This window comes from Thalassophryne amazonica, chromosome 2 (genome assembly GCF_902500255.1).
Source record: "Thalassophryne amazonica chromosome 2, fThaAma1.1, whole genome shotgun sequence".
NCBI lineage: Eukaryota > Metazoa > Chordata > Actinopteri > Batrachoidiformes > Batrachoididae > Thalassophryne > Thalassophryne amazonica.
In genome coordinates, this window is record NC_047104.1 from 32026413 (window position 1) to 32270205 (window position 243793).

General features: G+C 42.1%; 3 protein-coding genes, 2 long non-coding RNA genes and 1 pseudogene across 5 annotated transcripts in view; 3 read left to right on the top strand and 3 right to left on the bottom strand.

Annotated features, from left to right (window-relative positions):
- ttc17 (tetratricopeptide repeat domain 17) overlaps nucleotides 1-40100 on the bottom strand; it is a 100934-nt gene extending 60834 nt beyond the window's left edge. The window contains exons 1-15 of the mRNA XM_034184721.1: nucleotides 39918-40100; nucleotides 33997-34086; nucleotides 27736-27905; nucleotides 26571-26682; nucleotides 24782-24913; nucleotides 17652-17761; nucleotides 17402-17549; nucleotides 15596-15735; nucleotides 15359-15519; nucleotides 10546-10658; nucleotides 10277-10429; nucleotides 2060-2175; nucleotides 1817-1973; nucleotides 1624-1695; nucleotides 1025-1249 (exon numbers count right to left, since the gene is read on the bottom strand). Coding sequence (XP_034040612.1) covers nucleotides 1025-1249; nucleotides 1624-1695; nucleotides 1817-1973; nucleotides 2060-2175; nucleotides 10277-10429; nucleotides 10546-10658; nucleotides 15359-15519; nucleotides 15596-15735; nucleotides 17402-17549; nucleotides 17652-17761; nucleotides 24782-24913; nucleotides 26571-26682; nucleotides 27736-27905; nucleotides 33997-34086; nucleotides 39918-40088 — 2070 coding nt within the window. The 5' untranslated portion in view covers nucleotides 40089-40100. The remainder of the gene's footprint in view (nucleotides 1-1024; nucleotides 1250-1623; nucleotides 1696-1816; nucleotides 1974-2059; nucleotides 2176-10276; nucleotides 10430-10545; nucleotides 10659-15358; nucleotides 15520-15595; nucleotides 15736-17401; nucleotides 17550-17651; nucleotides 17762-24781; nucleotides 24914-26570; nucleotides 26683-27735; nucleotides 27906-33996; nucleotides 34087-39917) is intronic.
- On the bottom strand, nucleotides 18342-20438 carry LOC117523264. Its single transcript, XR_004564459.1, has 3 exons — nucleotides 20427-20438; nucleotides 19508-19510; nucleotides 18342-18476 (listed from the first exon to the last, which is right to left on the bottom strand). It is a non-coding gene; the product is annotated as an uncharacterized LOC117523264 (long non-coding RNA).
- A 9982-nt stretch (nucleotides 40101-50082) lies between the features above and the next one.
- Nucleotides 50083-94104, top strand: traf6 (TNF receptor-associated factor 6). Its single transcript, XM_034184740.1, has 8 exons — nucleotides 50083-50140; nucleotides 78297-78622; nucleotides 78787-78937; nucleotides 81765-81923; nucleotides 82013-82084; nucleotides 83478-83555; nucleotides 83697-84014; nucleotides 92584-94104. The coding sequence occupies exons 2-8, from the start codon at nucleotides 78297-78299 to the stop codon at nucleotides 93187-93189; spliced, it is 1710 nt and encodes a 569-aa protein (XP_034040631.1). The 5' UTR covers nucleotides 50083-50140; the 3' UTR covers nucleotides 93190-94104.
- A 40191-nt stretch (nucleotides 94105-134295) lies between these two features.
- On the bottom strand, nucleotides 134296-240904 carry trpm5 (transient receptor potential cation channel, subfamily M, member 5). The gene is given in 27 exon segments (XM_034184753.1): nucleotides 134296-134421; nucleotides 134546-134636; nucleotides 134710-134782; nucleotides 136973-137103; nucleotides 137426-137428; nucleotides 137716-137899; nucleotides 148165-148333; nucleotides 150936-151110; nucleotides 151204-151336; nucleotides 151453-151571; nucleotides 165408-165666; nucleotides 168179-168280; nucleotides 168357-168469; nucleotides 183832-183977; nucleotides 186433-186556; nucleotides 215605-215748; nucleotides 217466-217813; nucleotides 219633-219751; nucleotides 219892-219991; nucleotides 231350-231358; nucleotides 233729-233787; nucleotides 233790-233890; nucleotides 234278-234356; nucleotides 238083-238260; nucleotides 238358-238524; nucleotides 240505-240685; nucleotides 240760-240904. Coding segments are annotated over 27 exon segments (3492 nt in total). The 5' UTR covers nucleotides 240841-240904; the 3' UTR covers nucleotides 134296-134317.
- LOC117523282 lies at nucleotides 141937-158071 on the top strand. The gene is made up of 3 exons (XR_004564465.1): nucleotides 141937-142060; nucleotides 149250-149259; nucleotides 158061-158071. It is a non-coding gene; the product is annotated as an uncharacterized LOC117523282 (long non-coding RNA).
- LOC117501409 lies at nucleotides 206081-215278 on the top strand (annotated as a pseudogene).
- Nucleotides 240905-243793: the final 2889 nt, after the last annotated feature.

A 243793-nucleotide genomic window follows, 5' to 3' on the forward strand; every position in this document is an offset into this window, starting at 1 on the left:
TGCACAGGTGTGCCTTAGACTGCCCACAATTCAGAGTGGCCTTTTATTGTGGACAGTGCACCCTCTTAAAGGCCTGCAAAATGCTGCAAATCATCAAGAAAAAGTGGATGAATGAACCTGCACTTCTACCATCACCAAAAAGCCTGCAAGACCAGAGTGCATAAAAGAACGAAACAAAACTGAAACTAACAAAAGCAAAACGAAGCGAAAGGTAGCCTTGACACTTTAAACAAAATCAAAACAAAACACTCATGATGATGTCACGTGACTTGACAGCACCTGCAGGTGCGAGATCTGGTTGTCTTGACAAGAGGTTTGTCTTCAGAACAACAACGTGTGACCAACGCATCCACGTTCCAGCCATGGACGTCATACGAACGTGCACACACCCGTTTGTGGTGCATAGCCGTCTATGGCTGTGCGCACAGCCTCTCCAGCCACAGACGGCTGCAATATGCGTAAATAGTTAAAGAAGTTGATCAAACATTCTTGCCGCCATTGTTTCTCTATGACAATGTTGCTTTCTGTCCCACATATGGACGAGTCACGTTCAGCTTGTCGGATCTTTAGTTACTTATCTGTTCAGATATCATCAATGTTCATGCAAGACGTCGGACTTGGGAGGTTGGATGACAAACGGAACACTGACAGTACGGGAACCACGCAAACAATAAGGAACTGTTAAGACAGAAAGCAAAACGGAATACAGATGAATTGAAGTTGTCATCGGGATTTGTTCATATTTTTCAACCGTTTGAAAATTCTGACGAAGCGCCAGCTACAGGAACAAAGCTGGATGACTGTTAAATGATGTCTCCGAAAGTCAACGTAAGTCCAGATTTCTTGTTTCGTTTTAGCTTTGGTGTCCTTCGTTAGTGCCGTGTGACCGGGGATTAAGATCAGTGGTTACCCCCTGCAGCAAGACACCAGTGTGTGCGTGGATCAGTGGAAAATTCTCATTCCTATGTAACACACTGTATTTTGTGAATTTTGTAACTTTAAGACAGAGAAATCCTGTTTTTACCTCTGACACATTAAGTGCCAATGCTTGTTCCAGTAGTGACTGTGCATGGGGGGCCAAACCGTGGTGCAGCAGTAGGTTAGCAGCATTGGTGAGGGGCAGGTGGCGATGAGAAGGTGGGGTTGAGCCCAGCACATGGCGCAGGCACTGCAGAGCACGGCTGCCATTGCCTTTGGCCCGCCAGAATAAAGCTGCCTCATTGTAGACTTGCCAATGGGGAACGCTGTCCTACATTCATACAGATTTGAGTTAGCACACAGTACTTCCTGCAGAGTAAAATATACTCTGCCAGGATGATATTTGGTCCCAGTCCAAACAGAGTTAAATATAGTCTTATCACAGTGCTAAATCAACTCTATCACAGGATAAAATCAACTCTATCAAGCTGTGAATGACTGTTATTGGAGTTGAAAAACATGATTTGACAAGACAGTACAGCTGATTTCACTCTATAATAGAATGTATTTAACTCTGTTTGGACTGGGACCAAATGTTATCCTGGCAGAGTATATTCTACTCTGTAAAATTTACTGTGCAGTAAAAGTCAAGGCTTCATCTCTGGAATTATCTGATGTGGGCATAGGTGGAAGCATCTCTCTTACTTGTTTCATAGCTTGAGATATTCTGGAGCCAATCTGCTCGAGCGTCCACCCTACACTACGAAACTGTAGTATCTGTAAACACAGTCACATTAATGTACATCCATCCTTCAATACCAGTTCAGATAAAATCAGTCACTCTGCTTTTGCTTTTTTTCCATCACAACCACAACAAAATAAAGGGACAGACGCATACTCGGGAAGCAGAGGGATCTGGAAGCTCCTGCCCTTCCACAGTCCAGTCTAGTGAGGCAGGCAAAAGGGCTGGATAAGGCTGAGGGACAGGATCACAAGCAGGCAGGACAACACTCTGTGGAGGACTGCTGTTCCCATACAGCAGAGTTGACACTGGACTGAATGCACACAGTTACACAAATTTAACCTCAAATTTCACTGCTGATGGTGCACAAGACATGTATGACATGCTGCATGTTCTCACCTCAGGCCTTGTGTTTCAGGAGGCAGGTAGTATGTCGGCAGCAGGTGAGCAGGGGGAACGGTGGGGTACTTGTGAGCACAGTCAGTCCTCTGGGGCCACAATATCCTTTGCATGTCCTAAAGAGAGAGGAAAAAATCTTATGTGTTCATCCTCTTACAATAAGACCAGGCGTGCCATGCAAACTATTATTTTTACAACTGTTTTTTCCCATATTTATTATTATTATAACATGTAGTATTACCATTTTATAGTAGGAGTAAAATGTACCCATCCAATTTTGTCAGAAATCACACCTCAAGAAAGTCACACCCCCACGTTCCTTTGGTTTCATCGAAAAGACTGCAGATGAAATCATACTGAAACAGATTGCCAGGTCTAGATAGATAGACAGATACGCTATTGATCCCAGAGGGAAATTCAAGGTCTGCAGTTTCCTCACAGAATTGAGCTACATTTTAAAGGCTCCCTGCCACGCCATGATGTTTTTACATATTATTGAAGAATATAAAAAGCTTTTTCCACGTTTTCTTTGTTTTTTACCATAAAACTACACTGAACAAGGATTTAGATGTTTCGTTACCCATCTGAGAATTTGAATTTACCACCTCCGAGTTGACCTACTTTTTTGCTGCGACGGATGTGACGTCATGCGAGTAAATGTGTCGCAGCGCGGCTCTGTTTACCAACACGGCAGACACGGACAGCGAAGGCATAGTGAGGGATTATAGCGAAGATTTAAGTGATGTATCGATTGTTTTTGAAGAAGATGAGGAAGTTTCTGATCAACAAAGCCACGGTGTAAATGGCTGTGCGAAGTTGCAATGACGAACTGGAGTCAGGTCGAGACCCCGATGAGGACGACGAGCATGCAGATGAGCTTCCCTGAGACGGTTTCTGACAGTTTGTGCAGAAATTCTTTGGTTATGCAAACTGATTGTTTCAGCAGCTGTCTGAGTGGCTGGTCTCAGGCGATCTTGGAGGTGAACATGCTGGATGTGGAGGTCCTGGGCTGGTGTGGTTACACGTGGTCTGCGGTTGTGAGGCTGGTTGGATGTACTGCCATATTCTCTGAAACGCCTTTGGAGACGGCTTATGGTAGAGAAATGAACATTCAATACACGAGCAACAGCTCTGGTTGACATTCCTGCTGTCAGCATGCCAATTGCACGCTCCCTCAAATCTTGCGACGTCTGTGGCATTGTGTTGTGTGATAAAACTGCACCTTTCAGAGTGGCCTTTTATTGTGGGCAGTCTAAGGCACACCTGTGCACTAATCATGGTGTCTAATCAGCATCTTGATATGGCACACCTGTGAGGTGGGATGGATTATCTCAGCAAAGGAGAAGTGCTCACTATCACAGATTTAGACTGGTTTGTGAACAATATTTGAGGGAAATGGTGATATTGTGTATGTGGAAAAAGTTTTAGATCTTTGAGTTCATCTCATACAAAATGGGAGCAAAACCAAAAGTGTTGCATTTATATTTTTGTTGTGTATATATATATATATATATATATATATATATATATATATATATATATATATAATTTCTGCATTCTTGCTCTGAAAATAATTTCTGAACAAAAATTACTAATGCATAATCTGAAATTAATTGGCACACCCTGTTTACCTCTGCTCAGCAATTATTGAATTTATCCCTTGTCATTCATCATCTGTGCACAAAATTGATAATCTTAAATTACTACTTTTTGCACTCGAGTTAATGTTTGTATGCAAATTACGAATATAGGCTCTTGAAATTTGTCTGGACTGCTTTCAAAATTTGTGCTTGCAAATTAACTGTTTACATGACAAATTATGCATAATTCTTTCTCTAGTTTATCTGTGTGTACAATCTGCACATCTGAAAACACTGCACAACCATTTTATTAGTGAGGCAGAAAATAAACACAATCTCTTCCACTGCACTGGTTAAGTGAAATTAGAATGTGATTATGTTGCAGGCCTGTGCATCAGTGCTGACATCAACTATATATATATATATATATATATATATATATATATATAGTGACACTATTGCCACCTAATGGTTGCTTATTTTAATGCTGTCACAGACAAGAACAGAACTTACTGCGAAAGTTATTTACACAAAAGGGTTTTTGACTACTTTCTTAGAAGTAAGAAATTTTTTTCTGACTAAACTATGATTGTTGACCCATTCTTCTTCAGTTTCTTATGTTGAAGTTTGCTGACAGCTGCTTGGACACAGGCTGCATGCCAACAGGAACTACGGTACATTTATATCTGAATAGTAAAAAATAAAAAATAAATAAATAAATATAATATATAATATAAATATTTTGTGGTGTTTTCCATGACTATGGAACTGGAAGTGCATGTCATAGACAATTAACAGTAACTGAAATGGTATAAAAATGTATTTCATGGTTTGAAACACAAATAATAAATTCTACTGTTTTATTTCAAATAAATACCTTATCCCAGGGGTCACTGAGCGAGAGGTGGGGTTCAACCTGGACATAAATTTTCTGGAAAATGGAGCCTATCCCAGCAGTCATAGGGCAAAATGCACAGTACACCCTGGATAGGACGCCAGTCAATCACAGGATCATTTAACTGGGTCTATTTTCCCCATAATGACAACATCATAAAGTTGTTTTTTTGTTTGTTTTTTGCAAATTTATTTATAATAAAAAACACGTACATACATATTCACTGCCTTTGCTCAATATTTTGTTGATGCACCTTTGGCAGCAATTACAGTCTCAAGTCTTCTTAAATATGATGCCACAAGCTTGGTGCACCTATATGTGGGCAGTTTTGCACATTCCTCTTTGCAGCACCTCTCAAGCTCCATCAGGTTGGATGGGGAGCATCGGTGCACAACCATTTTCAGATCTCTACAGAGATGTTCAATCAGATTCAGGTCTGGGCTCTGGGTGGTCACTCAAGGACATTTACAGAGTTGTCCTGAAGCCACACCTTTGATATCTTGGTTGTGTGCTTAGGGTCATTGTCCTGCTGAAAGATAAACTGTCACCCCAGTCTGAGGTCAAGAGCGCTCTGGAGCAGGTTTTCATCCAGGATGTCTCTGTATGTTGCTGCATTCATCATCCCCTCAATCCTGACTAGTCCTCCTGATGAAAAACATCCCCACAGCATGATGCTGCCACCACCATGCTTCACTGTAGGGATGGTGCCTGGTTTCCTCCAAACATGATGCCTGGCATTCATACCAGAGTTCAATCATTGTCTCAGACCAGATAATTTTGTTTCTTATGGTCTGAGAATCCTTCAGGTGCCTTTTGGCAAACTCCAGGCAGGCTGCCTTTTACTAAGGAGTGGCTTCCGTTTGGTCACTCTACCATACAGGCCTGATTGGTGGATTGTTGCACAAATGGTTGTCCTTCTGGAAGGTTTCTTCTCTCCACAGAGGAATGCTGGAGCTCTGACAGAGTGACCACTGGGTTCTTCGTCACCTCTCTGAATGAGGTCCTTCTCCCCCGATTGCTCAGTTTAGATGGGCAGCCAGCTCTTGGAAGAGTCCTGGTGGACCTGAATGTCTTTCATTTGTGGATGATGCAGGCCACTGTGCTCATTGGGACCTTCAAAATCAGCAGAAACGTTTCTGTATCCTTCCCCAGATTTGTGCCTTAAGACAATCCTGTCTCGGAAGTCTACAGACAACTCCTTTGACTTCATGCTTGGTTTGCGCTCTGGCATGCACTGTCAACTGTTGAACCTTATATGAAAACAGGTTTGTGCCTTTTTTTTATTTTTAATAAATTTGCAAAAATCAAGAAAAAACATTCACACTGTCATTATGGGGTATTGTATGTGGAATTTGGAGTGAAAAAAGAAAAAGAAAAGAATTTCATCCATTTTGGAATGAGGCTGTAACATAAAGTGTGGAAAAAGTGAAGTGCTGTGAATACTTTCAGGATGCACGGTACCTGGGGAATTCCATAGTGAATATTTATTTTCCTTGAAAACAGCATTGTGTAGATGAACTGCAGGAGGAAGCACGTGCACGTGCATGAGGTTTTGAAATCATCTGTGACCTGACTCACTTGTGTGAGATGTGTGTGCCCAGGGCATGCAGGGGAACATCTGCAAGATGTCTTGCAAATCACTTCAGAGGAGTTACCAAGTTTCAAAAACAGCATTTTTAGATTTAGAGGTCTTTATTTCTTGCTAACGTTTACAAAATACATAAGAAACATATTTGATTTATACAGAAATAAGCTGTTGGAAGTGTTTACCACCATCTTAGTTTATTTTGTTCAAGCAAGCAGCCAGCTGACATCATGCTGCCTTTCCTTACTTCAACTGGCAGTCACAATGTCCTTCCCAGCACCGATGGAGAAAGACCCAATGGGGGAAGACCCCATCTATATTATTATAGCCAAGTGGCCTTTGTGTACGTGTATTGCTTCTATCACGCAAAAACCAGGGAGTTCTGACATTTGCCGTTTGGTATGATTATGTATTTTGGGTCAAGAATGAATGCTGCAAAAATGGAAAGGTGACAGAACTAATATTTTTGGAGAAATTAGCAATTTTAGCTAACCAATAAACAATGGATGTTGTGCTGTAATGCACCATGGGAGTTTGGGGTTTTAAATGTTATTATGGTTCATGTTTGTTTAACAGTGGTATTAGTGTTATTGATTTATTGTGATTTTGTTGTTCAGTTGGTTTAGTCAGTTTAGCTACGTTATGTTGCCGTTACCAAGAGTGAGTTCAGTCTCATGTTGCTGACACCATGAGTGAAATATGTATTGTGGTTGATCTCCAAGTTGTTTGTGTCTAAAATTACTAGCACCTGCATGCGGTAAAGACAAACAGCTGTGTGTGCATACAACTTCGATCAGGGACAAACAGAGCACAGCTCACATTTGCTGTTTGGCATGATTATGTATTTTGGGTTGAGGATGAACGGAGCCAAAACGGAACGCTGATTGGACTAATAGTTTTACAGAACCTACGAATATTAGCTAACTTTGCAAATTACATTTTGGACTCACACCTTTCCAGCAGGGGCAGTAAATCATCTTTATATTAAAAGTGTGAGTGTAAGTGCATATTGTAAATACGTTAAAAGTACATGGATGACACAAGAAAGTGAAAACACTTATTTCCATTGTGGCCCATTTAAAATTCAAATGACAATAGAAGTAATAATAAAATAATAATAATAATAATAATAATAATAATAGGTGTATTTGATAACAAGAACCTAAACAATTTCTAAATACATTAAGACAGTAAGTTAACATTAAAAATGACATAATTAACAGGAAATAAAAAGGTTGAGTTCCTCTTCTAAAAATTGTTGAGGTCAAAGTTTCTAAAAACATTCTGGACTGACATGCCATTCCAAATCATTGTTTAATCCTCTTCAGTCCAGGCAAAATTATAATCTTTTTTTAAACATTTGACAAACTTCATGGCTTGACAGTAGCAAGGCTCCAATTTTGACTTAAATGGGAATTGGTCGGTAATTCTTGCAGATACAGTTTGTCCACAGTAGGTTCTGTGATGAATGATATGCGCACAACCTTATCATCGGTCTTATCAGACGGTTTCACTGTGTGCAAAGTACAGAAGAGTTGGGAGGGAGAGGATTAATTTATTACCACCCTAGAGCCCGTAGATCCCCACGGGCAACACGCTAATGTGATCTGAAGTTGCTACCAAAATGTAGGTCACAATTTTTTTTCAAATGGTGCAAATGTTGATCATATTGGCTATATGATGTTATGAATCCCTTACTTAAATGATAAGAAATAAAACTGCAGTGGTGCCAAAGAAAAAAAAAATTATGACTTAAATCATAAACAAGAGTGCTCTGAGAGCATAATATCCAGTGGTGGGCACAGCTAACCACAAAGTTAGCTTCAATAACCATTAATCAGATAAGTGAAAAGTTACCTTTTATGACGATAAACCGATAAACTGCTAAAAATGTATCTTTATGACAGATAACCGCTAACTATTAGTATTGATTCGGACGTGGCCACATCAGATTACACTGTCGGCTTCTGATAAACCAATTTCACTTTAAGGACCGCGAGGGCTGCTGGGTAAATTCAAGGAACACAAACACACAAGAATGCACAAAAAATGAATGAAAAAAAAAATTAAAACCCCAAACACTGTCATCATCTTTCAAAAGCAATAAAATACAGTGTTAGAAGTCACAGTTTATCTCAGTATTAGATACGCTGTCATTTATGAACTTAAAAAGCTGCTGCTTTTTTCCACACACTTTCAACCCTGCGGCTTGAACAACCGAAAAACATCCATTAATGCATTGACTGACAGAGTACAATACACGTAGTAAATATAAATTCTTACCTGTTAGTTTCAGTGGGATTCATCTGAATAAACAATCGCCCTGAGATTATCCAAAACGGTCTAAACGGTGAAGAAACGTCCCTCTGTACACAGCTGCGCCGTGAGAGCTCCTCTCTCCCACCGAGTCTTGGCGATACCATCACCAACAAAGAAATAAAATAAAAATAATGTTAAAATTAGCCCGTTATTTTTTGTCGAGCGGACGATAACGCTTCTCTTCTTCTTCTTTCAGAGCCAATGGCGGACGGCACCAGCTTAAGGTGCATTTACTGCCACCTACCGGGCTAGTGAGTGATTGCTGAGATTTTACAAAACCTTAACTCCTGGCAGCCATAGTCATTTGTTTAGATGCGATGAAGTAATCCTGTGTCCTTTATATATTTAAATAATTCTTTTTGCACGATGCGTGATGAGTTTTGCAGCAGATTTCCAAGGGGCAAGGGACGGAAACACTGTAATGTCCAAAGTGAAACTGAACTGCACTACCCACAACGCTCCGTGCATCGACCCGCCAATCACGTTTTGTGCTTAATGATGACATCATCAGCAAGCGACAGCCAGTCTGCCATAAATAAACATACAACAGATGGACTAAAATGTTTGATTTTAGGGTTTACAAATGTTTTTGGCCATTAAACTTTGGTCACTTTACCAGCAAAAAAAAAAAAAAAATGTTATAGGACTGAAAGTTATCTGAAATAAATTTATCGGAAGATAATTGGTCCGATGATGGTTTTAAAACTTACCTGAAAAGCTAATCTGCTAGCAAAAACATTAGCTTCGATAATTATCTGCTATCAGATTAGCTGAACTGTGCCCACCACTGATAATATCCAGCGCTGGCAAATGATGCATTGGTACAAGTGCTTGGTAGATTCTGATAACATTTCAAGGTATGTGATAGTTGATATTTCAGAATGCAGATACCAACTCATGAATCTGACGGTCTATATTTGGAAAACAAGGGCCATAACGCTGGTAAAATGGGTCCAAATCGAGCGATATAATATGCGCACTACCAAACTATAACAAGGACTTGTACCAAGTTTCACAAAATTCCTCCTAAAAACATGAGGGGAGTTTATTTCAGAATGCAAGCACCCACTCGTGAAACTGACAGTCTAAATTTGTTAATCAAGGTCCATCACACTGCTAAAATGGGCTCAACTTGAACAATATGATAATATGCATATGACCATCCTATAACAAGGACTTGCTTCATGAAATTCTTCCTAAAAATGTGAGAGGAGTTGATTTCAGAACACTTTTTGGGGTTGAGGAAGGGATGGACAGACAGACAGGCATAGCCACGACATAATCCCTGTTCAAGCCTTCGGCCAGTGGGGGATAAAAACCCAGAGGCTGCACAGCTTTAAATTTGAAACAATTTTGAAGCAAATTTTAGTAATGACAAGTAAGAAACACTTACAAAAGCAAGAGAATATATTCAATTATTTATACTTTGCATATCTGTATGTAAATTGTTACCAAGGTTTTGCTTTTTAAGTAAATATCACTCCACTTCTTTTTCACTGCAATTGTATTAAAATATGAGCAATTACCATAACTGAGAGGAAATCTGGGTATTTTCTGTAGCTATGGCTACAAAAGCCAGCTAGCTATTGTGGCTAAAGAACATACTGTGATTATGTTTCTGTAGTTTCCAATTTATGTACGAATGAATCCTTGATTAACACTGTAAGATACGACCCTTTCTGGTGCAAAGGTCGGTCCTGACATTGAGAAAGATGGGATTACGTCTGCTTGGTTTTTCTTTTTTTTTGGTTAACAGAGATGGATATGAAAAAACAAACAAACACACACCTGTACCAAATAAAAAGAAGGAAACAAAACCTCACAACAATCTATCTTGCCTGCGTATGAGCCTGACCGCTGGCCCACAGGGTGACTGCAGGGTCCTGGTCTCCAGACACAGAGGGATGAAGTTGGGGGTTTGCAGCAGTCTGGTTTGAGTTGCGCTCAGACACAAGTGCCACACTGGATGCCACAGACACCTCCTCCCCAAACTGTGGGGCAAGGAAAAAAAACAAAACAAAAACATAATCTTTGTTGCCTGAATTTAAGTTTACTTAATTATCCTTCCTGTAGACATCACGCACAGTGTGAGATGTAAAACACTCACTTGGACATAGTGAACATGTTCAAAGAGATCACCGCGGTGATAGCGCACGGGCAGGTCAAACGAGCAGGAAAGACTGCGCTGCTGCTGGGTCAGTCGACACATCTGATGGTTCCCTGGTGCAAAAAAATAATTTAAAAAATCTCATGAATCAAAGCACAGTAACGCACAAAATCCAAAATAAAAGAGCTGATAATACAGAAAAAAGATGTAACTTGTAGTCCAGTGTGACCTAAGTATACGCTGGAAAATCAAGTCTAACTAGCTATTTTGACTACAAATTAGACAAATATACTTGATAAGATTTTAGCAAGGGTGGTGGCTAAGCAGTGAAGTATGCTTGTTTCTGGTGCAGAATGTTCCTGGTTCAAACCCCACCCCTGCCAAATCTCCATGTAATATGGAGTTGCATCAAGAAGGGCATCCATCCTAAAACCATGTCAATATTTAGATCCACCTCGGATCTACTGTGGTGACCCCAAGTGAAAGCAAAGGAGCAGCTAAAGGTACTTACTTTTACTTTGAAAAATTTTGTGTTTTTGCAGTGTAAATTCAAACCAAAATCCAGAAGTGTAAAATTGTAATTCTGCATCTTATTCACTCCCTCAATTCAACTCAAATTCATGAAATTAAATTCAAGAGACATTTTCAAGTCAATTCTGAATTTTGCACAGCTCTGATGGTCATTGTGGCAATCCCTCGGTGGCGAGCAAGATAGTTAGGTTGATTCCTGGACGGAATGGTAGATCGAGAGATGGCTGAACAGGCCCAGTCCAATTCCGTATAGTTTCTGACAGACGCTGTAAAGTGTAATGTTTACGCCAATGACGCGCCAATAACAAAGTTGCTATGATCATATGTAAATGCTAGATAATGACTATGTTGTGTAGTACTGATAACTTAACAGATGTTTCAAAGGATATGTTTAGAAGGATAAGATTGGGTAGTGTTTATAAAATAGGTAACTGACATTTTTCAAGGGTGGTAATAAATTATGCAATGTTTATGTAATGAGTTGGAATGACGTACGAGTTCAGACTGTTTTTAGAACCTTAGACCTCAACAGTTTTTATAAGAACTCAACGCTTTTATTTCCTGTTAATTCTATGATCTTTAATGATCATTTACTGTCTGACTGTATTTATAAATTGTTTAGGTTCTTGTTATAATATACACACTATTATTATTATTATCAGCATTATTATTATTTTATTATTAATTATTGTGTTTTGTCATATAATTTTTAAATGGACTACATGGAAATACGTGTTTTCACTTACTTACATTGAACTTACTAAATAAAATCATGCTCTCAATATATGGATGATTTACTGCCCCATGCTGGATTGGTGCAAGTCCAGAATGTAAATATCAACGTCCATTGTTCAGTGTTGTTAGCTAATATCTGTAGTTTAGCTAATATCTGTAGTTTCTCCAAAAATATTACTCCTACTAACGTTCCTTTTTGGCAGCATTCATCCTTGACCCAAAATACATAAGTATACCAAACAGCAAATGTCAGCTCTCCCCAGTTTGTCCGTGGTCGAAACTGCTTATTTTTACACACCCACAAACAGAGACAGTGGCAGAACATATCAAAAGCACTACACTTTTCACTAATGGCAACTAGGGCTGCCACGACTAGTCAACTAGTCACGACTATGTCAACAAAACCTTCGACAACTAATTTAGTAGTCGACGAGTCATTTGCTTTGAACCTTGAACCAATGAAGCAGTGCTTCGATAGACTGCTTCGTTGGATCTTTGCTTCACTCCTCGTCAGGAGCGGCAACTCCGCTTCTTATCCCCCCCTCAAAGCCATTAATCATCAATCATGAGTCACTTTTGCGCGGATTAAAGTGACTAACTGGGACTCCTGTCGTTGCAAGAAAGAACTGAGAATCATCCTCCATTCCGCTGCTCCAAACGCTGCGCCACCAAGTCAAGTTAGAAAGAGAGAGTCGAACTTCAAAGCGAATTGCGGTTTAGATCAAACGACACCTCTTTCCAAACACTGTAATACAAACAATAAACTGCAATCGATCAAAATGGGGTTTTTTTCCTCCCAAAATGAGACATCCTGGCTGACATGCAGCAGCCCAAGACTGTATGTGTGGCTGCAGACCTGCAGACTCCAGCAGCCAGCTGAGCTCAGCTCAGACATATGGAGTGACATCCATGCCGTTAATGTCTGAAAGGAAATGCTTTTGACAAAAACTACAGATTTTTTTCTATCCATGTCCAGAGATCAATGATCCACCATGTAGTTTATTTATGTCCAGAGATCAAGGATCCAATAACCAATTTCATATCTATTTACTTTAAGACTCAATAAAATGTTTTTGACATAGAAAACCTGTAAAGCCTACTTGTAGCACACAGAAAATTCACAGGAGGTAACGATAAGGGAATCAATAAGGAATCATATCGACAAGCAGAATTGATAATGGTATCGACAGATAAAATGCGATAAGCTGTAATTTACGTATGATCCATCGAGTCGACTAATCGCATAAATAATCGTTGACTAGTCGACGATCAAAATAGTCGTTAGTGGCAGGAAACATGACACTTAACTCATTCATGGCAATGGCAACATAACACATAACATTGAATAAACCAATTGAACTACAGAAACATAAATCAATGACACAACACTGTTAAACTGACATGAACCACAATAAAATTTTAAACCCAAAAATCCTGAACTCCCATAGTGCATTGCAGCATAACATCCATTGTTCACTGTTGTTAGGTAATATTGCTCATTTCTCCAAAAACATTAGTCCTGTCAACTTTCTGTTTTCACAGTGTTCATACCTGACCCAAAATACATATGCACACCAAACAGCAAATGTCAGCTCTTCCCACTTTCTCCGTGATCAAAGCCATATACAACCCCAATTCCAATTAAGTTGGGACGTTGCGTAAAATGTAAATAAAAACAGAATACAATGATTTACAAATCCTCTTCAACCTATATTCAATTGAATACACCACAAAGACAAGATATTTAATGTTCAAACTGATAAACATTATTGTTTTTGTGCAAATATTTGCTCATTTTGAAATGGATGCCTGCAACACATTTCAAAAAAGCTGGGACAGTGGTATGTTTATCACTGTGTTACATCACCTTTCCTTCTAACAACACTCAATAAGCGTTTGGGAACTGAGGACACTAATTGTTGAAACTATGTCGGTAGAATTCTTTCCCATTCTTGCTTGATGTATGACGTCAGTTGTTCAACAGTCTCCATTGTCGTATTTTCCGGTTCATAATGCAACACACATTTTCAATGGGCATCAGGTCTGGACTGCAGGCAGGCCAGTCTAGTACCCGCACTCTTTTACTATGAAGCCACGCTGTTGTAAAACGTGCAGAATGTGGCTTGGCAATTGTCTTGCTGAAATAAGCAGTGATGTCCCTGAAAAAGACGTTGCTTGGATGGCAGCATGTGTTGTTCCAAAACCTGGATGTGCCTTTCAGCATTGATGGTACCATCACAGATGCGTAAGTTGCCCATGCCATGGGCACTAATACACCCCTGTACCATCACAGATGCTGGCTTTTGAACTTTTCGCTGGTAACAATCTGGATGGTCTTTTTCCTCTTTTGTCCAGAAGACACGACGTCCATGATTTCCAAAAACTATTTGAAATGTGGACTCATCAGACAACAGCACACTTTTCCACTCTGCGTCTGTCCATTTCAAATGAGCTCAGGCCCAGAAAAGGCAGCAGTGTTTCTGGATGTTGTTGATGTCTGACTTTCGCTTTGCATGGTAGAGTTTTAACTTGCACTTGTAGATGTAGCGACGAACTGTGTTAACTGACAATGGTTTTCTGAAGTGTTCCTGAGCCTATGCAGTAAGATCCTTTACACAATGATGTCGGTTTTTAATGCAGTGCTGTCTGAGTGATCGATGGTCACGGGCACTGAATGTTGGCTTTCGGCCTTGCCGTTTATGTGTAGAAAGTTCTTCAGATTCTCTGACTCTTCTGATTATATTATGGACTGTAGATGATGGAATCCCTAAATTCCTTGCAATTGAACATTGAGAAACATTGTTTTTAAACTGTTGGAATATTTTTACATGCAGTTGTTCACAAAGTGATGATCCTCACCCCATCAATGCTTGTGAATGGCTGAGCCTTTTGGGGATGCTCCTTTTATACCCAATCATGACACTCACAATTAGTGTCCTCAGTTCCTAAACGCTTATTGAGTGTTGTTAGAAGGAAAGGTGATGTAACACAGTGGTAAACATACCACTGCCCCAGCTTTTTTCAAACGTGTTGCAGGCATCAATTTCAAAATGAGCAAATATTTGCACAAAAACAATAAAGTTTATCAGTTTGAACATTAAATATCTTGTCTTTGTTGTGTATCCAATTGAATATAGGTTGAAGAAGATTTGCAAATTATTGTATTCTGTTTTTAATTTACATTTCACACAACATCCCAACTTCATTCGAATTGGGGCTGTACATATGCACAGAAGTCACTTGGCTATTATAATACAGATATTCCTTTTGCACCGACTCATGACACCTGGGTATTTCTTTTGCCTCCAAAATAAAAGCAGTTGCTTTGGGACTTTGGTTTTTTCCTCTGAAAATCACAGAAAAACACTTAGATTCTCGTCTGGTGATCAAGGACTCTGTCCTAAATCTCCATGACAGCTGCAGCGAGAAGCTTCAGTCATGATCTTGCCTCTGTGTTGTTGGCCCACACACCCCTGATACTAGCTGTGAGAAAATCTTGAACTTTGTTCTCAGTGTTGTAAACGCTGTGTGTGATTTGACATCTCACCCAGTTGGGCTTCCTTTGCCATCTGGGTCTCATGGATGATGTTGCGAAGGATCTGCTCCTCCTGCAGAACCTTGTGTTTGTCTAGCGCTTCCTGCTGGCGAAGGTAGTGGTCATGCTGCTTCTGATACTCCTTCAGCTCATTGAGAGTCCGCTGCAGGGACCTGTAAGTGTAGAAACAGGAAGCACTGTATGTGGAAGCTCTGTTATACTTTAGTGTGTGTACTTGTGCTTGCCTACCTGTGCTGGGCTTCCAGGCGTTGTTCCAGCTTCTGCTGACAGAGCACGGCGTGCTTCCTCCTCACGGCCTGTTCAAAGCCTGGACGGGCCTGCAGCGCCTGCTCGTAGCACAGCACTGAGTGGTTGTATTCCCCGAGCATCTGGTCACACAGAATGAGAAGGATGCGCATAGCACCGATAAGGTTTTGTGTTCAAATCACATGATGACAAAAATAAACCAAGGATACAACAAATATTACATTGTTGCATAATAGCAGAAGCACTGGTATTAAAGATATTTTTTATTCGTGTGTCTCAGTCAAGAACATTCTGCTATATTGTCAACTATACAGAAAAAAAATGCTGATAGTCTGTCTGACTTGTGTCAAGAAAATGCTGAATGTCAGATGACATAGCAAGAATCACGATCAATAAAGTGGCCACAGCCATCAGTGGAACACAGCAGAGGCAAGAAACAAAGACAATTCGATGATGAATTTGATCATGAATTATTAATTAATAAGGACATTTTTATTAATACACAATAATGCAATGAGAATATAAAGACAGGGAGTCTTTGTCAAAAGCATCTAAAGTCTGAGGGGGAAAGGCTTATTTGCAAAGTTATGAAACAATTTTAATACAACTACTGAAAGATTAAAACACAGAGTAACTGGTGGTTAGCTGAAGGAGGGTCCATGTCCCGCATGGATTCGCCCCTGGCTTGCAGTTTGAGCAGGAAGAATGGATAACGTTTATAAGTATATAAGTAGTTTATAAGTATACCTATTGTGTGAATTATCAGCTCTTTACTTTGGGAGTTTTGTGCATTGTTGTAGTGTACTGTTTATTATTGTCATTTATTCTTTATTATTACAGTTTATTTTGTTTTGTGCTTTGATTCCTGGGAAAGTCCTATATAAACAGTCATTATAATAATAATAATTATTATTATTAACAAATTTGTGATACTTTGGCATACAGGTCCCACCAGACTATAAGTCGCAGGGCCTCCCAAACACGTAAAAAAAAAAAAAAAAAAAAAAAAAAAACCCTCAACAAATGCTCTAAAAAAGACAGTACATGAATAATCACTTTTCCAGGCAATTTTCTTTAGATAAGTCAGGAGAATGGACATATGAACATTTCCAAATCCCAACATATGCCTTGGATTTCATTTACATCAATCGTTAAGAAATACAAACAGCATGGTACTGTATGTTAAATCTGTCTGGAGTAGGCAGTTCTCAAAAACGAGACAAATGAGGGAATCCACCAAGACACCTCCAAATTATAGCCTTCTGTGGCTGTAACTGGAGAACTTGTGCATAGCGCAGTTTCTGTCTGCTGTATGAAGACTTAGTTTCACTGTGGAATGGAACAGAGAAGAATGCTGTGAAATTTCAGCTACAGTTCATCAGAAGGTGCACATATGATTTGATCAAGGGGGTTACACAAGGATTCCTTCTCTCGTCAAAACTGGCTGTAAAAATGATCATTTGTTTTAATAATACTGATATTTAGTTTGTCCCATTAACTGAAGGTCTTTGGAGGGATTGTGTACAAAAATGGTTAATGTGATATTTTAGTTAAACACCCTGAATTAAAAAAAGTTGAAAGTTGACAGTACAAGAACAACTTGATTGTTTTATTTCAACCACAGCTGTGTACAGGCACAACATTACAAACATTGTGTCAATGTTTACTTATGGATCTGACTGTGTAGTCAATAGTTTTCCACAACAGATGTCAAACATTTTTAAACTCCCATAGAATTAATTTTGGTTGTGAATTTTGAGAAATTAATTGATCTGTTTTCCCACTCACAGCATAAATGTTGCCTAAGGTGTAGTGACTAGTGAACAGATCCGAGGTCAAATCCAGGGCAGCGTGGGCGAGAATAGCAGCATCTGCTGAGAAATGGGCACGATGCAGGATGTTGGCCATGTTAACCAGGGCGACATCCTTGTGCTGCCTGTGGAATACACACAGAGCATGGGAATGTGACCACCTGCGTACGGACAGACTGCACTGCATGATAAACAGCACACAAGTGCAGAGAACGTATGAACCATACCTTGGGGAGAAATGCAAAGCACGCACCACACAGTCCACTGCTTTCTGTGGCTCGTTCTTCATGCGCCAGTAGAAGGATGCCAAGTTGTACAACACCCAAGATGATGAGTTCTACACAAATATACAGACATGACAATAAAATCAATCAATCAATAAATTTGTCTTCCAGAAATTTCCCCATCAATTCATTGGGTCATTGTCATTGGTGACACATGCAATAGTTTGTCAAACATGTTTGAATATTTTCAACTGAATTCTCAACACTTGATGTATGAACTGCTAATAAAACACAACATTGCAATTCAGCAGTGAAACTCTGGAAGTTACAATATTCACTTTTGAATGCCACAGAAAAAAAATAGCCGTACTCACAGATTTTCAAAGATCAACATGCAGTATCAAAGGAACTATGAATGCTGGAAATTGAACAGAAAAGCCAAATGCAAAAAAGTAACTGAAATTTCAGTTACTTTTTAAAAGCCTTAGTTTCAGATGTCTTACAAACCTGATATTTGCCATTTTTCTGTGGGTTTAGCATTGGACTACCTGTGAATTTTGCAGTTCAGTTATAATTTCCAAAAAAATTGTTAATTTGGTGACTAAAGCACTCATTTTGGCACATGTATTCGAAATTATGGAAAGTTTATTTTCAGATATGGAGGCATGCTGGAGCTCACCTCTAATGACCTACAGGGTTCAATGAAGAATTACACAGAGGTCAAAATTTTAAAATGTTCCCATCATATTAAAAGGTATGCCATATTATTTGTCTGATCACAAAGATTCCAAAAAGGTATAGTTTGTTCAATCTGTGACTGGATGTTATCTATTTATGCTGTTAAAAGTTGTAATATGTAGTATGTTGTAATCAGCTTGGGCCTCCGACGAGGGCGGTCGCATCTCCTCCACTCTCCCTTATCTCTGTTCTCTGCTTTAACCTCCAAGTCCCCACTTCACCAGACTGTGAATTCCTCAAATTATATTGGATACTGGATCTATTGGACTACTATTGGATTAACCATGGAATTGATCAGCTGGTCTCTGAACGCTATTGACACCATTTTTTCTACAAGAAGGTCAGGACTGGGGGATCCTATCTGCCCAGATGGAACGCATCCTGCAGGCTATGTTCTCGACTCCTGGACTTCTTGGCGTGTGGCATGCTTTGTGCCTTTCTCTGTTGAGGATGTCGAGGATTTATTCATTTTTGGTCTTATGGTAGCAGTACTTTTTGGCTTATGTGCTGCCTTGATCTAACGGAAAATTGGCAAGACGGCAGCATCAAGAACCACGGCCCCTCGCTTGTCTGTCATGATTAACGAGGTTGGCAAGGCAGTGCATTCTCAGACTGCAATGACTCGAACTCAGACGCAAATTGGATGATATTTTGGAGCAGATGCGTGCCTTGCAGTTGAAGTGAAGATTTCAGAGGCCGGTGAATATTCTTAATTCATAATTGGGAATATTCTTAATTCATAATTGGGATCTGGTTGTTCAAGTGGAAGTTAAAAGTGTTATTCACTGCTCACACCACAAAAATACAGGCTTATCAAGCCTGAAGGTCAAATTGCCCGACTGTTTTCCCTCCAGAGGAACTTCTTCGGCCTGGGGAACATTTGGCTGTTTCTTATCTCAACTCACAAAGACAAACTGTTTTCACAGGACTGAAGCATGCTCCATTCCCTCCCCCCCATCAAACATCCTCCACTCCGACGCCTGCTCACGTCATTCTTTTCCCCTTCTGCAGGGACGGTGCAGTTTTACCTGCAGCTGGCCTCTGTTCCTCCCCCCAAGCTGACGGCGGCACATCTCAGGGTTGCTGCGTGGCCTTCACCCACTTGCCTCAATTCGGATAACGGACTTCTTCAAACTTAGTGCACATAAACAATGTCAAATGTATATGTGCTGTCTTTAATTCTGATGTGTGCCATTATTACGGTAAACAAGTAATAATTGTGGACTAATTGCTGTCTGAGGTAACCGGAGTGTAAACAAAATTTCTCCACTGTGAGATCAATAAAGTATATCTCATCTCATCAAAAACAGCAAAAAGGATGACAAAGGTTAATTTCAGTTCATACAAGGGTCAAAAGATAAAGTTGCTCAAATTTTGGTAAAGTGATGCAAATTACTGGTTAATGGGGTTTTAAAAATGAATACTTTGCACCATCTGTCATGGTTCGTGATCATATTAAGGGGTAACATACAGTGAGGAAAATAAATATTTGAACACCCTGCGATTTTGCAAGTTCTCCCACTTTGAAATCATGGAGGGTTCTGAAATTTTCATCTTAGGTACATGTCCACTGTGAGAGACATAATCTTAAAAAAAAAAAAAAAAAATCCAGAAATCACAATGTATGATTTCTTAATAATTTATTTGTATGTTACTGCTGCAAATAAGTATTTGAACCCCTACCAACCAGCAAGAATTCTGGCTCACACAGACCTGTTAATTTTTATTTAAGAAGCCCTCTTATTCTGCACTCTTTACCTGTATTAATTGCACCTGTTTGAACTTGTTACCTGTAAAAAAAGACACCTGTTCACACACTCAACCAATCACACTCCAACCTGTCTACCATAGCCAAGACCAAAGAGCTGTCTAAGGACACCAGGGACAAAACTGTAGACTTGCACAAGGCTGGGATGGACTACAGGACAACAAGCAAGCAGCTTGGAAGACAACAACTGTTATGATTATTTATCAGAAAGTGGAAGAAACACAAGATAACGGTCAATCTCCCTCAGTCTGGGATTCCATGCAAGATCTCACTTTGTGGGGTAAGGATGATTCTGAGAAAGTTCAGAACTACACAGGAGGACCTGGTCAATGACCTGAAGAGAGCTGGGACCACACTCACAAAGATTACATTAATAACACATGATGCTGTCATGGTTTAAAATCCTGCAGGGCAGCAAGGTCCCCCTGCTCAAGCCAGCACATGTCAAGGCCCGTTTGAAGTTCACCAGTGACCATCTGGATGATCCAGAGGAGGCATGGGAGAAGGTCATGTGGACAGATGAGACCAGAATAGAGCTTTTTGGAATCAACTCCACTTACCATGTTTAGAGGATGAGAACAACCTCAAGAAAACCATCCCAACCGTGAAGCATGGGGGTGGAAACATCATACTCTGGGGTGCTCTTCTGCAAAGGAGACAGGACAACTGCATCGTATTGAAGGGAGGATGGATGGGGTCATGTATTGCGAGATTTTGGCAAACAACCTCCTTCCCTCAGTAATAGCATTGAAGATGGGTCATAGCTGGGTCTTCCAGCATGACAATGACCCCAAACACACAGCCAGGGCAACTAAAGAGGGGCTCCATAAGAAGCATTTCAAGGTCCTGGAGTGGCCTGGCCAGTCTCCAGACCTGAACTCAATAGAAAATCTTTGGAGGGAGCTGAAACTCCAAACCTGAAAGATCTAGAGAAGATATGTATGGAGGAGTGGACCAAAATCCCTGCTGCAGTGTGTGCAAACCTGGTGAAAAACTACAGGAAATGTTTGACCTCTGTAATTGCAAACAAAGGCTACTGTACCAAATATTAACATTGATTTTCACAGGTGTTCAAATACTTATTTGCAGCAGTAACATACAAATAAGTTATTTAAAAAAATCATACATTGTGATTTCCGGATTTTTTTTATTTTTTAGATTATGTCTCTCACAGTCGACATGCACCTAAGATGAAAATTTCAGACCCCTCCATGATTTCTAAGTGGGAGAACTTGCAAAATCGCAGGGTGTTCAAATACTTATTTTCCTCACTGTATATAGAATCCAGTGGACATCAACCTTGTTTGACCTTTACTTTTGAGACCAAGCATTATTCAACACAGACAAAACTATTCCATTTATTAATCCTATTAGCTCAACCAATAATGTGCATCACTTTATTACCAAAAATGGTGCAACTTTAACTTTTGACCCCTGTACAAACTGAAACTGTCCTTTGTCATTCATTTTACTGTTTTTACCTTGTAACTTCACAGCATTTAGTCAAAGATAGTCTAAACTATACCTTTTAGGAATCCTTATGATCAGACAAATAATATGGTATATCTTTCAATACATCTGAAAATAAACCTTAATTAATTTAAAATGTGTGTGCCAAATTTCATGCTTTAGTCAGAAAAATGCAAAATCATTTGCCTATTTGCTGCACTAAGTATATGACAGGGTGAACTGGGAGCCTCTGGGTGACATGATATGGAATGACACATTAGCCTGGAGCTGTAGACTAACAACAATGGTTTAAAAAATATAAATAAAGATGTTTTTACCTTTGTATAATGTTACAGCCAAAACAGCTTATGATGCACAACTCTCTACAAACGTCTACAGCCATGCTGTTAGTGTGTGTATATATATATATATATATATATATATATATATATTTATATACACACACACACACACACACACACACACACGTGTGTTGCCCATGGGAATCCACAGGCTCTACATTGGGTATTGTTTATGAAATAGGTAGGTGATTTGTTTCAAGGGTGGTAATATATTAAGCAAAGCTTGTATAATGAGTTGGAATGGCATGTGACTCCAGAATGATATTAGAACCTTAGACCTCAATAGTTTTTAGAAGAACTCAACCCATTTATTTCCTGTTAATTACATAATTTTTAATGTTAATTTACTGTTTTAATGTATTTAAAAATTTAGGTTCTTGTTATCATATACTTACTGTTGTTGTTATTATTATTATTATTATATTTTAACTTGTATTCTGTTATTTGACTTTTAAATAGACCACAATGGAAATAAGTGTTTTCACTTTCTTGTGTCATCCATGTATTTGTAACATATTTACAATTATATTATCATCTTACAATGAACTTACTAAATAAAATCACGCACGCACACACTCACACCTGTAATATATAGATGATTTACTGTCAACTGCTGGAATGGCGTGTGAGTCCAGAATGCAAATATTAATGTCCACTGTTCAGTGTTGTTAGATAATCTATGCAGCTTCTCTAAAAATATTATCAACGTTCAGTTTCAGTGCTGTTCATCCTTGACCCAAAAAGGACCAGTCTGTCACAGAGCCACACATACACAAAGAAAGTCACACCCATACGAACACCTATGGACAGTTTAAAGTTTATAATCCATCTAACCTGTGTGTCTTTGGATGTGGGAGGAAGTCGGAGCACCCGGAGAGAACCCACGCAAACATGGGGAGAACATGTAAACTCCACACAGAAAGGCCACAGATGGGAGTCAATCCCATGACCTTTTTGCTGTGAGGCAACAGTGCCACGACACGGTGACTTAGCGGTTAGCACTAGTGCCTCACAGCAAGAAGGTCGTGGGATCTCTTTCCGCCTGTCTGTGTGGAGTTTTGCATGTTCTCCCCGTGTCTGCGTGGTTTCCTCCGAGCACTTCAGTTTACTCCCACAACCAAAACATGCTTATTTATGGTCTGCTCCTTGGGCTGCCCGCTGCTCGTAGTGGTTGGATTGTGTTTAACTGTAATTAGGATGGGTTAAATGCAGAGGACACATTTCACTGTGTGTGTGTGTGTGTGTGTGTGTGTGTGTGTGTGTGTGTGTGTGTGTGTGTGTGTGTGTGTGTGTGTGTGTGTGTATATATATATATATATATATATATATATATATATATATATATATATATATATAGGTACAATGACAATAAAAAGGCCTGTCTCCCTTTTTCTCTTCTCAACCACTAAACCCTAACAAATGTTATAAAATGCTTAATATTTGGCTTGATGTAGACTTTTTACTAAACTTTTCCTTATTTCCAGTCCTTTTAATATTGTGAATCCACTTTTTTCTAAGTGTTGCATTCTTAAGAAAACAGAAGTTCACGTTTATCCCTGAGATGGTTATTGAAGCATCCAGGGACAACAATTAATCCCTGGCATTCTGAACCTTTTGTTTACTTCCTGAGCATTTCTGTTCGTCCGCAGCAGGCATACATTTCCCACAATCCCCTGTGCAACCAAAATCCAAAATGGCGGGATTCAATATCAGTATCTGTCTGACTGTTTGGAAAAAGCAGAAAAACTGCTCAGAAAACAACTGTTATATTGTGCAAATCTTACAACAATAATTTTTTCAGTTTAAAGTGATAAAATTCTTTATTTACTCCACATTTTTCACACGGCATTCCACAACATGGATGATGCCACTGTACTTATGTTTACATCTGACAACAACACAACTTTGTGTTCAACTTTCTTTGGAAATTTTCAGGACGCTCCACTGAAATCACTGATGCAGTCAGTGCACACTTGTAGCACTTCTTGGAAGATGGAATTTGGTGCAACTACTTAATATTAATCAATAACATACAACAGAAAACACAAAGCAGTGATGGTGAGATCAAGATTCAAGTGTTAAATGAGCCTACTCAACAACTACTTCAGCCAAACCTTTATTATTTGAATGCTCATTTGACAGGTCATAAGAGACTACTGACATCTACTGGTCAAATAACATATCACACTTACTATGACCTTAAATGCCAAAGGGCAAAGAACAATTTCTGTGGACATGTAACAGCAACCTTCATTATACTTATTATTGATTGGGTTTGTCATATAATAGATAACTGAGAATATGATTATTTTGATTATGATATTTGAAGAATAATTCTTGTTATAAAGGGAAAACTATCTGGTAACTTAATGTAGAAACTAACAATATGTATAAAACCTCAAAATCTAACAATTCTGGTATTGAGGACTTATCAATCAGCACATTTTTGGGGGGAGGTGGTGGCCTCCTTTTGTGAGAGGCAGGTTTTTTTTTTTGCTTGTTTGTTTTTAAGGAAAAATGGGCTTGCGATTAAACAGTCCTTAGTTTCATTTCTGTCAAACACAAAACTCACTACAGTGCCCTTGAGCAAGGTTCCTAATCTCCGTATTACTTCAGTTGGGACGTATGCGGACATCTGCATGTGTGTGTGTGTGTGTGTGTGTGTGCACGGCATCAAGCAGTTATCTGGATCCAATGGAAGTACTACAGTACATTCATCATTCCATATTTTTTCTATGATAACTGCAGAGCGTAAAAATAACCTCCTGTAAATCCAGACAGGTACAGTTAGAGGAAGATGCAGAGCTGTGCCTTACCCTCAGTAACCCTTGATGGATGCGATGGCCCACCTCGTCAATACTGTGTCCCAGCTTATGAGACAATGAGCCAAATATAGGATCCTCCTTAGAGAGCAGTGGGGAGGTAAGGTTTGCTCTTTCCTGCACACCCTGGAACACACACCAGAAAAGATTTTTCAGCACATTATTAGAATGACACAAAAAATAATAATTTATGCTGTGTGAGAAGTACACAACAAAATCAGTCATCTACAGTGGAACAGGCAGATCATATCTGTATTGCCCGCTTGATAAATGCAGTCTTTTTATATGGTGTGTGCTTTTATTTTTTTTAAATACGTCCATGTCCTTTCTGATATCAGGGAGTTTCCCGCAACTTTCACAGGACAGTGACGGTACCTCAGTTGTAAAGTTTCTGACTGGAAATCAGAGCTTTTGGAAGGTGTGGGTTCGATTCCCGTGGGTGGCATGTAATTTTTATAATTTATTTTTTTTTTATTTTAATACACATCGCACAGCTGACAGCAGCTGCGTGATGTGGTTACAAATCATGCAGCTGCTGGCACTGTGTTCCCGCGTGCATGAACCGTCACACCGGCATCGTGCATTCCTGCCTGTTGGCGTGATGTCTCGTGGTGCACTCATATAAGCTCTACCACCATGAGTCGCCCTGGAGTTGTACGTATGAAGGGGCCCTTAAGGATGCACCGATCCACAATTTTTCACTTCCGATCCGATCCCGATACCTGAATTTGGATATCTGCCAATATTGATACTTTTCCTATCCTATACCAGAGCTCTGTTTGCTTTAATATTATTATTTTTATTATTATTATTATTGCTGATTTTATATGAGGATTTTCTTATAAAGGAGACCTGAAAGTTCAGCTACAATTTGCCAGAAGAATCTCTGTTCACTGTCCTCCTCAGTTGCACGATGAGCTGACGTTTGACAGCCTCAGGACAGTGAAGCGGCTAACTTTTTAGCACACATTTTTGACAACAATTCAGTTAATTTTTTGGAAAATCTGTGCTCAACGAACAGACAATTTGAACCCAAGAGCCAGGCAGAAATTTGTCACTACACGCAGCTAGAACACTGCGGAAGAGAGCTCTGTCAAACAGCCCAGCTTCAGAAAACCTCCCCCTCTCCTCCGCCCGCTCGGCAGCAAACAAGCAGAGAGCAAACAACAGCAGGTGAGAGGATTCACAGTGGCTCTTCTCCGTTATAGGAAAATGTTGGGGGTTGTATTGGTATTTTCCGATACGTGAATTACGTCGGTATCGGAAGCCGATCCCGATACCACATTGGATCGGTCGCAACCTTACTTTACTTGAGTTTTTTGTGCCTTGTAAAATAACATTAATAAGCCTGTTAGCTTCTGTTTGTTAATGCAGTGTTTGCATTATAAATAATGTGCCTATTAAATTTATTTTGCTTCTCATTGCATTAAGCAGTAGCACCACTTTTCAAAAATAAATGCGATGTGCATACAGGCGCAAACTGTATGTATGTTTGTCCTCTCTATGCCACATTTTTTGACAGATGCAACTAATACTGTGGTGGGACTTACAGTCCGGAAAAGATGGTATGTTGTGTACTTCAAACTGAAGAATTAGATGTTTGTGATTAGCAATCAATGCAAATTGAGGATTGAGGACAAATTGAGGATGTTTTGCCAGATTCCATTAAGGGATGTCACCCTTGCTGCTTTTTATCAATCCTCCTCAATAAAAATTTTGAGATCATTTTAACACTTTTTGGTACACATGAACAACAATTAAGATCCTCGAGCTCTCTACTCACCCTGAGGTGCTGGAAAGCGTGAATGCTATAAGGTAGTTCGAACACTTTGCCACAGTCTGGCTTTTCGAGATCTGGGGGAAGAGCTGACCTGGAATCCATGTAGTCTTCAAGCCTAAGAGGAAAGAATAAATAATAATTATATCTGCATTTGGATAGAAAAAAAATAAAATCATACATTAGTTTGAGAAACTATGACACAAAATAGATTAAAAGATACAATATAGGGAATTATATTGGATTTTTTTCAGAATCTGCCTGTCACTGTTTATACACCATTGTACTTGTGATGTAGCTGTGTGTAAATATGAAAATATTTGTACAGGTTTTTGAGCTTGATATTAGCCTGTTTATATCTGCAAGGATGTATAACCGTTGGAATACACAAACCAATAATGGAGGCGTTGCACAGGGCAGGTGTTAAAAAGTCATAATTTTACTCATTATCAGACAATTAGGTTTCAGTTTCTTATATACCAGTTTTAAAATGATTTATTTCTTTATTTAGAGAAATGTCTGGAAAAAATTAACACAAAAGAAAATAGAATGTGATTATGTGATTTCATAATGCTCACAATGACTACAGTATTTTCCAGAATTTTTTTTAATACTTATACTCAAACTTATACTCTGGTGTGACTTACATAGTGAAAAATTACACACTTTATTAAGAATAATAACAATGACCATTTCTACAGGACTTCCACAGGGATGAAAGTGCTAAACAAAATAAACTCTAATAATAAAAGAAAAAAATTCAATAATATAACGTATACTCCAATAATGCATAAAAATCCTAAATTAAAGATCTGATAATACAGAAAAAAGGTGCAACTTATAATCTGGTGTGACTTATACTCTGAAAAATACGGTACATGTGTGATTGTTCTCACTATATAAATCCAAGCTAAAGTATTTTTTAATAAACACCACCCCCACTGATAAATAATACATAACCCAGATATTAATAAATTATGAGGATTTTGAATGCTTTGCGACCATAATGCTGCCGGTTTATCCTCACCACTTCAGAAGTGATATTAATCTGAACAAACAACATCAACATCCAACACTAAAGAGATGATGACAACACGAGGGACAACACGAGGAACAACACTTTTTTTTTTTTTAAGAAAGAAAACTGTGTATCCACTTTCTCTAAACTGACCTGATGTCTTTGCCCTCCAATGAGATGTAAGTGCCGTCGTACAGGTCCAGGTCTCCCAGAGGCACCTTAGCCATGATGCAGTCAGCGTCCTCTTTGTAGTGTCTCTGCTCCAGACCCGTGTCCCTGTCCTCATTCTCCTCTATATGTATCTTCTGAGCCACCAACTGCTTCTACACAACAATCAATCAATAACAGCTAGTTAAGTTTCAAGTTTATTTGGTTCAGGGAAAAGAACTTTGCAACAAAATAAAATAAAACAAAACAAAATAAATAAAACTGATTTCTCAGCCAGTCAACCCATGCAACCGAAAGGGTATAGGTAGAAGCAAAGCTTATATACACCTACCCCTTTTACATCAGCAACTCTTACTTATCACACCAAAACAAACAAAGTGAGCGGAACAGCAAAACAGACTTCTTAAATTATCAATAAATTCAAATTCCTCATCACAGGCACACATGCATAATCCCAAAAAAAAAAAAAAAAAGACACACACACACACACACACATATATATATATATATATATATATATATATATATAATGATAATAATAATAACACAAAATCAATAACATAATTGTCCATACTTTAACTAACAGCTATATAGTTCTTCAAACATGAATTGTAATGAATTGTATTTTCAGAGAATTCAGACAATTTTCACATATTCAGAAAACATCAGTTCCTTATATTGACGTTTAAACTGATTGACATTGGGACATCGCTTGAGTTCCTTCACCAAATTATTCCATATTTTTGGGCCACAGGTAGAAACACAGAAACCTTTCCTGGTCGTCCGAGCGCCAGCAATTTTGAAATGATACAAGCCCCTTAAATTATATTTTCCCTCTCTCTCCTTGAAAAATTCTTGAATTTTGAGGGGCAGTTGCTTATTTTTCACTTTATACATTAATTGCACAGTCTTAAACAAAACCATATCGTGAAGTTTTAATATTTTAGATTTAATAAACAATGAATTGGTGTGATCTCGATAACCTACATTGTGAATCGTTCTTAATGCTCTTTTTTAACACATAAAACAGGAAACTGAAAGCATAGACACTCAGCATACCCCCCCACCCCCACCCCAACCAAAAAAAGACAGCCCTAGTTCATTTCACCACATGTGGCACACTTTAAAGTGACATTGCTGAGTGTTTGTGGAAACAGCACAGAGACGTTCCACACCAGGATCAATAGTAGCCTCTTCTAGCTTTGTCTAAATAAGTTGAGTGTTCCATTATTTTGTACTGGCAGCTGAGGGATGACTCAACCTGCTCCACTTAAGTGATATATACCACTCAGACTTTCATTTTTTCTGCTGCGCTCAAAATAAGCTCAACCTTAACTGAGCAGCCACACAAGACTTCACCACAAGCAAAACAGACGCAAGGCCCATAACCTTCACAGAGCAACTTTCTGAAAAGTACAGCACAAATTTAAGATGGCACCATGACTTGGGCAGAAAAGCAACTTCATTGTTAAATGTCAGCAGCCAGACAGAGTCAACAACTTTGCAAACATCACAAAAAAAATAGTCGTACTCGTGGAAATGTTGCTGTGTTTACATGATTCACTCGGCTCCATGCGCTAACCAGGGAGCACAGGGAGTGAAGGCAGCTAGCCAAGCTCAAGGCTTACACCTCCCAGTGGCAACTTGTGATCAAGCAATCACACAAAAATAACATTTTTCACTTTCTTGTATAATGTATGTAATTTTTTTTATTATTATTATTTACACTGCGGTTGATGCAAGTTTGTGCAATATTCCCCTATACTGAATTTAACAAATTGCATTAACCCAACTGTCAACTAAATATCAAGACAAGAACAACAAAAATATGATTTCTTTGCACTGACACTGCACTGCATGTTAAAAAAAAAAAACAGCCGACATTCATAACTGTATTTCTCAGTGCAACGTGAGCACACTCTGTACATTAGGGTGGTCCCAAAAAACAAACTTCAACTTTTTCAAGGTGCTTCTTCATTTTTTGGTTCCTTTATGGGTAAAAATAAATTGGGTGAAATTTCATGAGATTTGAAAAATATTAACCGCTGCCGCCTGACCCCTGTTTTCTGTGACATGCAAGTGACATTTTGAGTTGTGGACTGGATACATTAGTGTCAGATTTAGTTACATCTGCTTCAGGTCACATTTTTGAGACATTCAACGTCAACATGAACTTCCTCATCAAGGACCTCTCAGAGTTGGAGGATGACCCATCATTCCAGTCGTCACAGCAGGTCCTGGATAACACTGCTGCTGTCAATGATTTTGCTGAGCGATGAGTTGCACTATCCAGGATTACAATCAGATCCTAACGAAGGATGAACAGCAGCGCCAATACCTGTTGCAAGTTGTTGTGGCATCGACGTCAGTTCCCGGAGGCGAAGAAAATCAGAACCAAATGGCACTTCCCATGACTGTTTGTTTTCACCAAATAGGTGGACAGTGACATGTAATACTTTATCTCTCCTGTATGATCAGTTAAAGGAGAAAGGATTGTTGTTTCAATTTGTGTTTCATTTGTGAACAGGTACTATACTATTGCTGGTTTGCGCTAATATGCTCAACCATTGCAATTTCCATCCCACGTGCGGCAGTGGTCAGAATAGTCGCATCAAAATAATTTTTTTTACAAAATATTTTCTCATCAAGAGGAACAATTTTGTCAGGAAACACCTTACGAAAGTCACATTTTTATTTTTGGCATACTTTAGAGGACCACCTTACTGTACAGTTACATTTATAAATATCAGACATAGAAAAGGTACCTAAATCTTATCCACAGCCCCCCTACTAAGCATTATTGAATACTGATATGTGACCAACTGTGAATAAATAAAATGCAACATTGACCAGAAGGCCTTGTGTCCCCGTCAGTTGGCCTACACCTTGAAGGGATGCATGTTTGCTGCAAATTTTGATGAACCTTTCTGAAATCCTTGGAAATTTACTGAGAATACAGTCTTCATTGTACACAGAAACAATAGTTTTGGCTCTGTGACATTCAATATTTGATCAAGGTCACTCATCAGTGAACTTGACCTAGACCTTCAAATTTGGTAAAATTATCTAAAATCTATGTCTATAAACCCAGATAATATATTCACCAGAGTTTTAGGGACAATATACAAAGAGTTTTATGTTGCGATGTTGATGCTGTTGTTCATGTGCAGCGGTAAAAGTGCAGCCTGATCAGAGCGTCTCAATGCATTTCTCAATGTAACTGACATCTCGCAGAGCGGCGAACTCTCCAAAGTTTTGCGAGATTTGAAAGCTCAATAGGGTGAATACTCCAGGGCTCTCCCTAAGCAATAGCACATTATCGCTGCACCATCACGCAACGCAGATTGTCAAATTTAGTATATCCCCTTCTGTTTTCCTGGGTAATTATTTATTTTTTCATGTCTTTACAGGTTTAGGATCTTTCCTGGTGTCAGGAGCTCAGCACTCCCCTGAAAACGGACCGTAAGCACAGGCGGTCGGTGTAATCCCCAGTCAGTCAGGCTGCAAGTAAACGTGAGCACAGCCTGTGAAAAACTGGGCTCTGGAATGCAGCTTTTCCACAAAAGCCATAGTGATGAATCCGCTCTGCACCCTGTTGATGAAAACTCTGATAAAATCCGAATAAAGGTGGTGTTTTTAATAAACCTGATTGACTTACGGTGCACGTAGAGCGGAGCGGAGCCAGTGGAGCAAACCGTGCGTTTTTAAAAATAGACAAACATACTGCTTCACTTTAAATGTGCAGTAAGTCTATTTCAGATGATTGGTGTGGGCCCTCTTTCTCTTAAAAGGCTTTCAGGGTTGTGAAATGAACATTGTGAAATCCGATGAAAATTTGCAGGGGATCGGGGGGGGGGGGGGTGTACAGCTCCCCAGGAGTCGGGGTCTAGGGCCCTATGTGGCCCGAGAATTAAATTTTTATCTAATGATACTTTTCAGCATCTCCTGGAAGAACAAATCAAAATTAATGGATATTTAAATGATCCTATATTCAACCTTTTATTTGACCTGTCAATGATGATGTTGAAATAACAGAATATGACATGGAAGTAGGACCTGGAATGATTTTCCTTTTAATTGTAAACCAAATTATGCATTAACTCAGAACAATTAAACTACATGAAATTTATGAACACTGAAAATACTGTTACTTGTAGAATATTTGGAAAATCATGGTAAAATATCAATAACATACCTTATAGTAAAAAGTCACTTATATTCTTGTGTAAATTCATGCAGCCTAAATCCATTCAAAGCCACAATGTCTTTTTTACAATGAAAGAAAGTCTAGATTAGTGAAAAAAGTCACATAATCTTGTCTAAAATCCTGTTTGAACAGCAGAATGTTTATTTTCCAGGGAGAGAAAAATTCTTACCGTGTTTCCCAAGAGGGCACACTTTTCCTGTTTCTTTTATCTTTCAGGTGTGTTGATGAAGCCAGCGACAATTCCACGGATTCTTGTCCTTATAAGACTTTTTCAAATGGTCTTTCTCGCCGCCATCTTTCTGTGCGACGTTGGTCCATAACACAGACACGCTGCACAAATCTTCTTTTTAAAACTTGAAAGCTCTAAAAGTTTGGGATGTCCACATGCTAAGTTTAGCTTAAGCGTCGCACAGGAGCCACACAGCGTCGCTGCAGTAACCAACCAGTCCTACTTTATGACAACTGTCGTAACAGCTATGCTTTGAGTGGCATTTTCCTCCGCGAAACTCCGCGGATCCGAAGAAACTGATTTGTATCTGTAACACAGATCAGTGTCCGCGGACTTATAAAAAAAAAATGTATTTCGACCCCTGTCGACTAATCGTTTCTGTCCTAGTCGCATCTGCAGCTTCAGAAGCACCAGTCGCTGCAGTCAAAATATACCATATCTGTGGATTTACACAAGATTCAGCAGAGGTGAAGTGACATACTGCACAGCTTTTATCTGAATAATGGGCACTAAATTGGATCCTGACTGTAGAAGAACTTTCTAGAACTGTAATGGAGATGGTAAATTGGAGCTTGAATGACTTGACAGTAATTGTGGTGTCAAGTAGGTATAGCGTTAATTCTTGGATGGCTCATATATGAGTGGGTGGGACTCTTACTAGAATGTCCACAGCAGATGATTGCTGAGTCTAGTCTGTTTGAGGTTTCTTCTTGTAAAAAAATCAACACTGTGTGCTTGCTCATAGAGTAATAAAAACAGATTAAGCTTGTATAGTGCTTATCATCTGCTGAGACAAATCTTGAAGCACTTCACAGAAAAAGACTATGAAAAAAGCTAAATAAATAACATAAACAATAATTAAATCAATAAAATAAAATAATGAAATAAATTAATAATAAGGTTACAATAAAGATATAATAATGATAGCAGGAGGACCACTACAAAGGCTTATTGAAAGGCCTGCCAGGAGAATAGGGTCTTAAGGCCAGTTTTAAAGACATCAGTGGAAGGGGCCGGATTTTAGGTCATCTGGGAGAGAGTTCCAGACGCGAGGAGCAAATGAGCAGAAGGCTCGGTCTCCCATTGTCTGGAGACGTGTGTGTGTGTGTGTGTGTGTGTGTGTGTGTGTGTGTGTGTGTGTGTGTGTGTGTGTGTGTGTGTGTGTGTGTGTGTGTGTGTGTGTGTGTGTCTGTGTGTGTATGTGGGGGAGGGGGGGGGGGGGGGGGGGGGGGGGGGGGGATGAAGCAGAGGAGTGTGGTTTGAGTGGAGGGAGCATGTAGATGTGTGGATAAAGGTCACACAGACTGCTGGGGATTTGGCCATTCAGGGATTTGTAAGTAAAGACAAGGACTTTGAATTTGATCTTGTATTGGACTGGGAGTCGGGCAAGTATGGGAGTTATGTGGGCTGACTTTTTTGAGCTGGTGAGGACTCTTGTACTATTCTAGATTAGTTGAAGAGAGTTGATTGATTTGGAGTGGCTTGGGTCCAGACCTAACTTGTGTATCAAACTCTGAGGTGACTTATGTTTTTCTCTGGTGCTGTATAAATAATTAAATGGAGAGATAAAAAATAAATAAATAACAGATGAAGAAAAGTGCTACATGAGCTCAGACACAAGTCAAACCACATGAGCTCAGACACAAGTCAAACCACTCTCAGATGTAGCGTGGACTTCACCAGTTGATACACCAATCACATGTACTGCATCAGCTGCATTGCCATTGTGGATTTGCATTTAAAAACAGCTTGACACCCCAAAATAGAAGAAAACACCTGCATTTATCAGTTTCTGTGAAGAAGCACCCACCTCCAGCTTCTTGAGGTAATTAACACGAGTCTCTTGTCTCATGAAGATAACAACATCGTGTGGATGCTTTAGATTCAGGGGAGAGTCAACCTGAAACAACAACAACAACATCATCATCGACAAGATCAATTATGCAAACTGGATCATGAGTCATTGTATTCTTGCTACCATTCAGGAGTAATCAACTCCAAATAAATAAATCTTAATACGGCTCCATGATAATGCATACTACTTGCACCCAGTGTGTACAACTTTGTGCTCCTCTTCAGCCTTAACTGATATTTTTCCCTGTCTGGTTAGTTCCTGTTTGCTGTTAATTTAAAATAACTGATATTTTTAAGTCCAACACAGACAACAGAACCACATTCGGTTGCACTGCACTAATGTTGTGAACAGCATGTACATAACTGGTGCTCAAGTACACATGCATGTTAAAAATAAATGACGTCAACAGACAAGGAAGCGGTTTTCCTACAAAATGTCTATCAATCTCCTCCTGAGAAACACTTCCTTCGGTGTTTTCTGCTGTGCATCATTTATTATTAGCATATACAGGAGCACCAGAGCACCAGTTATGTCCATGCCTTTTTGGGGAAACTGAACTGAAAAGGATAACACTGATTAAGTTAAAAATAACTAAATCAACTAGTGAGGTCTAGTTTATTATCGTGAAATTTGATCTTACAATTTGTTGTTCAGAAATATCTAGAGTTCTAGGCTGTTTTTCTGAGGGTTAAAGTTAATCATTTCCCTCCCAAATCATCTGTGCTATTACCAATAGAACATAACCTCTTGCTACCACAGCCTACTTTGACCAATAACAGTGAGTGAACCCTGACTCTTTCCTGGGGTCAGGAGGTCAGGCATGGATGTTTAAATAGGTGTCAGGAAAGGCTGACTGATGGGGAGAAAAGGGCACATTGCAGGCGACCCCTGTCCTTAGAGACAAAGGGGCAAGACAGGTTATCACAGCTGCAATGAGACTGATACCCAGGTCCTATTGACTATGGTGGGGGCTGCTAGGGACTTCAGTGTGGGCACTGCCACAGATTCAGGTAAAGAGGTCCTGGGAAGAAACATTGAAAACTAAAATTTCACCACGTTAAGAGGTCCTAGGAGGAAACACTGAAAACTAAAATTTCACTGGGAGAAGCCTTCATTATTCCACACCCTCGCAGATGATGCCCTGCCTCAATGTCAGTTCAAAGTCAATAGTTTAAGAATGCAAAAAAAAAGATGGTAAAGTGAAGTTGAGCCGAAACAATTTCAGAAATAAAATTCTATTTTAAATGAAAATAAAAATACAATGCAATGCTAAAATACCCTTGGCTGTATGAGCCTTGAGTTCATTATAATTTGCAGTTGTTTAATTATTAAGATCCAGTTGTCTTACATACAATTTGTACATGTTCAGTAAAGCCCCTCTATTAATCAGTCAATCAAAAGCAGTATTTACGTTTTAACAGCATCTGCAGGAAGCTTTACGTGTGCATGAACATGAGCTTTTGACAAAAGCGGAAGTTATGCAAATCAAGGAATATTTGTAGATCGCCCTCTGTGCATTTGCTGGGATTAATGAGACAAATTTAACTCCATAGGAAGTTAGCTTTGAGTTAGCGGACGTTAGCATGCACAATAACGCCGCAAAATGTGTTATCAGGTTACAAAAAGAGCGTTTTCAGTTTTAGAAGTGTTTATTTCTCGCTATCTTTTACCTAATATATGACAAAAAGGATATATTTACACACAAACAAAACAGAGTTTTGGAGCTAGCTACCAGCCTGTGACATCACAGATTTACTAGATAGGCAAGACCTGTAGGTCTGCCACGAGTGGAGCGCTGACCCGCCCATCTCGAAACCACTGCAGCTGTCAGTGGGAAATGCATGCTCTGCGCTTGTAGTCACTGTTGATTCTCTGTCCGACTTCTTCGCTGTTATTTACATTTAAGACATGATAACTTGTGCTTGGGTCAATTCAGATATGTAGATTGGATTTATAAAGTCAGATTTATAATAATTCTTGATCGTTTCTCCCTATAAGGCTGCGAATGGAGCGTAAAGTGGTGCTCCTGTCAACAGAAAACTCATGTCAACAGTCCTCTTTTTTTTCCCTCTCTATGCTTTGACAGCAAAAGCTTAGAATGAAATCAGCCCGTGCTGGACCGCAGCCCCAGCTGACTGTGCCCACCGCCCGCTGAGGAAGGGCGGTGGGGAGACCCCGCCCACCCGGCAGCCACGCTCCCCGCTCCAGCCGCAGACTGCCGAGATCCCCGAAACGACCGGTAACGCCGCTCTTGAGCTGCAGGTAACGGGGAATGATACAAATCTTCCCACTGTGACTGTCCCAAGCAGCGCTGCCCACCCCCAGCAGACGGTGGACACGGCCGACTGGAAACTGCAATCCAGCGCAGGAGGAGAAAGTCTTCGCCTTGGCTCTGACTTTACCGCCTGTTTTGCCTCTTCTGCACATGATTTCGTTCTAATCCTTTGTCAAAGCACAGAGGAAAAAAAAGAGGACTGTTGACATGAGTTTTCTATTGACAGGAGCTCCACTTTACGCTCCATTCATGACCTTATAGGGAGAAACGATAAACAGTTATGACAGATCTGACTTCAGAAATCGAATCTACGCATCTGACTTGACCCAAGCACAAGTTTTCACGTCTTAAATGTAAATAATGGCAGAGAAGTCGGACAGAGAATCAAAAGTGATTACAAAGGCAGAGCATGCATTTTCCACTGACAGCTGCAGCAGTTCAACCTTTCAAGATAGCGGGGCCGCAATCCGCTCAGGGGCAGGGTCTTGCCTATCTAGTAAAATCCGTGTGTTACGTCACCATACTAACGTCTGCAAAATAAGTCCAGAGGTGTTATTAAGTTCCAAAAACAGCGTTTTTGGTTTTAGAAGTGTTTGTTTCTCGCTAGGGCAGCACGGTGGCTTAGTGGTTAGCACTGTTGCCTCACAGCGAGAAGGTTGTGGGTTCAATTCTCGTGGCCTTTCTGTGTGGAGTTTGCATGTTCTCCCTGTGTTTGCGTGGGTTTCCTCCGGGTGCTCCGGTTTCCTCCCACATCCAAAGACATGCGGATTAGGTGGACTGGAATCCTTAAATTGTCCGTAGGTGTGTGTGTGTGGGTGTGTCTGTGTTTGTGGCCCTGCGACAGACTGGCGTCCTGTCCTTGGTGTACCCCGCCTTGTGCTCTATGACTGCTGGGATAGGCTCCAGCCCCCCGCGACCCATAACTGGACTAAGCGGTAGAAGATGAATGAATGTTTCTCGCTATCTTTTACATAATATATGAGCGACATGCATATAGACACTAAGCAAAGTTTTGAAGAGACCAGCCACTGACGTCACGGTGCAGCTCTACTCTGATTGGCTGTCATTCCCCACCACTCAACAACAACGCAGAACAGATTCAAACAGAATGTGACTTTGTAACCTCTTAAAATACCTCTTAAAATATGTCAAGGTTAGACATCTTTGAACTTGTCCAAGGTCTGTGTCCCAAGAATGTTTCCTGTGAATTTGAAGACTGTGGCAGTAATAGAATTGAGCCTATGCTGTACACAGACAGACAGAGGGACGGACAGACGCCAGGTCTTCACAATACCCGATGCCTATATGTTGGCCTCGGGTAAAAATGTCAATGCTTATTTTTATTTTCAAATACATTGCTGTATTTTTTCATAGTTCAATAGCAAAGGTTTAAGTTTTAGTTTCAATTTCTTTATTGCTATGATTATCAAAACTGTTGTCCTGGGTTTAACACAATCCTCAAAAAGCAGCAGAGAGACTTTAACAGTTTTGTAGATGTTGCCTGAGGAATGGGTTCATTTGCAAGACAGTTATTTGCAAGGCAGCCTTGCGGGTAATTTTCTATCGGCTATTAGCAAGGCATTGCCCTAGTAGCGAAATTGGGAACTACAGTTGTAAACAAACCAAACAGTCAATGGTGATCTGTACCCACAGTTTAGAAATCTGAGGCCACGGATCTCTATCTGCTTGTGAATATGCGCGGTTGTCTCTGACCTGAACATGTCACTAAACTGCGTGTGTATGTATGTATGTGTGTGCGTGCATTCATGCATGCATGAGGAAGTAACACAAATCTCTGCTTTTACCTTCACCATCCGTCAGCTGAACTCCAGTGGAATCTGTCTAATAAAGAAATAATCGAAACAGTTCATGTGCTGACTGAGCATCATGACTCATTTACAGCTGATCACTTAAAATCATCTAAACTATTTTTCATTGTGGCGCAGTGACGGAGTGCACACAGTCTGTCCCTGTCACTCTGTCCACTGCTGATTTGCTGACATTTTAAAGTGTAGAAATCACAGCACAAATCCTGTCATTTTGGGAGCGCTCAACTGAGTGTAGGGTGAAAATAAAGGTGGAGATTTGCGTTAATTCTTCACGCACACACATACGTGCGCGCAGTTTAATGACAAGTTCAAGTCGGTGACAGCAGACTGTGGTACTGTGGTATTGACTGTGTGCACACCCTCACTGTGCCACAATGAAAAATAGCTGAGATGGTTTCAAGTGATCAGCTGTAAATGAGTCACGATCCTCAGCACATAAACTGTTTAGATTATTTCTTTATCAAACAGCTTTACCTTCACCCTCAGCTGATGGGGGGTGAAGGTAAAAGCAGAGATCTGTATGACTTCCTTGTACACACATGCATGCAGTTTAGTTCAAGTTGGTGACAACCGCGCACATTCATGGGTAGATAGCCCACAGAACCTGTGGGTACAGTTTAAAAATCCATGGCCTCAGATTTCCAAAACTGTAGGTATGGATCACAAGTGACTGTTTGGTTTGTTTTATAACAGTAGTCCCCAATTTTGCCACCAGGGCGTTTCCTTGCAAATAGTCGACAAGAAATGGTAGCAGCTATTTGTATGTAGCCATATTTGTATAGTGAAATTCTATTGGGACGTAGCATCTCTGTCATTGGACAAGAGGTCATGTCAGTGTCCTCACTGGGATTTTTTCAGAGCATAGGGGGGAACTTAGCGGGGCATAGCCATGTGATGAGCATTAAAGGTATGAGTATTGTAGGAGGGTCCGGGGCATCTCCCCCAGAAAATTTTGAAGTTTATAACCCTTGAAACACTATTACCTGCATTTTGAGGGCCACATTGCTAAAAAAAAAAAACAAAAAACAAAAAAAACAACAGAAAAGCCCCACCCATGCTGATTAAATCACAGCATAGAGGCCCAAATCACAGCGTAGGGAATCCAAATCACATAATCAGGGTCCCCTATGCTCAACTGCGCTGGCAAGAACCCTGTACGTGATCATGAGACGACATACAACTAATAGGTAGACTACTAAACAAGGTTAACCATTAGTCCTAACCAAAACAATAACTCTTATCCATAACCATAACGTATGAACGTTATTGATACAGCTGTGTACGAATTGTCAGTTCCAAAGGAAATTATCTGCAAGGCTGCCTTGTGAGTAGACTCTGCCTTTTTCAGTAATTGATGGATTTTTATTTGGGCAGTAAAATGACAAAAACAATACATATAATCCACTGCAAAGTTTAACACAAGGACGCTTCCAAAATAGGTTGTTTATTTGGATTGTGGTCATTTTCGGTTTTGGCGCAGATTTATTTATTTTGGGCATTTTGATGGTTTGTCAGACACCGCTGCTTGTTTCTCTCGAGATGTGGCAACAGTGATTACACAAAAACACAAAACGAAAGCGTAACAGCTTAAAGATAACAGACGAAAACAAAAAATATAATAATGTCAAGTTGTCACTGTGTGTAAAACGTGAAGATGCTGGGAAAAACGGCTTATGTTTCGTTCCAATAAGCTTCTAAACGACGTTAACATTAAGGTTAACGTTAGCAAAATGAGCTAGCGTTAGCAAGCAATGAGCTGTTTGCTGTCATACTTGTTGTTGAATTTTTCCATCTTCCGTGACAACCCAGTGTGTTGTAGCACCTCCAGAATCCACAATGAGCATGCAGAGGAGGACAAAAAACTTCCCTTGAAATAAAGCTTTTCGTGAATAGTTGACATAGCAAAGCAGAGATTCAGGACAGATTTTCCTCAGGTCCGCCATTTTTCTGTCTGCTTTTGCGCTCAGTGTTGCCAGATTCCACAAATAACGGAAAACCATAAAAAAAAGGCCAAAATAATTAATTAACGTACTGTTATTATTATTACTGTTATTATTATTATTATTATTGTTGTTGTTGCTGTTGTTGTTGTTGTCATTATTATTATTATTATGATCATTATTATTATTATTATTATTTCGGCTGCTCCTGTGAGGAGTCGCCACAGCAGAGCAATCGTTTCCATCTCACCCTGTCCTCTTTAACTTCCTCTGTCACACCAACCACCTGCATGTCCTCTCTCAGCACATCCATAAACCTCCTCCTTGGCCTCCCTCTTCTCCTCCTGCCTGGTGGCTCCGTCCTCAGCATCCTTTTGCTTCATCTCACAAACTACCTGTGGGGCATATGCACTGATGATATTCATCATCACCCCTTCAATTTCCAACTTCACATTCTTCACCCTGTCAGACACTCGCTTAACCTCCAACACACTCTTAACATATTCTTCGTTTAGAATGACCCCAGCAGCATTTCTCTTCCTATCCTCACCATGATACAACAACTTGAACCCACCTCCTATGCTCCTGGCCTTACCTCCCTTCCACTTGGTCTCTTGCACACACAATATGATATGTCTACCTTTCTCCTCTCTATCATATCAGCCAGCTCTCTCCCTTTATCAGTCATACTGACAACATTCAAAATCCCAACTGTCACTTCCACGCTTCTAGTTTTCCACTTCTCCCACTGTTTCTGGACACGTTTTCCTTGTCTTCTTCTTCACCAAGCAGTAGCCCAATTTCTGCCGGCACCCTGTTGGGCAACAGCAACAGTGGCAGTCATTGTTAACCTGGGCCTCAACCGATCCGGTATGGAAATTAGATTCTTCGTCTGCATGGTTGGGTTGACTTGTTTTTATGTCGGATGCCCTTCCTGACGTAACCCTCCTCATTTATCCGGGCTTGGGGCCAGAATGTACTGGCTACACACCCCATGTGTCTGGGTTTTTTTTAAACTATTATTGTTATTATTATTATTATTATTATTATTATTATTATATTTTATACATACATACACACACACACACACACACACACATATATATATATATATATATATATATATATATATATATATATATATATATATATATATATATATATATATATATATATATATATATATATAAAATTATTATTATTATTATTAAAGGTTAGTACCCCTTGAGCTTTTACATGTTTGAAAATGTTTTAGACAACAAAAAAAACAAAACAAAAATTCAGGCTTGTTAAATTAACATTTCTGAAATAGTTCCCTTTCAACTCACAGTGAAAAGTAATATCTACATTATAAATGAAAAGAAATAAAAATCTAAAAGCCAGAATGATGGTGTGAATACGTAACTGCCCCCTTTAGTATAACACATACAAACCATCACTTTCACGTCCAGTCTTCTTCAGACAAGTCAGGGGATGGACACATCTACATTTTAAAGACACTGAATATGTCTTGGTCTTTATTTACATAAATTATGTAGAAATACAAACAGTATGGTACTCTATGGTAAATCTGTGTGGAGCAGATAGTTCTCAAAAACTAAGGGACTGTGCAAGAAGGAGACGAGTAAGGAAAGTCACCATCACACCCAGACAACCCTGAGCAAGTAATAGACTTCTGTGGCTGTGACTAGAGAAATTATACATAGGGCAAGTTTTGAATTTTGCAACAGTTATACAGCTTCATGATGAAGTGGTACAGAGAAGGACTGCTCTATAGACTGGAAGAACAAGTGAAGGACCGAGCCAACTGGCGAGTAATGATCCGCACGATTTTCAAAAGTCTTTGAAAAATGCACCCTGACAGTGGGAACTCCTCCCAGTATTTTCCATCATCTGGTTTGTCTCAGTAACCTTCATACTACAGTTTTTATTGACTGCTTTGACGCAACAGTCAACTTAAAATCCACATTTTCAAACAGTTAACACAGAGGCCTAAACAGTGTCCCCAATGGTCAAAATGACACATTTTGTTTGCAAAAGGCTCTACCTGTGCCAAAACATTTAAAATAAGGAACAAAAGCAAATTTTGCCTTCAAACAGCACATCTTGCCCACAAGTGTATGAGCACTTACAATCAATCATAACACAATGGACAACAAAATACAAAACACAGCACTCAGTGTGAATCAGTGCACCATTGGTTGACATTGTAGCCCATAACTGTTACATGCCAGTGCTGTTTGCTGCCTTCTTGCAAAAAATGGATCCAGACTCAGATATGCTTTGATGGAAATTTTATTGATTCCATTACATTCTTTTTTTTTTCAGGCTTTTTCATGGCTGACAATTGAAATATTCCTACAGAAAGTATGTAAATCAAAATACGTAAAATCCATTACTGTAGGCCTATAAGAAATTATGAAAATAAAAAAAAAATCAATCTTTTACAGTAAAGAACAAAAATCTTTAGTAGGCCTATACTATAAGAGTATAGAGTACAGTAAGAGTACAGTACAATTGATAGTCTCTTCTGTCTTGATGAATGGGCCACATGGTCTCATCTACATCGCATTCAATGTTCTCTCTGGCAATGCAGCGAGGGAAAAACCTTCTGGGTTGCCTGATCCAGCCTTGGCATGCCTCTGCATCAATATTTTGGGCTGCAGCAGTCATTGCATTGAGCAAGGGCATCCAATCATAGGGGCGATGATCATAAACCTTCCATCTCCAAGCACTGAAAAATTCCTCTATCGGATTCAAAAAAGGGCAATATGGTGGAAGGAATTGCACCATCATCCGAGGGTGGACTGCAAACCACTTGTTTACAATACGAGAGTGGTGGAATGCCACATTGTCCCATATGATGACGAACAGTGGCAAGGCAGGCCTCAACAGCCCTCTCTCCTGAGGTGGGATCAGCATGTCGTGAAGAACATTCAGGAATGCTATGAGGTGCTCGGTGTTGTAGGGCCCAATGGGGGGGGATATGGCACACGACGCAATCATTGGAGATGACAGCACACATAGTTATGTTGGCGCCCCTCTTCCCTGGACCTGCAATAGTGGCCCTATGCCCAACGAGGTTCTGTCCTCGTCTCCTGACTTTACACAGATTGAAGCCGGCCTCATCTACATAAATGAAGACGTGATGTGCCCCCTCGGCTTCAAGCTCCATTATTCTCTTAAGAAAAAAAAATTCAAAATTACGATTACGTAAAAGTGACTCTAGTCGACTCTACAGTAACTGTATGATATGACAAGGCATACAGTAACAGTATAGTAATGTTTCATCAGAGTTTCTTTGAAAAGGAACTCTGTAGAGCTGTTTCATCGCCATATGGTTCCCCCTGAGGATGCAGTCGATGGTGGTCTCGCTCACAGTATTTATATTTCTAAATACTCCCTGATCTGCAATTACTGCAGCCCTGATTTCTCGCAGCCTAATGGCATTATTTGCCACAACCATGTTGACAATGGCTGCCTCCGGCTCAGCATTATAAATTCTTATTCTACCACCAGTGACTGGTAGCCTTTTGATTCTACAAAAAATACATGAAATTGGAATGTGGAAAAAAATTACATGAAGTACTGAATATTACTGTACTGCAGATATTTCTGTATATATTGTAGGCCTATAACAACATTACCTGTTCTCCTGTCGAAAAACTGTGACAATTGAGGCAACAGTGTTTCCGTTTACAACAGGTTGGACACTTTGTCCAGCCTCGAAAGGCCATGATTTATAACATGATCAATTATACTGTAGTTGCCCGAATTTCATCAGTAACTTGAGCCCTTCCAACTATACCTCAACCTCGCACACAGACTCCTCTTCCTCGAACTCCTCTACCTCTTACTCTCACTCTCTTCTGCCTTAGACCTCTTTGATCCATGTTTGCAAAGAACAACACAGGCATGGCATCTTTTAAGGCCTACTACAGACTGATTGCAAATTGAAGATTTGTGTGAAGAAGTGTCAAACAGGTGCTTCAGTGCATATGGTTTCTGTTAGGATACCAGAGCTAAAACAATGGAGTTTTGACTGCTTGAATGACATCTATGTTAACTGATATGAAAAAGGGTGGGGGAAATGTGTCAATCCAATGAGAATGGGTTAACACATTTGCAAGAGGTGTCTTTTGCTCTGCTGAGATGGTGATGATGAAGGCTGAGAGGTTCCTAGTTTCTTCAAACAGGTCAAAGCAATCAATAAAAACTGTAATGTAGCAGCTGCACTCTGCACTGTTATTCTGACTCCGCCCATTCGCTCCCCTCGGGATGTTAACTCACGATCTCCGTCATGGGAGTTGGACTCTCAAACCAGAAGGCTAAAACCCAGGGCTCTGGCCTTGTGACCAGAGAATCCTTTTGAGCTGTTGGGAGTGAGGCTTACAAACTGCATCTGCACAGCGACGCCTGCTGGCCTGCGTTACACGAATATGTTCCACTCATCACCATGATTCCCAAGTCCTTCTCATTTGCAGATTGTCTCAGTATGATACGGTTGCCATGTGACCCTGTCATGGTGTATGTTTGATCAGTTTATGTTCCTCCAAGGCTAGTTCAAACAACAATAAAAAGCCTTGCTTCACTGGCCAAGGAACAGGGAGCAGGTTTGGTGACAGTCCATAAAACTTTCAGGAAATCATTTAGAAACTACAAGGCCATTTGGCCGGTGCATATCCCCAAATATTGGAGCATGAAGTGGATGAGAGTCTACATCTCCCTGTGAGTGGGACACCGGTCCATCACTGACTATTCAGTCTAGAGGTAGGCGATCCCGGGAATTTTGGTATTGATCTGATACCAAGTAAATACAGGCCCAGTATTGCTGATATCGATACCGATACCTTTTCATATGTAAGCTTCATAGATCCAAAGGATCGAAAAGACCTAGGATAGACCTAGACAGAAAAAAGCTTGAGTATCGACCTTTTTACACAAGGATTTTTCAATATCAGTACCAGTGTTGGTATCAATATTATAGATATTAGGATCGATCTGCCCACCTCTAATTCAGTCAGCTAATGGCAGTGTCACATACTTAAATGGGAAGTGCGTTCTGTACTGAGTTTACTCTTTCTGTGTGTGGAAAGGACTGAGAGCTGGTTTCAAAAATAACTCGCCTGTCCATTTGATTTAAACCCTGTCCAGACAAAGTATTGCTGAATGAGTCCAGGGAAGCAATATCATTAAGAGATAAGATCAGAATTTATTCACATTAAACCTGATTTTGGTCTGCATACAGAAACAGTAAACTCATTACAGAACAAACTTCCTGTTTTTCACGCATGTGCAGATAAGAATAAGATCAACTTTATTTATCCCAAAGGATGCTATTTTGCCAGAGACCGAAACAGTGACAGTAAATAGTGAACAATGTTTTTCTTTTTTTTAAGCCCCAGTCACACATAGCAAGAATGTGCAGGAACCAGGCTGAAACGGCAAATATTGTCATAATCAGATGCAGTTGGGAGGGACAGAGGCGTGGTCAGCAGTGTCAGAAGGCAGCCAGACTACCTCGTCCACCACACCTGCATGATGGCATCCAAAGAGCATGTAGACAACAGGTAGATGACACAGACTGCTGTCAGACGGCCAGAAAAGGCGCTGAAGACTGCCCGATGTGCAAACGTCTGGATGGCAAACACGGGACCTGACTGAGAGGGAGCGCTGTGTTCCCGCCTTTGCACAGTTCCCGCCAGTACCGAACACCAGAGTACAACCAACATATGGACCAGACTCATGCCATATGTGTCAAAGCCTGCATGGTGCGGTCACTCGCTCACTCATGCAATCACATCTGCGCTCATCCTCCCCTTCCCAGCACTACTTAGTCCTCACATGCGTGTGTGTGCTGAAATTATCACTGAGCTGTGTGTGAGTTGTGTGTGTGTTCACAACGGCTGAATGAGCCATTAAGCGTGCGTGGTGGGGCTGAAATGATGAAATGATCACTCGTGTGTGTGTGTATGTTCGGCTGCATGAGCCACTAAGCGTGTACCACATGCCACTGGACACTTTGCTGAAAGTTTGCTGGCAGTGGGCCAAGCAGTCACACCATGTGTCAGACGCAGCCTTTCCAGCGAACTTTCTTTTTTACTCACTTCAGCAGCACAACGCAACTCTGTACACCGTGATGTTGATTTGATTATCACTTCTTTTTCTTCTTCGTCTTTCGGCTGTTCCCGTTAGGGGTCGCCACAGCAGATCAGTCGTTTCCATCTCACCCTGTCCTCTGTATCTTCCTCTGTCACACCAACCACCTGCATGTCCTCTCTCAGCACATCCATGAACCTCCTCTTTGGTCTCCCTCTTCTCCTCCTGCCTGGTGGCTCCATCCTCAGCATCCTTCTCCCTATATACCCTGGGTCCCTCCTCTGCACATGTCCAAACCATCTCAATCTCACCTCTCTGACTTTGTCTCCAAACCGTCCCACCTGAGCTGTCCCTCTGATATGTTCATTCCTAATCTTGTCCATTCTTGTCACTCCCAAAGAGAATCTCAACATCTTCAGCTCTGCCACCTCCAGCTCTGCCTCCTGTCTTTTTGTTAGTGCCGCCGTCTCTAAACCATACAACATAGCTGGTCTCACTACTGTTTTGTAAACTTTCCCCTTCACCCTTGCTGATATTCTTCGGTCACAAATCACTCCTGCCACCTTTCTCCACCCACTCCACCCTGCCTGCACTCTCTTCTTCACCTCTCTACCACACTCTCCATTACTTTGAACAGTTGACCCCAAATATTTAAACTCATCTACTTTCACCACTTCTACTCCTTGTAACTGCACTATTCCACTGGGCTCCCTCTCATTCACACACACATGTACTCAGTCTTGCTTCTACTGACTTTCATTCCCCTTCTCTCCAGAGCATATCTCCACTTCTCCAGACTAGACTCAACTTGCTCTCTACTCTCACTACAGATCACAATGTCATCTGCAAACATCATAGTCCATGGGGACTCCTGTCTGATTTTATTATTATTATTATTATTATTATTTGTTGATTTGATTATCACATGGAATTTAAATTTTCTGTGGTTATTTGCAGCCCACAGCAGCCGGGTGAGAGGCTTTTCACCACAGGCTGTGGTTTGGATCCTGTGCACTCTGCGCTGTCGTTTTTCCGTGCTGGAGGTGAGTTTCATGTTTCATAATGTTGTCATGGCCTGGCGATACAGTTCCACGTCACACCTCCTACAGAGTTTAGATGGTGATCAAGTGATAATATGTATATTACAGTGGTGAGGTCCGTTCAGCTCTGAAGCGTTCGATGACGCATTACTGCGCATGAGACCACGGAGAGGCACAGCGGCACACGGTACTTTTGGTTTGATTGCGAACTGTTCACACCCACTGAACATGATGAACATGTGCCACATACATGTTATTACATATGAAATTTCCTTTGCTCTCTCTGGCCGGGGTCCAGTGGAGGTGGACATTCCACAAAATGCCGTCAGGCTTTGCCGTGACCGATCGATCTCAGAGCTCAATCAACCACGATTGGATTGTTTCGGATGCTGTTTTGATGTTGTCAGACTGCGATCAGATGATGCAAAAACTGCACATAGACTGCAGTCAGATGGGTGTCCCATATCGATGGCACCATGAGTGTTTTGAACATGTGCAACACACTCTGGACAGCCGAGCGAATGGGACCAAATATGCAGAGACCGCTCATAGACTGTCGTCCGCTGGTATTCAGATCCAGATAAAGTGTCTTTCCCTTTTTTAAAAAATCCCTGTCTGCATATATAGTGATGGTATATGCAATTAATCTTGCAGTTGATCTTGCAACACAGACACACACAAACACGCACTATCTTGCAACATACAGTGAGTGGGTGAATGTGGCGTGTGTGTGTTACATTTAAAGCTAACAGATATCTTCTATCAGGGAGGGCTGAACACCAAAACAACATAGAGACACACGAGAACAAAAGACAACTGGTGACAGTAATAACAGCGAGGTGACATAAAATGTGAAACACCAAAGAGGTGGAACCCCCATGTTACAACATACCAGGACAACACATAAACACAGTGACGGTAACAGTCTGCTGTCTAATTAGTGAGGATCCTTACAACTATTCCAGATAAAGTGTCTTTTACAAAGACACAGCCAGTTTGTGTCTTTGGAAAAGACACTGAGGCACACACCTGGACTCAAACCCTGTTCTATGTACTGGTAGTGCAACTTCTATCACACAGATCGATCTATGACGATTCATAACGTTCAGGTTAACTGCCTCTTCTGTCGGCTCTTCTCCCTGTAGCCCTCTCAGGATGTCTTGATAGTGAGGTGATGTAACACAGTGGTAAACATACCACTGTCCCAGCTTTTTTGAAACGTGTTGCAGGCATCCATTTCAAAATGAGCAAATATTTGTACAAAAACAATAAAGTTTATCAGGTTGAACATTAAATATCTTGTCTTTGTGGTGTATTCAATTGAATATAGGTTGAAGAGGATTTACAAATCATTGTATTCTGTTTTTATTTACATTTTACACAACATACCAACTTCATTGGAATTGGGGTTGCAATACTTTGTGCTGATATGACGACTGGGCAAGTTGTTTGATAGTGCAACAGATAAGTGAAACAATCACGCAAATGGTGATAAAAGCATCAAATTCGGCAGAAATACTCCTTAGACACTCCTCTTTTGAAAAAACCGATTGGCCACTTGACTTTTCAATCGGTGGTCAGGTAGAGGTAATTGAAGAATTACAAGAGGTCAAAATAAAAGATGCTCCAATCATATTGAAAAATATTCCACATTATTTGCCTGATCATAAAGATTCCAAAAAGGTATAGTTTGGACTATCTGTGACTGAATTCTATGGAGTTACAGGATAAAAACAGCAAGAATTGTGACAAAGGTCAGTTTCATTTTGTACAGGGGTTAAAAGTTAAAGTTGCTCCAATTTTGGTAAAAAGTGATGCAAATTATTGGTTGAGCTAATAGGATTAATAAATGGAATAGTGTTGACAGTGCTGAATGCTTGGTCTCCAAAGTAAAGGTCAAAAAAGGTCTACGTCTATTGGATTCTATGACATGTGAAATATGTTACCCTGTAACGTGACAAGTAAGGATGATACATGGTCCAAACTGATGGTTTGTATGTGTTATTCCTTTTTAAAACTGTGTTAACACAACTAGTAATTTGCATCACTAGAATTCAGTCACAGATAGTCCAAACTATACCTTTTTGGTATCTTTATGATCAGGCAAATAATGTGAAATATTTTTCAATATGATTGGAGCATCTTTTAATTTTGACCCCTGTGTAATTCTTCAATTGACCCCTACCTGACCAGCGATTGAAAATTCAAGTGGCCAATCGGTTTTTTCAAAAGAGGATTGTCTGAGGAGTATTTCTGCCGAATTTGATGCTTTTATCACCATTTGCAGGATTCCCCTCTAAATATTCTCTTATCCGCTGCACTATGAGGTGTCTGAGGCTTTAACTGGAAAGGTGTGTTTGCACAGGTTCGTCCTTGGCTTGGGTTTCAGGAGTTTCAAATAATGTCATCTTGTGTTTGGTCCAAGAGTTTGAAGAAATCAAACACTTCACAGCCTTATTTGCCAGACAGAATTTTCTACATTTCAATCATGTGTCCACAGAGTCTACACAATGCTAATGAAGGGAGGTTTAGTTTTCAGAGTTTTTCAGGGTGTGATAATTCCTTGAGACCTGTGAGCATTTTGGTTGTGCAATGATTCCTCAAATATGGTGTGGTGGGCTAAATTGAAGTTATGAATGCCTGCTCTGTTGTATGAAAAACAAAAACTTCACAAGACACCCACACTCCCTAATATAATCAGAACTTGCAATATTCGTGAGTAAAGGTGTTTTTAATGTTTTATTTACAACACCAATGTTACTTAATTTTCTGCATATCTGGCAACATAAACAATGCAGTACAAGCCTCCAGCCAGGCGGCGGTGCTCGCGTTCATGTAGAACTAAAGAAAACCGACGTTGGGGAAAAACAGGAAATTCTGTCGAAAACGAAAAATTCGGGGCTTTTCGGATTAAAAGTGAGTAAACTTAAATACTAACACACGATACGGTCATAAACACGGATTATGCGTTGCTTTTTTATGGTTACCGTCTGTTGTTTTGTTCTGTGACATCGTTTTTTATAAAAAAACTGACTTAGTTTTGAGTCAGTTCCGCATCCAGCAGCAGCAGCGTGACAAACAGCACCCGAAACTGAAGACTTTTTTAAAAATAGTCTTTAACATTAGAGAAGGAATTACAATATATTATCAGATTAGGTAAAGTTATCATGTGTGGTAAAACCCTGATAGATAGGCTAACTCACAAATAGCGTTGTTAACGTGTTATTGTTCTATCGAGCTGAGGAAACGAATGATTTTTTTTAGGAGCTGATAAACAAAATAATCCACTATTTTGCCAATCATATTTTTTAAAAATGGTAATTAAAATTAAAACAATCTCTCTCTTTTTTTCTTTTTAGCCTAATCATAATGATAAAAAACAAGGCCGGTTGTTAATCGCTGACGTAACGCATCACGTGATAAATCTGTTTCCAGGTCCAAAGACCTGCAAGTTTACAATTAAAGTTACGTCTGTATGATCCTTTTAAGGATCTACAGTTTAAGTTTAGTTTATGTTTACATTGTGTGCTAACTTCTATCCTTCCCTTCTCCGCCTCCACCTCCGTTAACTGCATTCATCTGTTTCTAAGGTAAGAACACTTAATAAAACTTTTTTCTTTTAATTTATATATTTTATTATGCAGGGGTAAAATATACATGTCTGTTAATAAAAAATATTTATTACAATAAACAGGACTAGAGCCCGACCGATATAAGCCCTTTTCAAAGTACTCACTATTGGCCAAAATTTTGCAGATAGAACGCCGATAATTTTGCATAAACAGAACAGTTACTGAAATAATGTTTGTGTCTGCAATGTAAAATGTCCTTGCACCATTTGTCCAGTAGATGGAGCTCTGACTCCATTCAACTGAGAGCTGCTTACACTCCTGCTTAATTGTGTTCATCACCGGCCCCCATAGTTCGCCGTCACACTGCACTGATCAGCTGACAAAAGCATACAAGTACGTTTATAAGGATGTTGTAATAACTTTGCGATTACATTCACCCACATTTCTCCCGTTCAGTTCAACTCAGTTTGATTAACTCAGTTTATGTAGTAATGTGTCAAATGTGTTTCATTGCGTCGGTCACGCTTTTTATTAAGCCCACGTTGTGTAGACCTTATTTCTAGCATGAAAAACTTTTGTTTACTGCTAAGAGGTTCAAACATTCAGATTCACTGGTCATCCGGAAGGGTTCTGGGAATTACTGCTGTTCGCCAATAACCCTCTGGGGCCGATGCCGTCGTATACGCCGGCTGGGACCAAGCTTTACTAAATTGTAAATAACTTTTTAATGATATGAGATCGAAACTTACTTTTTTTTTTTTTTTTTTTTTTTTGCTGAAAAACTGCAGACTTTCGATCCACCATCTTGGTACTCCTCATAGAAGATGTGTGATGACGTGCGCAATGTGACTGTCCAATCGGAATTGGTTCTCCGTCACAAAATCCAATCGTAGGGCAGATTTACCTCACATGATATGGCAAAGATTGTTTTCAGGAGTGATATCTTACTAGTTGGCCCGTTTGAATAGCCCACCCAACTGCTCCAATTGCATTTTTGCATTTTTTGAACTTGAAAATTCTTCTCTGTTATAAAGTTAATCAATATGAAGACAAAGCTTCAGCTTTTAGCTCATACCTTTTTTGTTAAGGGTTCAAAAAAGAACATTTTATTAAAAAAAAAATTGATTTATCAGCTATTGGCAAATCACCCGATTTATTGATTATTGGCATTTTTTTCATCCAAATATCATTATCGGCATCAGCCTCAAAAAATCCATATTGGTCGGGCTCTAAACAGAATGTTAAATTGCAAACTTCACTTTTCCCCCAAACGACACGAACAGGAAACGATTGCAGCTCACAGCAACTCCCATTGAAAATAACGGAGAAACGACCTGAGCTTCTGGCATTTTTACATAATACAAACACAATTACAACTTCTAAAAACTCAGTGAATATTTCCAGGAGAGTTTTAGGCACAATATACAAAGAGTTTTATGTTGCGATGTTAATGCTGTTGTCCGTGTGCAGTGGTTTAAGTGCAGCCTGATTAGAGCGTCTCAGTGCAGTTCCCAGTGTTAATGACAGCGCGCCTTTTTTGTTTGGAGCCAGAAGTTGAAAATCACATGATGCATTACATCACACTTAACAACCGAATACACAGGTTTATTCATGCGTAGCGCTTCTTATTGGATAATCTAAGTCACATGATTATAAGAGTATGAGGCCCCTGTCTGGAGCCAGGCCAGGATGGAGGGCCCGTCAGCTTGTGCCTGGTGGCTGTGCTTGCCACGGACCACAGTCAGGTACAGCCCGAAAAGGCAACGTGGACCTTCCATCAACACCCTGTGGGCTCACCACCCGCAGAGGGAACCGCTGATGTTGGGTGCATTGTCCCATGGGTGACAGTGAAAGTAGAGGGCCTCAATGGACCAGACCCGGGTGGCAGGGGCTAGTTCTGGGGGTGTGGCGCATTACCTCGCTGTGGGGGAAGGAACCAGAGCTTTTCCTGGAGGTATAGCGATACCAGTTAGATCTGGCGGACCTTGCCTCCATCCACAGCCTCGGCTCTGGAACCACACTCCTTGATAGGGGTTGGACCTTATACTTGTTTCAGGGTTCTCCCCACAAATTGTTTAGTATCAGCGGTGCTGTGGGGAACTATCACCAAAGTGTGCACGAAACCACCTGGTTGCACTATCCGACCTTGTGTTCCTGAAGCCTAAGAGAAAAATGAATATCTTTTAGTACTGTTTCTGGTCTGATTCTGTGCTGAATTGTTGATTATTTAAAATTAATAAAATGTTATTAAAATGTAATTAAATGTAATTAAAATGTTTGTGTTTCATTGACACACTATTTAACAAATGTGCAATGAACATATTTGATAGAAAAAAAAATAATGTACAGAAAGGCAATTTAAATGTGGGAGATTCCATACTTTTTTTTTACACATTTCCTCTGCATAATTTTCAGTTTGAAAAGTTTGAATTCCCAAGTCACAATATCTCCAGGCTGGGGGCATTCACTTAAGAGTGTAAAATCTCACCATGTCCTTGTGATTCTATACTGTCAAAAAATAAAAACAGAAAAAAACTAAAGGTCCAGCTTTCCTCCCTGAGTCACCAGATGCATTTCTGGAAAATGTCTTATTACTCTGCATTTTACTCTGCATTGTCGGCATTTCTCAGCACGTGATGCACATTTTTAGGAAAAGCAGAAAACATCCCGCTGGCTGCCAGACAGTGAACGAACACTGCTTCATCCGATAACGAAGCTTCTGAGCTTTTATTCGAAAGTGAGGGTTCGGATTTACAGAGGCGTACAGAGAGACAGGAGGCGACACACTTCACCCCAAAACACTTTTTTCAGAGTCTGTCAGATTTTGGATTCTAACGTGTGGTCACGCTGTTGTTTGTGTCTCTGGACACTATTTTAGTCCTGCCATGAGCGTGCATGTGGAATGTCTCCATGACACAGTTTTTTTTTTTTTTTTTTTTTTTTTTTTTAACAGGCTGGACATGCATATGGATTTTGTTTTTTTTTTTACATTCGGGAAAAGTCAGAATATGTTATTTTCAAGAGATAATGGACTTTCTCTCTAGTCGTGAGAGAACTTTGTGAGGAGCTCCGCAACACCGGCTGGCGATTGCACATGATCCATGTGTGGGGACTCCTTTGGTTTAGCAGACTTTGGAAATCACAAGTGCATGACTGTTCAGGTTTTTCTTCTTCTTCTCTTCTCAGTGGAGCTGGTAGGCTTTATTTTTATTTTACTTTAAGAGTCTGTCTTGACATGAGACTGTTCTGTAACGGAGCAGCATGCACCGCACTTGCGCAATGTGCACGCGCACTAAGTATTTGCACAGTGGAAAGTGGCAAATACAGTTATCACTTAAAAATGAGTCATCGTAACACAACATCACACTTAGGTAAACTTTGTAATTAATCTGTGGTTCCGTTTTTAACGTTAGCAGCATTCATTCAAGTGCGCGGTTTCCACTAAGAACCACTGCCGGAAACACTTGGAAATGTTAGATTTCAGTGGCAACATGTCCTTTAAAACATAGAAGAATGGAAATAATGCACAGCGCTGTTCAGCACCAAAATTGCAAAGTGTCTCGGTACCCGAATAATTTTGAATTCCGTTCTGCTGTTTTCTTCTTAAAAGCCTCCCTGTTCACTGTCACAGAAGCTGCATTGTTCTTAGCTCATGGGTTAAAGTTCTCCGTCACCACGACGAATTTCCGTCATTTGGAAAATTTAACCACACATAGGCACGCGCACATGGTGTCATGTGTATTTTGGTGCCGAAATATGATGCTCTCACTGTCAAAGCAACATCCCATTCTGCACTAATCAAAGCAGCAGCAGTGTCAGCGTGGATGGCGCCGCACCAGACCTTCCTAGAATCATCACTGCTTACCAGGAAATGATGCAATCGACAGGCGTGAAAAAGTTCACGCATGCGCACGAAAGTTCAAGGTTTGCTCATGCAAGCACACGTGATTCAAATTCATCAGGTTTTTGAAAAAAATAAAAAGGTCCGATACTTTTCTAACAGACCTCGTATAGTAATAATAATAGCAACAACAACAGTAATAGTAATAATAACTAATAATGCTACAATACAATTTTAGAGAAACAGACAAAAAGAACCTGATAAAACAGAAGAGATAAAACCAACTAACAATGAACATAAATAAATGAATATAGAATTAAATAACTGTTTCCTGTGAACACCTAGTGACTCTTACACCTCCACTTCATCCCTGTTAAAGTTTAATGACAATTTGTTTAGGTCAAACCACATCTAAGCTGTGTTTTTACACAAGAAAAAAATAAAATGCAGTAAACTGCAGATTTGTGTCTTTTTTCATGAAAATATCTTATTAGAAATCACATATTACACTTTAGTCAGGCCTTTAAAATACTTTGTGGACTCTTGCTGTAATGTGTTGTCAGTGGTTGAGATAGTTGCTGTAGGCATCTAAAAATGCTCATAATCGGGTGAACCCTGATAGAAATCTTTTTGTGGTGTGTCGGTGATGTATATATCTGCAAAATAAAACAAAACACTACTCCAGGTATGTTTTTGACAAGAATATACATCAATAACTTTGTTACAAGCTCAAACGTTGATGTTGCGTGATAAAGGCCTTTTAACAATAACTCACTTAAAGAAATAATGGCAAAACTCACATGTAAGTAAAAAACAAAAAACGATTAATCAATAAAATAATCAACCGATTAATCGATTACTAAAATAATCGTTAGTTGCAGCCCTAGTTTGTTTTATGAGTGAGAGCATTTTACCGATTAAATGTGAGTAAGCCAGTTTTGAGTTTCTCAGTGTGCATGCATTTTCAAAACGGGTGACCGTGTTACTTTGTGCACAGCAGACAAACGTTGTCAATTGCTTATGCCCTAATTTTGTATTTTATTGACTGGTACAGCCAGCAACACAGCACCCTTTCAAATCAAAATACTACAGAAGACAAAGAATTTTTTACTTGATGTGAGTTTTTCTTTGTTCAGAGGGCTTCATACCCAATTAAAATTCACTAGAATATACAAAATTTGACTTGCTATTTAAAATGTTTCTGGGGAAGCACCCCCCAGACCTCCCATTATCAATAATGGTTTTTACTTCACAGTTTGAAGTGACTTTATTGTTTCAGAGGGCTTCAAACCCATTAAAATTCACCACAATACAAAAAGTTCTGGGGGAGCACCCACAGACCCCCTCAGAATCAAGACTACATGCTGCCCCCACCACCCTTTTATGACTTTTATGTTCAGGTTTTGCATTCTTTTATGCTCTCCTCTCTCTCTCTCTCCTCTCTCTCCTCTCTCTCTCCTCTCTCCTCTCTCTCTCTCTCTCCTCTCTCTCCTCTCTCTCTCTCTCAGAGGCTATTTAAAATAGATTTGTATACTTTATAATGTGTTTATTGTATTTATTCAGGAAAAAAGAGTGTGTGCCCCCACTACGCCACATTTTAGGGAATTGCTGGCATTGATTTTTGCCAGGAAAACATTTTAGTTGGATGAAATTTATGCTTTAAACCCATGTCTTAGCTTCTGATCAGATCGATCCTGCAGCAGACAGCGTGATTGAGTTGGCTGTGCACCTGCCTCCGTACGCTGGCGCCAGTGTGCCTCCTCCCCACACAGCACGGCAATTGCACCCCGCACGGGCTGCGGCCCTCCCCATGAGGAAACAAAAAAATGCAGAGATCTGGCTTTGTGCAAGGCTTGTTTTGTCGTGGTTTGTGTCATCTGGATGGAAACAGGATAAAATAAAGAGCTGAAGTTGTTTATGTGAAATTTCCCGTAAAAGCGGGTTTGTGTGCAGTTAGATCCCTACCAAGTCTACCGCTAAAACATCACAAGATGACACTACACTATAGCAGTGCTAGATGGCAGTATTGTTCCATGTCTGGGGAGAACCTTGTCTTTGGAGTTGCCCAGGGTGTGAGGTGCCAGGCGGGTTTGGGGATACTCACGAGTCCCCGGCTGAGCGCCGCTACCTTGGAGTTTACCCTCGAAGATGAGAGGGTCACCTCCCTGCACCTTTGGGTGGTGTGTATGCACCAAACAGGAGTTTGGAGTATTTGGCCTCCTTGGAGTCCCTGAATGGAGTTCTGTACGGGGCTCCGGTGAGGGACTCCATTGTTCTGCTGGGGGACTTAAACGCACATGTGGGCAATGACACGAACACCTGGAGAGGCATTATTTGGAGGAACGCCCTCCCCTATCTAATGCCGCGTTCACACCGGGCGCGACGCGAGCGATGGCGGTGACAGGTTGCCATGTAATCCCTCTGGAAGGACGCGTTGTGGCGCCACAAAAGTTCAAGCCACGCGACGCGATGGACGCAAATGAAGCGATTTTGTGCGATTGGCGCATTTGTGGCACAATATCGCATCGCGTCACCCTCCTCCCCAAGTTGAAAAATATGAACTTTTTCGTCTTGTCGCGCCGCGATGACCAATCAGGGACTGGATATGTAGTGACGTGAAGATGTCTGGAGTTTATACTTGATGTGGACATGTCCTGTGTCTGGCAGCCAGCCTGTGAGCAGGACTTATGTCCCTTTTGTCCTTTTTTTTGCAATTATGACAGAGCTTGTGGGGAGAGCGAGCAGCAGCGTCAGCAGCCGTTTTTTTTTCCTCACGTGCGCGTGGGAAGAATTGTCCGTGAAGATAATTTTATTAACTACACAGATGTATGATAAAACAAATGGTGACTGGTTTGTAACACAATGATGAGAGTTTGAGGGGAGAGAGAGCAAGGAACCACATCGGCAGCCAGGCTTTTTTTTTTTTTTTGTTCGTATGTGCGCGCACGAATGGACAGGAGGTTCTCATACTGGGTCCCGGAGAGGTAGAAGTACCGCTGAAAGTGGCCGTCATCCAGAAGCAGCTCCTGCAGCAAATGATGAAACTCCCCGAATTGGGAACATCTCATGAGGATGTTGTGAACCTAGCGACGGCGCCGCTGGTGACGTTTGTCAGTTTTCCCCAACAAATAGAGCACAGCAACTCGCTCCGTGTGATCAAGGTCCGCCATGTTGACTTGACGCTGAGCGGAATGGAAGCTCCTCCTATTTGATGACGCATTGGAGCGAATTTTCGCAGCGAAAGTTCCGCCCAAGCAGAGTGACGCACTGGGCGATGGTGGCGACGTGAATCTGTGGCGTCGCATCGCGCCCGGTGTGAACGTGGCATTAACCTGAGCAGTTGTTTATTAGACTTCTGCGCTAGTCATGGACTATCCATAACAAACACCATGTTCGAACACGTTCATAAGTGTACATGGTACCAGAGCACCAAGGCCGAAGGCCGATGATCGATTTGTGATCATATCTGATCTGAGGCTGCACGTTCTGGACACTCAGGTGAAAAGAGGGCAGAGCTGTCAACTGATCACCCGCCTGGTGGTGAGTTGGATCAGAGGGTAGGGGAGGACTTTGGACAGACTTGGTAAGTCCTATAGTGAACTGCAAATATCTGGAGGAGCCCACTGTCGAACAGATCTTCAGCTCACATCTCCGGCGGAACTTTTCTAGCATCCCTGTGGAAGTTGAGGGCATTGAACCAGAATGGGCAATGCTCAAAGCTTCCATTGCTGAATATGCAGCGGGGAGGTGTGGTCTGAAGTTCTTAGGTGTCACAAGAGGTGGGTGGCATCTGTCGCGGCTCGTCTTTTTGGTCTTCTCAGGATGTCGTCTTTTAGATAACACAAACTAATTGCAAGTGATATGCTAGAAAGAGGACACAACACTTTAGAATAATTCAGCCTTAAGCAAGATAAAATGCACAGAGTTTTTAAGTTTATTTAAGCCTTCGACACAAAGCTTAGACAAACTGAGTCCTCTAGAGAGACTGAATATGACAACCGCGCTCGTCTATTTATTGGAGACCCCGCGGGCATCGCTCCTCCTTCGACTTTTTTATTTATTTCATTCCCAAGACATGGTTTCTATTGGAAGCGTCCTCTAGTGAACCCTAAGCAGTGTTAGGCCATTATTTTCAATGTGACAACGCTCCCATTAAAACATGAAGGATTTACAACTGATTTTTTAAAAGACCTTCAGCCACAGGTGCAGCTGGCCTGAGGCCCCCTCCGCACGTGGCCTCAGCCACACGTGCAGCTGGCCTGAGGCCCCCGCACGTGGCCTGCGGGAAAGCACCTAAAAGGCCTTGGAAAGCCCCTGACAGACTAAATGACTAATAGAGCCCTTTTTTTGGGTTGAACACCTGCTAGTTCAACCAGAGGACATACAGTTCGGATCAGGACACTTGATAGTTCATCACAGTTTCAAATATGGACCTAAAAATTCTTCTACAGTCCCTCCTCTGGGACTCGAAAGAGTCCCATTACATCAACTATACTCTTGGGTTGTTTACTGACAAGACATCCTCATTTGTGCATTGCAATAAAAAAAAAAAACACATCACTCGAGTTACTGATAACTCTGGTGCGGATATGAATATCAGTGATACTTCACACGGTAAATATATTGCAGTGCAGGTGAACCTACATACTAAGGCACAAGGTGAGCAATTAGCTGGATTATATCAACACAAGGTGACATTCAAACATTGAGTTTTGGTGTAATTCAAGGCACTTAAAATGGCCACATAAAACAAGTTACATCAACCTCTTAATCATGGGCAAAGTAAAGGCTTCACATTGACATCAGTGCAACCAATCATCTTCTGGCATCTATTGACTCACTCAACCAGAGGCTCCAACCCATTATACTTGGTTCTACATATTATTTTGTTAAAGCGTCACACATTTATTATTTAAATGCATCAAATAACCCCTACGTTACCACTATTTAGTCAACCAATCAAGAAACTATTCTAAGGTTAGCGCAGCTATGTCTAGTTAAATGATAAACACAATAAATGGTTTCCCTTCATGTCCGTCCTTAAGTCATTTGCCTTAGTCAATCATATAATGGTTTTCATTATAGGCCATTTCTCAACATTCTCCACTTTGTTTTTCTTCTTTTTCAGCTTGTTTTCTAATGCCCGTTTTGGCCAGACACCAAATTTAGGCAATGCATGTCTCTTGAGGCATGCTATAATTTAAGAAAAAAGGGGTCCCTATGGTGCATCTTTACTACTAAATCTACAAACACGCCGTGTAAGGGTCCCCTTTTTATAACTTTGCAATGTGATATCTATGTGTATGCATTTAGCTTTATCTGTGTTACGCAGATGATGGTAAGGACAGACATTTACCCAACTTTCGTTACTAACATATATCCTTCTTTGTTTTTAGTTACACTCAGATTTCTGAAACCAGTCCGCAATTCAAACTCAAGAACCAAGATCATAGTCCGTGTTCAGTGCCATTACGTCAGTCCGCGCTCCTCAGCATTTACTCAGCATCTGAAGTTTTGGGAGAAGTTGGGGAACATGGGGAGGTTGGCCTTTCAGGGGTAGTGGGGGAAGGATCAGGAATTCTGGCTTTCAGACAGTCGTGCAGTTCTCTGATGGATCTTTCCAGCTCCTTGTGCTGCTTGGCCAGGTTGTACAGGTCCCCCAGAGAATTCTTGCCCACATTCAGGGTGGTGGTGGCCAGCCCTAGCTGTTCCCTTTCCATATGCGCCATCATGCAGGCTAGCATGTCCATACTAGACTGAAGACCACACAGTTGAGTATGGAGGCCCTCCTGAGCACAAGAGATGTTGCATTGTCACGGTGTAATCCTGAACAGGTATGCAGCTGTCTGACTTAGTTGTGGCATGATTTCCTCAAATAGCTCATGGGGAATGTGATTTGTGAGGGGCAGGAGCTGCTCCAAGGTTTTTGGAACAGACTCTTGTGGAAGACGAAGCTCTCGAACCAAGATTGCCAGGTCCTGTGGGGTGACCATGACCAGATTAAGGTTGTGCAGTCCAGGGACAGGAAGTACAAGGGGGAAGTACATTTCGTGTGTGGGGGGAGTATTGTTGATGTCGCACAGGCAAGTGGTTGGGACACTCTGGGCATTTAGTAGCCTGTACAAAGCTCCCCTCTGTCCTGGTGGGTGAGTTTGGCTAAGGTCTACCCCTGCTGATCCTCCTCCAGAGGTACTGGGCTGATCAGAATATCTCTCCTGCCTTGGGGGTGGAAAGCTGGGGACAGGTCCTAGCTGTGAATTGGGTCTAGGATCACTCGGGCGGTTGCTGCATATGGCCGACCTTGGCTGCCTCCCCTGGAGGGTATCGTTGCCCCTGGCACATGTGACTGTCTCCATGGCATCTGCGGAAGGGGTGTGTTCCTGAGTCCAAAGGGTCCTTCAGGTGATGGTGGAGGTCCTCGGGCCGACTCTTGCTGCAGGCAGATTCTGTGAAGCCGGTCATCGCCAGGTGCTGGAACGATGAAGATCCTTCTGTTGCCAACTGGTTTAGCTGCTGGATGGAAGGCGGCTGTGGCGACCAATCATGTCTCGACCATCCTCCTGCATATCCTCTTCTCCAAACAGTTCTGAGAGTCCAATCAGACTTGATAGAGGCAGATCAGGCATAGGTCCCTGATCAGGGGAGTCTGGTCTCTCAGCCATACTCCTGTGTCCTAGTAATATACATATACGTTCATTATTACAGCTCCATGTCATTCTTTCAGATATTGTCTATCCTATCCCTCATTTTGTGGGTGCATGTGTGTGAATGTAAATGTGCGTGCATGTCTTCTTCCTCGTCTACAATATCACCAAGCACGGTCCATCCCAGTCCTCCCTATCTGGGGTGTACGCCACAATATTAGGAGCTGGGGGCTGTCGGGGAGGATAATGGTATTTCATCCATTTCCATATATTCTGGTTCTCTGTCTGTTTCGTTTGTGCTTTCTTCTAGGGCTCGGATGGCTAGCAGTGGGAGCTGTCCTACTGTGGATGAAATCAATTTATTGACCAGAAATTTATCAAGGGAATACCACAACATATTACCAGCAAGACCGCCACCCCTGTTAGTGCCAAGATTACACCTATCTGGTATAACCAGTCTTTCCATGATATCCACCCTCTCCTTAGAGTCCCAAACAGTGAAAATAGTGGGCCAATATTCATTCCATTCCCTACAATGTATCCAGAATCGTCAGTTTCATTTCTCCCTCCTATGGAGTTACTTAACAGTTCCTGTTGCATCTCCTCAAGTGTGATTAAGAGCTCTGTCAAATTTCCGTCTTCCCCTGTACGCATGGGAATAGCTGTGCAACATTCGGTGGCTTTGATCATAATACAAACTCCTTGTTCATCAGCCATCATCATCTCGATAGCTAATCTATTTTGCATTGTCATTAGCGAGGTGGCATGCAGTTGTTCGGTTAAGGCTCCTACTGCTGCCAATGTCCAGTTCAGGTATCTTTGCTGATTATACCACAAGTAATTAATCCACTGCACCTCCTGGAACCTAGAACGGATTTTTGGAGTAACCCCGAACAGAGCCAATGCCCATCCCCATTTATCCGCATCTTCATCTGCTTTAACTCTGCTACTGTCTATGGCTTCTAACTGTCGGGGTATCCCTTCTGGTATCCCGTTTCTTACTGTGATGTTGTAGTCTGTTTTAAACGTCATTATTCCTCTTTTCTTACGAAGTTTCTGTGGCATGGGTTGTATTGAATTTGGCATTTCAATTACTGTTATAGCTCCTGTGAGCATCACAGGAGCACAAAGGCCCTTCCAATTAGGGGACAGCGATGACAGGAGTTTCCTTCTTTGTCCGCATATCCAAAAGATGTCAGCTAAGGGTACCGTTCCCTTAGCTAAATTTGGAGTAGATACCCATGAAGCATGGGTGAGATTCAGTCCAATTACCGACCCTCCTGTGGCCGGTACTATTTGTTCACACTGTATGCCTGCTGCTGGCAGGGTGTGACAGACGGTAATGTTCCATGCTGTTTTAGCCGGTTTGTATTCTTGCTGCTTTTGCATACACTGTATGTGGTGTTTTGGCTGGGTCGTCCCTACCTGCCAATCGCTTATGTATTGTGCTACTAAGCCTTTAGCTATACAGAATGGGTGTATCATCCCTTTCTCTATTTTAATCATAGGTGGAACGGTTCCTTCTGTACTTAGGGGCACTGGACAAAGTTTACTGTCGGCAGCATATTTTTCATCACCTACTGCCATTTTCATAACACATTGTGTATAGCATTCTGCTTGGTCTGAGTTATGTTGGGGACTCCTATAACAGTTGTTGATATCAGGTAGGGGTTTAGCCTGAGGTATCACACCTTTCCGGTGACAGGCTATGCAAGGCTTTTCACTGATCTGCCTAGCCGAAAATTTCAACCATTGGTAAAATAAATTGGTCTTCAACCCTTGTGTGCGGGCTAGGTCTGTACTGGGATCCCATCTCCCTAAGTGACTGCTTGTTTCTAGGCTTCTAATTGTCCTCTTTTTCCTTGGTTTGATTTTTACCCATTTTGTGGCTTCATGTACTGTAACAGTTACGTCTTGCTTGGTTTCCCTGCATCCTCTTTTATCACAAATTACCTCTATGTTGAGTGTTCCCTCCTCTTCACATTTGATGCTAATGGCTTCGCCTAATATGTAATCCCCCAGCTTTCCCTGTATTCCTATGTTCTTGTAGGCTTTTGATTTAATGTATACCAAATTATATGTTTTTCCTGTGTTTAGAATGCCTTGTTTAGCTGCTATTGCGGCCATGGCCACGGCACAGTCCGTTGTATGTTTTGGATGTCTATTTTCTCCCATACTGACCACCAGTAGTATTGTCAATCCCTTGAATAATTCCTTAATCATTGCTCTGATGACTGTTGAGATGTGCTACTAGATGTGCTACTAAGTGAGCCGTCACTAGATGAGCTGTCACTAGGGATGTGTGGTGTATCTGTGCTTTGTCTGGGTTGTACTTCCTGCGGTTCTTCTGTCGGTAAATCTACTGAGTTGCTGTCCGAGTCTGATGTCTCCTGTGGCCTGTCTATCTGTCGGTCTGTATTTCTGTCTGTCTGTTGGCCTGCGTCTCCAGTTGTCTCTGAGTCTGCATCTGAGTCTGTCGCTGCTCTATCTGGCAGGGATCCACTACTCTCTGAAGCTGTGCGTCGTCTTTGTTCAATCAGTCTCTGTGAGCGCCTTGGCCGGTGTTTGCCTGGCTGCAGGGATGCGTGGCCTTCCCTCGGTGCTTCTTCTGGCTGCAGGGAGGCGTGGCCGTCCCTCGGTGCTGCTGTAGGGTCTCTGGCTTCTCCTGCTTCCCCCCTTGGCCCGGCGGCTCTGCCAAGATGAGCTTGCCGAGGCCGCAGGGGCGCTGGGCCACCAACCCTACAGCAGTGGTTTAAATGAAACCAAGTGTCCTTACCGTCTACTTTGACTGCTGTACGTGAGGCAAGAATAACTTTAAAAGGACCTTCTCGGCGGGGCCTGTCCCACTTCTTTTTGAACACCTTGACGTAAACCAGATCACCAGGCTGGATGCTCTGATTTTCAAGTGGAATCTCTGCTTCTCTGTCTTCTGTAGCACCTTTGACCTGCAAAAAGATAGTTTTGTGTATTTGGGTTAACTGTCTCAGATAATTATGCCATTCGTCTTGTAGCTGCTCCAGCGATGGTCCTTCGTAGGGTCCTCTCAGGTATGGAATAGGCATCGGCCGACCTGTAAGAGCTTCAAATGGTGTCAAATGGGTTAGTCGGTTAGTTTGTGAGCGCATTGACAATAAAGCAAGCGGCAACGCATCCAGCCAGGTTAGTTTGCCATTGCTGTCTGCTATGATTTTTGCTAGTTTGTTCTTTAAAATGCCATTAGCCCGTTCCACTGCCCCATTTGATTGAGGGTGACCCAATTGTTTGAATGTTTCTTGTGTAACCTTGGCTACAAAAGCCCTACCGTTGTCAGATGAGATAGTATCTGGAATGCCAAATCTTGGAAAGACATCTCGGCACAAGAATTTGGCTACCGTTTTATGGTCTTGATTTGCAGAGGCTACTGCCTCAATCCATCGGCTGAATCTGCATATCACTACCAAAACATATCTCATTCGTTTAACTCGATTTTCAGCTCCCATGTCTATGAAATCCATCATAAGATGTCTGAATGGCCCATCAGGGACCGGAATGTGGGCTAAAGGGGCTGTGAATGATTTCCGGACATTGTACTGTGCACATACCTCACACTCATTCAACAAACGGTCCACTGTTGCTGCCATATATGGTGACCACCAGACAGCTTTTAGTTTGTTCATAATTTGGACTCGCGAACAATGATCGGGTCCGTGGGCCCAAATGATTGCATGTCGTAATAAATTGGTGGGTAACACAAAATGTCCATGACTACTGCGCCACAGCTTGTCCGCTGGCCCCTGACTGCGTGTCTCAATAGCGCCTCGTTTAACCCACATTCGTTTTTCTTCTCCACTGGCCCTACTTTGAGCCACTATCAGTGCGTCAAGTGAAACCAGTGGGGCACAATCTTGGATGGTTAGCAGGGGAAACATATTTTCTCCTTGTGCTCCTTTGCGAGCTGCGTCATCTGCTAGATTGTTACCTTGAGCTATGATGTTGTTATTCTTTTGATGACCTGCACATTTAATGATGGCTACCTCAGACGGTAATTGGAGAGCTTGTAACAGTTGGGAAATCGCTTCTCCATGAGTGACAGGGGTGCCATCTGCTCTCAGGAATCCCCTTTGTTTCCAAATGTTTGCATGTACATGACATACGCCATAAGCGTAGGCTGAGTCTGTGTAGATATTAACACGTTGATCTTTACCTATCTGGCAAGCCATAGTTAAGGCTTTGATTTCTGCCAGTTGGGCTGAACAAGGCTGATCAATTCCTTGGGACTCCAGTAATTCAAAGGTCTCGCCATCCGTGTTTAGTTTAACAATCCCCATACCCGCATGCAATCCCGCGGCATCCCGAAAGCATGAGCCATCCACGAACAGGGTTAGATCTGCATCTATGGCGTGATTATACAAATGTTCTCTGGCTCTCAAAAATTTCTCTGTCTCTGCCACACAGTTATGTGGAGTACCATCTAACGGTGTGGTCAATTTGGTGGCGGGATTCACCGTGTGACAACGTTGTATTGTTATTTCTGGAGCGGACAACACAACTTCATATCCAGTGCGTCTAGCTTGTGTTAAGACAAAACGTTGACTGGTTAGCAGGGCATGTAACTGATGCGACGTGTACAACGTTACTGCATGTCCCATGATTATGGATGATGCTTTTTGAAATGCAAAGGCAGCTGCTGCTAGACCCTGATAGCATGGTGGCAATCCTGTTTCAATGTTGTCAAGCTTTGTACTATAATAGGCCAATGGTTGTTTTCCTTCATTTGTTTCCTGCATTAGTACAGCACAAGCATATCCAGTTTTTTCAGTAACATACAAATGGAAAGGTTTCCCATAATCTGGGTTACCTAACGCGGGAGCAGATTGCATGTCTGTTTTTAGGGCCTCAAAAGCTCCCGTTGCCTGATCTGTCCAGACGAGGAGAGCTGCATTGCTTGTTTGCCCCACTGCTCTAATCATGGCACGCAAAGGGTGCAGTTTTTATAGCATAATCACAAATCCACGGCCGACTGTACCCTGCCATCCCAAGGAATGAAAGCATCTGTCCCACTGTTTGGGGTTTGGGAGCCTTGACTATAGCCTCCACTTGGCTTGGGGCTATACATCGCGTGGTCCCACACAACTGTCTTCCCAAGTATTCTACTTGTTGTTTGCAGAACTGCAATTTGTCCTTACTTACTTTATGACCTCCATCTGCCAATGCATGCAATACAATTAATGAATCTTTTTCACACTGTTCTTGAGTCTCTGATGCAATAAGGAGATCATCCATATATTGCACCAATGTACTGGGTATATCAAGGTGTTGTAAATCTTCAGCCAGGACTTTGTTAAAGATGGCTGGGGACAGGTTCAGTCCCTGAGGTAGCCGTGTATACGTTAGCTGTTGTCCCAGAAATGTGAATGCAAACAAATGTTGTGAGTCTGGGTGCACAGGCACACTGAAATAGGCTGAACACAGATCGATTACTGTGTACCATTTTGCTCCAGCAGGGATGCTTGATAGTATAGTATGCGGATCAGGTACTATAGGTGCATCCATTTCTATTATTGCATTGATAGGACGCAGATCATGTACCAGCCGATACTCTTTGGTATTGTTTTTAGGGATAGGATAGATAGGAGTATTGCATGGGCTTGCAGTTTTTATTAAAACTCCAGCTGCCATTAGTCCCTTAATTACTGGTTTTATGCCTTCAATAGCCTGAGGTTTTAATGGATACTGCCTTTGGTGAGGCAGTTTTGCTCCCGGTTTTACTTTTATTTTTACTGGTAAGGCTGTTTTTACTAGTCCTACATCCGTTTTGCTTTTGGACCACACCACTGGTGGTATTTGCTCTAACAATTTCTCTTGTTGGGCCGATAACACCATCTGTCCCTCTGGTCTAGGATTGAGCTCCACTTTTTGAGCTATAGCCTCATCATTTACTTTTAAATTAATTTGTATAAACTGCTGGTCTTTTGACAGATGTACTTGTGGACTTTCCATGTTTTGCCATTCTTCAACTTCTGAGGCTGTCTTTACCATTGGACCTAGGTCATGGGATTCATACTTTTCTGAGACTAAAAGGGTCACATGAGGCATGGCATTCGGCACTTGATACCATTGTTGTTCAGCTGAAGTTAGCTTGACAGAAGCTGCGGCCCCTTGGGGGCCTAAATAAATTTCTGTGGTGGTTATGTGAAACAGCCGTTGATTCATCAATGCATCCCAGCAGCATGCATAGTCAGTTTGTTCTTGTTTGGCATCGAACATCAGGGTGACATGTAAAGGTAAACTAGGTGTATATACTGCTTCATAGTGTTGTTCGGCCCAGGGCTTCCATTTTTCCCATTGCAGTTGAAGATTTGAATTTTCTGGTTGTAACTTCAGCCAGTATACCATGGGTTGCACAGGTCGGACCTTGTTTTCCATGTCCATAAGCACCATAATGTTGGCGAGTGCTTCGTCGGGAAAGTGTATTTGCAGTCCTTGATGGGTACACACTATCTGGGTTTGTAGCTTACATAAAATGTCTCTTCCCAGCAAATTCACAGGTGTATTTTGTGAGTATAACAGGGGTGCTTCAATTGTTTTTCCTGCAATCGTTACAGGAAGTGGGCGTGTAAAAGGTATTATTTGAGTTTTCCCAGAGAAGCCGATGGTCTTAATTACAGACCCAGAGAGGGGGAGATGAGCGCCCATTTTCCCTATGCAAGAGTATGTTGCCCCTGTATCCACCATGAAAGGGAAATCTCTGTTTTGTATATTAACAGTGACGGTTGGCTCTTCCTTAGGTATCATCGAAATAGCCAATGCCACCGTTTCCCCCTCTGTCTTCTCTAGGCCTCCCTATTGCCAATAGGCAGAGGGTCCAACCCAAGGCCGGGCCGGACAATTTCTCATTCGATGTCCAGGTTGTCCACAGCTCCAACACTCATTAGAGGGTTGATCCCCTATTGGGGGTGTTGGTCCCATAGGCGGTCCCGCTTGACTGTTCCTGGGAGCTGAGTTTTGGAATCTGTTTCCAAATGAAGGTTGGCGAGATCCTCTTCGCCACCCTCCTCTTTGACCTTGAAAGTTCCGTGACTCTCCTCTCCACCCATGACTGTAGGTGGGTCCATTTCCGGGTGTGCCAGTGCTATGGTAGTGATAGTGATGCTCCACTGGTGCTAAGACTTCTCCTGCAGCAGTGCTCCCTGCTGCTCCTTGGGGGCTCTGTGTGGCTGTTACCACAGGTGCCTGTATGGTGGCAGCAGTGTTTGCCGTAGGGCCTAGGCTTGCCGACTCAGAAGGAACAGGGGTCATCATTGGTGCCTGGGTCTTTGTTTTTTCTTTCTTGACTTTGGTTAGCTCTCCCAACTGCATCTGCACCAATTTTTTCGTCAGGGATTTTGCTGCATCTTCTTCTTTTTGTTTTTCTTTCTTGTAGATTTCAAGATGGTGACAAATATGCTCAGAGTATAAAGCCCAATTCATTTTCGATAGTCCCACAACTCCATCTAGGGCTTTCTGAACCTCATCTGGTAGAGCCTTTTTTACAGTTATTTTAAACAGGATTTCAGTTGCTGGAGAATGGTTCCATGCATTTCCTGTTTCCTCCGCCCATCTCTTCTGGAATCGGTGCAGGAACTTCTTTGGGCACTCTTCAGGTGTCCACTCCTCATCATCCAATTTAGAGGGATCCAAGACCTCAGGGTACTTTCTTCTCAGTCCTTCCCACATGGAGTTTCTATAGCGATTAAAGGGGACTTCATCATGTTGATTAGTGCCCATCATTTGTGTTAGTCCAACCTTTCCTGCTAATTCTTCAGTGTCATGTTTTCCCATGACATGCATTAGCAAGGCTTTTATGTCACCTAAAGACAAGGTTACCCCTGCAGTGCCTTCTTCTAAGGCAGTTATCCATCTCCCAGCTCCTTGGGTGATGTCTGGCAGTCTGTTGGCCAGCCCCACCATGTCTGTCCAGCTCCATGGGGTATACACATGATGACCATTTCTAACCACCAATGGGCATATGAGGTCTTCGTCCTCCTCTTCTTCTGTGCGGACTCCATACTGTCTTCCAGATCGAGTGCGACTGACTGGTTCCAGGCAGTCCATCCAGTCGGTTATATTCTGTTCTAAAGCCGCTATGTCTTTGGCTACACATTGTTGTCTTTGCCTGAGTCGGGCCTCTTTTGCAGTCTCAATGATGATCTCACCAGAAATTTTTCGGGTGGGTGGCTCTATAATGTGATTCCCTTGATTGGGCGTCGATTGTTGTAATATTCTTCTTTCCTCGGCGTCCCTATGTCTTTGTATTCTTTCCTTCGCTAGCCAAAGTTGCTCTGCTAGTTCTTCATTATCTCTTCTGGCCAGATCCAGTGTGTCACAGAAGCTCTTGTGCCACTCTTCGGAGCCTCTATAGCCTGTGAAGGTCCAGTCGGCTGACTTATGGTGGGAGGGGACGGTTTTCAGTGGACCTCGATGTGCAGGCGGAGCCTTCAGGTCTCTCTCTTTATCCTCGTCTGCCTCCGTGTCACTGTTATTTGTGGCCCCCCCCTGCTGGTCGTGGTGAGCGACCACTTACTTTCGGACTTGGAGACCTTGTATGATCCATTTGACAGACTGAGGACCTGTCTCCTTGTGGCTCTCGAGCTTTTAGTGTCAGTGTGAATTTGCCCTCCACATCCATGCCTTGGTCCTCTTCACGAGTTCCTAATACAAATTGTCCAGCTGTCTTTCCCATATCATGACGTTTATATGGGGGTGGCTCTGCTTCCCAGCTCGGTGCACTGGCTTTAGTCTCTTTGGATCTTTCCTCTGTCATTTTTTCTCTTTTCTGCTGTAGCCTCTGTGCTTCCTGCTTGAACAAGGCTAAAACTTCTTTTTCTTCAGTGCGTTTTTTGTTGTTGTTTACGTTCTTCTGCTGATCTTTAATTTCTTTTTTCTGTATTTCTACCGCAACTGCTTCACACATCACAGGATCAAATGATCCCTCCAAAGGCCATTGCCTGCCCCCATGTGACCTTTTGTGCCACTTTCTCATACATTGGTTGGCCTTAGTGCGTTTTCCTGGATATTTTCTTAGTACTAAGTCTAGCGGGGTACTTTCCCGACCTTGACCTTGAGAGTTACCCATGTAACCCTGACAAACGCTATGTGAGGTGTTTCTATGGTGTTCTGGTAGTCCCTCAGGGGCTGTCCTGATCCAGACCAATAACTTGCTGGCTGTAACACCTGTTTTGTATTTTAAACCCTTAAAAGGATTAAATTTCCAACTGCTATGCCCGTCTTCTTTTTCTTTAACTAAATATGAAAATTTACCTGTTTCCCACCGAACCTTCCTTGGGACCACAGTCAGAGTCAACCTAGGAAACAGTTCTTCACCTGGATCGGTTGGTAGTGTTACTAAATGATTTAATGGTATGCTAAGTTCTTTATTAGGGTCAGCACAAAGCAGCTCCAGCCACGGGGTTAAACCCTGATGCCACAGACGTCTTATCAGCAGCTCCCAATTAATTAGAGGGAATTGTTCTTTCTTTTGCTTCAGATTGATTACCTTAGTAATCTGCCATAATTTCTGATTGATCTCTTGTTCGTCCTGCCAATGTTCTGCTCCTACCCTGTCAAAATAGGTCCTTTCCAGCCAAAAATGTGTCCTGATTCCCTGGGTTTCGATGTCTCCGTCAGTCAAGTAATGTTCTGGGAGTATTATTTCATCATCACTTAAGTCTCCCATCAAAGACTGTCCCAAGCATTGATCAGTCTGTCAGCTTTTTCACTATAATCTAAGCTTTAACTCTTTTGATTTATAACCAACTTTATTTATTTAATCCTCTTACAACCCTAACACCTCCTAATGTCTTTGCTCCCGACTTTCTATTTCCCTTCTAATTTTTATTTTTTATTTTTATTTTTTTTAACTTTCTGCTTCTCGTCTTTTTCTGCTATGTTTGTTTATTAGTTTTCTCTCTTTGAAATAATATCTACCTTCTCTGTATTTACATAGCACTCTTCTCCTGTCTTTTTCTTCACTGCCTCTGTTTCACACTTTCCTCTCTGCCTGTCATGCACCTCCCAAGTCCTCCTGTTGGGTCTAAATACCTCCCCCTCGTACTCTTTCACATTAATCTTGTATGTCAGCCAGCCTGCAAGTTCTCACAGCTTTACACAGATTACTCTCCACTCTCCCACACACCAATCTTCAAAAGCTTTATACACAAAAATTATTAAAAACAACTTTCTATATATCTCTATCTAGACTTCTGCCACTTTTCACTCCGCGGCTTTAAACAACCTTTTTATTCACTTAACACCAATGTGTTCTGTTTAAGCATGTATCTCTTCTTCACGTTAGACAGCTTCTCCGGCGCTGTCAGCAACTTCATATATTACTTTTTTCAAGCCCTCTTTGAGCGTACAATATTTCATTTACTTCTACGCCTTACCGCGCCTCGCGTGCGTATCCTGTGCTTAATATATTATTTTCCACCAGCTCCTTTCTGCGCATACAATATTTCATTTACTTCTACGCCTTACCGCGCCTCGCGTGCGTATCCTGTGCTTAATATATTATTTTCACAATCTCCTTTCTGAGCATACAATATTTCATTTATTTCTACGCCTTACCGCGCCTCGCGTGCGTATCCTGTGCCTTTCTGCACTTTCTTCTGCCTTTTTTTTTTTCACTTACTGAGCTCCTCGTGAGCTTAATGTGCCTTTGCACTGAAAATATTCTCTTTTTCTTTTCTTATAAAAAAACTCATATTACTGTGTACTTAATTACTTATTCTTCTCCCACGCCCCACAAGCGTGTATTTGGTGCCTTACTGCACTATTTTCTGCTTCATTAATTCTCATGTATTCTGCACTAACTCTCTATTTATTTTATTATTTTTTTATAGTTTTTCTCTTTTCTTAAAAAATGACATCCTTTATTGAGCTCTTTTACTTACTGTCAGCTGTGCTTCTTTGCACTTTTCTCTTTAAATCTCTTTATCACGTACGGTATTTCTACTGCGCCCCCTCAGGCGCTTATCTTGTGCTTTCTCTGCACGTATTCTCTTGTTAAACTCTTTTTTCTCACTTATTTCACTTCAGTCTCTGTTAAACTCTTTAAATAACCTTGTATTACCTTGTATCTATTTGTCAGTATACTCCCCTAAATTAACCCCTACAGCGCATGCTATCAGCCGGCACGTTAGTAACGAATTTCAACACCAATTATTCCCCAAGCATCCAGGTTAGTTCTCCACGCACTCTTTCCGCACCAGAGTTCATGAACATTCCTGAACTTTCACTCACATAGACATTCTTTTTCCCGGGAACACACACACCTTCTGAGCATTTTATCTACAAGGCCTGATAATTTTCAATCTTATCTTTTTTTAGTCTCTTATCAATTTTCTTAGTCCAGGTTCTTTTGGGTAAGAGGCAATTAAAAAAATATCACCTGTCAACTTGGGCGGAAATCCCGACTCACTCCTCCAGATCGTGCAGAAGTTATAAAAGGTTTCTGCTTACCTTTTAGTCGTGATCACTGTTATTTACGGTCTGGAGGGATGAGCTGGACTGCCCCAGGCTGCCGGAATGCCCCTGGACCCTCCTGAAGCTGGCTCGCCAAGTTCTGTCGCGGCTCGTCTTTTTGGTCTTCTCAGGATGTCGTCTTTTAGATAACACAAACTAATTGCAAGTGATATGCTAGAAAGAGGACACAACACTTTAGAATAATTCAGCCTTAAGCAAGATAAAATGCACAGAGTTTTTAAGTTTATTTAAGCCTTCGACACAAAGCTTAGACAAACTGAGTCCTCTAGAGAGACTGAATATGACAACCGCGCTCGTCTATTTATTGGAGACCCGCGGGCATCGCTCCTCCTTCGACTTTTTTATTTATTTCATTCCCAAGACATGGTTTTCTATTGGAAGCGTCCTCTAGTGAACCCTAAGCAGGTGTTAGGCCATTATTTCAATGTGACAAACGCTCCCATTAAAACATGAAGGATTTACAACTGATTTTTTTAAAAGACCTTCAGCCACAGGTGCAGCTGGCCTGAGGCCCCCTCCGCACGTGGCCTCAGCCACACGTGCAGCTGGCCTGAGGCCCCCGCACGTGGCCTGCGGGAAAGCACCTAAAAGGCCTTGGAAAGCCCCTGACAGACTAAATGACTAATAGAGCCCTTTTTTTGGGTTGAACACCTGCTAGTTCAACCAGAGGACATACAGTTCGGATCAGGACACTTGATAGTTCATCACAGTTCAAATATGGACCTAAAAATTCTTCTACACATCCCTTGAACACCATGGTGGACACTGGTGGTCAGGGAAGCAGTCTGACCTAAGACAGAGTCATTGCGGGATATGTTATCTTGGAGGACTCCGTCAGCCTTTGCAAGGTACTGAGGGGCTGGAAGGGCGGCAGCCTCTGTTGTGAGGAGGCAAAACAGTGGGTGTGGGAGAAGTTCAGACTTACCATGGAGAAGGACTTTCGGTGCGTGATGACTTGGGGAAGTGTAATTTTAATGAAAGTTAGATTTTCAGGTAAGTTTTGAAGCATGGCTTAAACCAATGTTCAGTGTTAAAATAAATATTTCGGCAGATTTGTCCCTAACCCTCAGCCATTTATGTTTTTCTTTTCCCCCCATTTTTAAGTTAGGTGATTTGGAAACTTTATAATTGTCCAGGTCTCCCTTGCAAAGAGATCTCAATCGCAATGGGACTGACCTGGTTAAATAAAGGTTAAATTAAAAAAATAAATAAATTTAAAAAATTCAGTTGCTGTAATGTTAGTCTGAAATTTCATTCTGACTGGTCTTAAAAAAAAAAAGTCCATCTTGTATTAAGGTGTCGGAACCCTGTACCATTTAGACTACAGCATCTTTCGCTCTGCAGTGGGTCATAGCTTGAAGTTATACATGCCACGTTGGAATGGCTATGGGATAAACCCTAACCCTATGGGATAATTAACACGGCTACGTATGGAGAAAATTTTGTTATTAATACGATGATGTATGGACAGCCACTTCGACAATAGAATGAATGATGTAGCAGGTACATGCCACACTGCGGGTGCCGTCGGTTTGAAAGAAAAAAAACTGACGAGTGTCAGTGCTGAACTTAAATTTCGTACCTCTGTTGCTGGCCATGTCCAGACTACTCTTCTTCGGTACATGCGAGGGTTTTTTTTTGTGTGTGTTATTCACATTTTATTGTTTTTTTTATTGTATACAAATAAAACAGAACACGAACACAGTGGGTTTTAGTACAAATCAGACAAAGTCAGGCCTAATTACTATTACAAAGGATAATGATTTTTTCCAAAATTCTTCAAAAACGTCCGTCTGGAGTTTCACCTTAAATGTCAGCCGTTCCATAGTGAAAATCTGATGTATAATGTTAATCCACTCATTAATAGTTGGTATTTCTTTCTGAAGCCAGTGCCTGGTTATACATTTTTTCCCTGCTACCAATAACACTTTCATCAAATAGAGTTCTGCTTTCTTAAGTTTTAATTCTAACAAATCTCCAAGATATAGTATTTCAAATTTTCTATGAATTTTCTTTTTAAAAACTGATTCCAAAACAATATGCATTTCATCCCAGAATGGAGTAACAGAATAACAATTCCAGAATATATGAAAATGGTCTGCCAACGTTTGACCACATTGCCTCCAGCATTCGATCTGGTCTGAATATTTCGACTGTTGGGCTGGTGTACGGAAATAATGAATTGCATTTTTCCAAGAAAATTCTCTCCATGAAGGGGCACTGGTGACGGACCACTGTTGCTGACATATTCTCTCCCAACTGTCCAACGTTAAAGAAAAATTGCCCTCTTTTTCCCACCTATCTTTTAAATGTGTGGAGTCATTACCTTGTAAATTTTGAATCACCATATACAATTTGGAGATAATTTTTTGGATTGGGGCATGGTTATATGCACTCGACAGGATATCAAAAATGTCCCCTTTCTCAAAAATTGGTTTATGAATGAATTTTTTATTAATAAAGTCCCTAATTTGTAAATACCTGAAGTGGTCCTGATTTATTAGTCCGAACTTTTCTTTTAGATCCTGGAAGCTCATTATCACACCTTTCTTGAACAAAGTATAATATGTAGTAAGGCCCTTACTGCACCAGGTTTTAACTCCTGAATCTACTTTCCCTGGTATGAAATCTGAATCATAAGAAAACCATTTAAAAAAAAATTCAGATTTCTCATAAATGTCGTATTTTTTGATGATGTCCCTCCATACCTTCAGTGAACTGTTAAAATTGGATTATTTATATCTAATACTACATTTTTCATCAAGGGATCTCCAATAAGTGTACTAATTGGACGTTGTGCCATTAAACCCTGATCTAGCTCCTTCCATTTTGAGTTGTAACTTGGGTTACACCAGCAGACTAATGGTCGCAGTTGTGCTGCTTTATAATAATCAGTGAGGCAAGGTAAAGCAAGCCCCCCTTGCTCTTTAGACAGTTGCAGTGTTTTAAACTTTACTCTGGGTTTTTTACCAGCCCAAACAAATCTGGAAATGATTTTGTCCCATTCTATAAAGTATACTTCTGGTCTTGTAATTGGAATTGACTGAAATAAATATAACATTCTCAGAAGGATGTTCATTTTTACAGTATCCACTCTTGAAGTAATATTCAAATATGGTATCAAATTCCATCTTGCAACATTCTGAATAATTTCTTTTTTAAAGGATCATAATTTAATTCTTCAAGGTTAGACAAATCAGTTGGTAAATTGATACCTAAATATTTAATTAATTTTTTGTTCCAGTCAAATTTAAATGCTTGACTCATATGGATGGAAGGGCAATAATTAAAACACAAGACTTGGGATTTTTGTTCGTTCTATTTGTATCCAGAATAACTCCCATAATCTCTCAGGGTTGCAATTAATTCTGGAAAGGTCTCTGTGGGATTTGACAGATAAACCATGACATCATCTGCAAACAGAGCCAGTTTTTGTTCTCCTGCTGTCATTTGAATACCTTTTAATTTTTTTATTTTCTCTTATATTCTGAGCCAGAGGTTCAATAAATATTGAAAACAAAAGTGGACTGAGCCCACATCCCTGTCTCGTAGATCTTTCAAGCTCAAAGGGGTCAGAAAGAGCACCATTTATTTTTAATCTTGCAACGGGTTTGCTATATAATGCTTATAATGTCCTAATAATCACTTCATCAAATTTGAATGTTTCCATAACTTTAAACAGGAAATGCCACCTCACTGAGTCAAAAGCTTTCTCCGCATCTAAGCTCAATAAAATTGTCTGTGTTTTGTTTAAATTTATATGTCTAATAATTTGTAAAGATCTCCTCACATTGTCATGAGTTTGCCGTGCCTTAACAAATCCAGTTTGGTCAAAATGTATTATTCTGGGCAAGATCCTTTCCATCCTCCTGGCTAAAATAGATGTGAATATTTTATAGTCTATATTTAATACACTTATAGGCCTATAATTTGAGCATTCAGTTTTGTCCTTGCCCTCTTTAGGTATTAAAGAAATGATTGCCTCGTTCCATGAGGGAGGAATCTCTCCTCCTCCAAGAACCCAGTTATAAGTTTTCAACAAAATTAGAGTTAATGCAGTGCTTAATTTTTTGTACCAGTCTGCTGTGAATCCATCGGCGCCTGGACTCTTATTGGATTTAAGTCTATCTATAGCAGATTGTATTTCTTCCTTTGTGAATTCCGAAATCAATTTTTTATTTTCCTCTTCTGTGACAGAGGGTAAAGTGAGTGAATTCAGTAATTTCTCCATATTTTGATCGGTACCAACGGGTGGTTGGGAGTATAACATTTTGTAATAATCTTTGAAGCAATTTCTAATTTGATCTATTTGGAGATATATTTCTTTTGTTGTAGGGTCTTTTATCTTACTAATTATGTTTTCAGATGTCTGTTTTCTAAGTTTGTAAGCTAATTGTTTCATATGTTTAGGGCCTCCTTCATAAGAATTCTGTTTAGTACTGTAAATAAGATTTTCTTCTGGATTTCTTGGTCATATAATTCCTCTATTTGATTTATTTTCTTTTTTATCTCTAATTGTGTATGTTCATCTAATGTCCCCTTATGTTTAGTCTCTAGCAATAACAACGTGAGGGGTTTTTAATGGGAATGCATTGCAGTCGGACAGGACATTTAGTCCGATGTGAGCGAAAATCCGTTAAACAAAATCTGCTATATGCAGTGTTTTTTATGTGGAAAACCATACAAAAGCATTGTGACTTTTGCTTTTGTCTGGTGAGCCTGAATATCTGTTTTATACAATGACTGTTTAGGTGAGTTTTACTGTATGTGGACATCCAGGTACTTGTCATCATCCACAATGTCCACCTCAGTTCCAGTGACAGTAACTGGGTTTGGACAGGTCTTCTGACTTCTGAAAGTCAGAAGACCACCACCAGCTCCTTCTTCTTATATACATTGAGCTGCACATGGTTGAGTCCACACCACTCCACAAACCTGTCCACCACACTCCTGTACTCATCCATCCTCATGGTCTGCATGTTTTTTTTTTTTTAAGTTTCCATCCTGGGGGGCACTGCCTATTTTTATTTATTTATTTTTTTGCATCAGCACTGCACTCTGAAACAGCAAATGTGCTGCTGGTGATGTGTGTGATTAAATATGGGGTGTGTTACATATTTAATGTGAAGCAGCATGATAGTGTGCTTTTAAAACATGAGTGCTCTGTGCTGGATGCTGAGCTGCGTGTGCCTGCTCACTCCAGTGATACCACACACGAGATGAAGTGAGGGAGAAACATGCACGTGTTTGCAGAATGTGGTTGCATTTATTGTAAATCAGTCGATCAGCAAAACGGTTCTGCTACCCCAGGAACATCACTGAAATACGTTGATTTTTGACCAGACTTTGTTCTAAATGCAGCTGAAAATTAACTTGCCACGTCAGGCACAGAGCATGAGTGAGAGAGCACCGTTCACTTACCAATGTCAAGCGAACAAGTGTTACGGTTGAACCCTGTATTGGCACATTTAATTTTTTTTTCCTGATTTCTGTTTGTTTACCAATATTTACAGATGTCTTTCTCTGAAAGTAATAAGGGGAGTTTGGAGGTGGACAGTTATGAGGGAGCTGCTGGCGGCGCGCTGTCTGCCTGCGCTTTAGCAATGCTGGACAAAGAGCGAGAGTCGATGCTCAGCTTGTCGGAGAGCTCTGGCACCTTGATCAGCAGCAACCCCAGCAGTCTTCAAGTTGGTGCCCCTCTCCAAGGCTACGATGTGGACTTTGATCCGCCGCTGGAGAGTAAATATGAATGTCCGATCTGTCTCATGGCCTTAAGGAATGCCATTCAGACACCCTGTGGTCATCGCTTCTGCAAGAGCTGCATCGAGAAGTCCATTCGGTATGCTACTGTGCGGTTTTCGAGACAGTGCTTTACTCTAGTTTGCAGTGCCGTTGTTAACAATCTGTCTAATTAACTATCAGGAATTGATTAGCTTTTTATGTTGCTTGTTGTCCACCGATGTGCAGTCACACTAACTGATATGAATGCATTTTTCCCCACAGTGATACAGGACAGCGATGTCCTATAGACAATGAAATGCTATCCGAAGACCAGCTGTTTCCTGATAATTTCGCCAAAAGAGAGATTCTTTCACTAACTGTTCGCTGTCCCAACGCAGGCTGTGATGAGAAAATGGAGCTCCGACACCTGGAGGTACAAGTTACAAAAAAATAAACGGCACTCCAATATTTAGTGCGGCTCCAACAAGAACAAATGAATCTCCAGGTGCATGGAAAATGTCTGAAAATGACTTTTGCCAGCTGGTATTTCTGTCTGCAGTGGAGCAAGAGTGCTGCTGAAGGCTCTGTGATTAAAGCATTTTAGGAAGTCCTGCCACAGCGATTGTGTGGCACTAACCTTGTGCAAATACATCACATCGCAACTGGAAGTTTAAATGGTTTTATGGAAATCAAAGTGAATCACAGAATAGCTGTGAACACACAATGTTATCTGACAGTTCTCACTCACAAGATTATTTTCCAACCTGATGTCTGCTGAATAATCACGTTTTTATGTATACATTTAGTCCAATCATAGCCACAAGCTTGGAACCATAGATATGTTAAATGGGGAGAATATGCACTCCATAACTATTTTGTATTCATTTATATTATTATTTTTGTTTAAATTGAAGAGATTTAGTTTCACTTTAAGTATAAAAGCATAACCTTCTCTGCACTGGTAACAGCACAACAGCAAATATGTAGGTACAACCCCAATTCCATTGAAGTTGGGACGTTGTGTAAAATGTAAATAAAACAGAATACATTGATTTGCAAATCCTCTTCAACCTATATTCAATTTAATACACCACTAAGACAAGATATTTAATGTTCAGAGTGATAAACTATTGTTTTTGTGCAAATATTTGCTCATTTTGAAATGAATGCCTGCAACACCTTTCAAAAAAAACTGGGACAGTGGTATGTTTACCACTGTGTTACATCACCTTTCCTTCTAACAACACTCAATAAGCATTTGGGAACTGATCACACTAATTGTTGAAGCTTTGTAGGTGGAATTCTTTCCCATTCTTGCTTGATGTACGACTTCAGTTGTTCAACAGTCCAGGGTCTCCATTGTCATATTTTACTCTTCATAATGCGCCACACATTTTCAGTGGGTGACAGGTCTGGACTGCAAGCAGGCCAGTCCAGTACCTGCACTCTTTAACTACGAAGCCACACTGTTGTGGCTTGGCATTGTCTTGCTAAAATAAGCAGGGTCGTCCCTGAAAAATACATTGCTTGGATGGCAGTATGTGTTGCTCCAAAACCTGGATGTACCTTTCAGAATTGTTGGTGCCATCACAGATGTGTAAATTGCCCATGCCATGGGCACTAACACACCCCCATACCATCACAGATGCTGGCTTTTGAACTTTGCTCTGGTAACAATCTAGATGGTCTTTTTCCTCTTTTGTTCAGAGGACACGACATCCATGATTTCCAAAAACAATTTGAAATGTGGACTCATCAGACCACAGCACACTTTTCCACTTTGTGTCTGTCCATTTCAAATGAGCTTGGGCCCAGAGAAGGTGGCGGTGTTTCTGGATGTTGTTGATATATGGCTTTCACTTTGCACGGTAGAGTTTTAACTTGCACTTGTAGATGTAGCGACGAACTGTGCTAACTGACAGTTGAGTGTTCCTGAGCCCATGCGGTAAGATCCTTTACACAATAATGTCGGTTTTTAATGTAGTGCTGCATTTTGTTATGGTACAGCCTTATTCAAAAATGGAGTAAATTCATTCTTTACCTTCAAAATTCTACTCACAGAACCTCATAATGACAACATTACATTATTAAGTTTTATATTAAGTTTTGGTTTTTTTTTGGAACTCTTAAAATTTAAATTAAATTTGAATGCACTTACTATACTTTGTTGATGCACTTTTGGCAGCAATTACAGCCTCAGGTCTTCTTGAATATGATGCCACAAGTTTGTCACATCTTTCTTTGGGCAGTTTTGTCCATTCCTCTTTGCAGCACCTCTCAAGCTCCATCAGGTTGGATGGGGTGCGTCAGTGCACATCCATTTTCAGATCTCTCCAGAGATGTTCAATCGGATTCATGTCTGGGACTCTGGCTGGGGCACTCAAGGACATTCACAGAGTTGTCCTGAAGCCACTCCTTTGATATCTTGGCTGTGTGCTTAAGGTCATTGTCCTGCTGATAGATGAACTGTTGCCCCAGTCTGAGGTCAAGAGTGCTCTGGAGCAAGTTTTCATCCAGGATGTGCATGATGCTGCCACCACCATGCTTCACTGTAGGGATGGTGCCTGGTTTCCTCCAGACATGATGCCTGGCATTCACACAAAAGAGTTCAATCTTTGTCTCATCAGACCAGAGAATTTTATTTCTCATGGTCTGAGAGTCTTTCAGGTGCCTTTTGGCAATCTCAAGGTGGGCTGCCATATGCTTTTTAAAAGGAAATTTCCAGGACCCCCTAAAAAGCAGACCCTATCAAGGATAAAAATGCGATTTTTTTTTTTTTTTTTTTTTTTTTTTTTTTAAAGTTTCTAACATATATCTACCCATAAATAAATTTCGGACAAATCTGAAGGGGTCATAAATCACCACCTGCCTGACTGTTATAAAAACTGACTCTTAAATTAACTCCAACATAGTATACTGTGAATCAGCATGATTTAACACTGTGACGGAGTTGGTTTAGTGCTTTGGAATGGGACCAGATGCAAAACTCTAAAAAATTTACCATGTAGTATGATTGGTGCTGACACTTTGGATGCTGTTGACTTTGATAACTTCAAAAGGTCACCAGCGCTTTTAAATTGAGTCTTAACACAAATACAGATGTCAGTTCACTAGTGTATATATATTTTTTGTACCCAGAAATTCATGTGGATTACTGAATTTTGTTTTGCTGAAAACTGCTGGTGGCTGTGTTTTAGATACAGAAATACCAGTTTTCATTCTATTGTTACACTGTTAACTACTGAATTATTTCCTTACAGAATCATTTGGCGCAGTGTCCGTTTGCCACTGTGTCCTGTCCACAGTGCCAGCAGAGTGTGAGAAAGACTCAGCTGGAGAAGCACACCAGCAGTGAGTGCCAAAGACGACCTGTGACATGTCCAGACTGTGTGGCATGCTTTGTTTACGAGGAGAGACAGGTATTATTATGATGATGATGATGATTATTGTGGTAAGTCCTTCATGCAAGGCAGAACTGAAGTTTGGTGTTTTCTTGGGTCTCCATCAGCTCCATGAGCTGCAATGTCCCTTTGCCAATGTGGAATGTCAGTACTGTGGACTGGAGCTCATCAGAGACCAGGTGAGTGTTCAGTGTCACTTCATTTCTTTACATGTACAAAACAGGCAGATTTAAAATACGTTCAAACAAAAACACTAAAATTTCATTAAAATCAAGATATTCAACCTGTAAAAGTGCATTCAAAACAGACATAAGCAAGAATATGGCCTAGTTCAAAAATAATGAAGCCAAAGTGTGACATAACCATCAAAATTTAAAAGTGGTCTTTTTTGTGAAATGTTATCATTTTTGGTATGGTTATATATCAGAGTTTCAATATTTCTATTGATCTCGGTTCAGTCATTGCTAGAAATTATCAGTGCATATATACTATAATGTGCTATAGCATAATGCTTGCAACAACCGTTGGAGGTATCTTTAGTCTGCAGAAGCCTGAAACAAAGAAATTCTGTCCATTAGTTCCTGGTATTATTGAACAAGTAATATAATTATTCTATTGAAGCAGAGTAGGAGATATAGCTAAGGTTTTGACACAAATAAATCAAGGACTTATTCTCAGCGTTACGCTTGCGACAGTTTTACCTTGCTTTAGAAACATGTTTTTCCTAGGAAATGACAATTCTACCTTTACAAAAATGTATTACTGTGTGTTAATATGAAGCACAAACTGACAAAATACAAGATTATTTCTTTAACATTCAACTTCAAATGATAATGCTAAATATTAATGTCACACAAAATTGATGAAAAAAAGTGCTATTTTTGGGGTAAATTTTGTGCATATCTCTGGAACCGTGCGGAATTTTTCCATGAAATTTTCAGTACCTGTCAAAGAGACTATAGGCTACTCACAGATAAATCTGGATGGTGCTAAATAAAATAATGGTTGTTCATGACAAATGCAATGCGAATCAGCAGTTAGGCTTCATTATTTTTGAACTAGGCCATATGTCGTATGTCTTGTTTTTTTATGCACTTCTGGAGCATAAAAACAAGAATAAATCGTTAAAAATTGAAATAAAAAAAAGTAATGTACTAGGTTACGAGTCAACGTCAGCAAATGGTAAGATGTCAGGCTTTCTTTAAACGCGCTGATCTCAGGTGTTGACAGTTGAGGAGAGTAATGACTAAATGCTGCCTCACTTTGTTTGGTTCTGGTTTTGGGAACACATGGTAAACCTGTCCCAGAGTGGATGCGCAAGCTGTTTAATAGAATCTGTGCTGAATTTCTCACCTTCAGTTACGGGGAGCTCAATGCTTGAAAATTTGAGTCTGCTTGTCGTCTTGATGCTCACTTCAACAACAGCAGAACTTAGTCTTGAGCCCAGTGAAAGGAATGGCGGTTAAAATTGCATCCAGTTGAATTCCCAGTTTACAACTGACTAACTGAAGGTCCTGTTGAGCATTTCATAAATATGGCTGTGAATAAAAAGTGACTATGGTTTTGTTTCAGATGGAATCTCATTGTGACACAGATTGTCCTAAAGCACCAATTGCCTGCGCTTTTAGCACCTTTGGATGCCAAGAAAAGGTAGGTGATAAAATTTAGAGTCTCTGTCTGTCATGTTCTCCACATACCAAAAATATACCTTAAGATCTGGGGTGTTATTATACGACTGCTGTCTTGTGAGTTCTACAGACCAAACACCAAAAATTAACTGCTCCTCTGCAGATGCAGCGACATAACTTGGCTCAGCACATGCAGGAGTTCACGCAGATGCACATGCGCTACATGGCTGAGTTCCTGCGCAGCCTTGCCATCAACAGCACAATCCCCAAACCGCTTTGGTCCTTAGGACAGTGTTCTGGCTCATCTGCGGAGCAGGTGGCAGCAGCAGCTTCCTGCGGAAGCAGAGACGCTGTGAACTGCAGCAGCAACTGTGCTCCGTGTCAGCCGAACGAGGAGATGAGGAGGCTCCTGGAGATGGATCGACGCTTGGTAAAGCAGGATCACCTGCTGCGTGAGCTCATCATTTTTAAAGAAACACAGGTATGTGGTGTCCTTGTGAGCTTTTTATGTGTATTGACAGAGTTTGTGCAGTTGTAGTGTACTATAATTAATGAATTTTATAATTCCTGAAAGATTTAAGTTAAAAATAACGAGTAGAATTTCTGTGTATATTTTGGTGTCAAAGCTGGCATAAACTTTCAGATTTTTTTCTGGTATCAGTTTCAACTTCTAAAATTTTTATGCTCTGACATTCTTTTGTTTGTGTGTAAATAATAACACGGAAAGGATTTTTCAGTTATTACTTTGTATGGTTGTTTTGACTTGACAGCAGAAATGGTGATACAAGTCAATTACAGTTTTTACAGGGGTTAAAAGTTAAAGTTGCTCCAATTTTGGTAAAAAATTGATGCAAATTACTGGTTGAGCTAATAGACATTGTAGGGGGTTTCCCTGATTTTCCCAGTAGTTTAATGTGGGGAGTGAAGTCAGAAGACTCAAAGACTGACAGGAAACGGACTTCCGTTTTGCAGTTTTTGTCAATCACTTTGACACTTAGTGTCAGAACCTTGATGTCATTTTTCACAACTCTAGATACAAAACTCAGAACAGTCACCATTTGAATCACAGGCTGTCCAACATTGAAAACATTGCATTGTGTATTCATATCTTTAAAGAAAGCTTGCACTCACAGAATCATTGGTTCAAACAACTAATTTATCATGCAATACCATAGGGACATTTCTTTAGGTCACCCACACACAACATACACATAGTTTCACTGTTCAGTTGTTCGTAAAACCATTAAATATTGTAGTACAAAATATGTGATACATGTTTCATCCTGTGCTACATGTAATGCCACTGAAAAAGGATTAGTAGAGAGAATACCACAGCCACAGTGGGATCATTGAACAAAGCTGAAATTTATTGACGAATACCAACAAGATCACAACATAGGTTGAATGAAAGCAACAATTACGGTAACAAAAACAAAAAAACATCCTGCAAAACAAACTGCCATGTTCCTCACCTGGCTACTATACAGTAAGAAGAAAAAAGGCTAAATAAAGGATCAACAATCACTCGTCAGCCCCATCAACCCTGTCTTGTGAATTGGGCCACAGGTTCTCATCCACATCCGCATGGATGTTTTCATTTGCCAAACATCTTGGAAAGTACCTTTGCACATGGCGAATCCAGGCATGACACTGGTCCATTGTAATGTCATCGCAGGCATTGCCCATGGCCTGAAGAAGGGTCACTTGTTGATGTGGATGCCAATCATACACTTTCTACTTACATGTGGAGAAACATTCCTCAGTGGGGTTAAGGAAAGGAGAGTATGGGGGCAATGACACAGTGAGGACCTGTAGATAGGCCTGAAACGATGCCTGTATCAGATGAGAAATGCAACAAGGAGCTCTGCATTGTATGCGACAATCAGAGATCTATGCCCTGCCACACCATCTTCTGATATCGACGCACATATACTGATGTTGGCCCCACGTCGTCCAGGTACTTGTATGGTTGCCCGTTGGCCAATTAAGTTTCACCCTCTCCTCCTTGTCTTGGCCGGGTTGAAGCCTGCCTCATCCACAAAAACAAATTTGTGATGATTTTCATCTGCATGCAGGGCCATCACCCTCTGTGTACAAAAAGACATGTTGGAAAGAGAATTACTGTACAGTATTGTTTACAGTACAATGATGGGGAATTTTTCACAAACAGGCATCATGAAACTGGACATACCTGAACATACTCAATCCTCAGTTGCTTCACTCTGTCTGCATTTCTTTCAAAAGGCACAAGGTACAACTGTTTGAGGGACACCTGGTGCCTTTTCAGAACATGTGCAATGGTCGGCAAACTTATGGCTTCCACATTCCTGAAGAGATCTTCATTGTCCAGGATGTTCTGTCTGATTTCTCTAAGCCGAATGTCATTTCTGGCCTGGACCATGTTGACCACAGCCCGTTCCTGTTCCTCAGTGAGGAGTCTGCCTCTGCCTCCACTGTTGAGTCTAGTCTCAATTCTGTAGGGAATATGAGAGGAAGAACATGTCATCATACTGTCGAACACATTTTCATAGTCACATTACCTACTCTGTGCTGCACATTGGCATGTAGTGTACAATCATTTGACAATTACAGTAAGAATAGCCTACAGTACTGTAATGTTTACTGTAGTGGATACTGAAGACTTACTAGTTCTCATTGCGAAAAGTTCTAATGATTGAGGCCATGGTTGATCTTGTAAGGTTTGGTTGTATCATTCTCGCTGCGTCAATCATTGTCATGCTATGATTGATGACATGATCTACAACCATTGCTCTAATCTCATTGGAGACTCTTTGCCGTTGCTGTCTTGGTCCTTGTCCTCGACCCTGTTCCCCCATACCTCTCAGGTGGGGCCCATGGCCACCTCTCAGAAGGGGTGCTTGTCCCCTGCCATTCCTTTGACCATGTCTTCCTCCTCTTCCTTCTCCTACTTGACCTCTATGGTGCCCACCTGCCTGCTCCATGCTGTATCACTACAGATGTTGTTGTGGATGCCACTTATTTATACCCATACCACAAGGTCAGATCAATCATCAGTAACGAAGTGGTGTCACAGGTCATGTCAGTCATTGTCGTCATCCTGAAACTTTCACGATCTGAACATGCTCATCCTCAGTTTCCATAAGACTATGCTTTAAGAGTAATGCAACAGTTGTCATTTTGAGCAGTTGTATCAATTGATAGTTAGATTATTGTAATGAAATGAATAGACAGTCATATCAAATGCAGGGTTCTAGCTAGCGCAAACTTGCGTTACGGCCCATTACGATATAACTTTGGACCGTTACGCTTATTTTGGACCCTGTAATCAACCGTTTCTGCAGCGCGACTCCAGTTTGAAGCATGAATCAATGAAGCAGTGCTTCGATTCAATGGCTCGTGGCTCTTTGATTCACTGCTCTTCAGAACCGGTAAGTTCGCTTCTTAACCCCTCTCAAAGCCATTAAAATATCATGAGTCATTTTTGTGTGTGTTAAAGTCGCTAACTGGGACTCATGTCTTGTCGCAGTCAACAAACGAGAATCATCCTCCGTTCCTTTGGCACAGCTCCAAACACTGCGTGGCTCTTTGCTGAGACAGAGTCCGCTCGGAATTAGTAACTTCAAAATGAACTGCCGCTTTAAATAAAATTACACCTCTTACAAGCGTTGCAATACAGACAATAAACTACAATCGACTAAAACGTTTTTTCCTCCCAAAATGAGACGTCCTGTATTCTTTATGAACCTGACATGCAGCGCAGCTTGACAAAAACTAACAGATTTTATTTCTGTTTATGTCCAGAGATCAAGGATCCACCATGTAGAGTTTATTATGTCCAGAGTTTAAGGATCCAGTAACCAATTTCATATTTATTTACTTTAAAACTCAATAAAATGTTGTTCAATTTAATCAGCTTATAAATCGCCAAATTACAACAAAAGCCGTCTCAAGGTGCATCACACAGAACAGTTCAACATAAAAAAATTAAAATAAATAAATAAAAATTAAAAAAATTAAAATACCTAATTAAAACAGAAGTAAAAGAATAAACATAAAAACTACTCACAAGAAAGAGAATAAAAATAGGTTTTAAGTCTTGACTTAAAAATGTCCATGGACTCCGACTGCCTCACTGAGGGCCATGTACTGGCTAACCCAGAATGAGATTGCCCACTCAACAAACTTCCCCAGCCTTCTGGACATGATGAAAGGGCTTGGGCTGTCGTACCTGGCTTTTCCCCTTTGGGTACCCCTAGAATGGCCAATTTTTAGCTAACATTTTCAAAAGCTGCCCCCCCTTCCGCACCCCCCCGGTCGCTTTGCTCCCTCGACATTACCACTACGCTAAAATTTTATCCCAGCTAAAACCCTGAAATGTGATGTGTGAATTGCATTTTGAAATGGTTATACTTTGATGTTAAGTTGTTATTTTTAACAGGTGATTATAGTTCAATGGACAAATGATCTTTGGTTGATGTGAATTGTATCCAAGACATTGGGAAAAGTGTTAGTTTTGAAAAAAGTGCTTTTTGGTCATTGGTTGAGAGTTTTGTATCTAGAGTTGTGAAAAGTGACATAAAAGTTCTGAAACTAGTGTCAAAGTGATTGACAAAAACTGTAGATGTTGTATTCAAAGATGATGCCTTCACTAAACAGAGAGTTGCTACCACAGCTTTCTGTTCCTGCCTCTTCTGCCTGCCCTCGACTCTGCACCCAGATGGGTTGGCCGTTGCCCTCAGTGTGGATCAGTAAAGTTATGTGATTGGTTGAAAAATGTTGCATTTGACATTTATATGCGGTGACTGCTTGCGTTGTATATCTGAAACAGTATGTCTTAAAGTAAAACTGTGTTTTGTCTGTGTAGCGTGGTAACCAAAGCAACAGTATGCATTATGGAGTCCCAGAGCAGATATGAAGTTATCAAATAGACTGAGAACATGGCTATGAGACATACTTCTCAACAGATTAATAAATGGAATCGTTTTGACCGTCTTGAATGTTTGGTCTCCAAAGTTAAGGTCAAGCAAGGTTGGCGGCCACTGGATTCTATGACATATGTTACCCCATAACATCAATAAATATGGCACATGGTGCAAAATAATCCTTCTTAAAACCTTATTAACTCAATCCATAATTTGTAATGATTAATGACCGGTCTTTCCCACCCAACTTTAGTCCCAGTTGTGCGTGGGTATTCCCAACTTTTGCACGCTGGGCTGGTGAACATTTTGTGAATGAATAATTGTGCACATGACATTGTGACTTAGACAACAGTCTGTAAATGAGGATTTTGCATATACTAACGACCATAAGTGCAAAACGAAATTTAATCAGCCACTTGTAGGTATGCACACACAAAATGACAAAAACACACATTAACATTTACCAAAACAAAAATTAATTTTATTTGCCACAGGAGGTGCGCTGTGTTTGGCAAGTCCAAATTCATCACCGCTCACCTTAAACTGACAGGTGCTGATCTTCAAATGCATCTTCCCATGACGGTGTGTATTTCACTCCGGTATTAATATTCTCTTCACTTTCACACAGTCGTGGAGGACATGATGTGGAATGAGAATTATTTGTGTGTGGTTTTTATTTTAGTGGTGCAGCTTAGCTAAAATTTCCATTAAAAATGTTCATTTTGTGATAAAAGCATGGAATTTGTGTAGCAAGTACTACAAAAGAGAATTTTTGTGAAATATGAATCGGTATCAGAAGTAGTAGTTTCGGCTCTGGGAGGTGTGTGGCAGTAAAGATGACAGACAAGTATTTTGAGTTATGTGGCTGTGCCTTATTATTTACAGTATGTACAGTCTGGAGACACAATAATTCATTTTGAATTATATTTGAGAATTCTCAGAAAAAAGTGTAGATAAAGTTCTTCAGCAAGAGTTCTTTGATCACAGTGAATATTTTTCACAGTACAAATCCAAACACAAAAATAAGTCCAAAGGTGCTCTCCACATTGCCACTCAGGCAATAAACCACAATCCCATCCACAATAATGAAGAAGTGGAATGAATGTCCATAGGATTGACCAGAGTTCATTGAAATATTAAGGACTACCCATGAGTGCGCATAACCAAAGCAGTGCGAATGGGAAGGGAGAGGGAAAAGGAGAGAGCTGGCTGCTCGTGTCCTACCAGACCATAGACTCTTGTTTTTCAGAAGTTTCCAGAAATGTTTCAGAAGATGAAGTTTGGGCTCTTAGCTCGCCATCATCGTGGAGGTTTTCTTTGCACCCAACGGGCACACCTGGCCTGTGTTGAAACAGGACCAAGAAAGAGTTCTACTTCTGCTAGCTGGATTTCTTTCAAATTAATTCAAGTAAAGTAAATACATTCAGTGTATACACATTAAAAGTAAAAAAAAAAAAAATGCACAAACAAGAATCCACAAAAGAGGATTTAGATTGGCACAATCCAAAAACAAACACTCAAACGAGAGCCGATGCGGCCTGAAACACAGCCGATCCAACACAGCTAATGAGGCACAGAACTAGCATCCCAATACATTGAATGTAAAGGGATGCGGCTAGCGCTAAGCTAACACATTAGCTATTAGCATGTCAATAAGACGTGACAGACTCACCAATTCCAAGTAGTTACGGACACGGCGCGTGCCCATCCTATCGACGGTAGCGGTTTAGGCTCAAGAATGTACAATCATAAGTACCGGTATATTCAATTCAATTTAAATTTATTTGTATAGCACATTTAAAACACAGCTGCAGCTGACCAAAGTGCTTCACAATAATAGCAATACAAAAGTGTAAAATATTAACAAAGGAAAAGAATAAAAATAAATAAAAAATCTAAAAATACAGAGCAAAATAGCAGAGCAAAGCAGACACCATTTAGCCAGTGTTGAAAGCCAGGGAGAAGAGATGAGTTAAACTGTCCCACCGACTCTGAGGACTCTGTTTTAGTCAAAAGGCGGGCTGCAGCATTCTGTACACTCTGCAGGCACTGTAGGGAGCGCTGGTCCAGCCCAACGTAGAGAGCATTACAATAATCCAGACGTGATGTTATAAATGCATGGATAGCTCTTTCAAAATCAACTCGAGTAAAATAAGATTTAATCTTGGAAAGAGTCCTCAGCTGAAAAAAGCTGGCCCTGATGACAGAGCTGATGTGCTTATCAAATCTGAACAATGGCTCAACTATCACCCCTAGATTTTTTACAAAAGGGCTGCAAAAAGTGGACAGAGGACCGATAGCACTGTCTTGTCCTTGTAGAGGGTTACTTTGCCCGAACACTAAAATCTCAGTTTTATTTTTATTAAGATTCAGAAAATTAGCTCTCATCCAGACTTGTACATCATTCAGACAGTCCTGTAGTATTTTTACAGCAGCCTGGGTATCACAGGAAATTACAGGAAGGTAAATCTGAATGTCGTCTGCAAAACAATGAAAGCAGACGTGCTTTTTAAAAACAGACCCAAGAGCGATCATGTACAAAGCAAAGAGAAGTGGTGTTAAAATTGAGCCCTGGGGCACGCCATATTTAAGAGGAGACACAGAGGAAGAGTACTGTCCTACATTAACAGAAAAACGTCTGTTGGAAAGATAGGACCGAAACCAAATATTGACAAGTTAGGCATAAAAATGAAAGAATACTAACTTAGAGCGTACCTGTTGCAGCCAGTATAAAGCTTCTTTCCCCAAGTCTGAGAATGAGAGGTGCTGAGCGTATCTTATGCAACACTGCAAGTGCGTGATTGGCTGCAACAGCCGTGCATACATAGCGCTTAATGAAGTAGCCCAATGGAGCATTTGTGGTCACACAAAAAATAGGAATTTTATGTATTTATGTGGGTTACATTTGGAACACATATTCTAAATTAACTTTATTTTCAGATATGGAGCCATCCTGGAGCTGACCTCTAATGAGCTACAGGGGTCAAAATTTAAAAATGCACCAATCATGTTAAACTATACCGCATTATTTGTCTGATCATAACTATTCCAAACAGGTATAGTTTGGACTATCTATGACTGAATTCCATGGAGTTATGGGGTAAAAACAACAAAAAGGGTGACAAAGGTCAGTTTCAGTTTGTACAGGGGTCAAAAGTTAAAGTTGATTCAATTTTGGTTTTAAAAAAATGATGCAAATTATTGGTTTAGGTAATAGCATTTTAAAAAGGAATAGTTTGCACCATCTGTCATGCTTAGTTATCATGTAACAGGGTAACATACATCATAGAATCCAATGGACGTCGACCTTGTTTGACCTTTACTTTGGACACCAAGCATTCAACATAGTCAAAACTATTCCATTTATTATTAATCCTTTTATTTCAATCAATCAATCTGATCCAGATTGTGAATTTTGTGGACATTTGAATTTAATATTGAAAAGCGCATTTGGTCTACATTTTGCATTATATCCCAATCAAAAGTGTCTCAGTCACTCTCAGTTTTCTGTTATGGATTTAACCACACCAGAAAATTGGATGGAGGTTACAGTTTTGTACCAATTTGTCTACCTTCCAGTTATCAGTTGGAAACTAAGTTCCAAAAAGCAATGGCAAATTGTGCATAGCAGAGATAAGCAATGATCTGTGAAAATTATCTGAAAAAGGATTCCGAAACGAAAACGGTGGGAAAAAAAATCTGACATCACAAAAAAATTGTTGATTCAAGTGCATGAACTAAATACATCCTCTTGACATTTAATCACATCTAATTTAGCCTATGAAAAGCCACTTTTAACAGGACTTTGACCTTGAAAATTTTTTCCAAGGTAAAAATTTTGTGTAATTGAAAACGCGTGTTGGTGAAGGTTTGCGCTCTGAGTGCAGTGCTCTAGTTTTGTTTGTCTTTACAGGAGCTTTGGTGTTTGTGAACGTTTTTACACATGCAAACCTTTAGTAAATGAGACGCAGTCTTTTTCTTTTTAGCTGACCTTCCACTTACTAGATGTAGAAAGTGATAATGTGACTGATATATCATTCTCAAAAGGTTCTTTTTTGTTGTTTGTTTTTAAATGTGTCTTTTTCAGATCATCTTTTAAACTTTTGCACATTTTAAGCCTTCTTATTGAAAATATTTTCTTCACAGACAGAACATCTTGCGGAGCTCCGGCGTAAAGTGTTTGCTCTCGAAGCGACGGTAAAGGAGCTGGAGGGGCAGCATTGCCATGGTATCTTCATTTGGCGTGTCAGAGGCTTCTCTGGTCTCAAGCAGCGTCAAGAGGCAGGCCTGCCGGTCGTCGAGCACAGCCCAGGCTTCTACACAGGTCATCCTGGATACAAACTGTGTCTGCGCTTGCACCTGCAAGCCCCAAATGCGCCGCGCTGCTCCAATTTCATTTCCCTGTTTGTCCACACTATGCAAGGAGCTTTTGATGCCCAGCTGAGCTGGCCATTTCAGGGTACTATTCGGTTGGCCATCCTCGACCAGGGTCCTGAAGGTCAGCATCACATGGAGGTGATGGAGACTAAGCCAGACCTGCAGGCTTTCCAAAGGCCCACCATCCCCCGCAACCCTAAGGGGTTCGGTTATGTCACATTCTTGCACCTGAATCAGCTGAGTCAGAGAGCGTTCCTTAAAGACGATACCCTACTAGTCCGTTGTGAGGTCACACCTCGGTTTGACAGTATGCTTCATCGGGAGGGGCCAGCAGTGCAGTCTCGAGGCTCTGAGGGTTTAGTTTTGAAGGACTAATGTCGGTAGATGTCGGAACAAATACTTTACATGTTTCAGTTGCACTGGCGTGTCAGTAAGTAGATCTCCCACAGCTTCAGCACTGACCCAATTTAGTTGAATTCTATGAACGTTAATAAATTATGTTAGACGTCTTCATGGGTCCAAATGCTTCCTGGTGAATTTAAAGTTCAGTCAAGTCCATTTTTATTCACACCCATCACGTTGGCATCAGGCCAGCCTTTTGGATTTTGGTTTAGTCCGTTAAAAACACTGACTTTCCAGATGTGAGAATTTATTGTGTCTTTGAATTGATTTTAATGAGTGAAAACCTCAGTCTGGTTTTAGTGAACACCTGCTGGCCAGCTCAACAGTAGAACTGCACTCCATCTGCCTGTGCAACAGTCACATTGTTTTGTCCCTGTGGTACCCAACAAAATTTATTGGATATTCAACAAATTTCAACCTGAAATCCTAAATGGAGGTATCTAGAGTGTGATCAGGTTTCACCCAGATCCACGAAATACCACCCACTTCACTGAATGTTAGTAAGTTTTTTTTTTTTTTCCCCACTCGGGGTCGCCACAGCAGATCCAATGTGAATCTGCATGTTGACATGGCACAAGTTTTACACCAGATGCCCTTCCTGAAGCAATTCCACATTACATGGAGAAATGTGGCAGTGGTGCAGTTTAAACCGGGAGCCTTCGGTGCTGAAACCAAGAGCACTAACCACTTTGTTGCTATCCCTGTGAAAAAACCTGTGTTTAAAAACAGTGCTCCTTAAAAAAAAAAAAAGATTGAAGGGATTTGCATATTTCTTCCACTAAAGTGCATAATATTAAAAGATTCAAGTAATATGGAGGAATGTTTAAAGGACAAGGGTGAAAGTCTAAAATATACACCTGTGATCTCTGATCCCTCAGATAACACTGCATCAAAAACTCATTCATCAGCAGCTGATATAACCACATGGGCAAGGGATTCATTTTGGGAAACCTTTTAAGTACTGCAATACGTAGTTACATTCACAAATGCCACCAAACCTTGTTTAGGACCCCTTCACACATAGTACGAATGTGGTCCAATTGTGCATGAAGCAGGAATCGTATGCAATACTTGTATAATCGTAGCTGCCTCCAATGCCTCGTACACCTGTTGCTACAAATATTTGCACACACCAGCGGCTGAAAAACAGAGTGTGCCCTGTGAGAGCCCATCGAACCCTCTCGCGGCAGGTGTCGGCCAAATTCGAGGTGACACACATGAACATCTAACACCGCTTGCTTGGCACTTAGAAAATGTGTGGCCATTCGTGCTATTAGCACGAAAACAGTCTGCAGACAATCACTGTCGAGCTGGCGGTGAAATTTTTCTAAGTGCCCCCACGATTGTGGCGTCGCCGAGTACACGTGGCATGCCAGAGTGTTGGCTACCCCCACAACATGTGTGCTTGTGTTTCGTGTTGGAAGTCTCACAGGACAAGTTGTGACATGCCCAGCTGTTACACAATTTCTCGGATACTCACTCGACTGAAAGCCGTCTGAATCTTCCGAATGGTTTCCAACACGGACGTGCTTTTTCTTGTGCGCCATTGCGGCTCCGTCCCGACGCGCGAATTCCTCCGCACGTCTTTCATTACAAAATCTCCTGTAACAGTGGAATGTGCCACAAAAGCGCTGATGTCCACTTCTTCTGCAATTTCTCTGGTAGTCAGACGACGTCCCGGATCAACACAGCCTTCACTTTGGAAATGATCTGGTCGTTTCAGCCTGTCGATGGCCGCTCGGAGCGCGGCGCGCCCTCCACCGCTGTGGGCCATCTTTAATCTGGTTGTAATGCTCCTTAATCTGCGTGACGCCCAGAGTATCCTCACCGAAAGCCGTCTGAATCTTCCGAATGGTTTCCACCTGGCTGTCTCTTCACAGTTTCTGGAAAAATTTGATTCAGCGCTGCTCCAATCGCTCAGCCATTTCCTTGACGATGAAAATCCGACGAGGGGGGTGGACCAGTGCTCACTCAAAGCCTGCCCACAGGCGAATGACGCAACCGACAGGTGTGAAAAAACTCACGCATGCACACGAAGGTTCAAGCTTGGCTGATGCAAGCTCATATGATTCAAATCCATATAGTTTTTGAAAAAAAAATAAAAAGGTCGGATACTTTTCTAACAGACCTCGTATGACAAGTCAACAGTGTGACAGTATCACTGCGCTTTTTTTCTCATTAAAAAAAATTGTTAATCTTGTTGATTTCACACATTTTTCTGCACCTTTTACAGGACCGTGATGTAGCGCAGTGGTAAAGTTTCTGGCTGCCATTCAGAGCTTTTGGGTGGCATGTTATTTTTTTTTTTGTTCTTTCACAGCAGCTGTGTGATGTGGTTACACATGCTCCAGCTGCTCAATTTCAGTTTCAAATTATTTTCATTTATATAGTGCCAAATCACAACAAAGTTGCCTCATGACGCGTCACACAAGTAAGGTGTAATCTTACCAACCCCTCGCACTGTGTTCCTTGTTCGCAGCGGGATCGTTCACGCCTGCCCATCGGCTCGATGTTTTCGTGGTTCGCTCATACGAGCTGTTCCGCCGTGATTTGCCCTGATTTGTTCTTACTCTATTCTATAAATTCTATATTCTATACTCTACTATGTGTGAAGGGGCCCTTATTTTGAGAGCCTCCTTATGTACCGTATTCAGATATGTAAATCTTTATTGTGGTTAATATTCCCTTTGCAAGGATCATCAGCACTATACCAATAAAGTACTACAAACAATACAAAGCATACTGCATAGGTAATTACAATATGAAGCTCAAACAGAATTCAAGAATAGGATATTCAGAACACAATAGAAATCTAGATGGATACATTACAAATGCTGCATAGAATTTATTGACTATTGTAATTTATTATTTCCCCCCTTTGTGTCAGTATCAGTTGATGTTTTTTCCAGATCACAACCAAACACAGTATTTGGTCTACACAAATGATAAAAGCTTTCCAACTTTAAATATTGAAGCCAAAACTGCCAATATTCTTTTTACCCAAGTCCCAGTGTGGTGGCATAGTTCAGCCAGCTCCACATCTGTTTGCTTCTATTTCCAAACACAGAACATTGATGATAGGTTTCCATGAAGGTCTTCTAATTTATGTGCCCAAGTTAGGAGTGAGTGGAATGAATATCAGTGAGAAGGTTTTAAGGGATGGCTGCAGGTGCAAGCGGTGAAGGTGGTTGAGGTAAATTAGATCAGTGATCAAAGGAAATGTGAGAGTGATTTTTAGAAAAAAATTACAGTAGAAGTAGAGGTACAGATTTTTTTTGAATGGTACGGTTTAGAATGATGGCGGCGTCAAGACAAAGCAGGTGGAGATGATTAGAATGTTGAGCTGTAATGAACAAGAAGATCTGGAGCGTCGCCTTTAGGGTAGAAAGTGGGACAGAACAGTGAAAGGTGAGATTACAGTGGTCCTGCAAGGTGGAGATATTTACTACAGTTGTAGCGAACACCAAAGAGGAAATACTAAGATGTAGTGATGGAGACAGGAGGCTACAGGAATGACCAAAGAAGTCAAGATTGTGCAAGATGGGGGAGAGAACTAGTCATACATACAAAGTTCTTCAAAAAAAAAAAAAAGCATTTCAGCTGTTTTTTGACCACTTTAAATGGGATCTAAACAAGATATTAGCAGTTCTGGTTTTAAACGGTTACATTCGTTTTGGATTTAAAGTTGAGAAGAAACTGATGAGATTTTGGAGATGATCCAGATTAATGCATAAAATCTTCCATTGGTTACTGGCAGCATGGTGGATTAGTGGTTAGCACTGTTGTCTCACAGCAAGAAGGGCATGGGTTTGATTCCCACCTGTGGCTTTTCTGTGTGGAGTTTGCATGCTCTCCCCATGTTATTGTGGGTTTCCTCTGGGTGCTCTGGTTTCCTCCCACATTTAAAAGACATGCAGGTTAGGTGAATTGGAAACATTATAATTGTCCAGGTCTCCCTTGCACTAGAGATCTCTATCTCAATGGGACTAACCTAGTTAAATAAAGGTTAAATTAAAATTAAATATAATTTTGAGTTTGGTGAAACAGTGCCTGTGCTGGCAGTTCAGCACACTTTAGGTCACACAGGCATACACTTTACTCTTATGCTGTTCATTTATTCATGTCTGGTTACTGCTGAGAACGAGGTTGGGCGGAGGTTATGTTGTTGCCCCGTTTGTCTGTCTGTTGGTTTGTTCTCTTTTTGAACAGCCTGTAAGCCACAATTTTTCAGATATTATTAGGAAAAGGTTTAGAGGATTTATAATGCTGATAGGCAATAACTGATTCAGATTTCAAGGTCATAGGTCAAAGTCAGGGAAACTGGAAAAATCCCTCAACACTGAATCAATTTTCAGAAATTCATGTCTGTCAAAAAAAGAATGAATTTCTTTCATATTTGAAAGTGTTATGTAGGATGGCAAAGTTTGATCTGGATCTGATCCAGATTACAGATTTTGTGGCCATTTAACATTCAACATTGAAAACCCAATTTGATGTATATTTCACATTATATCTTTATCAGACATGCCCAAATTACTCTCATATTTGAAAGTGAGGTGCAGACTGGCACTCACTGTCGCCTGACAAAGTTTGATCCAGATTGTGGATTTTGAATTTAATCTTGAAAAGCCAGTTTGATGTACATTTTGCATTATATCTCAAACAAAAGTGCCCCAGCGACTCTAATTTTTTCTGTTATGGATTTACCTACACCACCAAAATTAGATGGAGGTTCCAATTTTATGCCTGTTTGTCTATCTTCCAGTTATCAGTCACAAACCCAGTGGCAAAAAGCACTGACAAATTGTGCATAGCAGAGATAACCAATGTTCTGTGAAAATTATCTAATAAAGGATTCAGAAACCAATAAAGTTTGAAAAAAAAACCCCTGACAACACCACAAAAAGCTTTGATTCAAGTGCACGAACTAAATACATACTCTTGACATTTGATCACATCTAATTTAGCTCATGAAAAGTCACTTCTGACAGGACTTAGACATTGAAAATTTTTTCCAAGGTAAAAATTAGGTGGAATTGGAAGCTCGTGTCAGGGGAGCTTTGTGTTCTGTGGGCACAGTGCTGTAGTTCAGGCATGTTTTCAGAACTTTTCTTCAGTTCTGGTTGAAAATGTTGACCCCTGAAGACGTCTGATAGAGAAAAATTATAAAACTTTTGGAGCTTTTAGTACTTATTTATTCTGAAATTTAAAATGTGTGAATTATTTTGTTGCTGTTGTAATGAGATGCATCGATACACAGCCACTTTTATCACATGTAGAAGTGTGTTGGCTAAATTGCATCGTGTGTGTGTGTGTGTATGTATATGTATGTATATGTATATATATATATATATATATATATGTATATGTATGTATATGTATATATATATATATATATATATATATATATATATATATATATATATATATACATACATAGATAGATAGATAGATGATTATGTTTAATGAGTAGAATAGCCTTAAGATGTGTACACACACACTGCCTGTAAAACATGATACGAGGGCTGTCCGTAAAGTATAGGTCCTTTTTATTTTTTTCAAAAACTATATGGATTTCATTCATATGTTTTTACGTCAGACATGCTTGAACCCTCGTGCGCATGCGTGAGTTTTTCCACGCCTGTCGGTGACGTCATTCGCCTGTGAGCACTCCTTGTTGGAGGAGTCGTCCAGCCCCTCGTCGGAATTCCTTTGTCTGAGAAGTTGCTGAGAGACTGGCGCTTTGTTTGATCAAACTTTTTTCTAAACCTGTGAGACACATCGAAGTGGACATGGTTCGAAAAATTAAGCTGGTTTTCAGTGAAAATTTTAACAGCTGGTGAGAGATTTTGAGGTGATTCTGTCGCTTTAAAGACTTTTCACAGTGTGAGACGTCGCGCAGCGCTCTCAGGCAGCGTCATCAGCCTGTTTCAAGCTTAAAACCTCCACATTTCAGGCTCTATTGATCCAGGACGTCGTGAGAGAACAGAGACGTTTCAGAAGAAGTCGGTTTCAGCATTTTATCCGGATATTCCACTGTTAAAGGAGATTTTTTTAATGAAAGACGGGCGGAAGGGTCCGCGCGTCGGGACGCAGCCGACGCGGCGCGGCGGCACAGGAAAAACACCTCCGTGTTGACAACCATTTGTTAAAATCCAGTTGGCTTTTGATGGCTTTCAGTGGAGTGAGTATATGAGAAATTGTTTATCAGCTGGAGATGTTCCAACTTGTCCTCAAGGCTTCCAACAGAGGTGTTTTTCCTGTGACGGAGCGTCGCGGCGGCTGCGAGCCGACGCTGCAATCCGCCCGCACGTCTTTCATTAAAAAAATCTCCTTTAACAGTGGAATATCCGGATAAAATGCTGAAACCGACTTCTTCTGAAACTTCTCTGTTCTCTCACGACGTCCTGGATCAATAGAGCCTGAAATGTGGAGGTTTTAAGCTTGAAACAGGCTGATGACGCTGCCTGAGAGCGCTGCGCGACGTCTCGCACTGTGAAAAGTCCTTAAAGCGACAGAATCACCTCAAAATCTCTCACCAGCTGTTAAAATTTTCACTGAAAACCAGCTTAATTTTTCGAACCATGTCCACTTCGATGTGTCTCACAGGTTTAGAAAAAAGTTTGATCAAACAAAGCACCAGTCTCTCAGCAACTTCTCAGACAAAGGAATTCCGACGAGGGGCTGGACGACTCCTCCCACAAGGAGTGCTCACAGGCGAATGACGTCACCGACAGGCATGGAAAAACTCACGCATGCGCACGAGGGTTCAAGCATGTCTGACGTAAAAACATATGAATGAAATCCATATAGTTTTTGAAAAAAATAAAAAGGACCTATACTTTACGGACAGCCCTCGTATATTACTGACAAGCTGTCTGGTTGCAACAAACACTTTAGAAACACCAAGATTGGAACATCTTTGGGGGAAAAACAAAACAGGACAGCAAAACTGGAATTCAGGGGCTTTCCCTGCTCAGCATTTCATACTTGAGTACTCGTCTTGCAGCAACATCGACAGAAGAAAAGGACAATGGACAGATTTGTGAACCCTGCTTTGGGTTCTGAGTGACTGGTTTCTACACGATTGATCAGCGTTTCTTGTTTCAGTCTTGGCACCTTTAGGCAAAATGTCCAGTACTATATGCTAGTATTAGACCTTAAAGGGGTAAAAATTCATTTATTTACGTGGCAGATGGTGCCCCCTGATCCTTGTTTTTAGCCCCGTGGGATCCAAAACAAGATGGATGTGGTTGTGCTCTTAACACAATCGCTCTTAAAGCTGTATGGCCTTTCCAGTTTTAGAACTGACGAACTTTAGTTTGTACCAAAATCTAAGCATTATAATGTCTGTTTTTGTAACATGTTACAAAATTACAGCTCATTTTAATGAAGAGAATATTTTCTTTTCCTTGGAGCGCCATCATGCCGATGAATTGCAGGAGCACGTGTGTATGCATATGCATGAGGTTGTGAGATCACCTGTGACCTGATCCACTTGCTTGATGTGCATTCTCGGGGTATTCATGCAAACATCCATAAGATGTCTTGTAAATCACTTCAGAGGTCTTATCTGGTTACAACAAAAAGCATTTTTAGATTTTGAAGTGTTTATTTTTCGCCAACTTTTACAAAAGATAGGAGAAACAGATTTATACAGAAATAATCTGTTACACAAAATTGTCCGCCATCTTTCTTTCTTTTTTTTTTTTTTTGTCTGCATATATAGTGATCGTATCTGCCAAAAACTGGCAGAACTATTTTTCTTTTAAAATCTATACGCAATTTGATCTTGCAATACAGATAACTTATAGTGCATGGGTGACCTTCAGCTGCCCTTCTTGATCAACCTATAACATTTTATTTAAAGCAAACATAATTTCTATCAGGGAGGGCTGAACACCAAAACAACATGAAGACAGACAAAAACAAAAGATGAATGGTGACAGTAATAACAGTGATTTAATTTGTGAATCACCAAAGAGGTGGGGCTCCCACAAAACAACATATCAGGACAAACAGAAACACATAAACAAACAGTGACAGTAACAGTCTGCTGTCCAATTGGTGAAGAGCCATACATCTATTCCAGGACACCAGAGTCTTGATCCCCTTGGGAACACCCAGAACTGAATTGTGGTACAGAATTCGGGTCTCTGTACTATCCCCGTACAGAAACCTAGTTCACAGCTGAATATCCGGTCACTACTGTGGCTGGTGTGTTGGGCCAAGACCCAGGTACAGAATCTTACCATAGTACTTGGACCAATCTGGCGTGCCAGGAGCATACGGGTGATTCTTAGACTATGGGCACTTATGTCCTTTGATCATATTGTATGACAAACAGAAAAAAGGGGAAATTTCACACTTTTATAGTTATCTTTACAATGAAAGTGTGTTAAGAAATTTGTTCTAGTAGTCTATGATGACTTTTTCACCTTTTTTCAGCATCATTATATGCAAATATTGCCGTGTTGTGCTTGTCCCACACCCAGGCTTTTGATCTTCAATGATAAAAATGTAAAAAAAAAAAAAAAGTAAAAAAATGTTTTTTCTAATGTTTTAAAATATCGCTGAATAAAATATCAGTAAAATAATCAAAACATAATTGGGGTATTCAATGTCATACAACTGTTGTGATTTTTTTAAACAAAATGTAGTTGTCCCACACTATTGCCGTAATTTCCACCACAACATTGTAATGTCCTTTTAAACAGTTTGTATGAAAGATTGTTTGGGTAGTTTCTATGGCGATAAACAGTGACATCAGAGCACATGTATATAGCGCCAAATCACAACAAACAGTTCCCCCAAGGCGCTTTATATTGTAAGGCAATGGTGTGGTGGAAATTACATTACAAGGCCAATAGTGCCTGTAGTTAAAGAATCACCCATACACGGCAAGTGCACGTACCTTGATCGGAAGGGATCCAGGATGCAGAGCCCCAGGGGAAGCAAGGAGAACCATGACAGCAGAAGGGCCCAGAGGCCATTGAGGGCACCCACCAGGGCAGCCTGATGAACCACCTGGGGAGCAGCCCAGGTGCAACCCCAATGCACCCCTCAAACCCACTACACACAAACACAAACAAGGAGGCACCCCCCCCCCCATGTACCCCAAAATGGACACCCAACACCAATGCCATGCCGCCAACATCCCCAGCAACCCAGGGTTGGCCCCACGTGCCACACTGTCCCTAAGTGACAGACTGTGTGTGTGTGTCCCTCTGAGTGAGCAAGAATAAGTGTTGCATTAAAAGCAGGGCAGGAATCGCAGGTGGCAGACTGCCGTGGCACACTGCTGCATCACAACCTACCCTGTGAACCCACCACCACCTAATAACCCCAAATCTACATTGATCCCTACATGTATGAACTAAATGGTAGACTGTTGTAGGAAGCTTCGGCACACTGCTGCGCCACAGTTTGCTCCACAAAACCAACCCCAACATCTGACCCTGAATGTAACTGAACGCTATAATGTGCTACTTAGGGGTGGTGGCCAGGTGGTTAGTGCACTTGGTTTCAGTGCAGAAGGTTCCCGGTTCAAACCCCACTCCTGCCACATAACATCACTGGCAAGCAATGCTCCCAGAACCCTTGAAGCCCCACCCTGACCACAGATCCCCAAGTAGAGGTGGGCGATACCGGGAATTTTGGTATTGATCCGATACCAAGTAAATACAGGCCCAATATCGCCAATACCGATACTTTTCATATTTAAGCTTCATTGATCCCTCCTCCCCAAGTTGAAAAATCTGAACTTTTTCATCTTGTTGCGCCGCGATGACCAATCAGGGATTGAATATGTAGTGACATGGAGATGTCTGGAGTTTGACTGAGTTGGACGTGAACATGTCCTGTCTCTGGTAGCCAGCTTGTGAGCAGGACTTATGTCCCTTTTGTCCTTTATTTCACAATTATGACTATAATTATGAGTTTTTGGGGGAAGAGCGAGCTGCAGCCCCTCAGCAGGGGCAGTGGACTTTTTTTTTCTTCACGTGCACGCACAAGAGAATCATCCATGAACATTATTTTATTAACTACACATGTATAATAAAACAAATGGTGACTGGTTTATAAACACAATTATGACAGAGTTTTTGGGGGGAGAGCGAGCTGCAGCCCCGCAGCAGGCAGGGGGCTTTTTTTTTTTTTTTAAATTGTTTACATGTGCATGCATGAACGGGACATGAGGTCCTCAAACTGGGTCCTGCAGAGGCACAAGGACCACTGAAAGCGGCCGATGTTGCCGGTGAGCGGAATGGAAGCTCCTCCTATTTGATGATGCACTGGGGCGAATTTTCGCAGCGAAAGCAGAGCGACACACCGGGCGAAGGTCGCGCCCGGTGTGAATGCGGCATAATAAAATGAATTAAGAGTAAAAATCATAGAAACATACTATGCCAGTATGCTAGCTATACGAAAAGGAAAATAAGTGCGTCACACATACCGTCATTCTCTGATGGGAGTACAACGAGCTACAACCTGGATCTGCAGCACAAGAGAGAAAAGTTAGTGAATCAAAAACAAAAGAAGTCATAATATTGATACAGTACTTCAGCAGGCACGAGAGTGGCAAAATCAGACATTCAGCTTGAACGAGTGCCATTGTGGCAATTGATGTTTTTAATGAAGTGGATATTTGTTTTCCGTTAAGTGTTCGAAGAGGAGCTTTGATCAGTAGTTGATAGTAATCGTTTTTGTGTCGTAATTGTTGTGAATTATGTGAAGCGCCTTGGGGCGACTTTGTCGTGATTTGGCGCTATATAAATTAATAAATTGAAATTGAAATTAAATTGAAATTAATCGATTCTTTATTTTTCCAATTCAGCAAGATATGTTTTTTTTGGTGATAGTCAGTGCTACAAATACGGGTTTAGATTGTGCAGTTGGCAGTTCAATAACTGTGATGTCTCCAAGTAAACAAATTAGGAGATAAGGGGAGAGTTTTTAGTGACTTTTGACAACAATGCTGGACAGGTGAGCAGAGCCAAAGGGCATGAACATAAGTGTCAGTAGTGTTTAGCTCACACTGTGAGCAAACAGAGTCTGAGAAGCCCATTTGATACATTGTATACTGTGTAATGTGTATTCTATTTTGTATTGGATGAGCTGTAAGTTGGTATTTTTGTCAGTGAAAATATGTTTTGTGCAAATCTGTGGTCAGGGTCAGATGTGAGGAGGAAGTCCGTCCCCCATTTTAACATGTATAGAAGTGTACTTGCATGAAATTAACTCATATAGCTTAGACAGGGTTTTTGTTTTTTTGTTTGTTTGTTTTTTATTGGGAAGAGGTTCTTGTGCCTGTCACGAAAGTGGGTGGTTGTGGTGGGTACTGACGTGTCTGACATTTTTACTTCACTGCGTGTTTTACTTGATGGTAATGAATAAAATTTCCTCCTGTAATTCCAAACCTCTGCATCAAGTTACTAATGCCATAAGCCTGTTATTTTGAAAGGTGAAAGGTGTTGAAGGTACGTGATTATTTTCTGTTCCCTTGTACTGAAGTGAAAAGTTGCTTTATTGATCTTGAAGTCTGGTTTGTGCCAAATAGCAGCATACATACAGATTTCCATTTGTGAGTTTGGAATTTCTAAATTTTCCCACAGGCAGTCAGAATGGAAGAGATCAGTGGATTTTTAAAACATTTAAGCCATTATTTGAAGTAGTAATAAAGGGTAAGTCTGAGAGTTTGATAATATTAGATGCTATCTGTCCTAATTCTATCCAGGAGCTGTGGACTGTGCATGTGTCATTTCAGAGCATCAGCAGCGATTCACTGATTATCATGTCGTTTCTGCTTCAAACTGCACTCCAGTCATCATCTATCTCAGCGACAGATATCTGAAGCTTTTGTACAACAATCATTTCCACATAAATCCAGCATTATTTCATAGTAAAAGACGGGGGACTGATCAGAGCACCACAACAGCACGTCTTGAGTCTGAGATGCTGCTCTGCCCACATAATTTCGGAGCGTCGGTAGCAATCGATTATCGGCTCGTTTCTGCTTAATACTGACTTTAGAATGATTTAGGTGATTTAGGTAATGAGTGTCAAGAGTCAGACTCAGAGTCAGTCTCAGATGCGTGCACAGTGGAGGCAGGGCGGACCGAATTTTAGAGGGGACCATTCGGTCGGTGACACCGGATCCCTGCCTGTAGGTATTTTATTCAAGGCTATATATAGATCTGTGATAGTTACAGGTGTGTGCAGCGTATCTTGTGTGTTCGTCAGATAACTGAGGTAAGTTTAGATTGTTGAAATATCTTCTGGATGAGGTGTATTCACTGATGAGTAAAATATCTGATTTCCTGTGGTGACTGTAAAATTTCTGGCCAAATAATGATAGATATTTGTGATTTTTTCCTTATTGCATTGTAATTGATTTGCCAGAAATTGACCTAATTTATTATTGTGTTTAAAATTATTATATCTAAGTTGCTGAATGAGGAACTCTGTTTTCTACTATATGATATTGTCAAGTTGAAATATTGTATTATTTAATTTGGTCCAAGTTTGATCGCTTGCGTCTGCAGCATATTTATTTGTTAAATGTTAAATTCTTTTCTTCAAGGTTATTTTCCAGTTTTTGTTCCATTTTTTTTAATAAGGAATATGAAAATTTTTTTCCTCTAATTACTGCTTTTCCTGTTTCCCAAAGTGAAGGAGAAATACTTGGAGAGTCATTACATTCTATAAAATCTACCCACTCTAGCCTTATGATTTTATCAAATTCAGAGTCCTCTAAAAGTGAGGTGTTGAAGAGGTGTCAGAGGTGGGACGAAGGCAATGTCTCAAGTTATAATGACCACCAATTGTTTGCAAGCTGACTTGAGACTTGAGTTGGGACTTGCAGATTGATGACTTAACAGTGACTTTTTCCCACCTCTGATACAAAGTAAACAGACTTCCTTATGGTGTCGCGAGCTCCCGTGCGATATTCCAAAAGCTAATGGATCAAGTGTTGCAAGGGTTAGACGGAGTCATATTTTACTTGGATGACATATTATGAGAAAGAACCATGAGGAGCACATGAAAAATTTGAAAAAGTGCTAAAAAAAAAAAAAAGGTTGGAAACTCACAATCTGCAAGTAAACAGCGACAAATTTGATTTTTTTTTTTTTTTTAGTACGGTGTGTCATACTTGGGGCACATGATCGATGTTAAGGGGATGCAGCCTTTGAAGGAAAAATTAAAGCTATTTCCAAAGTGAAGACTCCCAGTAACGTGACAGAGTTGAGGTCATTCCTTTCCTTATTAAGTTACTCTGGGAAATTCGTACTGAATTTGTCAACAGTAACAGCTCCAGTGACATGGTACATAAAGATGGTAAATGGGATTGGTCAGATTTGTGTGACAGGGCTTTTGAGGAAGCTAAAAGACAGCTGATTCAAATAGTCTTACTGCACTACAATGTGGATCTGACACTTTTCCTAATATGGAGTAAGACAGCTGTCAAAAAGATGTGACACATCACCTGTAGGGGTGGGTGCTGTGATTTCTCACAAAAGCCACTTTTCCACTACAAAGCTCCAGCACTACTCGGCTCTACTCGGTCTGGTTCTAAGCGCGAGCTTTTCCACTGTAAATAGTACCTCTTCAACGTGGGCGGGGTCAGCAGAGCAAACTGCAGTGACGTCGTTATATATGCGACACAAACATAAACAATGGCGAACTCCGTGTGTTTACTGCTGTGTGAGTTTTTAAGAGGAAGTTGCTGGCGGCGAGAAAAACACGCTTGAGACGTACAGAAGACTTTGGGAATTCATATGAAGATGAAGACGAGAAGATACAAGCTGCTAGAGATGAAAAGGCAAAGCACTTTGCAGAAAAATTATGTTCTTTCAAACTTATCCTCCAACAAATCAGATCATTTGGAGCATCATTTTGAAAGAACATGACTTTTATGCAAAGCGATCAAGATAACTGAAACTTATGACAATATTTATGGGTTCTGGATTTTTTTTTTTTTTCTTTTTTTGGTGGGGGGTCACCCTGTATATATATCGTATTTGCGGAAGTTAAGGTGATGTGAGACACGTTATTCTTACCTGTGATGACATGTTGCTGTGTGGTGCTGGACGTTGATACAGATGTTGAAGCTGGTGTTCGAACCCTTCTCACTTATGGAACTGGATTCTTCAACAAAAACACAAAATGGCGACATGTAAAAAAAAAAAAAAAAATCACCGTAATGGCACTAAATGAGTCAAATATACATGTTTGTTGTCTTGCTGACTTGAGGTGTTTTTCTGTCAGAAGTTAATACTTTAAAGCGGAGCACAGAGTTAGCTAGCTCGCTAGTTAGCAGTCAGCTAGCTCACTGTGTCCGCGTACATGAGACAACGATGTTACTTTAACACAAGTTTAGGCTCACAATCTTCAAAGTGTGCTTCCCACCAATGGGAAAAGGAACGTTAAACGGTGCTTTCAAGCAGACTACAGTCACAAAAACACTTACCATCCGTCGCTTCCAACAAAGACAAGTCGCGGTCATTCTGCCTCCCGTTACTCACCGGTGTTGTCCGTAAACAGCATTCCTGCGGTCGTACCGTTTCCAGCCCTTTTACGGTCCGACCTACTCAGGTCATTGTGGTCCTTTAATCACTTTTAACCTTTTTCAGCTTTTCTCTGAGTTGCTGTAATGTCCGGTAAGCCGAGTGCGGCCTAATTTCGGATCGCTTCATCCACTCTGTATTTTCTCCTCCGCCACCAAACATAAATGTCCGCAGCTCATCCACAGACCACGGTGTGGTTTTGTGCAAGTAAAAAAAAAAAAAACTCGCCGTGAAACGAAAGAAAACAACGGTCGCTGTAACGCCGCTGTGACTATTTAAAAATGGCGGGTTTTGATTTTCCTCTCAGACGGCGCACTCATGACTCATCCAGTGATGACGTTCTCTGACCAATCAGTGGCCCGCAGCCTGTTGACGTCACATTTTAGTATCGGCTCGGCTCGCTTGGAACCGCTCCCGAGCAGGTATTAAAAAAACCTACCCGGTACTAAAAACTACCCTAATGGAAAAGCGAAAAAACCGAGTAGAGTCGAGCCGAGTAGTGCTACTTTTGTTAAGTGGAAAAGCGCCTTAAAGCAGAGATAAACTATTCACAGAAAAAGAGGCATTAGGCTTAACCTTTGGAGTGATGAAGTTCAATGATTACCTTTTTGAATGTAAATTTACGTCCAGTGGCAGCCGCTACAATGCAAAGCTGGTCCTTGATTTTAGCTGCTTACTCTTATGAGATAAAGTACAAACAATCTGAACAACACAGAAATGCAGATGCATTGTCAAGATTGTCGATCAAAGATGATAATTTTCCTAGGTCAAATACTGTGTTTTGGGTTTCGTACATTGACAGCTTAGCGATCACAGCACAGCAGATTGCCAAAGAAAGTGTAAAAGAGCCTGCACTTGGTCGACTGAAACACATGTCGGATGAAAGCATTGTGTTCTTCACCCCGCAGTCTTCTTCTGTGTGACCCACACATTTTAAAATTTTCTAAACACAACTTTTTTTGATAAGAACCCGTTGAAGCACAGTGATATGTCATAATACGCAGAGTACCACGAAAAAGTTTGGGCATGCACAATATTTTCAACGTATGCCAGCGTATATTTTATACATCCTACACATGCAGTACATAAGTTGTAGGCGAGTGTAGGTAGTTATGTGATTGTTGACACACGTTTCTTGCAATTTATTCAAGTCAAAATATGTCCATTGATGCTGTCTATTGATTGGCTGAAAACTGCAGTCCTCATGCAAACAGACTGTTTCAAATATTAAAACCATTCACACACAGAGTAAATGTAAAATCTTAATCTTACCTGTTTGTTTCAGTCAGATTCATCATCACAGCCTGACAAAAAATGATCCACATAAAGCACCCTGATTTTGGAAAATGACTTCTGAAAATACTTTAATTCCTCGTTGTGGCTGGAAACAGCATTTTAAAGCAAGTCCCTCTGTGCCCACCCGGAAGCGAACATTTGCGAATGTCAAACAAACGTTCATAGAATGTTTGTTTACTGTTCAGCAAGTTTGCGAATGTTCATGTAATGTTTGTGATGTTTGTCTAATGTTTGCATGGAAGCGAAAATTTGCAAACATCAACTGAACGTTCATAGAACGTTCATTAAGTGTTCAGCAAGTTTGCGAACGTTGTTTGTGATGTTTGTCTAATGTTTGCATGGAAGCAAACAGACAAAAATGTAAGCAAACATTTGCAAAAATCAATCAAATGTTTATAGAATGTATGCTTAATGTTCAGTGTGTTTGCGAACATTCACATAATGTGCATGTTGTATGTGTAAAGCTTGCCTCTAAATAAAAGTATATATATTCTAAAATTTTGTAAAATTTCATATTACAGGAAACATTAAATATCATTTACTGCCTACAGAAAGTTAATGTTGGACTACATTTAAATTATGTGTGCAAACACAGGTAGAATAAACAATAGGAAATGATTTAAACACTCATGGTAACCAATAATTTGTCGATTTATGATTTATTCAGGCCTACTGAATATATAATTTCAAGATTACTGTGATAAACTGACAGAGCTAACTCAGAAACATGTCTTGGGGCAACTTGCATAAACATGCACTCTGTTAATTGGAATATTAATTTCACTACAGACTGTGATTGTCAGCTACCAAAAATACATTTTTTATGGAAACAGATTGCAATGGCAGCTTATTATCCAGAAGTCCCACAGACCTGATTTACATACATTTTGCCAAATTTTCTAAAAGCATAATATCTTTAGCATTTTTGTAAATAAGGAAAAATACATTAAAGGTATTAAAAATTGATTTACAAAATAATGTTTTCAACATGCAGGAGCAGGAAACATTGACATTTAAATAAAACAGCTCATAGACAAATAATATTTTTTACTGGTCACTTCACAACTTGCAGTTCAAACATTATCAGACATGTTTTTAAGCAAACATGCTGAACATGAGATGAATATAGCATCCACACGTTACAGTGACATGTAGAACATCAACTCGATTTCACATTTCCAGAATGAACATTTGTCCAGGGTTTAGTGTTTCGCTCAGGCCTCATTTGAGGATGACTTCATGTTACAGTCGAACAGTGTTTGGTGGGAATTGTTACCATAACAACATATTTCTTCCTTTCTGATTCCTTTAATTTCAGCTGCTCAATTCATGTTTTCAGTGGGGCATGATATTATAATTATCCAGGGTAAAACATGTACATTGTACACAATATAACACCTGGATACAATCATTTCTGAATGTAAAATGCAACATTCTCATTCTGGTTAAAAAAAAAAAAAAAGCTTGCAGTGCTCTCTACCAAACAGTTGGTGGCAGTAGTGCACCGAGTTGTGTTAAAACCCGCTGTTTAACAAAGAAGAAGAAGAAGCCGTGTTGCAGGGGAACTGAACGAGTGTGGGGGTCTGCTAATATCCCTGTTGTATGGTGGCTGAGCTAAGTTGATTGTTGAACACCCGAGGTAGGTTGCTTACAGTTTGTCCCTGTTAGGCTTAGAGCGGGTCCTCCTGGAACTCGCTGGGGGTGGGAAAGCGGGGAGGAAAGTGGTTGAAGCGTTGCTTGGGAGCACGCCAAGGCCGCAGGAGGGTCGCCGTTTCGGTTGCCTTTCTGGGCTTATGGTCTTCAGTGCATAAATACCCGCCACAAGTACTTCTCTGAAGACTAGGGAGGAGTTTATTTAGGGGTTGGATAGGCAGTTAGAGGGACATAACTGTGGTGACACCTTGCTGTTCAAGTGCTTAATTAGCAAGTAGCTAGCCGGCGTGTGTGGTGCTATGGAGACGGAGGACGAAGGGGGGTGGGCTCCTTCGTCCAAGCAAGCTAAAAGTAAGAAGAGGAAAGGGAGTAATAATGCGAATCCAGCTCAGGAAAGACCTGCAGACCAGGGTAAAGGGGGAGCTCCTAAGGTCCAAAAAGTAGAGGGAAACAGAGAGTTGAAAATCATACTCAAATTTGTGAATGGGCAGAGTTTTAGCTCGGTTAACCCGCTCCGTCTTGCTAGAGAGTTGAAGGATGCACTAGGGGAGATCAAAAATGCACAAATTCTGGCTGATGGGAAGTTGCTTGTTGTTTGTTCTTCTGAAACTTGAAAAGGTTGAGTCTTTAAAAGCGATTTGCGAGAGACCTGTTGAAAGTTTTACCCCAGGAGTGAAAGGGGGGTTGAAGGAGGTTGTTTACGGTGTTTCACTTGAGATGTCAATGGAGGATCTGGTGAGGGAAGTGGGAGGAGCTAAGGTGGTGGATGCGACCCGGATAAGGGTATTCAGAGAGGGTGTTAAAAGGGACACAGCTACTGTCATTTTGAGTTTTGAGGGAGATGTCCTTCCTGAGAAAGTTTATGTGGGTTGTCTAGCATTCAGGATACAGCCGTACAGGAGACCTCCGTTAAGATGCTTTAAATGCCAGCGCTATGGACACATTGCTGCTGCCTGCAGGGGGGAGCGCAGATGTGAAAAGTGCAGGGGCAACCACGATTTTGCTAAATGCAGGGTAGCTGCTCTAAGATGTGGAAGTTGCGGAGGTGGTCATATTGCTGGCAGCAGAGAGTGTGAACACTACAGGCAAGCGGTGAAAGTACAGAACTATAGAGAAGTTAATGAAGGTGTAAGTTATGCTGATGCTCTGAAGCAGGTGAAGCAGGGTGCCCCTGTGGCCACTACCACCCCTACTTCTCTAGTCGTTGCAGAAGATGCGGTAGTGGTAAACACTGTAACATTCCTAGCAGTTGTGCACTTCAAAGAAGGCTAAAAATAACTCTGACATTGTCCGAACTGTTTCTGAAGGTGCGTGCAAGATCTTTGGCATCACATGCATTAGTCCAGAGGATTTGTACAATATGATTTTTGGAAAGGACAAGGGGCAGACAGGCACTGAATCGCAAGATGGGGGTAGTAGGTCTACTTAGCTTTATGATGCTGTTCCATAATATCTTCCAATGAAATGCACGGAGTCTCATTGCTAACAAACAGGAGCTCAAGGGATTTATTGACGCGTTCAATGAGGGCCGTGTGCCGAAAATAATTTGTATTCAGGAGACTTGGTTTAAGCCGTGCTTAGATTTTGTTATCCCTGGTTTTGTCTGTTTTCGTAAGGATAGAATTACATTGGGTGGGGGTTGTGCCACGTTTATTGCATAAGGCGTTCAACATCGCAGAATGAATATTGAGACAGATCTGGAGTGTGTGGTGTTTGAAGTCTGGTCAACTACCGGGAGGTTTGCAGTTGTGAACTTTTTATAATCCATGTTTGCCGCTTGACATAAATAAACTGGATCATATAATGAGTCAGGTGCGACCCCTAGTGGTCTGGGTAGGCGACTTTAATGTGCACAACCCCTTGTGGGGCAGTGAGAAGAGGGATTCAAATGGGTCACTTTTGGAAGACTTTATGGACCGGCATGGCTTAGTAGTTCTGAATGATGGTAGACCTACCAGATTCGATATAAGGAACAAGTCAACATCATGCATTGATTTAACTTTTGCTTCCCCTGAACTTGCAAGATGTGGGGAATGGGATGTGCTTGGCAGTTACACCATGGGGAGTGATCACTTTCCCATTTTGACTGGATTTAAGAGATCCCCGCAGATTGAAGATGAACTAGACTTAAATGGATTTAATTATAAGAGAGGGAATTGGGATAAATTTAATGAATGTCTATTGGAGGTGAGTGACAGTGTAAACAGTGAAGGAAGCCTGGAGGATTATTGTGAGTCCTTTAGCAGTGCTGTCAGGGCAGCTGCTGAAAAATCTGTTCCAAAGAGGAAGATGTTAGGGAAAGTGTAGTGACACGGACCCACAACAGGGGGCGCAAATGAACGGTCAATAGATGAGCCAAAAGGTAACAATTTAATGTTGTGAATGTGCACAACGACTATACAGACAATCTCAGAATATGATAGCAGTCAATACACGAAGGTGACGTGTGGGCAGGCTCGAGGATAGAAGACGTCTGTCCTGAGAAGAGCCGGAACCACACGATTTCCGCCGCCACCGAACCTGGTGAATACTGGAGCCGCCAAGTGCTGAATTCCCAGGTGATCACCGTCCCCGACTGTCGGATCTGGTACTGCTGGTGAGGAGCACAAACAGTGAGATGTGGGTGTGTGCACACCCAGTAACAAAAACAGTCAGAAGGTGGAAAGTCACCTCCACCTCTAATCACACACTCGTGCAGCTCCTGTTAACCACTTATCTGGTTGGAGTGTGAAGCGAAGCCGTCGCTGATCACACCAAACGCCAATCCCACAGATAAGGAAACACTTACAGGAAAACAGCTGCAAAGAAGTTCAGACTATTAGTCAGTGTTTTCAGTTTAGCAGAGAATTACCTTCACAGGTATATGATATCTCAGCAATGAGGTGGAGATGACGTCCGGGTTTTATGGAGTAGTATGATGAAGCGTAGATGGGTGACAGCTGTCATGAGATAATGAGTGACAGCTGTCACCCCCGGCTGTGTCCGTGGCGGCAGCGCCCTCTTGTGCCTGAAGCCCGCACTTCAGGCAGGGCGCCCTCTGGTGGTGGGCCAGCAGTACCTCCTCTTCTGGCGGCCCACACAACAGGACCCCCCCCTCAAGGTTTATCCTGGTGTCGGCGGTAGAAATCGGCCAGGAGGGCCGGGTCCAGGATGAAGCTCCTCTTCACCCAGGAGCGTTCTTTGGGTCCATACCCCTCCCAGTCCACCAAATACTGGAACCCCCGGCCCATTCGACGGACGTCCAGGAGCCGGCGCACTGTCCAAGCCGGCTCCCCGTCAATGATCCGGGCAGAAGGCGGCGCCGGACCGGGAGCACAGAGGGGTGAGGTGAGGTGTGGTTTAATCCGGGAGACATGAAAAACAGGGTGGATCCGCAGTGAAGCCGGGAGCTGGAGCTTCACTGCAGCAGGACTGAGGATTTTGACGATCTTGAATGGTCCAATGAACCTGTCCATCAGTTTGGGGGAGTCCACCTGCAGGGGAATGTCCTTGGTTGATAACCACACCTCCTGCCCGGGCTGGTATGCAGGGGCCGGGGACCGCCGGTGGTCTGCATGGGCCTTAGCCCACGTCCGGGCCTTTAACAAGGCAGAACGGGCGGAGCGCCACACCCGACGGCACCTCCGCAGGTGGGCGTGGACCGAGGGCACACCGACCTCTCCCTCCACCACGGGAAACAATGGGGGCTGGTACCCCAGACACACCTCAAATGGGGAGAGGCCGGTGGCAGAAGACACCTGGCTGTTATGTGCATACTCGATCCAGGCCAGATGGTTACTCCAGGCCGTCGGGTGCGCGGATGTCACACAGCAGAGGGTCTGTTCCAACTCTTGGTTGGCCCGTTCTGCCTGTCCGTTCGTGTGTGGGTGGTACCCGGACGAGAAGGCTCACGGTGGCCCCCAGTTCTCTGCAGAAACTCCTCCAGACTTGAGAGGAAAACTAGGGACCATGATCAGAGACTATGTCAGTTGGTATCCCATGCAGACGGACGACGTGGTGGACCAGGAGGTCTGCTGTCTCCTGGGCCGTTGGGAGCTTTGGGAGGGCCACGAAGTGGGCTCCCTTGGAGAATCGGTCCACTATTGTGAGGATGGTGGTGTTGCCCTGGGACGGCGGGAGGCCCGTGACGAAATCCAGGCCGATATGGCACCAGGGGCGATGAGGCACAGGAAGCGGCTGGAGAAGTCCTTGGGACCTTTTGTGGTCTGCCTTGCCCCTGGCACAGGTGGTGCAGGCCTGGATATACTCCCGGACGTCGGCCTCCATAGACGGCCACCAGAAGCGCTGCCGGACAACTGCCACGGTCCTTCGCACCCCTGGATGACAGGAGAGCTTGGAACCGTGACAGAAATCCAAGACTGCAGCTCTGGCTTCCGGTGGGACGTACATACGATTCTTCGGACCAGTTCCGGGGCCCGGGCTCCGTGCCAGGGCCTCCCGGACGGTCTTCTTCACATCCCAGGTGAGGGTGGCCACGATAGTGGACTCCGGAATGATGGGCTCCGGTGGATCCGACAGCACAGTTTTGACTTCGTCTTCGTGTACCCGGGACAAGGCATCCGATCTCTGGTTCTTGGTCCCGGGGCGATAGGTGATCCGGAAGTCAAAACGTCCGAAGAACAGTGACCAGCGGGCTTGCCTGGGGTTCAGCCGCTTGGCAGTCCTGATATACTCCAGGTTCCGATGGTCAGTGAAAACCGTGAACGGCACAGACGCTCCCTCCAACAGGTGTCTCCACTGCTCAAGAGCCTCTTTCACTGCAAGGAGTTCTCGATTGCCGATGTCATAGTTCTGTTCAGCGGGGGTCAACCTGCGAGAAAAGGCACACGGGTGAAGAACCTTATCGGTCTCCCCGCTCTGGGATAGCACGGCTCCTATCACAGAGTCAGAGGTGTCCACTTCAACCACAAACTGGCGGCTAGGGTCGGGCTGCACCAGAACTGGTGCAGACGAGAACCGGCGTTTCAACTCCTTGAACACGGCTTCGCACCGATCCGACCAGGTGAAGGGGACTTTTGAAGAGGTCAGGGCTGTCAGGGGGCTAACTATCTGACTGTAGCCCTTAATGAACCCCCTGTAGAAATTTGCAAAGCCGAGGAACTGTTGCAGCTTCCTACGGCTTGTTGGTTGGGGCCAATCTCTCACCGCCACAACCTTGGCCGGATCAGGGGCGACGGAGTTGGAGGAGATGATGAACCCCAGGAAGGACAAAGAGGTGCGGTGAAACTCACACTTCTCGCCCATCACAAACAGCCGGTTCTCCAACAACCGCTGCAGGACCTGATGTACATGCTGGACATGAGTCTCAGGATCCGGGGAAAAGATGAGTATGTCATCCAGATATACGAAGACGAATCGGTGCAGGAAGTCCCGCAAGACGTCATTTACCAAAGCTTGGAACGTCGCGGGGGCGTTGGTGAGGCCGAACGGCATGACCAGGTACTCAAAATGACCTAATGGGGTGTTAAATGCCTTCTTCCATTCGTCTCCCTTCCGGATCCGAACCAGGTGATACGCATTCCTAAGGTCCAGTTTGGTGAAAATTTGGGCTCCATGCAGGGGTGTGAACACTGAATCCAACAGGGGTAAAGGGTATTGATTGCGAACCGTTATGTCGTTCAGCCCCCTGTAATCAATGCATGGACGGAGTCCGCCGTCTTTCTTGCCCACAAAAAAGAAACCTGCACCCATCGGGGAGGTGGAATTCCGGATCAGCCCGGCAGCTAATGAGTCCCGGATGTAGGTCTCCATTGATTCACGTTCAGGACGTGAGAGGATGTACAGCCTGCTGGACGGGTACTCAGCGCCCGGGACCAAATCAATGGCACAATCGTACGTATGGTGCGGGGGAAGGGTGAGCGCCAGATCCTTGCTGAAGACGTCAGCAAGGTCGTGGTACTCAACCGGCACCGCCGTCAGATTGGGAGGGACTTAACCTCCTCATTAGCATTTACACCGGGAGGAACCGAGGATCCTAAACAATTCCGGTGGCAGGTTTCGCTCCACTGAGTCACAACCCCAGATGGCCAATCAATCTGGGGATTGTGTTTAATCATCCATGGGAAGCCCAAAATCACGCGGGAGGTAGAAGGAGTTACAAAAAACTCAATCTCCTCCCGGTGATTCCCAGACACTACCAGGGTTACAGGTAGTGTCTTGTGTGTGATAAAAGGGAGAAGAGTGCCATCTAGTGCTCGCACCTTCACTGGCGAAGAAAGCGCCACCAGAGGAAGCCCTACCTCCCTTGCCCATCTGCTATCCAGCAGATTCCCTTCTGACCCCGTGTCCACCAGTGTTGGGGCTTGAAGGGTTAAATCCCCGCTCAGGATTTTAACTGGGAGTAGTGTAGACAGATGTGTATGACCCATGTGAATGTTTTGACCCCCCCCTCAGCCCAGTCTCTAAGGGTGGGCGTTTGTGTTTTGACCGTTTGGGGCAGTCTCTCTGCTGATGCTCACTTGAGCCGCAGACAAAGCACTCCCCACGGACCAGCCTCCTCTGTCTGAATGCGGCCCTGCTCGTGTCCCTAGCACCGTCAGCAGGGGGAGCTGTAGCCACACAGAGCGCTGTGGCTGTGGAGCGTGGGGAAGACGGCTCCCTTTCGGACCTGGGAGGAAGAGGGACGGCTTGTGCCTGACCACGCCCTTCGCCTCGCTCCCATCGGCATTCTTCTAACTGGTTGTCCAACCGTATAACCAAATCAATAAGCTCAGCCAAATCCCGCGGTTCCTCCTTAGCCACCAGGTGCTCCTTCAGGACCGACGACAGTCCGTTTATGAAGGCGGCGCAGAGCGCAGTCATATTCCAGCCGGACCTCGCAGCCGTGATGCGGAAGTCGACTGCATATTCGGCTGCGCTCCGACGCCCCTGTCTCATTGACAGCAGCACGGTAGACGCGGTTTCGCCTCTGTTAGGGTGATCAAAAACGGTCCTGAGCTCCCTCACAAACCCAGTATAAGTGGTAAGGAGCCGTGAACCTTGCTCCCAAAGCGCTGTAGCCCAAGCGCGTGCCTCACCCCGAAGCAAATTAATCACGTAAGCCACCTTGCTGGAGTCAGACGCGTACATCATGGGACGTTGTGCAAAGACGAGCGAACACTGCATAAGAAAGTCCGCGCACGTCTCCACACAACTTCCGTACGGCTCTGGGGGGCTTATGTATGCTTCAGGGGATGGTGGGGGGGGGGTCGTTGAATGACCAGTGGAATGTCTGTATTCGGCACCGGGTCGACAGGAGGAGGAGCTGCAGCAGCGCCCTGAGCGCACGCTTCCACCTGCGCGGTGAGAGCCTCCATCCTGCGATTAAGGATGACGTTTTGCTCGGTCATCAGGTCCATCCGAGCGATAAAGGCGGTGAGGATATGCTGCAACTCACCAATCACGCATCCAGCCGACGCCTGTGCACCCTGCTCTTCCATTGGCTGTCCAACAGATGATTGATGCCCCTCGGGATCCATGACATTGGCCGAGATATCCTGTTGGGAAAAGTGTAGTGACACGGACCCACAACAGGGGGCGCAAATGAACGGTCAATAGATGAGCCAAAAGGTAACAATTTAATGTTGTGAATGTGCACAACGACTATACAGACAATCTCAGAATATGATAGCAGTCAATACACAAAGGTGACGTGTGGGCAGGCTCGAGGATAGAAGACGTCTGTCCTGAGAAGAGCCGTAACCACACGATTTCCGCCGCCACCGAACCTGGTGAATACTGGAGCCACCAAGTCCCAAATTCCCAGGTGATCACCGTCCCCGACTGTCGGATCTGGTACTGCTGGTGAGGACCACAAACAGTGAGATGTGGGTGTGTGCACACCCAGTAACAAAAACAGTCAGAAGGTGGAAAGTCACCTCCACCTCTAATCACACACTCGTGCAGCTCCTGTTAACCACTTATCTGGTTGGAGTGTGAAGCGAAGCCGTCGCTGATCACACCAAACGCCAATCCCACAGATAAGGAAACACAGGAAAACAGCTGCAAAGAAGTTCAGACTATTAGTCAGCGTTTTCAGTTTAGCAGAGAATTACCTTCACAGGTATATGATATCTCGACAATGAGGTGGAGATGACGTCCGGGTTTTATGGAGTAGTATGATGAAGCGTAGATGGGTGACAGCTGTCATGAGATAATGAGTGACAGCTGTCACCCCCGGCTGTGTCAGTGGCGGCAGCGCCCTCTCGTGCCTGAAGCCCGCACTTCAGGCAGGGCGCCCTCTGGTGGTGGGCCAGCAGTACCTCCTCTTCTGGCGGCCCACACAACAGAAGAGAGAAAAAAAAAGAAAATTATTCCTTGGTGGAATAAAGCCTGTGCTGATGCTATCACAGCACGCAATAATGCATATAGAAAACTTAGGAAGTACCCAACTGACGCTAATGTCATTAAGGCAAGAAGGGTCATTAAGCAGGCGAAGAAAGAGGGTTGGCAGAAGTACTGTGGTACCTTGGGATCCCAAACTTCAATTAAACAAGTGTGGAGCATGATCCATCGTATGGCCGGCATCAATAGAGGGGTAACTATCCCTGTTTTGAAAGAGGGAGCTGCAGTGGCCGTAGCGAACAATGAAAAGGCTGAGCTCCTAGGGAAGACTTTCCAAAGTGTGCACAGCAAAGATAATATCAGCAGTGAAGCTATGAGTATTAGGGATACTCGGCTGGCACAAGAAAGTTTTAAGTTAAATTATAGTGAAGATAACAGTGATCCTACTAACCTTTTCTTCTCTATGAAGGAGCTCACAAGGGCTATAAGGAAAGGAAACCATACAGCACCTAGAAAGGATGGGCTGGGGTATCAACTCTTTCAGCATTTGAATGATGTCATGTTAGATGAGATGTTGTGTCTAATCAACACTGTGTGGGGGGACGGGCGGCTTCCTCGTGACTGGAGGCATGCTGTGATTGTGCCCATCTTAAAGCCAGGTAAAGAGGCGAGCAGTCCTCTGTCATACAGGCCTATTGCTTTAACTCCTGTTTTGTGTAAGATCATGGAGAGGATGGCAACGGATAGACTAGTTTATAAACTGGAAAAGGCAGGGTATTTCACTACTGCCCAAAATGGCTTCAGGCAGGGCAGGGCCACTATGGATTCAGTGGTAGTCCTGGACAGTGAAATAAAAAAGGCATTAGCTAACCGGGAAGCTGTCTTAGCTGTATTTTTAGATATCGAAAAAGCATATGATATGCTCTGGAAAGAGGGACTTCTCTTTAAACTATTCGATGCAGGGATTACTGGCAGAATGTTTAATTGGATCAAAAGCTTCTTGAGTGAGCGCAGTATAGAGGTCTGTGTTGGGGGGTGTTTCTCCTCATAATATAATGTGGACAATGGGACGCCACAGGGCAGTGTCATTAGCCCAGTTCTGTTCAATATCATGATAATGATATGTTTGAAGCGGTGGGAGAGAGTTTTGGAAAGTCTCTGTTTGCAGACGATGGTGCTCTTTGGAAAAGAGGTAGAAATATTAAATTTCTCTTCTGTAGGATACAGTCTGCATTGGATAAAGTACAGTGCTGGGCAGACAAGTGGGGCTTTAGACTGTCTGTGTCCAAGTCTAAATTTGTCATCTTTGGAAGGAAAAGGAACATTGGCAATCAGAGCTTAAAACTGTATGGTGAACTTATTGAGAGAGTGCATGTGTTTAAATTTCTTGGTATATGGCTGGATGAAAAATTGACATATGGGGAGCATGTACAGAAAATGGTGGGTAAGTGTTGCAAGATTATAAATATTTTAAGATGTCTCACAGGCTCATCCTGGGGGGCAGATAGGGAAGTTCTGTTAATGATTTATCGGGCGATGATTTGTTCTATCTTTGACTACAGTTGTGTGGTGTATGGTTCTGCTGCTCAGTCAGTACTGGCAAAGTTAGATGTTGTCCAGGCTAGAGCCTTGAGACTTTGCACTGGGGCCATGAGGACAACACCATTTCCGGCTCTATTAGTGGAGGCAGGAGAGATTCCTCTGAGCCTGCGTAGGAAAAAGTTGGCCTTTAATTATATTGTTAAATTAAAGGGGTCCGGTAGTTCACTCATCTCAACTACTGTGCTAAATGATTGTTGGGAATTTAGTCAGGGTATGAGTAAGACTGTAAAGAAATCTTATCTGCAATGTGAAGAAAATAATATCCAGGAACTTCCCTTTTATAGCAAGGAGGTTGTGTCCCCTGTGCTCTGGCCCCAGACTCCTCCTTGGCTTTGGCGTGAGCCAAATATTGATCTGACAATAAGTCATTTGTTAAAGAATGGGTCCAAGGAAAGCTTGGCATCTCATGTGGGACTCCATCTTGGAAATAACTGGAATGGTGTAGTTAGAATATTTACAGACGATTCTAAGGACCCAAATAGTAACAAGGTTGGTTTTGGGTTTTACGTACCCCATCTTGACCTCCGACAGAGTCACCGCCTTCCGGATGGCCTGTCTGTCTTCTCGGCTGAATTAACTGCAATTTTGTGGGCATTGTGGTGGCTTGAGGAAAGTGGAGTCAAGAGTGCAGTGATTTGCACTGACTCCTTGTCATCTCTGATGGCCCTGGAAGGAGGTGAGGGTTGTAAAGCTCGACCAGACATTACTGATGAAATTTTGGTTACGATATACAGGTTAGAGGTGGTGGGTTTTGACCTGGCTTTTCTGTGGGTGCCAGCTCATGTTGGAGTTGAAGGCAATGAAATTGCAGATGGCCTCGCTAAAGCAAGCTTGAAAGAAGTAAGCGTTCATTTTAAAGTGCCTTTTGGAAGAACTGAGTGTCGCTCTTTTGTTATGGATGCCATAGGATAGCTGTGGCAGCAAATGTGGGATGCTGAAATTAGGGGAAGAAAGTCTTATGGTATTGTTCCTTCAGTTACTGGCGCCATTATAAGATCTGGCCTCTCTCGGCAGGATGATGTCAAGCTGACTCGTCTCTGGCTGGGCCATTGTGGGTTGGCTAGTGGACTGTTCCTCATTGGAAAACACAAAGATGGTCTTTGTGAATTTTGTGATGTCCCTGAAACGGTGACTCATTTTATTTTTGCATGTTCTGCTTATGCAGAGCAAAGAAAAGATATGTTCTGTGTGCTTTCATCTTTGGGAATTAACACCTTTTCCCTAAGGACCATTCTAGGTCAAGGAGCTTCCCCTAAAGAGAGGGCAATGGCAGTCATAAATTTTCTGAGGAGCACAGGGTGTTACAATAAAGTATAGGGTAGATAATGCATTGCGTTTTCTAGGTGCACTTTCTGACAAGTGGGGGGCAGCAATGCACTAGCTGTGCCTAGTCTGCGGGGAAGAAGAAGAAGAAGACTTAGCTAACTAACAGTGCCGCATGCTCTCCGTTCTCTTGGCAAATAAAAGTTTATGTTCAAGACGTTAATTTGCCTGTTCAGTCGCTATACTACGATTAAGAGACCACTGAGAGCAGAAGAGGAGACTAACGCTGGAAGATCATCGACTAGATCACAGAAAACCAACACAACCACGAGTTAGCAGCTAGCTTCAAATGGCGAGGCCTTCCTACAGTCATCACGAGGTAATGGAATCTGATATGAGCACAAACCCATTTTAGACAGAAAAGACAGAACGTGCTTGAAGCTTGATTATGCCAGACATGGACTAATGGGAACCAAACCAACACATTTTTGACTAGCACGGAGCTAACGTTAGCCACAGAGAGGCACAGGCCTAATTCATATTTTGTCCATGTTTTAATTTATTCTGATATTAAGCCAGAAGCCTAAAGGTGTCAATAAGGTGTGTCTCACTTCCAAGGACATGCAGGTTAGGTGAATTGGAAACTTTATAACTGTCCAGGTCACTTATAAAAGAGGTCTCGATCTCAAAGGGACTAATTTGCTTAAATAAATGCTAAATTTAAAATATACATAACTTTTTATGACCATGACTAAAATATATACTCTGTCTTTCTGTCTGTCAGTGCCCAGAAAGAGACGTTATAAAGATAAGTTTGATAATATTTTTGGATCATTGTTTGTTCCCCCCCACAGTAACCATGCCTGCTGCCTTAAGAGTTGTTAAATCACTGAATCCTCCATCTGATCAGTCAGTTGAGTGTGTGCCTGCAGTTGATTCACATCAGCCCGATATCCTGAGGTTTGTACTATAATGGATAAGATTGTATAGTGTCTTGTGCCAGAAGATTCTAAAAATTCACATTCAGCAAGCAAAATATTCAAAATTTCTGGCAAGAAATATTCTGTTCTATTTGGGATATAATTTGAAAATACAGTAAAATCTGCCAGTAATGAAGTTGTATATACTAACTTTCCTTATTTAAAGAAATAATTTACAGGCCCTGTTACTTAATAAACATGTTTATTTATTGCTGATATAAAGTTACAGAATTCCTTTTATAAAAACTCAATTTCTATGTCCTTTGCATAATGTTTCATTTGCATAGTGTGTGCATACTGTCTATGGTACCATACACTTGAAACAGAAGGACTTCTATGCTATACTACTGAGGTTTCCACCTTATCTGGTGTGGGAAAAGTGATCTGTCCAAACAAAAAAAAAAAAAAAAAAAATTTTTTTTGAGATTCTTTTGGTGGGTAAATAGACCTGAGAAAGCACCAGAATTAGGGCTGAAACGATGAGTCGAGTAACTTGAATAATTCGATTACAAAAAATGTTCGAGGCAAATTCTGTGCCTCGAAGCTTTAACGTTGTAGTATATATGCCAGGCCTGTGTGTGGCGCTGCAACGTCCGCAGAAAAAAAAAAAGGCGAGCATAACAGCTAATCAAATTAGCAACGATAGCTACCGCTTTCCAATGTGACACAGAGTAAAATAAAGCCTTTTAAGAGAAAGATGGTCCACGCTGATCATCTGAAATAGACTTACTGTGCATTTAAAGCGAAGCAGTGTGTTTGTCTATTTTTCTGCTCTACGTGGGGAGGGACTATTGACCCGGTGGCCAGCTGCTGTCTCTCTGCCCAGCGTGAGGAGCTCTCAGACCGGGCGAGTCACAGCTCTGTCCCCAGCTACATTGACAAACAGCAGAAGTCCACTCTTTCTGAGTGTTTGACTTTTTAATTTTTGCGTTTTTGGGCAACACACAACACTTCACAAACACGGTAACTTAAATAAAATAATGATAATAAAAAATGACTGCGATGCTGCCTATTCAACCTCCAGCTGAAATGCATCTGCTGAAGAGAAAGAGGGATAAAAAAAAAATCACACAGGGACCCAGTCCATCAACCTTTATTATAATTTATTGCCAACACTTTAGCGCCATGACATTGTGCCATTGCTTATGAACAGCCCTGGACTATTGATGTTGTTTAAAACGCAAAAGTACTTTTTATCCGATTACTCGATTAATCGATAGAATACTCGACTACTAAAATAATTGATAGCTACAGCCCTAACCAGAATGTATTTGAGATTTCACATTTTTCTGGGGGACAACCACCAGACCCTGCCACAGCCTTGCCAAGATCTTTCAAGTTTTTTTTTTTCCTCCATGGCTCACTTTCATCACTGAGTGGTGGCCAAGTGGTTAATGCGCTTGGTTGCAGTGCAGAAGGTTCCGGGTTCAAATCCCACCCCTGCCACATTTCTCCATGTAATGTGGAGTTGCATCAGGAAGGGCATCCGGCGTAAAACCTGTGCCAATTCAACATGCAGAGCCACCTCAGATTTGCTGTGGCGACCCCGAGTGCAAACAAGGGAGCAGCCGAAGGGACTTACTTACCTACTCACTTTCATCACTCAGTTCATTCACAGATTTGTCCGTGCTCATGACAAAAGGTCAACAGCATTGGTTTAATCATTTGTGAAGCATAAGATTTAATGTGAAGTGAGAACTTCTGTATTAAGGTTGTAACATATGGATAGATATACATTTTGTGTTCCAGGAGAAGCAGAATGACATCATTCACAGTATCAAACAGCTAAATGACAAAGCTGATGCACTGCATCCTTGGACCGTCCCTGAAAGTGTCGGTTCCCAGACATACCAGGAGAGAGAACAATGTGGACGCTGCTGAGATGATCATCCGAAGAATGGCCAGCTCTAAACCAGAAGTGTGGGCTTGAACCAATTCCAAGCAGTGGCTGGAAGTAATGGGCCTACCAGTAAAGTCACTCGAAGAAGTGAGTTAGTGTTTTCTGTTTGTTAGATCCTCATCACTTTAATAAAGTTTTGCTGTTTCATTTTTTACACAGTATATTATGAAACATGCTGTATTTATGGAAATACGGTAAACTAAAGTCCCTTTCACATTGCATGCTTTATATGCATCAGGCAATGCGTCGCGTCAACGCCTCCCACGCCCCCAACGTGTTGCATGCGGCAAGGGGGTGGAGACTTTTGCTCAGATGTTTTTTTTTTTTTCTTTCTTTCTCCAGAGGAAAGCTGAGTGATCGCCATGTTGTATGTGCGTCGATGAACCACGAAAAAGCTTTAATACAGCAATCAAATTAATTTTGAGGTTTAAAAAAACATTTGCAGGGATTTTTCTTCAGAAAACTGCTCTGTATAAATGAGCAGTCCTGTGACACCTTCCTGTTTTGTAGAGATCAGTGGTTTCTGCTGCTAGTCTTCCATGTTTGTTTCTATTAGACAGTGTGAAGATTGTCACAGTTCAGAGCAGCAAAAAGTTGGATTGGGTTGAACTTTGACCATGTCAGCCTGTCGACAAGCAGGAATGTGCACGCTCCCGGCAGAAGTGTTGGTTTAGCTCGGCTTTTGACGTGACGCTTCAGACGCCTCTAAAAAGCAACGCGTTTCATTGAAAAATAATGCTTTTTAGACCGATTTGTGGTGCCTCTGATGCTTCCAAAGCATGTGGTGTGAAAGGCCCTTTACACAAATAACAGTGGGTACAGAGGATTAATCATTTTTGAATGATCTGCTTTCACCTGTGTGGTATACCTAATTGATAACTAAATTGAGAAAATTCTGGAAGCAATATAAACAGCTTGTTAAAAATGTAGGGCCTGTCCAATAAGGTGTTGAATGAATACCAGTTATGACCATGTAGCTCAAATTATACAGTATCTGAACAGGAAAATATATATAATTGCTTATGACTAACAAAGGAAATTTTCAACTTGCAGCTCAAGAGTGCTAATGACAGACTTGATGGTAAGGACAAGGGAACCAGGCACCAGAGGAATGCCCTAATCAATACCTTAACTGCATACACCCCTGGAATGGAACAAGGGAAGGATACAGTAACAATCATTGTCAGGGGCGGCTTGAACACTACGGCTCCTGTTTATCTTTGGCAGCCAGGACAAGTCAGGAACCGTCAAAGGCAGCCTTGCCAGGGACGTGACACAAATTTAGAGTTGTCATGGCGGCTGCAATAAGTATCACATCAATGGACAGTACTACCATCATTTCTACAATTTTGCCATAATCCGAAGACGTCCTGTCCAAGCAGAGACAAAGAAGTATAGACGGGACCATCCTGAACTTTTTCCTGACCCAGATTACAGGTTTGAAAAACTAACAATCTTGCAAATTTGTTTTTTTGGGGGGGGGTGACAGCCAGTCACAGTAGAGAGGCACCGTGACGTCTGATCTCTCTTTGGCTGCGAATCCAGCGTGGCAGAATCCACTTCAAAACAGCTTCATTTCTGTGTACATCTAACATCTATCATATCATATCATATATTATGTAAAAGCTACTGAAAAACACTTTGAAAACTGAAAACACTTTTCACAACCTGATAATACCTCTGCAGTGATTTACAAGGAAAGCCACCAAGACACCCAGACAACCCAGAAGAAGTAATAGGCTTATGTGGCTGTGATTGGAGAAATTGTGCACAGTGCAAGCTTGCATTTTGTATCACTAATCTTAGCTTCATAGTGGAGTAGAGCACAGAAGGATTTTCTTTCACCAAACAGATCAAATCCAGGCTTGCATCTCAGATGTATCTTCTGGCTATTTTATAGCTAAAGTTCAGTCTTCATTTAAGAAAATCCTCCTCTATACCACTTCATCATGAAGATGGATAACTGGTGATACAAAATGCAAAACTTGCACTGTGCACAATTTCTCCAATCACAGCCACGTAAGCCTATAACTTCTTCTGGGTTGTCTGGGTGTCTTGGTGGCTTTCCTCACTCTTCTTCTTCTTGCACAGTCACTCAGTTTTTCAGAACTGTCCATGCAGATTTACCATAGAGTGCCATATTGTTTGTATGAGGTCTGTCAATAAAGTATAGGTCCTTTTTATTTTTTCAAAAACTATATGGATTTCATTCATATGTTTTTACGTCAGACATGCTTGAACCCTCGTGCGCATGCGTGAGTTTTTCCACGCCTGTCGGTGACGTCATCCGCCTGTGAGCACTCCTTGTGGGAGGAGTCGTCCAGCCCCTCGTCGGAATTCCTTTGTCTGAGAAGTTGCTGAGAGACTGGCGCTTTGTTTGATCAGAATTTTTTCTAAACCTGTGAAGCACATCGAAGTGGACACGGTTCAAAAAAATTAAGCTGGTTTTCGGTGAAAATTTTAACGGCTGATGAGAGATTTTGAGGTGATACTGTCGCTTTAAGGACTTCCCACAGAGCGGGACGTCGCGCAGCGGTCCCAGGTGCCGTCGTCAACCTCCACATTTCAGGCTCTATTGATCCAGGACGTTGTGAGAGAACAGAGAAGTTTCAGAAGAAGTCGGTTTCAGCATTTTATCCAGATATTCCACTGTTAAAGGAGATTTTTTTTAATGAAAGACGTGCGGACGGGTCCGTGCGGATGGGTCCGCGCGTTGGGATGCAGCCGGCGCGGTGCGGCGGCACAGGAAAAACACCTCCGTGTTGATAACCATTTGTAAAATCCAGGCGGCTTTTGATGGCTTTCAGTGGAGTGAGTATATGAGAAATTGTTTAACAGCTGGACATGTTCCAACTTGTCCTTAAGGCTTCCAACAGAGGTGTTTTTCCTGTGGCGGAGCGTGCGCACCATCCGCACGTCTTTCATTAAAAAATCTCCTTTAACAGTGGAATATCCAGATAAAATGCTGAAACCGACTTCTTCTGAAACTTCTCTGTTCTCTCATGATGTCCTGGATCAATAGAGCCTGAAATGTGGAGGTTTTCAGCTTGAAACAGGCTTAACTAGGTTTAAGGATATGATTCCTTCTTTATGTTCTCTAATGCCATATACCAACACAGTGCAGAGTAGCTACCTAAACTCTGTTACGTGAGATAGAGTATCTCGCAATAGTTTTACATCCTCATTGAAGACAACTTTGGATGCTGTAGCTCCTCTGAAAAAGAGAGCTTTAAATCAGAAGTGCCTGACTCCGTGGTATAACTCACAAACTCGTAGCTTAAAGCAGATAACCCGTAAGTTGGAGAGGAAATGGCGTCTCACTAATTTAGAAGATCTTCACTTAGCCTGGAAAAAGTCTGTTGCTCTATAAAAAAGCCCTCCGTAAAAGTAGGACATCTTTCTACTCACTAATTGAAGAAAATAAGAACAACCCCAGGTTTCTTTTCAGCACTGTAGCCAGGCTGACAAAGAGTCAGAGCTCTATTGAGCTGAGTATTCCATTAACTTTAACTAGTAATGACTTCATGACTTTCTTTGCTAACAAAATTTTAACTATTAGAGAAAAAATTACTCATAACCATCCCAAAGACGTATCGTTATCTTTGGCTGCTTTCAGTGATGCCGGTATTTGGTTAGACTCTTTCTCTCCGATTGTTCTGTCTGAGTTATTTTCATTAGTTACTTCATCCAAACCATCAACATGTTTATTAGACCCCATTCCTACCAGGCTGCTCAAGGAAGCCCTACCATTATTTAATGCTTCGATCTTAAATATGATCAATCTATCTTTGTTAGTTGGCTATGTACCACAGGCTTTTAAGGTGGCAGTAATTAAACCATTACTTAAAAAGCCATCACTTGACCCAGCTATCTTAGCTAATTATAGGCCAATCTCCAACCTTCCTTTTCTCTCAAAAATTCTTGAAAGGGTAGTTGTAAAACAGCTAACTGATCATCTGCAGAGGAATGGTCTATTTGAAGAGTTTCAGTCAGGTTTTAGAATTCATCATAGTACAGAAACAGCATTAGTGAAGGTTACAAATGATCTTCTTATGGCCTCGGACAGTGGACTCATCTCTGTGCTTGTTCTGTTAGACCTCAGTGCTGCTTTTGATACTGTTGACCATAAAATTTTATTACAGAGATTAGAGCATGCCATAGGCATTAAAGGCACTGCGCTACGGTGGTTTGAATCATATTTGTCTAATAGATTACAATTTGTTCATGTAAATGGGGAATCTTCTTCACAGACTAAAGTTAATTATGGAGTTCCACAAGGTTCTGTGCTAGGACCAATTTTATTCACTTTATACATGCTTCCCTTAGGTAGTATTATTAGACGGTATTGCTTAAATTTTCATTGTTACGCAGATGATACCCAGCTTTATCTATCCATGAAGCCAGAGGACACACACCAATTAGCTAAACTGCAGGATTGTCTTACAGACATAAAGACATGGATGACCTCTAATTTCCTGCTTTTAAACTCAGATAATACTGAAGTTATTGTACTTGGCCCCACAAATCTTAGAAACATGGTGTCTAACCAGATCCTTACTCTGGATGGCATTACCCTGACCTCTAGTAATACTGTGAGAAATCTTGGAGTCATTTTTGATCAGGATATGTCATTCAAAGCGCATATTAAACAAATATGTAGGACTGCTTTTTTGCATTTACGCAATATCTCTAAAATCAGAAAGGTCTTGTCTCAGAGTGATGCTGAAAAACTAATTCATGCATTTATTTCCTCTAGGCTGGACTATTACAATTCATTATTATCAGGTTGTCCTAAAAGTTCCCTAAAAAGCCTTCAGTTAATTCAAAATGCTGCAGCTAGAGTACTGACGGGGACTAGAAGGAGAGAGCATATCTCACCCATATTGGCCTCTCTTCATTGGCTCCCTGTTAATTCTAGAATAGAATTTAAAATTCTTCTTCTTACTTATAAGGTTTTGAATAATCAGGTCCCATCTTATCTTAGGGACCTCGTAGTACCATATCACCCCAATAGAGCGCTTCGCTCTCAGACTGCAGGCTTACTTGTAGTTCTAGGGTTTGTAAGAGTAGAAATGGGAGGCAGAGCCTTCAGCTTTCAGGCTCCTCTCCTGTGGAACCAGCTCCCATTCAGATCAGGGAGACAGACACCCTCTCTACTTTTAAGATTAGGCTTAAAACTTTCCGTTTTGCTAAAGCTTATAGTTAGGGCTGGATCAGGTGACCCTGAACCATCGCTTAGTTATGCTGCTATAGACGTAGACTGCTTGGGGGTTCCCATGATGCACTGTTTCTTTCTCTTTTTGCTCTGTATGCACCACTCTGCATTTAATCATTAGTGATCGATCTCTGCTCCCCTCCACAGCATGTCTTTTTTCCTGGTTCTCCCTCAGCCCCAACCAGTCCCAGCAGAGGACTGCCCCTCCTGAGCCGGTTCTGCTGGAGGTTTCTTCCTGTTAAAAGGGAGTTTTCCTTCCCACTGTAGCCAAGTGCTTGCTCACAGGGGGCCATTTTGACCGTTGGGGTTTTACATAATTATTGTATGGCCTTGCCTTACAATATAAAGCGCCTTGGGGCAACTGTTTGTTGTGATTTGGCGCTATATAAAAAAATTGATTGATTGATTGATTGATTGAACCGTGTCCACTTCGATGTGCCTCACAGGTTTAGAAAAAAATTTGATCAAACAAAGCGCCAGTCTCTCAGCAACTTCTCAAAGGAATTCCGACGAGGGGCTGGATGACTCCTCCCACAAGGCGTGCTCACAGGCGAATGATGTCACCGACAGGCGTGGAAAAACTCACGCATGCGCACGAGGGTTCAAGCATGTCTGACGTAAAAACATATGAATGAAATCCATAGTTTTTGAAAAAATAAAAAGGACCTATACTTTATTGACAGCCCTCGTATTTCTTCATAATTGATGTAAATAAAGTCCAAAACATTCAGTGGCAGCTTTACCCTCCGAGAGCCTCGTCCACAACTACCACAAAAGACAGGCAGTACATGGTATTAAGAAGAGGGGTATGTAAACTTTTGATCAGGTTCATTTGGGTAGTTTGTGTTGTCATTATTTTTTGAAGAGTAAACACTGTTGTTTGCCGGTAAATGGCTTCACCCAACCACTAACCATGAGCGAAAAAAAAGTTTTTGTGTTATCTAAAAAATGGCCCAAAAAACTAAACTTCTGCCAGGGTATGTAAACTTTTGGCCCCACTTGTATACATATAGATACCAATTAAATAATTATTAAGAAGACTGCACATACGGCTGAGGGTATTTTATATTATGAGGGTTTTGTATTCTATAATATCAAAGCTTATGGGCAGATTAGTAGCATTTAATTTGCATTGTATGTGGAATATTTTTGATAAAATTTAATTTTACTTCCAGAGAAACGTTTTATCTGGGGATCAAACATTAATTTAAATTAATAATTTTGTTTTATTTTTGTAATTTTTTTCATCATGTGACTTTCCTCAGAATTTATCGATTGTAATATGTTTGTGTTAAATTGTTCAGTTTCGCTCTTAAAATGATGTGTGTTCAGTTGCATTGTCGTATCTGACTAATGTCATACTGAGTGTTCAAATCTATGTGATTAAAAACTTAGTCTCAGGGAATTTATTGATAGTAATGTTTGTGTTAAAACTGTCCACAGTTTTGCTCTTAAATATGATTTTTATTAATTGTATGTAGATGTCTAAAAGATTGTTGTAGTTTTTGTTTCAAGCGATGACTTATGTTTAAGTTGAATTTTTTTGCTCCTAAAATGTTTATTATCAGTTGTATGTTTCAATAGTTTTTTTGTTTTGTTTTTTTTTTTTTTAGGTTTCATTATTAATTCTACAAGATTTATTCTTATGTCTGAACATTTTTTTTGGAGTAGCGTTTGTGGTTTACCGCTTAAGAAATGTTTTGTAACGTTGAAAATTTTTCATTTTATGTGCTTTTTGAGCAATGTTTAATTCTGTAAAGATGAATTCCTCTCTTATCAATTAAGTGATTTCAAAAGTTTCTGCATTATTGATTTTATATGTTCCACAATATAATTCCACATTGCAAGTCACTATTGGAATAAAACCTATTGAATTTTAAAACATAAAGTTTGTTTTACTTATTTTTTTTAGTTCACAATAGGAACAATCACAAAAATTGTAGGTAATTGAGCAAGAACATTGCACGAACATCATATGAACAAAGAATGAAGACAGGTAATGTTCGCATTTGAACATTCTACAAATGTTCATTTAATGTTCTGCTGCAACTGTTCATATAATGTTTGTGAACACTTGTGAACGTTTGTATAATGTTCATTGAATGTTCGCATGCAAACATTACCTGTCCTCATTCTTTGTTCATATGATGTTCATGCAGTGTTCATGCCACGTTTGCAAACGTTCTCATGCAAACATTCAATGAACATTCAAGGAACATTTGGTTTCCGGGTGGGTGGTTTCTCTCCTCCAGGTGCATTTCTCAGCCTGAGGATGCCTGTGGGGGACCGATCAGACCTCAGTTGTGCTTTAAAAGTTGAAAGAGTCACAGTTCCTCATTCATTTATGGCAGTGTTTACTACAGACATCAGTCAATTCTTCAGCATTCTGCATGCAATGAAAAACAATCCCATGACTCATGCCGCCCGACAGCATACACGTTCTCAATGATGAACACGTCAATATTTAAGTGTTCCACCTGCCAAACAAAAGGGTTCTGCCAGCGGTCTGAATGCAAACCAAGCCAGACTTAACTGTTCCGACACATATCATACAATGCAGTATGGACCTGAACCACTCGGTAGAAGTGGAAAGAGGCTTACCGTGAGGCAGCGTTGCTCCAACAGCGGTCAGGGTGCGGCATAATCCATCAAATGTGAAACGGTAATTCTGTGTCAGATTCCACATCAATACTTTCGTATGGTAGCTTAAATTTACCCATTAAGGTGGTGGCGTCAGTACACAACTTTCTCTCTCAGCTAACAGCGCCATTATGACATCTGTGTAGCAGCTCATAGTGCAGCAGATAACCAAAACAATCGTTCAGTTTGTGATAAAAGCATGAAATTTGGTACACATATAGCCAAAGGCATACCGAAAAGATTTGGATATGGAGGTATTATGAATTTTCAGCAGGGCATTGCAAGTGCAAAAAAGCTCAGTTACAATGCACTGCCCTCTGCTTCTGTGAAGGTGAGTGTGAATAGTCTTCCTTGTGATAGACCCTAGATTTGGCCTCAATATATGTCTTGTGAGATAGAACAAAGCTTCTCAGAAATTCTACATTTGCTAATTCAAATTATGCATCACGAAAAATGTATAATTCGACACAGAGTTTTTCCGTATCTAACCAGTCTGGAAACAATGGCGACCATTTTGAATTTTTTAATGAAAATGTCTAATCCAAAAAAAAAACACATTAGCAAGCACTTATGGTAATTAATTAATCGCATTCTGTGTACAATGTCACATTATATCCATCACTCATAAGAAAACTGTTGTTTCTGGTGGCCATTTTGAAAAATAGCTGCCGTGGGCGCCATGTTGAAAATTCATGATGCCTCCATTTCCAAATCTTTTTGATATGCCTTTGGCTATATGTGTACCAAATTTCATGCTTTTATCACAAACTGAACGATGCTTATACATATTGGAGTTAAGCTGCTGGACTATCATGCAGCTGGTGTTCTGTCGAATTGTGTCTCGTCACATAAAGCGACAGTTCCACATCCTGACAATATCGCGCTTGCTCACACGCAGTTGTGCAGAGGGCTGGCTTGTCGACAGGCATGACATCTCGTCAGAACACCGGTCAGGGCGCGGAGTAATACATCTAAATATGAGAAGGTCGAATATTTTGCCACCGTTACCCCGATATTATACAGTCTGAAATCTCACACGATTAACCAGTCAGATTTCCAGAAAAAAATGTTATTGGATTAGAATGTGTGTTATCAGTCAGGTCGGTAATCAGCACACACTACGCGATTACGTCCAGAGTGAGCTCAAAAATTCAACAAATTTAACTGACTGCGACTGAAGTCGAGTCTGTTCCCCTAACACACAAACAGATCTCTGTGCCAACTGGCCCCTCAGACTAGCGCTGACTGGTGCAGACTCTGCCTGACTGAATTGTAAAACTGGGCGAAAAATCTTGTAGTGTGTCCTCACAATTAGTTGTGAACAGATGCATGAATATCATTCTAAAGTTTTCAGGTGTTGGGAATGTTTGCTGTGTGCAGTAATCAGAGTGGGAAAGGCAAGTTAACATGACAGTATATTTTATATATACATATAAATTATTTTTAAGGCCCATTTAGTGTCAGATTAGACATCCTATGAAGGATAAAATCTAAAGTAACATGTACACAACATTTCATACCTTGTGATAAAAAAATTTCCTCTACAGTACAATTTGCAAGTTGGATTTAATGAAATTCATTGAGTCCACAGTTATTTTTCATCTTATTTTTTAAGTAATGGTCTTTTAGTATTTAAATTTTATGTTACATTAACACCAGTCTACATTACTACACAAATCTACAATCAGTTCAAAGGCAGTGTGCTAACAGTTATCATCACACTTATTTATCGATGTAAGTTGGTCATGGTTGACCCGCAGTCTTGTTTTACTTCCTTGTCCGGCTGACCTTGAGGTGCGTCGTTGGTACTCCCCTTGTCTGTCAAAGATGCTGTCATTTAGACATATGAGTTAATATTAGATTTGGCTAAAATCAACAAGATGCACTAAAGTAAAATACAATTGCCATATTTGTAAAATGCATTTCTGTTCTCAAGTATCCAATTGTGACTCACTTGGAACTCGTGGAGCATCTCGCCCACACTTGAGTGTACTTTGAGCAAAGCACTCCGCCATCCAAGACAATGCCTCTCCACAGTATCTAACCTAGAGACGAAGCCAGATGTGACGGAGGCTTCAAAGATATATGACATGGTGTTGAGTACTTCTTCAGTTTTACCTGAGCCTCCATGGACACAATTCGCTTTTCTTGGTCCTTGAACCCACCAACAATCCTCAGTAGGCTCTGGACCCTTCGCAACAAAAAGCAAAACAATCAAATAATAATAATAAAAAATGCCATTTGGTCATGACACTAACATAAAAGAACATGTTTCCAATTGAATGTTTGTGTTGATTACTATTTTTAAAAGTTTAAAAACAAGTTTACAGTTATTTAAAGGTGTCAAAATCCAATCCCTCGTCCACGTCGTGACACCTGGCTAATGGATCAAGTAGGTGATTGTGTGTCCATGTTGACGTTCTTGAATCTGTGTTGGTTGCTATAAGCTAGGTTTACTGACCAAAACAAACCAAAATCCAGGATAGTAAGCACAGTTTTAATTCTCTCACAAATGGTCGTATGGATCCAGGGGCCCTTTTCCTCCTGGTAAACTGCCTTGTGTCACATTGTGACTGAGTGATGTAAAAAACACATGGAAATACTATCTGAGTGACAGTGATGCCGGTAACGCATTAATATGAAACCTTTTTTCAATAACGAGTAATCTAACGTGGTAATATTTCCAAATAAGTAATCAGCTTAAAGTAACTTCTCCAAGTCACTGTGCTTTACTATGATTTTTGTATCTTTATGCAGTATAAATTGGGGGTGTCCAATAAGTTGATCGCAGAGATATTGTGGTTGATTGCAGCATTAAAACTGGCCTGTGGGCAGGGGGAGGTCAGGGGTTCGGCTGAACTGCCCACTTCGCCCACTTTGCATTTGATGCTGCGAGTTGTTCATCTGCCATTTTGTGCAGCAGCTCCAAGTTAAAAAACAGTTGTCATCTCTCAAAGCGGGGTGACAGCAGCACACCTGCACTGAGCTTTACAAAGACGTTTTTAAGATTTTTTTTTTTCTTTAAAGCTCTGTGCTGCTCTGTGAGTGTCCTCGCTAAAACCAGCTGAAGACCCGCAGCGTGTAATAGCAACAAATAATAATGCTCTTGTTTCCACCAAAATGCACCAAAAGTCTCTTTCTGAGGATGACATGATGTAAAACAATGCTGATAAAACTTTCTGACCTGTCAATCTGGTCGTGCTTTATGCATCCATTCTTCCTGTTCAGATTGCAAATCAAGGGGTGAATCCAGCCGGAAAGGTGGGGTGGAGAGGGGACACGGCTCCCCACAACACCCCTAGATTAAAGGTCCACTTTTACTACTTTTAATAATAATAATAATTTCAATAACTAAAATGTTTAGAAAGAATTTAAATGTTAGAAAAATGTTAGAAATAATTTAATAGTTACATTTATAAACTGTAGGTTAGAAATTGTAAGTTTTACCATTACAGTGCTGTTAATAGTTAAATATGATATGTTGAGGTGGTGGTGGGTGTTGTTGGCAACTGCTGAATGTAAGTAATAAAGTAACTAGTAATCTAACAGTTACTTTTAAAATGAGAAATTCCAAAAGTAAATAGGTTACTTTTTCAAGGAGTAATCAGTAACTGGATTACTTTTTCAAAGTAACTGTGCCAGTGTGTTATTTATTTATTTAATTGTTTTTTGCTGTTCAAAGAAATCTGCATAAGCTAAAAATTTAATTTGGGCTGTCACTCTGAATGTAGCCCATGTGTGTGTGTGTGTGTGTGTGTGTGTGTGTCAAAAGATCTCATTTACTCTCTGAACATACCCAAAATGGTTAAAATTAGATGTGACAATAGCATCTTCTTTTGCTAGATTTCCCCCCATACTTAAGTTATGCGGGGGTAATGCGCAACAATGGTGAGATATTTTGGGGTCCAATCTTGCCAAAAATGGGGTACAGTCTTACCCCAATCTAGAGCAGGTAGCTGAGTGTATACGGAGCTGGCCTACCAATATGTCGACCTGGGTTTGAATCCTGCTCATGCTTCCTGTCTGTGTCCTCTGACAAGACACTTAATCAACAATGTCTCAGTCCACCAAGCTGGCATCCCATCCAAGGGGAGTCAGAGACTCTCATTAGACTGATGCTGCGGAATACGGAGATCAGCGCCTGCACCAATGGGCCCCAGGACGTAAAAAGGACTACTTCTTGTCCAAAGGCACTCAACAGTAATCAGGGATAAAACCCTGCAGATAGAGGAAATCTGAGCTCAGATTTGGATTCAGCACCCCAAAATGACCCTAAATCAGTTCTCAAAGTCCAGCAAGAAATTTATTTCTTTTTTATCGTTGTTGTTGAATAGTGTTATTAATCTTGTAGCTTTTGAGGGATTCTCAAAGTGACAGTTACTTGGAGGACGTGTTCTTCAGTCGCTCCTCACTGCTCTCCCAGTGCTGCCTCTCCAGTTTGGCCAGGTAGTTCTCCTTTTGCACTGTCTCCCATGTTATGAGTCTCTGGTCCAACCCTGCTGGCAGCTCTCTCTCTGGCAAATGATACACACATATGGGACAAAGTTTTAATATCTGAAGTGGGGTGGAAGAGTGTGTTATTTCCCCCGGCTCCTTCTGTAACGCTGCCCCACACAAAGTACATACTCGCACTATTAAATTTATTCAAAGTCATGATGAAAATCAGGCCTGGTTTCTGAAGAACCTCTCTCACAGAGGAGATCCGCCCTTTCAGAACCAAAAATGATGGACACAAGCAGTTTTATAAAACTCTCCATGGGTGTAACAAAGGTGGACCTTATTTCGCAAAATCCCTCCATTATTGGTCCCCGTGGGCATTCGAGGGAGGTCCCACCCCCTGCCACTGATCCGCGCAATAACGGGATGTGTATGATTTATAATGTAATCTGAATCTCTTTGTCCTTAGTGGTAAAACTGGTTAAATCCAGTTCGACATGCACATTCTAGGAGATGCACATTCCAAAAGAGAACAGAGAAAAATATATGAAACTAAGGATACAATCCTAAGTAAAATAACTGTTTTAATACAAAAACAAACAAAGAAAACAATAATTAAACACACAAATATATCTACAACTGTGAATCCCTCATGGCAATTCTCATGTTTGCTCAGAACGTTCTTACCAAGATGTTCCTGGTTTAGGACTCCTCAGCCTGTTTGACCAGAGTGAGGAGGAGCTGAGAGAGGTGACTGATGATGATGAAGGGCGGAGCCAGCGCGGGACGACTGTGGTATTCCACTATCAGGTTATACCTCTGGAACTTCCAGAAGATGTCCGTGTTGCCCTGGACAACCTGGAATGTGTAGCTACAAATTGGAGGGAGAAATAACATAAATAAGCCAGGTAGTCAACTAAAATTACAATTTACAATTCCAAACAAACATTCCTAAAGCCGTGGTCCACAACCGCCGTACTTTCACGTGCGTGCCAGTCTACTTGCAAAAAACGTGGGCTAAATTTGGAGATCCGTACTTCATAAGTACTGCCTCAGTACGAATTTAGGAGCACACAGACACGCCGTAGAGGTTTTAGTGCATGCAGAACTTTCGCTGCGGTTGGGCTGCGGATTCACCAGCAGTGCAGATGACGCATGTTGTGAGTACTGCCTCAGTACGGATTCAAAGCAGCACATTTTCATTCAATTACTATTGAATTAACCAAATCTGTACGTAGGCAGTACAGATTTGGAGGCCGACAGACTTGCATGCACAACGCAGCTTCTCACTTGAACTTGGACTTTATTTCCAAACGTCAGCAACACACACTCCACAGCTTCAGTCTGTTAACTAGCTGTTACTTTTCGAGGCAAGTAAACACTCGTACAACTGACCGCTGCAGGCTGGACATGCTCATGCATCGCCGACGGCGAAAAACACCTGCTGCTCCGGTCCCGCTCATAAAAAAGAAAAGCGACACCCCCCCAAGACACACACACACACACTGCATTATTGTCATCTCTCTTATAGTTACGCTCCTAGAGACATGCGTTGAATGTACTCCCTCCCTCCTCTTGCTACTGCCTCTGTACGTTTTCACAAAAACGTAGTGGCCGTGGCATTTGCAGAAAACGTACGTCGAAAAAAAAACGCACGGTGGGTTGTGACCGGGGCTTAAGTCACAGTTTGAAACTTCACTACTTTGGCACAGAATCAGACAATGTGGATGAAATTTGTGTGCGTGGTTTCAAAATGTATTCAATAATCTCTTCGTTCAAAATTCACAGAAACATTTTTTGCTCAAACAGGTCACTTTTCACAAGTTTCAGCGGCTGGTCCATCCCCACCTCCCCACCTGAAATTTCATTTTTCAAAATGGTCAAAAATATATGTATTTCTCCATTTTCCAATATTTATTTGGGGCTAACTCGCAGTAAAAACATGGATAAAGTAGCCCAGATGTTGTTTTCTGCATGATTAAAATTTTGTTTCATTTCTGTATCGGGTTGATGTGTTTAACAGTGCAATCGTTTTTTGATTCCATCCTTTATCAAATGCCAAGAAATCTTATTCCCTCTTCATAAAAACAAGCACTGTCCAAAATTCAAAGGACTCTGAGTCAAAACCATTTTTGTTTGATTTGGACAGTATTTATCTACAGAAGTTGTGATGAGTGCAGAATGGCTATGTACTACTTGTTTTCTTGACCAACAATGCTTGTTAAAGACAGAACGCTTTACAATCTGATGCAGGCGCTCAAAATGCTTTACAATGATGGCTCACAGTCACACACACCAATGTCAGGGATCCGCCATGCAAGGTGCCCAATAAGGGTCATGCTCAGGAACACCTTTGTGATTTTTTTGTCAGTTTAGGGAATTGAACAGAGGAATCTTCAAGTCAAGGTTACAGGCCAAATTTTAGAATTTTCTCATTAGCGCAATTGCTCTGGAATAGAGAAGCCTAGGGTCACCAAACATACAGGGAAGGTATGTCAGGTCAAGACCTCAGTCCAGTTTGAAAATGTGTGGCCTTGACCTTGAGATCAAGGTCACAGGCCAAAAGGTTTTTTTTGGGGGGGGGGGGTCCGGTATGTTTCTGCATGTTAATTTGGCACAAGTATTACACCAAATGCCCTTCTTGACTCAACTCCACATTACATGGATAATGAGCACCAGTGGTCTTCTGCTTGGGATTGTGCATCAGAGATGAAATCCTACCCATTAATAATGTTTGTCAAATAATCACAAAGCTCTACTTCTCAAACCATTTGGCAGGTTCATTAAAATTTTAATGTAATGCTCCTGAACTCCAAGTTCTTTCATCACATATTTCTTGGCATTTCATCACATTTCTTGGTCATATTTAGTTATTGCTGTTCTTTCAGCTGCTCCCGTTTGTTCAGGGTCACGGCAGCAGACCCCGCACAGATCCGCGTTGGGATTTGACACAAGTTTTCTTTTTTGCCAAATGGCCTTCCTGATACACCTCCAGTGTTATCTGGAGAAACACGCACAGCTCCTGGTCTTCTGCAGAGGTCTCATCTAAGTACTAAATAGGACCCACTCCACTTAGCTTCAGAGATCTGACTGGATCAGGCTGGCACAGAGCAGACTGGCTGCCTTGATCACACTTCGTGGCATAGTTTGTAACTGCATGTATAATGGGCAGCATGGTGGCTTCGTGGTTAGCACTGATGCTTCACAGTGAGAAGGTCATGGGATTGCTTCCCATGTGGTGCTTTATATGGAGTTTGCATGGGCTCCCTCCGGATGTTCTGGCTTCCTCCCACTGTCAAAGGGTACGTTAGATGAATTGGTGACTAAAATGACTGTAGGTGTCAACCCTGTGATAGACTAGTGTCCTGTCCAGGGTGAACCCTGACTCTCACCAATGACCGCTGGGCAAGGCTCCAGCTCACCCATAATCCTTAAATGGAATAAGAAGATGCAGAAAATGAACTGCATGGGTAGTCATCTCAGTACATTAATCAGCTGGAGGCTTTCCAATTAGGCCTATTCCCCTCTCCCCCCAACACACACACACACACACACTGATTTCATGCTCACTCATTTACACAATAAAAACAGATAAAATTAAACTTTTATAGGTGGCACTTATTTCCATAAAGGAGTTCAAGTTAATCACAAATTATCATTTTAACAGCTCAACAGGATAAAAAGTCACAGTATCTTAAAATATTTTAAGTTGATATATTTGCTCCCCCCCCACATCCCTCCACCATGTTTCTAATTATACTTAACTTTTAAGTCATGTTCTTGTGCTCTTCCCTTTGGAATTTCTTTTCCTTTATGTTTGTGTTTTATTGGTGTTTGAATGTTTTTTTGGAACTGGTGTTGTTGACCTAAAGCACTTTGATTTTGCCATCCTGCTTTTGCAAAGACACTTTGCCATAAAGACCTGGGGCCTCATGTACAAAAACTTGTGTGGATTTCCAACTGAAACATGGCATACGCCAAAACCCAGAAACTAGTGTCAGCACAAAAACATTCAGATGTATCAAAGTGTGCGTACACATGGAGTACAGCGCTGTTAGCACTAGCATGGCTAGTGCTATTTAGCCAGATAGCCCACTGCTTTGCTGATGGGGCTGTTAGCACTGGCGGGGGGGGGGGACAAGCGTATTGTCACACTGAACTGTTGGGTTTACAAGACAATGGAGTTTTTCCACTACTAGGCCTGCTGGATGAGGTTCCGAGGGAGTTGGTACGATAATACGGACTGGACTGTCAGCAGGGCAGGAGACCCAGGAAGCAGGGGAAGAGAGGCCTGAGGCAACGTGTCCGTGCGGCCACCAGGCTACTGCTGCCGCCCATCCTGCTCTGCAATCCACGCTCACTTAGAGACAACCTGGATGAATTGCACTTACAAGCTGGAGCCTGTTACGAGTTCCGTGAGTCTGGATTAGTGGCTTTTACAACAGCGATGTACCGGACAGCTTCATACAAGTGGATGGATTTACACACATCTGCCTGGATAGGAACGAAAACTCTTGTAAAACATGGGGGGGGGGGTTGTTTATATGTAAAAGACAGCTTGTGTACAAACTTTGCTGTCAGAGACAGAGCATGTAACTCCGACCTTGAGCTCCTGTTTGTAACCTTACAACCTTATTATTTTCCTCGAGAATTCACAAATATATTTGTGTGTGCAGTTTATATTCCACCAAGTGGAAATGCCACCAGAGCAGCTAGCCAGATTTCAGATTGTGTCCATTCTCATCTTCAGAACAAACCAGATGCTCCCATGTTTGTTCTCAGTGATCTAAACCACTGCAGTTTAAATAAATCCCTGCCTGGTTTCTATCAATATGTTCAGTGTAGCACCAGGTAGTTGCTGATAGTTGCCTGAAGAAGACCTCAGGGTCGAAACGTTGCTTTTTGGTTAATTAAAGACTTTGGGAGCTCTACCAGTGTGCAGATTTTCTTTCTGTTTTTGTCTGCTGTTCTTGATTATCCTGCACCTGGCCTAATCAGGATTGGATGTGCGCACAACTACTATTTTTACAGTGTAGCACCAGGAACAATAAGACTCTTGATAAGTGCTATGCGAACATAAGAGATGCCTATGCAGCCAAAGCCAGACCACCCCCCACCCCTGGCAATTCGGATCATAATGTAGTCCAGCTTCTCCCCACCTATCGAGCAGCATTTAAATCCAGTAAACCTGAGGTCCACTCTGTCAAACTGTGGTCTGCTGACAAGATAGAGGATGTTTATTGTGTACGTATTGGGACATTTTTTTCCAAGATGCGGATATCAACACTGCCACAGAAGCAATTACTAGTTACATCTCCTTCTGTGCTGACTTAATCATTCCCCCAAAAATGATTAAGAAATACCCGAATAATAAATCTAATAAATAAATAATAAATATGGGAATGTATTAATAGGAAGAAAGCAGCTTATCAAGGGACATTACAGGGGTCAGGGTCGCACACGATGAATTTGCAGAAGCCAATGAGCTAAATGATTTTTATCTGCGTTTCGAGAGTGATAACCAGGAAGACTGCAGGGAATTTTTAAAAGAGATTAGGTGTAATTTGCATGAGGGCAGAATTTTAATTAACCCACAATCAGTCACTTGAGTTTTTAAATCAATGTGTACTAACAAAGCGACAGGGCCAGACAATATGCCTGCTTTTCTCTTAAAAACATTTGCAGAGGAGCTCACTCCAGCTTGGAATCAACTCTTCCAGCTCTCTATTGACACTTATTTGGGACCTGAGCTTTGGAAGAGATCAGTTATTACAGTACCCAAGAAATCATGCCCCCAAGTGAAGAATGATTTTCGGCTGGTGGCCCTAACCTCTAATGTAATGAAAGCATTGGAGAAAGTGTTAATTCAGGGTCTTACTACACAGGTATCGGTATCAGTTTACGTACAAAAGGAAGCGCAGCACGAGTGATGCCATTTTAACTATAATGAACTTGATTTTAAAGCAACTTGAGAGTCCCTCTGCATATGCCAAATTAGTTTTTATTGATTTTAGTTCTGTTTTTAACTGTATCCGGTCGCATATCCTTCTTCAAAAAATGACTCAGCTGAACGTGAACCCTTTATTAATTAAGTAGTATCACTCTTTTCTGTCAAACAGATCACAGCAGGTGAAGGTCAATTCTGTCTTCTCTGACATTGCATTAAGCAGCACTGGTGTCCCTCAGGGCTGTGTTAGTTCACCATTTCTATTTCTGTTTTTCTATTGTATACCAATGACTGTGCCGGCTTTCAGCCAAACCAGTATGTTGTTAAATTTTTAGATGACACTGTAATACTTAGTCTGCTAAACACTAGTACCAATTTAAGTCGTCACAAATCTGGAGTGGACAGGTTTGTGAACTGGTGGGACGTCCACCAACTGCAGATTAATACTAATAAAACAGTGGAGGTGGACCCCAGGTCGGATTGCACCATTTGCAAGGTCTTCTAACAACGTTAACACAGCCACTGTTAGTGCCATTTTACACATCACTTTGTGCATGCTTTTATATCCACCCATATAATTGCTGATGAGTTCATATTTTCACACTATTAACTGTACCCAGCATCACCTCTACGTGTCCGCAGTGGAACAATAGCTGCAGAAACATGCATATGCCAGCCAGGATTTTTGCATGACAGACCGCACATTTCCATGGTCATTTCACTTTCAATGCATCAAAAAGTTAGCGTGGAGACGGATGTACGCCACGTTTTCATGCGTATGCACGCTTTGTTAATGAGGCCCTGGAGTTAATTAGAGAGCTGATCAACCTGCTCATTTATCTTCCACCTGAGCTACAGTCATTCAGCATGTAAGACAATTATTTACCAAAATGTAGATGTAAAACTGTTGGCAAGTCCAGATCAGAATATCATCTGATGCAGTTTATGTGAATTGTTATGAATCATAAATGTGTGTTTATAGCATAATGTTTTATGATTCATGATTGCACTGTGAATACAGTTTCAGTTTAATTATTTCTTAACCAGTGAAACAGAGTCACTGCAGAAATATGCAGTAAGTAAAATAAAGATTGAACACATAACCATTTTTCTGTGTAAATACAGTGATCCACTGTTGACTTTGCATGCTTTCCCACCTACAAACAATAGAGAGGGCTGTCATTTTTACCGTAGGTACACTTCAACTGTGAGAGACAGAATCCATTTGCATTTTATTGCATGAAATAAGTATTTGATCCCCTACCAACCAGAAAGAATCCTGGCTCTCACAGACCTGTTAATTTTTCTTAAAGAAGTCCTTGTATTCTGCACTCTTTAACTGTATTAATTGCACCTGTTTGAACTTGTTACCTGTATAAAAGACACCTGTTCACACACTCAGTCATTCACACTCCAACCTGTCCACCATGGCCAAGACCAAAGAGCTGTCTAAGGACATCAAGGACAAAACTGTAGACCTGCACAAGGCTGGGATGGACTACAGGACAACAGGCAAGCAGCTTGGTGAGAAGACAAAAACTGTTATGATTATTTATTAGAAAATGGAAGAAACACAAGATGACTGTCAATCTTCCTCAGTCTGGGGTTCCATGCAAGATCTCACTTTGTGGGGTAAGGATGATTCTGAGAAAGCCCAAAACTACACGGGAGGACCTGGTCAATGACCTGAAGAGAGCTGGGACCACAGTCACAAAGATTACATTAGTAACAGATGATGCTGTCATGGTTTAAAATCCTGCAGGGCAGCAAGGTCCCCCTGCTCAAGCCAGCACATGTCCAGGCCTGTTTGAAGTTCACCAGTGACCATCCAGAGGAGGCACGGGAGAAGGTGTGGTCAGATGAGACCAAAATAGAGCTTTTTGGCATCAATTCCACTTGCTGTGTTTGAGGGATGAGAACAACCCCAAGAACACTATCCCAACCGTGAAGCATGGGGGTGGAAACATCACACTTTGGGTGTGCTTTTTTTGCAAAGGGGACAGCATGACTGCACCTTATTGAAGGGAGGACGGATGGAGTCATGTATTGCGAGATTTTGGCAAACAACCTTCTTCCCTCAGTAAGAGCATTGAAGATGGGTCGTGGCTGCGTCTTCCAGCATGATAATGACCCAAAACACACAGCCAGGGCAACTTTGGAGGGGCTCCGTAAGAAGCATTTCAAGGTCCTGGAGTGGCCTGACCAGTCTCCAGACCTGAACTCAATAGAAAATCTTTGGAGGGAGCTGAAACTGGAAACCTGAAAGATTTGGAGAAGATCTGTATGGAGGAGTGGACCAAAATCCCTGCTGCAGTGTGTGCGGACAGGTTAAGAACTACAGGAATTGTCCAGCCCAGTCTCACATTTTTTTTCGTGCTCCTATCACGAAATTATTAAAATTTTCGTGACAGGGTTTTTTTTTTAAACTCACTATTACTGACACTACTCCTACCCCCAACCCTAGCCTTAACCACCCTGACCCCCCACCCCGTTTCACTTTTAATTTCATGCAGCCATCACGGAATGTATTAGTATGAATTCATGCTGCCGTGATGAAAATGAGGCGCTTTTTGTGACAATATGGCGAACCAATAAATTAATGTATACTGTATTTCGTGCTGCTGAATCATGACATGCCATGAGACTGGGTTGGAAATGTCTGACCTCTGTAACTGCAAACAAAGGTTTCTGTACCAAATATTAAGGTCTGTTTTTCTATTTTATCAAATACTTATTTCATGCAATAAAATGCAAATTAATTATTTAAAAATCATACAATGTGAATTTTTTTTTAGTACACTTCATCTGTCCCTCACAGTTGAAGTGTACCTATGATAAAAATTAAAGACCCCTCCATTCTTGGTGGGAAAACTTGCAAAATAATCGACAGTGGATCAAATAGTTATTTGCCTCACTGTATATTTCTAAAGGTGCTAATGACGTGCAATTTTTACCAGATGTCTGTAACAACCCAAGTAATCCAGACATGCAAAGAAACCACAACAAATAAGTACACAAATTAAGTTATGTGTAATAAAATACAATGACACAGGGAAAAAGTATTGAACACATGTACTGAAATTGTTGTAGTCTGTCCCCTGTCTGGATCTTAAATGTTAGTCGTGTTGTTTTTCTGTTTCGCACACTTTAGCTTGTTCTTGAGTTCCACTTTAGTTCACTGCCTTTCTTCCTTGGTTTTGTACTTAGTTACTTTTGTGGTTCTCCTTGAGTTTGATGATTAGTTATGGTCGGTTTTAGGTTTGACTGTGGTTTGTTTCACTCTATCTCTGTCAGCCCGTGTGTGTTTGCAGGCTTGTCCTTGTCACCTGGTTTCCCTCACAGCTGTTTCCCATTCCCAATCACACCATCTGTCGCTCATCTACTCGTTTCTGTGTCACTACTTACGTTTTGTCACTGTATATTGCTAGGTTTTTCTGGTTTATAGCATTCCTGTCTGTTTCGTTATCCTGCATTTGTTCATGGTTGCTTGCCCTGGTGTTGCTGCTGACCCTTCCTGAGTTTGTCTTTGTTTGGACTGCTCACTAGCTTTGGACTCATCATCTGGAAAATAAACATTGACTTATTTTCCTACAGCTGTCTTGTCCATGTCTGCGTTTTTTTGGTTCAATCCTGCCATAAAACATAACAGAAATGTATTTAAGACTTTGTATGAATCCTATTGGATTCAAGTCAGGTGATTGGCTGGGTCATTCTTGCAGCTTTATTTTCATTCTCTCATATCATTTGAGAGTTTCCTTGGCTATGTGTTTGGGATCATTGTTTTGCTGAAATGTCGACCTTTCTTTCATCTTCATCATCGTGGTAGCTGGCAGCAGATTTTTATCAAGAATGTCTGTATATGTTTCCATTCATCCTTCCTGCAGTTATATGAGGTTTGCTAGTGCCGTGTGCTGAAAAACAGCCCCACACCTTGTGTTTTTGGGCTGACATGCAGTGCTATTTGACCTGCCAAACATGGTGCGTATTATGGTATCCAAAGAGTTCAGTTTTGGTCTCATCTGTCCAGATTCTCCCAGTATTTCACAGGCTTGTCTAATTATTATGCAGCAAACTTTAAACAAGCTTCAACATACTTTTTCTTCAGCAATGGAGTCTTGTGTGGTAAGCATGCATACCGGCCATGGCAGTTGAGTGCATTACTTATTGTTTTCTTTGAAACAGTTGCACCTGCTCATTCCAGGTCTTTCTGAAGTGGTCCTTAGCTCTTGGACAACTCTTCTGATATTTATTCTCACTTCTCTGCTAGAAATGTAGCAAGGACCACCTGGTCGTGATCAGTTTATAGTGAAATGATGTTCTTTCCAATTCTAGATTATGGACACACCGTGCTCACTGGAACATTCAGAAATTTAGAAATCCTTCTGTAACCAATGGCATCAGTATGTTGCAACAATAAAGTTGTGAAGATATTGCGAGAGCTTTCTGGTTTTACCCATCATGAGATGTTTCTCGTGTGACATCTTGATAGTGAGACACCTTTTTATAGACCATCAGTTGGGACTGAACCAAATTAAAATAATTTGCACTGACAAGGGGCAGGATTGTTTTATAATTACTGATAGGTTTCAGCTGGTAGCTTGGCTTTTCATGTCTTTTTGCACCTCCCTTTATTAAAGTGTTCAGTACTTTTGCCTGTGTCATTTTACATTATTACACATACATGTAATTTATGGACATCTATGGTTTGATTTCTTTGTATTTGTAGATTAGTTGGGTTGTTACAAACATCTGGTGAAAATTTCGTGTCAATAGCGCCTTTAGAAATATATTTACTGAGAAAAATGGTGATGTGTTCAATACGTATTTTAACCAATCTAGAACATTAAAATATTTTGCAGCATTTTAAAAATCCTGCAGTGCATGTGTGTGTGTGTGTGTGTATATATATTTTAATTTGTTAATGATTTTCAAAGAAAAATCAGCCATACTTCAATAATCGATCATTTAATCCTAGTTTGCTCTGTAGGTGAGATTTGATGTTGGCAAGCCAGTTATTTTGAAATAATACTTCTGGACTGAGAAATGCTTTGAAGCAACAGTAAAATAAATAAGTTCATGAAAGTAATACAAACACTCAAATAATAATAATAAAAAAAACATTTAAGATGGCCTCAGCTGAGCTTGGATTTCAGTTTTATCATCCCGAGGTGATAAACTCAGTATCTGACCTGAACATTGCAATGAGCAGATTGAGCAGCAGGACGTTGGTGACAAGGAGGTAGATGACGAGGAGCAAGATGACCAGCCAGTTGGCGTAGACGCTGGGACACGGCGGCCGTAAACCCAAGAGAATCTCCTCTGAATCCTTTGTGCAGTTGATGTCAGGCATATGAGCAGCTGTGAAAATAAAAATGTTCAAGACAACAGAAAACGAATGCTGACACTCTGAAAATACACATTTTGATGGGTTTGCAAATATTACCAGACATTTAATAAACAAGAATCTAGAGTGCACCCAGGCATGCTTTTGCAAATTTCTTCTGCTTCTGACAACCCCTTTTAGGGCTCACAACAGCAGATCGTCTGTCTCCATCTCACCCTGTCCTCTGTCATCCTCCTTTGTCACACCAAACACCTCCATGTCCTCCCTCAGCACATCAATAAACCTCCTCTTTGGCCTCCCTGTTCTCCTCCTGCCTGGTGGCTCCATCCTCAGCATCCATCTCCCTATGAACCCTGGGTCCCTCCTCGGGACATGTCCAAACCATCTCAGTCTCACCTCTCTGCCTTTGTCTCCAAACCGTCGTGCTGTTCCTCTTGATATCCTTTTGATATCCTCATCACATCCCAAAGAAACTGCAGCATCTTTAGCTCTGCCTCCTGTTTCTTTTTAGTGCCACAAACTACAGTCTTGTAAACATTCCCTTTCATTCTTGCAAACATGTTTCTGTCACAAATCACTCCTGCCACATTTCTCCACCCTGCCTGCACTCTCTTCTTCACCTCTCTCCCACACTCTCCATTACCTTGGATGGTTGACCCCAAGTATTTAAACTCCTCTACCTTTACCACCTCTATTCCTTGCAGTTGTACTATTCCATTGGGCTCCCACTCCTTCACATACATGCATGCACACCATGTTTAACTTATGTAGCGCTTTTCCATCTGCATCAGATGCTCAAAGCACTTTACAATTATTCCTCACATTCACCCATTCACACAGACACACCAATGTCAGGGTGCTGCCATGCAAGGCGCTCACTACACACCGGGAGCAACTAGGGGATTAAGGACCTTGCCCAAGGGCCCTTAGTGATTTTCCAGTCAGGCTGGGGTTTGAACCGAGGATCCTCTGGTCTCAAGCCCAACGCTTATCCACGAGACCATCACCTCCCCAACTATATTGAATATATGAGGTACATTTTATTTATTTACTTCCAAGATTTGATTAATCCACAACAACTACTCTTCCTTTTGCCTGTATAATTTTACTTACACCATTATTTCATATCACAGAAACAAAAGCGTCTCTTCAGCTGGAATAATCATGTTGGCGGACAAAGACTATAAGACTTCATTATCACCAATGAAACATCAGCAAATGAATTGAAGCAAAAACAAAAGGCTTTATTTATGCAAATGACTACAATTCATAACAGAAAATGTGCTTTGAATATAAGGACGAGTGTTTTAAGAGGGTGACAGCTTGAATGAATGACTTTTCCTTGCACACTGCCAAAATTATTTATCTTGCATGTATGAATTACTCAAAAAGTGGGAACATATTAATCAAAACATGGAAATTAATTGTATGTCATGTCCACACAGTACCATATAGAGCTCTTGATGCAGTAAAACGGTGTCTCCATTTACATTTTTTCTCATGACAGCAGCTCTGGAGCTCCACAGACAAGCTTGTCTCGAAGTGCTGAATAATTGCTTTAAATGCAGAGTATCCAGGTCTTTGTCCAGATCTGCCCAAGAGTGCAGTTTTTACTTTTGGAGGATGCAATTACTTCACTAAGGTTAATGAAAATCACTTTTATGGATGCAGTATTATGATACATTACAGAGACTAAATATCATTACGTATTGAGTGATAAAGAATCAGCGCTCATTCAGTAATGGCTGTGCTCGACCTTTATTGCTATGGCAACACGGGTAAAAGAAACGTGTTATGAGTGGAGCTGCTTTGGCTGTTGATTTGTAAAAATCTGGAACTATTTTGCAATCACTTTTGAGTACTTCATAAAAGCACAAATGGCAACTGATGTGCTGATTGGTCGAAATTAAAAACAATAAGGTGGTATACTGTCTTGTAACCACTTGGTGGCTGGTTGTGCTTCAGTTATTAATGGTTTATATTCCAGGTAAGATCAAAAATGCATACCCAGTGGCTGTGTTCCATTTTAGGGGCTGCGTCCTTCTAAGGTGTCTCCTATGAAGCTCAACCCTTCAGAGACAGCAGTGGGTAGAACAAACTGTTCTGAAATGAGACCACCTGGCCCTTGGAGCATTTTGGAATTCCATAGCTAGGTTTTCCTGCCCCTACCCCCTGTTGGCTAGCAATGTCCATAGCTCATAACAAGCTAGTATAGTGGGCATAACCTGTAATTTAAGAATAATTTTTCAAAGATTAAATTTACTTTATTCATAAACATATAATTGTATATACTGAGCCTGAAACTGTCTTTTTAATTTACCAACCATTTTGTCTTGTGGTGGGTGGGGGCATCCCACAATGACTCTTGGGATCATTTGGACCACATTGTGTCCTTCGTTTTCAGGGGATAGTCTGAGTTCGTCAGCTGCATTCCAAGGAGCCTTCAAAACGAGACAGCCCTGTCATGCCACGCGATGTGCGGCGGGCGAATGCAGCCTTCAAAGGATGCGTCCCCTGAAGTGGGACACAAGCCTTGTGACTGTGTTAACTGAAATGAGGGAAAACACCTTCTTCTTCTCTGAAAATATACAGAAACTGTGAGCTAGTGGCTCTTACAGTCTATTTCCTCCAAGGGGATCTGTCCGAAAATGTGCAGGTAGGGGCGGTATAGCGCTCTGCGAAACGCCCAGTCAATCCTCGGATCATTGGGGTGGAGAAGCGCCTGAGTGGCGACACCATAAGCAATGAGCCACACACTCAGAAAGAAGAGGAAGAAGAAGACATCTTTCATCTGTAGAGAAACAGAACAGTGTTGTCATCCGCTCTCTGGTCTTACACCTTGGTACTGGTATTATGCTTTCATAACCGAGTTTGGTATGGTCACCATTCTCTCCACGATGATGATTTTGGGCCCCAGCTGTTTATGAATGGCAAAAATGTGGATCAGCCGGAGAGTGAATACCATGAAATCAATCGCGAGAACAGTTCTTCCTGCCTCATAGGTGTCGTTAACCATCCTGCAAAAAAACCCATCACATCATTCATGCAGTTCCTAAATACAATTGTTTCCTTATTTTTATATTCCAGTCAAGACGCAGTTTTTAAAACTGGTGTCTAATTTGATGTTCTTTACCTGCAAGAAACTCCAACCACAAAGAGCGAGATGGCGACCATGTCACACTTGTTCCAGTTATCTTCCACATAGAGCTTGAATTTCTTCAAGATGTTCATCTCTTCATCTGTAAAGAAGCTCTGTTTTTTTTTTTAAAGGATAATTTATTATTTAAAGAATCATTTAATTGTTGCTTTCCAACATCCTTAGGTGCAAATACGATGGAATATGATGTCTTCCCTACTCATGAGTTTGAGAACAATATGAATTTTTGGATTTTTTTTTAAATGGTTCCATAGTGTGTGATTTCATTTGGAGCCCATCCCAGCAGTCACTGGGCAAGAGGCAGGGTTCACCCTGGACAGGATGCCAGTCTACTGTCACATACAGATAAACCAACAAACACGTTCACACTCTACCTCAAACCTATTGTCAATGATATGACTTCTGGGCACATAAGGCTTAAACAAGTTCTGCAAGATAGTTGGGTGCACAAGCATTCAGATGCTTGTAAATCAACAAGAAAAACCTAAAATGTACTCTTAAGATCACAGGTAGCCAGTGAAGACAGGCCAAAACAGGTGTGATGTGAACAAATCTCCTGCTTTTGCTGGAGACTCAAGCAGGTGAATTCAGAATAACGTGACAACATCAGGAAATAAGACATTACAATCATCACTTCTGTCAGACATAATAGCACCAATGAGCATTTCGGCATCAGCCACAAACATAATAGGGCTAATGACTGCAATGTTACGCAAATGAAAGTTATCAGTCTGAGCCACCTTTCCAGTATACTAAGATTTAACTTCACCCAGTGACAGTGTTAACTGACTGATGCCAATTGAGCTCCATTTTGTTTTGACAAAAACATTACAATGTACAGTATGTGGGTGGCAGCGTATTTAGCATTGTTGCCTCACAGCAAGAAGGTAGGGCGATTGCTTCCCATCTGGTCCTTTCTGTGTGCCATGTGCACATTCTCCAAATGTTTGCGTGGGTTCCCTCCGGGTGGCTTCCTCCCACTTACAAAGACACGCAGCTTTGGTGAACTGGTGAGTCTAAACTGACCATAGGCCTGAGTGAGCGTGTGAATGTGTTTGTCAGTCTTTATGTGGCCGTGTGATAGACAGGCATCCTGTCCAGCGTGCCCACCTCTCACCCTATGACTGCTGGGATGGACTCCATCTTCTGCCTGGACCCTTAACTAAAATAAATGGGTTCAGAAAACGAGTGAATGTACTGCTTGTAAAGTTGCATGTAAGGTTGCAGTCAGTTGGACAGTTTTTCAACTAATCATGATTCTGGGTCACCCAACTCTGCATCTGACCAGCGAAACCAACTCCTAATTGGATGAGCACGCCTAATGTCAGTAATTTGATGTTGATCTGGTGACAGTGCACGGTCTCTCTGGGAGCAGCACTGAGCTTCTGACACAACAAATTCACATCGTCTGTGTGCAAGAGACACAGTGAGGTCATGTATGTTACATAATATTCAGAATGAGCCTGTTTTCAAAGCAGATTTTGTGCTACTTCACCATAAAGCTCCATTTCTTTTTTGGCCACTGGGGGGAGCAGAAGAAACATGAAAGCAAGCTGCTTGAGCCCAGCTGATTTACAAGCATCTGCAGAGTCCTAAAATTAAATTACTTTCAAACACCTTTTGCAGTTGCAGTCTAAGGTTGAGCATCTCTTGTTGGTAGGTCATCCTATGCATCCTTGATGGTACAATTTGGAAGAAAGGGATGTGCACGGCTTTCACAAAGTGAAGAACAGCCACTGTGAAATTAACAAGAGTCTGTCCAACGATGCTGGACTTCAAATCCTCCAAAAACCCACAAATACACCACAGTTTTCTCTAGAAATGCACAGTGTCCAGTTTGTACAAACTAAGTATGAACATGAAAAAAAAAAAAAAAATTTAGTCACATTGCATTTCTCTTAGCATTTAACTATGTGGCTAATAGGCAGCGCAATCTCAGAATTAGTTGGCTGATTTAATGACTGTAAATTGGGGGAAAAAAGTGTTGATGAGATACTTTCACCATGCATCTGTGCAGTAAATGACAATGTCATGTAAGGAGACATTAACCAATCAATAAAAGATTAGTCTGGATGCATTTTTAACTCAAGTGCAGACAAATGTCTGGACACTTTAATAATTATATTTATTTTTCTGTTTGAATTTGTTTGAGTCTGAAGCCACATCCTTCTAATTATTAAATGCGGAAAAATCCTTTATGCACAGTAAATGTAAACATAGGCCTGGGAAAATTAGGGATTTTTTTGGCTATAAGTGTGATTTTTTTTTTTTTTTCTCATGGTAAAATACGAGTTTGCTGAAAAGGTGAATAGTGGCAACCAAAGTTGTCTTACATCTTGCAGTTATGTCATTATTTTGAGAACCTGATGTTACATCTTGCAGTTATGTCATTATTTTGAGAACCTGATGTTTGCGATGTTCAGAGAGCTGATGGAAATGAAGTCATGTAACACTGGTACAAAACGATCTGCACATTTATGGACTTTGTGGGAGTGTTTCCTGCACTGGCTTGTTTTATGATTTAAAAAACTGCAATCTGCAGTCTGTGTGATGCTTCTGTGGAATTGTCTTTCTTCAGGCACTGTTATGTGTCGGACGCAGCTCGGAGAACCGACCAGCGTTTGAAGGACCCAGTATGAAATAAGCAGAGCACAGTACAAAGGCTAACTGAATTTAATACATAACAGTGATAATATAATAACAAAAAGGTGCGGCCTGGCGTGGTGCGCTCCCAGCAGCGCTAACAGTCCGGAGCCAGAAGCTGTTTCGGACCCAAGGACCCCGCCGACACCCCCCAGGTGGCCGCAACAACCGAGTCTGTGAAAGAAGGAACCATTATGTGAGTCCACACTCTACACACAGAACACTTAAAGGTGTACAAACAGCAAACACTTCCTGGCTTGATTACTGATCAGCTTCCCAACCTGCAGGCATGGAACAATCAGTTTACAAAACTCCACTGCAGTGGAAGCTGATACATGACTAACAAACAGCTCAATACAATAAGGTGTGAGGGACACCACATTTACTGACTGTATAACTGTTAGTCACAAAATCTAATGTACCTCAGGAAGTGTGCTGACGAGCGTGAAACCTCACCCCCTCCTCTTTCACAGACTGTGCATCAAACCTGGACGTTCTCAGCATCCGCTGCTAATGAGATGGCTCCCGAGACGACGATCTCACCCGTCTGGTCACAAGGTCGAGTCTCTGGCAAATACACACTGTGCACTCCAGTCTTAAATGCCAACATGTTCCAATCCATCCAGATGCACCACAGCTGTGAGTCCTGACGAGTCGCAGGTGATCAGGGTGAGGTCCTGACAGCCTCAGCAACACAGCCACTCAGTCCCAAACGCACGCCACCTGGGAGGAAAACCAAAAGACAGAAACAAACCGGCAGCCAGGCCCCCCCAGCCATATAACAGTACCCCACCCTCACGGGAAGCCTCCCGGCGACCACACACACCTGGCCCAGGAGAAACACCCCCCTCCAGGGACCATGGCTGGAAACCGTGTCCGCGTTCATCCTCCAACAGACTGGTTGAACTGGCTGCATCTTTGCCCTTGTTTCTGACAGTCTCTTAGCACAGGTGTGGCCAGGAGTTCCTACACCTGTGCGGTCAGCCTTTATCCAAACGTGTAATTAGTCATAAAACAAAACACAAACAACCAAAACACCCCCCCCCTCCCCAGGGGACCGTCCCATCAACCCCAGGGAAGGGAGAAAGGAAAAACAACCCCAACCCAAGCCTACAAAACAAAAATACTAAACCCCCCCCCCCCCCCCCCCCCCCCAGAGGACCGTTCCATCAAACCCCCAGGGAGGGGAGAAAAGAAAACCCAAAACTTGAGCTCACAAACAAAAATGCTACAACACCCCCCCCCTCCTCCCCCCAAACGACATGTGTGGACCACACCCCCCAGAGGGCCTCCGCCAGCTCCAGGAGTAAATAACCCACGACCGAGGTCCCTCTGGGATCCACGTCACCCACGGGGACTACCAGCGCCTACCAGAGGACCACATCGTCAACCCCAGGAGACGCCTCCCCTCATGACCAATGGACCCAGCCCCGGCCTTCCATGGGCTAGATGGGCCTACAGCCCTTCCCCCCCAGAGGACACCACAGTCAAACCCTGAGGGCGGAAAACCTGGGGGGGGGAAAACAAAAAGATACCCCAAACCCCCCCCTCCCCTCCCGGGTGCAGAGGCTACCTGGGAAACCGCCCAGCACAACCCAACTGCACCCCTCCAGCAATGCCGACACCACGGCCACCCGGCTGGAGTCAGAGGAGAAGAGAGGGCATAACAAAAAACAAAAAGAGAAAAAACAACCCAAGTACCACCCCATCACCCCCCAGGGGACCGTTCCATCTAACCCTGGGGAAGTGAAACAAAAAAAAATAAAAGGAAAAACAAACAGACCAACACACAGTTGTTTGGGTGCCCTTTTTTTTTTTTTGTCTTGTTTTGTTCGTTTTCAGACAGGCTGCAGGGTCACAACCCCAGACCAAATAGTGGAAAACAAAAAATAAAATCCCACACAAAAACCAACTCAACAACACCCACACAAAATGAACTAACACAAAACAAATCAGTGAGTTATACCGTCAAGCTCAACCAAATGGAACACACCTGTTCCTACTCAAGAGCTTGACGGTAACGTGATTCAGTCACCACAAGGGGGAGCCAGAGTGCTAAAAACAAAAAAACCCCTTTGGCGACAGAAAAAACAAACGAGCTGCTTTTATGTGCGCAGCTGAGTGCAACACACAACCAAAATGTGCTCAACTAAATAACGCGGAGCTGAAACAACAGACGCAGTAGTTACCTTTGTCCGGGGAAACGGGGCTACGACTGTAACACAGGGAAGCCCAGTGACCCGTGCTAACAGAGCTCCGCCGTGCGCGTGAACCCATTACAAACGCACTCTTGCAGCTCCCGTTTAAAACCTCTTATCCGGTCGGAGTGTGACGCGAAGCCGTCGCCAGTCACACTCCACCACGACCCACGGATAAGGCACAACACAGGAACACGGCTGCAAGAGAGCACAAATCAGTATCCAGTAATGGGTTCTCAAACACGCACCTTCCCGGGCGGAGAGCCCCGCAACTGATCCGGATAACCACTGAACGTCTGCTGCCGCCTTCCCGGCGCGTGTACCGTCTCTGCTACCGCTGGGTCCATGATGTTGGCCAGAGACTACTGTTATGTTGTCGGACGCAGCTCGGAGAACCGACCAGCGTTTGAAGGACCCAGTATGAATAAGCAGAGCACGGTACAAAGGCTAACTGAATTTAATACATAACAGTGATAATATAATAACAAAAAGGTGCGGCCTGGCGTGGTGCGCTCCCAGCAGCACTAACGGTCCGGAGCCAGAAGCTGTTTCGGACCCAAGGACCCCGCCGACACCCCCCAGGTGGCCGCAACAACCGAGTCTGTGAAAGAAGGAACCATTATGTGAGTCCACACTCTACACACAGAACACTTAAAGGTGTACAAACAGCAAACACTTCCTGGCTGATTACTGATCAGCTTCCCAACCTGCAGGCATGGAACATCCAGTTCACAAACTCCACTGCAGTGGAAGCTGATACATGACTAACAAACAGCTCAATACATAAGGTGTGAGGGACACCACATTTACTGACTGTATAACTGTTAGTCACAAAATCTAACGTACCTCAGGAAGTGTGCTGACGAGCGTGAAACCTCACCCCCTCCTCTTTCACAGACTGTGCATCAAACCTGGACGTTCTCAGCATCCGCTGCTGATGAGATGGCTCCCGAGACGACGATCTCACCCGTCTGGTCACAAGGTCGAGTCTCTGGCAAATACACACTGTGCACTCCAGTCTTAAATGCCAACATGTTCCAATCCATCCAGATGCACCACAGCTGTGAGTCCTGACGAGTCGCAGGTGATCAGGGTGAGGTCCTGACAGCCTCAGCAACACAGCCACTCAGTCCCAAACGCACGCCACCTGGGAGGAAAACCAAAAGACAGAAACAAACCGGCAGCCAGGCCCCCCCAGCCATATAACAGGCACACACTCCTGAGCCCTCAGTGTGAGGGCACTTGGGGGACCTGCTGGGTCCGGGGGGCGTGATGAGGCTGGTAAATGGACTGCATTTATATAGCGCTTTTCTCTATTTCATTTTTAAATATTTTGCAGTCATCAGTAACATTTGAAATAGTTAATACATTTAAAAAACATTTCGTTTCCACACAAGGTCTTAATGCTTCTTCTATTATGGCCAACTGACCTTTACAGTCATTATCTAATAAATAAGGCTGACTGTGTGTGTGTTAAAGTTCAGTTCACATGGTACTCAGCTCAGGTAGCAAGCATCACACTTTACTTACCACGTAGTAGCGGCTGGTGAGGGTGCACTTTAGTTAGAACCCAAGGGGCCAACCTGCTGTGTACGGCATACCAGAGCATTGCAGTGATATTGCATGTGATCACCTTTTTATCATCATTCACTTGAGTCTCATGAATGTCACAAATTGCTCGATGAAAATTAATGATGATAACATACACACAATACAATGCAACTTACTACACCTTAACTAAAGTCACATGAAATATACAATGACATGGCTAAAATTCTTCTCTGTTAGCCATGCGTAGAACTCAGCTAGTATATATATATATATATTGAAATCCCACTGCAGCCACATTTCTCCATGTAATGTGGAGTTGTGTCAGGAAGGGCATCCAGCATAAACTTGTGCCAATCCAACATGCAGATCCACCCTGGATTTGCTGTGGCAACCCCGAGTACAAACAAGGGAGCAGCCAAAGGTACTTATATACGAGGTCTATTAGAAAACTAACCAGCAGTTTTATAAAAAAAAAAAAACTATATGGATTTGAATCACGTGCGATTACACCAGACATGCTTGAACCCTCGTGCGCATGTGTGAGTTTTTTCACGCGTGTCGGTGACATCATTCGCCTGTGGGCAGGCTTTGAGTGAGCACTGGCCAGCCCCTCTCAGCTGAAATCCTTTGTCTGAGACGCTGCTGGAGACGGCGCGTGTTGCTTTATCAAAATTTTTTCAGGACCTGTGAGGGATATCCGAGTGGACACTATTCGAGAAATTCAGCTGGTTTTCGGTGAAAAGTTTAATGGCTGATGAGAGATTGTGGAGTTTCTTTCGCTTTAAGGACAGCTCACAAAGCAGATTGGAGCGGCGCAGTCGGAGGTGGTGTCCGTCTGGCTGTTTCGAGCTGAAATCATCCTAATTTAAGGCTCTGTTCACCCAGGTCGTCGTCAGAGAACAGAGAAGTTTCAGAAGAAGTCGGCATGAGGAGTTTATGCGGACATTCCGTAATGAAAGAACGTGTGGGCAAATTCGCAGAGTTGGTTCCGTGACGACGCCGCAAATCCGTCTGCACCGCGACAGGAAAAACACCTCCGTGTTGAAAACCATTTGTAAAATTCAGGCGGCTTTTGATGGCTTTCAACAAGTGAGTATCTGAGAAATTGTTTAACAGCTGGGCATGTTCCAACTTGTCCGTTAAGGTTTCCAATGGAGGTGTTTTTCCTGTCGCGACCCCCCGCGGTCGGGTCCAGCCCGACATGCGAATCTGCCCGCACGTTCTTTCATTACAAAATCTCCTTTAACAGTGGAATGTCCGCATAAACTCCTCATGCCGACCTCTTCTGAAACTTCTCTGTTCTCTGACGACAACCTGGGTGAACAGAACCTGAAATGTGGAAGTTTTCAGCTTGAAACAACGAGACGACGCCGCCTTGGAGCGCAGATCACCATCAGGCGCTGTGGGCCGTCCTTAAAGCGACACTAACAGACCAAAATCTCTCATCAGCCATTAAAATTTTCACCGAAACCCAGCTGAATTTATCGAATGGTGTCCACTCAGTTGTGCCTTACAGTTTTTGAAAAATTTTTTATCAAACAAAGCAGCAGTCTCTGAGCCATTCCTAAACAATGAAAAAAACGATGAGAGGGTGGGCTACTCCTCACTCAAAGACTGCCCACAGGCGAATGACGTAACCAACAGGTGTGAAAAAACTCTTGCATGCCCACGAGGGTTCAAGCATGTCTGATGTAATCACACGTGATTCAAATCCATATGGTTTTTGAAAAAAATAATGTCAGTTACTTTTCTAACAGACCTCGTATATATATATATATAATATATATATTATATAATATATATATATATATATATATATATATATATATAAATCCTTTTTCTTTTTTTATTGGACTCCACAGTATATTATACCCCTGAGTCTGTACCAGCAAACAAAAACTGAAGCCAAAAAAACCCAAAAACAAAATAAAGTTAATAAATTGCCACCAATGTTTTCAACTTAAAAAGTTGTCAAACACAAGCACCATATAAGAATGGGGCACAGGTGTGTATGATCACGTGGGGGCGTGTCTTCAGGCCACATTAATCAACACCTGTGGGTCAAATTATTAATAATGATGTACAGCAGTTTAGAGGCATGAGTTTTAATATCTTTGTCCTTAAAAATGATCTGAAATATTGAATAAAAAAAAAATACTCCTTAAATAAAACAATGGTAACATTTGGTGTTACGTCTTGTGCACAGGGGCATCGGACTGGGGGGGTAAAGGGTACTATGTACCCAGGGCCCAGAGCATGGGGGAAGCCCACAAAAATACATTTTTGTGTTGCATGTTATTAATATCAATACAATTCATGTTGTAAAAGAATATAATTAGAATGAATGTATAAATGTTGTGAAACATAATTCTGCTCTAACAATAATACTGAAAGATCTCTGAGGGCCCTTACCTCCCCTGCACAGTTGTACAATGGTTTAGTCCAAATAAAATAAAATAAAATGCAGTTAACTGCATATTTTTTTATGACAATATGTTTTTAAAGATTAGTTGCAGCCCTAGTGTTTAGGCTGAAATAAAATATGTCTTCCTAAAAATCAAAGTCCGGATGTCAAAAAAGAAGAGAAACAAAGGACAGGGAAAGAAAACTAAATGAGGGAAAGCAGCTGGTAACCAAATTCTTTGAAAAGAGAGGTGAGCTTGAAACCTAGCTATATTGAGTTTGGGGGTCTGGTGGACCAAATTACACCATTTTTCTAGAAAATGGTGCAATTTGGTTCCCCAGACCCCCCAACTCAGTATTGCTCTCCCAACTTTAAAAAGGGTTCTGACTCCCAGGTGTGATCTAAGGTATACATGATTTAGTCCTGGTTTGACTACGCATTAGAAATTTGGTGTTTGCGTTAATAAAAAATAACATAATAGTGTGTGTGTGTGTGTGTGTGTGTGTGTGTGTGGGGGGTCTTCAATATGGCTAATACCCAGGGCCCAGAATTTGGTGCTACGCCCCTGCTTGTGCATTTAGGCAGTTTTCTTTTAAGTGCTTATGCTTTTTTTATTAGGTTTGGCTGTTGCTCATTTGTTTCTCTTAAGTCATGTACTTTGCACATATCTCTGTACGAAGTCAAAAAATTTTGAATCAAACTCAGTATTCAAATCACGAAGGTTGAAGATTTTTAAAGAGAAAATCTCAGCAACAATCAATCAAAATCACCCCTCGTCTCAGAAAAAGGACTTTTTTTCTGTCCTACTGGATCTCACAGATGAAACCAGATGAACAAAATGAGCTGCAACAGGAAAATAGTTTTTTTTTTTTTAATTGTATATATATATATAATATTATATATATATATATATATTATATATATATATATATATATATATATATATATATATATATATATATATATATATATTTATAGTCCCATTGAGCTCAAGGTCTCTTTTGCAAGGGAGACCTGGACAATTCTAAAGTTTCCAATTTACCTAACCTGCATGTCTTTAAATGTGGGAGGAAACCGGGGCATCCGGAGGAAACCCACGCAAACATGGGGAGAACATGCAAACTCCACACAAAAAGACCACAAGTGGGAATCAATCCCATGACCTTCTTGCTGTGAGGCAACAGTGCTAACCACAAAGCCACCAAATAAATCAAGTGAGTTTTTATGACAGTCAGTTTTTAAGACTTGAATTATTTGAGTTAATTGCAGAGGTGTCAAACCCAGCTTCAGAAAGTAAAAGTCCAGCCACATATTTGTTCCATCTTCCCAATAAACCAGATGATTGCAATTAGTTCAGCTTTTCAGGCAGGTGGATGAGCTAATTATTGAGATCACCTGTTTTAGGTGCATAGGTAGAAGCAACACATGGGAGGGTTTTTACTTTCTGAAGCTGGATTTGACACCTCTGGTTAACTGAACATAACTGGAATGGGTTATAAGGTTTCCTTAAATGGTTTGAGTTGAACCAATTCATCAGGTTTTACAGTTGAGGAATGATGCAAGTAATATTTGATTAAATAATTCCTGATATTATTAGACAATCAGCTTGCAGCCCTGTGATTCTGCACAGCAGAAATCTGAAAAGTATAGTAGTTCCTGATTCGTACTCAGCTCAGAAACTGCACAAATCTTACTCCGTGTAGAATAGGGATTAGATGGAAAAGGGCACCTGGCGTAAAACTTCAACCTCAAGTCACAGGGGGCAATATCCTAGTTGAGCTCTACGCATGGGTAATAGAGGATAATTTTAGCCATGTCGTACTTTCATGTCACTTAAGGGCCCCAGTGCCTGATTTACAGTTGTGGAGGCCCAGGAGCAAAGTGAGGTGTGGAGGCCCCTACAGTATGCGCGACCTAACATAACACATTAGTAACAGAACTCGAAAATGAAATTTTGCTTAAAAACATTTTATTATATACAAACACACATATCACTTACAAAACCTAAATCAAAACTCTTCTAACTTTACGTTTAGAAAAATCAGCCACAATGTGTTCAAAGTCTATCTCCCTCATGACATCAAATTCTCTTTGGCCTCTTTGACTCTCTGGCCAGCTTTCTCTTTGTAGCCCCACTTTGAAAAGTCCTGACACCCTTGTGTCTGTCTTGCTGCTGGCTTCCACTCATGCTGGAAAAAAAGGAAATGGGAATTCTTGATTTCTGGACAAAATTACATTTGGACAAAATTGTTTACCAGTTGGCGTAGTAATAGAACATTGGGGAATACCGACTTCCGGTTGAGATTATACTCAATGAATAAGACCAGAAGCTATTACTGTTTTGAAGCTATTACGGTGAAACTGTTACATTTGGTGTAACTTGTAAGATGTAATATTGCGAATTGGTAATGTCATCGACACAGTCGACGACACCGATTCGACGGTTTGTCATAGTAATAATTTTTTTGTGGAGGCCCCCTATTTGTGGAGGTCTGTGGGCAACTGCCCACCATGCCCCTATGGTTAATCGGGCCCTGAAGGGCCCGGCCCCACTGGGGAGGGGATTAGTTGCGCATGAATTGAATACACAAATTACGGGCATTCGTTGTCGTCCGCAACAAAAATGGCCAAAAATGACAAATATCCCAGTATGAATTACGGATATATTAATAATGTATAGCGAATATATGATGAACAATCACGGTTGTATAACGCATGTAGTGAGGAAACGGATCCGACGCATTGCGATTATCACGGCAGTATTACGGGTGTATTATGAATGCATCGCGCACGTGTTGCACGTGCATTGCATGCACGGCATCTGCATTGTGGTCAGAAAAAAAGTGCACTTGGCTGTCTGCATCACTATTCACACCAACAATACAGGCTCTGGAGCCATTGCTGGACTTGGACAAGTTGACTGGAGTAAACAAGTAGTGAACAGGGTGAGTGGTGACATCAGTGGATCGCATCAGAGCGCAGCTTGTCTGAACGATTATAACAAGAAGGTAAATCTGATATAAACATAGGAATAAATACTGTAACAGCTGCAGACAAGAAGGAAAACATGCAACTGTTTTATCAAGCCTTGACAATGTAAACAAGTCAAATAATTATCTTTTTAGACGGCTCAAAATGCTTTCTGCAGCTTGTTAGCTATTCGCGTGTGCACGCGAACGGCTAACAAGCTGCAGCTTCCTGTGTAATTCAGGAGGTGATTAGAGCCCTTTTCAACAGCCAATTTGCTGAATAAAATGATTAATCCGCCACGAAATAATTATTTTATATACGCAGCATCCAGCGCAGAGAGCATGGCAGAAGGTAGAACAAAGAACGGCGTCCAGCTGTGAACACAGCGCATCTGATTTGCATCCACCGCAAATCAGATAAAAAGCAAACATAATAAAAACGCTTTATTCGTGGCCAATCTGTATGCAGTCACTATAACTTATTTTAGTTTGTGATGTGGACAAGATGGGCACACAAAATATCCGTTTTACACACTGTCCCAGTCTGCTGCCAAGCCGCAAATCCCTGTCAGTTGCGGATATCAGCAGATGACGGTGAATATACAGCGCATAGATTGAGTATGTATGGAGTATGTAAGGAGAATGTCATCTGCAGCCAAAATTTTGTGCAGCTCAAAAATCCTGGCAATGGAAAAACGTGCCTGTGTGGATAATTGCGGACATGTGTGGGTGTCGGCCGACTCATACAAGCATGTTTCATGCATATTGTGGATGTTAAGCGAATATGAGCCAATTTTGTGCGCAATCCATACGCAAATCCTCCCTAAATGCCAGTGGGACCGGGCCCTTAGTTAAGGTATAGTAAGTTGCATTGCATTGTGTGTATGTTGTCATCATTAATTTTCATAGAGCAATTTTTGACATTCATGAAACGAGTGAATGATGATAAAAAGGTGATAGCATGTCATATCATGGCAATGCTGTGGGATATATAATATATATAATCTTTGTGTCTCTGCAGATGTTTCCCCAAATCTATTACATTTCATCCATTTAGCACTTGGGGTTTTATGACCTAACGTCCCTTGCTTCTTGGGAGGCATAGACAGTCTGCATGCTGTACACAGCAGGTACATTTTAAGTTAAAAAGCGGGCACCTTAACTCACACCCGGGGCACACTGGCCAGTTTGGATTCTAACTAAAATGCACTCTAGCCCGCTCCTACTATGTAGTAAGTAAAGTGTGATGCTTGCTACCTGACCTGAGTACCACGTGTACTGAGCAGGGTGAGATTCTGGTATATAAGGCTGTCCATGTGTGTGTTTGTGCACATGTGCTTTCAACCTAAGGGCCCCAGCAACCTTCCCCTTGGTTCCCCCAGTCACCATAGCAAGTTTGGTGTCGATTGCTTAATTAGTGTGTGTGTTTGCTACGTGTGGGTTCTCTCCAGGTGCTTTGGCATCCTCCCACATCCAAAAATATGCAGGTTAGGTGAAGTGTAAACTTTAAATTGACTGCGGGTGTGAATGATGTATGTGTATATTTGTGAATATGTGCCTTCCTATAGACTGGCATCCTGTCCAGGGTGTACCCCGCCTTGCATGACTGCTGGGATAGGCTCCAGCCCCCGTGACCCTTAATTGGAGTAAGCGGGTATAGAAAATGGATGGATGGCGTTCAAATTAGATTAGATTAGAATAAAATCCAGCTCATGGTCAGTTGCCATACTGGGTGGAAGTGAATAATAAACTGGTTGTGACTTATTCAAAGAATTGTGCATGTGAATGAGTGGCTTCAACACTATGCTGGAGAAAATGGAGAAACGCATTACCCATATTGTGATCTTGGAGATGAGCAGCCCTGTAACTGATATATCTAACCTGGTTAACCATCGGCTGGGAGGTGAGACCTCATACAAACATATGATCAAGGATTACATTAAATAAAAGTTTGGCTGGCCCCTCAGAAGGGTATTAAAATGGGCAATCTGTCAGATTTGTCGTGCTATAGAGGAACCTGAGAGGCACTAAGTCCTATTCTAGAATTTCATTAACATTTAGTGTGGTGTTTGGAAGCTACACTTTCTCAGCTACAGCATAGAACAATTACAAAGGGATGAAAGCCTACTGAAGAAACAGCAAAGGAGGCATAGCGTTAAAGGTCACCTGTCGAATTTCCTCCAGCACCAAAGTGAAGACCCAACAGTAGAGCATGATCTCAGGGGCTCCAGGCCCATGAGGTGGTGGCGGGCGGAAGTCCAGCAGAAGCACATAAGTGAAGAGGCAGAGAAAAGCAAAATACATGATCACGTTTCCAAGGAACACGGTGACAGGAGCACTCCAGAAGCGACGCCAGCGGCGGAGTAAGAAACGCCACCACACCGAGGCGCAGCTCTGAGCCGCTGGTCCTCCTGATGGAGAGTCTCTGGAAATAAAGAGTTCATCAAAGTTGGGCTGTCATGCCTGAGGAGAAGGCCAGAGAGTCAATTCTGTTCAGTGGTGGATCTAAAGGTGTGTTCTAGCGGGGCGGGGTTTCTCACCAAAGCTATGATAAAATAAGGGAGAGGTCTTGAATAAATAAAGGCTGACTGATGATCACTGCTGTACGCAGAATTAGAAGATTCCCATTCTTTAAAATTAAAATTGTGTATTAAAAAAATGATAACTAGACAATCAGTAGTTTGCCAAATTTCCTTAGAATGCAGGAATAAGTCGACCATATTTTCTGGAGTATAATACGAGGGCTGCCAATAAAGTTACGGTCCTTTTTATTTTTTTCAAAAACTATATGGATTTCATTCATATGTTTTTACGTCAGACATGCTTGAACCCTCGTGCGCATGCGTGAGTTTTTCCACGCCTGTCGGTGACGTCATTCGCCTGTGAGCACTCCTTGTGGGAGGAGTCGTCCAGCCCCTCGTCGGAATTCCTTTGTCTGAGAAGTTGCTGAGAGACTGGCGCGTTGTTTGATCAAAATTTTTTCTAAACCTGTGAGACACATCTAAGTGGACACGGTTCGAAAAATTAAGCTGGTTTTCAGTGAAAATTTTAACGGCTGATGAGAGATTTTGAGGTGATTCTGTCGCTTTAAGGACTTTTCACGGTGCGAGACGTCGCGCTGCGCTCTCAGGCGGCGTCGTCAGCCTGTTCAAGCTGAAAACCTCCACATTTCAGGCTCTATTGATCCAGGACGTCGTGAGAGAACAGAGAAGTTTCAGAAGAAGTCGGTTTCAGCATTTTATCCGGATATTCCACTGTTAAAGGAGATTTTTTTAATGAAAGACGTGCGGACGGGTCCGCGCGTCGGGACGCAGCCGCCGCGACGCTCCGCCACAGGAAAAACACCTCTGTTGAAAGCCTTAAGGACAAGTTGGAACATGTCCTGCCTGTTAAACAATTTCTCATATACTCACTCCACTGAAAGCCATCAAAAGCCGCCTGGATTTTACAAATGGTTATCAACACGGAGGTGTTTTTCCTGTGCCGCCGCACCGCGTCGGCTGCGTCCCGACGCGCGGACCCGTCCGCACGTCTTTCATTAAAAAATCTCCTTTAACAGTGGAATATCCGGATAAAATGCTGAAACCGACTTCTTCTGAAACTTCTCTGTTCTCTCACGACGTCCTGGATCAATAGAGCCTGAAATGTGGAGGTTTTCAGCTTGAACAGGCTGATGACGCCGCCTGAGAGCGCTGCGCGACGTCTCACACCGTGAAAAGTCCTTAAAGCGACAGAATCACCTCAAAATCTCTCATCAGCTGTTAAAATTTTCACTGAAAACCAGCTTAATTTTTCGAACCGTGTCCACTTCGATGTGTCTCACAGGTTTAGAAAAAATTCTGATCAAACAACGCGCCAGTCTCTCAGCAACTTCTCAGACAAAGGAATTCCGACGAGGGGCTGGACGACTCCTCCCACAAGGAGTGCTCACAGGCGAATGACGTCACCGACAGGCGTGGAAAAACTCACGCATGCGCACGAGGGTTCAAGCATGTCTGACGTAAAAACATATGAATGAAATCCATATAGTTTTTGAAAAAAATAAAAAGGACCGTAACTTTATTGACAGCCCTCGTATGTGCTTTTTCTTTTTTTTCTAGTTTGGGAAGTCCTGTCACTTACACTCCGGTGCGACTTATATACTGAAAAATCACACATTTGGTATGAATAATAATAACAATTATTATTATTATTATTATTATTATTAATAATAATAATATTATAATGACTTTATGTGGGTGTTTCACAGGAATCAATGCACTAAACAAAATAAACTTTAATGAAAGAATAAATGCCAATAGTAAAAACTACACAACAATAATGTACTATATATTCTAAATTAAAGAGCTCATAATACAGAAAAATGGTGCCAGTTTATAGTCTGGTGCAATCTATACTCAGGTGCGACTTATATAATGGTTTTTCCTCTTGGTCATTTTATAAAAGCTGTGACTTATACTCTGGTGCGACCTACACTCCGGAATATGAGGTATAAATTTTTTTAAAAATTTCTAAGGAGGGGCAAGACACTCTAGGGCTAGGGGTCCAACGGTACACTTCCCTCACAGTTTTAAAGTCACAATATGGTTCAAATTATGGTACATGTCTATCAAGTTTCTTCAAACAGGTACAGAACAAAATGACTTTATAAAAAAGAAAAAAAAATCACTTGAAATGTTTCACAAATGACTGGTGGGTCTGAGGTTTTTTGTCTTTGCATTTCATATAATCATATTAAAAGCAAACATTATAACATGGCTATATAATTCAGAGCCAGTGCTGCAGATGTTAAAGTTTTTAACAAAACATGCTCCACGGTTTAGTAATACACATACCTAATGAAGTCACAACCCCCCTTCACCAGAATCTAGATCCACCCCTGCTGAATGTAACTTTCAGGATATTTAATCTGCATTTTCATGTAATTTCACACTCACAAAGGGTCATCATCATCGGTGAGCAGTAAAGCCTTTTCTGTATCCAAACTATCAAGCTCCACAAACTGTTCTCTGCCGCTGCGGTTATCCAGCTCCTCATCACTGAGAAGTACATGAAACCAGATTGTACACACAGCAGATACAGCAGAAATAATGAGGTCAGCTTGACATCGCTCACCTGAACTTGATGAGGTTGGTCCAGATGAGTGGTGGACAGAAGAAGGACACAACGAGTTTGGAAATGGCTGTGTCAGTCGTCATTGAACCCCACCAGATCTTTGTGAGGAGAGCCTTCAAGAAATGTTTCATAGGATTTTGGTTCAAATCAGGCAAAGTGAAGCCAAGGACACCAAATTTAACTAATGAGCTGAATAAATATGCCACCAGAGGGCATTCTAAACCTTAGGATGTGTCTTTACTGTGTGTGGGCTTGAAGAAATAGTCTGAGTAAAGACAATAAGGTGCACTTTAACCTTCATACTCAAACCATTTCCACTTGACTGATGATCTGTTAATATTTAACGTCACTTAAGGAGGTCAGATGACATATTTTTTGGGTAAGGTAACAGACAGTGCATCTGGAAAATATTCAAGTGCTACACATTTTCCACATTTTATATCCTCCTGACTACCAGGAAGGTAGTCCGGAGGACATTACAGCCTTATTCCAAAATGGAGTAAATAATACAGGTAAAGAGTGCAGAATAAGAGGGCTTCTTAAAGAAAAACTAACAGGTCTGTGAGAGCCAAAATTCTTGCTAGTTGGTAGGGGATCAAATACTTATTTCATGCAATAAAATGCAAATTAATTATTTAAAAATCATACAATGTAATTTTCTGGATTTTTTTTTAGATTCTGTCTCTCAGTTGAAGTGTACCTATGATAAAAATTACAGACCTCTCCATTCTTTGTAGGTGGGAAAACCTGCAAAACTGACAGGGGGTCAAATACATATTTTCCCCACTGTAAATAAAGTCCAAGAAATATTCAGTGACTTGGAAATGTTCCTCTATCCCCTGACGTGTCTGAAGAAAACTGGCAATAAAAGTGATTATTATATCACTGTAATACCACGTGCGCTCTGACTGACTGATTACCGGTCGAATATTTTCCCATATCCGGACAAGTAACCGTGACAATTGGTCCGCATCGTGTGTTTTCGTTACAAACCAGGCAGCTAAAAACACGATTACAAAAACCAAGTTGGACATGAATGTACTCCATTAATATCTCAACAGCATTGAAAAAACACACAGATTGAAAGTTTACCAGCTAACGACCATCTGTTAGCAAGTTCCTCATGGAGGTGAATAAAGCAAACAAGTCCAACACCATCAGCAGCATATTCTGGTGATACTGTAAGTTTGCGTGTTTATATACAGTATATATATATATATACGTATATATATATATATATATATATATATATATATATATATATATATATATATATATATGTATGTGTCTGTGTGTTTCGCATGGAACTTGTTGATGCTCGGCCCATACTAAACACCTCTGTCTGATATTTCCCCATACAGACCTCTCACTCAGTTAATCCTTTATTGTTTACAGGTATTATACCAAAGTGTTCCATTACTTATGCAACCCATCATCTTGGTTTTTATATTTTTAACTAATTTATATCAAGTTGTTGAGATTTTTAGATAATTTTAGATTTTTTTTTTTTATATATATTGAGAAGCCTATATTTTGTATTTGAAATGGCATAAACAAATTACAACCCCCATTCCAATGAAGCTGGGACATGTAAAATGTAAATAAAAACAGAATACAATGATTTGCAAATCCTCTTCAACCTATATTCAGTTGAATACACCACAAAGACAAGATATTTAATGTTCAAACTGATAAACTTTATTGTTTTTGTGCAAATATTTGCTCATTTGAAATGGATGCCTGCAACATGGTTCAAAAAAGCTGGGACAGTGGAATGTTTACCACTGTGTTACATCACCTTTCTTCTAACAACACTCAATAAGCGTTTGGGAACTGAGGACACTAATTGTTGAAGCTTTGTAGGTGGAATTCTTTCCCATTCTTGCTTGATGTACGACTTCAGTTGTTCAACAGTCCGGGGTCTTCATTGTCGTGTTTTGCGCTTCATAATGCAACACACATTTTCAATGGGCGACAGGTCTGGACTGCAGGCAGGCCAGTCTAGTACCTGCACTCTTTTACTATGAAGCCACACTGTTGTAATATGTGCAGAATGTGGCTTGGCATTGTCTTGCTGAAATAAGCAGGGACGTCCCTGAAAAAGACATTGCTTGGATGGCAGCATGTGTTGCTCCAAAACCCGGATGTACCTTTCAGCATTGATGTCATCACAGATGTATAAGTTGCCCATGGCATGGGCAACTTACACACCCCCATACCATCACAGATGCTGGCTTTGAACTTTTTGCTGGTAACAATCTGGATGGTCTTTTTCCTCTTTTTTCCGGAGGACACGACGTCCATGATTTCCAAAAACAATTAGAAATGTGGACTCAGCAGACCACAGCACACTTTTCCACTTTGCGTCTGTCCATTTCAAATGAGCAAAACAAAAGACCAGGGAAAACAGGTGGGAAACCCCACAAAATGTCCATAAGGCAGGTGGCGGTACAGCAGAGGACCCCCCACAAACATAAGAGGAGCTGGAGACACAGGCCTGAAGAGGCGACAAATAATAGGAAACCCACCAACCGGACGACCGAATGGTAGGTCCCGGGCCAAACGGACACCAGGAGATTGATCTGGGGTCTTACTGTGGCCAATGGGAGAGTCAGGTGGACGACCACTAGACCAATCATGATGCAATGATAAATCCGGGGGCCTATCAGTAAAGTGAGCTGGAACTGAGGCAGGACAGGGATCAGGAACCAGACTGGGCGTGCTAGAAGAGGGAACTTCCCTCTGGACTAAGAACGTCCGTGCGAGGACAGGACAGACATGAACCAACAGCCCAAACAATATACCAAGAAAGGCGCTACATGGAAAAACCCACTGTACGGCCAAAGTATACAAGAAACAAAACAACTGAAAAAAGGGAAAGTTGTGAGGATTGCGGGGAATGATTGTACCAGGGGTGGGCCTGCATGCGGAAGGTACAAAACCCTGAACCTGACTAACCTGATGTAAGGGTCAATTGTCCGTGGAAACTACAAAACTGTATCTGGAGGAGACGTTAACTTGCGGAAGTCTTTGAGTGCAAAGTCGACTGAAATTAGCACTGTGTGGGGGAAAAGGATACAAAACTGCCAAAAAACAGTATAATAAAGACATAAGTGTCACCAGCAGGATGGCATGTGTATGCAGGAAACCACTCAGGCCACGACATAAACTCCCAAGCCCTTTAACAACCCGACAACTCCAGAGGAGCAAAGTAATCCAGCCATGGGCATATCCAGGCTGAGGAGCTTTACTATGAAGCACCAAGTTGAAACAGTGAAAAAGAGATGGAGTGGCAGTAGATCTACATGGTGAACTAATTAATTCCACGGGCCTCTTATGGACCCAGGAAATAAACCAACAAAGTAAGATGTTAATTTTCTCCCACACATATTGTAAATAATAAGAGAGCTCAGAGAACACCACTCTGAAACCTTGGATAAATAGCATGATTGGTAATGACTTAGCATTAGAGGCCAGCCAGCGCCACGTGATGCCCAGTAAAAAGGCACGGCACAGTTCCCCCGGTGGACATGGAAAATGGTACAACAAAGACAAAAAATACAAAAACAAAAAACTCAGTCTCGTTGATCATGGCAGCAACAGTTCTTGGCGGCTGGAACCTTGCTGATAGGGTGAGTGACGTACAGGGTGAGGAGAACTTCGGTGCCAGCCAGTCCACTGTTGTAACGGCCGGCGGTGCTGAGAACGTAGGAGCGGCGCTCATCATGGCCATCTCAGCTGGTTCAGCAGATGATCGCGGGACGGTGTCTAAATCTGATGGCTTGGCTGGAGGTGGAGGCGAGGGACACACTGCTGCAGAATGTAGAGCAGCGGCCGTGCCATCAGAATCAGCTGGTCTGACTGCAGGCGGAAGTAACGAAGCAGGTAGCGGGACGAGCTGTGACGTCATAGGCTGATCACATGGCTCCATTGTTGATCCGAGGGTAGCATATTGTTCCGCTTTCTTCCGTGGTGAGAGCGCTAGAGATCCCAGAGAAGTGAGCACAGTTGTAATCTTGGCTGCTGCTGCTGAGTGTGGAGAGGTGGGCGGAGCATCAGAGTCAGCTGTCATCACGGTCGACTGAGGAGCGGTGCGCACTTTGGGTGTTTCTGCTGCCAGTCGTGACATAGAGTGCATCGTAACCATTTCGACCGGCACAGTCAGCTGAAGTGCAGATAACAAAGCAGGAGGCGAGACGAGGAGTGATGTCGTGAGTGGTTCCGCTTGCTTCTGAGGCGTGAGTGCTGTGGAAGCAGCAGCCGGTGAGAGCACTGCAGAAATCATGGCTGTTGCTGCCAAACGCTGAGGAAGTGTATTCATTCCCGATGACTCTGCGGCCCCCAAAAGAGGCGTGTTCTGCACTGAGGGGTCAGGCAACATGGGAGTTTCTGTTCCCATGGGCATGGAGAGAGTGGTGACTGCCTGTTGGCATGGCGGCGTATGGAGCTTCCTGGGAGCTGGTACCGGCCCTGTAGTTCCGTCCGGTCGTGGACTAGATTTTCCAGGCTGATTTCACTCCGTCAGCTTTTTCAGGGAAGACCTCCAAGGAGCAGGTATAGGAGGCGGACAAGATGTTGGAGGAGCACACGACTTTGGAGGCGCTACCGCTTCAGCAGACAGCGTAACGGAGTGATGTGTGTCAAGACAGGCAACGATGTCTGCTTTGAATAGGAAGTCCATCGGGTCCTCGACACAGGTAGGCATCCAACCTTACATAAACAGAGCTTTTATGTTGGTTAGCTCAGGGAATTCAGAGACCATTTCTGGAGCAGTGAGGAGAAGTTGATCCAACTTAGAAAAAATGTGCTGCTTGCTCTGCTCACCTGAACTGTCCATGAACTCAAAAAATAAGTCCTGAATCTTGAACAAAAATTCTGCCTGGCTCTGGAGTGATGAACCCTCTATTTCAGATGAGGACTCCTCTTCCAAGTCAGTCCAGTCAGACTCATCATCTTGTGGCGTATGAGTGAATTGCAGATATGCCTCAGGATGTTTGACCCAATCAGGCAGTGCTCTAGATCAGGAAAGTAGCGATAAAGCCAGGTGTTTGCTTCAACAACTTCCCAAGCTTGATCCAGGTAATCAAATTTCTCAACTGGGGAGTGGACGTGGCGAAAACAGGTAAAAAAAAAAATTTTATGTCTGCGAATACCTCTTTGAGAGCTGACATGTTCAGTTCAGGGTCTGAGTTTGCAGCCTCCTCTTACTGGCCCGATTGTTCTGTCAAGCCTGGTGATGCTTTAATTCAGGAAGCAGTAGGAGACCAATGCAAACTCACAGACATGGTTGATTGTGGAGGATAAATAGCTTTATCTGATGACCAGGCAGTGGGTTCGGTACACATGAAGTCAGACTTACAGACAGAGGTATCAGACATGGTACAGGCAGGGTCGTGTCCAAGAAGCGAGCAGGGCTCGTACCAATGGCGTCAAGGAGTATAGCAGGCAGAGCAAAGGCAGAGTCAAAAAACAGGCAGAGTTCAGGGCTACAGCGAGGCGGTGGACAGAGTACACAAGCAAGGTCAAAAATACTAAAGTGCAAACTGGACAAGACGAGAGGCGAGAAAGTGATCTAAGTCAACATGTTGTGAAAGTGTAGTGACACGGACCCACAACAGGGGGCGCAAATGAACGGCCAATAGATGAGCCAAAAAGTAACAATTTAATGTTGTGAAACGTGCTCAACGAACATACAGACAACCTCAGAATATAATTACAGTCAAATCACAAAGGTGACGTGTGGGCAGGCTCGAGGATAGAAGATGTCTGTCCTGAGATGAATCGGAACCACATGATTTCCTCCGCCACCGAACCCAGAGAATACTGGAGCCGCCAAGTCCCGAATTCCCAGGTGATCACCGTCCCCGACTGTCGGATCTGGTACTGCTGGCGAGAACAAAGACAGTCAAGTGTGGGTGTGTGTACACCCAGTAACAATAACGGTGGGAATGCCACCTCCACCTCTCACTCAATATGCTGATGTGTTTGCAGTGATCCCTCAGAGAAAAAGAGTGCTGTCCTGCACTCACTCAGCTTCCACAAAACAAGGAACCGGTACGCCTGCAAACACTCACAATGTACAGATTACAGATAAACACAAAAAGGCTGAGGATATTACCTACAATGAAGTACGATATCTCGGCAACGAGGTGGAGATGACGTCTGGTCTTTATGGAGTGTGATGATGAAGAATGTGTGACAGCTGTCAGGAATTAATGAGTGACAGCTGTCACTCCCGGCTGTGTCCGTGGCGGCAGCGCCCTCTCGTGCCTGAAGCCCGCACTTCAGGCAGGGCGCCCTTTGGTGGTGGGCCAGCAGTACCTCTTCTGGCGGCCCACACAACACAACAATCGGGCAGTGAGCTGTGGAACTGTGAGGCTTTTTAAAGAGGAGCAAACTAATCAGGTTGATGTGAAGCAGGTGTGTGGAAAGTTCAGGAAAGAGGTGTGGTGAAGTGAACAAAGAAGAGAGCAGAAAGGCAAGAGAGTGCGAGAGGCCAAAACAAAGCAGTGCAAAACAAGTGAAGAGAGTGACAGAAAAACTGTGAGAAACATGATGTGTGCAAAAAATGAAAGTGAGCAAACCAAAAGGGAAAAAACTAAGAACTACTGTAACAAGAGGAAAACCATGAAACTACTGCTTTAAACTAAAACTGGAATGGAACTGGTCCAATATAAATGGCAGAACAAACTATGGTATGAACAAAAAACAAAACAGGTGACAACTGAATACACAATAACCAACAAATAGAATGTAAACTGATAAGCAACATCAAAGATAAATAATAACAAAAACCTGTGACCGAGCATATACAATAAATGTGATAAACAGAACAAAACTAAAGAAACCTAAAGGACCATGACAAAACAAATACAAAAATGAACTATAAAATAAATGCGAAAAATGATAAGATGAAGAATGGAACCAGTGACTACCTAGAAAGCAAATCAAAGCATTAAACAGAACCACACAGATTTACAAGAGAAAGAATAAACAAATGCAAACAAAACTAAAACCATAAAGGACATAGTGCCAAAATCAGGACCTAAACCCTGGGCTGGGGCCAAGCATGACATATGTGTAGAAAGTTCTCCAGATTCTCTAAATCTTCTGATTATATTATGGACTGTAGATGATGGAATCCCTAAATTCCTTGCAATTGAACATTGAGAAACATTGTTCTTAAACTGTTGGACCATTTTTCATACAGTTGTTCACAAAGTGGTGATACTCGCACGATCTTTGCTTGTGAATGGCTGTGCCTTTTTGGGAATGCTCCTTTTATACCCAGTCATGACACTCACCTGTTTCCAATTAGGTGTTCTTTGAGCATTCATCAACTTTCCCAGTCTACCCAATCATGACACTCACAATTAGTGTACTCAGTTCCCAAATGCTTATTGAGTGTTATTAGAAGGAAACGTGATGTAACACAGTGGTAAACATACCACTGTCCCAGCTTGTAATGTACTGTAATTTTATCCTATCTTATCTCTTTTATTGCTGTTTTATGTGCACTTTGAGAGTTGCATTCAAATATAAAGTGTGGTACAAATAAAATTATTATCTTGTCTTTGTGGTGTGTTCAATTGAATATAGGTTGAAGATGATTTGCAAATCATTGTATTCTGTTTTTATTTACATTTTACACAACATCCCAACTTCATTGGAATTGGGTTTGTAAAATGTGTAAAATATCAAGTGGCCTATATATATATATATATATATATATATATATATATATATATATATATATATATATATATATATATATATATATATATATATATATATATATATATATATATATATATATATATATATATTTATATATATATATATGTATAAAATTTATTGTTAATTACATTCATTATTATCATATTGTCTTACTTACCATTTACTTACATGTTCAATAAAGCCTCTCCATCAGCTTTTGACAAGAGCGGAAATTAGCTTTGATTCAGCAGAAGTTGGCATGCATGCTGACGTACACGAAATGTCAATTAAATTACTCTAGAGGTGTTATCGGGTTACAAATCAGCGTTTTTCAGTATTAGAAGTGTTTATTTCTCTCTAGCTTTTACAGAATATATGACAAAGAGGACATATTTACACACAAACGAAACTGAGTTTTGCAGTTAACTACCAGCCTATGACGTCAAGTGTCTATAATATAAACACATAAATGGAGTGTTTTTAGAGAGACCTGCCACTGATGGTATGGTGCTGCTCTACTCTGATTGGCTGTCACCTGTGCCACGCAAAACAAAAAAAACGCAATAGACTGAAACAGAATGTGACATTTTAACCTCTTACAATACCTCTTAAAATATGTCAAGGTTAGGCATCTTTGAACTTGTCCAAGGTCTGTGTCCCAAGAATGTTCCCTGTGAATTTGAAGACTCTGGCAATAATAGGACTGGATTTATGCTGAGCACGGACAAACAGACAGATGGGCGGATGGACAGATGCAAAGTCTTCCCAATACTCGATAGCCATATTTGATGGCCTCGGGTAAAAACAAAACATGCTGTTACAGGTGAAATTTAAATGCACAGTCATACAGTTGTGGGACTTTGATGATGTTTAACACTAACCCCCATTTGTTTTTAACTAAAAGGCAGATAAAAACTGATTTTGACAGGAACACTTTCAATGAAAGTTCACCTTTTGCCTTTGGCGTGAATACAGATTTGCTGTGATGTGTGATAAATGTAATCTTTGGACACATTTGAAAGGTAATATTCTTCCAAAATGTGGGGTTTCTTTGTCAAGGTGAAGCTGCATATTAATGCCACTGTTGACACTGAATAACAATTATTTCTATGACAAGGACATTTGTTGGAGGGATATTCTAGCAAAACCTTTGCATGAAAGGAGAAAGCACCAGCTCTGCATGTACTGACCAATAGAAAATTTCTTTAAGTACTATAACAGGTACAGGGCAAGTTCATTTATGAGCATATAGCATTTTAATATTCAAAGGGTGCTCCTTGGAGCATATACATTTACTATTGTCCAAAACAGCCCATCCTGGACATCTGAAAATGGTTGGCAAGATTCTTTTTATGGCACATTTCCTGTGAAAGGTAATTCAAAATACTGCACAGAGACAGCACAAATACAATAAAAGTAGCAGATAAACTCGTAATATAAAACTTTTCAAGGCTCAAAGAGTGGAATAAAAGTCTAATAAAGCAAGAAATTTAAAAACCATCAATAGTCATTTAGAGTTGAATTCAAATACCATATGCATACCCTAGATACACACATTTGAAATATATTCAAAAGTGGTTAAATGAATTGTTTTCTGGCCTGGCTTCAGCCTTTTTACCAAATTTTTTTTTGGACCTCATGATGATGACGCTGTGGTATTTGTAGAATTAATGCATTGTAGGATTTCTGAAGCTGATTGAGGATACAGTGTGTCTGGGTTTGTCTTTGTCCTTGATCAAGACTTTAAGATCCAGGCTTTCTGTGAGTTTGTGGACATCAGAAGTCTGTCTGCATGTGGTGAACACACTGAACTTACATTCACTTATTTCAGTAGTGACATTCCTGTCTTTTGTGTCTTTTGCATTTGAGATTGAGACATGCCTGAAAAGAGCTGACAGAGTAATCTGGTTGCTGGACAGAGATGTTTGGAGAAGCAAACACCATTGCAGGAGAATGAATCTGAACATTTCAGGCACTGGTGCTACCTGTCTAATTGTAGGATTGTGAGACTTATGCTACATTCACATATCGGCTGTAAGGGCCCCTTCACACATAACATGAAAGATGCAGAAACTGGAAGACAATCCGCAAACCAAAAACAAAATGGGGAACCATAAAATATTCCACCTGCTGTCGGGAGGAATGCATGTTCGACAGGCGTGCACGAAACTGCGCTTGTGTTTGCATGCACGAACACAGTGCGAGCACATGGAAAATTGTGCACGCAGCAGCGGAGGAAAAAAAACACCACGATTTATAATACTTAATTCCTGTTATAAAGAGCAGATTTAGCCTCTGCCTAGATGTACACCAGGAAGTAATGAAATGACGTGGATTACTGTTATGTTTTACATGAATTTCCTGACGCGCTCCTCTTATGAAGAGCCGCTCGGCTCCCGTCTCATGAAGAGTCAGCTCCCTTGTCATGAAGAGTCGGGTCTAACGCCATGAACACATCAGCAGTGATCTGTTGCAAATATGATGTTTTACTTATTACAATGTGGGGAAATCCCACAGTGACACACATCTCGCGGGGGCATCCCGTGGGGTCATTTTCTGCATGACACGATATTCAGCAGCTTTGGAGTGTGCTGATGCAGTGGTCAGCTGAAGCAATATGTTTTAATTTATCCCCACGTGAGGACAGCATGGCGACGTCCACTCGTCACGCTGTAGTTATGTGAGGTTGTATCCTACAAGCCAGTACAGGTGTTCCCTAGCTGTGACTTGCGAGCACAGATATCTGAACAGCTGCACATCACAAGGGGGACATGCCCACCTCTGTCAGAACTCACAGAAAAAAAAACACTAACTCTTTGTTGCTTTGTTCTGTGATTTTAATGTCATGGATGTATTATTATGTGTTTGTCCTGCATCTGTCTGTGTTGTAATGTGACACCTTGTGTGCATGGTCACATCCAGCTGTTAGTCAGTCAGCGGTCAGCTGGCAGGCGCTGTATGTCCACAGCAAAGAAGCGATCACACAGTAATGAGTTCGCGCCTTCACCCGTATGTGTTTCATGTAATTTCCACTCTTTCTGTCTGTCATGTAAACTACAGTTTGCATGGTGGAAGTGAAATCAGCCGGCTGGATGGCTTCACACTGTGCCGCATGCTCAGATGCTGGCCGGTCCTCATTTGACGTGAGCGCCCGCCTACACATGTGCACTGTGTGTTCTCCAACTGAGATACAGCACACAGCGGTCAGTTGGTCCAGCACCGGACTTTGGGACCTTCAGCCACAGCTGACAATGTTGGATACATGGTGTGTGTGTTGGTGGTGGTGGTGGAAGGACGACACACTCCACAAGCCATTTGTGTTTGGGGGTGGACAACGACACACTCCACAAGGTATTTGTGTGTGTGTGCGTGTGTGTGGGGGGGGTGGGGGTTGGCACAGTCACACCCATGTGTGTTCTCTACTCAACTTTATTTATAGAGCACTTTCGAACAGCCAAACTGAAACAAAGTGCTGTACATGAAGGTCATAAAAACAACAAAGCAACCCAACAACAATAGAAACAGCAATAAATGCAAAACAACTAAACAGAGCAACTTTCATATTGTGTTAAAAGCCAGTGAATAAAAGTAGGTTTTAAGATTGTTTTTAAAAACAGACAGTGAAGAGGCCTGCCTAATATGCAAAGGTAAATCATTCTAAATCTTTGGAGCTACAATAGAAAATTCTCGATCCCCTCTGAGCGTTCGCTTCGACCTCAGTACCTCAAGGCGCAGCTGATCAGCTGACCGGAGGCAGTATAGGGGTGAAGCAGCTCAGAGAAGTAGGGCAGGGCGAGGCTTTTAAAGATTTAAAACAAATAAAAGAATCTTAAAATGTACTCTAAAATGCACAGGCAGCCAGTGGAGGGAGGCCAGGTTTGGTGTAATGTGCTCCCTCTTTTGTACTCCAGTTAGCAGACAAGCGGCAGCATTCTGAACTAACTGGAGATGTGCAAGGGAGTACTGGCTAACTCCAAAATAAAGTGCATTACAGTAATCCAGCTGAGAGGTGATGAAGGCATGGATTACTGTTTCAAAGTGCTGATGTGCAAGGAAAGGCTTCACCTTAGTAAGCTGCCTAAGGTGAAAGAAACTTGACCTAACTACTGCACTAATTTGGCGAATCAATTTAAAATCGCTGTCCATCTTAAAACCCAAATTAGTAACAGTACTCTTCGCATAAGCTGCCAATGGACCCAAATTAACAGGGAATGGTACACAAGAGCCGCTAGGGCCAAACACAATCACCTCTGTTTTCTTGTCATTGAAATTGAGGAAATTTAGGACCATCCAGGCCTTAATATCCTCAAGACATGACAGCAGAAGTTTGAGAGAAAAGGCATTACTTTTCCTCAGGGGAACATATATCTGTCATCAGCATAACAATGAAAAGCGACACCATGATTTCTGAGGATAGACCCTAGCGGAAGCATATACAGGGAGAAAAGCAAGGGTCCTAAAATTGAGCCCTATGGGACCCCGTGTAAGAGTGGAGCTGAGGAGGATTCACAAACCGCAAGATCAATGCTCATAGTCCTGTCTGCTAAGTAGGACCTGAACCAGTCCAGGACACTACCACTAATGCCCACTAGCTGCTGCAGATGATTTAACAAGATACTGTGCTCTATAGTGTCAAAGGCAACAGTCAAGTCCAGCAAGACAAGAACAACATAGTTGCCTCTATCATTTGCCATTAAAATGTCATAAAAATTTTTTTTAAAGGGCAGTTTCTGTGCTATGCAATGTTTTAAAATCAGACTGAAAAACCTCCATGATGTTGTGTTCATCAAGGAAAGCTTTTAGTTGTGCAATTTTCTCCAGAATTTTAGAGACAAATGGCGGCTTGGAGATTAGCCTGAAATTTGCTAAAATTGTGCTATCAAAGCCAGGCTTCTTCAGCAGGGGTTGTATTACTGTGTGTTTCAAGCTTACAGGGACAACACCAGAGGGCAAGCTGCTATTTATAATAGTCAGAACCGATTGCTCGAAGGTAGAAAAAAACTTCTTTAAACAAGCGAGGAGGGACCACATCACGAGGGGAACCTGATGGTTTTATGTGGGCCACCACATCCTCTAACAATGACAGAGTCACAGGTTCAAATCCATTGAAGACCCCTGGGCAAGGAACAGAGACAGAGGGGTCAAAGGTGGGTGGAGAATTAAGAGCTCTTGCAGAAGCAACTTTCTCAATTAAAGCGTACAGAAAAGTATTACACACATCAGTGGATGTTTCCAGACATACAGGCTGTGGGACGTTCAGGACAGAGTCAATTGTTCTGAACAGTACACAAGGGTTCTTGCAGTTTTCTGTGATTATGCTTGATTAGGCTCGCTTTTGTTAACAATGTCTTGATCAGAGCACTAGCGGTCCTTTTAAAATAGAAATGAAACCTGCAGCTTGTCCTTCTTCCACCTGCATTCGACATTCCCGTCTGGCTGCATGGGTTCTGTCATTGAACCAGGGTTCAGGCCAATCCTTAGAATGCCTGGGTTTTAGAGGAGCCACAGAGTCCATTATAGAAAAGCAGGACGAATTTAACCAGGAGCAGAACTCCTTTGTATCAACACAGGCTGAATCGGGGCGCACACAGACAACAGAGAAGGCAGCTGAGAATTTTACAGCAGTGAGGGGGTTAAAAGGCCGACAGCGTCTGACAGGGGTGCAATGTTTAGCTGCCACACGGGAGAAATCAACACTAAATAAATCAGGTGCATGATCAGAAAACTCACAGTCACCAATTTTCAAGTCTGACAGAATCAGACCATATCAGAAAACCAAGTCTGGTGTGTATCCATGCTCGTGTGTGGAGTCGGACACATACTGCTTCGAATTAAAAGAGTCCACAATGTTTAAAAAGTCCTTCACCAGAGGCTTATCAGGACAGCAGACATGGAGATTAAAATTTGCCGACAAGGAGGACACGGTCATAATTGTGCATCACTCCTGCAAGGAAGCTTGAAAACTCAGTTATGAACTCCTTATTATATATTGATGGCTAGAAAATGACAGCACAGAGCATCGGGTCCAAGCGACCAACTTCAAACAGTCAGCTCAAAACTGGAGAAGGATGCAGGACACTGTTTACAGTTAAAAGATTCTTTAAAAACAGTCGCTGTTCCTCCATCTTGGCCCAGCGCCCGCAGAGAGTGAAATAACAACAATCAGTCGGTAAGAGTTCCACAAGTGGGCTACACTCACCAGCGTTCAACCACATCTCCGTTACGCACAGGAAGTCCAGATCACGGGAGCTGAATAACTCCCTTAAGATAAAAGCTTTGTTTGCCAGCGATCTGGCATTAACCAGGCCACTTCTGGTCAGGACTGGAACTTTGCTGCCCAGCAAATCACTGAACACGGAGTGGCGTCCTCAGGTTGTGGAAATTTATCCCATGCCGGCGAACCTGCGGGGAGAGGGGGCCGCGCATATGGAACAGGCCCACGTCATCCAAACCAGTGACGGATACCAGACAACTGTCAATGGGATCAAGGAAGCGCCGGGGCAACGTGAGGGGATACCATGATCCCTGTGCAGTATGAGAGTCATTCGAGGAACATGCCAGACAGATCCTTAACTTTACCATCCGGCTGCTGCATTTACTGCGGCGACGACGCTTCCACCAGGAAGGCGGCGCTGAGGCCCGGAGAAGGTATGTTGGAATCTCAGACAACAGCGGAGTTAACGTTTTTTTGTCTGTTATGATTAAAACCACTTAAATTTCTGGCATTTTGTCGTAGGTCCAAGAGGGACTGGCGATCATACACCAGTAGAGACTTGATCTGAAATTAGAGTTAGAGTCTGTTAGTTGTTCATGTGTGACACCTGGAATTTGGCCGACACCTGCCGAGAGGGGGATCGAATGAGCATGCGCAGGGCATTCTTTGTCTTTCAGCCGCTTGTGTGCGAATGGTTGTGGCAACAGGTCTACGAAGCGTTTGAGGTGGCTCTGATTTTTCACGAATGGCATGCAATTCCTCCTTCATGTGCTAGTTGGCTTCAATCGTGTTATGTGTGAACTGGCCCTAAGCAGCAGACAGTAAACTGGATGTGATTATTTTCACTGAGACATTGACAGAAAAGTTCTGCCATCTCTTACTGTGAGAGCGTCAAGTCGCGCACCACCACAGCACTGGCTGTCAAAAGTTAAAAATTTTAAACTTTGGCCTCTTCCCTCAGTGACAATGACAAATGGGATGTTGTTTTATCTTTAAGAAGAGATGGATTATTTAAGTGCAGAGAGTCACCTGGTTTTAATCAAGTAAATGTGATTTGATAAATTTGGAATGGAGAGGAATTAATCTAAAACCTCAGAAAAAGTTAATAATCTTAAAAAAGTGAAAAATCTTGTGCAGGATTCTGCCAACTCCATTCTCAATGGGGCTTAAAACTCTGTTGCATATTTCAATTAAGTAAATTATTCTTTGTGTCTTTAACATTGAAAGCGTCGTCACCTGCTACAGTGTACCACTGCAGATGACACGAATTCTGTTCTGACAACATCTGTGATGGATTTTCTGCCGTTGACGTGTGAACACAGCACGAGACACTAGTCAGTGATCTAAGGAGACAACTGGATGTCTTTGGTACTTGGTCTCTAAGAATCAGTTAGTTTTTCATTATCCTGCTAACACCAACAAACAAGTAAAAACAACAGTAAAAGGTAACAACAGCATCATAAAGTATGTGTGTCTTTTCTTCACACATCAATCACTTCCAAGCTGTGGAATGAAAATGAACATATGGTGGCGTGCCCTCGTTACCTGAACTCCATCATGTGCAAAGAAGGATTTGGCATCTGCCTCAGTTGCCAGGTTGAGGACTGTTGATTTACTCCAGCAGTGTGTTCGCCGCACTAGCAGAGCATAGGCTCTGTCTTCACTGTTGGAGTAACACTCTCCAAAAACATCTGCCACAGGAACAACAGCACACGCACAGTGTCATGCACTCAGCTGAGCAGATCTCAAAATTAATACCACATGTGATCCGTTTGTTTTTGTGAAAGATTGTTTAGCTCAAATTTAAAACATAACAAAGACAGCCTTACAATGAACTTTGTGACACGATACTTTCTTTAAATTACTTTGTTTATTACAGCTTAATACAATTCAAAGAGATATCTGGCGTAAAATGTTGTATGAGCTGCATCCGACACATAACATAAAACCTCTGACAAATCCTCAACCGGATCTACATTGGTGACCTCGAGCAACTGAGGCCTGCTGAGAGTAAATAAATAAATAAACAAAATACATGACAAAACAAACAAACTCCAACTTTTGGTTTATTTAACTGAGTCGTGTCTTCACTAGGGATGGGTATTAATAAGATGTTATCGATACTGATGCCATTATTCATTTTTGTTGATCCGATTCCTTATCGATTCCCTTATCGATACATCTTGTAAATTTTCTGTGTACTAAAAGTAGGCTTTACAGATTTTCTAGGTCAACAACATTTTAGTGAGTCTTAAAGTAAATAAATATGAAATTGGCCACTGGATCCTTGACCTTTGGACATAAATACAAATGAACAAAAGCTTTAGTTTTTGTCAAAAGCATTTACACAGCCGGCTGTGTTGCATGTTAGGATGTAATTCATAAAGAACACAGAATGTCCCATTTTGGGAGGAAAAAAAAAAACACATTTTGGCCGACTGTAGTTTATTGTTTGTATTACAACGTTTGGAAAGAGGTGTCACTTGATTTAAAAGCCCCAGGTCTGTGGAACGATCTCCTGGCACACATACGGCAGTCGGATACTGTGGAGACTTTTAAATCACGTTTAAAGACTCATTTGTTTTCCTTGTTTTATTATTAGTGTTATGATGTGTTTTTATTCTTGTATTCTTTCATGGTTTTGTCTTTTTATTGTTTTTAAATTTTTAATTCAGTTTTTTCTGTTTTTATTATGTTGTGTGAAGCACCTTGAGACGATCTCATCGTGAATTGGCGCTATATAAATTAACAAATTTGAATTTTGAATTTAAAACGGTGATTCACTTTGAAGTTATTAACTCTAATTTGACTTGGCAGAGAGCAATGCAGCATTTGGAGCTGTGTGAATGGAACAGAGGACGATTCTCATTTCTTGCCTGCAACAAGACAAGAGTTCCAGTTAGTGACTTTTATCCGCACAAAAGTGACTCATGATTGACATCTTTAAATGGCTTTGAGAGGGCTTAAGACGCGGGCTTGCCGCTTCTGAAAAGCAGTGAAGCAAAGAACCAATGAAGCAGCCGATCGGAGCAGTGCTTCAATGGTTCAAACTTCAAGTGGAGCCGCGCTGCAGAAGCGGTTGATTGCAGGGTCTGCAATCAACATACAGAAATGATCATTTTCCCGACAAACACCCTCAAAAACTATGACCGCTCTGAAGGACTGATAAGGGAATCCTCAAGCAAAACAGTTATTGATGTTGCTGGATCAAATCATTTCTTAATGATTCTCAAAAAGAACTGGTTCTTGATACCCAACACTAGTCGTCACTGCAGACAGCTGTAAGCGTAGCTCAGCATTCCGTATATTTATGCAAACTATGCCTCATGCTCTGCCCGTACACTGATTGGTTCATGATTGTTTAGAGATAACACTTTATTAAGACAAAGACAAATTAAAAAACAAGATAAAAATAAATATAGGAGCAATAACATAATGGCAAAATGCAATGAAGATGAAATAATTAAGTAGAATAACATACAATAAGCAAAAATCTATTGAGAGCTATAGGAAACTATATCTGGGGAGACTGTACAGTGTAATGAATGAGTGAATGTACAATTCATTCATCCAGTCTGCCTCTTTGTCAGTTATAGTGCAACTACAATATGTCCCTCCTTCATAAAAATAAATCACTATGTTTTGTGTTTCCACGGGGAAAAACTGAAATATATAATAACAATGATAATAATTTATTTTTATTATTACAATTATTATGAACTTAGATGAGGATAGGGAAGTGTGGGATAAGCTGCTTTGTTCTTTGCCAGACTCGAATAAGCAGCAGAAAATGAATGAATGATGATAATAATTATAATAATAAAAATGCATTTATTATTTTTTTATTTTTATGATCATCACCATCATGTTATAATTTTTTAAAATATTTCAGACTATGTTTTTCATTTAATTGAATGGATATGCTTAAAAACCCAAAACGGAATGTGACAGGGGAGAGTACATTGAATTACATTCTATGTCTTTCTTTGATTTGTGTTGAGTTTGAGTTTAGAAATTTTCCTCATGGCTTAAGGTTTGCAAAAAAAAAAAAAAAAAAAAAAAAAAAAAAAAAATCCACCTTTATATGAGCTGTACTTTTTCTCATCATACTGTCGGCTGTTTTAATGGAGCTGTTTATGTACTCACCAAGGGCAAACTGCTCGTACTTGGCCTCCTTCATACTACGTGCTGACTCGGCCTCAGATTCCAGATGTGCCATTTCTTTCAGAATCTTACAACCCGCTAGAGCAGCAGCTACAGCCTCAGGGCCCTGCAGGATTAAAAGAAGACCAGATCGGTCTGAGAAATGGACTCATGAAATCTAGAGGAAATTCAGAAAACTGCATCCTTTGAACCTAAACAGGTTACACTGTGTGCAGCGAGCTGTGATACAGAGCTGTTTCCATGTCAACTTGAATATGTAACTAGCAGATATACTCATATGTAATGTGAGCAGTCTCGTGTTTTAATTTCTGAAAAACAAGAATGTTTTCTACTTCGCTTGCCAGCAACACAAATGTGTGCGAAGCTTTTATTGATGGGGATGTGTTTGATGTCATTTGTTTGTTTCTTTCTTTAAAGACCCATCAGTCAACTTAGACATGACAACAAGTGTTGCTTCAAATTAAGATTTTTTTCAATGTTTGTTCCACCTTCATTTCAGTTTAAAATAAAGCTCTGAGTACAGGTACTTCATCACAGTGGATATTAAGTCCATGTGCTGTCTTTACTAACATTGGTACAATACAAATACAATACAAATATATTATGTTCTGGGGGGGAAGGAGCCTGAGCTTGTGCGGGAGGTTGAGAGATACCGACAAGAGATAGTCGGGCTCACCTCCACGCACAGCTTGGGTTCTGGTACCCAACTCCTGGAGAGGGGCTGGACGCTTCATTTTTCTGGTGTTGCCCACGGGGAGAGGCGGAGAACTGGGGTCGCATTGCTTATTGCTCCCAAGCTCAGTCACCATGTGTTGGAGTTCACTCCAGTGAACGAGAGGGTCGCGTCCCTACGCCTTCGGGTCAGGGACCAGTCTCTCACCGTTGTCTCGGCCTACGGACCAAGTGGCAGTGCAGAGTACCCGACCTTCTTGGAGTCCCTGGGAGGGGTACGAGATAGCGCCGACTGGGGACTCCATTGTTCTCCTGGGGGATTTCAACGCCCACGTGAGACCTGGAGGGGGGTGATCGGGAAGCACGGCCTCCCCGATCTGAACCCGAGTGGTGTTCAGTTGTTGGACTTCTGTGCTAGTCATAGTTTTGTCCATCACGAACACCATGTTCGAGCACAAGGGTGTCCATAAGTGCATGTGGCACCAGGACACCCTGAGCCGGAGGTTGATGATCGACTTTGTAGTCGTATCATCTGACCTTCGGCCACGTGTCTCGGACACTCCAGTGAAGAGAGGGGCAGAGCTGTCGACCGATCACCACCTGGTGGTGAGTTGGATCCGCTGGGAGGGGAGGAAGCCGGTCAGACCTGGCAGGCCCAAACGTATCGTGAGGGTCTGCTGGGAATGACTGGCAGAACCCTCTGTCAGTGAGGTCTTCACTCCCACCTCCGGGAGAGCTTCTCCCAGATCCCAGGGGAGGTTGGAGACATGGAGTCCGAGTGGACCATGTTCTCCACCTCCATTGTTGATGCGGCCGCTCGTAGCTGTCGTCACAAGGTCTCTGGTGCCTGTTGCGGCGGCAATCCCCAAACCCGGTGGTGGACGCCGGAGGTAAGGGATGCCGTCAAGCTGAAGAAGGAGTCCTACTTATCTTTGTTGGTAGGTGGGACCCCGGAGGCAGCTGACGGGTACCGGCAGGCCAAGCGTGCCGCACCCATGCGGTTGCAGAGGCAAAAACTCGGGTCTGGGAGGAGTTCGGGGAGGCCATGGAGGAGGACTATCGGTCGGCCTCCAAGAGATTCTGGCAAACCGTCCGACGCCTCAGGAGGCGGAAGCAGCTCTCCACCCACACTGTTTATGGTGCGGGTGGGGAGCTGTTGACCCTGACTGGGGATGTTGTCGGGCGGTGGAAGGAATACTTCGAGGATCTCCTCAATCCCATCGTCACGTCTTCCGAAGAGGAAGCAGAGACTGGGGACTCAGAGGCGGACTCATCCATTACCCAGGTCGAAGTCACCGAGGTGGTTAGAAAGCTCCGCGGTGGCAGGGCTCCTGGGGTGGATGAAATCCGTCATGAGTACCTTAAGTCTCTGGATGTTGTGGGACTGTTTTGGCTGACACGCCTCTGCAACATCGCATGGCGATCGGGGACAGTGCCTCTGGATTGGCAGACCGGGGTGGTGGTCCCTCTGTTTAAGAAGGGGGACAAGAGGGTGTGTTCCAACTCCACTCTGTGGGGGGTGCTCCGGGAGTACGGGGTCCGGGGTCCTTTGCTAAGGGCTATCCGGTCTCTGTACGACCGCAGCAGGAGCTTGGTTCGCATTGCCGGTAGTAAGTCAAACCTGTTTCCAGTGCACGTTGGCCTCCGCCAGGGCTGCCCTTTGTCACCGGTTCTGTTCATTATTTTTATGGACAGAATTTCTAGGCGCAGCCAGGGTGTAGAGGGGGTCTGGTTTGGGAACCACAGAATCTCATCTCTGCTGTTTGCAGACGATGTGGTTCTGTTGGCTTCATCAAATCAGGACCTTCAGCGTGCACTGGGGTGGTTTGCAGCTGAGTGTGAAGTGTCCGGGATGAAAATCAGCACCTCCAAATCCGAGGCCATGGTTCTCGACCGGAAAAAGGTGCTTTGCTCTCTTCAGGTCGGTGGAGTGTCCTTTACTCAAGTGGAGGAGTTTAAGTATCTCTGGGTCTTGTTCACGAGTGAGGGACGGATGGAGCGTGAGATTGATAGACGGATCGGTGCAGCATCTGCAGTGATGTGGTCGCTGTATCGGACCGTCGTGGTGAAGAGAGAGCTGAGTAGGGGGGCAAAGCTCTTGATTTACCGATGAATCTATGTTCCGATCCTCACCTATGGTCATTAGATTTGGCTCATGACCGAAAGAATGAGATCGCGAGTACAGGCGGCCGAGATGAGTTTCCTCCGCAGGGTGGCTGGGTGCTCCCTTAGAGATAGGGTGAGGAGCTTGGTCACTCGGGAGGAGCTTGGAGTCGAGCCGCTGCTCCTCCACGTCAAAAGGAGTCAGTTGAGGTGGCTCGGGCATCATTTCTGGGTGCCCCCTGGACGCCACGCTGGAGGGTCTACATCTCTCAGCTGGCTTGGGAACGCCTTGGGGTTTCCCCGGAGGAGCTGGGGGAGGTGTGTGTGGATCGGGAGGTCTGGGCGGCTTTGTTTGAGCTGCTGCCCCATGACCCGACTCCCGATAAAGCATAAGAAAATGGATGGATGGATGGATGGATATATTATGTTCATGGTAGTGTGCAAAGGAACAAAAGTGCAGACTAATGGGTTTTTAATGCAGGCCAGGATTTTGGAAGATAACACGGACCTGCTTGCATTTGGCTGTCCACCTGTCTGTTTGTCTGTCTGTCTGTTTTAATTCATGTAGACACAAAACTATACATGGTCGGTACTTGATACTTACACGATAGAGAACAGGGTCGTGAGTTCTGTAACGTAATGCATTGTAGTCTGTTTTGTTCTCAAAAGCTACAGTGAGGCAAATAAGTATTTGATCCACTGTGGTTTTTGCAAGTTTTCCCACCTACAAAGAATGGAGAGGTCTGTAATTTTTTATAGTAGGTACACTTCAACTGTGAGAGACAGAATAAAAAAAATAAATAAAAAAATAAATAAATCAGAAAATCACATTGTATGATTTTAAAATAATTTATATGCATTTTATTGCATGAAGTAAGTATTTGATCCAATAGAAAAACAGACCTTAATATTTAGTACAGAAACCTTTGCAATTACAGAGGTCAGACATTTCCTGTAGTTGTTGTCCAAGTTTGCACACTGCAGCAGGGATTTTCATCCACTCCTCCATACAGATCTTCTCCAGATCTTTCGAGTTTCAGCTCCCTCCTAAGATTTTCTATTGAGTTTTGGTCTGGAGACTGGCTAGGCCACTCCAGGACCTTGAAATTCTTTTTATGGAGCTACTCCTTAGGTGCCCTGGCTGTGTTTTTCAGATCATTGACATGCAGAAAGACCCAGCCATGACCCATCTTCAATGCTGTTATTGAGGTAAGGAGGTTTTCTTTCAAAATCTCATGATACATGACCCCATCCATCCTCCCTTCAATACGGTGTAGACGTCCTGTCCCCTTTGCAGAAAAGCACCCCTATATGATGTTTCCACCCCCATGCTTCACGGTTGGCACGGTGATCTTGGGATTGTTCTCATCCTCCAAACCCGGCGAGTGGAGTTGATACCAAAAAAACTCTAATTTGGTCTCATCTGACCAGAGGACCTTCTCCCATGCCTCCTCTGGATTATCTAGATGGTCACTGGTGAACTTCAAACAGGCGTGGACATATGCTGATTTGAGCAGGGGGACCTTGCTGCCCTGCAGGATTTTAAACCAGTGTGTGTTACTAATGTAATATTTGTGACTGTGGTCCCAGGTCTCTCTCCTTACCCCACGAAGCGAGATCTAGCATGGAGTCCTAAACCGAGAAGATTGACAGTCATCTTGTGTTTCTTCCATTTTCTAATAATTACACCAACAGCTATTGTCTTCTCACCAAGCTGCTTGCCTGTTGTCTGTAGCCCATCCCAGCCAGGTGCAGGTCCACATTGTTCTCTCTGGTGTCCTTAGACAGCTCTTTGGTGTTGGCCATGGTGGACAGGTTGGAGTGTGATTGATTGAGTGTGTGGACAGGTATCTTTATACAGGCAACAAGGTCAAACAGGTGCATTTAATACAGGAAGAAAGTGCAGAATAGGAGGGCTTCTTAAAGAAAAACTTACAGTTCTGTGAGAGCCAGAATTCTTGCTGGTTGGTATTTCATGCAATAAATTGCAAAGAAATTATTTAAAAATCTTACAATGTGATTTTCTGGATTTTTTTTTTACATTCTGTCTCTCACAGTTGAAGTGTACCTACGATAAAAAGGAAAACTTGCAAAATCAACAGTGGATCACATACTTATTTGCCTCATTGTACATTGCATCATAAACATCCTTTTTTGAGCCAATCCACTTACTTCCAGTACCATTAATACAGTGATGATTTTCACTTAGCAATGCCTGGCTAATGTGCTTTATTTTGTAATTATTTTTAGTGTATGTTTGCTGTTACTTTCACATGCTCTCTCCATGTCTGTCATCATGGATGATCATGAAAATTTCAGGAATATGATGGTCCCACAACTGAAAAAAATGTTTTGCATAAAGGGTGTTCCCTGCAGTAGAAACCTACTCTGGGAGCTGGCCAGTCTTGTGGAGAAAGCTGCACAAGTTTATAAGATTTTGGAGAAGTATGACCAAGAAGGGTCAGAGAAAAAGCAGTAACACGTGATGACAGCGGAAGGCTGGGTTTGCAATCTGGACATGGGGCTTGAAGCGACTACTGTCCATTTGTGTTAGCGACATTACCTGCTCATTGACTGTGAAGGGTCAAATGAAATAATCAATCAACATAACATGATGAGGGCGATAAGATGTTTACTGACCATCATAGATACAAAGATACAAAGCCGGGTGGAGCTGGAGCAGCACCAGACAACAGAAGGATATTCTGCATGGTTGCTGTTTGCGAACACAGAAAAGTACAATCAGCAGGATGCAGTTGTGTTTCAGGGTATGTATTTATTATTACTTTGTATGTGCTTATCCAATATTATTTAGACAGCACTAGCTTTCTGAAAACGTTGTGGGTTACAAAGCAGCCGGAAATATGTTGGTTGACCAACCTTGGAAAATTTTGGCAAAAAACAAACAAACAAAAAAACAAACAAACAAAAAAAAAACAACCCCCCCCCCCCCCCCCCCCCAAAAAAACAAAAAAAAAACAGCAACAAAAAAACAAAACAAATGGTACACCCCCATGGCAGTATGTAAGTATACCACTCGGGCTGATACAAATACGAGGAGCATGATACAGGGCATGGTACATAAACAGACATGTGATAAGCTATTTATCAGATATTACAACAATAATAAAGAACAAGAACCATAGAATTATCGTCAACTCCATTTATCAAGTTCCACTGGAGAAAGGACAAGGAGCCCTCTCTTCTCCTTCTTGGTTCCCCTCAGTCATTCAGTGAGCAAGTTCACATCACTTTCCATTTTCCTGGTGGTGTTCTTGTTCTTATGTCTCTCTATTAAGTCATGAGTGTCCTCTTCACTCACTTCTTGGTGTCTCACAACTTCAGTATGAGACTGAAGTTGTAGAATTCTCACCTTGACCAGACATATTGGTTGAATGAAATGATCTGATTCCTGTGTCAGAATCCTGCACTTGTCACCAGGGTAACACAAAATGGGTGTGTGTCATTGGTGGGGCTGAGAAAAGTGTATGATTTATAAGCCCTATTTTTTTCTTGTATCTCAAGAGTATAGGGCAGATTTTTGTTGTAATATGTGATAAATACCTATATGTGGCAGGGAGAATTACATATTTAGCAAGAAATCACTTTTTTGAAAATGACTTTAGGAAGAAATGAATGAAAGTGAATGAGGCAGCTGCCACAGGAATTATACAAACCTACCGCATTGTATCCCCACAGTATGACAATGAAATCATGCTTGCAATCTGTCTTCCAATAGTGTGCATATTGGTGGTAAAACATCTGTTGTGTGTAGTAGTTGCTTTTGAAGTGTAATAATTTTGCCTATAATATACATTGAGTAATAAAAATGCAGGAATGCATTAATGACACACCACAATTTAAAAATATTTGTTTTGACTACAGTTTGAGCTCAAATGCTGGTGTTGCTTTAATAATCCGTGTTTCTTTTTCAGGAATATGTGAAAACATTTGTGACAACGCAATCATCATTGGAGAATTGATTGCTCAAAGGCTTCACTGATTAAGTTTTAACATGACTGATATTGTAAAAAATGTAATTGTCCTTGAATGACATGCAGGATTTTGAATCATGCACATAAATGAAGTGCTTATCTGAGCACAGTGGGAAAAAAGCAACAAAAGCACAAGTCTCTGCTCCAATCTGCCAAAAGTATTCACAAAGTAATGAGTCATTATTGTGTTGCTGTATTGTTTGTTTGTTAGATTGAATTTATATGTTCAGTTAGCTGTTTTTCAGTTAGCTTTATATACACTTAACTGTTTTCATAGTAATAAATACATTTTTAGATTCAGATAGTGTTATTTTACGTCAATTTTACAATTTTACTTTGTTAGCTTTATATCCATTTAGCTATTGCTTTGCATGAAATTATGTTCATAGTGATACATACATTTTTAGATTCAGATAGTGTGATTTTAAGTACATTTTAGATTGCTAGCTTTATATTCATTTAACAATTTGCCAATCTTTGCATTAATTTATGTTCAGTTACCTGTTTTTCAGTTACTTTCAGATTCAGTTAGCTTTATACACACTTATCTGTTTTCATAGTGATAAAGGTTTTGACTGTGATTGTTTTAAATGCATTTAGATTTGGTTAGCTTTATATTCCCTCAGCCCCAACCAGTCCCAGCAGAAGACTGCCCCTCCCTGAGCCTGGTTCTGCTGGAGGTTTCTTCCTGTTAAAGGGAGTTTTTCCTTCCCACTGTCGCCAAGTGCTTGCTCACAGGGGGGTCATTTTGACCGTTGGGGTTTTTCTGTAATTGTTGTATGGCTCTTGCCTTACAATATAAAGCGCCTTGGGGCGACTGTTTGTTGTGACTTGGCGCTATATAAATAAATAAATAAATTTGATTTGATTTGATATTCCGTTTGTTAGCTTACAAGCTATAGTTACGTTGCGCTAGATGAATTGTTTTTGGTTTAGATTGAGTCAGATTTATTTTCAGTCAGTTTTAGATTGTTTCAGGTAGGTTTTCCTGGAGCTGCATTCACTTTGGTTTTAACTAGGTTGGCTTTGTGTTTTTGTTGTTTTACAACACAGATATTGTTTATTCAAGTATGGCAGTGGTAGGTCCATGACCTATATGGGATCTAGGCGCTCCCACCATCACGAGCCTCCCAGCTGACTGGGTTATAGCAGTGGGTAGATGGAACTCAATAGCCCTGTTAAGGCGGTCCACCTAGGGGAAGGAAAACCCTGATGTTAAACCCCCAGCCTGGGTTACTGCCCCCGTGCCTCCGAGGAAGGTTCTTTAGCCAGAGGCTAGGAGAAGGTCACTCTGATGTAAAACCTACAGCCTGGTGGTCGCCACAGCTGTCTCAGCTTGTCTGTGCCACTGTGGAGTGCCACCTTGCCTAAAGAGTGGAATTGGTGTGCGCAAACTGATCCCCACTTTAAGCAACGAGCGCAGGCAGGAAGGAAAGCCCTGCAGCGATGGGAAGAGGCGAAAACAGCAGGTGCATGATGGCACTGGGAGCTGCAGTCTCGATCCTGCATGCAGGCGGCTCAGGAGCTATGGTCGTTTGATTGCTGACCTGAGACAACAGCATCATCCGGCAGGGCCCTGGGTGACCAAGCAGCCCTGTTTAGGGATAGCCCTGCTTGCGCCACATGGAGACAGACCTAGAAAAGGTGGTCTAAATAAGGCTTGTCTCACTAGACCCGGTTGGCTCACCGCTGCCAACGGGCATCACTACACGCGGTGCGAAAAGAAAAACAATGAACCTGAAAATTGCGTGCTGGAATGTATGCACAATGATGGACTCAGACAATAGCGATCGTCCTCAAAGACGCTCAGCCTTAGTCGCCAAAGAGCTAGCAAGGCTTGACATAGACATTGCTGCACTCAGCGAGGTGCGCTTTGCAGACCAAGGGTCACTCACCGAGGAAGGCACAGGCTACACACTGTTCTGGTCAGGGAAGGCTAAAGAAGATCGTCGACTCTCAGGGGTCGGGTTCATGATTAAGAGCGCCATAGCACATAGGTTACACAGTTTGCCAGTTGGACATTCTGACCGACTCATGTCACTCCGGCTCCCCATCAACAACAAGGATTTTGCCACTATTGTTAGTGTGTATGCCCCAACCATGCAGGCCGACATCTGAGTTAAGGAGGCTTTCTATAGCGATCTGCACAACCTTCTACAGCGCTTTGACACCCAGGACAAGCTCCTCATCATGGGAGATTTCAACGCCAGAGTGGGCTGCGACTCTGATGTATGGAAGGACGTGCTAGGGAAACATGGCATAGGCAACTGTAACGACAATGGCCACCTGCTGCTGGAGTTCTGCTCTGCACATGACTTGATAATCACCAACAGCCTGTTCCAACAGAAAGAGAGATTCAAAGCAACCTGGAGACACCCACGCTCCAAACACTGGCACCTTCTGGACTACGTTCTGACGCGACAGCGTGATAGAAGAGACGTACTACATACCAGGGTGATGCCTAGTGCGGATTGCTATACGGATCATCGCTTGGTCCATTCCAAGATTGCTTTCACTTTCAACCCCCTCCTAAGAAGAGAGGCCCACAGTTTAAGAAGCTACAAGTCCACAAGCTGCAAGACATAGACACAAAAATGGAGTTCCAGGCCAAACTAGAGGAGAGACTGGGTGGAGAAGAAGGCCTGCCTGACGACCCTGAACAACAGCGGATGAGATTAAAGACCATCCTTCAGGAGATGGCAGCAGAAGTAGTGGGCTTCTCAGCCAGGAAAAATAAAGACTGGTTTGATGAGTCTGATGCACAGATCCAGGAACTACTAGAAAAGAAACGTGCATGCCACAAGACTCTTTTAGCTAAACCTGATGACCACTCTGCCAAGACAGCTTACAGAAATGCCTGCTCCAAACTGCAAAGCAAGCTCCGCATACTGCAGAACGACTGGTGGCTAGCTTTTGCGGAAAAGACACAACAACATGCCGATGCCAGAGACATGCGCTCCTTTTATGAAGCCCTTAAGACCATCCATGGGCCAGCACATCAAGTGCAAGCACCCCTGCACTCCTCAGACAGCTCCACCCTTCTGATGGACAAGGAAACCATTATGCAGCGTTGGTCAGAACACTTTGAAAACCTCTTCAGTGACAAGCGCACTGTGCAAGAGTCATCAATTGAGAAGATTCCCCAGGTGGAGGTGAAATGGGAACTTGATGACCCCCAACACTTGAAGAGATCCGAAAGGCCACCACGCAGCTGAATCCAGGGAAGTCTCCTGGCATAGATGGCATCCCAGCAGAGGTGTACCAAAATGGAGGTGAGGCAGTCCTCGACAAGCTTCAGATTCTCTTCTCCAGTTGCTGGGAAATGGAAATGGTTCCACATGACCTTCAGGATGCGGTCATTGTCTCCCTGTACAAGAACAAGGGCGACAAGTCCGACTGTTCTAATTACCGGGGCATCACTCTCCTCTCAATAGCAGGTAAGATTTTGGCTCGAGTGCTGCTCAATAGGCTTACCCCTACCATAGCGCATGAAAATACTCCCGAGAGTCAGTGCGGATTTCGGGCCAACAGGGGAACCACCGACATGATCTTCATCCTGAGACAGATCCAGGAGAAGTGCAGAGAACAGAACATGGCCCTTTATGCAGCCTTCATAGACCTAACCAAGGCTCTTGACACGGTCAGTCATGAGGGTTTGTGGAAGATTCTTGCACGCCTTGGCTGCCCTCCAAAGCTCCTCACCATCATCCGCCAGCTGCATGAAGGCCAGATGGGACAAGTGAAGTACAACAGGACTCTGTCCGGCAGCTTCCCCATCTCAAATGGCATCAAACAAGGTTGCATCCTCGCACCCACTCTGTTCTCCATCTTCTTCAGCATGATGCTTCGTGAGGCCAAAGAAGACTTGACAGACAGCATCTATATCCGCTTCAGAACCGACGGAAGTCTGTTTAACTTGCGGTGCCTTCTGTCCCACACTAAGATCACAGAACAGCTAATCATGGAGCTGCTCTTCGCAGATGACTGCGCCCTCGTCGCCCATATGGAGCAACCCTTGCAGCACATTGTCAACTGTTTTGCTGAAGCAGCAAGAGCCTTCAGCCTCACCATCAGCCTGAGAAAGACAGAAGTGCTATATCAACCGGTCCCCCATACAGCATATACCCCACCCCAAATCAACATCGAGGGTACCAGCCTGAATGCAGTAGAGCACTTCACGTATCTTGGTAGTGTTATCTCAAACGACGCATCTGTTGCCAAGGACCTAGACAGTCGCCTTGCCAAGGCCAGCAGTTCTTTTGGTCGACTCTCAAAGAAAGTCTGGCAGAATCATGCACTGCGCCTTTCCACAAAAGTGCAGGTCTACAGAGCCATTGTGGTCCCTACCCTCCTGTATGGAGCTGAAACCTGGGTTCTGTATCGCCAGCAGATCAGATTACTGGAATGCTTTCATCAGCGTTGTCTCCAAAAAATCTTCGGGATCAAGTGGCAGGACTACGTCTCAAATGAGGACATCCTTACCAGAGCCAAATTGCCCAGCATGGAGTCTATTATACTCAAACAACAGCTTCGTTGGGCAGGTCACGTAGCCAGGATGGATGATACACGCATGCCGAAATTAATTCTCTTTGGCGAGCTCAAGGAAGGGAGACGAAACCAAGGGGCCCCCAAAAGCGCTATAAGGACCAGCTGAAGAAACAGCTCTCCCTTGCAGGCATTCAGCATCAGTCATGGCAGCATCTAGCTACAGATAGACTCAGCTGGCGTTCCAGCATCAAATCCGCCAGCCTGAAGTTTGAGGCAGAAAGAAGTGAGGCCTCACGCCAGAAGCGTCAAAGACAGAAAGAGCGGGCAGCAGCACAAGCCCAGCCTACTCAAGTGTTCATTTACCCCAAGTGTAACAGGTCTTGTGCATCCCGCATCGGACTTTTCAGCCACCAGAGGGCTTGTAGAAAATAAACTAAAAAAAGAAAAAGAAAAATGGCCTTCCCACTATCCTCGCAAGCAAGGAAACTGCCAACAATTGTTTGTTTACATTATTATGGTCTTACATTGTGCACGCCATACTGCTTGGTGCAAACCAGCCCTGATATTTTCTTTCTGTTTGTCAGATTTCTTTTAGTCACTGGCTCACGGACACTCTCTACACGCTCAAAGGTCAGCATGGCGTGCGGTCATTGTTGATCCGGGACCTTGTCTGACTTTCACAAGACTTTGGAAAACCATGTGACGGTGAACCAATTCCGATTGGACACTCACATTGCGCACATCATCACACAGCTTCTATGAGGAGTACAAAGATGGCTGATGGCTGGCTCGAAGGTCTGCGGAGTTAACTTTTCAGCAAAAAAAAAAAAGTAAGTTTCTATCTCATATCATTCAAAAGTTATTTCTAATTTAGTAAAGCTTGGTCTTAGCCGTCATATACGACGGCGTCGGCCCCAGAGGGTTAATTAAAATTGCTGGAACTGGTATTGGACTACCATCCTATTGACTTTTGTTTTTTCATTTATCTTTGATGTCTTTTTAGTAGAATGCAATGGGCCCCAAACCTGGGGTCTAAAGTTGCATCCTAGGTTCTAAAGTTATCTTAACCAGATCTGGCATTGTATCCGAGGGCTCTCTTCAAGATGGTGATCGTTCCCTTAATCGCAGACAACTGCACCTCATGTGCACTTGGGTGACCGGGGATTGCCTCAAGGTATTTCTTCAGGTTCTTCTTCATCAGGCCTGTTGCTCCTACCACAACTGGAATGATATCGATGTCTTTCAATGACCATGTTGTTCTTAGGTCATTTTTTAGGTCTTGGTATTTTGAGATCTTTCCCCTTTCAGCTCGATTCAGGCCGTAGTCATTGGGGACTGTCACATCAATGATTTTGGCTGTTTTCTCTTGCTTGTTCCAGATGACAATATCAGGTTTGATTGCACCTCCTTCTATGTGTCTTCCTGCTGGGATCTCTTTGTCGTAGAAGATCGTTATTTTTCCATTGGATGAGACTGGTGTTGGCTCGTGCTCCCAGACATGTTCTTTGACTTCCAACTCCAGTTCCTTGCAGATCTTCCAGTGGAGATATTGACAGATCTTGTTATGTCTGGATGTATAATGCCCATCTGCCATGAGGATCTGGCATGCTGATGTTAGATGGTTTACACTCTCAACAGCTGTATGACAGAATCGGCATTTATCATTTTGTGATTCCACGTGTTTCATCTGCTTCCTAATTTGTTATTCACCATAACAAAGCTGCTCAGAATGCTTGTTAGTTGAGTTGTCTGGTCAGATCTGTCTGTTTGCCATAACGTCTGGAAAAATGTGTTGGAGGTTGAACAGGAACGATGATGGTAAACGTCCTATTGACATGCAGAAGATGCATTTTATTGTATTTAAGGATATATGGAGAAGCATGGTTTGATCCATAAAGTACTTTGCAGCAACACTGGATTGAGATTCCTCTTCTTTAATGAACAGCTAATCAATATTCAAATGTTTAATGGTGCTTGAGGGATTGATACAGCAAATGTGTGCATGAGAATTAAATTGATAAACCAATGTGAAATAACACTCAGCCTTTCTGGTGGACCTCATACATCTGCAGGGAAATCTGAATGAGTAATGATGTCTATAGATCAGATTTTACGATGTTAATCTTGGGTTCATAGCTGTTCATATATTAAATACTCATTTTTCCTGCAGCTTGCAGGGGCAACTGTACTGAGGTCGCCAACATGAAAGACAGACAAAGCAATAACATTATGGCACGAGTATGCATTTCCCAGCCATTGTCTGAGTGTAAAGTATTTATGCTGGATGAGGAACATGCAGTAGGTACAACAATAATTACAGCTAATGTTTGAAATAAGGCATAAGAAAATAACACGAGGGCAACAAGTTAATGAAACATTCAAAGATCAATAGGTCTTATTTGCTTGGTGTCATGACAGTCATTCACAGATGATCAATGTCAGTTAGGTCCACAAATATTTGGATCTTAATGACACTGTTTGTTCCAGTACATTGGAGCTGGCAGTTCCCCAAGGTTTCTTTCAGAATGTAAATGCTAAATGGACGTTATTTCTATAATGTGTTTTCATCTGAAGGTTAAAGTGATTTACAGTGAGCCTTCACATTAACACACACACACACACACACACCCACACACACACACACACACACACACACACACACACACACACACACACACACACACACACACACACACACACACACACACACACACACACGTCATACAGGGCAGCACAGTGGCTTCATGGTTAGCACTGTTTTCAAATGGAGAGAAAGTCTCACGTTCATGTTCCTACCTGGTCCTTTGTGTGTGGAGTTTGGATGTTCTCCCCGTGTTCGCATGGGTTTCCTCTGGGTGCTTCCGCTTCCTCCCACTTCCAAAGACATGTAGGTTGGGTGACTTGATAACTCTAATTGACCTCTAAATGGAATGAACTTGAGGGTGAATTAACTTGTCTGTCTGTATGTGTGTCTGTCCTGCGATTGACTGGAGGCCAGTCCAAGGTGAAACCTGCCTCTCACCCACTGACTGCTGGGTCCTATGAGCTTTAACTAGCATTAGTGGGTTTAGACAATAGATGGATGATTTCATAGATTAGATTATACATTTTCAGGTGGCACATAAGATCAGCAAGCCAATTTTGATTTTGGGCAGTGTCTGTGATGACCTGTGGTGCTCTCCGAGGAGTATCTTCTACATCTGGTGCAAAGACTACCACACCAACATCAGCATCTTGGCTGTAGCCAAACGTCAGAGCACAGAGTGTGCCATCATCAAGAACCAGCTTCGTTGGCTGGGTCACATTGTTAGGATGGATGACAGCTGACTTCCCAAACAGATCTTCTGCTCCCAGCTGAGTGAAGGAAAGCAGTCCAGAGGAGGGCAGAAGAAACACTACAAGGACCTCTTGAAACACAACTTCAGGAGCTGCTCCATTAAGAAGAACAAGCAAGCAACCAAGCCAGCTGGCAAGCAATGATGTACACGGGAGTGGAAGCCTTTGAAAAAATGTGGACCAACAACACAGGGAAGAAAGAGGAAGAATAGAGCGATCCTGATCGGTCGAAGCTTCCTGCTGCAACCTCATGTAGTGTCTGTCAGAAGCAATGCATGCCAAGACTGGGCCTGTTCAGCCATCTACGCATTCACAGTCCCATCCAGGAATCGTTCAAGAGACAATCTTCCTCAGCACCAAGGGATTGCCATGACGACAATCTGCCCAGCTTAGCTTGGTGTGTTTCCCAGTAGCTTTGTCCCTTACAGACTTATTTGGCCCAGTGTGGCTGCACCCTTCAGTCCTCCCAAGGGTGGCACAGGGCTGCTGAACTTGGTAGGTGAGTTGAAATTATACTACTCTGGCTTCCACTGCGCTGGAAGGTGTATTTTCAGACCCTTATTATGTATTTTCATTTTCATCTATTTGTGAAATGCAGCTATAATTTACCAATTTTTACACGGGATGCTCTTCCTGATGCAAATTCTACTCATTTATCTGGGCTTGGGACCAGTGCTCAGGATGGACTTCCCTATACAACTTGTGGTTAAGTTATAATATCTATGCATGATATATTATGCATTTCATATATTTTATATCATATTTTGTATCTTATATTGTATAAATTAATGTACAATTTTTGTAATTTCTTTTACTCTTTATGATATTCTACTGTACTGTACTGTGACTCTAAAGCTGTTTAATATCTTATCTTTTATGGCAATTTTCTAAACAGTGTTAAATTAATTCTTTTTCTGAAGACAGTTTGCAGTGGACCCTTAAATACTTGCTGGAGTGTTAATTTAACACTGCAATATTTACTGTACAGACAAACTGCAGAAATTCAGCTTTATCTTGAAGGTATATTGGTGAACGGTGGAGGAATTACAGCGTATTTTTGTGTTCCCATCTGTCTGTTTTAGAGGTCAAATGTAACCGGACATAACATTATAAATAGTGTTTGTTTTTAACATGTTACACTAAATCCCCTTGCAGTCACTATGTGCTTGTTTTTTCCTTCAACCAAACTTTCAGTGCAGCTCTCGTCAGTTACTGCTTTCTATCGGGTATTTTTCACTTTCCGTTTTGCCATCAGTAAGTAAAATGCTCAGCTGAATTCAGGTCAGGTGATGGATTTGGCAATTGCACGTCTTTGCTTTGGCTGTTGCATGCTTTGGGTCACTGCCCATCTCGACTGTGAGCAGACAATTTACTGTCACCCTAATCGTTGCAGAATTCATCCTGCTTCTCATGCCAAAAATCAAATTATCAATAAATAATAAGGAACACATTAATTTCCCTCTAATGCACCTCTTTTAAGACTCACAGGTGAGTTGCGTATATCTTACTTGGTGCATTTACAGCACGCTCCAGATTGCACAATTTGAAGTAGTTACATGTAAATACACTTAATGGAAACATGCATTTAGAAAAAAACAAATGCTGCAAAAGAAACACTTTTTTCTGCTATTCCAGGTCACATGACACACAGAACAAATCTTAAAATACATAATGAATGGAGAGAAGAACTAAGACTCATTTGAACAGCTTATCTACAAGGTAAATAATAACTTAAACACATTAAAAATCTTGGAACCATATCTGTAAATGATTGAAAAGAATGATTTGTAAAAATGATGTGTATGCGCTTCTGGTGCCTTTTGATTGACAATGAGTAAATGGCAGAGTGTGTTGTGGAAACAAAAACAGCATGCCATTTACATTATTTTTGCAAATTTGGATCACACTTGGGCAGCACGGTGGCTTAATGGTTTGCACTGTTGCCTCACAGCAAGAAGCTTGTGGGTTTGATTCCCGCCTGTAGCCTTTCTGTGTGGAGTTTGCATGTTCTCCCCGTGTTTAGGTGGGTTCCCTCTGGCTGCTCTGGCTTCCTCCCACATCCAAAGACATGCAGGTTGGGTGACTGGATAACCCTAATTGACCTCTAAATCGACTGGAAAGAAAGTGTCAGTAGGTGTGCGTGCGGGTGTGAATGTGTTTGTCTATATGTGGCCCTGTGACGGAGTGGCATCCTGTCCAGGGTTTATTTGGATCCTGATTAGCTGCAGCTCTTCCTCTGGTTCACAAAAATGCATTTATATATATATATATATATATATATATATATATATATATATATATATATATATATATATATATATATATATATATACACACACACACACACATACACACAGGGTGGGCCAATAAAATGTTACCACTTTGTGGGCCAATAAAATGTTACCACTTTTTGATTGTACACAAGTTTTTGAAATGAGAACTTATTCTAAAATTTTATTTACAGACTTGTAACAGAAACATCAAATTAACATTTGATACCAAAGGTTTCCCACGTTGTTTTCTGCATAGTTCAATAATTGATGACATGTCCATGCTCCTCTTCTTTGTATTACAGCTGCAATACGCACTTTGAAGTTTGTGATGACATTGCCACATATCTCAAGAGGAATTCTCCGAATTTCTTTTTCATTTGCAGGAATTGATATTCCTGCAAATGAAAAACAAATCTTTGTTATTTTGGAAATTGTACAAATTAAAAAAGTACAAATTAAAACCCTGTGCGTGTGTGTCTATATATATATATATATAAGTTTCCCACCACAGCATGTCTGGTTATGTATCTGTGATTTTCTGAACCGAAATAAAAATTCCTAAACAAAATACAAGGTAACTTAGTGACAATAATCTTTCTGGTAAAAATGATCAGTGAATATACGTAAAAGTGTGTCTTTGACTAACAGCCAGTTTAAATTTTTATGCATTGTAATGATGTTTGTCCTATAACTGCACTTAAGTGATATATGAGCAGAATAATCTGTAATTTATTTATCATTTCTCCAGTGGCATTTGACAAAACTCCTGGGCAATAGTCCAGGTATACTAATAGTAATGCTTTAATAGCATAATTCATTGTAGTACAACTTAGAAACCTTGCATGTCTTTTATAATTGATATACCCCTGCCCATTTTGACAAAAATATTATTTATTATTTATTATTTGGGGAGGTGATGGTCTAGTGGTTAAGGTGTTGGGCTTGAGTCCAGAAGATCATGGGTTCAAATCCCCGCCTGACTGGAAAATCACTAAGGGCCCTTGGGCAAGGCCTTTAATCTCCTATTGCTCCCGGTGTGTAGTGAGCACCTTGTATGGCAGCACACTGACATCGGGGTGAATGTGAGGCATAATTGTAAAGCGCTTTGAGCGTCTGATGCAGATGGAAAAGCGCTATATAAATGCAGTCCATTTACCATTTATCTATGTTTTTTTCCATGATAATTTTGAGTCTACCATTACACCCAGCAGCTTAGCCTCATATACTTGATTTATTATCATATTATTAATTTTAATGTTTAATACAGTGTTTTTTATAATAACACAACTGGAGCCAATAATCATACAGTTAGTCTTTACTGTATTTAACATTAGCTTGTTAGATGTTACCCAGTCAGCTACCTTGTGCAGGATGTACCCCGCGTCATGCTCTATGACTGCTGGGATAGGCTCCACCCCCCTGTGACCCTTAATTGGCCTAACGGTTGAAGATGAGTGTGTGTGTGCGCACACTACACTTGATGATCTATAATGGAAAATCCAATAAAGAAAGTTTAAACATAAGAAAGTGTAAGGAACCCTGCATTTTTTGCTTTTTAATTTGCATTTTCCATATCAGCCCAGCTTTTTCTGATTTGGGGTTTTATTAATTTTTCGAGCTCAAACCCATTATGCAGCAGAGGTGATGCACTGTTTTGAGGCCGTGGTGCATCAAAAACCCTCAATGTCATGTGAATAAGCAATGCAAAGTAAAAATGTTCCCCCTAAGAAACACTTAAATAGACTTTCCCCACTATAAACCAGTTTGACAGAATTAATAACTTCTGAACTAAATATAAATTTTGAACTGGTGTACAGTTAAGCATGAATGAGCTGCAGTTCCTCAGTTTTAATGTAAATAGCCTTAAAATCCCAAAGTCTGCACCTTGATCTCATACTTAGTATTTGCTTATAAACCCCCTGTGTCAACGTGAAGTTATTTATTGTCCTATGGATTTTAGATGATCCCACATCACCTGTCTCCTTGTATCGTCAACAAGCAGTGAAGTAGAAACACAGCATGACCTTCATTTGAATAATATTCTAGGAGATAAGGTTGCGTTCCAGTTCAACTAAGTCACTGATAAATATGCACCTTGTTGGACTCCGTTATCTGGAGTGACATTTTCATTCAGTGCGACTAACTGGTATCTGCACTGCGCCAGCTTACAATGCTCTCACCATCCCTGAATACAAATAATGCAAAATGTTGTAGTGTTGTAGTCAAGTTCATCTCCTCCGAGTCTGAGTCTGCAGCCCAGTCTCACGTTTTTTTCACAAAAATTTGACTCATTTCGTGACAGGATTTTTTTAAACTCACTATTACTAACCTGACTCCTACCCCCAACCCCAACCTTAACCATAACCTAACCCGACTCCTACCCCCAACCCCAAGCTTAACCATAACCTAACCCTACTCCTTCCCCCAACCCTAACCTTAACCATAACCTAACCCTACTCCTACCCCTAACCCTAACCTTAACCATAACCTAACCCTACTCCTACCCCCAACCCTAACCTTAACCATAACCTAACCCTACGCCTTCCCCCAACCCTAACCATAACCTAACCCGACTCCTACCCCCAACCCTAACCTTAACAATAACCTAACCCTACTCCTTCCCCCAACCCTAACCTTAACCACCCTGACCCCCCGTTTCACTTTTAATTTCGTGCAGCCATCACGGAATGAATGAGAATGAATTTGTGCTGCCATGATGAAAATTAAGCGCTTTTCCTTGCAATATCCTGAAACAATAGATTAATGTATATTTCTTCAATCAATCAATCTTCAGTCAATGGACTTGGGTTTCCACCTACTGAGGCATCATCGACCACAAGGGCATACTACAGCAATCTGAACTTATTTGGAGGTCTATCCTGTTGGGGAAAGTGTAGTGACACGGACCCACAACAGGGGGCGCAAATGAACGGTCAATAGATGAGCCAAAAGGTAACAATTTAATGTTGTGAATGTGCACAATGACTATACAGACAATCTCAGAATATGATAGCAGTCAATACACAAAGGTGACGTGTGGGCAGGCTCGAGGATAGAAGACGTCTGTCCTGAGAAGAGCCGGAACCACACGATTTCCGCCGCCACCGAACCTGGTGAATACTGGAGCCGCCAAGTCCCGAATTCCCAGGTGATCACCATCCCCGACTGTCGGATCTGGTACTGCTGGTGAGGAGCACAAACAGTGAGATGTGGGTGTGTGCACACCCAGTAACAAAAACAGTCAGAAGGTGGAAAGTCACCTCCACCTCTAATCACACACACGTGCAGCTCCTGTCAACCACTTATCTGGTTGGGGTGTGAAGCGAAGCCGTCGCTGATCACACCAAACGCCAATCCCACAGATAAGGAAACACTTACAGGAAAACGGCTGCAATCAAGTTCAGACTGTTAGTCAGTGTTTTCAGTTTAGCAGAGAATTACCTTCACAGGTAGATGATATCTCGGCAATGAGGTGGAGATGACGTCCGGGTTTTATGGAGTAGTATGATGAAGTGTAGATGGGTGACAGCTGTCATGAGATAATGAATGACAGCTATCACCCCCGGCTGTGTCCGTGGCGGCAGCGCCCTCTTGTGCCTGAAGCCCGCACTTCAGGCAGGGCGCCCTCTGGTGGTGGGCCAGCAGTACCTCCTCTTCTGGCGGCCCACACAACAGGACCCCCCCCTCAACGGGCGCCTCCTGGCACCCGACCAGGTTTATCCGGGTGTCGGCGGTAGAAATCGGCCAGGAGGGCCGGGTCCAGCTCCTCTTCACCCAGGAGCGTTCTTCGGGTCCATACCCCTCCCAGTCCACCAAATACTGGAACCCCCGGCCCATTTGATGGACGTCCAGGAGCCGGCGCACTGTACAAGCCGGCTCCCCGTCAATGATCCGGGCAGGAGGCGGCGCCGGACCGGGAGCACAGAGGGGTGAGGTGACGTGTGGTTTAATCCGGGAGACATGAAAAACAGGGTGGATCCGCAGTGAAGCCGGAAGCTGGAGCTTCACTGCAGCAGGACTGAGGATTTTGACGATCTTGAATCAATCAATCAATCAATTTTTTTTTTATATAGCGCCAAATCACAACAAACAGTTGCCCCAAGGCGCTTTATATTGTAAGGCAAGGCCATACAATAATGATGTAAAACCCCAACGGTCAAAACGACCCCCTGTGAGCAAGCACTTGGCTACAGTGGGAAGGAAAAACTCCCTTTTAACAGGAAGAAACCTCCAGCAGAACCAGGCTCAGGGAGGGGCAGTCTTCTGCTGGGACTGGTTGGGGCTGAGGGAGAGAACCAGGAAAAAGACATGCTGTGGAGGGGAGCAGAGATCGATCACTAATGATTAAATGCAGAGTGGTGCATACAGAGCAAAAAGAGAAAGAAACAGTGCATCATGGGAACCCCCCAGCAGTCTACGTCTATAGCAGCATAACTAAGGGATGGTTCAGGGTCACCTGATCCAGCCCTAACTATAAGCTTTAGCAAAAGGAAAGTTTTAAGCCTAATCTTAAAAGTAGAGAGGGTGTCTGTCTCCCTGATCTGAATTGGGAGCTGGTTCCACAGGAGAGGAGCCTGAAAGCTGAAGGCTCTGCCTCCCATTCTACTCTTACAAACCCTAGGAACTACAAGTAAGCCTGCAGTCTGAGAGCGAAGCGCTCTATTGGGGTGATATGGTACTACGAGGTCCCTAAGATAAGATGGGACCTGATTATTCAAAACCTTATAAGTAAGAAGAAGAATTTTAAATTCTATTCTAGAATTAACAGGAAGCCAATGAAGAGAGGCCAATATGGGTGAGATATGCTCTCTTCTTCTAGTCCCCGTCAGCACTCTAGCTGCAGCATTTTGAATTAACTGAAGGCTTTTTAGGGAACTTTTAGGACAACCTGATAATAATGAATTACAATAGTCCAGCCTAGAGGAAATAAATGCATGAATTAGTTTTTCAGCATCACTCTGAGACAAGACCTTTCTGATTTTAGAGATATTGCGTAAATGCAAAAAAGCAGTCCTACATATTTGTTTAATATGCGCTTTGAATGACATATCCTGATCAAAAATGACTCCAAGATTTCTCACAGTATTACTAGAGGTCAGGGTAATGCATCCAGAGTAAGGATCTGGTTAGACACCATGTTTCTAAGATTTGTGGGGCCAAGAACAATAACTTCAGTTTTATCTGAGTTTAAAAGCAGGAAATTAGAGGTCATCCATGTCTTTATGTCTGTAAGACAATCCTGCAGTTTAGCTAATTGGTGTGTGTCCTCTGGCTTCATGGATAGATAAAGCTGGGTATCATCTGCGTAACAATGAAAATTTAAGCAATACCGTCTAATAATACTGCCTAAGGGAAGCATATATAAAGTGAATAAAATTGGTCCTAGCACAGAACCTTGTGGAACTCCATAATTAACTTTAGTCTGTGAAGAAGATTCCCCATTTACATGAACAAATTGTAATCTATTAGACAAATATGATTCAAACCACCGCAGCGCAGTGCCTTTAATACCTATGGCATGCTCTAATCTCTGTAATAAAATTTTATGGTCAACAGTATCAAAAGCAGCACTGAGGTCTAACAGAACAAGCACAGAGATGAGTCCACTGTCCGAGGCCATAAGAAGATCATTTGTAACCTTCACTAATGCTGTTTCTGTACTATGATGAATTCTAAAACCTGACTGAAACTCTTCAAATAGACCATTCCTCTGCAGATGATCAGTTAGCTGTTTTACAACTACCCTTTCAAGAATTTTTGAGAGAAAAGGAAGGTTGGAGATTGGCCTATAATTAGCTAAGATAGCTGGGTCAAGTGATGGCTTTTAAGTAATGGTTTAATTACTGCCACCTTAAAAGCCTGTGGTACATAGCCAACTAACAAAGATAGATTGATCATATTTAAGATCGAAGCATTAAATAATGGTAGGGCTTCCTTGAGCAGCCTGGTAGGAATGGGGTCTAATAAACATGTTGATGGTTTGGATGAAGTAACTAATGAAAATAACTCAGACAGAACAATCGGAGAGAAAGAGTCTAACCAAATACCGGCATCACTGAAAGCAGCCAAAGATAACGATACGTCTTTGGGATGGTTATGAGTAATTTTTTCTCTAATAGTTAAAATTTTGTTAGCAAAGAAAGTCATGAACTCATTACTAGTTAAAGATAATGGAATACTCAGCTCAATAGAGCTCTGACTCTTTGTCAGCCTGGCTACAGTGCTGAAAGAAACCTGGGGTTGTTCTTATTTTCTTCAATTAGTGATGAGTAGAAAGATGTCCTAGCTTTACGGAGGGCTTTTTTATAGAGCAACAGACTCTTTTTCCAGGCTAAGTGAAGATCTTCTAAATTAGTGAGACGCCATTTCCTCTCCAACTTACGGGTTATCTGCTTTAAGCTACGAGTTTGAGAGTTATACCATGGAGTCAGACACTTCTGATTTAAAGCTCTCTTTTCAGAGGAGCTACAGCATCCAAAGTTGTCTTCAATGAGGATGTAAAACTATTGACGAGATACTCTATCTCCCTTACAGAGTTTAGGTAGCTACTCTGCACTGTGTTGTTATATGGCATTAGAGAACATAAAGAAGGAATCATATCCTTAAACCTAGTTACAGCGCTTTCTGAAAGACTTCTAGTGTAATGAAACTTATTTCATTACACTATGTGATGTGAATGGTCCAATGAACCTGTCCATCAGTTTGGGGGAGTCCACCTGCAGGGGAATGTCCTTGGTTGATAACCACACCTCCTGCCCGGGCTGGTATGCAGGGGCCGGGGACTGCCAGCGGTCTGCATGGGCCTTAGCCCTCGTCCGGGCCTTTAACAAGGCAGAACGGGCGGTGCGCCACACCCGACGGCACCTCCGCAGGTGGGCCTGGACCGAGGGCACACCGACCTCTCCCTCCACCACGGGAAACAATGGGGGCTGGTACCCCAGACACATCTCAAATGGGGAGAGGCCGGTGGCAGAAGACACCTGGCTGTTATGTGCATACTCGATCCAGGCCAGATGGTTACTCCAGGCCATCGGGTGCGTGGATGTCACACAGCGGAGGGTCTGTTCCAACTCTTGGTTGGCCCGTTCTGCCTGTCCATTCATCTGTGGGTGGTACCCGGACGAGAGGCTCACGGTGGCCCCCAGTTCTCTGCAGAAACTCCTCCAGACTTGAGAGGAAAACTGGGGACCACGATCCGAGACTACGTCAGTTGGTATCCTATGCAGACGGACGACGTGGTGGACCAGGAGGTCTGCTGTCTCCTGGGCCACTGGGAGCTTCGGGAGGGCCACGAAGTGGGCCGCCTTGGAGAATCGGTCCACTATTGTGAGGACGGTGGTGTTGCCCTGGGACGGCGGGAGGCCCGTGACGAAATCCAGGCCGATATGGGACCAGGGGCGATGAGGCACAGGAAGCGGCTGGAGAAGTCCTTGGGACCTTTTGTGGTCTGCCTTGCCCCTGGCACAGGTGGTGCAGGCCTGGATATACTCCCGGACGTCGGCCTCCATAGACACCCACCAGAAGCGCTGCCGGACAACTGCCACGGTTCTTCGCACCCCTGGAAATCCAAGACTGCAGCTCTGGCTTCTGGTGGGACATACATACGATTCTTCGGACCAGTTCCGGGGTCCGGGCTCCATGCCAGGGCCTCCCGGACGGTCTTCTCCACGTCCCAGGTGAGGGTGGCCACGATAGTGGACTGCAGAATGATGGGCTCCGGTGGATCTGATAGCACAGTTTTGACTTCGTCTTCGTGTACCCGGGACAAGGCATCCGATCTCTGGTTCTTGGTCCCGGGGCGATAGGTGATCCGGAAGTCAAAACGTCCGAAGAACAGTGACCAGCGGGCTTGCCTGGGGTTCAGCCGCTTGGCGGTCCTGATATACTCCAGGTTCCGATGGTCAGTGAAAACCGTGAACGGCACAGACGCTCCCTCCAACAGGTGTCTCCACTCCTCAAGAGCCTCTTTCACCGCAAGGAGTTCTCGATTGCCGACGTCATAGTTCCGTTCAGCGGGGGTCAACCTGCGAGAAACGTAGGCACACGGGTGAAGAACCTTATCGGTCTCCCCGCTCTGGGATAGCACGGCTCCTATCCCTGAGTCAGAGGCGTCCACTTCAACCACAAACTGGCGGCTAGGGTCGGGCTGCACCAGAACTGGTGCAGACGAGAACCGGCATTTCAACTCCTTGAACGCAGCTTCACACCGATCCTACCAGGTGAAGGGGACTTTTGGAGAGATCAGGGCTGTCAGGGGGCTAACTACCTGACTGTAGCCCTTAATGAACCTCCTGTAGAAATTTGCAAAGCCGAGGAACTGTTGCAGCTTCCTACGGCTTGTTGGTTGGGGCCAATCTCTCACCGCCGCAACCTTGGCCGGATCAGGGGCGACGGAGTTAGAGGAGATGATGAACCCCAGTAAGGACAAAGAGGTGCGGTGAAACTCACACTTCTCGTCCTTCACAAACAGCCGGTTCTCCAACAAACGCTGCAGGACCTGACGTACATGCTGGACATGAGTCTCAGGATCCGGGGAAAAGATGAGTATGTCATCCAGATATACAAAGACGAATCGGTGCAGGAAGTCCCGCAAGACGTCATTTACCAAAGCTTGGAACGTCGCGGGGGCATTGGTGAGGCCGAACGGCATGACCAGGTACTCAAAATGACCTAATGGGGTGTTAAATGCCGTCTTCCATTCGTCTCCCTTCTGGATCCGAGCCAGGTGATACGCATTCCTAAGGTCCAGTTTGGTGAAAATTTGGGCTCCTTGCAGGGGCGTGAACACTGAATCCAACAAGGGTAAAGGGTATCGATTGCGAACCGTTATGTCGTTCAGCCCCCTGTAATCAATGCATGGACGGAGTCTGCCGTCTTTCTTGCCCACAAAAAAGAAACCTGCACCCATCGGGGAGGTGGAATTCCGGATCAGCCTGGCAGCTAATGAGTCCCGGATGTAGGTCTCCATTGATTCCCGCTCAGGACGTGAGAGGTTGTACAGCCTGCTGGACGGGTACTCAGCACCCGGGACCAAATCAATGGCACAATCGTACGGACGGTGCGGGGGAAGGGTGAGCGCCAGATCCTTGCTGAAGACGTCAGCAAGGTCGTGGTACTCAACCGGCATCGCCATCAGATTGGGAGGGACTTTAACCTCCTCATTAGCATTTACACCGGGAGGAACCGAGGATCCTAAACAATTCCGGTGGCAGGTTTCGCTCCACTGAGTCACAACCCCAGACGGCCAATCAATCTGGGGATTGTGTTTAATCATCCATGGGAAGCCCAAAATCACGCGGGAGGTAGAAGGAGTTACAAAAAACTCAATCTCCTCCCGGTGATTCCCAGACACTACCAGGGTTACAGGTAGTGTCTTGTGTGTGATAAAAGGGAGAAGAGTGCCATCTAGTGCTCGCACCTTCACTGGTGAAGAAAGCACCACCAGAGGGAGCCCTACCTCCCTTGCCCATCTGCTATCCAGCAGATTCCCTTCTGACCCCGTGTCCACCAGTGCTGGGGCTTGAAGGGTTAAATCCCCGCTCAGGATTTTAACTGGGAGTCATGTAGACAGATGTGTATGACCCATGTGAATGTTTTGACCCCCCCTCAGCCCAGTCTCTAAGGGCGGGCGTTTGTGTTTTGACCGTTTGAGGCAGTCTCTCTGCTGATGCTCACTCGAGCCGCAGACAAAGCACTCCCCACGGACCAGCCTCCTCTGTCTGAATGTGGCCCTGCTTGTGTCCCTAGCACCGTCAGCAGGGGGAGCTGTAGCCACATGGAGCGCTGTGGCTGTGGAGCGTGGGGAAGACGGGTCCCTTTCGGACCCGGGAGGAAGAGGGACGGCTTGTGCCTGACCACGCCCTTCGCCTCGCTCCCATCGGCGTTCTTCTAACCGATTGTCCAACCGTATAACCAAATCGATAAGCTCAGCCAAATCCCGCGGTTCCTCCTTAGCCACCAGGTGCTCCTTCAGGACCGACGACAGTCCGTTTATGAAGGCGGCGCGAAGCGCAGTCATATTCCAGCCGGACCTCGCAGCCGTGATGCAGAAGTCGACTGCATATTTGGCTGCGCTCCGACGCCCCTGTCTCATTGACAGCAGCACGGTAGACGCGGTTTCGCCTCTGTTAGGGTGATCAAAAACAGTCCTGAGCTCCCTCACAAACCCAGTATAAGTGGTAAGGAGCCATGAACCTTGCTCCCAAAGCACTGTAGCCCAAGCGCGTGCCTCACCCCGAAGCAAATTAATCACGTAAGCCACCTTGCTGGAGTCAGACGCGTACATCACGGGACGTTGTGCAAAGATGAGCGAACACTGCATAAGAAAGTCCGCGCACGTCTCCACACAACCTCCGTACGGCTCTGGGGGGCTTATGTATGTGTATGGGTGTGAAGCGAAGCCGTCGCTGATCACACCAAACGCCAATCCCACAGATAAGGAAACACTTACAGGAAAACGGCTGCAAAGAAGTTCAGACTGTTAGTCAGTGTTTTCAGTTTAGCAGAGAATTACCTTCACAGGTAGATGATATCTCGGCAATGAGGTGGAGATGACGTCCGGGTTTTATGGAGTAGTATGATGAAGTGTAGATGGGTGACAGCTGTCATGAGATAATGGGTGACAGCTGTCACCCCCGGCTGTGTCCGTGGCGGCAGCACCCTCTCGTGCCTGAAGTCCGCACTTCAGGCAGAGCGCCCTCTGGTGGTGGGCCAGTAGTACCTCCTCTTCTGGCGGCCCACACAACACATCCACTGTTTCTGTGAAGGCATCAGCCAAGCTGAAGCAGCTGGAGGAGGACAACGAGGATGCCATGTTTGTGAATGTCGCTGACATGTGGCTGGACAGCGTTGAGGTGATGGAGAAGCTCCACATCATGTCCTCAGGTTATGCTCTTATGCCTCCCACCTGTTTTGTTTTTTTGTGGAAACTTCTCTTCTGCCCCATATGGGAAAACACAGATCACGTCACTCAAAGAGTCTTTGAAGGCTCTTGCTGATACCATATCTACATATCCCAGCATTCACAGCAGTAGTCGGTTTGTGTTTGTTCCGGGTCCTGAAGATCCTGGTCCAGGCTCCATCCTGCCGAGGCTTCTTTTAGCAGATCACATCACTGAGGAGTTCATACAGAGGGTGTCATTTTCTGGCTTCACTACAAACCCATGCAGGATTCAGTACTGCAGCCAGGAGATTGTAATCATTAGAGAAGACCTGGTCAACAAGATGTGCAGGAACTGCATCCACCTGCCCAATAGTAATCTTGACATTCAAAACCATTTTGTTCGGACCATCCTTTGCCAGGGTCACTTGACTCCACTCCCTCTGTACTTCAGTCCTGTTTTCTGGGCGTGTGACTACATCTTGCGCATCTACCCTGTCCCTGATGTCATCATCTTTGCTGACAAATACAATCCCTTCAACATCTCCAACACCGACTGCCTTTTGAGGACAGCAAAATTCAAGGTCTTTAAAGGACAACTGGACATATTGCTCCCGGTGTGTAGTGAGCACCTTGTGTGGCAGCACCCTGACATTGGGGTGAATGTGAGACATAATTGTAAAGCACTTTGAGCGTCTAATGCAGAGGGAAAAGTGCTATATAAATGCAGTCCATTTAAATGCAGTCCATTTCTTGCTGCTGAATCATGACTTGCCGTGAGACCAGGTTGGAGTCCGAGTCCTGGGTCTCCAAGGCTGAGGCTGAATATTACACAGAGTCTATCATTCCCATAGATTCATGCGTAAATTCAAGTCACAGCCATGTGAGTCTGATGGGGCTTTATATATAGTCTTTAGCATACTTTCTGTTAAGATCACAGACATCACTACTTTTATCCAGGTGAAGGCATATAATAATGCTTAGGTAGTGCTAAGACTGTTTTTGAACATTTTATAAATTAGTACTTGTAGATGTAGCATAGTATATGATTGTGTGTGTGCCTGTAGTACTGTGGTAACTAGAATAGACGGGCGTTTCTTTGTTTGGCGGGAAGTAAACCGTGCAATACAATAGGTAAAAACAACTGGTCTTGAACTGCTTCAGCTTAGTCTTTAAGACTGGACAATGGCCAGGTCAAGGCCAAGACCAAGTTATTACATAGCGAAGCCGAAGCCAAGGCATCAAAAATAAATAAATAGATAGATAAATAAATAAATAAATCAGCCTCATGTTTCGTGTTTGGCCTCAAGACCTCCAACACTGGAATTTGGCCACATTTAGGTTTTCTTGATACACTGAGATGGTGAGAACTGAAGATGAAATGAATAAAGACTCTGGCATCACTGACCATAGCCCAAAAGTAGTTTGCCATCTGTTGTCTGTTCTGAAGGACAGCCCACAGGAACAGATCCCTCCAAGGATGTTCACAGCGCTTCTCTAACTCAGCCAGGTTCTTCTGGGTGTGGAATAGTCGACCTTTAGCAGGTTTCTCCTGTAGCACAAAGGCAACACACATATGAAACACTGACACATCACAGGGTCACTCGTGCATAACCTACCATCCCTGGTTCTCAAGACCAGGCACCTAGGTGGCTCTGTCCCTTCTTCTCTCTTCCTCTCTTTTTTTTTTTTTTAATATTTAGGAGTAACTTTGTATACACTAGTAGAGTTCCACCTTAGATTTGGAATGTATAACAGAAGATATACCTTACTGAATTTTCATGACGAGTACATGGAGCTATTGAATATGTCCAACAATATATGAGAACTTACTGTCACTGTTTTAAAATCAAAAATTCAGTGTGTAAGGGGTAAAGTAATATTATAAAGGGGAAAAATAATATTTGCATTTCTGTGTAAGTAGTTTTCCAGATTCTACCCACACAAACTTTGACAGCAGCCTAATGTCTCAACACATGGCATCGTTCCATCAATCACATCAATTCCACTGCAATATCATGTGAAAATTCAAGCTGCTCTTTTAAAATCAATCATGTTGAAGCATCTCTGGACATATTAGGGCACTGCTGAGGCTCAAGGTCATACTGCTGTGGGTGTCCGCTCTTTTGCTTGCATGGTCACAGGTCACAGAAGAGCAACACTGCAATGTCTTGTGCATTAAAAACAACAGTACAGTTTTTGGATGACACATGCTTCAATAAGATTTAGATAAACTGCAAACTTGCTCAAGTTCAAGGTCACGCTGCTTTTTTGACCCAATTTTTTGCTTGATAACAGGTGCAATCCAGGGCAATGCTAAAATGTGACTTGCATGAAAAAAATTAATGTACTTTTTGCATGCGTTACACATGCTTAGAAAAGAGTGAGCTGGATTACAAAGTTTGCAAACCTCAAGGTCATACTGCTGTTTATACCTACTTTTTCTCAGTTGCAGCTCACAGAGAGCAAAACTGCAATGTTTTTTTGCATTAAAAATAGTACAGATTTTGGATCACTTACGTATGTTTAGGTAAGCTTCAGATAAATTACAAATCTGTTCAAGCTCAAGGTCGTCTCCTTACTGTCTTTCACCTCTGGCTTGCTAGTTCAAAGGACTCATGGAATGATGTCAGTGCTTGTATGAACAATATCAAGCTTCACTTTGAAAACTACTGATATCTAAGGCACAAACACGCCGAGAGATGCATGAAGAAATGTGTCCGTTATGCTTTTTTTTGAAAGGTTTCTTATTGTGTGTTCTTCAAACATGACGCATTGCAGGCCTGAATAATGTTTCCTGTGACATCTGTGTGGGCTACGTAACTATGAGAGGATGACAAGCAAGGCATCAAAGGAGCAACAACCAACTGAAAACTGGACAAAGGTTTGACAAAAACCTCTTTAAATTGATCTATATGTTATCATTTGGCTCTGTAATCTCAAACGTGCCGGAGTGAGATGGCCAGATAAAGTGAGATAAAGAGATATTCTGCTGTCAGACGGAGATTATTCGGTGCTATTCTGCAAATTATGGGGTAAAACTGGTAATTCTACATGTAAACTGTTGAAGCACAAATGAAAACACTGATTTTGGTGATTGATGTCATTTGGCTGACAGTGCATAGTGAATGTGAAGCGTTTGCGCCTGTCATCTGACAAAGGTTTTCACACAGCCCCTGGCTCGCTTTAGGGCAGAATGATCCACCAAGAGCAGAAATAACTGGCATAATTAAAGCCAACAACATCTGAGGGCAGCATGTCTTACTCACTGTTGGAATTTTCTGGTAGAAGCCTTTGCAGGAGTCATGGAGAAAGTCTTTCAGCACTTTGGCAACCTCGTAAAGGGTGAAGCGGGGCTTACGGTCTCCTTGCTCTGGAGGGTGATGCCCAGGTGGACCGTGGGTCCTGGCGGCTCCTAAAAGAAGCTGCTTCTCTTCATACTTTTTCAGGAGCAGGTTGTGGAGGAGACTCTTCTCCGACACTGACCAGTAAAGCTCCTGCAGACGACCATAAGTAAGGAACTCGCCCAGGTTCACGCCGTTGTCCACAAAGAGGCGCACAAAATCAGGCTTGTCATTGATTAAGGCATCCATCATTACCTCCTCAAGGTCGCAGGCCTGCAGAAATCACATGCCTGTGTTAGGATGGTTCATACTCTTCATCACCGTCAGGTTCCTGCTTACTTTAGTACATTCTGGTACGTTATCGAAGCTGGATGCAATGAGGGATGTGATTGGTATTCTCCTCTTTATAGCATAATGCTAAAATTGAAGTAAATCAATGGAAACAGAATGACTTATAGTTTGGATGTGACCTTCTACCTCACAGTCACACCTATGCTGAATTCAGCATCAACATTTAACCTAATTCAAATAGTTTTGGAGGAGACAGAACACCGGGAGAAAACACGTAAGCTCCACACAGAAAAGCTCCAAATCTAAACACACCCCAAACCTTTCTGTTGTGAAGCTGCTGCCTTTTTAACACCATCATTCACAAAGGAAAACTTGTCTCTAAACATAGAGCATGCACCATGTGAACATTTGAATTCTGAAGGTAAAATCAGTATCAACACAGTTTTAATAAAATTTACTAAACTGCAGAGCAGGCGACTCTGTTGGATAGACATTAGGCTGTCCATAGCTCCAGGCTATCCATCTGTGTCCTTGGACAAAATACTCTGCATCATCGCAGTCCACCCAGCTGTAACTGAGTACTGGCCTCGGTGGGGGAAACTAACCTGGGATGGACTTGCATCCCGTCTAAGTTGTCAACTCTTATGTGCTCAATGTTCCTGTATCTGGGGATAATCACATGCCCACTGTTCCTCAGGGCCTGTGTTGGACTTACTTCTTTCAGACAACTAAGTCATGTTACATGTTTGGGGCAAAATACAAAAAAGAAGTAAAGCTTTGAGTGTCCCTGCCATGTCCTAAAATGTTTTCATTTCAGTGTTAAAAATATTCCTGAATACATCCAAAATCTCAACCTTTTCATTGACGCTGACAAAAGAGCATCTAACCTTTGTTGGTTAATGTGATAAATGAAATAATTTTACAAATTTCTTCTTTTCCTTTTTTAATTCAGATGTGCTCCTGTTCATAGTTTTAGCTTCAGTTTTATATTGCTTAACGTTGCATTGTTATGTACAACATGATGACAGACCTCCAAGGGCCTATTCATACAATTATATGAAGTGGCTGAATCTGGCCAACTTTGCAGATTCTCAAAAATCTCTGTGAAACACCGGAGAAGGCTCATTCCAGGGGTCCAAATTTCCTGTCTTCAATGCAGATTAATATAGCGGACGGTGACATTGTACTGGGGAGCTTGATCTTTTGCTACTGTCCACTGGCTTGCTATAGAACTTAGTTCAACATTCACTATTGGAGGGTATGCGTATTAGTAGTGGACGCCGCGGAGCAGTGGCATAGCTTGGTGGAGGTGATCATCAACTGAACGTTTGAGATGTCCAATGACATAAATGCCGCGCGAATCGGCGATTGGGTCATTTGTTACTGGTGCGTCATGAAGAACATTTCAACATATTGTTTGATATTTCTTCATATTTCTTCATGCCCTAGGGATCCAGAGGAGGTGGTGCCTCCAGTCAAGGCTCTGACGATTGTCAACAGGGGCTGGCAGGGACGAACGGAGCAGTAATGATGTACTAGTAGAGGTGACGTAGTGGTAGCGGTGCTCAATTTTTGCCGGTGTTTCAGCATGAACATTGAAGATTTTAAGCATGGTCAATGTTTTTCCAGGATCACAACAAACATCAGTGTTGCCTGACTGACGTCCACTTAGCTCCTGCAGAGTCTGGTGGACCTTGGCGCTGGTCAATGTGAATCAACTTTTTACTCTCCTTTGGCAAATTCCGGGCTAATCATCAGAGTGTGTTCGTACCATAAGATTCTTTGAGAGTGTTGTCCTCACCTTCCACTCGACATCACCATTGAAGATATCACTCTTTGCAATGTCCACCCTGTTCCAGGCAACAGCCAACTTCAGTTCATCCAAGAAGTCTTGGGCTTCTTGACTTTGGCTCTTGCATGCTGACAAATAGTCGCAAACAACAAATATCCATGTGATATGAAAGCTGCTGTTAGGTTTACACTCAAATGTGTTGTGGCTCTCACATATCAACACCTATAACTGTACAATTGCAGGTTTCTTAGTAGAATATGTTCTTTACCCTTGACGAGAGCTTTGAGGATGACGGTGTCCAGTTCTGAGCTCTCCTGTTCAGGGTCATGGACAGTTAGGAGATGCTGATGATCTAGGATCTTCTGGATCTGATTAAAAGAACAATAAGTAGTCAACACTTGTGAAGTGTTGATGGGACTTTGCTACACCACAAGCCATTAAAGGCTGATAGAGTTTCTTGGACTGATCTTGAATGTGCTTGTACCCTGAAGCCCAGCCCTAGGCATGTAAGAATTGTTTCTTGTGTTGCCAACTAGTCATGATAATGGGAGAAAACAAAAATGCCTGATTCAGCAGAACATGACAGAAAAGCTTATGAAGCGCCAGCTGTGATGACCACTGGAAGCACACACCTGGTGCCAGTCCTTTTCATGTGCCCAGTTGTTGGATAGACAGAACTGTTGGAAGGGTCATCATTCAAGTTTTATTTGAGATACAGCGACTTTAAGGTTCTGCTACTAACCTATAAAATTGTTCACAGACTGGCACCTCCCTACTTAGCTGACCTAATTAAACTCTACGTACTGGCCTGGGCTCTGCGTTCTCAGGTTGCAGGACTACTTTGTGTCCCTAGGCTGAATTAAAAGTCTACTAGTCACAGAGCTTTCTTTTATCGTACCCCTGTTCACTGGAATGATCTCACTGCATCAATGAAACAGTCAGATTCTGTAGAGACTTTCAAATCCAGACTTAAGATGCACTTATTTTCCCTTTCTCTGGTCTCTGAGATCTTCCAGTAAAGGTCTCCTTCATGTCCCCCGAACTCATCTCAAGTTAAAAGGGGACAGAGCTTTTGCAGTCGCTGGTCCCTGACTGTGGAACCATCTGCCTCCTGATATCAGAGATACCCCATCTATTACTGTTTTTAAATCCAAGCTCAAGACATACCTTTTTACACTAGCATTCCCTACTAATTAACCGTTAACTGGTTATGCCATGTCTTGTCATGTCAATGATTGTTGTGTTTGTATCTTGCTGCTGATGTTGTAATCAGTTGTTTTGTTTCTTTGAATATTTCTTGCTTATTTATTTATTTATTTTTAACTATGTACAGCACTTTGGTCAGTGTAAACTGTGTTTAAATGTGCTTTAGAAATAAATTTGACTTTTTACTTACTTTCGTATGGCTAGCATACTGGCATAGTATGTTACTATGCTTTTTACCCTTTTAAATTAATTTTATTAGGAAATGGAGCAGGCCGTGGCCTCAACTGTATCTAAAGGCTGGGTCTTTTAGTGAATCTTAGGGTTAGTGGCCCTAAGTTTAGTATTTCTTCTGTTTTTCTTGTTGCTTAATGCTGACTAATTATACTGTGTTTGTTGTCTTTCTGATGCCTGATTCTGTTTTTTCTCTCTGTTTGAGGTGTGGCTCCGTCCAGAGATGGGTGTGGTGTCTTCTTCTGAAACCCTCCTGTCCTGTGCACCGGCAACCACTAACCGTGAGTGGAAAAAGAGGTTTTGTGTTATCATTCATATTCTCTGAAAAATGGCAAAAAAAAAACAAAACAAAAAAAAAAATCCACCAGAGTATGTAAACTTTTGAACTCAAATGTATATTGGTTTTGTAAATTGTTTTGTAGCAGTGGGTCACCCCTTTTGAGTCTGGTCTGCTTGAGGTTTCTTCCTCATATAATCACAGGGAGTTTTACCTTACCACCATCACCTGTGTGCTTGCTCTGGGGGTTGGTAAGGTTAGACCTTACTTGTGTGAAGCGCCTTGAGGCAACTTGTTGTGATTTTGGCGCTATATAATGAAATAAATTGAAATTGAATTATTTTGAATGACCAGCCAACCCTTCATTTGGAGTCTTGAAATAGAGCGGAGTGCTAAAATACCTCCGGTCGTCATGAGCATTGTCTCTCTTTATAATGTGTTAGTTGTTTAATTGGTATCCCAGTGCAAAGTGTGTGTGTGTGTCGAGTCGCTGCTCCTCCACATCGAAAGGAGTCAGTTGAGGTGGCTCGGGCATCTTTTCCGGATGCCCCCTGGACGCCTCGCTGGAGAGGTGTTCCGGGCACATCCCATTGGGAGGAGGCCCCGGGGAAGACCCAGGACATGCTGGAGGGACTACATCTCTCGGCTGGCTTGGGAATGCCTTGGGGTTACCCCGGAGGAGCTGGGGGAGGTGTGTGTGGATCGGGAGGTCTGGGCGGCTTTGCTTGAGCTGCTGCCCCCGCAACCCGACTCCGGATAAAGCAGAAGAAAATAGATGGATGGATGGATATATATATATATATATGTGTGTGTGTGTGTGTGTGTGTGTGTGTGTATGAAAATTGTACATTTATTGTCATTTACATTAATTAATAAGCTCCTTTTGTCTTATGTACAATTTGTACATATTCAATCAAGCCCCTGTATTTTGTCACATGATAATTTCACAAGGACTACAATGGAAATAAGCATTTATGTTTTATTGTGTTATCCCATAGCAAGTGAATTCATTCATTTATTCATCTTCTACCGCTTAGTCCAATTAAGGGTCATGGGGGGCTGGAGCCTATCCCAGCAGTCATAGAGCGCGAGGCGGGGTACACCCAGGACAGGACGCCAGTCTGTCGCAGGGCCACAAATAGACAAACAAACACAGACACACCCACAAACACAGCTACGGACAATTTTAAAGATTCCAATCCACCTAACCTGCATGTCTTTGGATGTGGGAGGAAACTGGAGCACCCGGAGGAAACCCACGCAAACATGGGGAGAACATGCAAACTCCACACAGAAAGGCCACAGGAATTGAACCCATGACATTCTCGCTGTGAGGCAATATAGCAAGTGAATTATTAATGTCTAAAGTTGGTACAAATACTCTTTTTGCAAAATGTGAAAAAAAAAAAATCACTAAAATTTCCCAGGGCTGTAACTTTAAATCGTTTCAAGATACACACCTAATATTGAGCATTTCACTGGAACTTTGTAACAGGAATAACATATCAAATTGACTAAACAGGGTTGAGGGGTGACCTGGGAGCCTTTGGGTGATTTCAGATGGAATGACTCCCACATAAACTATCCCGTGCACTGTGGCTGTGATGATCACGTGATTTTCTTACCACTACTTAAAAAAAATAGTTCTAATATGGTGGTGTTTTTTAAACCATGCAAAAAACTCTTCAAAGCCACAAACATCTAACCAGTTATTGCGCTTAAAAACACTATCTCCAGACCAAGTCAGTGACATCTAAACACAACGGAGCAAAGCGTGATCAATTGCAATTTTAAAAAATGAATGCCTTATAGGTGCTGTGATTAATTAATTTATGTAAATTAACATGATTTTGTCAGCCATAATAACATAACAAAATAAAATAAATGATAACAATAACAAATGGTTTGCGTGATGGTAACTCACTCACCAGCAGAACCGTCCAGCAGAGTGAACCCCCCCCCCCCCACCCGTTTCATTTGTAAATCCACGTATTAAGCTTGGATTCTGAGGCACTGAGCTTCTCAGGGGTTTTGAACGCAGCATTGATGCATTCAAAGCCATCCACAGCTTGCCCTTTTCACAGCTGCGTATGATGTAATCTCATAATGTGCTGTGCACACACAGAACCCATAAAGATTGTGTTGAAAGCTCCGTTTTGTGAAAAGTATTGATTTTAAATTTGAGTGTGGATTTGATGTGGGGTGGTTTGATTTTCAACATGACTGAAAACGTACCAGAGAGGGTGAGACCTGACTCCATGCATGTCCTGCCTGTTCTTAGCCCAAATGTAAAACTCAGAATTGATTCTAACTGTTGAAACTACAGGCAACTAATGTAAGTCAACCTGTCATAAGATTTTTTTGTTTTTGCAATGTTCTTCTGTCTTTAGATCCTCAATTACAATTATGCTCAAAGGTTTACATACCCTGGCAGAATTTTAGATGTTTTTTTGGCCATTTTTCAGAGAATATAAATGCTAATAAAAAGCTTTCTTTTCACTCATGATTAGTGGTTCTGTGAAGCCATTTATTGTCAAACAGCTGTTCACTCTTTTTAAAACCATAATGACAACAGAAACTAATCAAATGACCCTGATCAAAAGTTTACATGTCCTGGTGATTTTGGCCTGATAACATGCACACAGGTTAACACAAATGGGTTTGAAGTTCTATAAAAAGTAACCATCCTCACCTGTGATCTGTTTGCTTATAATTAGTGTGTGTATAAAAGGTCAGCGAATTTCTGGGCTCCTGACAGACCCTTGCATCTTTCAACCAGTGCTGCACTGATATTTCTGGTTTATGAGTCATAGAGAAAGCAAAAGAATTGTCAAAGAAAGGGTAACTGAACTGTATAAAACAGAAAAGGGATATAAAAAGATATCCAAGGGACTGAGAATGCCAAACAGCAGTGTTCAAACTCTAATACAGAAGTGGATAATGAAGGATTCTGTTGGAATCAAACCACGGTCAGGTAGACCACTAACTGCCAGGAAAATTGTTCAGGATGCAAAGAAAAACCCACAAATAACTGAAATACAGAACTCTGAAAAAAAAAAAAACATGGTGTGGCATAATAAAGAGGCACTTTAAGAAAAATGTGCTGCATGGTCGAGTCGCCAGAAGAAAGCCAATACTACGCAAATGCCACAAAGTATCCCCATTACAATATGCCAAACAGCACAAAGTCATTTGGAGTGATGAGACCAAAATTGAATTTTTTGGCCACAACCCAAAACATTACATTTGGAGAGGAGTCAAATAGGCCTATGATGAAAGGTACACCCTTCCTACTATGAATGAAGGAATGAATTTATTTGGCACACAAACTCAACAATAACAAAAAACTGATACACAAGACAATTTCACAGTGACATGTGTGACCAAAAGGGGGTGAGCAGAAACAAAGCTTATAAATGCCACCCCTTATATACATACATAATCATTACCAACCCCCAGAACAAGCACAACAGGCAACAGTGGTAAGTAAAAACTCCCTCTGATGTATTGAGGAAGAAACCTCAAGCAGACCTGACTCTAAGGGGTGACCCTCTGCTTGGGCCATGCTACAACCACATTTAACACAACACAAACTCCCACAAAGGTCCCAAAGGTCACAAAGTCCCATCATCATAAACATCTCTAGTGTAGATACATACATATATACACATACACATACATACCTACATACATATGCAATGCATGTGATTTTATACTACATATTTATAAGATAGAAAAACAAAGTGCTCCCAACTAAACAGTGATCAACAAAACACCCTAACCCTCAACACCCTTCCTCCTCCCTATATCTAGAAAAAACCATGTGCCTATACCGCTGCTTAAACTGGTTCATGCTTGGACATTGCTTGAGCTCCACCCTCATTCTGTTCCACATCCTCACTCCACAAACAGAAATACAAAAACCTTTTAATGTTGTACGTGCCCACTGATGTTTTAAGTTAAACTCCCCCCTCAGATTATAATCCCCTACTCTATTAAAGAACATGTTTTTAATATTTCCAGGAAGTAAATTGTTTATTGCTTTATACACGATTTGTACTGATTGAAAATGAACCAGATCAGTAAATTTTAAAATTTTTGATTTTAAGAATAGTGAATTTGTGTGGTCTCTGTAACCAGTATTATGAATTATTCTTATAGCTCTTTTCTGCAGTATGAATAATGGTTGTGTTGTACATTTATAATTATTGCCCCAGACCTCTGCACAATCGTGTAAATATGGTAAGATCAGTGAGCAGTAGAGAATGCGGAATGCTTCTTGACAGTTTGCTCTGTATATGTTTTATATGAGACTTCCAGTTTATTTTATCATCAATTATAATCCCAAGAAACTTAGTTTCATATACTCTTTCAATATACACCCCCTGTACTTGTAACTGTACTTGTATGTCTTTATTACAATTGCCAAATAACATATATTTTGTTTTACTTAAGTTTAATGATAATTTGTTTCTGTCAAACCACATTTTCAGCTTTCCCATTTCTGTAGTGACTTTCCTTAGTAGTTTCTGCAAATCCCCCAGAACAAAAAATACTTGTGTCATCTGCAAATAATACTAATTTTAATATCTTGGACACATTAAAAATATCATTTATATAAAGTAAAAAGAGTTTCAGACCCAATACCGACCCCTGTGGGACACCACAAGCAATGTCCAAGCATGATGATGTATATTCCCCCAACTTCACAAACTGTTTTCTGTTACTCAAATAACTTCTCACCCAGTGCAACACTAATCCCCTGATCCCATACCATTCAAGTTTATTGATTAATATATCATGATTGATTGTGTTGAAAGCTTTTTTAAGGTCTATGAATATTCCAACTGGATGTAATTTATGATCTATGGCATTTGTGATCTCCTCAACTGATTCTATTAATGCCAGTGATGTTGAACTATTTGCTCTAAATCCATATTGACTGTCAGTAAGTAATTTATGTTTGTTTATGAATTTATCTAATCTATTGTTGAATAATTTTTCTAATATTTTGGAAAATTGTGGAAGCAAAGAAACAGGCCTATAATTTGTGAAGTGGTATCTATCCCCAGTCTTATACAGCGGTACAACTTTGGCTATTTTCATTTCATTGGGAAATTTACTGGTTTGAAATGACAAATTACAAATATATATTTTCATGGTTCTGAAATCCCTTCAATGACCTGTTTTACAACTATCATGTCAATTTCATTTAAATCAGTAGATGTTTTGTATTTGCAATTGTTAACAATTTCTATTATTTCTTTTTCTTCCACTGCTGTGAGGAACTGTTGTGTGATGGGGGGTTTGGCTGGACATTTTGGTGTTGTTTTCTTTTCTTTGCTCTCCAGGTGGTATGCAAACTGGTTTTTGTCTGTGGAGAAGGTGCTGGCAGAAGAATCCTTCACCCTCATCAACATTATTGGCTGCACTTGTGGAGGATGTTCATGTGCAGGCCTAATGACTTGCAGCACCTGTGGATGATGCTCACGTGCAGACTTAAAGACTTTCAGCTGAAGCAGATAATGAGATGGCATTCTGCATTAAAGCCATGAGTGATTCAAGCAGAATTGCCGGGAACTCGACCTTGTGACGTTCGTTTGTGAGACGCTGAGGACCGCGCCTGGGTTTGACACATCATGCTGTGAATGAGGACGGGTGAGGGACACATGCTGTCAGCACACATCAAGCGGTGATTGATGTCTGCATAAGTGTTAATAGTAATTTGGTATTTGTTACGCAGTATATTTGAACATGATGAGAATTGTGCAGCTTGCTTCTCACGGCCGTGGCGTGCGGACTGATGATCCTCCACCTGTTGTGAGAAGCTGCTCATTACATAAAGCTTAAATTCAGACCTGAAGTGTTGCTGCTAGTGTGTGCCTTTGAAGGATATTAGTTGTAGCTGTTTGACTTACCTCACCTCTTCTATCCTTCACAGAGTCAGTTTGTCGTGTCCACATGGGGGGTGTTTGGCGGTGAATGTGAGTCCAGAAGCGCCGGGCTTCGATCCCTTTGGGCGCTGGAGAGTGCGCCGTCCTTCATCCACCAGACAAATTGCACACTTTATGTTGTACACGGAGTATTGCACAAGAGGGGAAAATAAAATTGTTTTGTTTTTGGAACCGCTTTCTGGTTATTTAGCGCTGGGTCAGTCAGACGCAGGTCCGCTCCTCAACCCGCGTCGGCACACTAACAGTAGTCCAAGCCATTCCAAAATGGACTCTGCATATCGTGCTGGGGGGGTTGTTTTGTATTTTCTTTGTGCATTTGTGTTGTATTGTGTTGTTGGGGCTGTGTGGGTTATTGCATTTTGGAGTTTTTCTTTTCTTCCGGGGTGGATGGGCGGTCCCTGGGGAGGGTTTGGGTGGGTTTTTGTGTTTTTCTTCTATGTTGGGTTGTATATGGGACCTTTTTTGGGTTTTTGTTGATGCCAGCCGGCCTTCCAGCCGCGGTGACCTGTCCTGCGGTCTGCTGCTGATGTGGACCCCGGAGGGAGGTGCTGTTTCGGGCCTGGTCTGTCGGTTGTTCTGGTTATTTAGCGCGGGTTCAGTCAGACGCAGGTCCGCTCCTCAACCGCGTCTGCACATAACAGGAACATTGACGGGATCCTCTATAATATTATCATTCCAGTCTCAGATAACAATGAATCAGGAATCTTTTCTGCCAGTTAGGTCAACATTTACAAAAAATGAGTAAAGCCATTAACCACCTCATCCCATTTCTCCTTTCTGCTATTGTTATCAATTAAATGATGGGATAGCTCTGCTGTTTTGTACCATTTTTAATAATGCTATTAATATATACCATATTCCTTGCTATTATTTTTGTTATATACAAGGTCTGTTAGAAAAGTATCCAACCTTTTTATTTTTGTAAAAACCATATGGATTCTGAATCACATGTGATTGCATCAGCAAGCTTGAAACCTTCGTGCGCATGGCGTGAGTTTTTTCACGCCTGTCGGTTTTGCGTCATTCACCTGTGAGCACGCTTTGAGGAGCACTGGTCACTCCCCCCCGTTGGATTTCATTGTGAGGAAAATGTACTCAACGGCTGGAGCCGTGCTGCATCAAAGTTTTCCAGAAAACTGTGAGAGACAGCCAGGTGGACACCATTCGGAAAATTCAAATGGCTCTTCAGGGCTGATTTTATGGGCATCACAACAGATTAAGGAGTGTTACAAGCCACGCTTAAAGATGGCGCACAATGGTGGAGGAGTGCGCCGCGCTCAGAGCGGCGATCGACAGGCTGAGAACGACTAGATCATTTCCAACTGAAGCTGCTGTTGATACGGGACGTCGTCTGACTACCAGAGAACTGGCAGAAAAAGGTGGACATCAGCACTTTTCCGGCACATTCCACTGTTCAAGGCGATTTTGTCATGAAAACAGGAGCGGAGGAATTTGCCACGGAGCCGCTAATGGCGCGGAACGAAAGCACCTCCGTGTTGGTCTCACAGGACATGTGACATGCCCAGATCTTCGACAATTTCTCGGATACTCCTCGACTAAAAGCCACCCAAAGCCGTCTGAATCTTCCGAATGGTGGAAAAACTGGGCATGTCCCGTGAGACTTCCAACACGGAGGTGCTTTTTGTTCTGCGCCATTACGCGACTCCGTGCTGACGCGCAAATTCCGCGACATGATTACAAAACCTCCTGTAACAGTGTAATGTGCCGAAAAAGTGCTATGTCCACCTCTCTTGCCATTTCTCTGGTAGTCAGACGACGTCCCGGATCAACACAGCCTTCACTTTAGAAATGATTTGGTCGTTTCAGCCTGTCGATGGCCGCTCGAAGTGCGGCGAACCCTCAGCCGCTGTGGGCCATCTTTAATCCGGTTGTAATACTCCTTAATCTGTGTGATGCCCATAAGATATTCACGACAGTCCACTCTGAATTTTCCGATGGTTTCCACCTGCTGTCTCTAACAGTTTCTGAAAAAATTTTGATGCAGCAAAGCGGCAGTCGTCTCAGCCATTTTCCTGACAATAAAAATCCGATGAGGAGGCTGGACCCACTCTCCCACAAGAGTGCTCACAGGCGAATGATGTAACAGACAGGCGTGAAAAAATCACGCATGCGCACGAAGGTTCAAGCTTGGCTGATGCAATCACACGTGATTCAAATCCATATGGTTTTTGTAATAAATAAAAGGGTCGGATACTTTTCTAACAGACCTCGTATAATATTCTTACTATAGTATTCCTTCTACATACCCTTATAATATAGTTAACTTATTTTTTATATTTCTTATATCTATTTTCTGCCTCCTAGTCTAGTTATATTTGTATATATGTTTTTATATAGTGTATTTTCTTTTTACATGCATTTTGTAATCCTTTTCGTCAACCATGGTCGATCTTTGTATTTTTGTTTCCACGTATTGTTTTATGGGCAATTTCTTTTTTCACTATAGTGATGTAAGTATTTTTGAAAAAGCTCCATATGCTCTATCAACATCACCTTCACTGTATACCTTTCCCAGTTTTTACACCCGTAATCAGACTTATGTATTCAACTTTTCCCTCTGTCCTCTTTTTCGCCTGTATTGTAGTTTTTCCTCTGGTGATTCCTCCAGTGGTTTCTATTATAAACAATGAAAACTGGTAAGTGGTCACTGATGTCATTGATTATAATCCACTCACTGTATGTTTTCAATATCATTGGGAATATTCTTATTGATTAAGTTGGCACAATGGGATGCATTCTACTTGGCCTAGTGATTTTTTGATATAAACTCATGCTGTCATTGTACTGATGAATTCATCTGTATTCGTTTAGCCTGTTTGGATTAAGCAGATCAATATTTAAGTCACCACAAATGAAGACAACTTTTTGATTGGTTTTTGAGAACATTTCTCCCATCCAGTGAGTGAATGCTTCAATACTAGACCCTGGTGCTCTATATATACAGCTGACTATTACTTTTTTTTCTTCACATATTTCAATAGTTACACATTCTAATAAGTTATCAATCACAGTTGTCATATTTTCTACTACTTTATAATCCATGTTCTTATTCACATACACAGCCACTCCTCCTCCACTCTTATTCTTTCTGTTTACACAGTTAAATTCATATTCATCCAGTTCAAAATCCATTCCTTTATCTGCGTTGATCCATGTTTCTGATATAGCAATTATATTGAACGTTTTTTAAAATTGACTTAAATATTCCTTGATGTTATTAAAGTTTGCATACAGACTTCTGCTGTTGAAATGAATTATTGATCATTTATTATCTGTTTTATTGGTCTGATTGAACTGTTCATCTGTGTAATTGCAACAATTGTCATTGATGTTTGTCTGGATCTATATTATGCTCCGAGTCCAGTAAATTATGATCCGTGTATTTAAATGTTCTCAATTCCAGTTTTTCATTATCAACAATTCTTTGAATTCTATCCCTCTTGTCTCCAGATGTAGATGATGTAGATGAATAAGTTCTTCCAGTCTGCATCTTGGTGCTGCGTTATATTTGAGCCATCATACCTTATTATCCGTATTTGTCCAGTTCCTCCATGTTCCTGATTACCATAACTTTGGCTTGCTCTGGAGTCCCATTCAATTTGATGACTATTTTACAGTTTGATGCCCATGTATGCTGAATTTTTCCCTGTTTTTTTTAAGAGGCGAGCTTTCCTGGCATTGTCGGCATTTTGTTTGGTCAGATGTTCATTGATGAATACGTTCGATCCTTTCAGTTTTCTTCCATGTTTTAACAGTGCGATTTTATGTTTTCTGTTGATGAACTTCATGATAACAGCTCGTTTATCGCTGTCATCTCTCCGGGGCAGAGGGTGGCATGCTTCAATATTATTGAAATCCATTTCAATTCTATATGTCAACTATGAAACACGGAGGTGGACTGCTGATGTTTTGGGAATGTGTGAGCTACAAAGGTACAGGAAACCTGGTCAAAATGGATGGCAGGATGAATGCAGCATGTTATCAGAAAATACTACAGGAAAAATTGCACTCATCAGCCCAGAAGATGCACATGGGACATACTTGGACTTTCCAACATGACAACGATCCGAAACACAACGCCAGCCCAACCTGCCATTGGCTACAGCAGAATAAAGTGAAGGTTCTGGAGTGGCCATCTCAGTCTTCTGACATCAATATCATTGAGCCACTCTGGGGAGATCTCAAACGTTCATGCAAGACATTCCAGGAATTTCCAGGAACTGGAGGTTTTTTGCCCAGAAGAATGGGCGGCTTTACCATCAGAGTAAATAAAGTGCCTCCTCCACAACTACCACAAAAGACTCCAAGCTGTCATTGATGTTATAGGGAGCAACACATGGCATTAAGACCTGGGGTGTGTAAACTTTTGTTCAGGGTCATTTGGGTAGTTTCTGTTGTCATTATGATTTAAAAAGAGTAAACACAGTACTTTGACAATAAATGGCTTCACACAACCACTAACCATGAGTGCTATCATTCATATTCTCTGAAAAATGGCCAAAAAAAAAAAAAAAAAAAAAATCTGCCTGGGTATGTAAATAGTTGAGCAAAACTGTAGACCTCCATATGTAAATTCTGAAGAAATTCACACGGTACTTTTTTTTCTGGTGTCATTGATTACTTGCAATGCAGGGTTTCCCCACACACAGACATGACAGGTACATCTCAATAAATTAAAATATCTTTGAAAAGTTAATCTATTTCAGTAATTCAATTCAAAACATGAAACTCATACTCTGCATCTGGAAAGTTTTCACAGCGCTTCCCTTTTTCCACATTTTGTTATGTTAAAATCTTATTCCGAAATGGATGAAACTATTTTTTCACCTCAACATTATACATACAATACTCCATGATGACAATGTGAAAACTTTTTTTTTTTTTTTTAGATTTTTGCAAATCTGTTAGAAATAATAATAACAATAATAATAAAACAAAGAAATCACATGTACATAACTATTCACAGCCTTTGTCATGAAGCTCAAAATTAAGCTCAGGTAAATCCTGTTCCCACTGATCATCCTTGAGATGTTTTTACAGCTTAATTGTTGTCCACCTGGGGTAAATCCCTTTGATTAGAGCTTATTTGGAAAAGCACACACCTGTCTACAAATAAGATCCAACAGGTGACAGTGCAAATCAGAGCACAAACCAAGCATGAAGTCAAAGGAATTGTCTGCAGACCTCTGAGACAGGATTGTCTCAAGGCACAAATCTGTGGAAGGGTACAGAAACATTTCTGCTGCTTTCAAGATCCCAATGAGCACAGTGGAATCCATCATCCATAAAATGAAGAACTCTGGATCATCACAACTCTTCCCAGAGCTGGCCGCCCATCTAAAATGAGCCATCAGAGGAGGAAGGCCTTAGTCAAGGAGGTGACCAAGAACCCAATGGTCACTATGTCAGAGCTCCAGCATTCCTCTGTGGAGAGAGGAGAACCTTCCAGAAGGACAACCATCTCTGCAACAATCCATCAATTGGGCCTGTAATGGTAGAGCGGCCAGATGGAAGCCAGTCCTTAGTAAAAGGCACATGGCAGCCTGCCTGGAGTTTGCCAAAAGGCACCTGAAGGTCAGACCATGAGAAATGAAATCCTCTGGTCTGATAAGACAAAGTTTGAAGTCTTTGGTGTGAATGCCAGGCGTCATGTTTGGAGGAAACCAGGCACCATCCCTACAGTGAAGCATGGTGGTGGCATCATCATGCTGTGGGGATGTTTTTCAGCAGGAGGAAGTGGGAGATGAGTCAGGATTGAGGTTAAAATGAATGCAGCAATGTACAGAGACATCCTGGATGAAAACCTGCTCCAGAGTGCTCTTGACCTCAGACTAGGGCGACGGTTCATCTTTGAGCAGGAAAATGACCCTAAGCACACAGCCAAGATATCAAAGGAGTGGCCTCAGAAAACTCTGTGAATGTCCTGAGTGGCCAGCCAGACCTGAATCTGATTAACATCTCTGGAGAGATCTGAAAATGGCTGTTGGAGCTTGAGAGGTGCTGCAAAGAGGAATGGACAAAACTGCCCAAAGAGGTGCACCAAGCTTGTGGCATCATATTCAAGAAGACTTGAGGCTGTAATTGTGCCAAAGGTGCATCAACAAGTATTGAGCAAAGGGTGTGAATACTTATGTACGTGTGATTTCATAGTTATTTTTATTTTTAATAAATTTGCAAAAATAAATAAATAAATAACAAATAAATAAATAAAATCATGTCATTATGGGGTGTTGTGAGTAGAATTTTTTTGAGAAAAAAGAAGTTACTCCAATCTGTGGAATAAGGCTGTAACAAAACAAAATGAGAAAAAGTGACGCCTTGTGAATACTTTCCGGATGCAGCGTATTTCTGACCTGTGGATACTGCGCATATGTGTTTTGTTCTTCATTCTGTGCATGTCTTTCTCACCAGCTGACCCAGTTACTGATGTCTGTGCTGCTGGTGGGCATTGGAAAGGTGTCCAGCAGCAGCTCATAACACTGTCTGTATCCCAGCAGCCCCGATTCATCAGCGTGACAAGGATGTCAGCCACGCCTCCCGAACCCGCCAGGATCAGCCATGGTGTAGAATTGCCAATGCTTTGTACATCCTCTGCACACATTATTCAGATATGGATTCATTGCCAAAGTCATAAAAACATTTTTGCTGAAATAATCTTCTTGGTTAAAGCGAATGTATGCAAATAAATTGGCGGTTTTACAGGCTTCCTGGCCAAACAGATTACTTTTTGGAAAACAAATTATTTGTTTCTCAAACTCTTTTCAACATGCTACTTCAAGCGAGAGTGAAATCTGAATTTGATTTGGAACCTAATCCTCTCATTTAAGCCACATTCTGTGTATTTTTTTTTTTTTTTTGTGATTTTGCAAATGTCTCTTTAGAGCAGGGGTAGGCAACCTGTTCCAGAAAGAGCCATGAGAGTGCAGGTTTTCTTAGAGGGTTTAAAACAGTTGAGAACAGACGACATCATGAAACTGACCTTCAGGATCCTGGGTTCCCCATGGACCAGCAGGCACAGAACAGGGATTTCAAAGCTACCTGAACCTGTGAGGACCCAAAAATCACTGTCAGTTCAACTGCACACGCTTAGATTGCCATTTAAAATCCTATTTTGTGACATGTACATTTGCTTGTTGCCTGCAAAATAACTTTATTCTGACTCAATCCTTGCGATCCTTTGTGATGATTCCAGTGAAAACTGTAATTATTTAAATCACACAACAAATTGTGATAATATCATGTTGTATGTTTTCAGCTGAAAAATGAACTAGAGGCCTGTGTTAGCCAAATTTATGAAGGCGTGGTCCATTTTAACACTCACTCATCTCACTCATCTTCAACGCTTATCCGGGATCAGGCTGCAGGGTCCATATACATAACATTGAGATGTAAAACAGTTTTGAACTCCGCGAGTGCTGTTTGTTATCAGGATTATTCCAAAAGGTTTCATTTGATCTCAATTTAAACCTGATTAAATAATCATTTTTATAAACAAATTATTCTTTCAATTTTGGCATTGGTCATAATTTAAATGTAGACTTTGTTTACATGGTTCGAAATAGCAAGTTGAGGTAAATTTTCTAACATTTTTGACAAGTACCAAATAACTTTGGTAGAATAATCAGTTCTATCAAAACAAAGTAAATTTTGTTATTGATCAGCATTCAGATGTACTGTATATTCAAATGTTTTCACTCAGATGTTTTTGGTCCCGAATTTCATGCATTGAAGTAAAATATTGAATATTTTGTAGGGATGGGATGACTAGTCAAAATAGTCCACTACGACTAGCTGACATCCGACTAGTCAATGATTTTTTTTATTAGTTGCCTAGTCGAAAGCCATTTATTTTCATTTAACCCTCAAAAGAATAGAGCTACTGGAGCTGCCACCCCTTCCTTCACTCAGTGAAGAAAGTGTGTGAACCTTGGCAGGCGAATTAGCCAGCTCAAACAGGTCATCTATGCCTAGTAAATGAATGTAGTAGGTATTGTCTTCATGCTAATGCTGTTTGTTGTATTTGTGATTTTGTGCTTATATTTGTTAAAATAAATGTCACATTTGAGTTTCACCTTGAAGATTTGAATTTGGCTTAATTCATTCAATGTCAAATTTAGTCGCCAACTAGTCAACTAATGCTACCCGACTCGTCGACTAATGATTTTCATTAGTTGCCCCCAAACCTAATATCTTGTTTATCTCTTCAAATGCTTACCATATTTTCTGGAGTATAAGTATCACTTTTTTCTGTATTATGAGATAATTAATTTGAGATTTTTGTGTATTGTTGTAGTGTACTTTTATTCCTAGCATTTATTTTTCACAACTGGAAGTTGTACTTGTCAGGAGAAATTCCATCCTTCCCTATGTCCTTGCAAATTTTCGTATCTTAAAATTTAAGAACCATATAACTCTCAAAATCAAATTTTTATACATTAATACTGGGAGGTCAAAGCTCTGTGTGCCAAAAAATCATGCATTTCTGAACATCAGTGGTGGTCCTAGAGTGATTTACTCCCCGGGCGAAACCCCCTGCGTGCTCCCCCCCCTCCCCCCCGCGCACAGTAACATGGCCACCACCTCTGCCCCACCACCCATGAAAACACTAACTTCGTCCAGAACACCCACAATCTCACAAATTAACTCACAAATAGCTATTTTCAAGAACAAAATTTCCGGTTTTAATGACTACTGCAATAACAAACACAAAGAAATTGGCACAGTCTAATGTGTCATCCTCCATGGACTTATCTGCAATGATCATCTCAAAAGTTTGCCACAGTGCTCACTATCCGTGATGTGAAATTCCATCGAGTAGGAGCATTTCTGGGCAACCTTGAGCAGCCTGCAGACTCAAGAAAAGACATCCTCTTTGTGGATTTTGAGAAAAATGTGGCAAACCCAGAAAGTGATGCAAAAAATATTCTGCACTCAGATAAGCATTTAGCCCCCTGAGACAGAACCAGATTCAGTCTGTGTGCATAGCAATGCACAAACATTGCACTGGGGGCTATTGCTTTAACTTTGGCCTGCAAACCATTGAGAGCTGAAGCCATGACAGCAGCCATGGCTTCTTCGTAAGGAAGACTATCAAATGGCTTCGCCAAAATCCGGTCCACAACATTCAAATTGTCTGCCATTATGTGAAGCTTGCTACCTAGCTAGCTCACTAGCTGGGTCTGGCGCGAGGCTCGTGTGAAGTGTGTCCGCCTGTGAGTGCTTTGTGACGGTGGAGGAGCTCAGCAGCACCCGCTGCTCGGTAGGGACAGAAACTGCGATAGAAGTCAGAAAGAGTGATAGAAGTCAGTCTCCAAACACAAGCAGCTACAAAAAAAAAACAAAACACCAGAAATAGAAGCTCGATTTGTCGCTAGTTGTTTTTAACAAAGAAAATGCCGCTAAGAGGATTAGGAAAGTCTCCGGTTCAACTCAGAAAAGAAATGAAAATTAAAAAAATGCTCCCACGGATGTTTACACCAAAAGATCGCTGATTCGCTCATTTCGCTGTCAATCAAAAAGGGATTCAGCCTCAGACAGATCATCCAATCATCATGCAGAAGCTGAGCGTCCGGGCCAGCTGAGGTCAGCCCACTGCCCCATAGACCCCCAGACACGCTGAGCGTCCGATGGGCGGGACAAAGCCCAGCATTTATCCAATGACTCGTCTCGTTTCGCTGCATGCTTTGTGTCGCTATTGAAGTCTGTGGACGCTCAGCGTCCACACTGTTTAAGGCACTGTGAAGCTGCGAGAATGAGTGAGAGGAAAGCCGCGTCATTACCCGTGATAAGAAGCTGATTCTGAACAAAAGTTGAGCGCGTTGTAACCATGAACCCCCCCCCCCCCCCCCATCAGGTTGCACATCTCGCAGCTGCTTGCACCGTGTTCCCACATGCATGAAACCATTGCAGCGGCATTGTTCATGCCTGCCCATGGCTCGATGTTTTTGTGGTTTGCTCATATGAGCTGTTCCGCTCTGATTTGCCCTGAGTTGTACTTATTTGTACTATGTGTGAAGGGGCCCTTATTTCGTAAAATTACAGAACTCATATTTCGTACTCGGTTTTGTTCATGCTTGTCCTTTTATTTATTTTCTTACATTGTCATTACAAATAATCTTTGCTTCTTCTTCCAGTAATGTACATGGCCCCAAGGGGCATTATCGTACATGGATAAAATCCTATATTGCCTATAATTAGGCCCCTTAGCCAATAAAAGCAGCTTAAAAACAAGAACAACACAGCTCTTATTTCATGCTTTACATCTTTAACTGCTCACTTCACACAGCCACTGACATCTGTATGTGATAGCCTTTTAATCTGACAAATTGGGCAAATGTGCTGCAAATCTGCATGGAGTTCTCTGCAGAGCTGTAAATTACAAGACATGTACTTGTGTACTCATACAAGGCACTGGCACCAAGGGAACGCTGCATTAGACTGCCTGAAGCAATTTTATGTTCTAGATTAACATTTTATAGCAAACCATAGAAGGGATCATAAAATACAAAGTGGTGCTATATTTTTAAACTACCCAACAATATATGAAAAAGCCAACTGAAGCACAACCACTGTGGGGCTGAAATACTGCTCACGTCAATGCATTGGTAATCAAATTTAAGAGCATTTATGTTTTCAGTGGTTATATTTCTGCATAAATAAAAGTAAATATAGGACTTTTACTCGACAAAAGTTAGATTCTTACTGCCACTCAATTGAAGGAGTAGATTTTTTTTTTTTATTGGTACTCTGCAGTGTACCAAAGAACTTTACCTCCATATCCGGTGCGCTGAAGAGAGATGTGTTTCAGCAGCTTGATCCTCATTTCACTGGTGGCTCCAGGTCTGTTGGGTTCCTCCTCCACCAGTACAAAATGGGAATGGTGGGAGTCCAGAGAGTACATGGATCCATAGGGTAAATCCTGTGGCTTATATATCGCTGGCTCATCCACCTTGGGAACACACAGTATATACATTAAATCAAAGTATGCACACACAGAAGACACATACTGCCATTTTCAATAATCTATTTTGCCTAAGTTTAGAAACCTTGGCGGACAGTAGTGCCTCACAGTTGTGGATCATGTTCCATGGTGCAATACCAATTGCCACTACCCGAACTTTGGACGAGGTGCTAGCAAGAGAGTGATCTCGTACTGCCTGGCCCAAATGTTTAGTGATGCCAAACCGGAGACCATTAGTCAAAATCCATGCCCCTGGAGAACAAAGAAGAAAAAGCCTGTTTGTGGTAAGAATGTCTCCAGGAGATAGTAACTAGAACTTTTTGCACAGTCACCATATTTAATGAAAAAACAAGGAAGCTGGCATCAGATGTCATGTTTACAACAAAATGGTCCCCACCCCCCCCACCCCCAATGCTCTCTCATACAAGCTGATCTTTTGTGTAAAGTAAATCTTTTGTGATGCAACAATGTGGTCAGCCTCTGTACTGAAGAACCCAACATGGCTGTTCACATTGACAAATATGATAAAAACAACAGCAAAAAAAAAAAAAAAGTCTAGTTTTGTCTCCTTGAAGGCAGTGGACCTGAATCATGGCTTTGAACTGGTTCACGTAACAAAATAGATTTGATACTGATCAGGTCAAGTCTGGGATTATATGCTGGCACCATGTGTTGCCGCATCCACAACACTATGGAACTGCCTTAGGGCCTAGGTGGCAACCTTCCAGACAGACATCCAATCCAACCCCGCCTTCTGAAAGTAACCATCTATCCACCAAAGCCAGGTGAAACGTGAATATCTCCTTGGCCTTCTGTACGCATAGGGGTCCTTAACACCAAGACACATGGTTGCTGGATCATCTCTAGAGAAATGCTCCATATGGCCAAAATGTAATAGCTGATATTCCCTCACTGTGGAAGTGATACTCCTCATCTCAGTCTTCCTAAGTAATCACTCATTTGACACAATGTCATTCCAGCGCTACCCAAAGACCTGGCAAAAAGACCTAGGACTAAAGACGTCCAGCCATCACTTTAGGTCACAAGTTTGCATTCATATATCACAACCATATACAGCAGTAAGACAGGAAGCAACAGGACCCTAAAGACTAGGATCTTTATTCTCCTGTAAAGACACTGGCATGGGCACCGCTATTTGGGGACCTCCTGACTTACCATTGTATTCCCATGTATTTTTAGAGTACTTACTACATCATTATTTCAGAATTTTCTCATCTTATAAAATGTTTCACAGTTAACTAATATTGTGTCTCTCACCAATTTTGGTCTTTGCTATTACTTAGGTCAAGCTTATGCTGTTGTCGTTGCTTGTCTTGTGACTTCGGGAAAGGAATGTAACAGCAAGATTTGTTATTCCTTTAACATAGATGTAAGTGACTGCACAGGCAGAGGAAGCAATGCTGATGAAGCAATCAACCATCTTCCTGGAAGGTAGGTGGGTAGGGTGGGGGATTAAGGGGAGCAGAGGCGTTCATTATGGGATCCCTGTGGTCAGCTAGAGGAAGGGAAAAGAGTCTTGAACACAGTCAGCTGTAATCACAATTACTGAAGCCTTTAAAGGCGTCAATAAGCAGTTACAAAAAAGGTTATTGATACACATTTCCATGATTTTGAGAAAATATTCAACCCCCAAAGTCAGTATTTCATAGAACATTCTATACCCTCCTTTGGCTAAGTGATCAATGTGCTTGGTTTTCTTTGCGGAAGGTTCCTGGTTCAAACCCCGCCCCTGCCACATTTCTCCATGTAATGTCGAGTTGCGTCAGGAAGGACATCCGGCATAAAACTTGTGCCAAATCAACATACAGATCCACCTTGAATTTGCTGTGGTGAAAAACAAGGGAGCAGCTGAAGGGACTTACTGTAGTCTCAAGCTATTGACAAATGTCTGTGAGACTCTTTGTTCATTCCATATCCAAGTTTCTTCTGCTGCACAGATGGTCAACCCAACAACCCTCTGGTTCCAAAGCCACATTGACAAGCTTTAGGAAACGACATAGGTTGTCATACTAAAACCAACCAATCAACCGCTCACTCATTCACTCATCTTCAACCACTTATCCAACCAACCAAAAAAAAGGAAGTTATTTAACTTGTGCCCATTGCAGTTGAGATTTGGTGCTGAACTTCTCATTGTTCTGAAAGTCAGTAGAGGGCAGTAAAGAACCTGTTCTTCATATTGGGTTTGAACAGCCTCTTGGTTGTGATAACCTGTGCTTTGTGCAGCCTTCACAAGTCCTTTTCTCAGTGTGTCCCTGAGCCAGGGCTTCATTTGAGCCACCTCATCTCCTCCCACTATGGACACCACCAGGTGTGGAGGAGCAAGACCCCACTCCTCTGTCAGCATCTGGTAGATCAGAATTGGGTCTGTGTTGCCTTGAACCCTCACAAACTGCATGGAAGAAGAAAGTATGTGAGTGTTCTGAGTTGAGAAATTCCATTGCGTTCTATTTCTTCTTGTCTCACCTTTCCTCGTGTTTTAGTGGAACCAACAAAGTCGATGTCGCCCACTCGTCCAGCTGCCCATTGACTTTTCTCCTTCTTCATTCTGCTCAAAAGGCCTTTGGCAACACTCTCCAGAGTCTCATCCTCTGCAGAGCAGCAGGAACAGCCCAGCAAGACACTAAGCAAGACACACATGCTGAACAAATGTATTTATGGTTTAAAAAAAAAATCCTCCTACTACAACACTGTGCTAAAAAACCCACAAAAACATGCTGCAGCAAGAACGATGATTTGCAGCTCACTGAGATCATCCCTCTCACACACCTAAGGATTAAAGCATTGCAAAAACCATCTACACTCACGCTTCATGAGATGCTTCTTCTTTACCTAACAAGCCCATAAATTGTTCTGGCAACCAACAGAAAAAGTGTTTGAACTTGTTTTAGCTTTTCCAACAAGACCGATCCACACTCTCTCACTTTGGTATTGGAAACCCACAGGAAAGGCAGCCATCTGCAGTGATTGGTGCTGCTGGCACGCCAAAGTAGGTCCCTGTAAACACTTTCAAGATTTTGGTGTTCCCTTGTCTATATGCAGAGGACTGTAACAAGGATGAATTCTTGATTGGTAAATGCATGTGAATACACAATACATTTTGCAGTGTGAAATCAACACTAATAGATGAAATCAACTGACTTACACTTGAGTTACCACTGTGACAGAGTTGCAAAATTAAATGGGACCTGTGAGCAACATCAGGCAGGCAACTTGTGCTGCCCATTGCCCATATATGGCTTGTTTATATATAAACAAACCATACCATACCATATCTTACATAACCATATCTTCTTCGTCTTCTTTTGGCTGCTTCCACTGGGGTCGTGACAGCAGATTATCCGCTTCCATCTCACCCTGTCTTCTGCATTTTGCTCTGTCACATCGCCACTTGCGTGTCCTCCTCAGCACATCCATAAAACTCCTCTTTGGCTTCCCTCTTCTCTTACTCCCTGGTGATCCTCAGCATCTTTCTCCTTACAGTGGCTTGCAAAAGTATTCAGCCCCTTGGTATTTCATGCATTTTAATTTGTTTATGGCATTTCAAATACTAAAAGTAGATCAGGCTTCTCAATATAAAAATGTATAAAATTATCTTCCTTAGACTCAAACTGAAAGTAAATCTGTACAACAGAGGAGAGTTTTCTTTCACCAAAACATTAAATCTAGGCTTGCATCTCAGATGTACCTTCTGGCAGACTGTAGCTGAACTTTCAGATCTTCTATTTAATAAAACCCTCCTCTGTACCACTTCATCATGAAGCTGTATAACTGGGGATACAAAATGCAAAACATGAACTATGCACAATTTCTCCAATCACAGCCACTAGAGGTGGGCGATACCGGGAATTTTGATATTGAACTGATACCAAGTAAATACAGGCCCAGTATCGCCAATATCAATACCGATACTTTTTCATATTTAAGCTTCATAGATCCAAAGGATCCAAAAGACCTAGGATAGAATTTCGCCAAACATTGTACGTGACAACAAAATACTTTACTATCACAATCAACATTTTTGTTTAAAAAAATATCACTCAACACAACTTAAAACAAAATCTCCTGAGGTTGAGGGCTGACTCGAGGAGAGCGCTGAGTGGACGGGCCAGGCTGAGCCTACCTGCATGGCTGTGGCTGGCGCCGTTGAGCCACGTGATGGCGCAACAACAAAAGACCAGAGGGGGGAGGTTGTGCTGCTCCGTGTTGTGTGACACAGCGCAGCGCTGCTCTTACAGACAGAGAGTAGACTTTGATGAATCTGCGTGCGCAGCAGTCAGTGCGTGCGGGAGAGAAAAAAAGCTTGCGTATCGATTTTTGCACGAGGATCGTTCAATATCAATACCAGCGTTGGTATCGATATTATCGATGTTAGGATCGATCCACCCACCTCTAACAGCCACAGAAGCCTGTAACTTCTTCTGGGTTGTCTTGGTGTCTTGGTGGCTTTCCTCACTCTTCTCCTTCTTGCACAGTCACTCAGTTTTTCAGAACTGTCTAATCCACACAAACTGACCATAGAGTGCCATACTGTTTGTATTTCTTCATAACTGATGTAAATACAGTTCAAGACATATTCAGTAACTTGGAAATGTTCATCGATCCATTCTCTGACTAGTCTGAAGAAAACTGAAAATTAAACTGGTTATTTACAGGTATTATACCAAAGGGGCTGGTTACTTATGCAACCCATCATCTTGACTTTTATATTTTGAATTAATTTATAAGTTGTACAGATTTACTTTCAGTTTGAGTCTAAGGAAGATCATTTTAGAAACTTTTATATTGAGACGCCTGATCTATATTTTGCATTTGAAATGCCATAAACAAATTAAAATGCATGAAATACCAAGGGGTTGAATGCTTTTGCAAGCCACTGTATCCTGGGTCCCTCTGCTGCACATGTCCAGACCATCTCAGTGTCACCGGAGATTTAGTGCCTCAGTGTGTACCTGTGGTTTACCTCTGATATTTTCTTTCCTAATCCTGTTCATCCTCATCATTCCCAAAGAAAATCACAAGAACTTCAGCTCCGCCTCCTGTCTTTTTGTTAGCATTGTTAGAGCCGTGCAACATCGCTGGTCTCACTACTGTCTTGTAAACTTTCCCTTTCACTCTTTCAGATATCCTTCTGTGACAAATCACTCTTGTCACCTTTCTCTACCCACTCCACCCTGCCTGCACTGTCACCTCACTACCACACTCTCCATTATTTTGGATAGTGAAGCCCAAGTATTTAAACTCATCTACTTGAACCACCTCTACTCCTTGTGACTGTACTATTTCACAGTGCTGCCCCTCATTCACACACACACGTACTCCGCAGTCGCTCTGACTGACTTTCATTCCTCTTCTCTCCAGAGCATATCTCCACCTGTCCAGGCTAGTCTTAATACATGACTACCACATATGTCCCACTAAAACACACTCTCTACGTGATGCATTAATCATTCCCTCCCAGTTGGGCAGGCTATTTAACATGTAAATTTGATAACTCTTG

Excerpts from the sequence above, each read along its gene's own strand:
- traf6 (XM_034184740.1), top strand. The coding sequence starts at position 78,297 with ATGTCTTTCTCTGAAAGTAATAAGGGGAGTTTGGAGGTGGACAGTTAT. Across the intron at positions 78,938-81,764 it reads TGGAGCTCCGACACCTGGAG|AATCATTTGGCGCAGTGTCC; the intron begins GTACAAGTTACA and ends ATTTCCTTACAG. Across the intron at positions 81,924-82,012 it reads TTGTTTACGAGGAGAGACAG|CTCCATGAGCTGCAATGTCC; the intron begins GTATTATTATGA and ends GGTCTCCATCAG.